This window comes from Phascolarctos cinereus, unplaced genomic scaffold (assembly GCF_003287225.1).
Source record: "Phascolarctos cinereus isolate Bilbo 61053 unplaced genomic scaffold, phaCin_HiC Scaffold_4;HRSCAF=312, whole genome shotgun sequence".
NCBI classification, from domain to species: Eukaryota; Metazoa; Chordata; class Mammalia; order Diprotodontia; family Phascolarctidae; genus Phascolarctos; species Phascolarctos cinereus.
The window spans coordinates 15,223,451-15,502,187 of NW_027555847.1; the positions used below are offsets into that span (position 1 = coordinate 15,223,451).

The following is a 278,737-nucleotide window of genomic DNA, read 5'->3' on the forward strand; positions in this document are numbered from 1 at the left end:
AGGCTGTTTTTGCCTTTCTTTGTATACTAGCTCTTAGAAAAAAGTGCCTGGTATATAGTAAAATGCTCAAAGAAGGATTTCTTACTGACTTCCCAAGACCTGACTTAGGCATCTTTTGGAATTATCTGATCACTAATTATCTTTTTGTCTTATTAGCTGTGCCCAAGAATTCGACATTTATGCCTCACAAATCTAAAGGCAGTTCTGCCATCGTACTTTACTCTGAGCCAAAAATGAATGTTGACAGTGGAGTTCAGTTCTGTTGGCATTTATCAAACTCCTGCTCATGCTGGCCCAGAGCTCAGTGCTAGAGAGCTGAAGACATAGATAAAAACACCCCCTGCCCTCAAGGAGGTTACATTCTCCTGGGGGACATAACAAACAATGGATATATGTACATACAATGTACATACTAGTGTACGTGTTTTACCAGTGAGCTTACAACATGTGTTCACTACCTCTGTTTGGTTTTACCATTCAAAATTTGGTTAAGAAAAATTATAGTATTTATGTAGTGGCAAAAAACACTTTACATATAGTAGGCATCTAACTTAAAACTGCACTAAGATGAGGCAGCTAGGTGATGAAGTGGATAGAGTACTGCCTTTGGAGTCAGGAGGACCCGAGTTCAAATGTGGCCTCAGACACCTGACGCTAGCTATGTGACCCTGGACAAGTCACTTAACTTCATTGCCTAGCAAAAAAACAAAAACAAAAACAACTGCACTAAGACTTTTGGGACACCCTATATTAGCTCATATAATTCTTACAACAACAATAATAGAGACCATTATTATCCCAATTTTACAAATGAAACTGAGGTGCAGAAAGGTTATTTGAGGTGCAGAGGGGTTCTTCACCAGGACCACACCTAGATTTGAGCTTTGATCATCCGGACTCCAGCTCTCAGCACTCGCTCTGCTGCTCCAACTAGCTACCATTGAGATTATAAAAATATGTTCAAAGCAAATAGAAAGTACTTATGGAATCTGGAAGAAAAAGAGGATTGGGAAAAGCCCCTTGAAGGAATTGACTTCAGCTGAGCCCTGTAGGAAGTTAGGAATTCCAAGAGGTAGAGGAGGAGGAGAAAGGCACAAGGTACAGCCTGTGCAGAGGACAGGGGTGGTTTGTCTGAATCATAGGGTGTACATGGGGAAGAAAATGAACTATCTGGAAAGATAGACTAGAGCCACATAGCGCAGGGTTTTAAGGGCTATGCAGAGGAACCTGTATTTTTGTCTTAGAGGCAACAGGGAAGCTTCTTGAGCAGGGAAGTGACATTGGTCAGACTTATACTTTAGAAACTTCAGTTTGGAATTTGTGGGATGGAAGGGTCAGAGAAGGGAGAATTAGAGCTATGGGAAATAATCTGGGACCAAGGGGAACTGTCCAGATGGATGCTTCACTTCTGCACCAGAGACAAAGACAAAAATTGTTATTGTAGTTACACAGCACCTCATTATTTCACCTGAAAAATGCTTATGTTCCCTGGGATAAGAACTTGGCCATTATGGTGGAGAGAAACAAGAAAGGAGATAGAGATTTGAGTTTTATCTGTTTTTCCTTTATATATATGTATATATAGAATATATATTGTGTATAATATATTATGTACATAGACATACATACATATACATATGTATACACACATATTTTGCCCGCAGTAGCAGGCACTAAATATTTTCTTCTTCCAGTGAGGGAAGAAAGCCACAGACCAGCCTTGTTTGTGAGTTCCAATTTTGTGCTTTAAGTATCTTCCTTGCTTCCTCCCTCCCTGCCAAGGTTTTCTTGATGTCCCTTGACATCACAATCTGACAAACTGTTGTCTCTCTCACATCCTCCTCCTTTTAATTTTATGTTTATCTTGACTTTCTGTCAAACAAGTTGATGGTCTAGCTACACTCCAATGGCTAAACATAGAAATGATTCAAACCGATGACCAGTTTCCAGCATGGTATGATTTATCTCCACTAGTATCCCTCTCAGACCCTTCATTGGGGTGTGTGTGTGTGTCTCTGTGTGTGTGTGTGTGTGTGTAGGATATGCTGGGTTCTCCAAGGTATTTCGAGAAGTGTCCGTTTGGGCAGGTCTGGCAGAGCCAGAAGGACTTTGAGTAAAGGGACTGACCGTGGATTGCACGTCTGTTGTCTGAGCATCTTTCTGGCTACGTTCAGAGAGCCTCATTAGCAGGTTAGTGGCAGGATGTTGAATTTCTCTACTAAGAGAGCATTTGTAATCTGAGCCAGTGGAGGGCAAATGCAGCCAGATGCAGTCATAGAACACTGAGGGGTGGAGGTAGGAATGAGTCAGTTTTAATTGGAGGGATTTTGGGATATTCACTGCTCCCTGTGTGTGTCCTTTGCTTTCCAACTGTCTCCTTGGACACAACGTTGACGGCATATAGATGGGCTTGATGATGCAGGAGTTAACAATTCTTTTCCCTCTTAATCCCCAAACTTTCCAGTCTAATTTTTTGGGTCATCCTCCTTGTGCCCCGCCCCCCCGGCATCGAAGTTGCTGAAGATCAAGCCTACTGACTAGGCTTGGAAGATCTTGACAACGTCTTCGTGGAAGTTCTCCGATTCATCCCCTCCAACAAACCAATCAATCAATTCACAAGCATTTATGAAGCCCATACTTGTGGCAGGCACTGGAGTAGGCTCTGGATGTTCCTATCATACAAAAATGAAGGAATTCTTGTTCTTAGGGAGCTTACATGGGCATGAAGGGGTTAGGAAATAACACGGGCATGAAAAGATATACACAAAATGAATTGGCGGGGTTGGCACTAGCACTGGGGGACCATAAAAGTCTCATGTAGAAGGTGACAACTGAATTGACCTATAACTTCGCTCCTAGAGAATTGCTTTGGGCACTGAAAGGTTAAATGATTTGCCCAAGGTCACACAGACAGTGTGTGTCAGAGTCAGGGCTTGAGCCACAGTCTAGGTCCTGACCTTAAAGATGCCCCTCTACCTCCTATGGAGCTCTGCCCCTCTCCATTATTAACTCATGCTGCTCTTTTTGCGTATTCTCATTAGTGATGCAAGGTGGAGTGGCCAAGTATCCCATAATATATGGTTTCTTATTCCCTTTGGGTACAGAATCAGATCACCTTCTTTATTTGCTTCTCCAAGGAATACTTGGGAACCATCCTTCCAATTACTTGTGTGTTAACAGCTTCTGATAACAGCCTCTATATCAAGAATGTCAATATTGATGTCTTTGTATGCAAATCTCACATTTGTAGTACCAGCAACTGAATGAATGTTTATAGACCATCCAAAGGCTGTGAGATTCCAACTACTGTCTGCCCTCATCTGCCACTCCTTCATTGTCACTGAAGCAGAAGGGAGCCACACAGGACTGAGGTTCCATTTCAAAATACTTCTTTGTTTCATGGGCTGTCATGACCAAGTAAGATATTCAGACCTAAAACCAGCCCAGGGTCAATGGGGCTTTTCATCAGGGCACCAACATGGTAACAAAAGATGATGTTTCCTCACCAGCCTGTGCCCAAGTTCATCAGTTCTCTGGAAATGCCATGTATAGTTGTCCCCAGGTCAGCACCCTCAGTGTCCTGGTAGAGGACACTGGTAGAGTAGCAGAGTCCCTTTCCTGGGACCTTGCTGCCCTATCCCTCGGGGATCTTGCACTTACTTATCACAGAACTGGGGTCAGATGGGACCTCATGGGGCATTTAATCCAACTCATACATGAAAAGAATCTCCACAATAGCATTTCAGACCAGTGGTCATCTGGAAGGATCTGGAAAGAGGGGGATGGGATGAGGCAAAAGGGTCACATCAGGCCATAACATCTGACTCCAGCTATTGAACCTAATGTACTTCTCTACTGAATTAAGAAAAATCATTTTCCTCCCTTGGCACCCCTCCTCCCACCAAAGGGACTCTGGCATTGGAAAGCAGAAGGCAAGGACATCCTGTCGCCTCACTGACCATAAGGTTTTACAGTCAACTCAATTACGCCCAGGCTGATGGTCCAGTCTGGCGATTCCCCTTGCTTTTCCCTCTTTGCCTTCATTCTGCTGGCCAGATTTGTGCTTAAGGTCACTTCAACCCAGGAGGAGGTTGGAGGTGGTAGGAAGAGAGTCCATAAATTCAGCTACTTTGGACAGCTCCAACTAGAGATCTGAGGAGGAAAACAACTAGCTAAAATGAGATTTGGGATGCACATCATCATCGTCATTTATTATCATCATTGTTATTGTTATTTTGCTGGAATGAATTTATTCCTGCTCCTTGGTGCATCAATAGTCATGTCTATTAAGACATGGGTGGACTCATCTCCAGTCCATTCTAGAGATGTGAGGATAGTTGATAGGCAATGAAACATTTTGCTGAAGTGTTTATAGGAGGGTCCCATGGAGCAGTGTGCTGGATTTGGAGTCTGACTCCAGCCGTGTGACCATTTAAGACTAAGCGGCTTCACAGAAAAATTAGACAAGCCAAACAATGCTGAAAGCAATGGGCTTTCTTATCTGGCACGTTTGAGGGAAACTTCCATGTCTTAGCTGGCAGGGGATGAGCCCCAGGACAGTCCAGTGAGCCCCTATCCCTCACATTGAAGACCAGACTGATGCATCCAATTTAGGGTATTCCAGTGTATTTCCTCACACCGGGGACTGACTCACACTTTCAAGGCAGTACTGGAAAGGGGCAGGAAAGGAATACAGTGATGTCACCAGGAACTGTCCAGCAGTGTGGTCTCCAGACCACAACAGGAAGAAGGAGTCTATAATGGTTGAGGTCTCTTGGGTCCGTGCTTCAGGGCAGCTGAGGCAATTACAGAGTCAGGGCAAATATCTAGACCAGCTGAGGCCCATCCCAGATAAGGTCCCTCATGGGTTTTGATCGAGAGGGAGGGAGGGAGGGACCCTGCTCAAGTAGATCTGGTCCATTTCCCACCCCTGCTATGGTCAAGGTCAGGGAGACATCATTTGCTCAGCTGGGAGATTCTAACCTGGAATGCTCCAAATATGGATGTTTCTAGATATGCGGGTGGGGTAGGAGGGTGTTCCATCAAAAGGGCACAGAAGGGAAGGGCATCCAGGTCAGAGGAGGGAACAGGCAGCTTGTTGAATAGAGAAAGACAAGGCCCAGAAAAACCAGAGAGTTTCGGGACCATTACAGTCACCAGGGGCACGTGACATCATCTCTCTGAGACTCAGTTGCCTTATCTGTGTTATGGGCACATTCATGCCTGTAACACCTCTCTTATAGGGTGGTACTGAGACTCAGATGAGACGATGAACATTGAGCCTTGTGCAGATTTTGCAGGGCTGTGGAAATATCACTTATCACCCATGCCATTAGGATCCCAGCTCTGCTCTTTCTTTGTGCCCCCAATGCTTAGCGCAGAAGACACTTCATAAATGCTGATTGACTGACTAACCTGTGTCTGTATGACCTTGATCAAGTCACCCTACCTAGGCCTCAAGTTTTCCATCAATCAAACGAGCAGGTTGGATTAGATCCCTCTCAGCCCCAAATTTACAGTCCTATGACATGAGTTCAATAAGGGTCAGAGGGCTCCCTCCATTCCTATTTTCCAGGCTGTTGTTTCTCTGGACAAGAGAGATTACTGTAGACCTTGCGTCTCTGGGCACCATGTCTAATTTGTCCGTTTTAAAGATGTACATTTCAGAAGTGGAGCTAATGCATTACGAGCTGTTTAGAATCTATAGGAAACACACTTGTCTCTGCTGTTTGCTGGGCTTTCCATGAGCCCAGCTCTCCTGATGGCTTTGTCAGCCTCTGCGGTGCTCCGGCCCCTAGCAAGGCCAGGTGGGGAGGCAGGAGGCCCCTCCTTTTAGCCACCTGTGAGAACACAGCAAGACCACAGAAGCAGCATCCGTAGAAAGCACCGAAGGCAGGAGAGAGAGAAGAGGGAATGTAAATGTTGGGCTTGATTTCAGTGTCCAAACAAGCTCATCTTTTTAAAGTCTATGCTTTAATAAAGTGCTTTTTTTTAAAAAAAGGTGCAACGATGGCCCTAATTTATGTAGGTTTACACCCATTGGACCAAAACATTAAGAAACAACAACAGCAACAACAACAAAAAACCCGAGTAAAAATAGAGCCATCTGAACAAATAAATGTGCCTCATTGGGTTAAACAGATTTCTACGTTGGGCACGTTCAAAAACGTTTGCCTCGTTCTGCGGCATGTTAAGTCCATCAGCTCTGTGGCAGGGGTGGTGGTCTCCCTCAGACTGTGGCCTCTTGGTTTATTACTGCATCGGTCAGAGGTCCAAAGTTCTCAAAGCTCTGTTTCAACATTGTTGTCATCGCATATATTGCTGTCCTAATTCTGCTTACTTTCTTCTTCATCAGATCATAATAATAACAATAAAATAATAGCTAACATTTATATAGTGCCCACTGTATGTGCTAGGCACTGTGCTAAGCACTTTACAAATTTTATCTTAATTGATCCTCACAACAACCGTGGGAGGCAGGAGTTTTTATTACCCCCTTTTTATAGATGAAGAAACTGAGGCAAATGAAGGTTGAGTGACTTGCCCAGGGTCACACAGCTAGAAAGTGTCTGAGGCCAAATTTGAACTCAAATTTTCCTGACTCCAGTATCTACTGTATCATCTAGATGATAGAAGTTTTCCCGGTTCCCTTTGACACTGTCTGTTTCACCATCTTTTATGGTGCAGTGTTCATTTACGTGCCATAACTTGTTTAGCCATTCCCAAAAAGATGAACACCCTTTAGTTTCCAGTTTGGAGCTACTATAAAAAAGATCAGCTAAAATATTTTTGTATGTATGAGTCATTTTCCTTTTTCTTTGCTCTTTCTTGGTGTAGAAGCATTACAATAGTTTCTTTGGGCTTCAGAATTGTAACTTTTGGGTCACAGTTGTACCAAAGTGTTTTTTAGAATGACTGGACCAAATTTACAGCTCTACCAACAATGCATCAGCATCTGTTTTCCCACGGCACCTCTAATATTTGCCATTTTCCTCTTTTGTCTTCTTTGCCAATCTGATGGGTGTGAAGTGGAACCTCAAGGTTGTTTTAACTTGCATTTCTCTGGATGTTAGTGATTTGGAGCATTTTTCATATAATTGCTTGTATTTTGAATTTCTTCCTTTGAAAACTTCCTGTTCATAATCCTTTGATTATTTATCTATAGGGGAATGGCCCTTGGTCTTATAAATTTTGATCAATTTCTTATGTATCTTGGATGTGAGACCTTTGTCAGGGACACTTGCTATAAACAGGTTTTTTTTCCATATACATGTTTTCCTTCTAATTTAAAGTAAATTAGTTTTGTTTATGCAAATTAAAACTAATTTTAAATTAAATTTAAATTTTGTATAACCAGAATTGTTGATTTTGTGTCCTGTGATCCTCTCTTTATCTTGTTTTATCATGAACTCTTATCTTATTCATAGATCTGAAAGGTAACTTCTTCCTTGCTTTTCTAATTTGTTTATGATGCCAACTTTTATCTCTAAGTCATGTATCTATTTGGCGTTTATCTTGATAAACTTGATAAACTGTGTGAGGTGTTTGGCTGTACCTAATTTCTTCCAGACAGCTTTCCAGTTTTCCTAGCAATTTTTGTCACATTGTGAGTCCTTTCCCCAGTAACTGTCCTTTTTGGAGTTTATCAAACATTGTATCATTGTTTTCACTCAATCTGTTCCCCTGATCAACCTTTCTATTTTTGTAATCAGCACCATTCTTTTAATGATTACTGCTTTATGATATAATTTTGAAATCTGGTAGTGTTAGACACCTTCCTTTTTCACTTTTTTCATTGCTTCCTTTGAGATCCTTGGCCTTTTTTGTTTTTACATATGAATGTCATCATTTTTTTCTAACTCTATGAAATAATTCTTTGGTAGCTTAATTGACATGGCACTGGGTAAATAATTTAGGTGGTATTATCATTTTTATTATGTTGACTCAATCTACTCACAAGCAGTTAATATTTCTCCAATATTTAGGTGTTATATAGCTGGATTCATATTTCTCCCAAATATTTTGCAGTTATTTTGAACGAATTTCTCTTTAAATCTCTTCCTGCTGGGTTTTGTTGTTAATGTGTCAGAATGCTGATGATTTATATGGATTTGTATTGTATTCTGCAACTTTGTTGAATTTATGAATTGTTTAAATAAATTTTTAGTTGGCTTGGAAATTTTCTAAATAAATCATCATATTAACTGCAAAAAGTTATAATGGTGGATAGAGCGCTGGGCCTCAAGTTAGGAAAATCTGAGTTCGAATTTGGCCTCTGATACTTACTAACTGTATGACCCTGGGCAAGTCAGTTAAGCTTTACCTGCTTCAGTTTCCTCATTTGTAAAGTGGGCACAATCATAGCACCTATTTCCCAGGGTGGTTGTGAGGATAAAATGAGATAATATTTGTGAAATGCTGCGTAAAACATGAAAGCTATACATAGATGATAGCTATAACATTTATATCCTTCCTCTTTCTGTCTTTCTCTTTTTCTTTCTTGTCATTGTTATAGAGCTGGAATTTCTAGCACTTTATTATATATACATAGTATATATATTAAATATATATTACATATATTAGATATATGTTATATATATAATAATAAAGATATCTTTGCTTTATTAGTGAGCTTTTTGAAATGGCCACTACCTTTTTTCCATTTCACAGTTTTCCATTCATAATTTTTGCTCTTGGTTGTAGATAGAAATTATGTGCTACATTAAGGAAAGATCCACTTCTTTCTATGCTTTCAGTGTTTTTAAAAGCAAAATGGGTGTTGGATTTTGTCGAAAACATTTTCAATGGTTTTTAGTATTTGTATTAACATTCAATTCAATAAATGTCTATTAAACACTTACTATGTGCTGGGCACTTTAGTAAGTGCCAGGGATATAAATAAGAAAAAGAAAGACAATCTGGGTTCTTAAGGAGCTTTCAAATCTAACTCGAGGAGACAGCACCCAAATCAAGCTGAAAAGGGTTGGAGAGCTTGTTCAATGGAGTTCAAACCAAGCAGAACTGCAGATGGAAAGTGGAGAGTGCTTTTGCCATCTTTCTGGCCTTCCTTATATGAAACCAACCCTGTACTCCTGGTTCAAATCCAGTCTGGTCATAACATGTAATCTTTTTATTGTATTGTTTTAGCCCAAAAGCTAATAGTTTATTTACATTTTTCCATCAGTGGTCATTATTGATATTGGTCTATAGTTTTTTTTATTTTCTTTGTCTCTATAGTTTCAAGACTACATTTATATCATAGAAAGAGATTGGAAGGATCCCCTTTCCCACCTATTTTTGCAAAAAAGTTACATACTATTAGAATTTATTGTTCTTTGAATGTTTGACAGAATTCACTTAAAGATTCATCTGGTCAAGGAGTTTTCTTCCTTTGGGATTTCATTTATGGCTTATCCAATTAAAAAGGATATTGGGTTATTTAAATAATTGATTTTTTCTTTTGTTAATCTAGGTATTATTATATCTATCTCTGTCCATAGCTATACATCTACACATCTTTAAAGAACCTATCCATTCCCTCTAAGTTATCAGTTTTCTTAGCATATTATTTCCTTCCTTTTTGAATTGTTGGGCATTTTCCTTTTTGATATGAACAATTTGACTTTCTTCTCTTTTTAAAAATCAGATTGGTTAGAATTATCTGTTTCCCCTCCCAAACCAGCTCCTAGTTTTATATATCAATTCAACGGTCTTTTTGCTTTCAATTTTATAACTTTTTTCTTTGATTTTCAAATATCCTACTTCTTTGTTTAGTTGTTGTTGTTCTAGTTTCCCTTGCTTGATTCATTGATTTGTTCTTTCTTTGGTTGATGAAAGCATTTTTAGAGGTGAACATTTCCCCCTAACGTCCTAAGAGTTGAGATGACTCCGATAAACATTTAAATTAATTTCTAAATCAACTTGACTGAGGTCATAGAACAAGAGGTCTTTTTGACACAACAATTTATGGTGTGATCTGGCCTAGAAAGCCAACGCAAAAACCTAGAGGGAGGAAAGATCACAGATTGCTTCTTGTAGGGCCCCAAGACCCAAACTGAAGATAAAAGAGAGCTTTTAAAAACCTTCTTTGGGACTTCAGAGGAAAGCTTTCCTCTGAAAGTTCGTAGGCTCCCCAGCTAGGCTTTGAAGTCTCTGGATTTCCTTCCTCCTAATACTTTAGTAAGAACCTGGGTCCCAGTTTGGATTATTCCACTTGTTTGAGATGGCTACTTCTTAAAGAGTGGGGCTCTTGCTTTACTTCCTGGCATGTGTTTTCCTAGGGTGGAGAAAGGAATTGATTCAATGACCTCTTGAATGGAACTTCCACTGAGGACTTGTCTAAGTCCATATATATATATAGTCTATATATTACTTGTTTCCCTCATTAGAATGGGAGTTCCTTAAGAGCACTTTATGTTCATCTTTGTTTGTATGCCTGGAACGTAGTGCGTGTAGTTGGTGATTAATAAAGCCTTGTTTGCTGACGGACTGACAGATCATCTTTACCTGAATTGAGTGTGTGAATGTTGGAGGTTGTTGTCTTCCTGTCTGTGTCTCTGAGGATTTATAAGCCATATTTGTCAGGCCCTTTACACCGGAGTTTTGTCCCTACATATGTATGAGAGGTTAGTCTGGAATTTGCAGACCCAGATTTGATAGAACAGCTTAGGAGATGATTCGGTCCTGCTTTTAGCTTATATGAATGTCTTACAATAATGTCCTTCCTCCTCTGGGGTGCTCCCCCAACTTGTGTTCCCATTCTCTGGTTGGTCCCCAGAGGGCTCATTAGTTGGAGATACAAAAGTGTACCCCTTGACATCGCTCTTCTGAACTACAGCTTGCAAGCCCCCCTTGGTGTGCTTCCAATTAATGATCAGCCACTGGACTCAGCTCTTAGCAAAAGCATTTACTCAAATGTTGTAAGATGTAGTCATCAAACTCCCTTTCTCCCTGCCCCATAAATATGAGGTACACTGTCTCACAAAGACACACTATGTCTGTGGGAAGAGCATAGGCAAGCAAAGTATAATGGTAGTGAGGAATATATGTAGGTCATACATGTGGTGAAGCTGACTCACAGCTTGGAAACTGCAGAGCCTCACAGGGCCTTCACATCTTTATAAAGATTACTCAAAAGTTCTCCACTGGGTATCTCTGCTAGATGTAGTGCATGGTTGGGCTTGCTCCTCTCAGACAGTATCTCTTCTGGGCAGATCAATCTGCTGGACTCCCTGGTCTCTCCCACTTCCAGCTTCAGGCTTAGCTACAAACCTCTGCTGGCCTTCTGTTGTGATCTTGCAAAAAAACCAACCATTAACTGAATTGTTGAAGAGTCCTGATGTGGGGTATAGGGTTCACCAAAAGAATTCAGCACTGAGCTCACCTTTATCTGTGGAGTGCCAGCTTGGAGGACCCCAAAAGCTGATGGGGGCACCAGGATCATTTTGCCCCATCTTCCCCACAGAGCCCTTTAACTCATGGGCACTATGAGGGAAGGTGGTCATCTAGAACCAGCTTGGCATCTGTGCAGCTGCTGATACTAAGTAATACCGTGAGATGCTACGAGAGCTTCAGAAGACAGTGTAGAGACAAAGAGAGCGGCTTCCTTTGTTTGACACTAAGTAGCTCCATCCTGGAAGCCATTCTCAGTTGTCAGTCTTTCAACTAGCATTTATTAAGTGCTTTCTGTGTGCCAGGCACTGTGCTAAGTGCTGGGGACACAAAAAGAGGCAAAAGACAGTCTTTGCCTTCAAGGAGCTCACAATCTAATGGGGGAAACAATCTGTAGTCAAATGTATACAAAGCAGGCTCTATTCAGCATAAAACAGAGGGAAGGCACTGGAATGAAGAAGGGTTTGGGAGGGCTTCCTGTAGAAGTTGAGATTTTAGTTGGGACTTGAAGGAGTCAGGAAAGCCAGAAGATGGAGCTGAAGAGGGAGAGCATCCTGGGCAATGGGGGGCAGTCAGTGAAAATGCCCAGAGTCAAGATATGTAGTGTCTTGTTCATGGAGTAGTGAGGAGGAGACCAGAATCACTGGATTGAAGAGAACGTGAAAGGGCACAAGCTGTAGGAAGACCAGGACGAAGAGCCTTGAACACCAAACAGGATTTTGTATTTGACCCTGGAGGCAATTGGGAGTTTATTGAGTAGGGGAGTGATCTGTGCTGTAAGAAAACCACTTTAATGGTTAAATGGAGAATGTACTGGTGTGAGGAGGGACTTGAGGCAGGCAGACCCATCAATGGTATGAGGCGATGGGGGCCTGTACCGGAGGGGGGCAGTGTAAGAGGAAAGGAGGGGGAGTATCTGAGAGATGCTGCAGGGGTAAAGTCAACAGGCCTTGGTGCCAGCTTGGATATGGGGTGAGAGAGATGGAGGGGTCCAGGATGACTCCTAGGGTGTGAACTTGAGGGCCTGGGAGGATGGTGGTGCCCTGTACAGTAATAGGGAAGGTAAGAGGAAAAGGGAATGAGTTCCATTTGGGACATGTTGAGTGAAAGATGTCTACTGGATATCCAAAAGCCAGGAGGCATGCACTCCTCAATTTTCTTTTTACTTTAAAACCTTTTCACCCTTGTCCCTGTGACTCAGCTACTAAAACAAAGTCTTATTTCTGTAAATACAGATTCACTCTCCTGTCAGTTCAATGCTAATAGAAGCTAGTCATTGCTCCTATAAGGTATAAAAACCTTTTTTAAATCCTGAGAATGGGGGCTTTTGTCTTAAACAGATCTTCCCATGAAAACATGTATCTGGATGTTCTAGACTGTTCTGTCCTAAGTGAGAAGTGGTCTGCCTACCATAATACATGAAAGGCTATATGGGACAGAAGAAAGAATGCTGGATTGGAGTCAGAGGGCATTGATTCAAATCCTGTCTATCCCACTTACCACCTATGACCTTGGGCAAGAGGACGTGGGTTCAAATCCTTTCTCCACCAATTACTGTATGTTTGATCTTGGACAAGTCACTCGAATCCCCTGGGTCTCAGTTTCCTCATCTGTAAAAGGAGGCACATGGGCTGGGTGGTCTGTGTTTATGATCCTAAGATCCAAAGGGAACAGACTGCCCCTATCCTCTCTGAAGTGGGGGTGTAGTACTACTTCACAAAAAAAAAACCACAAAAAAATTGGTGGAGAAATTAGGAGACAGACAGAGTTGAAGGTTCAGAACCTGGAGGAAGGCAGTGGAGACCAGACCCAAGGAGCTTCAGCTGAAGATGAAGGGGACTTTTCCTTCACTTGCCTGCTAATGTCACATAATATGTATAAGCAAAAGAGAGAGCCAATGGGATCTTGGCTTTCAAAGAGGAAGATGAACGAAGAAAGGAAAGCCCCACCATCTGTAAATACTTTTCACTGTAATGAACAATAGCACTATATATCATAATATTTACAGGCCTGCGGGAGAGGAATGAGGTCTCATTAATGGCCTAAGAATTCTCAGGAATCACCATAGATACTTCAGGTAAATCAGCCTTTTCATTAGGTCAAGGCCTTCTTCTCAACCATACTTCCTAGGTGGAGGAGTGTGTTTTGTGACGATGATGATGATGATGAAGATGAAGATGATGAAGATGATGAAGATGATGACAATGAAGATGGTGATGATGATAGTTGGCAGTTACAAAGTGCTTTAAAGTTTAAATAGCACTTGACTTCACTTGATCTTCCTGACAACCCCAAGAGATAGGAACAATTGAGCTTCTGCTACCCATCTGCCTCTGCTCAGAAACAAGCAGTTGCTCACTATTGCATTGAGGACAAAGTGAAAACTCTCTCACTTGGCATTCAAAGCCCCTCACAGTCTGATGCCAGCCGACGCGCTCTATGGGTTCCAAACAAACCAACTTCCGTACTGTGCCTCAGCCTTTGCACAGGCCATCCTCCCTGCTAGGGAAGTGTGTGGGACATTTAGCTCCCTTCCCATCTCAGCTCGGGGCCATTTCCTGGGGGCCTCTTATGATGCCCCTGTTTCTTGCTGGGAGGGATATCTACAGGGCTTCTTTGTTAGAAGCCAGGGAGTCCTCAAAAATCCTAAGAAGAGAAATAGAGGCATCTCCTAGAGCTGGGGTGTCCAACTTGAAAAGAAATGGGGCCACTAGAACATACATAAAGATCCCTGCAGTCTGCATATTGACTGAGAAAACCACACACTGTATTAACATTTTCTGTTCTCTTGTTATATTTTTATTTGGTGAAGTGTTTCCCGATTACGTTTTCATCTGGCTCCATGTACTTGGAAGTTTTGGACCTTCAGCTCACATGCTCAATGCCTCTGCCACAGAGCTTGCTCAGAGTTGCCCAGCTGACCACATGGGACAAATGCTGGCCACATTTGACTCATGGCTGAGGGGCTCATACTCGAGGAGACAAAGTTGCTCTACTGGTTGCTGGGATGGAGGAGTTGGAGCTTCACTAAGTGGAGGCCCAAAGGGTTTAACTCTTCCTCTGACTCTCTCTTCCTGTCTGGCTTTGAATCATGCAAGAGTATTTTTGAGCTGTGTTCTGAGAAATGGGTAGATGAAGGGATGGGTGACCCTATTCCTCTGTGCAGCTAGGAATGCATGGCAGCTGCTAATAATAAATAATAATAATAATAATAATAATAATAATAATAATAATAATAGCTAGCATTTATATAGGGTTTTACAAAGATTGTCTCCTCTGATCCTGACAACAACCCTGCAATTTCGGTGCCATAATTATCTCTATTTTACAGATGAGGAAACAGGCTAACGAATTAAATGACTTGCTCAGGATCACACAGCTAGTAGTGTTAGAGGCAGGATTTGAACCCGGGTCTTCCTGACCCCAGGCTCAGCTCTTTATCCTCAGTACCATCTAACACTAAAGCCTATATGTCTAGGCCAACCTTAGCCTGTATTTGGGCTACCTTTTTTAATGTGTATTTTTTTTTTCTGAGTAGTGATTGAGCAGCAATGTTGAGATATGGAGGTGACTTTGGAGCTGGAAGGGGCTGGAGGTCTTTGAGTGTGGTTGGGACCATCAATGTCCACCAGATTGGCTGGTTGTAGCCTTGGTAGGTGCAACTGTGCATGAAGTCTGGAGGACATTTGGATTTCCAATGGACTGACAGAGAACAGTTAAATGCAAATTTATAATCCCTTATCAGCAATCCCACAAACTTGTTTATGTTCCGATCCTCCAGCCATATTGCCCCAGAAATTAGAAGCTAATTTACTGAATCTAGTTCTGTTCATGTGTACTTAAGAATTTTTAAATTCGGGCAGCTAGGTGGCATAGTGGATATAGCACCGGCCCTGGATTCAGGAGGACCTGAGTTCAAATGTGGCCTCAGACACATAACACTTACTAGCTGTGTGACCCTGGGCAAGTCACTTAACCCCATTGCCTAGCCAAAAAAAAAAAGAATTTTAAAATTCTGTATGAAGGGATAAATTACCTGTCCCATACCTACTTCCTATTGCATACTAAGTACCTTTCTTACTCTCTCCACCATTTCACCCCCTCCCCCAAGACCTAGACAATTGTTCAAACAAATTTCCTTTCTCTGTTCCTGTTGACTCTTACATTTCCATTTTAAAGTCACTTCTCAGCTCCGGTCTTTTCATCAGGAATGCTTGAAAGTCCTCTAGTTCATTAAATGACCTCCCCCTCTCCCACTCCTCTGATTATATTTAGCCTTGCCAGGGTAAATTATTCTTGGTTGTAAGATTACATGCATCTTTAACTTTTTGGAGTAGCCTATTCCAAGCTCCTCATTCATTTATCAAAGAAGCTGCCAGGTTTTTAACGATCTTGCCTGTGGTTCTTTGGTCCTTAAACTCCTTTCTGGATGCTTAAAGTCTTTCTTCTTGGATGTGGAAGCTCTGGATTTTGGCTGTGATATTCCCAATTCCCAGGGTGATGGATCACCAGGTGATGATCACCTCCTGATAAGTGGGCTTTTCTGTCTTCCCTTTGCCCTCGGGTTCCAACAGCTCAGAGCAGTTTTTATTTAGGAGTTCAGAGAGACTTTCTCTCATCAGTTTTGGCTTCAGGGAGAAGAAAGCTGCAGCAGTGGTCTGTAGTAGCCTGCCCACCATCAGGTCAGGTGGCAGCAAACTTTAGGAATTATCTCATGGGATGGCCTCTGCCTTCTGTGGCTGTGATTGGCTGTAGGGAATATGAGACTTGAGATTGTAGCATCCCAGACCTGGAGCTGTAATGGACCTCAGAAGCCATTTGAGTTCAGCTCTTGTCTTATAGAGTGGGGTGACGAACAGCTGTGGCCAGAGTCTCTTCCTTTAGTATCCAGAGACCAGAGCTTGAAGAGGACTCTTGAGTGCTGAGACTGTCAGCTATTATGAAGCCCAATGGAATGGGGAGCTGAGTGGCAAGGGACACTGCCTTTCATTCTTGAACGGCCCTTGTCTTTCCCATTAAATGCCAAGGACCAGAGCTGGGGCCTAGGCCACCTCCCATCCCACCCCACTTAGCACCAGTCCTTGATGAGCAGACACAGGTGCTTTGGGACCTTTTTCCAGCCACTCCAGAAAGGTAAGGAAGGCTGTTGGAGGAGCGTGGGAGACAGTCAGCTGGATGACTCTGTTTGGGTGGTGCTGAACTATTTTTTCTTGTCTTTTTATTTTGCCAAATAAACTAAGTGCTACAGTGGCCTACATCTGACAAATGCAGAGTTGGGCTGAAGGGGTCACTTAACACAGAGAGAAAAGCCCAGAGGAAGGGTGGGCTGAAGTGGAGTCAAAGATTCAGCTATTTCTTTTTTTAAAAATTAATTTCTTTTGAATTAGCAATAATCACTTCCATAAGCTTTCAAGTTTTAAATTTTTCTCCCCCTCCCTCCTCACTTCCCTCCCCAAGATGGTGCACAACCTGATATAGGCTATACATATGCATTTCTATTAAACGTGTTTTCACCTTAGTGATGTTGTAAGAATTAGAACCAACAGGAGGAACCACCAGAAAAAGGGAACAAAACACAACAGAAGAAAAAAAAGAGCAAATAGTCTGCTTCGATCTGCATTCAAATTCCACAGTTCTTTCTTTGGATGTGGATGGCATTTTCCATCATGAGGCTTTTGGAGATGTCTTAGATTCTTGTATTGTTGAGAAGGGTTAAGTTTATCAATATTCGTCATTGCACAATGTGGCTGTTACTGTGTACAACGTTCTCCTGGTTCTGCTCTTTTCACTCAGCATCAGTCCACACAAGTCTTTCCAGGTTTTTCTGAAGTCAGCCTGTTCATCATTTCTTATAGCACAATAGTATTCCATTGCATTCATGTACCACAACTTGCTCAGCCATTCGCCAATTGACGGGCATCCTCTCAATTTCCAATTCTTTGCCACCGCAAAAAGAGCTGCTATGAATATTTTTGTACATGTGGGTCCTTTTCCCATTTGTATTATTGCTTTGGGATATAGCCCTAGAAGTTCTATTACTGGGTCAAAGGGTATGCACATTTTTATAGCCCTTTGGGCACCGTTCCAAATTGCTCTCCAAAATGGTTGGATCATTTCACAACTCCACCAACAATGCATTAGCGTTCCAATTTTCCCACATCTTCTCCAACATTGATCATTTTCCTTTTTTGTCATGTTGGCCAATCTGATAGGTGTGATGTGGTACCTCAGAGTTGTTTTGATTTGCATTTCTCTAATCAATAATGATTTAGAGCACTTTTTTCATGTGACTATAGATGGCTTTAATTTCTTCATCTGAGAACTGCCTGTTCATATCCTTTGACCATTTATCAATTGGGGAATGATTTGTATTCTTATAAATTTGACTTAACTCTCTCCATATTTTAGAAATGAGGCCCTTATCAGAGAGACTGGTTGTAAAAATTCTTTCCCAATTTTCTACTTTCCTTCTAATCCCAGTTGCATTGGCTTTGTGCAAAAACTTTTCAATTTAATGTAATCAAAGTTATCTATTTTGGATTCATCTATTTCTTAAAATAATCCTGAGCAGTATTTCAGTATTCCCTAGTCTAAATTCATAACCTAGCCATATGAGAAAACTGAAAGCAAACAGGATGAAGTGACTTGCCCAGAGTCACACAGCTAAGAAGTGTCTGAGGCCAGATTTGAACTCAAGAAGATGAGTCTTCCTGACTCCAGGCCTGACATTTTAGCTACTATGCCACTAGGTGTCCTGTTAATTAATTAATACAATGACAAACTGTCCCTAGGTTTGTGGGCTGTTACGACTTCTTCAGGACCCTAAGCATCTGGTATGGAGCCATGCAGCTCACCACTCTTTCTCTTCTGAAATTATCTTATGTTTGCTTATTGACTGACGCTCGGTATACCCATAGGCGCTCTCTCAGGGCAGGACCTGGTTTTCTTTTTTCTTTTGATTAGCACAGTGCCTGGCCTGGCCTGCATCAGATATGTAAGAAATCCTTGCTAAATTGAACTGGATCCTGGTTCTCTCTCTCTCTCTCTTCCCCCCCCCCACACATCCTCACCCCCCCTCCTCTGTCTCTCTTTCTCTGTCTCTCTCTTTCTCACTCTCTCTCTCTCATCCTTCTCTCACCCTCCCTGTCTCTTTCTCTCTCTCTTATCCCTCTCTCACCCCATCTCTCTTTCTCTCTCTCTCTTTCATCCCTATCTCACCCACCCTTCCCCCCTCACACACACATCCTCCCCCCTCCTCTGTCTCTCTCTCTTTGTCTCTCTCTTTCTCTCTCATCCTTTTCTCACCCTCCCTGTCTCTTTCTCTCTCTCTCTTCATCCCTATCTCACCCACCCTTCCCCCCTCTCTCACATCCCTATCTCACCCACCCTTCCCCCCCTCTCTCACACACACATCCTCATCCCTGTCTCTCTCTCTTTCAACCTTGTTGTTGTCTATCTCTCTAGAAGAGGACCAGTGACATCATGAGGGTGATGTCTTGACTTGCGTCTGAATTGGATTCGAGTGAGGCAGAGCTATCCTTCAAGATCTAGTGCCACTCTCAGATTCTCTTATTCATCCGGCTCACATCTCTGTTCTCACATTTCCTGTCTATACCACTGGTCGTTTTATGTGTGTGCGTGTTTGTCTCACTTTAAAGAGATTATCTTGGAGGCCCTTGTATCTCACATGGTTCCTCGTCCAGTCAGCCTGGGCTGCTGGCAGGCACTCAGTGAAGAGGTTTTCACACAATTTGATGGCCTAGAGGGGCTTTGAGATCATTTAGTCCTACTCTCTTATTTCACAAATGAGGAAACTGAAGTGTATGGAGACCTCATCACTTGTATATGAGGAGATCATGGCAAAGCCAGGACTAGAATCCAGGACTCCCATTCAGTACTGTTTTATACACAACAGTAGGCCCAGCACTCTGCCACGTGGGGAGACCAGTGGCAGCCAACTTTTCTGATCATATGGCCCTATCCATAAAAGTTCTGGAGCACGCACCCCTAGTGGATGTATAAATGCTTATTAATAAATTAGATGCACATTCTACTGTACTAATAACATCCATACTTAAGGACATTATAAAATGTACACAAAAATAGAAATTAAAAAAGAATGAGATAAAAATAAAATAATATTTGGTCCTAGAGTCCATAGGGAGTCACTGGAGCGGGTGTATTGAGTAAGGGAATGCTGTGGTCAGACCTGAATTTTGGGAAAATCACATCCAGCTGAGAATGGCTTTGAGTGGGAAGAGACTTAAGGTAGAGAACAATTAGGACTTTACTGAAATAATCCTGGAAGAGGTGACAAGGGCCTGAACTAGAGCAGTGGCCCTCTGAGTGTGAGAGAGGTGTTACAGGAGGAGAAATGACAAGATTTGGCCCCTGCTTGTATACATGGAGTGAGTGAGGCTATGGTAAGATCAGGCAAGGGGGGAGATGCATTGGAGGAAATGGGGGCCTGCCGAAGGAAGAAGATGCTCAAAAACTGACGGAAAAGATTTGGATCCTGTCTTGCCATTTCCCTGCATTTTCACCCCAGGACTCCTGGCTGGCTTGGAGCCAGGTCCCAAAGCAAAAGCTCCTAAGCTCTTCCTGCCTTGAATTGCCCTGCCTACAAACCAAAGGAAACTGTTTTAGAAACTCTCTACCAGCTCCCCAGCCCCAGGGGCAGCAATGCCCAGTACTTTCCCTGCTCCCCAGGGATCCTCTGAGAGCATCAGTGTAAAACTTTAATGCCTGAAAGTCAATTAGAGCGAAGAATTCTCCAGTAATCAAAACAAATAACTCTTTATTGGAAAGGTACAAATTGGTGGGAGGGAGTTAGGGTGTGCACAGTTCTGTGGAGCTAATGGTGTTGGCTGGGCTGCCAGTCAAAGGTGCTCTGTAGACAGAGTCACAGACACCCATTCCCTTCCTGCTCCCCGCAGGGCCATCCTTCCTCCCTTCCCCCTCACTGCCTCTCAGCTGGACTTTCGTGAAACCTTCTCGTTGGTCTCTCCCATCTCCATCTACCACAGCCGCCAAGTAATGCTTATAAGGCACAGGTCGGATCGTGTCATTCTCTGTTCAAGAAACATCAGGAGCTCCCCATCACCTCTAGGATAAAATATGATCTCCTCTGTTTGGCATTCAAAGCCCTACACCAGCTGGCCTCAGCCTGCCTCTCCAGGCTTATTGCCTAGTATTCTCCATCACATGCCATCTTCCAGTCCAAAGGGCTTATGTGTCATTCCCTGTATGGGACGTTCCATTCCCTGCTTTCATGTCACTGCACAAGCCACGGTTTCTGCTGCACTTAGAATGCACTTCCATCTCTTTGAGAGCTCGCTTCAAGGATCAGCTCAAATACCTCCTACAGGAGACTTTGGATTTCCCAAGCTGCTAGTGCCTTTCCCCCTAGAAATGCCTGTGTATTTACTTCATATATTTTGCGTTTATTTATCTGTGTAAATCTCTCTCCAATTGCAAGGAGATTAAGCTCCATGGAGACAGAGGCCATTTCATTTTGGGCTCTGCATCACTGGCTGTCATCACTGTGCCTGAAACACACAGGCATTTAAATGCTTATTGAATGAAGAAAGAAATGGGTGGGCAGGAAGCAGAGGGGTTCAAAGATACGTAAAGGGCCTAGTTCTTAACAAATGTTTAGTGAGTGCCAACTACATGAAATCAGTCAATCCCACGAGAATTTATCAGGAGCCTACTATGTACCAGGCTCTATGGTTGGCACCGAGAAGTGTGGGGTATGAAAGAACAGAAGACTTGGCCCGCGCCTTCTAGGAACGAGGATTGGTAGCTGAGATCAGACAAGCACACAAATAGCTGCGGGGCAGAGCAGGCCACGAATGCTGTAAGAGACATGGACAGATTCGGGGGAGGAAGAGGTTGCAGCCAGAGGCAGGGATCGGGAGAAGCTGCATGGCAGAGGTGGCCTTTGGGCTGGACCTGAGGGATGGTGGGACCACAGCAGGTGGAGGCAGGAACAGCTGACATCCCTAGGGGTTTGCACAGTGCGCCTGATCTTATCGGTTTCCAAGCCTGTTGATTCTGTTGCCTTGATGGGTCCATTCTTCTCATTCTCATTGGCACCATCCCATGGTGCCCTGTAGGTATCATATCCACCCTGTGAGGTATATCAGAGCTGATATTTCTGTAGCTATGTATGAGTGGCAAAGCAGTTTGAAATGTTATATCATTGGATGCTATGGGTGTTATTCTCACCTTACGGATGAGGAAACTGAGGCTTAGGAAGGTGAAATGATTTGCCCAAGGTCTCATAGTAACTGTCAGGGCGGGATTTGAACTCAGGTCTCTTCTGACTCCAAATTCAGTGCACTCTGCATTCTAGAATCGTTTTCTGTAGAGGGCAGTCCAGGTAGAGGACATAGCATGAGGATTGGGGTGGTGGTGGGGCATGTTCAGAGAAAGGTGAGGGGTCCAGTTTGTCTGGGGGGCATGTGTGTACAGCGAAGTAAGGAGAGATGAGCCTGGAAAAGGGTCGCAGACGCTTGCATCCACGACAGTGTTTATTTTCCGGTGGGTATGAGAGAGAAAAGTACACGCGGACCAGGGGGTGGGCAAGTTCAGAGCGCGCTCCGTTTATTGCTCTGAGAGTCAGGGGTTTTATGCCCTCCTCGTGGGAGCAGCACCCAGAGTGGAAGAGGCAGAAGTATCAACAGTGATTTTTGTCATGGAAACAGTACCGGGGCGGGGGGGGGGGCGTTCCCCGGAGTCGTCTCCTCACTTCCTGGATATCTTTCAAGGCCCTTCTCTTCTCAAGCGAAAGACAGCGCCCAGGAGGGATCAGAGAGCCTGCGGCTCTTAGATTTTAGAACAGGCTGGAAGTCAAACCGGGCCTGGCCGAAATCCTCCACCCCAGCCGTGCAAGCCGTCCCAGAAAGGCAGTGTGGAATCGGGGCCCAAAGGGCTGGAGCGTCAGGGTGAAGGATTCGGATCTTCTTCGCTCGAGGCCGTCAGACTAATCAGAGACTTCAGACGTGGAGCGGCACGATCAGGGCTGTGCTTTAAGGAGGTTTGTTGGGCAGTTGTGTGTGCGTGGTAGACGTGAGGTGGGAGGGATGTGTGTGTGCGTGTGTGTGTGTGTGTGTGTGTGTGTGTGTGTGTGTGTGTGTGCGTGTGTGTTTGGGGGGCGGAGAGACCAGACTAGAACGGATAGTAACATCTCAATTAGGGAGGAACCAATGGGAATGGGGAGAAGGGAATGGGGTCTAGAGCCATCATGGAATTAGAAAGAGGGAGGGGTCAAAGATCACTCCAGGTGGTCGGGCCAGGGTGACTGGGGGAACCGTGGAGACATCTGGAAGCTTGGCAGGGAAGGGGGGCTGGCTGTGGACACCCCCTGTCCGGCGGGGACCTCCTCGGGTTCCTCAGCTTCCGCTGTTACCTCCGCGTGGCCGCCTCTAGTTGTCTTGATCCGTCTGTGGAGCAGAGAGTGAAAGTTGTCTTTGAGGAGTGACAGACAGCAACAGCAGCAGCACCACCAACAGCAGCAACAGCAGCAGCAGCAGCACCACCAACAGCAGCAGCAGCAGCAACAGCAGCAGCAGCAAAGCAGCAGCAGCAGCAGCAGCAGCAGCAGCAGCAGCAGCAGCAGCAGCAGCAGCAGCAGCAGCAGCAGCAGCAGCAGCAGCAGCAGCGATAACCCCCTCGCCTCGAGGCAGACGCTCCTCAGCTCGCACACAGCCCGCAGCTCTCTGGGGAATCCAGGTCCCGGCGGAGCTGCCCGGGTTCCTTGCGCCTGGCCGTGCCCCCGACACCTCGGATCCCTAGTGTCCGCCGTGGAGCGCTTTCATCTCTGACGGCGCCTGGCGCGCAGGAGCCGCTGAGTGAATGCTGCCGCTTCACTTGCTGATTTGCTCCGAGTCTTTCCTTCTTCCCCGCTTTCCTGCTCCTTTGAAGGCCCCAGCATGGCCCTGGTCACTCAGGTCTGAAACCTCAAAGTTGTCGTGGATTCTTTGCTCTCCCTCTCCTTCTGCATCCAATCACTTGCAAAGTCCTATTAATTTAGTTTTAATTTTTTTGGGGGAGGCAACTGGAGTTAAGTGACTCGTCCAGGGCCGCGTAGTTAGCCTCTGAGACGGGATTGAAGCTCAGTTCCTCCTGACGACAGGGCCCGTGCTGTGCCCACCGGGCCGCCTCGCTGTCCCACAGTCCTGTTAATCTTCACCTCCCTGATGTCTCTCATGTCTCTTCCTTTCTGTCCGTCTGTGCGTCCGTCACCCAGTTCAGACTGTTATTGCCTTATCCGGCCTATTTAGTGGAACTGCATCGTGACTCCTCTTAATCCGTTCGTTTGGACACATTTGTCAAAAGCCACATTCTTACCGCTCAGGTATGACCGTCATTCCCCGGCTCACAGTTTTCCGGTGGCTCCACTGTGTCTAGGACAGCGTACACGCTCCCTAGCCCTGTTGGCTGGGAAACCCTCCGGGACAGGGTTCCGAACTGCCTTTCTGGACTCATTGTACACTTTGCTCCTTTACGCATGCTGTAGTCCTGCCAGACTGGACTGCTGACTGTTCTCAGATCTTATCCTCCACTTCTCTGCCTCATTGTCCCCATAATAGCCATCCACCGCCATACCTCATTTCCACATGTTGAATGCCTTCTCTTCCTTCCGAAGTCAGCTCAGGCGCCACCTTCTTCATGAAGCCCTCCTGGATCTCCCCAGCCTCAAACGTCCCTAGGGCATTTCATCTGATTTCTCCTTTGTTCATCTCACAGAAGCACAGAATTCGGTGTGGATGGACCCCCAGAGGCCCAGCCCGTTGTGATTCGAATCACACTTCGCTTTCCATTCGTCTTCCTCTCCCAGCAGATTGTATGGTTTTTGGGGAGCAGGGACTGTGCCCCTTTCCACTTGGTATTTCCGTTGTCTAAAACAGGGAGGGAAGCACATCTGATGAACTCACACGATGTTGGCCCATGGTCCCAGTGGAGACAGAATTTGGAACCGTGGGACTGTCACTCGGACAGTGGTCAGAACGGGAGGTTTAGAGTTGGGGCCGTCCATCTACTGGGGAATGATTGTAGAACGAGGCTCTGGAAGCTGACAAGGTGAATGAAAGAGGCAGCGTGATGGGAGAAGGGACAAAAGCCAGGGACAAACTTGGCTGGATGTCCGACTAATTAGAGGAGAGGAGAAAAAAAACACACAAACCAATGGGAAGAGACTGATGGTCATCGAAGCCAAGGAAGGTTTTCAGGAGAGCCCCTGAGTGCTGTGGTGCAGAGAGATCTGATTCCAAGGGGAAGGCGACATGCTGGCACCAGTGATTAAACCATTTAGCTAACAATCTTCCCTTCCTCACCAGGGCTGTTGTTCATTTGTGCTTCTTCTGAGAACTGCATAATATTACAAAAACAATTAGCATAATAAATCACAATAATATGGCAAGGATGAGTGGCTGCCTTCATGCCAAGGGGGGGCATCTGGGCATAAGCCATCCCTGGGCTTACGCTGCTCACCCACTTATACCATTGATCTTTGAGGGGACCAGAGCAGGCAATAGCCAGCCTCCCTAAGGGGAAACCCAACAGACTCTGTTCCAGAAATTTAAAAAAAGAGTTGTAGAGGGAAGACTGATGGGAAAGAATACTACTGAGGGTGGGATGTGGTTTCTTTCACCATACGGATGCAGCTGCAACCAGGAGGGGCACTTCAAGTATCTACAGCCCACTGAACCAGTTGTGAGTTAACTGCATGTATCCAGCCTCACTTTTCCTAGAAACTGGATGATCTCCTGTCATCCTGATCTATATCTGGCCACTGGCCCCAGGTGGCTCTGGAGGAGAAAGCGAGGCTGGTGACCTGGTACAGCCTCCCCTCACTTCAATCCATGCGAGGCATGACTGTCTTCCTGATGTCATGGTCCTCTTTGAGAACAAAGGACAAACAACAGCAGTCCTAGTGACTAGGAAGAGATCAGCTCCTGTCCTCTTGTAACTCAGGTCTTGGACCAGGTGCCTGAGTCTGGGGATTCGGATGAGAGCCCAGAGGGGGCTGGGGCTGGGTCCTGAGACTGAATGTGGCTAGGTGACATTCCAGCGTTGGGTCGTTTCAGTCTTATCCTACTCTCTGTGACCCCATTTAGGGTTTTCTTGGCAGAGATGCTGGAATGGTTTGCCATTTCCTTCTCCAGCTTATTTTACAGATGAGGAAACTGAGGCAAACAAGGTTAAATTACTTGTTTGGGTCACAGCAAGTATGTGTCTGAGGCCAGATTTGAGCTAAGGAAGATGAGTCTTCCTGATTCCAGACCCAGAACACTGTCCATTGTGCCACCTAGCTGGCCCTCTAATCTGACCAAAAGCTTTATAAACTAATGACTCTGGGAAAAGTGACACAGTGGAAGTACCCAATGTGAGTTGCTGGTGGGTGGGGCCTCTGAAAATATAAACACATTCTTCCTCAAGAGACTGAGACCTGTGAGCCACCCATGTAGGACCAGAGCTAAGGGGTGACCTGCAGCCCATGACCCCGAGATCCTGACAGAGGACAAACAGGTTGGCCAGTACCCTCTGTGTCCCCTGGTGTTGCATTGGAACATATCACCTTGGATTATCAGCCCATTTTATTCCAATGAGTCAGATGCTTTAAAAAAAAACCCTGAAAAAATAGATATACTAGGATCATGCATTCTCCATACATCTCAGTTGGTTTTTGTCACTTTAAAGTAGTAGCTAGCATAATATGTTGCTTTTGAGATTACGGAAAATGTTTTACAAGTACTATCTCATTTCATTCTCGCAACAACCCTGGGAAGTAGATTCTATTATTGTTTCCCTTTTGCCAATGAGGTAACAGAGGCAAACAGAAATTAAGTGACTTGCCTAGGGTCACACAGCTAGTAAGGCAGTAAATGTCTGAAGCTGGATTGGAACTCATGTCTTCCTGACTCCAGATTGGGTGCTCTAACCACTGTGTCACCCAGCTGTGTGATTTGCTGTAGAAAATAATCTCTGAATTCTGCCTTATTTTCATCAAAGGTACTTTAGATGTATCCATGGGCCACTGCCAGGAAGATTTATATGGTATTAAGAATGATAGGCATTTGGGCTGGTACTTGCTGATGACTTATCGCCAATTTGGGGAGTAAGAGCCTTGTCTGTGAACATTTTCATTTGCAGAATCTTACAGTGGGAAGGGATCTCAGAGGTCATCTTGCCAACCTGTACATGGCCACTAATCGAGAATCACCAATAGCCCCCCAAGGCAACCATCCAGCCTTTACCAGCAGACATGTAGTGAGGGAGAAACCATTGCCCTCTGAAGCAAACCTTCCCCCGTCTTCCAGGTAGAGATGAGCAAGTTTTTCTTTCACCTGCCTTTCACCTGCTTCTCTGTATTTGCCATCCATTGCTCCTGGATTGTTTGCCCTTTGGGGCTAAGAAGAAAAATCTAATATTTCTTTTGTATAATAGTCATTTAAAATATACATCAGCAGCTAGTTTATTAGTAAGTTCCACAAATATTCATTAAGTCCTTTCTACACAAGATATTGTGCTAGGCTCAGGAATTATAAAGACAGCTCCCATCCTTCAAGAACTCACCTGCTATTGGAGCTATGTAAAAGGAACATGGATAAATATAATGCAAACTTGAGGAGGCAGAGAGCTCCAGAGATTGTGGGGATCTGGGAAGACTTCACAGAGGAATTGTCCTAATCCTTGAGGGGAGACAAGGATTGTGGAAGGCAGTGGTATACTCTGGGTATGGTGAATAGCTTGAACAAATGTAGGGGGAGATGAACCACCAAATTCAGGGAATAGTTCTTTAATTTGAAATGTGCAGTGTGTGAAGTGAGCAATGGGAAATAAGGCAGAAAGGTTTGTAGGAGCCAGGTCATGGATGCTCCTGAGTGCCAAGTGAGGGAATTTGTATATTTTTTCCCCCAGAAGCTGAAGAGTTTTATGGAAGTTTGTTGAGTAGAGAAGCAACCTGTGTATCTAAATTGTCTTTTCTCTAGGTGAAATACGGCTACTTCATTCAAGCAGTTCTTACATAGGATAGTCTCAAATCGTATCACCATCCTAATCACCCTTTTTTGAATGTTATTTAGTTGATCAATGTCTTTCTTAAAATGCGTCTCGCTGGAGAGGAGCAAGATACTCTTGATCTGGTGATTCTCACCAACAAGGAGGAGCTGGTGGCTGGATTGAAATGATTAGAACCTTGTGAGGAAAGTGACTATGCCATCTTAGCCTTTGTAATCCAGTTGGTTATAGTTTGATCGACTTTCAGGAAAGTCAGATCAGATTTCAACGGGTTGAGAGAAAGTATAGATAGGGACCTGTGAACTCAAATTCTGTGCGAGAAGTCAGCCTAAGAGGAAAAGGAGGTTCTCAAACATGACATTCTGAAGAGCCAAAGAGAAGCAATTTTGATGAAGAAGAGGGGAAATTGTTCAAAGAACTTGATATAGATGCACAGGGGGACTCATACCCCACTTATACCAAGAAAAGGTTCAGAAGATGGAGGTAAGGACAGGTGATAGAGGGTGAATACAAAAGCCTAAATGTTCCTGTAAGAAGTGTCAGAGGTCTTTCTCTAGCCATTCTCTCCTCAACCCCTGCCCCACACTAGGGGACTTCAATATTTCTATGGATACTCCCTCAAGCGCCCTAATCTCAAAGTTGAAGTGTTGATCCTCCGTTTCAAATTGCTTGCTTCTTTAAAATTTACAGAATAAATTCTACACGATAATTTTAAAACTTTTCTGCTTCTCTGTGCTTCCTTCTAAACTTCCTTCTGTTCTCTTCTGTGCATTAAAACCCCCCAAATCCCCCCTTCCACATTGATATTGCTCTCCCCCAGACTGCCCCCACTAACCAAGAGAATGAAAAACAAAACTGCCTTGGAGTAAACGAGCACGGTAAAGCAAAGCCAAACCTATGCAGTGGCCATATTGAAACATGTGTAACGTCTCTGTGCCTTGTATCCATCACATCTCTGGCAAGAGGTGGCTAACCTGCTTTCTCCTTTTTACTCTGCCATCTTGGCTCCTGGAAGTGGAACTCCGCTAACCTGCTTTCTCACAGGTCTTTTGGAAACATGGTTGGTCATTGCATTGATCAGTTATTAAGTCTTTGAGAGTTATTTTTCTTTACTCTGTTGTTGTCCTTGGATAAATTGTTCTTCTGGTTCAAGTCACTTTTCTTTCTGTCAATTCATACCACCCAGGATGTTCTAAAATAATTTCTTTTAGCATTTGTTGTGGTATAATAATATTTCTTTACATTTGTATTCTACAACTTGTGCAGCAATTTCACAATCTTTTATTTTTTGTTCTTTTTTTTCTTCTCCCCCTCTCTTTAATCCCCACTTCAGGATGAGGAAGTTTGTTTTCCTTGTGACTATTCTTTTCCTAGTATTATCCTTCTTCTTACCCGTCCCTCTTTACCCCCCATCTTCCAATCCCCAAGTTGGACATATTCTGTATTTCTACAACAACTATTTGTGTGTTTGTGGGTCCAACTTTCTTTTGTTCATTTCATGTGAGTGAGGGTCATCTGATTCCCACTCCCCCATCCCCTTACCCCTCTCTCCATGTTTGTAGTCTTCTTGCATGTCCTAATACAAGAAATAGCAAGTTTCCTCCTTCCATATTCTTTCGATACTTATGTTTTCTGCCTTTTATACTTCCTTCTCTTTCTGCTATTCAAGTCCTCAGAAGATAACCAATTTACTCCCTCCCCTTCCCAGGTCCTCTTTGTTTTAATTTAACTCCCTCAATATCTTTTGAAGATATTAAGGTCTTCGAAGACATAAACGCCTATTCAAATGAAGGGCTTTGGTTTCTCACCTCCCTTTTAGAATGTTAGCACAACATCACTATACAGCTCCTTCCAATTGGCCAAATAAATGCACGTTTTTGGGTTTCTATGGACTTTTACTTCGTATTTCAAAGTTCTTCCTCAGCTCTTGCCTTCTGTAGGAAATGCTTGAAAGTTTTCTGTTCCAATAAAGGTTTATTTTCCTCCTGCAGCATTCAATTCAGCTTTGCAGGTTAAGTTAGTCTCAGTTGTAAGCCTTTTTTGGTTTTGGAATATTGTATTCAATATTTCTCATTTTTGTTAGCAATGGCAAGGCTTTGTTTTCTCTTGACTGGAAGTAACAAGTACTTTAGACTTTCTGGATTTTTGCAGCACTTTTTTTCCAATGTGTAGGAACTCTGGATTATGGTTAGGGCATTCTTGGGACTTTTCCTTTGGTGATTCCTTTGAGGAGGTGATAGGCAGATTTTTTCCCTTTTTGTTTTGTCCTGTAGTTTTAATAGTTCCAGTGGCTCCCTATTACCTCCAGGATCAAATATAAAATCCTGTTGGGCATTTAACAAGCCTTTCTCAACATGGCCCCTAACTATCCTTTTGTCCAATTTGTCACCTTCTTTCATTTTTATTTGGTTGTTTAATCCATTCACAGGTCAAATCACTTTCTTCCATTTGTACCTAATTTTTTTTCTCTAGGATTTTTTTTTTGGTCTTTCTCTGAAAACACATTACTTTGTTTCTTCAGTTTGGCTTAATGTACTTTCAGGCAATCCTATTTCCATCATCTCTCTTCTGTTTACCCTCAACCCATCTTCCACTGGTAGCCCTTTCCCTAGTTTTGAAGTTTTGATTGACTTACTAATTATCTTTTCTTTCTTTTAGTTTCCTTCTTTTCCTTCCTCAATTAAATAAATAAAATTGCCTTACCTCTCATTCCCCTTCAGTTTTTTTGTTTTTTTAATCTTTTTTCTCATCTTTTTTCCTTTTTTCTAATAAAAAGCATTTATTTCCCTCACTCCCTTGATTAATTTCCTTCCCTTTCTGTCTATATACACTTTTGTTCTTTGAGTCATGGTCCTTATACTATTTATTCTTTCTTTATTCTCTGTAAAAATTCTAAGGTATTTATTGAATTACTTCTTTAAACAGATTTTTACTCTATTGCTTTGTAGATTTTGTTGCCACCCCCTTTTCCTGTCATGCCTCACTCTTAGAAGTATTAATTCTTTTAAGAGAAAGGATAGAATATTATTCCATGGTAAGAATTTTCCTTTGTCCTTTTATTGTGTGGCTTATTACTACTTGCTGCCCTCCCCATGATCATTTTCTTTCTATTTGCCATGAAATCCCCTCTCTGAGTTCATGCTTTCCCTCCCTCTTGGATTTCACTTGCTCCCAGCAGCCCTGACTCCCCTTCTTCTGAGGCAAGATGCTGTCCATGGAGATATAGCCCTCTCTCGAATATAATGGTCTGTCTAAGTGACAAATTCCTACAGATTATACCCATTTTAAGGTCCCCAATCTCCCATTATAGAATATCTTTCTCCCCATCATGGAGGCCTTCTTCAGTGGGATCCTCTCCCACCACCAAGATTTTCCCTAAACAGGATTTTGTATATGATCTTACAGATAACAAAGAGCCACTGGGGTTGATTAAGTTTGGGCAGAGGGAGTTACTTGATCACACCTGAGCTTTTGGAAAATCACTGTGGCAGATGAGTGGAGGATGAACTGGAGTAGGGAAAGAGTTGAGGCAGAGACACCAGTTAGAAGGCTATTGAAATGGACCAAGGAAAAGGAGAACCAATATAAAAGTAGTGGCTGTGGGAGTGAAAAGAAAGGGAAGTACACTAGAGATGTGGTCAAGGTTAAAGATGTTGTTATTATTCAGTTGTGTCCGACTCTTTGTGACCCCATTTGAGGTTTTCTTAACAAAGATACTGGAGTGGTTTGCCATTTTCTTCTCCAGCTCATTTTACTGATGAAGAAACTTGGCAAACAGGGTTAAGTGACTTGCCTAGGGTCACACAGCTAGTAAGTGTTTGAGGCTAGATTTGAACTCAGGAAGATGAATCTTTCTGACTTCAGACCTGGTCCTCTGTCCACTGCACCACCTGCTGCCTGGTCAGGTAAAAATGATCAGATTATTATTATTATCTCACTTTATCCTCACAATAACTCTGGGAAGTAGGTGCTGTTATTTATGTTTTACAGATATAGAAACTGAGGCAGCTGTTAAATGATTTTCTCAAGGTCACACAAGCTTACAAATGCAAGGCTGGATTTGAACCCAGATCTTTTTGACTTGAGGTCCAGTACTCTAGCCATTGAACCGCCTCTCTGTCTCTACTTGGCAGCATTTACATACAGTGCTTTTTTTTTTAAGGTTTGCAAAGTGTAATTTTGAGATCACTTGATCTTAATGATAACCCTGTGAGAGAGGTGCTATTATTATCCCCATTTTATAGATTAGGGAACTGAGGCTGAGGCTAGAGGTCTTCAAGGAGGGACTAGATAACCATATGTTAATTATGTTGTAGTGGAGATTATTTTGGGTATGAGTTGGGCTAAATGGCCTTGAGGTCCCTTTCCACGTTTGAATTCCTCCTCTCATCCGTGCCACCATGCATTCAGGAAAACTGGGTCAAGATAATAGGTCATTCTCATGGAACTGTGATTGTCTGCTCCTCCCCCCACTGGCCTGAAGGTCAAGAGGGCTCCATTTCATCCCTTCTCCAGGGTTCTCTGGTACCTTTAGGGGATGAAAGTGCAGTTCCTCAGCCCCGGCTGATTGTGGTCCCCTAATTTTCAGTGTCTGAGCACTCCGACTCCATATGATCACTTCACAGTCAGATTTGTTTTTGTAAAGGAACATTTACTTCAAGGTAATCTGAACAGGTGCTGAACACCCTGCACTTGAAAGAGTCACAGATATAATAAGTACAGGCATTTTCTTTTGTAAACTTTGACACTCCTGTGGTTTTTCCCAAGGCCTATTTGAAATGTTTATTTTTCTAGTGTTCCCTGGATCAAAGCCAGGCAGCATTAAAGCCTGAAGATTCTGATTTTCCTGGTGATAAAAACAGAATATTTTTTCCTATTCCTTTATATTTGATGTAGAGAAGGGTAGTTTAAGATATCAAGTGACTGAGTAGAAATGCCTGTGAACCCCACCCAGTCCAATCAAGAATGTTACTGTCTGGCTGAAAGCCAGGGTTGTAGAAGAGCATTTGATCCAGCAAGTGGGAGGATTTCAGATTTGGCTAGGGGATGTTCTGGTGTGGAAGGGCCATTCTCTTCCAGGACCTGCAGGGAAAGCCAGGCCCACAGATATGGAACCCTTTCATTCTCCAGAGAAGACAAAATCCCACATTAGTCTGTGAATCATACGATGGATGAATTTCCATTGTGACCAGCAGAACTTTTATTTCCATTTGGATATGTTCTTAGCAGAAGGATACCAAGGGGCAAAAAGATATTCATGTTTATTCTTTAGGTCTAGTCATTCTAACAGTTCTAAATACACCTAATTGTCTGATTGATTACTCATCTTTTGCCTTCCCTTCTACAGCTTTTTCCTGTTCTGTGTGGTAATGTTGCTTGAGTTTTTCCACCATCCTCCTCCATGATGTTTTTCAGATGAACTCATACTTTAATCTGGTGCTGTTCTTGGCTGTCTATCATTTTTCCTCATCTTGCAAGGGAGAGCAAGTGTTTTCTGACCAAGCTGGTCAAAGACCATTTGTTCCCTTTGTTATGGTAAACTGCTTTAAATTGCTTTATTTGTGCGGATGCTTCCTAGGTGTGCCATGTTGGCCAACTCATTTAACCTCTCTGACCCTCAGTTTCCTGTCTGTATAATGGAGATAATCATAGCACCTACCCCACAGGCTTATTGTGATTCTCAAATGAGATAACATATGAACACCTTAGAGTACCATATAAATGTTAGCGATTATTATTGGTTACACTTCTCTAAGAAATGATGACAGTCAGTGACATTCACTTTTGTTTGGTTTCACTTATTGGAGTCAGTAGCTTACTTAAGTAGGTTTTTTTTTGTTGTTTCTAGGTTTTTTTTTTTTTTGCTATTATCCTGCAATCTTACCACACGCTGACTATTCATTCTGAAACAGTTTCCATGTTGGTAAAGGAAAATATGTTCATCAACAATTTATAATGTGGTGAGTATAAAACCAAAAAGAATGGAATGGGAGCCTTAATTTTCTCATGTGTAGAAATGAAGCCATGGCCCTGAATGACCTTTAAGGCTCTTCCAAGTGTTAATGGTCCCCTTAATAAAAGGATTTGTTCTGTAAAACACGGACTCAGTCAAAAGGCTGCACCCAAGGACCTAGAAGGCCACATGTGGTCTTGAGGCTGCAGGTCCCCCACCCCTGGTCTAAGATATTAGTAGAGGTATGGAGTGGCCAATAGTTCTGGAATATATCTCTTGAAATATAAGTCAAATTGTGTTTGTTATTGTTTAAAGTTAAGCTTGCAAAAATCACTTCAATATTTCCCTGGATCTATGATTGCAACAGTATGATAACTTCCTCCCTTAGTGCAGAGCTCAACGCCTTCCACAGTTTCTTACTCTGTGCAATTTTTGTCCATATTTTCCCACAATTACTCCATAGAGAATCATCCCCCCACTAATACGTCAGAAGCATCCTCCTGACTTTTTAATATTTCATGGATATTAGCAGCATCTTATGAATGTATTACCTGTCCAATTATTTATCCCCCTTTTTGCTGTGTAACTAGTCCTTTTTCTTTTCCGATAATTTTGGATGCCTTTTTAATGCCACTTCTTATGCACAGTCATTGTTGCTAATACGCTGTGGTGTCCTTATGTTTGCCATGAGTCTTTCCCTTGCCATTTGGGCAGCTCTGATCATCTTGATATTGTGGTGTTTCACGATTCACAGTTATAGACTGAGCTCAGAAATGAATTGGAGTTCAGACTGTCACAGCTGGGAAATGGTGCAATATTTTCAGTAATTCGAAGATGATTGCTGCTGCAAAGATTCATCTTTTTAAATGCTAGTGTTCTCACAATGGAAACATTTCTTTAACAAACTAATAATGCTTCATGGCTTTGATTTGTGGAAGACTAGAAAAATAAAAATTTTTAATTGTTATCCAAAGGGCCAGTGAAAGAGGATGGAGGTGCTTGTTAGTAAGGATAACGTGCATCCACATAGTTATACCAGGCTATTGCATACTTGGGCAGTGCTCCTAAACTAATTTCCCATCTCCTAATTTTATAATAGTCTGCAATTTAAACATAGATTCATGGACTACATCAGCTCTTCCTCGTCTCTCACGATGAGAATTCCACTTTTTCCCAATCTAAGATTCTATGACTTTCTGCTCTAATTATTGGCTGGACTTCCTTTGTTGATGCATCTTCTATACACTTCCTAATCTAGCTTTCGTTGCAAGAAGTGATGATAGGGAGAATCCATATTTGTCTCTCATTTCAAGGGTTACAGAGCTGTGTCTCTGTAATAATCTTGTGAGGTAGATAGCAGCAAAGAGGGCGGAGAAAGAAGATGAGTTGTCAGGGTCCCTAGTCTGAACTCCCAGCCCCGTTTGAACAAATACCTATGTCTCTCTGGGCGTCAAATTCCTTTAAAATGAAGCATTTGGGCTAGAAGATCACGAAGGTCCCTATTAGCTCTTTGAGTCTACAGTCTACATTTGTTCACTGCTCTTCTCAGCCCCTCCTTTCCCCTCTGCTTTGACCACACCCTTTCTATGCTAACCACGTAGGAGCTCATCTGATCAGTGTTGACACCAGCTCTATTTTCCTCAAGCCCACTTCCCATGACTCTGTCGTGTGGCCCCATTGGGATGGGAGTATTCACAGAGAATCTCCAGGGAGCATTGCCTCAGGATGCCACCCATGCCCTTCTCTGCCTCTGCACTTCCAACAGCCCTGTTCTTCCCATCAAACTGACCCACTTTGCTCTAACTCTGCCTGTCCTTTCTCCTCTTCAGAAATCTCCTGGACTCTATGGCTTTTTTGTTCTTTGCTTGTTCCTTCCTTTGCCCATTGCTGGCCTAGACCTGTGCTGTCTTCCAGGTCCTTTTTTACCCAACTAGAATACTGGATCTGGAGTCAGGAAGACCAAAGTCCAAATCTAGCCTTGGACACTTAATAACTGTGTGATCCTGGGCAAGTCACTTAACCTCTGTATGCCTCAGTTTCTTCATCTGTAAAATGAGGATTGTAGTAACATCTACTTACCAGGATTGTTGTGAGGATTGAATGAGATAATATTTATAAAACTCTTAACATAGTGCTTGGAACATAGTAGGTACTATATCTATATATCTATATATCTATATATCTATATATATATATCTTTGGGCAGCTAGATGGCACAGTGAATAGGGTATTGTGTCTGAAGTCAGGAAAACCCAGCTTCAAATCCGGCCTCACTCACTAGCTGTGTGAACCTGGGCAAGTCACTTAACCCTGTTTACCTCAGTTTACTCATCTGTAAAATGAGCTGGTGAAGAAAATGGCAGACCACTCCAGCATCTTTGCCAAGAAAACCCCAAATGGCTTTGGAAACCCAAAAGAGTTGGACATGACTGAAACAAACTGAGCAACATATACTCGTTAACTATTATTATTATTTCATTATTATTAACTAGGTGTTGGCCTGCACTCAACCAATCCTTTGTTGTTATGGCCTGAGCTTAGGAATGGTATAGATACATCTCAATTTACTTGTGACTCTCTGGTCCTTCTCCTATAGTTTTGGGTTAAGTTGTCTTGACAATACCCTACTCATACAAACTGCCTGAATCAAATTGTTTTTCAAACATTGTTTTCTATAAAAAATAGCATCCTTTAACTGGAGCAGAGGTTTAAATGTAGATTTATGTAAATACCTGATAGATCACTAGGAGGTAGGTGTTTCTGGCACATTTCTTGGTTCCTAATTTTGTTCCAGATGATTAAAAACTGACTGACTGGTTTATTTTCCTTTTCTGTAGTGAGAGCATTTAGTGTACAGGGTCAATGGCACATATTAGGCTGCTTTTCTCCATGCCCTGCTAATATAGGAGCAACAGTTTCCATATGACCCAATAATTCATCTCTAGAAGGAGGCTATGATGCATGCAGAGCATCCATCTTTGGCTCATACAAGATCATCCAGGAGCTGGACAATATGTTAGTTGTGTAGGACAGGAAGCCAGTGATGGGTCTAGAGGGAGAGTTACTTAGAGCTGTTCAAGCACAATCTGGCCCTTCCAACCTTCCCAGTCTCTGCTTACATTTTCCCTTCTACGCACTCGGTAGAGTGGATGATAATCCAGTTCCTGGAGCACATTTAAGGTCTTTCTCCTGGTGGCCATAGGGCTTTACAGGCCTCCAGATGTGGACTTGACCTCTCCTCGGTGATGTCTTCATAGGGGTGGTCTGGCTAGGACTTACCCTGCACATGCCTTGACATGTGAAAGCATTTTCTAGAGATGCTTTGGTATGGTCAATTGGTCAACTTGCAGTACTGTTTGGGAATCCTGGGTCCCAGCTAAGATAGACAGCAGTGCTGAAGAGAGCCATGTCAGACACGGAGCTTTACCAAATGGCGAGCAGCCCTGTACTCTTGTCCAATGTTTACAGTTGCGCTGGGGGAAATGCAGCTGTAATGCCCTCTGTTAAATCAGACTGGGACCTGTGGATGTGCTATGTTGAAAGGTGACACATCCAAGAATTAGATTCATATACTCAGAGCTGAGGCTACTTCCAGAAAGTCCTGGCCCAATGGAACAGATTGGACCCAGATTCTTCTCTCTATTTGATCCCGTTTATTGGGACAATGATGCTTGTTTGTCTCAGTGACAGATTCTGACTTTGTGGGTAAAGGGATGAGGCTGTGTGTCAGAAAAAAGGATGATTTTGTTTGCTTGGACCCTGCTGGCTCCTTACGTTGCCCTGGGCTATTCATACTTTTCTCTGTCTTTCAATGATTCAGAATCTTTCTCTTCTGATATACCCAGCTCTTTCCCAACATGACTTCAACAAGTAATGAGACCAAGTAATTTGAGTAACCATTTATTGTAGATTCAATTTTCCATTAACATCCGCCTAATATTTCCTTCGTCCATTTCAATTAAACCTTTTCCTGACTCGAGTCTGTTCTTATGCACATCTTTTAGACAATTCTCTTCTTTCTCTTCTGGGTGGGAAGCATGTAATCCTTTCTAGAAGTGGCTTAGCCATCTTCATTCTTGGGTTCATTTGGTCCTTTAACCTTATTCTTGAAAGTGAATAATAATTAAATCACCAATTTTTTTTAAATCACCAAATATTTGACTGATCACCTACTATACCTGCTAGGTATTGTAGGGGACACAAAAGAAATCATTGCCTTTGGGGAATTCATAGTTCAGTTGGGAACACAAGCCTTAAATATTTGGGAAAATACATGGCAATGTGTGATCGAATGTGAGATTGTGTGTGAGACTGAAGGTCAAGGAAGAATGCAAGGTGATGGTAATAACTGAGTTCAGCTCTGAAGGACAGACACCATTTGGATAAGAAAGGAGGGGATGAGATTACTGCATTGACCAGAATATTTCTCTAAGGATGGGCAACTGGAAGGAAGCTCATCTGATACAGTTTCCCCCTAAACTGTCTCCTCTTCCAAACTGCCCTTTTTCTGCTGAAGGCGCTTCCATTTTTTTTGGTGTCTTGAGTTTGTAATCACTCTACTGTTTCTTTCTTCCATGCAAAACTTTCTCGACTGCCACAGTCTCCACCCATCATGGTGGTATCTCCAAATGAAACTGGATCCCAGATTCTGGCCAGTTAGCCTCTGCCACCCCCAAACCACTCACATATCAGCAGCCTTCCCACTCTTTGGATCAAATGAGATAATATGTGTAAAGTGTTTCATGCAGTACCTGGCACATGGTAAGTGCTTAATAGATGTTTGTCCCCCCTGCCCCTTGTCTGCTCTGCATGTCATCTGGGGAGCTGTGTAGACAATGATCCTTCCAGTGCAGACAGTATTAGCTTCACTGATTTCTGCCTCCTAGCTCCATAACATGCCAATTCTATGACAAAGACTCAAGCGGAACAAAGGTCTTGGAGATGTGAATGAGTAGGGTGGCTGTGTAACCAGATCAGCATGGCTGAAGGAGGTGGTGCAGTCTGAGTGCTGGATACAATTAGATATGGCAGGTCGGGCCAGACTGAGAGGGCCTTTTGAGTGTCCTGCTTTTCTTTTTGTATCAGCTTGCTCTCCCCAGTTGTTGCCTCCATTGTACCCATTCTACAGAGTTCAGAGAATTTAAGTTACTTGTATTTGGCTTCATAACTAGTGAGGTCATGCAGCCACGCCTGGACACAGAGTTTGTATCTCTGGCCCAGAAGTCTTTTCAGTGCACCCAATCATTGCCGTTCCTAGGCTGGCACCTTGATGACCACAGATTTTGGATCTCCTTTTTGTTCACATTTGATTTGCCTGCTATTTTTTATGTTATACTGATTTTGACTTCCTCAATTTTGCTCAAGCTCAACTCTTACTTTTTTTTCTACTTCATTTATTCAAATTCTTCCCATCCTTCATCCTTCAAGGCCTCACTTATGTTTTACCTTGAAAGTCTCTTCCTGCCTCTACAAAGACCAAGAAAAGAAATGGACCGTTTGTGAAGTGGCCACAAGAAAACACCATCAAATAACTCATATCTCTATTATACTCAATGGTTTACAGAGTATTTTCCACACCAGAACTCTGTCAGGGAGTGAGGCTCTGTTTTCAGAGGAGGAAACTGGAAGACAGGTTAGAGCATACAGCTTGTGTCAGAGGCAGGAGTGAAGCTTCTGCCCTCTGGCTCCAAGAGCAATCTTCATGTCACTGGAAACTTGGTAACCTCTTTGTCCTCACTACCTGACTTCTTCGGATGGAATGTTGCTTCCAGAACTGATGCTTCCGAAACCAGTCAGAATAAGATTATTGGTTGGCTGTGTCATCTTCAGGTTCTAAGATTATCCTGATTTCATGGGTGTTGCACCTTTAAAACTCCCCCATTCTCTTTGGTGACCCACCCCTCCCCAAGGGAAAATTGGATAGATGAGACTCATGGTAAACAGAGAAAACACTGAAACCTATTTAAGAGCAGCCACAAGTTCATTGTGCTTCTTAAGTTAATTATATTCTCTTTGACTTCCAGCCAGGTCCTTCTCTGGGACTCCATAGAGACTTGGCCACCTTTCCCCTCCATAGACTGGACTGGCAGTTTGCCTGCCTTCTTCCTTTCCTTAATCCTTAAACAATGAAAAAACAGATCATTCCTGAGTGTTTTTTGCATGTCCAACTGGATGGTAGGTGCCATGGGCTATCCACGAGAAAATCCACGAACTTACCTTCTGATCTGGAAGAAAACAATTTCTATGTGAATCTACTGAAAACATTTGGTCAAGCAGGAAGAGTGTTGGAGTTGGATTTAGAGGACCCAGATTTGAATCTTGCTTCTGCCACTTCTTATCTCTGTGACTCCATTCAGACTCTCAAGGACTCATTTCTTCAGCTATAAAGTGAGGATCTTGGACCAGAGGATCTCTGTGATCCTTCTCAGATCTGTGGCCCCATGAGCAATGTCAAGATTAAAATGCCTATAGTAGAGGTTAGAAGGAGTGTTTCCTAGTGCTTAGAACACTAAAACAGGCATAGGGAGTGCTGGGACTAGGGTGGTAAAAGTGGAAATTAAAGACAGATAGATGGAGGAGGCAATATGGAGGAGTGGAGAGAAAGTTGGCTTTGGAGTCAGGAAGCTCTGAGTTCAAGTCCTATCACTGACATGTATGCACTTCTTTTATGGCTGGGCAGGTCATTTCATCTCTCACTGTCTCAGACATCTCTTACCAGTTATTGACTCACTTTGGTAGAGAGAGCTTCCTCACTGGGAGCTGCTTATACCAAAGAAATCACAAGTACAGACCAAAGCAAACCTGTGTAACTCATGTTCTATAGCAACTCTCTTGAACTCCCACTGGCAGGTTGGGGTCCCCGAGAGAGTGGGTGCTACAGCTTCACCTCAGGGCTTCTGGGGTACCTCTGAGGACCCGTGGGTTATTTTCTAGTGTTATAGTTAGTGTTATGAGCCCCAACAGGGCTTTGTCCCATGATTATCAGTTGATTAGACAGCCAGACCTATTTAGCTTCAGAAATAGTATTTACTGCAATGACATAGTTGAAATAGTTGGTACAAAATATCTCCCCCTAAAGTCTGTGACACATTTCCCCCCTGGTATATAAAGATTCCAGGGGAAAGTGGGCTCAAGATTAGACGTGGCAGAGGGGTGACCCCCAGCTTTGAGAAGTCCTTTTTCTGGAGTCCTCAAGATATTCCCCTCAGGTATGGTGTAACTTTTCTGCTAGGCTTCTGCTAGAACTGTGAACCTGTGTTTCCTCAGCATATCCAGTCTGTCTTCACTTCCCAGTGCAGACCCCAATGGCAGCCACTATTGTCTCAAGGTTGCTGCTGGAATACCAATGGAAGTGAGAGGTCCAAGATTCCTTCAAGCTTGCAAGGTCCTCCTTTGGCTGGGGTGGGGAAGAAGGAAGGCAGGTGGTACTGACCCCGTGTTCTCCCTCCATTCAGGTCCCTCTGCTTCTCAGGGCCCAAGCTGGAAGGCATCTTCCATATTGTTAGATCTCTTAGGCTCTGAAATAGCTCTTGGTTTTATACAAGATGTCCAAGGTGTGACCAAGTCCCTTGACCCATCTGAACAGATTTACTACAGGATGTAGACAGGTCTTCAGGCTTAGTTATACTAGTAAGCACAGAAATGTGCTCTTCTCTGATAAATATATCAGGACACAAAGCCTCACCATTTTCTTTACGGTTTTGATCAATCAATTGATTAAGCTACTCAATCTCTGCTTCATGGGGAAGCTAAATGGCTCAGTGGATAGACTGCCAAATCTGGAGTGAGGAAGTTGTTGTTCAATTGTCTCAGTCATGTCTGACCCTTTGTGACCCCATTTGGGGTTTTCTTGGCAAAGATACTGGAGTGGTTGGCCATTTCCTTCTCCAGCTCTTTTTACAGGTGAGGAAACTGAAGCAAACAGGAAGACCAGAGTTCAAATCCGGCCTCAAACATTTACTAACTGTATGACCTAAACTCTGTTTACTTCAGTATCCCTTCTGTAAGATAAAGATAATAATAGCTTTTACCTCCCATGGTTATTGTGAGAATCAAATGAGATAAGAAAGAACTTAGCACAGTGACTGGTAGATGGAAAGTGCCATGTAAGTGTTGTCTACGACAGATACGATAATCATGATAATAATGAGCATTTGTATAGTTTAAAGGTTTCAAACCACTCATCTGATCTTCACAAGAGCTCTTGTGTTCTTATCCCTGTTTTGTAGATATGAGAGACATTTATGAAAGGGAAAGTGACAGAGCAGATCACAGCAGGTGGCGTGTGTGTGTGTGTGTGTGTGTGTGTGTGTGTTTCTTTGTTGTTACTGACTGCAATATTAGGCTAGTGATTGGGGCAATTCTGCAGTGTATCTTCTTTAGATTTCAACAGAACATTTGACAAAGTCTTCTATAGTATCCTCACAGACAAGATAGCGATGTGACTTAGAGGATGGTACAGTAAAAAGGTATGAAATTGTCTCAGTGATCCCAGCCAAACCAAATTCATTAAATTTTGTTCAGTCATGTCTGACTCTTGGTGACCCTATTTTGGGTTTTCTTTTCAAATATACTGGAGTGGTTTGCCATTTCCTTCTCCAGCTCATTTTACAGATGAGGAAACTGAGGCAAACAGGGTTAAATGACTTGCCTGAGGTCACATAGCTAGTAAGTGTCTGAGGTCAGATTTGAACTCAGGAAGAAGAGTCTTCCTGACTTCAGCCCCAGCACTATCCACTGCACTACCTAGCTGCCCAAAGTCATTAGTATCTCCATATCATTGTGGAGGTCCCTAGTATGGTACCCTAACCATCTCTCCTTGGCTTTATGCTGTTCAACTTTAAAAAAAAATCAGTGACGAAGATGAAAGCATTGCTCAATCAACCGAGTATTTATTAAGTACCAGATAGAAAGACAAAAAGAAAACAGTCCCTGCCCCAAAAAGGCTCATTCCGATGGTATATTTATCACATTTGAAGATGCCATGAGGCCAGGAGACAGAGCCAGCATGTTGGATAACAATGCCTAAAGCTCTTGGCAGGCTGCAGGACTAGTCTAAATCGGCTAAGATGAAATGTTATCGTGATCAATACGAAGTCCTTCACTCGGGTTCAAAACAATGACCTTCACAAGGACCAGATGAGCGAGGCATGGAGCAGAGAGCAATTTGTCTTAGAAAGAGCTAGGGCTTTCAGTGAATGGAAGACTCAGTGTGAGTCAACAGTGGAGTGCTAATGTGATATTAGAATACATTAAGAAAGGCTGGGTGTCCTGAATGAGGAAAATGACAGTGCTGCTGACCTCTGCCATGATTAGGTAGTCTGTGGTGTGCTGAATTCAGTACTGGGTGCCACATTTTAGGAAGGACGCCAGTTCACTAGCTCTTAGGGGTTCAGTGATCATCTCTTTGCAAACTAGTCACACATACCCCCATCCAGTCCCAATCTCTCCCCAGCCCTACATCACTAGCTGCTTTCTGCACATCCTTGCTCGGATATCGTATTGGAATCTCCAGTATAATATGTCCAAGCTAGAACTCGTGATGCCTAATTTGGTGATTTCCCAAAGTTCCATATCTTGTTTGCTTGCTGCTCTCACATCTCTGAGGTCAAGCACTTGCTATTCTTTCCTCCAAGAAACTGGGTCCTGAATCTCAGCATCGACCAGGAAATCTTCTGTTAACACTCCATCTCTGCCTCTTTCCCTGCCTCCACTTTGGGAGAAAAGGGTTCCTGAGTGGGGAACAGAATGGGAGGGGGGGGGACACTGCCAGGATGTACAGGTTTCAAGAAGCTACTGTGTGTATGTATTAGCTTTGCCTTGGTTGTCTGGCCTATTTGCTCACTCAGATCCACAATAGCTATATATCAAGGAATCAGCAATGAGGATACTACGCCTTGCACACGGAGCTATCTTCAAAAGCTGAATAAAGCCCTTATTGAGACAGGGCTCCCTCCTCTCTACCACTGTACCCATGGGATATATTTTCACTCCCCCACCCTTGCACTGGTCCAGGAGAGTTAGAATATTCCCCTCCCCATTGCCACTTCCAGACTCTACCTTTACCACTATTGCTCAGCAACTTGTTTTTCTTTGAAGTACACAGTATCCACCTTTTCCACCCAATTCAGATTATGGTGGCTGTTGTATAGCAGCCACTAGATCATTCTTCCTCTTTTCTTTCTTTTTTAACATGTAATTTTAAATTTAAATGCCTTCTCATTTACATGTAAATTTTTTTAACTTAAATTTTTTTTGAGTTCCAAATTCTTTCCCACCATCCCTCCCTCCCCTTCCTCCTTCTTTAGAAGACAAGCAAATCAATAGATTTCTACATGTGCAGTCATGCAATCTTCCCTCCTTCTCAAAGAATTCAGTACTTGACTCATCGTCTTACTCTCCCCCCAATTTCTGCTCTTATGATAGGGGATTTCCATGTCCATGTTAATGCTCCTTCAAATTCCCCTAGCTTCTGAATTCCTCAGTCTCCTTAAGTCTCATGACTTACTCCTTTAATCTACTTTTCACCTTTATACTACTGGCTTTTACCATCATGCAGAAGTTTTTCACTTCCTTGATTAAAAACTCTACCATCCCCTTATCTTATTGTACTGTCCTTGATAATTCCATTTCTCCCTATGCCCATCGAGATGTTCAATCCCTCTCTTCCTCTGTACTTTCTTAGGCCATTACTCCTGCACTGAATACGCTTCCCTCTCTCTAGTCTTGACTTGGTGGTTAGTTAGCCAATTTGATTCCACACTGTCGTTTGCTCTAGAATACCTCACCCTTATTTCTTCTCAAATCTCTGTCCTGAGCTACTTTCACCATCTACCTCTTCCACTCCTACTTACAATACTGCTTAATTGAGCTAGAGAAAGTCTCACAACCAGGCTGACTTGGGTGAACATTATACATTCAGGTTGTCCAGTAGCTCTCATTGCAACAAGGTTGTCCTTTTTCATTCCTCCCTAATTGAGTCCCTGTCTCACCTCTCAAAAGTCTTTCCCAAACCTAGAGTTTCTCACAGAAAACCACACCTTTTACTTTAGTGAGAAATTTGAGTCCATTCGGAGTGAGTCCTTTTTCTCCCTTTCTGTTTATCTGAATCCCCCTTAACATCTCCCTTACTCTTCTTTCCCCCAGTTTCTGACAGTGAAGTGGTCCTCCTCCTTGCTTTCAAAACCAACCTCTCTATGTGTGCATTGGGTCCATCTCGCCTGCCATCTTCTCCAGCAGATTATCACCCCCTTTCCCACTCGTCTTTCTATGTAATCTTTCCATATCAACTGGTTTCTTCCATATTGCTTTCAAACATGCAATCCTTCAAAAACTAGCTCCTATATCCTACCATTCCCTCAAGCTATTGTCATATATGTTCTTTCTTTTATGGCCAAATTCCTAGAAAAAACTATCTATACTTGCTGTCTCCATCTCTCCTCAACCCTTTGCAGTTCAGCTTCTGACCTCATCACTCAACTCAATTGTGTCTTTCTCTCTTTAGTTCCTGGCAAATCACTCATAAATCCTTCTGATGTTGTGATCTCTATGTATTAGCACAGGAAATGAACTTTCTTTCTATGCCATTGCTTCCCAATTTGTATAATGGGTGATAGATATTAGCACTTGCCTCTCCTCAAACTCCCAGTAGGGAAAGAGGATTTGTGAGCGTGAGCTTCAGAGGAACCAGCCCTCATAACTGTAATACAAAGTGATTTCCTCATCCTGATTATTCCTTGTAGCTTTCTTCCATTATTGTTTCAGTTATTTGCCTTTACCTTGAAAACATAGGAAAAAAGATTCTCTGTGTAAGCATTGTGTCATATGACTTAAGCACCCATGAGAACATGGAGAGTTTGTAGTTTAAAAGCCTGTGGTCTTTTAAGGTAACGGCTTTCGAGAGCTCGGGTTAGAGGAGCAGGAACTTTCTTACATTTGCAAATCTCCATGTATTTTTACTCATGTAAAAAGATTTAGTAAATGTCAGTTAATCGCTCAGTAGCAAAGGGCTGTGGCTGGTTGACGTGAGTGCGATATAGAGTCCTGAAATGCCTCAGGAAGCTGGATTGCTTCAGACAGCTCTCATGGGCTGCCTGGTTCTGACCTCCTAGAGCTTTTCATGCCTTCTTCCTGTCTCCATGTCCCCATCGCCGACATCTGGACCTTGGGCTAGCAACCAACCAAGTATTTATTAAGTATTTATTATGTGCGAGGTATCCTGGTAGGCACAGGACTGCAAAGATAAGTGGAACAGGGCCTGCCTGCCCTCAAGTAGCTTGCCACCAACAAAATGCCTGCCTGTAAGCAAGAGGGATTGGATCTCTGTCTTCCTCTCTCCCTCCCAATTGATATAGTCACAGAACATCTCTTTGACTTCTTAAACTGCCTCTGTGTCTTTAAAGATCATCCAGGGTATATAGCCAATCATTTTTTGTCTAATAATTTTGCTCCCTTCCCACTCAGTGAAGGGACACAGGCTTTGAAGAGGGATAACAAGAAGTTAACAAACACTTTCTGTCAACATTCTAATACCTTATTATCATTGATTACATGTTGTGACTTCCTTGACTAGACTGGGTTGGTGGAGGTACTAAATCTCCCCCCTTTATATATAAAATAAAGGTGAAGTAATTCATGAGTCAGGAAGACCTGAGTTTAAATCTGGCCTCAGACCCTGGACAAGTCATTTAACCATGTTGTCTCAGTTTCTTCATCTATAAAATGGGTGGGAGAAGGAAATGGCAAACCACTTCAGTATCTTTGTCAAGAAAACCCCAAATGGGGTCTTGAATAATCAAACATGACTGAAATGGCTGAACAACTACAATGACTCATGAGGAGAATGAACTAGCAGCTTAGGGAATCAGGAAAAGCTTCAGGTAGAAGGTAACACTTGAACTGAACTTTGAAGGAAAGCAGGGATTGTTAGAGGCAGAAGGAGAGCGTCTTGGACATGGGGGAGGGCCAAGGCAAAGGTACAGAAATAGGAGATTTTATGTTGTGCTTGAAAAGCAGATGGAAACTCATTTGTTTGGACATAGAGTGTGTGAGGGGGAGTAGTATAAAATAGGACGGGAAAAGTAGATTGAAGCTAGGTTGTGAGATATTTTAAATGCCAAAACAGAGGAGGCAAAAGGGAGCCACTAAGGTTATTGAGTAGGGATGTGCCATGGTGATACTTATGCATTATGGAAGTCACGTTGGCAGCTCTATAGAGAATGAGCCTGGAGGACTAATTAGAAGTCTATGGAAATAATCTGTGGTAGACGATGAAGTTCATGTGACTATAGAGGTGAAGGTCAGTGCAAGAGGTTGTGGAGGTAAAATTGACAAGACGTGGCAACTGGCCACAACTATGTGAATGAGAGAGAATCTGAGTTGGTGATGACAACAAGGATGCCAAGCTGAGTGACTGGAAGGTGATGGCACCCTATGTAAATGACTCCTACTACTTTCCCCTCTCAGTATCTGTCTCTCTGTCTTTCCTCTTCTTTTATCACCAACTGCCTAGTAGATATGTCCTATAGGTATCTCAAATTCAACATGTTTAAAATACAACTCATTATCTTCTCCCATAACCCACCTCTTGAAATCCTCCTTGGCTCTTTACCTTCTGCCACCTCCCATATCCAATTAATCGCCCAGTCTTGTTGATTATAACCTCTCGCATCCCCTTTCTACTCACATGGCTACCACTCTACCCAGAGCAGGCCTCTGTCACCTCTTCCTGGACTATTTCAGTCATGTCCTCATTCGTCATCATGCTTATCTCCTCCTCTACCTACCGTCTCTCCCTTCTCTCAGTTTTTCTCCATGGGCTTGTCAAAGTGATGTTCCTAAGACATAAAAGTAACCATGTCACTCCCTGCTTAACAAGCTCCAGTTGTCTCTTATGGGCCCTCGATGAAAATACATCCCCCTCTGACAATCTGCTTCATGCTATCTTTACTGTCTTATTACCCAATTCTCCCTTTCATGAACTTTCTGTCACAGCCTCTGTGCCTTTCCAACAAAGCTTAACTCAAGTACCATCTCCTAGAAGAGGCCTCATCTCCAGCTGCCAGTGATCACTTGCCAGTATTTTGTATTGACTTATGTGTACACAATTCCCCCAGTGGAATGTAAACTCCTTGAAGGCAGGAGCCATTTTGTTTTGTTTCCATCTTTGTATCTCCTAATGTCTGATGCATGACAGGTAATTAATAACACTTGCCTTATTGCTTAATCATACCTTTTCTCTATCATAATGAAATTCTGTACTGATAACAAAGCCAGCCTTGGCAAAATGGGAATTAGGAAAACTTGGTTCTTCATGTCTTTCTGGCTTTCCTTTTAGCACCTATTTTATTCAACTCCTCTAACCCTATGGAGACCTGTTCATTTTCTTTCTTGTCCCCCAAACTCTTGTAAGGTGTCCATGGCTGAAGCTCAAGCTGTGAGTCTTTCCAGGGGATTGGTATTTCTTTCATTATTCATGGAAATTAGCTCTAAATTAAGGATTTTACGTGCGGTGCCACTGGGGTGTGTGTGTGTGTGACATTTTTGCATAAGGAAACCTTCCCAGGCGTGCAGGTCTTGGCTCATGTTTAGGGTTAGCCCCATATACTAGATAGTGCAGAAGAAAGGAGACCATAAGGCCCCCTGAATGATTCTTGACTTTGCCAAGTTCTCCACGGTAAGGAGTGAAGAGCAGAACCATGACCCCGTGCTGCACAAAGAGCTTTGTGCGCTCTCCTGGGGGATTCTGGGAGTGAGGGACAGGTCGCCAGAAAGATTCTTTTGTCTCTTACTCACTTGGATCAGAGTGAACACAAACAACCTGTTTCTTTATTAATGCCACTCTCTTTTTTTTGCAGAGCTAGATTAAGCGCTGATTAAAGGTGAATGATTCCACAGTATAAATGTAAGTGCCTTCTCACATTACAGACTTTACTCTGAGATTCTTTAAAATCACTTTGGCTCTTTTCCCATTTGCCTCACACAGCTCTCTCCACCCCACCCAAGAGAGGACTCCAGGCTCCCTCAGAAAGGCAGCTAGCTCAGCTCCGAGGAGCATCTCAGCTCAGCTCCTGGGAGGCGTCTTTGGGGCGCCCTTGGGCTGCTGAGGACACAGGGAAGGGCCCTGGAGAGTCTCTGCTCACAAGGTAGGAAGAAGCTCAATCCTGTTGTATAGTTTTCCTTTTTTTCTCTTTCTTTTCTAGAAGTCCAGGGCTGGGAAGATGCACTTCTCCTTGGGTGAATAATACAGTCAGGAAAAAGAGGAAAATTCACTTTTTACTACTTCCCTTCCTCAAATCCAGAAGCAGCTTTAGCTATGTCTCAGTCCCTGGTGATGGTGAAAAAGACATGGTCCAGCTTGTTAGAGTTAGCTGGCTGACTTTTAGGAGTGAGAGACAGCTTTCTGTCCCCACTGATCCAGGCTCTCCTGTCCCCACCTAAGGGGAATATTATGCACATTTTCCAAACCTTGGATTGATTCATTATGACTAAATGACTTGGTCAGAAAAAAAATTCTCTCTTTTTGCTGTTTGAGGATCTAATAAACAACAGTCACTGCTCTGGAGTTCCTGTTTTAAACATTTTGTGTTAAGATTTATGTCTCTGATGACTTTGTTACTGTTATGTCTGTACGTGAAAACGAATCGAGCGTGTCCAGTTTGTGTGTAAGAGCGTGTCAGATGGAAGAAACTGTGGCCTGTCATCTCTGGCCTGATTGTTTTCGTTGGAGAGGTCAGTGGTAGCCACTGAAATATGTTTGCCTGATTTGTGAATGGAGGAGTCTGCTATCCTTGGGAGTCCTTGTCCACCTGATTCAGGAGGAAGAGGAGCTGGACAGCAGCTACATCCCATTGTTCTGCTCATGCATTCTTGTCTTTCCCCACCCTGTTGGGAATGTGGAAGCGCTGAGCCCAGGGTGGAATTTTGGGATTTGGAAAATTAAGATTCCTATGGGTATGCCTGTGAATTTTTTTTTTAAATCTATTGTTTATTGTTGCTTTCTTTGGGTGGTTGAGGTCAGGATAAAAAATAGCTTCTAGCTATTTGACCACACTGGCAGAACTCCTAGGGGAGAGAACCCCTAAATATATGTCTGAGTAAAGTTGCCTGAGCTTCCCACTCACATGTCAAATTACCCGGCTAGGGCGAGGTGACATTTCTCACTGAGTTAGCAGTCTTTTTCATTCCCTCCTTTCCTGGGGACATGGGAAGTAGGTGTTTGGATTGAAAAGGCCTCTTCTACAGATGGAGGCAATGTTTTTCTATATATAATAGAGATAATGATGTATAACTAATTTTTAAAAACCGAAATGATCCCTCTTTGATCACTGACAGTATTTTTCTAAAAGTTCTAGTGAATTTGCTTTCAGACTGGACTATCAGGAGAAAATTGACTGAGGCTGGCTGTAGCTTTTGGGCTCGATACACACATATATACATATGAACACTTGGCAGGGAAAAGTTGAGTGCAAAGAGAATAACAGCATTCAGAATAAAAATTATGCTTTGTGCGACAGAGTAGAAAAACTGAATTCTGATGAAGGGAGAAAGTGCCTAGCCAAGTCTCCTGCCTCCAACTGTAGTTGGTGCTTTGTTAAATGTTCAACAACCAGCTCTCCGAAAAAAATGTGCTCACTATACGCTTTTAAGATTAATGTGCATCATGAACATTTTCTCCATTAATTTCTTAAGGCTAAACAATCAATAAAATGACAAATCAAGCCCTGTGTGTAGTGCATTGATTTCCCAAAGTGTAGGAGCTCACAAGGAAAATTTAATAATCATTTTAAGATTACAGCATACCCCAGAATTGTAATAGAATGTAATGGTTTACAAAAAGACGGATACGAATACACTCTCCTCCAATACATATTGTGATTGTTTTATGCATTATGAGTCCATACAATTAAAATTTTTCACCCAATCTAGATTACAGTAGGTGTAGTATGCCAACATACCAGGTCATTCTCTCTCCCTTCTCAAAGAGTTCAGTACCTGATTCACCATCTTCCTTGCCCCAACTTCCATTGGGGAGTTTAATATTCACATACCCTGAAACCTCTAATCTCCCAATTCTTTAGCCTCTTTAAATTCCACGACCTACTTCTTCACTCCACCTCAGCCATACATAGGGATGGTCACACACTGGGATCTTATTATTACCCATCAATGTTCCGCTTCCCAAATTAGAAACTCTGACATTCCTGATATCTGACCATGACTTCTTATCATTCCTCCTCTTTCTATGTCTCATTCCTCCTCTTTCTATGTCCCATTCCTCCTAGATCTGTCCTTTCTTCCATAAGATATCCATTGCCCCCACCCCTCAGTGATTTCTTAGACCACTCTTGCTCTGACCTCACTTCCTACCTTTCCAACCTCAACCCAATAGTTAGCTGGTCTGACTCTACTTGAATCTCTCATCCTCTTGTCCTGTTGCTACTTCCTGTTTCCTAACCTCAGCCTTAGATTGTTCCTACCATCTTCTTCCTCACAAGTCCCTGAATGTAGCTTGAGATGGTCTCACAATGGTGCTGACTGGATACATTATAAATTCATGTTATCCAAACTCTACAGCAAAGCAGTCCTTCTGTTCCTTCATGTCCGGTTTCTTCTCTCCTATCAGAAGCTATTTCAAACCTTATCTCCCCCCTCCCCCCCCCTGCCCCAAACCTTTTCCACCCTTTCTTACTCTCTTCAGCTTAGGACCTTGTCTTGTATTTTATGGAGAAAACGGAGGCCATTTGATGCAAGCTCCCTTTTTCTCTCTTTCTTTGCATCTCAAAACCCTTTGACAGTATGTCTTTCTTTTACTTTCTGACAAAGAGGTGGCCTTTCTCCTTGATAAGGCAAGACCTTCTACGTGTGTGTGTGATTCCACACCCTTTTCTCCTGTCTAGCAGACTACTCCATTGATCATCTTCTCTCTACCTGGCATCTTTAATCTCTCCCTATCAACAGGTCCCTTCCCTAACTGCATTCAAACATGCCCAAGTCTCTCTCATCCCCAAAACAAACAGGCCTTAAAGAAATCTAAAAACAAAAACATCTTGGCTAGATCTAAGCATCTCCTTAAACTATTGTCCTCCACTCCTCTGTTTGGCTTTTAAAGCCCTTTACAGCCTGGCCCCAGCCTCTCTCTCCAGCTTTATCGGACATCCCTGCCCCTCTTACACTCTGTGATCCAGCCAAATTGGCATCTCTGTATTCCTCAACACATGCCACTCCATATCCTGGACCACTAGCTTTGCATACTCCATCTCATATGCTTGGAATGCCCTCCCCCCTCCCTGCCACCTCATACAGTCTCTTTCATCCTTTCAGATTGAGCTTAGGGACCATCTTCTTGATGGAAACTTTTCCTGATTCACTCCAATTGTCCTTTCTCCCAAATTAGCTTGTATTTAACTTGTGTGTATTTGTATGTGCACATGTGTGTATTTGTATGTATACCCTACATCTTTTCCTATGTACCTCTCATGTTAGCCACCAACTGAGCACCCCTTGTGAACAGGGACTATTTTTTTTTCTTTTGTACTTATACCCTCAGTGCCTAGAACACAGCCTGGCACATTAATAAACACTTACTGGTTGATTGATTGGTAGACAATCTGCTGAAGTTTCTTAAAAATAACTAAAAACAACAAACTGGTATTTCTTAAAAAAAACCCAATCATTAACTGGTGTCCAGTCTTCTGTTGATGACCCTCTCCATACTTAGCTTGGTTGGTAAAGCTATTCGTGTTTCTTGTAGGACATGCCAAGTTTTGCATTCTGCTCTCTTAGGAACAATTTTGTGGTATAATAAACCACCAGAACATGAATTTTCCCACAGAACAGAAATCCCATTTTTTTTTGGTTTTGACAGATAGCCAATTTGTGTGATGTGAATTGCTTTTCTGTGGTATTATTGCCTCTTTCATGGCTGGAAGGCTGTAATTGTTATTAAGAAAGTTCTTGGGGCAGCTAGGTGGCACAGTGGATAGAGCACCAGCCCTGAAGACAGGAGGACTTGAGTTCAAATCCGGCCTCAGACCAAACACTTGACACTTACTAGCTGTGTGACCCTGGTCAAGTCACTTAACCTCAATTGCCTAAAAAAAAAAGTTCTTAGGGTGAGACACTATTTGCCATCTTGTCATTTTTATCCAGATGTCCTAGACTTACTTTTTAAAGTTACATGAACCAATTGCTTTGTTTTACTTGTTCTTAGATGTATTCTTTCTACCTTTTTTATTTTTGTTGGAAATACTATTTTCAGAGAAAGTATTTATTCTAAAATCTATGGTTTCTAGTTTTTAAACTATATTTACTGAGGAGTCGTTATGTCCATGAATTCATAAATCCAGTGACTTCCAAGCAAAAAGCAGCTGCCACATTCATATCTTCCTAACTGGAGAAATGATGTGTATGAGTGTGTGTGTGTGTGTGTGTGTGTACATATGTATATATATGCACACATACAACAGATGGGGCTTAGGGCCTGCCTACCTTGGAAGGTGGCTAAATCACAGAATCAAGGGTTCTTGGAGTTTGCAGCAATCCATAAATCATTTAATCTAACCTGGAGAGCAAGTGCATAGGTTTGCTGAAACTTGGATTGTGTGAAAGGGCTAGAGTTTGGTGGTGAAAGGTTTTAAATGCCAGGCTGGGGAGTTTGTATTTTATGCTGGAAGTAATAAAGAGCCACTTAAGATTTTATAGCAAGGAAATGATAATCTCAACAACAATAACAACCAGAAGCATTTATTAAGCACGTACCATGAGTCAGGTACTGTGTTAAATGCTAGGGATACAAAGAAAGGCAAAAGATAGACCTTGTTCTCAGGGAACCCACAGTCTAGTGCAAACAACCAGGTCCAAACAAGATGTATATAGGATAAATCAGAGGTAATCAACAGAGGGGAGGTGCTAGTGTTAAGGGGAATTGGGAAAGGCTTCTTGTAGAAGATAGAATTTCAGGTGGTACTTGAAGGAAGCCAAGAAAGCCAAAAGACAGATAAGGAAGGAGGACATTCCAGGCATGGAGGACATTGAGTGAAAATGTCTAGAGGTGGGAAATAGAGTATTGTGGGCAAGAAAAAGCAGGGAGGTCAGTGTCATTGGATTGCACAATACATGAAACAGAGTAAGGTATAAGATGACTAAAAAGGTAGGAAGGAGCTGGGTTATAAAGGGCTTTAAGGACCAAACAGAGGATTTTATATTTGATCTTGAAGGAGATAGGAAGTCACTGGACTTAACTGAACTTTCTCTCTCTCTCTCTGTCTCTGTCTCTCTCTCTCTGTATGTGTGTGTGTGTGTGTGTGTGTGTGTGTGTGTGTATGTGTGGTGTGTGTGTGTGTGTGTAAGACACAGTCAGACATGCACTTTAGGAAGATCACACTAACAGCCAGTGAAGGATTGGAGGACAGAGAGACTTTCGGCATGGAGACCAACCAGTAGCTGTTGCAATAATAGTCCAGGTGTGTACTAGCAAGGAGATTATAGCAATATATCATAAAGATCATACACTATGAACAGCTGGGATTTATAATGGGAATATAGGGCTGGTTCAAAATTAGGAAAGCTATCAGCAGAATTGACTGTATGAATAACAAAAACAACCAAAATAATATAATTATCCAAAAATGCAGAAAAAGCTTTTAACTATACAACACTCATTCCTATTAAAAATACTAGAAAGCACAGGACTAAATGATGCTTTCCTTAAAATGATAGGTAATATCTATCTAAAACCATCAGCAAGCATTATCTGTAATGGAGATAAGCTAGAAGCCTTCCCCATAAGATGGAGGTGAAGCAAGTATGCCCATTATCACCACTATTATTTAATATTGCATTAGAATTGCTAGGTATAGCAATACAAGAAGAAAACGAAATTGAAAGAATGAGAATAGACAATGAGGACACAAAACTATCTTTGCAGATGACATGATGATATACTTAGAGAATCCCAAAGAATCAACTAAAAAACCACTTGAAATAATGAACAACTTTAGCAAAGTTGCAGGATATAAAATAAACCCATATAAATCATCAGCATGTCTATATATTACCAACAAAGCCTAGCAGCAAGAGATAGAGAAAGAGAAATTCCACTTAAAATAACTGTAGACAATATAAAATACTTGGGAGTCTAGTTGCCAAGACAAACCCAGGAACTATATGAACACAACTACAAAGCACTTTTCACACAACTAAAGTTAGATTTAAACAGTTGGACAAATACTAATTGTTCATGGGTAGGCTGAGCCAATATAATAAAATAACAATTCTGCCTAAATTAATTTACTTACTCAGTGCCATGCCAATCTAACCATCAAAAATTATTGTATAGAGCTAGAAAAAATAATAACAAAATTCCCTGTAACAGGGCCACCAAATATGATGGCAGTTTAAAGTTCAGGGTGCTGTTGTGACTCCGTTAGAAGCAGGCCAGATTTTAAGAATCTGAGCCTCTTGGATTATTTTCATCAGCCTCTCCTTGTCTGTAAACAAGTCTGGGGACACTCGTTTATCTGACACTTTTGACATTTTGTTGGTTACTTTCATTTTGGTGTTACCCATGGAGGGTCTTTGGGTTCCACCCTTAAATCTCCGCAGTCTCATGGGCTTTTTTCCAGGGTAAACAAATATCAATAACATTCAATACATCCAGTCATGGGTACCTATTGTCAGGCTTTACTATTGCTCTGAGGTAGGGTGTACGTCTGTTACATTTTAGCTAGGTGGCTCAGTGGATAGAGTGCTGGACTTGGTGTTACGAAGACCTGAGTTCAAATCCAGCCTCAGACACTTACTAGCTGTGTGGTTCTGGGCCAGTCATTTAACCACTGTCTGCCTTAGTTTCTTATCAATAAAATGGGGATGAAAATAGCATCTCCCTCTGAGGATCAAATGAGATAATATTCTCAATCACTTTGCAAACCTTAAAGTACTATATAAATGTTTCTTCTTCCTCCTCTTCCTCTTTTTTCCGTAAAGTTTTTACCTGTGTAAAGTGAATAGCTAACAAAATTGTTTAAACCCCAAGTCATAGTGACCACAGGACAGTCCATGTTACAGGCCTGTATTTAGATATTTATCATTTTGGGATCTGGCCCACTCTGTCTCTAAAGGAGACTTTGATTTCCCCTTTTGTAGAATTGAGCCATTAGCGCCCTCAAGGATGGGCAGGCAGGATCCATGACTGTTTTGCTCTGTTGTTTTGGAGGACTGTTGGGCTAGAATTACGTCTACCTCACAACAAATATTTGCAGTCTAGGGGCATGTTGCTTTTTTAGGGGTCCAGAACAAAGGCCACTTTTCTTAGCACTCTTAGCTCACTCCAGCTAATACTAGTTACCCTAAAGACAATGCCCAATATAAAGCAAACACGGAAAGTTATACAGATTAGAGCAGATTATGGGACACTAAAGAGAACAGGAGAACGACCATGCTGGCAAATCTGTTTTTAGCAGTCTTCCGTGTTAAAGCTGCTGCGAATCAAAGTATGTATTGCATGGCTGGCTTCCCGCCCCCCACATGCCTGCTCAGGGGCTGCCATTAGCCATTCAGAAGTTGACGCCTTCTGCCTTCTCTTGGCCATCTCTCTGGCAATCAGTTTCTCTTTCCTCTGAGAGCTCCTCACACTTAGGTAACATTGTGGGCCCTGACATCTCTCAGACAATTAGAAGTCAAGTCCCCTTCTGGGCCCAAGTGCAGAGTCACAGGCCTCTGGGCCATGAGCCTGGTGGGTTGGGTGAGTTACACCAGTTTAACTCAGAATTATCAATGCTTCTCCTCCTTTTAGGAGGAGGAAGTGCTGATCTTTCCATTGCTGCCTTGTGTTGAGGGACCCTGTGCTTTCATAATATTATGTGTATTTTTGTTGGTATATTCCTCCTGGACTCAAAGATTCATGGAGACCTGCTTCAAAGTTGGCATTAAGTCATTAATGACTGCCCTTTGGACTCAACCAAATAATTCTGAATATGTTTAGACTATATAATTCTATCTTTTGCACAAGCTTAATAGAGTGTGAGAGATTTTTGAAGATGCTTTGCTAAAGGCTAGGTAAACTATATTTACAACACTACCTCGATCTTCTAGAAGACTGTCTTGATGAACAGCATTCCATAAGCATTTCTCGATGCCTCAGTTATATCACTCATTGTTCTAAGGGCTGGGGGCGTATGCACAGACCAACACATAGTAGTCCCCTTAAGGAGCTTCCATTCTAAACTTAGGGTTGTTCAGTATAATGTGTTCTTGATAATGCCATCCTGCCTCTTTGTGATCACCATCTCTTTTCTGGGTAGTCATTAACTTACTTTCCCTTCAAAAACCTTCCAGGAACTGAAATCAAGCTGATTGGTCTATAATGTGAAGACTCCATTCTTTTCCCTGCCCCCCTTTAAAAAAATCAGGCTATCTGCAGTTCTTCAATCTCAAGAAACATCTTCCATCTACCATGATATTTCAAGGATTAATGAGTGATAATCTGCCAGTTTCTTCAGTACTTGAGAATGTAGTCTCTTAGGGCTTTGTGACTTGAACTCATGAAGGACATCTAAAGGATTTTTAAAAAATAAAACTATCTTAATACTTACATATTGGGATTCAACTCAAAATAATTATTTTTTAATTTGTCATTTCTAGTCCAAAGGAAAAAAAAATTGAGCAACTCTGGCTTCTCTCTGTAGTGGTCCTTTTCCTTCTATGAATCAATTTGTGGTGACGGTTCTTTCCCTTTACATTGTTGCAGTTATTGCGTATATTCTTTTCCTTACTTCCTTCACCTTGCATCAGTTCACGTAAGTCCTTCTGTGTTTCTCTGTATTTACGATGTTTGTCATTGCTTATAGCACAGGACTATTCCATTACATTCATGTACCACAATTCATTTAGTTATTCCTCGACTCACGGACATATACTTTATTTCCTGTTCTTTCAGTTCTACAAACATTTTGGTGTGTGAGGACTTCTTATCAATGACTTCCATGAGGTTTATGCCTTAGTAATGGAATTGCTGGGTAAAAAGGTATCATTTTATTTGCATAATTCTAAATTGCTTTCCAAAATGGTTGTACTAATTCATAGCACAACCAACAACGTACTAGGGTACCTATCTTTCCACAACCCCTCCACCATTGACTATTGTCTTTTTTGTTTTTGGGCATCTTTACCAATTTTCAGGATGTGAGATGAAACCTCATCATTCTTTTGATTTACATTTCTTTCATTACTAATGATTTGGATCGTTCTTTTATATGCTTGTAAACAATTTGCAGTTCTTCTTTTGAGAACTGTTTGTTCTGGCTTCTGACTTCATTCTGCTGAAACTGCTCTTTCCAAAGTGATCAGTGATCTCTTAGTTGCTGAATCCAATGGTCTTTGCTCATTCCTTATTCTCCTTGACTTCCCAGAAGCCTTTAATACCACTGATCACCCTGTCCTGCGGGACAGTCTCTTCTCTCTAGGTTTTCTGGATATCCTTCTGTCTTGGTTCTCCTCCTACCTCTCTGACCACTCCTCAGCCTCCTTTGCTGGATCCTAATCCAGTTCATTCCCTTTAATTGTAGGTGTCCCTTGGGACTTTGTGCCAGGCCCTCTCCTCTTCTCCCTCTATGCTGTTTTCACTTTCTGATCTCTTCAGCTGCCGTGGATTTAATTGCCATCTTTGTACTGATAATTCTCAAGTCTACCTATCCTGCCCTAACCTCTATGATGACCTTCAATCTTGCATCTCCAATTACTTTTCAGATATCTCAAACTGGATGGCTACTAGACACCAATCAATCAACCGACCAACCAATAAACATTTATTAAGTGCCTTCTATGTGCCAGGCACTGTGCTAAGTGCTGGAAATACAAAAAAAAGGCAAAAACAATCCCTGCCCTCAAAGACCTTATAATCTAATGGGGAAGACAATATGCAAACAAACATAAACAAAACAAGCTACATACATGATACAGAGGAGACAATTAAGAGAGGGAAGTCATTGTAATTAAGAGGGGTTGGGAAGACTTCCTGTAGAAGATGGGATTTTAGTTGAGATTTAAAAAAAGACAGGAAGGTCAGTAGTCAAAGTGGAGGAAGGAGAGTGTTCCAGACATGAGACAGCTCTGAGAGTGATCACCATAGAGATGGCAAATCCATGGAAACTGATGAGATTGCCAAGTGAGCTCATATAGAGGGAGAAGGGATGAGGGGATAGGACAAAACCCTGAGGGATACTTAGCTTCGCTTAAGCATATTCCAAAGAGACCTCATTATCTTCCCCCTAAACCCTCCCCACCACCTTCCCTATCGCTGTATAGCACAACTGCCTTGTCTAGTCACTCAGACTCCTAACCCAGGAGCGGTCCTGGCGTCTTTATTTCTCTCACTCCCCATCTCCAATCTGCTACCAAGGCCTATTAGTTAATTTTTACAACACCTATAGGATACTCCTCCTTCTGTCTTCTGATACTGCCATCACTCTAGTACAGGCCCTCATGTCTGGATCATTGCATAGTCTGTAGATGAGTCTGCCCACCTCCAGTCTCTCCCCACTCCAATCCATCCTCCTCTCAGTCACAGAACAGATTTTTCCCAAAGTACAGGTTTGATCATATCATCCTCCTACTCAATAACATCCTCCTAACTCAGTGACTTCCTATCACCTCCAGGATCAAATAGAAAATCTTCTGTTTGGCATTCAAAGCCCCTTACAACCTGCCTTCTCCTACCTTGCCAGTCTTCTTACACCCTTCTCTCCCCCACCATGTAATTTGGGGCCCAGTGACACTGGCCATGTTGTTCCTTGTCCACAATTTGCCATTTCCTGACCGGATATTTTCATTCGCTGCTCCCTATGCCAGGAATTCTCTCCCTCCTCATCTCCTCTTCCTGGCTTCCCTGATACCCTTCAAGTCTCAGCTACAGTCTCATCTTCTGCAAGAAGCCTTCTCCAATCCTTTTTAATCACAGTGCCTTCTCTCAGAAATAATCTCTTTTTTTTCTTTTAAAATTATTTTTATTGATGTTGGTGTTACAGTTTGGACAACCGATAAACACATTGATGGAAATCTGCAGAGATAGATAGCTGATAGACATAATACTTGTTACATACATTTACATAAAGCCTTTTGAGGAAAAAAAGTAATCTTAGTATCAGAACCTACTTATTCCTTTTTAAAAAATATTTTATTTTTAATTTATGGAATAAAATAAGCATTTCAGTACAATAAAAAGATGATTGTACATGAAACTGCACATCTGCTGTGCACAACTTTCAAAACAAATCCAGGGAGGCGGAGCCAAGATGGCGGAGTGAAAGCAGTGACTTGCTTGAGCTCTCCCCCAAACCCCTCCAAATACTCATAAAAAATGGCTCTAAACAAATTCTGAAGCAGCAGAACCCACAAAAAGACAGAGTGAAACAAATTTCCAGCCCAAGACAACCTGGATGATTGATCAGAAAGGTGTATCGTGCCGGGCTGGGAGCGCAGCGCAGCACGGCGTGCGTGCACAGGCCACAGCGTGGGCGCGCAGGCTGCAGCAAACCTGGAGCAGGCCTCAGAGGACTGAATCTCGGGCAGCTGTGGAGGTTTCCAGACTCCTCAATCCACCAATGCCAAAGACAAATTAGAAGGTCAGTGGGAAAAGTCTGTTTCTGTCGGTGGTCAGAGAGGAAGCGGGGGGTTCTCCATTCTCAAGAGCATGGCCCTGGGGCGTGGGGGGGGCAGCTGCTTCCTGAGCTTCCGGCCCACAGACTGAGGGGGAATCCAGTGGCTGATCAGAGAGGGACTGCAGGGATCTCTTTGCCAGTGCTGAGGCAGGAATCTCTTGTTTTGCCCATGTTTGGATCTGGGCCACAGTTCTGGCAGCGGTGCTGGGGTGAGGAGGAGCGCTGGCTTAGTGGAGCTTGTAGTGGCTGTGGAGAGGAACCCCTACCTCACAGTTACAGGACAGAAAGGAATACTTGTGTGCAGGCCAGGAAAGGAGTAAACACCTCCCCTTATCATACCACCTTGGAAGAACTGAAAATTTACAGGTCCCTACAAGTATCTCTGAAAACAGCTGTACAAACCCCGAAGCTTGGGACAGTACATTCTCCACATTGGAAGCAGATCTACCTTAACAAAGAGTTTAAAACTCAAGTAATTGGCCGGGATCATGAGCAAGCAGCACAAAAAGAGTCAGACTACATTATCTTACTTTGGTGACAAAGAAGATCAAAATATACAACCAGAAGAAGACAACAAAGTCAAAGCCCTACATCCAAAGCCTCCAAGAAAAATATGAATTGGTCCCAGGATGGAAGAGCTCAAAAAGATTTTGAGAAGCAAGTTAGAGAAGTAGAGGAAAAACTGAGAGTGATGCTAAAGGAGACCCAAAAAAATACTGAAGAAAATAACACCTTAAAAAATAGCCTAACCCAAATGGCAAAAGAGGTCCAAAAAGCCAATGAGGAGAAAAATGCCCTAAAAAGCAAAATTGGCCATGGAAAAGGAAGTCCAAAAGCTTACTGAAGAAAATACTTCCTTAAAAATTAGAATAGAGCAATTAGAAGATAGTGACTTTATGAGAAATCACGACACAGTAGAACAAATCCAAAAGAATGAAAAATTAGAAAACAATGTGAAATATCTCATTGGAAAAACAACTGACCTGGAAAATAGATCCAGGAGAGAGAATTTAAAAATTATTGGACTATCTGAAAGCCATGATCAAAAAAGAGCCTAGACATCATCTTTCAAGAAATTATCAAGGAAAACTGCCCTGATATAGTAGAACCAGAGGGCAAAATAGAAATTGAAAGAATCCACAGATCTCCTCCTGAAAGAGATCCCCAAAGGAAAACTCCTAGGAATATTGTAGCCAAATTCCAGAGTTCCCAGGTCAAGGAGAAAATATTACAAGCTGCCAGAAGGAAACAGTTCAAGTACTGTGGAACACAATCAGGATAACACAAGATTTAGCAGCTTCTACATTAAAGGACCGCAGGGCATGGAATATAATATTCCGGAGGGCAAAGGAGATAGGATTACAACCAAGAATCACCTACCCAGCAAAACTGAGTATAATCCTTCAGGGGAAAAAATGGTCATTCGGTGAAATAGAGGACTTTCAAGCATTCTTGATGAAAAGACCAGAGCTGAATAGAAAATTTGACTTTCAAATACAGGACTCAAGTGGAACATGAAGAGGTAAACAGGAAAGAGAAATCATAAGAGACTTATTAAGATTGAACTGTTTACATTCCTGCATGGAAAGATGATATTTATAACTCATGAGACCTTTGTCAGTATCAGGGTAGTTGGAGGAAAAAAATTATATGTATATAAGATAGATAGATAGAGGGCACAGGGTGAGTTGAAGATTAAGGGGTCATATCTGGAGAATAAAATTAAGGGATGAGAGAGGATTATACTCAGAGAAGAAGAAAGGGAGAGGTAGAATGGGGTAAATTATCTCACAAAAAAACCAGAAAAGTCTCTTACAGTGGAAGGGGAAACAGGGGAAGGTGAGAGGGAATGAGGGAATCTTATTCTCATAGGATTTGGCTTAAGGAGGGAATAACATACACATACACATTCAATTGGGTATGGAAATCTGTCTTACCCTATAGGAAAACAGGGAGAAGGGGACAAGAGAGCAGGGGGATGATAGAGAGGAGGGCAGATTGGGAAAGGGGTTAATCAGAAGTAAATACTTCTGAGGAGAGACGGTGTCAAAAGAAAGAATAGAGTAAATGGGAGGGCAGGATAAGATTAAGGGAAATAGAGTTAGTTTTTCACAACATGTCTACTATGGACGTGTTTTGCATAACTGCACATGTACAGCTTATATTGAGTTGCTTGCCTTTTCAATGAGGGTGGGTGGGGAGGGAGGAAGAGAGAAAATTTGAAACCTAAAGTTTTAAAAACATATGTTTAAAAAAATGTTTTCACATGCTACTGGGAAATAAATATAGGAAATGGGGTACCGAAGTCTATCCTGCCCTACAGGAAAATAGAAGGGGAAGGGGATAAGAGAAGGGGAGAGAGATAGAAGAGAGGACAGAGTAGGGGAAGGGATATTCAGAATGCATGCCATCTTGGGGTGGGGGGGGGGGAGATGGGGTGAAAATTTGGAACTCAAAAACTTGTGGAAGGGAATGTTGAAAACTAAAAATAAATAAATTTATATTTAAAAAAAAATTGAACCACTTAACCAGCAGTAGCACTTCCAGGGCTGTATCCCAAAGAGATCATAAAAGTGGGAAAGCACCCACATGTACAAAAATATTGATAGCAGCTTTTTCTGTGGTGGCAAAGAATTGGAAATTGAAGGGATGCCCATCAATTGGGGAATGGCTGAACAAGGTTGGTATATGAATGTAATGGAATACTATTGTGCTATAAGAAATGATGAGCAGGTGGACTTCAGAAAAACCTAGAAAGACTTGTATGGTCTGATGCTGAGTGAAGTGAGTGGAACCAGGAGAACATTGTACACAGTAACAGCCACGTTGTGTGATGACTAATACTGATAGACTTAACCCTTCTCAGCGATACAAACATCTAAGACATCTCCAAAGGCCTCATGATGGAAAATGCTATCCACATCCAAAGAAGGAACTATGGAGTTTGAATGCAGATCAAAGCATACCATTTGTTATTTTTTTTCCTTCTGTTGTGTTTTGTTTCCTCTTTCTGGTGGTTCCTCCTATTGGTTTTAATTCTTACTTACAACATCGCTAATGTGAAAATATGTTTAATAGGAATGTATTTGTGTAGCCTATATAAAACTCAAAAGCTTATGGAAGTGTTTGTTGATAAATCAAAATAAATTAATTAAAAATTAAAAAAAACAAAAAAACAACAAAAAAAAACAAATCCAGGAACCATATGAAGAAAATTATGAAAAGACCTTTTCATGCAAATAAAATCAGATTTAAATAATTGGAAAAATATTAATTGGTCACAGGTAGGCCAATATAATAAAAATGATGACTTCACTCTAATTTATATATTTAATGCTGTCCCAATTAAATTAACAAAAATAATTTACTGAATACTGAATTTTAAATCTGAATTACTGAAAAAAATAACAAAATTCTTTTGGAAAAAATAAAAAGTCAAGAATATCAAAGAAACTAATGAAAAAAATGTAAAGGAAGGAGATTTAGCAGATCTTAAACCATATTATAAGGTAGTAATTATCAAAACTCTCTGATATTGGCCAAGAAATAGAAAGGTAGAGCAGTGGAATAGAGTAGACATACAATTTACAATAGCAAATAAACATAATCTTGTATTTGATAAATATAAAGACTTAAGATTCTGTGATAAGCATTCATTATTTGATAAAAAAAATTGTTGGGAAAACTGGAAAGCAATAAGGCAGAAACTGGGCATGGACCAATATCTCATACCATTTCTGAAGATAATGTCAAAATGGATACATGGGGGCAGGTAGGTGGTACAATGGATAGAGGACCAACCCTGGATTCAGGAGGACCTGAGTTCAAATCTGGTCTCAGACATATAACACTTACTAGTGTGACCTTGGGCAAGTCACTTAACCCCATTGCCTAACACCCCCCCCAAAAAAAAGCAAAATGAATACATACATAGGTAAAAAGAGAAATTTTACAAGAAAAGTAGGACATAGAACATATTACTTCTCAGGCTTATCGACAGGTGAACAATTTATGAATAAACAAGAGATAGAGAGCTGAATGAGGTATAAAATTGATAATTTCAATTACATTAAATTAAAATGTTTTTGTACAAATAAAGCAAATGTAGCCAAAATCAGAAGGAAAGCAAAAAATTGGGAAAAATATTTTATAGACAATTTCTCAGATAAAGGTTTCATATCTCAAGTATATAAAGAACTTTGTCAAATCTAAAAGAATATGAGTCATTTCCCAATTGATAAATGGTCAAAGGATGTGAACAGACAGTTTTCCAATGAAGAAATCAAAACAATTTGTAGTTATATGAAAAAATGCTCTAAATCATTATTGATTAGAGAAATGCAAATTAAAACAACCTTTAGATGTCATTTTACACTACCAGATTGGCTAAAATTCTCTCTAATTTATCCTGTCTATATCTCATCTGTGTATACTTATTTACCTCTTGTCACCCCCTTAGACTGTGAGCTCCTAGACGAGGATTGTTTTTGCTTTTTTTTTTTGAATTCCCAGCACTTTCACTGTGCGTGGCACATAGTTGGTGTTTAATAAATGCTTCTTGCCTTGCCTTGCTTTTCCTTAACCTATAGGTATCTATCTCTTTCTAGTTCTTCCCCCTTTTCCCCCAGAGTAATATATTTCATTGCTTGTGTTTTCATTAGCTGCAGTGACAGATTTAAACACCAGTTGTATTTTCTCTTGTCTGGCTTGTTTACAAAACAAACAATCTGCTCCTGTCTGTTATTATTGCTGTTGTTGTAAAGCTTCGATTTTTTTTTTTTTATTGAACGTTCATCTTTTTTTCCGCTGAGGTTTAAGCTCAAGTTTCAGGATAGGTCACCTTGGATTGTTGCTTGAATTTCTTTGCTCTTTGGACTCAACTTATTAATGAATAACTTAAACAATTATCAATACATTAATAATGAATCGATGATGGATAATTATTAATAAGATTAATTCCTTCCCCTTTCTGAAGTTTCTGATGGATGCAAAAATTTTCTGTTTTTCAAATTGATTTTACTTTATATTTGAAAGTCTTTCTCCCGGCTGATTGCAGAATTTATTGTTTCTTGTTGGAATTATTGAATTTCACTGTTATGTGCCAGAGTTTTCAGCATAGGCTTGTTTGGTTTTTTTCCTTTCTGGAGGTGAACTGTGGATTCTTCTATTGGCATTTGATTTTCTGTCTTCACATTTGGGCCTTTTTGTTGTATTCTTTCTTGCATGACCATACCCAGGTTTTTTTGACTTACTGTTTTCTTCTGGGAGTTCTGTGATCCTCAAGTTCTCTCTACGTATCCTGTCTTTGGGATCAATATGTTTTCCTCCTCTTTTCACCCTTCATTCAGTGCTCGTATCTTGTTTCTATCCCTACAGCATTTTTCACCTCTGGCCCCTTCTCTTTGTTCAGATAGCCACCCTTCATATTCTCATCACCTTCACCAGGACTATTGGCACGACCCCATAGCTGGTGTTGTTGCATCGTCTCTCCCATTCTAGCTCATTTCCCACACAGCGACAAAAGCTTTCTCAAATACAGGTTTGCTTGTGTTGATCTCCCCACCTGAGACACTCCAGTGGCCCCTTACCTTTGTCTAAGATCAAATATAAACTTCTCAGCTTATGTTTAAAGCTCTGTCTAGTAGCTAGCCTCAGTCTCTCTTTCCAGGCTTATTCCATATCGCTCCCCTTCATGTACACTATGGTTTAGCCAAGATGTCCTTTTGACTTTTTCTCCTACATGCCTGTCCAATTTCCCTGTCTGTGACTTTGCCCAAGATCGCCCTCCTCCTGGCCTGGAATTCACTAACTCCTCACCTCTGCATCTTAGAATCTCTGCTTTTCTTCAAGTCTCAGCTCAGGCATTACCTTCTCTCTATGAAGACATTTCTCATCATCCCCAGCTGCTAATGTCTTCCTCCCAAAATTATTGTATTCTATAACATTTTGTTTTATACTCTCATATGCTCATGTGGTTTCCTCCATTAGGATGTAGTTCCTTGTTGTCTTTGGGACCGTATTCCCAGAGACTGGAACTTGCTGATTGATAATCATTTTCAAAAATACTGCTCAGCAGTGTACTTATTCTCCACTAGCATTGCATTGTATTGTATGATCTTCAACCAGTCGATGCCTAAGAATTGTTTTAATTTGCAACTTCTAATTATTAAACAGTTTGAAATTTTTTTCAGGTGGTTATTGATAATATTTTGAGAATTGCTTATTCATCAATTGATCAGTATGGCATTTATTAGGTCTCTAATATGTGACTGGCAGCTAGGTGATGCAGTGGATAGAGTCCTGGACTTGGAGTCATCTTCATGAGTCCAATCTAGCCTCAGACACTTACAAGTTGTGTGACCCTGGACAAGTCACTTAACCATGTTTGCCTCGGTTTCCTCAACTGTAAAATGAGCTGAAGAAGGAAATGGCAAACCACAAACCCAAAATGGGGTCATGAAGAGTTGGCCATGACTGACAAAATGACTGAACAACGATAACAACATCAATAACAATATGTGATAGGCATGATAGCACCGTACTGTACTGGTGACAAAAAAGAATAAATGAAGCCAACCCTGACTTTAAGAAGTTTATAGTCAGTAGAGAGAGGCAACACACATACTATAAGCATATATGAAACATAAAATAAATACAAGTTTGTGTGTGTATTGAGGCAAAGCAGCTGGGGGATTAGAAAAGGCTTTATGTAAGAGGTGGAATTAGAGCTCAGCTTTGAAGGAGGCTAGGGATTTGAAGAGGCAGACTTTTGCACAGGCTGGCAGATGTGCCTGGAATGCATCGACCTCTCATGAGAAGCTCCTTTGACCCAGCTGTGGAGAGTGTGAAGGAGAGTAATGTAGAATAAGGCTAGAAAGGTAGGTTAGAGCCAGATTGTGAGGGGCAGAGGACTTTTTATTTCATCCTAATGAACTGCTACAACTTATTCAATAGGGAAGTGATGAGGTCAGACCTGAACTTTAGGCAAGTCACTTTGGCAGCTGGATGGAGAATGGATTGGAGAAGAGAAAGACTTGAAGCAAGGAGGTAGATTAGGAGGCTATTCAATGAATCAATAATAACCATTTATGAAGTGCTTGTCAATCACTGTGGGAGGCACTGGGCACGTGAAAAAAAGACTAAAACTATCCCTGCCCACATAGCTCTTACTCTTTAGACCTCCAGTGCACACAGAGGTATATTCAAAGTAAATATGAAATACTTTGTGATGAGGAGGTGCTAACAGCTGTGGTGGGAGGTGGGGAGGGTGGATTCAGGAAAAATGTCATTCAAGTAGATGGTGGCAATTTAGCTGAGTCTTGAAGGAGACTTGGGATTCTTAGAGCTGGAAATGAGAAGGACCAGGTGGTTTGGAGGGCTATGTGAGTGGAAGAAAATGGGGTGAGGTAGGACAGATGCTGTGGAGAGAGTATCAACCAGACTCGGCCACTGATTAGAGATGGGCAGAGAGGGAGAGTGAGGAGTAGAGAATGATTCTAGGTGTCTAAGCTTGGTTAATGGAAGTATTATGGTACCTTTGACAGACATAGGAGAGTTTTGAGTAGGAGTGGATTTGGGGGAAGAAAATGAGTGCTGTTTTAGATATATTGGTGCCTCGGTTACACCCAACTGAAAATGTCCATTAACCATTGAGTGAGCTCAAACTTTTGACTATTTTGAGCATTTATCAAATGATCATAATCAGTCTTACTTTCACAAGTTTGTATCAGTGCTTTATAGATTTTGGATGTAAGATTTTCATCAGAAATAATATGTACAAAATTCTTTTCCCAATTTGTTTCTTTTCTTTTGATTCTGGAGGCATTGCATGTTGAGGGCAGATGTTTCATTTCACCTTTGAATCCTCAGTACATCATTTCTCTTTATCACAAGGATACAGATAGAAGAAAAGATGGCCTGCCCTGTGATCTTCCCAGATGCTCGCAACTTCCACCTCTTCACTCCCGATTCCCTGGCTATGATTGAGAAACTGATTGCTGCAGAGAAACTGAAGAAGAGTGCCCAAGACTCATCAGTTTTTGAAGCCTCTCCTCGGCCTCAGCTTGACTTGAAAGTATCTAGGAAGCTGCCCAAGATTTATGGGGACATTCCTCCTGAGGTTGTGGGGAAGCCTCTGGAAGACCTCGACCCTTTCTATGTGAACCACAAGGTATGCCCAGGGAGGGCGCTAGGGGTAAAGGGGTTGGGGTATAGTTCCTAACTGTGTTTTTATGGCTGTGGAGTCAGTGGCCTTGGGGTTCTCACCCTCATCTTCCTAGTTCCAGACCGTGCCCCTCTTTTCAGGGTGTTTCTTAGAGTGGAAATCTGGGCTAGTAACAGAGGGATAAAGCAGGATAGAGAAGCAAAAATTTTACTAGTTTTGGTGAACAGAGAATTAAATTGCGAGTCATAAGACTGAGGTTCTTAGTTTGACTTCATGTCTTTCTTTTCTGAATTAAAAAATTAATTAAAGGTGAGAAAACACAGTAAGAAAAACAGCAGAACCTTTAACTGAATTAAAAGGAAAGAAAAAAGATTGTAAAGGCTCAAGGCCTGTCTCCTTACTATAAAATGGGGCTAATAATACCTGTCTTGTCTCTTTCACAGTTTTATTCAATCAGTTAAACAAAATATTTGTTAAGTTTTTACTATGTGCCAAACACTGACACAGAGAAAAATGGAAAACATTCTAATGGGGGAATCAACATGTACATATACATATAATTTATATATATTATATTATGTCATATATTATATATATATATATATATATATATATATATATATATAATTTAGTCTGCATTTGCAGGCTAAAATTAACTTTAGTGGAGATGGCCCTGGCAGCTGGGAGGGGAGGGTTGGGAGAAGTCTCCTGAAGGAAGTATCATTTGAACTGTGACTTGAAGGAAGCCAGGGATTTGGAGAGGCAGATGTAAGGAGGGAGAATATTTTATGTATAGGATATGGCCAATACAAAAGTCTGGAGACATCTAAAAGATGGAGTATAATATATGACAAAAAGAAAAGTGTATTGCAAATGATAAAAGCTATAGAAATATGAGCTATTTTCAGCCATTGAGATTTTTAAAACTCAGTTTTCTTTTTATTTTCAGTTCCAAATTCTCTCCCTCCACTCAATCCCCTCTCCTACTCATCGAGAAGGCAAGAAATGCAATAACCATTATACATATGAAGTCATACAATCATATTTCTGCATTAACCACAATTTTTAAAAAACCAAGGAAAAAAGAGCAAAATATATGCTTTAGTTTGTACTCTATCTATCTGGAGGTGGACAGCAGCATTTTTTACCATGAGTTCTTTGGAATTATAAGGGATCAGAATTGTGAGGGTCAGAATTACTAAGTCTCATAATGGATTAGCTTTCAAATATTGTTATTACTGTGTAAGTTGTTCTCCTGGTTCTGCTTATTTCACTTTGCATCAGTTCATATAAGTATTCCTAGATTTTGACCATTTATCACTTGGAGAATGGCTCTTAGTCTTACAAATTTAGCTCAGCTATTACATATTTGAGAAATTAGACCTTTACCAGAGAAACTGCAGATATTACCCCTTAGTTTCCTCTTTTTCTTCTAATTTTGACTATATTAGCTTTATTTGTGCAAAAATTTTAAATTTTATGTAATCAGAGGGAATGGTTTTAGAGGAAAGATAATGAGTTCCTTTTTGGACATATTGAGTTATTGAAGGAAATATTATTAGCAATAACCATAAAATAACATCCTCACCTTTTTTTTTTTTGGCTAGGCAATGGGGTTAAGTGACTTGCTAGTCACACAGCTGTTGTTATGTTGCTAGTCACACACACACTGCACCACCTAGCTGCCCCATCCTCACCTTTTTCAAAGTAGAAATAGATGGTTACCAGAAGTATTTAGGTTAGACTGAAAGGGACATGTTCTCTCAGCAGGAGTTAGTGTTTGGTGCGGGTTGTTAAATGAGATCTTAAAGCTACTTCCCTTAAAAATTTCAAGAACAGAATAGATAAGTAGACAGTTCTAGGGTAGTTCTCTTTAGAATTTGGAGCTGGAACACATGATCTCTCAAGATGCTTTCCTGCTTCTATGATTCAAAAAACTGATCAAAGAACTGATTATCCTTCATACAAAAGCTAATGCTTCCTTGGAATCACATCTTTAGGTTGGATAGTCAAGAAATGAAATTATGCCCAATCTTGGTTTCCGTTGTAATCATGTGTTCTTACTGCCTAGTTCTAAGCAGGTTTTTGATGCTTCCTTTAATTTTCTTTACTCCTGCATCATTAAATATATTCCCTGTTGTTTGTGCCTTTCAGACGTTCATGGTGTTGAACAAAAAGAGGATCATCCACCGCTTCAGTGCCAAGCCAGCCTTATTTATTCTCGGACCTTTTAATCCAATCAGGAGATTGGCTGTTGGCATCTCAGTCCATTCATATCCTTTCATTAACCTTCTTTCTCCCCTTGCTTCCATTACCAGTCAGACACCATCCTTGATTTACTGAATGGGTGGCCATGTGCCATCATCAGGAGCTCCATAGGAGTGGGTAATTGAGAATTCACATGCAGAGTATGAATTTTCAAAGTCAAGTAAGTGATGTGATTGCATGTAACGTTATGGAGACTAAGGTCAGTAACTTTCGTAATGGTAGCCTTGCACCAATATCCAGGCATGCTTTAAATGACATCTGAAAACACCTTTCAAAGATATCAGGCGTTAGCGTCGTTGGTGTTGATGAGGACTCTCCCACCTGACTTCTTGGTGTAAGGACAACAAAAAGGTCTGTTTGTTTTTTTCTTGAATTGATATTGGGGAAGATGGGAGTAATCAGAGACTGCGACCACTGTCGGGGGTGAGACAATGATAACACTTAACAGTGAGAAGGCAGATTTATTCAGGTTTTATACATTTGCACGGAAAAGCACATCATCATCACTGTCATCATAGCTAGCATTTATGTGGCACTCTATATGTGTTATCTCATTTTGATTCTCCCAACAACCGTAAGGTAGGTATTATTGTTATCCCTATTTTATGTAACAAATAAGGAATGAGTTGAACCCCCAGGGAAGAAAGGAGAGATTAAGAAAACACTTTGTAAACCCAGATGAATTCCAAGTCACCAGAGCCTGATGACCAAGATAGTGTTTGTGCACTGAAAGAGCTCACAATGGACTGACTGAGCTACCAACAGTGATCTTTGAAAGGCTGAGCCAAATGGCAGATGTAGCATAGGTTGTAAAAGGGGCAAATGTTTCTGATTTTCACAAAGTGCAATAAGAATGGTCCAATCTCACAGAGTTTTAAAGGCGATGGTTATAGAATATCTAGGAAAAAATAGGTGATTATCACAAAGATTCCATATAACTTCATCAAAAACAAGTCATGCCAGATTGATGTCATTTCCTTTTTTGGCAATATTAGCAAATTGCCTTATGTCAGGGAAATGCCATAGATATAATTACCTAGATTTTAGTGAAATGTTTGGCAAAGTCTCTTAACTTTTCTTGTGGAGGAGATGTGAACAAGATGATATTACATTCTGGCAAAGTCAAAATTGATTGAATGGCTAGATCCCAAAAGTATGCATTAATGATTTGATGTTGGCTTGCAAACAGGTCTCTACTGGAATATCCCAAGGATCTGTCTTTAGCACTGTGCTAGTTAACATTTAATCAGCAGCTTGGAGAAAGGTATTGATGGCGTGCTTATCAAATTTGCAGATGATGCAAAATTATGATGCATCACTAATGGGTCCAAAAAGATCATGACAATTCAGAATGTTGGGCTAAACCTGATAAAAGAACTATAAATATAAAATCTTACACTTGGGGTTAAAATTGAACTTCACAACTATAAGATTACTTTCATCTAAGTGCTTTCTGAGAGAGAGAGAGAGAGAGAGAGAAGAGAGAGAGAGAGAGAGAGAGAGAGAGAGATTGAGAGAGAGTATTTATTGCATTTATTAAGCTCTTACTACGTGCCAGACACTGGGCTAAGCATGGGGGGTTAACAGTATAAGCAAGCAAGACCATGTGTATCCTCAAGGAGCTTATATTCTCATGGGGAAGACAACAGAGAGCAGAAGGAATCTATGTGGTGGCAAGGCAGTTGGTGAGGAGGAGACAGCTTTGAAGAAGTCTGGAGGGGAGTTGTATGCCTGGGGCCACTCCCCAAAATAGTGGTCTAGAGCAGTGGTGCCAAACTCAAATACAAACAGATCCATGCAGCTGCAAATTGACTTAGAAAGCCACAAGTTAACATTTAATCTGTGTTGTATTTTATTTATTTTGTTAAACATTTCCCAATTATATTTTAATCTGGTTCTGGCTATACCTGGGAATTTTGAGTGGCCTCTGGTCTAATGTATTAGTTGCCTCTGGCTATTTTTGTTCTGTTTTTTCCCTCTTCCAACAGTCATTCCCCTTGGCTTAGAAAATAGAAACAAAATAATATTGAGAAGCTCTGCCTTTTCTGTCAGTTGTCCTTGTCCCATCCATCTGAGCAGTGGGTCCCATCCTTTCCTTGATTTTTTCTTCACCAGAAAGAATGACTTATTCTTTTTTTTGGCTTGCTTTTTGCTTTTCAGCTTTAGATCATTCTAGACATTAACACTTCTAACACTATTCTTACAGAGCCCCGCCATGCATACATGACATGTATTCTTCCTCGGTTACCTGTCCTTGTTTCTACTTCCTGTACCCATCTGTAAGAAACTGAAGTTGCTTGGTCAGTTCCCTATATGTCTGCGTTGGGGGTCTTTGGACATTGATTTTTCTTTATCAGAATTGCTTCTTTTTATGTATTCAAAATTTCATTCTAGGTTGACTTTCCCTGTAGAATTTTAGCCCATAGGATCCTCCTTATCTTTCCAAATGAGTTTTTGGGAGTCATTGGGTTTTTTTTTTGACTTAGGAAGATTATTATTTTTTAGAAATTAGATTCTTTTATTCCAAGGAGAGACAAAGTTTGATGAGGAGAAGGGGGATTAGGTTGGTGGGAAGGATGAGAGAAGAAAGTACAGGCAGATGGGGCTTTCATTGTTTCAGGGGAGGAAAGTCAGTTGTGAGATTGCTGGGCAAGAGAGAGAGGTGGGCATACTGCAATGGGAAAGAATTAGTGGAGTTGACTTTGCCATTAGGCAATGCCACAAACAAGTGATGTCCTGTGTGACATGATGAATGGGTAACAACATGATGAATGTTACAGGTTGACGTTTGTAGGATGCCAGCAAGATGGACATGGTACTCAGAACCAGGAACCAGCCAAAGAATTTTGTAGAAGAAGATTTTGTGGGAAGTCATTAATGAACCAATAGATTCGTAGAGTGTCCCTCTGTGTGTCCAGTCTTGTGATAAGCACTGTGGGGGGAGGCAAGAGAAGAGGACAGGATTCCTTCCTCTGCAGATTATAAAGCCTATAGACTAGCACACATGGGATCTTAAGAATGATATATGACCGGAGCTGAATTGTGTGGTCCGTGCCACATTTGCTGTAGAAGGCTGGGAAGAGATAAGGATGAGACGAGGTTGGAGTAGTTAGCTTCAAAGAATAGCTAGGACGTGAGCTTGAATATAAATATTGGAAAGTGTTATTGTTGGACCAAGTGGACAATGACAAGTAGCATGGTGCAGTGGATTTGGAGTTTGGTCAACCTGGATTCAATTTCTAGGTTTGGCATGTATTTTCTTATGTGATCCTAGGCAAATCACATTACATTTTAGTGTCTCAAGCAACTTTCTATGATTATAAATTACAGAATATTTGACAATCTGTCTTGATTAAGGGAATTTCTTCTCCAGGAGTTCAGGGATTGATAGAAAAATCCAATGGCAGTGAATCCTCAAGGACAGTCCTAGAGAAAAGCAAGAAGACAGCAAAGAAGATGAGGGTCTGGCACAATTTTTTCAAGTGATAAGAATTATTCACTAGCAATTGTTGCCTCAGTTGAATAGAAGCTTCTGGGCTAAAACTAGGGTAGGCCAATCAGAGCTTTGCCCTAGGGTATCAGATTTAGAGGGTAATGAATAAACTTTCAGTGTCCACTAGACAGTTTGATAAGGTACAAGGAATCACCACATTCCTATGGTGTTAGCCTAGCCCTAGGCCCTTTCCAGTATTGGCTTTCCATCACTCATTCTTCTTAGCTTACTGGTCAAGGCCAGGAAGTTGGAATACTTCTCCCCATTGCCACTTTCTGTCACTCAGTAATCTCTCCTGTTTTGAGGTTTGTGCAGTCCATATCTACCATCCAACCAAAATCCTGGTAGTCTGTTTACAGACCTCTAGGTCCCTCCTCTTCCTGTCTCAATGGAGTTAGTACTTGGCTCAGAATTTTTCTCCCCTCTCCAGCTCCTGCCCTCTGAAACCCTATAACTATCATTTTCTCAGCCTACTAATTTCCTCTAATGTATGACGTTCCCTCCACCTCAGCCACATTAAAAAATAGTCGACCATGACACAAATGCATGACCTCTACGTTCAAGAATTCTGAGATCCCCTTATCCAACCTTATCCATTAGCCTTTTCTCTCTCCCTCTTCCTTCCCTTATCAAACCCTACTCTTCATCTGTGCCATGACCCACAATCCCTTAGTCCCTCTCCCATGCTGTCTTCTCTGCACTAGCCAGTGCCTCCTCTTTTCCTCATTTGACCCCCTTGGTGGATCAGTTAAACTATACAGTGCTCCTCTACTGAATCCCTAGCCCCCTCACCATGTCACTAATTATGCTCTGCCGACTCTCAGCCTTGGATCACTCCCACCATCCACCACCTGTCCTCCTACACATGCCTGCTGAACAAAGGTGGAGGAAATCATGCAACCATTTTGACCAGGCCCACACAACCTCAGTTGGGCCCTCTTTGTTGCTAAGCAATCCTGCTGCACCTGCCTTATCAGCTCACTTCCCCACTCTCCACAGTGACTCTTCTAAACTTCTAAACTCTGAGCTGAGAACCTTGAGGCCATTCACCTTGACCTCCCCTTCTCCCCTCTTCTCACCTCCTATGCCTTCTGCCACTATGTCCTCCTTTACCCCTATCTTCCATGCAGAGGTAGTGCTGATCCTTACCCAGACAAGCCCCTCTGCCTACACAAATGATACCCTTCCATCCCCTTCTTCTCCAGTGGATTGCCCCCTCTATCACCCTTACTCTATTACTTATCTTTGATCTCTCCCTGTCTGCTAATTTCCTTCACATCTGCTTCCATTGGAAATTCACATGTCTCCCCCATCCTGAAAGAACCCTCACTTCATCCTTCCATCCTCAATAACTATCAACTTATATCTCTTCTGCCATTTGTGTCTCAAATTCCTTGAGAAGGCCATCTGCAAAAAGGGCCGCCATTTTTTCTCCTCTCACTCTTTTCTTAACCCCTTACAATCTGGCTTTTGATTTTCATTTCAGCCAAACTGCTCTCTCCAAAGTGACCAATGACCTCTTCATTGCCATATCCAGTGCCCTTTTGTCAAACCTCTTTCTCCTCGACCTCTCTGCAGCCACTGATACTGTTGACCACCCTCTCCTCCTTTATATTCTCTTCTATCTCCTTGTTTCTCTCTTGGTTCGCCTTCCTATCTGACTGCTTCTTCCCAGTTTCCTTTGCTGGATCCTCATACAGATTGTGATTTTTAACCATGGGTGTCTCACAGGGTTCTGATCTAGGCCCTCTTCTTTTCTCCCTCTATACTACTTCACTTGGTGATGTCATTGGCTCCCAGATTCAATTGATATCTCTATACTGATAATTCTCAAATCTACCTTTCCTGCCCTAACCTCTCTGCTGACCTCCAGTCTCACATCTCCATACGACAACTTCAATTGTACATCCAGTAGACATTTTAAACTTAACATGTTGAAAATGGAATTCATTATTCCTCCCCAGACCTTCCTCCTCCCTAATTTCCCCATTACTGTTGAAGGAATCACTATCTTCCCAGTCTCCCATACTCACAGCTTAGATGTTGTCTTCACTAGCTCTCATTCTCTTTCTCTATCTTGTCACCAAAGTTTTTTTTAAATTTGTCCCTTGCACCATCTCTTTAAAAAATTTTTTTTATGCACCATCTCTTGACTATGCCCTCTTTTCTCCTCTGACACTCCCCCCACTGTGGTGCAGACCCCCATAATCTCATGCCTAGGCTACCACAACAGCTGCTGATGGGTCTGCCTGCCTCAAGTCTTGCCCCACTCCAATACATCTTCCATTCAGAGATCAAGGTGATTTTCCTAAAGCACAAGATTGATGATGTCACCCTCCTCAATAAACTCCAGTGGTTTCCTATCACCTCCAAGATCAAATGCAAAATCCTTTGTTTGGCATTCAAATCCCTTTATACCTACCTACCCCCATAGTCTTCTTAAGCCTTATTTCCTGCCACTTAGTCTTCAATACAGTGACATGGAACTGGCTGTTACATGAGCAAGACCCTCTGACTCTGGGCTCTGGGAATTTTCTCTAGCTTTTCCCCAAGCCTGGAGTGCTCTACCTCCCCATCTCAGCCTCTTGGCTTCCCTGGCTTCTTTCAAATCATGACTAAAGTCCATCTTCCCCAAGCCTTCCCCAGCCCTTCTTAATTCTAACGCATTCTTTCTGTTAGTTATTTTCTTTTTAATACGGCATATAGCTCGTTTGTACATATTGGCTTGTGCCAGTATGTATCCCATTAGATTGGAGCCTCCTTAAGGGAAGGGTTTTTTGCCTCTTTTCATGTCCTCAGAACTTAGCATGGTGCCTGGTGCATAGTAGGCACCTAATAAATGCTTATTGACTGACTAATGGTATACGGACATTAACAAGGCTGCCAGACCTTGGAGCACACTCCTCTGCCTAGGGGTTGCAGTGGATAGAATGTTGGGCCTAGAGTCAGGAAGACCAACTTCAAATCCAGCCTCAGACACTTAACTTACTAGCTGCGTGACACCGGGCAAGACATTTAACCTCTGTTTGCTTTCTTTTTCCCAACTATAAAATGTGGATATGAATAGTAGCTTCTTCCCACGGTTATTGTGAGGATTAAATGAGATAATATTTATAAAGTGCATATCACCGTGTCTAGTACAAAGCAGGTGCTTAATAAATGTTTGTTTCCCTCCATCTCTCCTCTTTTCCTTCCTTCCTCCCTCCCTCTATTTTTTCCTTTCTTCCTCCCTTTTCCTCCCTTTTTCCTTCCTCCATTTCTTCCTTCTTTCCTCCCTCCCTTTTCCTCCCTTTTCTCCTTCCTTCCTTCCACCCTTCCTTTTTCCTTCCTTCCTCCCTCCCTCTATTTTTTCCTTTCTTCCTCCCTTTTCCTCCCTTTTTCCTTCCTCCATTTCTTCCTTCTTTCCTCCCTCCCTTTTTCCTCCCTTTTCTCCTTCCTTCCTTCCACCCGTCCTTCTTTCCTTCCTCCTCCCTCCCTCTATTTTTTCCTTCCTTCCTCCCTCCCTCTATTTTTTCCTTTCTTCCTCCCTTTTCCTCCCTTTTTCCTTCCTCCATTTCTTCCTTCTTTCCTCCCTCCCTTTTTCCTCCCTTTTCTCCTTCCTTCCTTCCTTTCTTCCTTGCACTTGTACCTCATATTTGTGTATGTGGATGAGCCTTGGTACCCAACTCTCTCTTTTTATGCTGATTGCAGGTGAGACCTGACCCCCAGATGAAGAGTGAGAGACTTTGGATCAAGGGGTGGAGAACCTGCAGCCTTGAGGCCACATGTGGCCTTCTAGGTCCTTGGGTGTAGCCTCTTGATTGAGTCCAAGTTTTACAGAACAAATCCTTTTATTAAGGAGGCTTGTTCTGTGAAGTTTGGATTTAGTCAAAGGGCCACACTTGAGGACCTAGCGGGCCATATGTGGCCTTGAGGCCACAAGTTCCCAACCCCTGGTCTGGACCCTCTTTCCAAGCACAAAAAGCATTGGGAACAGTGTTTACAGGAGCAATACCAAGCCAGGCAGGCTGCGTTGACACCCTCCTTGGCATAAGCTTACAATGAGCCTTACAGCTACAATGAGCCTCCAGGAAGACCTTGGATGGGTAGAGAGCAGCGAGAACTGAAGAGAGCTACATTGGCTATGTTCCTGTTTCTTTGTTCTTTACATGTTTTCTTGTGTCTTCCTTAACTGTACTGTTCATGTTATTCAGCATGTTCATCATATGCACTGTTATTGTCAACTGTGTCTTCATGGCTGCTGTGAAAGATGGCACTGTTAATAAATATGCTGAGTAAGTGTCTCCCCTGGATCCCTCTCCTCCAGGCGCTTACCCTTGCTTTCTTCTGTTTTTGTTTCCATAGTTTACTGAGAAAAGGCTAAGAGAGGAGAAACTGGATATTATTTTCCTCTAGGACACATTTGGATGTGATTTTTGGAAGATTTTTTATCTCCCAGGCCTCAGGGAGTGAATGTGACCACAGATGAATTTAAATCTCCTGAAACAACTTAGATGAAATGAAGTTTTCAGAAAATGTCTGAGTCTTTGCTGAATTGTTTCTTTAAAACAATTTGAGCTTTGAGGAAAACTATGGTTTTAAACATTTATTATGCACTTGCTATACATAGTTCATTGTAGACAATGAGTGAAAAGATAAAGTTTAGACAAAACACTGAGCAGTGTTCTGTCCTTTAGGGTTATACAGCCTCCCTTTGTATCCCCTCTCTCCTTCCCCTCTGACCCAGAGTTGTCTGAGGATGCACAGAATCAGGCATCCAGTCAACATCATCTATTCGGCTTTGGCTGTCCCTCATCTCTGAAATGCACTTTCTTTCCATCTTTACCTCTTAGAATCTCTTGTTTCCTTGATGTCTTAGTTCAAATGCACTTTCTACATGAAGCCTTTCTTGATCTACCCACCTGCTAATTAATTTCCTCCTCAAGCCATCTGATATCCATGCTGTGTTATTATGGATAGACTTGATTACGTACATTATGTCTCCCTCATTGAACAAAAGGGGTTTTCCCTTTTATCTTTGTAGCCCCAAACACCTAGCATGTTTCTGGGCACATAATAAGTGCTTCATAAATGCCTGTGGATGATTTGATTGATGTGAAAACTGAGAATCAGGGTTATGTGACTTATTCAAGGTCACATATGTGGTAAGTAGCAGAGTTAGGATTCAAACCATAGTCATTTAACACAGAATGTGGTTGTGAATACCATGTAATTCTTTGGAGAATTTTTGGTTCATATCCTTACACTACTTATCTGTAGGGGATGGCTATTAGTCATACCTATGATTAATATATAACTATATATAAAACTGTCTATGTAACTATATATGTATTCATGCATATATATACATATAAGCACATACATACATGTATGCATATGTATGCATATATGTGTATATATACATATACATAGACATATATTTATCAGTAAATATATTATTTGCAGATCTTAGATACTGAAGCTTTCTCAGAAAAATTGAATACAAAGATTTTCCGTCCATTCATTCACTTCCTTCTTATCCTAGATGCCTTAATGTTGCCTGTGCAGAAACTTTTCAGTTTCATGTGATCAAAGTTATTTATTTTTCCTAATTGCCTCTTTCTCTTGTTTGGTTAAGCATACATCTCTTATCCATAGCTAGGAGAGGTATATCATCTGTTTCTCTTCTAATATTATATAGTATGACTTTTAATATTAAGGTCACATCCATTTACAATGTGCTGTGGAATATGGTGTAAGGTGTTGATCTGTGCCTAATTTCTGCCAGATCACTTTCCAATTTTCCCAGAAATTTTTTAAAAATCAAGAGTTTTTTTCCTAAGTAATTTCTGTTTTCCACTTAATCAAACACTGGATTATTAAGTTCTACTTTTTCCTGATTCTCCTCTCTCTAGTCTGTTCCATTGATCTTTATTTTTTTTAACCAATTCTAGATGGTTTTGATGACCAATGCTTTATAATAAAGTCTGAGGTCTGTAAGTGCTATTCTACCTTTGCCCTTACTTCTTTTAATCATTTCCTTGATATTTGAGATCTTTTATTTTTCCAAATAAAGTTATTATTGTATCAATTTGATGGGTATAGCATTAAAAGTATAAGTTAATTTTGGTAGTATTGTAATTTTTATTATATTGCCAGGGCCTAGCCATGAACACTAAATATTCCTCCAGGTATTTAGATTGTTCTTTATTTCTTTAAAGAACATTTTGTAAATGAGTCTATACAAGTCTTATGTGCATTGGTAAGTTGATCCCCAGATTATTGTTTAGTTCTTTAGTTGTGTCTGACACTTTGTGACCCCGTGGACTACAGCACACCAATACTGTCTATGGGGTTTTCTTGGCAAAGATACTGGAGTGCTTTAACATTCCCAGTGGAATCTAATCCCCACGTACTTTATGCATTTCATAGTTATTTGGAAAAGGAGTCCACTTTCTATTACTGCATCTTGGGTTTTATTGTTATATAAATAAGTTGTTGGTTTTTGAGAATTTATTTTGTGGTCTATAACTTTGCTAATGCTATTAATTGTCTCAATTAGTATCTTTGCTAATTCCCTAGGGTTTTTCAAGGGTAGCCACCCTATTGTCAGCAAATAGGGAAAATTTTATCTCCTCTTTATTGTTATTCCTTTAATTTTTTTTCTCTTCTCTTTTCTTTTTGTCCTCTCAGGTAGTCAGGTGGATCCCTCTTTCTTCTTCTCTGTTTCAACTAGTACTATTCATTAGTTTTCAAAATTCCATTTTCCACTCCTTTCCAAAAAGGATTTGTCTCCCTCTCCTCATTATCCATTTTCTCTTTCTGTTTCTCTCTACTGTTGCAAGTATATCCAGAATAGTATCAAATTATAGTGGAGAAAGTGGGCACCCTTGCTTCATTCCCATATTTACTGGACAAGGTTCTAGTGTATCCCCATTGAATATAATGCTTGCTTTTGGTTTTAATATTTTATGACTATACTTTGTAAGTTTATTTTTTTTAGCATTAAGAATGCTGTACATGGTCAAAGATTTTTTTTTTATCTATTGAGATGATTTTGATTGTTTTGGCTTTCATGGTAGTTAATTATGTTTTTGTTTTCCTAATATTGAACCATCTTTGTGTCCCTGGCATAAATCCCACTTGGTCGTAATGAGCAATTTCTTGGATAAATCACTATAGTTTGTTTGATAAGATTTTGTTTAAAATTTTTGAGTCAATATTGAGTCAATATGTGAGCCTAAGGTTTTCTTTCTGTGTTTTATCTTTTTCTGGTTTAGATATTGGAACTTTTTTCTGGTTTAGGTATTTATCTCATAAAAGGATTCTAGTAGGGTCTTTTCTTTCTCAATTTTTGAGAGTAATTTGTTATGTATGGGCACTAACAGCTCTTTAAAAGCTTGATAGAATTCTCCCATAAATCCTTAAGGACCAGGGTTTGGTTTTGTCCTTTCCTCCCGCTGTGGTAGTTTTTTTTTTTCAAAGCTAGATCTGTTTCTTTTTCTGATACTGATTATTTAAGATCTCTATCTGTTCTTCTGGTGGGTTGGGCATTTTATATATTTGATGGCATTCCTTTATTTCTTTCTTGTTCTCAGTTTTGTTAGCATGTAACTGCATAACTGTTATGTTTTTAGATTCACTTAATGCATAGTAAAAAAAATTCTATCCCCTGTATTATTTTATGTATATATGTTTTTAAACTGTGTTTCTCATAAACAACAGATAGTAGCATTTTGTTTTCTTATGCAATCTGTCATTCTTATTAATTTTTACTGGACTTCTTAATCCATTCAGCTTTAAAGTTATGAGAGTTAAGTTTATATTTTCCTCATTCTCTCTCTAATATTGGAGTTTTCCAAGTTATGAGTTTTTTCTCTCTTCTGCTGGAAACACAGTCCTATGTTCCTTCAGTTACTTTACCTTAATCTTTTTTTTTTTTAAGGTGGCCCATTCCCACGTGTTCTCTTCCCTTCACATTGATCCCATCCTTTTGTTTGTTACCCCTTTCCCTTTGGAGTTTTGATTATTAGTCCCATTTTTCTCTCTTGATTTTATCTGGTTATATAATTCCTCCCTCTTTTTTTTCTCTCTCTCTCAGGTATTCAAGTAGATTCCTCTTTCCTCTTTTCCCCTTCAACTCATACTATTTATTAGTTTTATAAATTTAATTTTTCCCCTCACTCTCATTTTTCTCTCACTCTCTTCATTATCCATCTTCTCTTTCTTCTTCTCTAGACCCTCATTCTTTGATTCGTGGTCCCTATGTTTATTTAGTCTCTTTCTCTTCTCTGGATTCTTCATACAACTCAAACTTCCAAGGGATTCATTTTTGACTCTCCCCCTAGGCAATTTCTACCATTGCCTTGTAGAGCTTGCCCCATAGATTTCCCTTTTCTATTGTACCTTGCTCTCAGCACAATGCCAATTGTTGCAGATGTCAGGGAGGATGCTGCACCTTGGTAGACTCCTGTCCAATCATGTCTCTGATTATGCAGCCCATCACTGATCTCTACCCTCCCCCATTGCCTCCCCCTCCCACCACCATTTGCCTCAAAATCTCCCTCACGTCCTTCCATTCCCCAAAGTACTCCTAGAGGTTCCAACCCCCTCTCCATTTTGCACAGGTGGAGCTTTGCAAGCTCTAAATCACCCAGACCACATTCAGTGCTAAGTCCACATCTTCCTTCACAGACCATTTCTCTTCATAATAGGAGCATTGATCAGTGAGAACCCCCTACTGTTACCAAGGCAAGATCTCTTTCTTTTCCCCCTCTTTTCAATTCTGCTCTCCTCTTCACCTATTCCCCCTATAGGCTCATCTCTCACCAAGGCCACAAGGGTCACTTTCTTCTCATAGCTAGCCTTCAGATTTCTCCAGGCACACCAGTCATTCCTCTCTATCCTATTCGCCTTCCCTTTTTCATGTGTACTACCATGTTGTAATGTAGACCCTCCAAAAACATTGATTTGCCTCTAGGCAGGGTGTTGTCAGATTCTGTCCATAAGGTCCCAGGCCCACCTCTTTACTGTTACCTCCACCTGAGTTCCACTTTCTCCCTTGTCTCCTTGTACATGTTTAGAAAAAAACTCATGAGGCAGCTAGATGGTACAATGGGTATAGCACCAGCCCTGCAGTCAGGAGGACCTGAGTTCAAATCTGGCCTCAGACACTTGACACTTACTAGCTATGTGACGCTGGGCAAGTCACTTAATCCCAATTGCTAGCAAAAGAAAAAAAGAAAAAGATCTCTTTCTGGTCTGTCTGCTCTTACTCTGTTGCTATTGTTATTCTTGGTAGCTGCCTTTATTCATTCCTCCTACATTTCTCTTATTTGGGGTGCTTGAGGAGCAAATAATGTCTTAACATCTGGTTTTCTTTCTGAAAATGTTTCAAATGACTATTATTGAATGTCCATTGTTTTTCATTTATTGTTAAGCTTAACTTTGCAGGATAGGTCACCCTGGATTCTATCCTGAGCTCTGTTGATCTTTGAAACACATTATTCCATTCTCTCTTATGTTTTCTTGTAGGTGCAGAATAGTCTTGTGTTATTTGAATTTCTTTTCCCTTGAATTTGAAGGGTTTTCTTCATGATGGCTTGAAGAATTTGCTTTGGAATTCAATAATTATATTTAACTACAATGTGTCTTGGAGTTTGTAGCCTTGAGTTTTTTCCCCTGGAAGTGATCTACTAATTCTTTATGCTAGTGTAATATTTTCTATATTCAGAAATTCTGGGCAGCTCTCATTTTATAATTTTCTTCATTGTGGTGTTAAGACTTTTTGTCCTGTTGTAGGCTTTTATGATCCTTAGTCTGCATCTATGTATTCTGTCTTTTAGATCACTATGTTTGCTTGCATAATCAGCATATTTTCTTTTTTTTGCTTCTCTTCTAAATTGTCCTTCACTTATGAATAATTCCATTCCCAATCTATTGTTCTCTTTTTTGTTCTTTGCTGAAACTTGCCATCACAGAATTCTAATCTTTTCTATTCAGTCCAATCATTTTGCTGTGTAGGCCATGAATTCTGCTCTCATAATCCTCATTTCTCTTTTGAACTACCCAGGAGCAGCAGGTTGTGATTTCACGTTCTCACAGTCCACAGGATCTTTTGTCTCTTCACATGTTGAATCAAGTTCCTTTGTTTTATTGTATTTATTCACAGATTCCTGAACTTTATTTACTAGATCTGGAGGCCACATTTCTTCTGCTATTGATGAACCCCTTGCTGACTCAGCTGCTTGTGTTCAAGATCCTTGAATTTTTTTCCTCTTGTAATCTTTGGTAACTTTGGTCTTCTCCTCCTTATGTTACAAGAGCTGTCCCTCACATATAGTGGGGATGGGGCGGTGGCATTGTGCACCTTGAAGAAAGGTGGAGGATACATACTTTAATTCCTGCCAGGAGGGGAAGTAAGAGGTTGAGGCCAGAGGCTGCCACTCTGCTCTCCTCAGGAAGGAAAAGTTCCCTGAAGTCTCTAGTCCAGCAAGCTGAGGGAGATTGCCAGATCCTCTCATATTTCCTTCTTCCTTGAATATTTTCTTTTAGCAACCCAAAGCAGAATTGCCTGGGGCACTTCCATAGCCTGGAGCACTGCAGAGGCTGCTGGCTCTCTGTCCCGCTCTGAGCAGACTTCCGCAGCCTAGAACAGGATCTTCACTCTCCAGGGCACCAGAGAGAGAGGAGACCAACGTGTGGGCAGCTTTTGTTACATGCTAGTGTTTGTCACCTGGTGCAGCCTTGCTGCCGGTAGTGTGGGGTGTAGCAGAGGTGCTGAGTGAGCTCGGAATGTAGAAGGCAGTTCATGGCTTGTTGTGTTTTGTTTTTTTACCTCCTTTTGGATTCTGGGTATCCTAAATCCTGAAAACAACTGAAGTTTCTTTATCTTTGGCACATAGTTTCTGTTTTGTAGAGGTTTGAGAGATTAGAGGGATCAGAGAAAATGTCTAATCAAAACTTTGTTCATGTGACCCAAAAGTTGATTTCTATTTCTTAATGGGAAAAGGAGGACCCCTAACTTGATGTCCAAGACTTGACCCCTTTCCCACCAAATGCTCTGATTTCAGTTTTGCTATTGATTTGAATAAATGGATTTCTTTGCTATTTGTTATGTATGGTTATGGTGGAACTGATATTTGTGCTACTACTTTTCATTGAGAAATCTATCTGCCTCTGTCGCTCTCCAAGAGTGCCTGTCTCTCCCTCGCTAGAGGAGAGAGGAGAGGAGAAGGCCTTGAAGTGGCCATAGAACTAGACCTAGTTGACATAGACATTAGAAGCCACCTAGTCAAATCTCTCATTTTACAGATGAGGAAACAAAGGTACCAGGAGTTAAAGTGATTTGTCCAAGGTCACTGAGGTAGTAAGCATAATCAATCAAACACTTACTAAATGAGCACTGTGTGCCAGGCCCTGTGCTAACTGCTGGGGATACAAAAAGAGGGAAAAGACAGTCCCTGCCTTCAAGGAACTACCCTTCAACTCTCATTCCTTGCCTTTGTTCTTTCCACTGCGTGGCTCCCCTGGCATTTGACTGAAAGGAACCTGTCGATGAGCACTCAGCCAAGTGCACATGCGTCAGACAAGAACATAGACCAATAGCATACAAGCCAAATAGACGCTCACCTGAAATGCTTCCTGAAACATCGAAAGGCCCCAGCTGGCACTGGTGATCTCGTCTGGCTGCTAACCATGTTTCAGCAGGGTGGATGGTGAGGAACTGGGTTTTCTGCTCAGAATTTTCCAGAGAGCATGTGACCTGGGGATAGCTCATCATTGGTATTGAAATACTGCTACCTTTTCTCTGTTTGTGTGAATTGGTGTGTCTCTCTTGATGCTGCTCACTTGGGTTAAGCAGGAGAGCCCTGCCTTGTTTTTGTCTTTCTAGAATGAGGACACTAGGAAAACAAGTATTTGAGAGGCAGTCAGGCAGAAGTGGGCTGATTCCTTTTGGCCTCTGGGGATAGGACTAGGAGCAGTGAATGGAAATCACTAACATAATTTTAGGCTTTGTGTGAGAACAACTTTCCTAACACTAAGAGCTCTTGTTTGTGTTAGTTTTCTTCCCATAACGCAGTATAATAAAAAAAAAATGATAGTATATGAAACCACAAATCCATTATGTACAACTTGCTATTCCTTTTAAATATATATTAAAGTTATCAAGTAAATTTCATTTTTTCCCTTTATTCTTCCCTCCCCCCCAAGAGATGGCTACCATAAGACACAAATGTGTGTGTGTATGTATATATATATAGATGTATATGTATAACCATTCTATATATACTTCCATTCATCAGTTCTTTCTCTGGTTACAGATAGCATCTTCCTTCATATGTCCTTTGTAGTTAATTTGGATATTTATAAGTCATAATGACTTATTCACTCAAAGTTATTCTTAAAACAATATTTCTGTTATATACAACGTTCTGTTGGTTCTGCTCATTTTGCTCTTCGTTATTTCATGCAAGTTTATCCATGTTTTTCTAAAAATCATTGAGCTTATCATTTATTTTTAAAATAAAAAATTGTTTCATTATTTTTAGTTTTCAACATTCACCTTCCGTAAGATTTTGAGTTCCAAATTTTCTCCCCGTTCCTCCCCTCCCCCACCCCAAGATGGTGTGCAATCTGATATAGGCACTACATATCCATTCATATGAAACATATTTTCACATTAGTCAAGTTGTAAAGAAGAATTAGAACCAATGGGAGGAACCACAAGAAAGAAGAAACAAAGCAAAACAACAAAAGAAGGAGAGCAAATAGTGTGCTTCCATCTGTATTCAGACTCCAAAATTCTTTCTCTGGGTGTGGATAGCATGTTCAATCATGAGTCTTTTGGAGTTGTCTTAGATCCTTGCGTGGCTAAGAAGAGGTAAGTCTATCTAAGTTAGTCATTACACAATGTTGCTGTTCCTGTATACAATGTTCTGGTTTTGCTTACTTCACTCAGCATCAGTTCATGTAAGTCTTTCCAGGTTTTCCTGAAGTCTGCCTGCTCATCATTTCTTATAGCACCATAATATTCCATTACATTCATATACCACGACTTGTTTAGCCATTCCTCAATTGATGGGCGTCCCCTCAATTTCCAATTCTTTGCCACCACAAAAAGAGCTGCTATAAATATTTTTGTACATGTGGGTCCTTTTCCCTTTTCTATGATCTCTTTGGGATATAGCCCTAGAAGTGCTATTGCTGGGTCAAAGGGTATGCACAGTTTTATAGCTCTTTGGGCATAGTTCCAAATTGCTCTCCAGAATGGTTGGATCAGTTCACAACTTCACCAACAATGCGTTAGTGTTCCAATGTTTCTACATCTTGTCCAGCATTTATCATTTTCCTGTTTTGTCATGTTAGCCAATCTGACAGGTGTGATGGAATACTTCAGAGTTGTTTTGATTTTCATTTCTCTAATCAATAGTGATTTAGAGCATTTTTTCATGTGACTATAGATGGCTTTGATGTCTTCCTCAGAAAACTGCCTGTTAATATCCTTTGACTATTTATCAATTGGAAAGTGACTTGTATTCTTATGAATTTGACCCAATTCTTTATATATTTTAGAAATGAGGCCTTTATCAGAGATACTTGCTCTAAAGATCATTTCCCAGCTTTCTGCTTCCCTTTTAATCTTGGTGGTGCTGGCTTTGTTCGTGCAAAACCTTTTCAATCTAATGTAATCAAAATTATGCAATTTGCATTACATAATGTTCTCTATCTCTTGTTTGGTTATAAATTCTTCCATTCTTCGTAGATCTGACAGGTAAACTATTCCTAATTTGTTTATGGTATCACCCTTTATGCCTAAATCATGTGCCCATTTTGACTTTATCTTGATATACAGTGTAAGATGTTGGTCTATGCCTAGTTTCTGCCATACTCTTTTCCAGTTTTCCCAGCACTTTTTGGTAAATAGTGAGTTCTTATCCCAGAAGCCAGGGTCTTTGGGTTTCGCAAACAGTAGATTGTTATAGTCATTGACTGTTGTGTCTTGCATACCTAACTTATTCCATTGATCCACTTCTATTTCTTAGCCAGTACCAAGTAGTTTTGATGATCACTGCTTTATAATACAAGATCTGGTATGGTTAGACCACCTTCCCTTGCATTTCTTTTCATTAATTCCCTTGACATTCTGGACCTTTTGTTTTTCCAGATGAATTTTATTATTTTTTCTATCTCTATAAAATAATTTTTGGTAGTTTGATTGGTATAGCACTGAATAAGTAAATTAATTTAGGTAGAATTGTCATTTTTATTATATTAGCTTGGCCTACCCATGAGCAGCTGATATTTTCCCAAGTATTTTGGTCTGACTTTATTTGTGTGAAAGGTGTTTTATAATTGTGTTCATATAGTTCCTGGCTTTGTTTTGGCAGGTTGACTCCCAAATATTTTGTAATGTCTACAGTAACTTTAAATGGAATTTCTCTTTCTATCTCTTGATGTTGGGCTTCATTAATAATAGAAATGTTGATGATTTATGCGAGTTTATTTTGTATCCTGCAACTTTGCTAAATTTATTATTCCAAGTAGTTTTTTTACTTGATTCTCTAAGCATACTATCATATCATCTGCAAAGAGTGAGCACTTTGTTTCTTCTTTGTCTATTTTAATTCTTTTTCCTATTGCCAAAGCTACCATTTCTTATACAATGTTGAATAACAGTGGTGATAATGGACATCCTTGTTTCACTCCCAATCTTATTGGAAATGCTTCTAGCTTATCCCCATTACATATAATGCTTGCTGATGGTTTTAGATAGGTACTACCTATCATATTAAGGAAGGCTTCATTTATTCCTATGCTCTCTAGTGTTTTTAATAGGAGCGGGTGTTGTATTTTGTCAAATGCTTTTTCTGCATCTATTGAGGTAATCATATGATTTCAGTTAGTTTTGTTGTTGATATGGTCAATTATGCTGATGGTTTTCCTAATATTGAATTAGCCCTGCATTCCTCATATAAATCCTACCTGGTCATAGTGTATTATCCTCAATATAAGTTGCTGGAATCTTTTTGCTCATATCTTCTTTAAATTTTTGCATCTATATTCATTAGGGAAATTGGTCTGTTATTTTCTTTCTCTGTTTTGGGTCTTCCCAGTTTAGTTATCAGCACCATATTTGTATCATAAAAAGAATTTGGCAGGACTCTTTCTTAGCCTATTTTCCCAAATAGTTTATATTGTATTGGGATTAATTGTTCTTTAAATGTTTGATAGAATTCACTTGTAAATCCATCTGGCCCTGGAGTTTTTTTCCTTGGGAGTTCATTGATGGCTTGTTCAATTTCTTTTTCTGAAATGGGGTTATTTTAGTATTTTATTTCATCTTCTGTTAATCTGGGCAATTTTGTAAATATTCATCCATTTCACTAAGCTCATCAAATTTATTGGCATACAGTTGAAGCAAAATAGTTTCTAATTATTGTTTTAATTCATTTTTGATACTGGTAACTGTATTTTTGATACTGGTTTTCTTCTTTTTTTTTTAAATTAAATTAACCAAAGATTTATCTATTTTATTGTTTTTTTCCATAAAACCACCACTTAGTTTTATTTATTATTCAATAGTTTTCTTAATTTCAATTTTATTAATCTATCCTTTGGTTTTCAGAATTTCTAATTTGGTATTTAATTGGGAATTTTTAATTTGTTCTTTTTCTAGCTTTTTTAGTTGCATGCACAATTCATTGATCTCTTCTTTCTCTATTTTATTCATGTAAGCATGAATAATAAGAACTGCTTTCACTGAATCCTATAAGTTTTTGTATGTTGTCTCATTCTCTTGTATGAAGTTATTGATAGTTTCTATGATTTGTTGTTTGACCCACTCATTCTTTAGAATTAGATTATTTGTTTCCAATTAATGTTTAGTCTACCTTTCCATGGCCCTTTATTGCATGTAATTTTTATTGCATCATGATCTGAAAAGGATGCATTTAATATTTCTGCCTTTCTGCATGGAATTGTGAGGTTTTTATGCCCTAATACATGGTCAATTTTTGTGTAGGTGCCATGAACCACCAAGAAAAAGGTATATTCCTTTCTATCGCCATGCAATTTTCTCCAGAGGTCTACTGTATCTAACTTTTCTAAAATTCTATTCACCTCTTTCACTTCTTTCTTGTTTATTTTGTGGTTAGATTTATCTAGTACAGAGAGGGGGAGGTTGAGTTTCCCCACTAGTATAGTTTTGCTGTCTATTTCTTCCTGTAACTCCACTCTAAGAATCTGGATGCTATACCATTTGATGCATATATGTTTAGTAATGATATTACATCATTGTCTATGGTACCTTTTAGCAGTATATAGTTTCCTTCCTTATCTCTTTTAATTATATGTATTTTTTCTCTTGCTTTGTCTGAGATCAGGATTGCTACTCCTGCTTTTTTTTTTTACTTCAGCTGAAGCATAATATAATCTACTCCAGCCTTTTACCTTTACTCTGTGTGTATCCTTCTGCTTCAAATGTATTTCTTGTAAACAACATATTGTAGGATTATGTTTTTTAATCCACTCTGCTATCCACTTCCATTTTATAGGAGAGTTCATCTCACTCTGTGGGATGATTACTATCTGTATCTTTCTCTCCATCCTATTTCCCCCCCTCTATTTATTTTTTTTTCTCTCTTCTCCCTTTCCCTCCTCACTGGAGTTTTACTTTTGACCACCACCTCCCTCAATCTGCCCTCTTTCCATTCTATCAGCCCCCTCTCTTTTCTTTCCCTTTCCTTCTACTACTTCTTCCCTTTCTTTTATCCCCCCCTTCCCTCTTCTTTCCCCTTTTCCCTCCTACTCCCTATAGGGTAAGTTAGATTTCTATGCTTAAATATGTTATTTCCTCTTTGAGCCAAATCTGATAAGACTAAGGTTCAAACAATGCTTATCTCCCTCTCTTCTTTCCCTCTACTGTAATAAGTCTTTGCACCTCTTTATGTGATATAATTTACCCTTTTCTGCCTTCTACTTTCCTCTTCTTCACAACTTAAATAGATTTTTTATCGTCACATCAAACTCAACTTATACCACGCCCTCTGTCTACGTATACCCCTTCTAAATGTCATAATGAAGATACAATTATCAAGAGTTACAAGTATCATCTTCCCAAGTAGGGCTGTAAACAGCTTGCCCTTATTGAATAGCATGCTTTTTTCCTTTCCTGTTTACCTTTTTATGTTTCTCTTGAGTCTTGTATTTGAAGATCAAATTTTCTGTTGAGCTCTGGTCTTTTCATCAGGAAAGTTTGGAGGTCCCCTATTTCATTGAATGTCCATCTCCTCCCTGAAAGACTATGCTCAGTTTTGCTAGTTAGTTGATCATTAGTGGTAATACAAGCTCCTTTGCCTTATGAAATATCATATTCCAAGTACTCTGATCTTTTAATGTAGAAGCTGCAAGGTCCTGCATAATCTTAACTGTAGTTCAGTGATATTTAAATTGTTTCTTTCTGGCTGCTTGCAGTGTTTTCTCCTTGACCTGATAATTCTGGGATTTGGCTACAATATTCCTTGATGTTTTCAACTTGGGTTCTCTTTCAGGAGGTGATTGGTGGATTCTTTCAAGGATTATTTTACCTTCTTGTTCTAGGACCTCAGGGCAGTTTTCCTTGATGATTTCTTGAAAGATGCTGTCCAGGCTCTTTTTTTTTTTCTGATGATGGCTTTCAGATAGACCAATTATTCTTAAAATATCTCTCCTGGATGCATTTCCCAGGTCAGTTGTTTTTCCAATGAGATATTTTACATTTTCTTCTATTTTTTCATTTTTAAAAAATTTTGTTTGACTGATTCTTGATATCTCATAGAGTCATTAGCTTCCACTTCCCCAATTCTAATTTTTAACAAATTGTTTTCTTTGGTTAGCTTTTGTACCTCCTTTTCCATTGGGCCAATTCTACTTTTTAAGGAGTTGTTTTCTTCAGTGTACTTTTTTTTTTCCTATTTGGCCAATTGTGTTTTTTAAGGAATTGTTTTCTACAGTTAATTTTTGTCCTTCCTTTTCCAAGCTGTTGATTCTCTTTGCATACCTCTCATTTCTTTCCCCAATTTTTCTTCTACCTCTCTCATTTGACTTTAAAAAGCCTTCTTGAGCTTTTCCAAGAAGGCTTTTTGGTCTTGAGACCAGTTCATATTCCCCTTTGAGGTTTTGGATGTGGTTATATTGACAATGTTGTCCTCTTTTGAATTTGTGTTTTGGTTATCCCTTTTCTGAATAGAAGGAATCTATGGTCATTGTACTTTTCTGCTTTTTGTTCATGATGTTTGCCTTATTTCCTGGCTTTTAAGGTTAAGCTCTCCTGCTGGAACACAGGGGGCACAGTTTCAGGCTTCCTGTGCTGGGATTCAGGGGCCTCATCACTGGCTTTGTGTGCTGGGGCCTCAGGTGCTGGCAGCTGGAGTCTGTAGGCTCTGGTAGCTTACATGTTGCTAAGCTGGGGTCCTAGGGTGGTGGCTGATGTGTACTGAGGCCAGGTGGGGTTTTTCTGCATTTCCCAGAGCTACACTGAAGCTCTTGGGGGAGGGGAGGGTGTGGGCCATGGAGGATGCTTGTTTACCTGGGCTGTGCTGAAGCATGGGGAGGTTTGACTTCTGGAGAATGCCAGACTGCTGTATTTCATCACAATTATATACTACAACTTGTTCAGCCATTCCTCAATTGATGGGCATCCCTGCAAATTCTTTGCTACTACAAAGAGAGCTGCTGTAAATATTTTAGAACATATAGATCCTTTTCCTTTTCCCCTAATCATCTTGGAAATAGACCTAGTAGTGGTATTGCTGGGTCAAAGGGTATGAGCAGTTTAATAACTTTTTGGGCATAATTCCAAATTGCTCTCCAAAATGGTTGAATCAGTTCATAATTCCACCAACAATGAATTAGTGTCCCAATTTTTCCACATTCCCTCCAAAATTTGTTTCCTTCCCCTTCAATCTGATAGGTGAAAAATTATATTTCAAGGTTGTTGTAATTTGCATTTCTCTAATAAATGATTTAGAGTATTTTTTATATGACTAAGTTGTTTTGATTTCTTTACTTAAAAATTACCTGTTCATATCTTTTGACCATTTGTCAATTAGGGAATGACTCATATTCTTATAGATTTGACAAGGTTCTTTACATATTTGAGATATCAGACCTTTATCTGAGAAACTGTCTATAAATATTTTCCCCCCAATTTTTTGCTTTCCTTCTGATCTTGGTTACATTTGTTTTATTTGTACAAAACCTTTTTACTTTAATGGAATCAAAATTATCCATTTTACACCTCACTCTGCTCTCTATCTCTTGTTTATTCATAAATCTGATAATATATTCCATGTTATTCTAATTTTCTTGTGACATCTTTCTTTGTATCTAGTTCATGTATCCATTTTGACCTTATCTCATATGTTGTAAGATATTGGTCTATGCCCAATTTTTGTTATACTGCTTTCCAGTTTTCCTAACATTTATTTTTATCAAATAATGAATGCTTATCTCAAAATCTTAAGTCTTTACATTTGTCAAATACAAGGTTACTATATTTATTTGCTGCTGTAAATTCTACTCCATTCTACTGATCTGCTATTTCTTTCCCCCCCTCTTTTGTATTCTTTATTTTTAAAAATTTATTTGTTTTTAGTTTTCAACATTCATTTCCACAAGATTTTGAGTTCCAAATTTTCTCCCCATCTCATCCCTCCCCCCACCCCAAGATGGCATGCATTCTGTATACCACTTCCCCTAATCTGCCCTCCCTTCTATCTCTCCCCCCTTCTCTTATCCCCTTCCCCTTCTATTTTCCCATAGGGCAGGATAGATTTATATACTTCATTTCCTATATTTCTTATTTCCCAGTTGCATGTGAAAACAATTTTTTTAAACATGTGTTTTTAAAACTTTGGGTTCTAAATTTTCTCCCTTCCTCCTTCCCCACCCACCCTCACTGAAGAGGCAAGCAACTCGATGCAGGTTATACATGTGTAGTCATGTAAAACACTTCCATAGCAGTCATGTTGTGAAAAACTAAGTATTTTTCCCTTCATCCTATCCTGCCCCCCCATTTATTCTATTCTCTCATTTGATTCTGTCCCTCCTCAGAGGTGTTTGCTTCTGATTACCCATCCCTCAATCTGCCCTCCCCTCTATCATCCCCCTGCTGTCTTGTCCCCTTTCCCCCGTGTTTTCCTGTATGGTAATATAGATTTCCATACCCAATTGAGTGTGTATGTTATTCCCTCCTTAAGCCAAATCTGATGAGAATAAGATTCACTCATTCCCTCTCACCTTCCCCCATTTCCCTTCCACTATGAAAGCTTTTCCTTATCTGTTTTATGTGGGATAATTTACCTCATTCTACCTCTTCATTTCTCCTCCCAGTATAATCCTCTCTCACTCCTTAATTTTATTCTCCAGATATCACCCCTTCATCTTCAACTCACCCTGTGCCATCTATCTAGCTATCTACCTACCTATCTATCTATCTATCTATCTATCTATCTATCTACATACATACATATAATATTTTCCCTTCAACTACCCTAATACTGACAAAGGTCTCATGAGTTACAAATATCATATTTCCATTCAGGAATGTAAACAATTCAGCCTTAATAAGTCTCTTATGATTTCTGTTTCCTGTTTACCTGTTCATGTTTCTCTTGAGTCTTGTATTTGAAAGTCAAATTTTCTATTCAGCTCTGGTCTTTTCATCAAGAATGCTTGAAAGTCCTCTATTTCACTGAATGACTATTTCCCTCCCAAAGGATTACACTCAGTTGTGCTAGGTAGGTGATTTTTGGTTGTAATCCTATCTCCTTTGCCCTCTGGAATATTATATTCCATGCCCTCCGGTCCCTTAATGTAGAAGCTGCTAAATCTTGTGTTATCCTGATTTTGTTTCCACAATGCTTGAACTGTTTCTTTCTGGCTGCTTGCAATATTTTCTCCTTGACCTGAGAAATCTGGAATTTGGCTACAATATTCCTAGGAATTTTCTTTGGGGATCTCTTTCAGGAGGAGATTCGTGGATTCTTTAATTTCTGTTTTGCCCTCTGGTTCTAAAATGTCAGGGCAGTTTTCCTTGATAATTTCTTGAAAGATGATGTCTAGGCTTTTTTTTATTTTTAATCATGGCTTTCAGATAGTCCAACAATTTTTTAAATTGTCTCTCCTGGATCTATTTTCCAGGTCAATTGTTTTTCCAATGAGACATTTCATATTGTTTTCTATTTTTTCATTCTTTTGGATTTGTTTCACAGTGTTTTGATTCCTCATAAAATCACTAGCTTCTGATTGCTCCATTCTAATTTTTAAGGAAGTATTTTCTTCAGTAAACTTTTGGACTTCCTTTTCCATTTGGCCAATTTTGCTTTTTAGGGCATTGTTCTCCTCACTGGCTTTTTGAACCTCTTTTGCATTTGGGTTAGGCTATTTTTCAAGGTGTTATTTTCTTCAGCATTTTGTTGGGTCTCCTTTAGCAAGCTGTTGACTTGTTTTCATGATCTTCTCGCATCACTCTCATTTCTCTTCACAGTTTTTCCTCTACTTCTTTTACTTGTTTCTCAAACTCCTTTTTGAGCTCTTCCATGGCCTGGGACTGATTCACATTTTCTTGGAGGCTTTGGATGTAGGAGCTTTGACTTTGGTATCTTCTTCTGGCTGTATGTTTTGATTTCTTTGTTACCAAAGAAAGATTCTATGGTCTGACTTTTTTTTTTTGGACCTTTGTTTATTCATGATCCCAGCCATTACTTGGGTTTTAAATGCTTTGTTAAGGTAGGGGCCTGTTCCAGTGTGGAGAATGTACTGTCCCAAGCTTCAGGGGTTTTGTGCAGCTGTTTTCAGAGATACTTGTAGGGACCTGTAAATTTTCAGTTCTTCCAAGGTGCTATGATCAAAGGAGAGGTGTTTACTCCTTTCCTGGACTGTGCTCTGGTCTATGAGTGACCACAAGCACTCTTTTCTGCTTTGGAACTGTGAGGAGGATTTTCTCTTCACCACCACTACAAGCTCTACCATGCCAGCGCTCCTCCTCACCCCAGGACCACCACCCAGAACTGTGACCCAGATCCAAGCACGGGCAAAGCAAGAGAATCCTGCACCAGCCGAGGGGTCCCTAAAATCCCCCTCTAATCAGCCACTCATTCCCCCTCAGTCTGTGGGTCAGAAGCTCCAGAAGCAGCCACTGCCCCAGGGCCACTCTTGAGGACTGGGGCTGGGACTGAGCTTCTCTCTCTCTCACCGCAGACACAGACTCTTCCCACTGACCTTCTAAGTTGTCTTTGACACTTGTGGTTTGAGAAGTCTGGAAAGTGCCACAGCTGCCTGTGATTAAGTCCCCTGAGTCCTGCTCCAGGTTCAGTGAGGCCTGTTTTGCCTACACACCCAGCAGAACTGAGCTCCTCTCCCTGCCCAGTGCGATATATGTTTCTGATCAACCATCCTGGCTGTCTTGGGCTATAAATTTGTTTCACTCTCTTTTTGTGGGTTCTGCTGCTTTAGAATTTGTTTAGAGCCATTTTTTATAGGGATTTGGAGGGATTTAGGGGAGAGCTTAAGCAAGTCACTGCTTTTATTCCACCATCTTGGCTCCACCCCTGCCTTTCTATTTCTTAACCAGTTCCAGATAGTTCTGATAATTACAGCCTTCTAATATAATTTAAGGTCTAGTATTGCTAAATCTCTTTACTTTATATTTTCCCTCCATTAGTACCTTTGATATTCTTGGCTTTTTATTCTTCCAAATGAATTATTTTTTCTAATTTAGTAAAATAAGTATTTGATAATTTAATTGCAATGGCATTGAATATATAAATTAGTTTAGGTTAAATTGTCATTTTATTTTATTGCCCTTGCCTACCTATGAACAATAAATATTTCTCAAATTATTTAAATCTGGATTTATTTTTATTAAAACAGTTTTTTTAAAAAATAATTTTGTTTATATATTTCCTGGGTTTGTTTTGATAGGTATACTTCCAGGTATTTATATTTGTTATCTCTTCTTACAGGATTTTGTTTGTGATATATGGGAATGCTGATGATTTATATGAACTTACTTTATATCCTGATACTTTGCTAAAATTATTATTTCAATTAACTTTTTAACTGAGTCTTTGGGATTTTCTAAGTATATTATTATATCATATGCAAAAAGAGATAGTTTTATTGTCTCATTCCCTATTCTGATTCCTTCTATTTCTTTTTCTTCTCAATGCTATTGCTAGGATTTCCAATACAATGTTGAGCAATATTGGTGATAGTGGGCAATCTTGTTTCACACCTGAGCTTACTGGGAAGACTGCTAGCTTAACCCCATTACAAATAATGCTTGTTGATGGTTTTAGATAAATTCTTTTTATTGATTTAAGGAAAAATTCATTCCTACCTGTACTTTCACATGTTTTTAATAGAAATGAGTGTTATATTTTACCAAAAGCTTTTTTTGCATCTCTTGATATAATATGATTTAATTTTTTATTATTGATATAATCAATTATATTAATAGTTTTCCTTATGTTAAACCATCTCTACATTCCTTGTATAAATCCCACTTGGTCATAATGTATAATCTTTGTAATATGTTGTTGTAATCTTTTAGCTAATATTTTACATTCATATTCATTAATGAAATTGGTCTATAATTTTCTTTCTCTGTTTTTACTCTTCCTGGTTTAGGTATCAGCCTCATAAAAGGAGTTTGGTAGGATCCCTTCTTTGTCTGTTATTCCAAGTAACTTATTTAATATTTAAATGAGTTGATCTTTAAATATTTGATAAAATTCACTTGTAAATCCATCTGGTCCTGGTGCTTTTTCTTAGGAAGCTCATTTGTGGCCTGTTCAATTTCTTTTTCTAAAATGGGTCTATTTAGATATTTTATTTCCTCTTGTTGCTGATCTAAGCAAGTTGTATTTTTGTAAATATTCTTTCATTTCACTTAAATTGTTAAATTTGTTGGCATATAACTGAGCAAAATAGCTCCTTATAATTGCTTTAATTTCATCTTAATTAATGGTATATTCACCCTTTTCATTTTTAATATTAGTGATTTGGTTTTCTTCTAATTAAAAAATCAAATTAACCAATGGTTTATATATTTTTTTCATAAAACCAACTCCTAGTTTTATTCATTAATTAATGGGTTTTTTACACTCAATTTTATTAATCTCACCTTTAATTTTTAGTATTTCCAATTTAGTGTTTAACTATGATTTTGCTTCCCTTTTTTTCTAGTTTTTTAAATTGCATACCCTATTCATTGGTCAGCTCTTTTTTAATTTCATTGGTGTAAGCATTTGGAGATACAAATTTTCCTGTGATCATTGCTTTTGATGTATCACATAAGTTTTGATATGTTGTCTCTTTATTGTTATTTTCTTTAATGAAATTATCTATTTTTTCTATCATTTATTCTTTAACCCACTTATTCTTTAAGATCAGATTGTTTATTCTCCAATGAGTTTTTAATCTATGTTTCCTTGGCCCCTTATTAAATATAATTTTTATTGCATCATGATCTGAAATGGATACTTTAATATTTCTGCTTTTAACTCTAAAATTTTTATGTGCTAACATATGGTCAGTCTTTGTAAAGGAAACATGAACTGCTGAGAAAAAGGTGTATTCTTTTCTATTTCCATTCAGTTCTCTCCATATATCTATCATATCTAGCTTACCTAAAATTCTATTCACTTCCTTGAATTCTTTTTTTATTTGTTTTTTGGTTGGATTTATCTAGTTCTGAAAGAGGAAGATTAAAACCCTCCACTAGTAGAGTACTACTGTCTATCTCCATCTGTAATTCATTTAACTTTTCTTTTAAAAATTTAGATGCTATAGTATTTGATGCATATAAGTTTAACATTGATATTGCTTCATTGTCTCTGGTAGCTTTTATCAAAATGTTGTTATCCTGTTTATCTCTTTCAATTAAATTTATTTTAGCCATTACTTTTTCTGAGATAAAAATGGCTACCCTTGCCTTTTTTTTTGCATCAGCTGAGGCATAATAAATTCCACTCCAACCCTCCATTTCAACTCTGTGTTTATCTCTCATTCTTAAATGTGTTACTTGTAAACAACATAGTGTTGGATTCTGATTTTTAATCCTTTCTGCCATCCACTTCTGTTTTATGGGTGACTCCATCTCATTCACATTCAAAGTTATAATTATAACTTTTTGAATTTCCTTCTATCATAGTTTTATTCTCCATTGTCCTCAGCCTCTCTTTTTACCCTATAGCAGATGTTTGTATTGTTTCCTCTTCAACAAAGATCTGATGAGAGTAAGGTTCCAACATTACCAGCCTTCCATCTCCACCTGTTTCCTCTTTATTGGTTTTCCTCTCATGCCTCATTTTATGAGAGAATGGTTCACCTTTTCCTATCTAATTTTGTTTTTTTAGAACTAACCCCAACTTTTCTTTACCCTAGTAAAGAAGGTAGTTTTAAAAATACTGATAACACTTTCATATATAAGAAGTAAACAATTTGACCTTAATGAGTCTCATAATTAGTCTTCAGTGTTTTCCTTATATTTCTTCTGGATCTTTTAAAATGATTTTTTTGGTTGAGTTCTGGTCTCTTTGTCACAAATGGTTGGAAGTCTTTCAGTTTATCAAATGGCCATTTTTAAAATTTGGGATTATATATAATTTTATATATCATTGTCATATCATTATATTATATATAATTTTGGAATTGTACTCAATTTTGCTGGGTCAATTATTCTTGGTCACAACCTACCTCTTTTGCTCTTTGAAATATAATTTTAAATGCTTATGGTCTTTTAGTGTAGAAGCTTCTAGGTTTTGTGAAATCCTGATTGTATCTCCACAGTATTAAAAATTTTTTTACTTGTTGCTTGCAATGTTTTCTCTTTAACCTGGGAGTTTTGAAACTTGGCCATGACATTCCTGTACATTTTCCTCCTGGGATCTCTTTCAGGTGGTGAATGGTAGATTTTTTTTTCTATTTCTACTTTACCTTCTTGTTCTAGAACTTCAGGGCAATTTTCTTAAATGATTTCTTGTAATATTGTATCAAGATTCTTTTTTTGATCATAACTTTCTGGTAGTCCAATAATTCTTATATTGTCTCTCCTTGATCTGTTCTCCAGATTGGTTGTTTTTTAAATAACAGTGTTTCAGATTGTAGTTTTTTTTGTAGTTTTATTATTTCTTGGTGTTTTATAACATTATTTGATTCCTCTTGTCCAATTTTAGTTTTCAAGGAGTTATTTTCTTCTTAGGATTTTGGACCTCTTTTTTCCAATTGGGTTAACTTTCTTTCCATAGTTTTCTTGGATCACTTCAATTTTTTCCTCTACTTTTTCCTCAGTCTCTCTTATTTTATTTTTTAATTCCTTTTTAAGATCTTCTAAGACCTCTTTTTGGGACTGTGACCATTTGACATTACTCTTTGGGGAAGGAGTAACTTTTTTTATATCACTATTTTTCTCTGAATATGAACCCAAATCTTTCTTTATAGCATAGTAGCTATCTGTGGTCAAGTTCTTTCTCCTTTGCTTGTTAATTTTTATCTTTAGCAGCTTTTTATTATAATCAGGTTTTAACCCTCAGTTATGGATAATGATGCCCTAGGCCTCAGGCCCCCCCTACTGTTATTTTCTGAATTCTTTCTGGAGGCCCAACTTCACTGGGAGTTTTCAAAAATGAAATGGTTTGACTCTGGAAGTGATGAGTTCCACCTCTCAGGAGATCTTCAAGGAAAGACTAGATAAGTACTTGGGTATATAGAAGAGATTTCTCTTTTGGGTAAGGCTTAAACTATAGGGCTGCTAAAGACCTTTGGCATTCTGAAATTCTTCAGTTCTGTAAAGAAGGGTCTATTGGTTTGTATATGTGAGTGCACAAGAAAAATGTAGGAAGCTGGCCTGAGGTGGTCAGGGTTTTTTTTTTTTTGTAGGTAGCATTAATAAAAATTGATTTTCTTTTTGATGTAAAATATAGTCAATAACTTTGCCATGCAGTCAGTCATTTGAGGGCATTTGATATCTTCATGCGTTGGCCCATTCTCTAGGAATTTCAGACTATAAGTCTAGTCTAGTCTAGTCTATCAGACAGTATTTGCCATCTAGATTGCTTGTAAATAGAATATTATGATACATTTACATGTATTTAGTTATCAGGATTTGACAAAGGCAGAGTTAAGAGGTGAACTTATATTTTCATTTCATTGAAAATGCTCATTTCTGTCCTAAATTCTTAATTCTATAGGCATGTTTTTACTGCCATCTATATTTTTGAAGCATTGATTAAAATATTAGCAAGAGGACTTTTTCTGGATGAATTCACTTACCTTCGAGATCCATGGAACTGGTTGGATTTCATTGTCATCATGCTGGCGTAAGCATACTTCTCATGTTATAAGAGTAGGACAGTTCAGTTACACAGCACAGTCCAAACTGGAGGGAGTTAGGTTAGTCTCGTGAGCTTAGAATTGGATGTGGATCTGAGAAAATTGGTTGACTCTGCCCAGAGTGTTATGTAGCTCTGTTGTGCTCATGCTGGGGCCAGAGCCACAATCCAGAAGTGTATCCATTTGTATGTCCACACTGTCCAGAAGGTGCAATTTATGAAAATCCAGATGGTAATATAATTGGCTTCAGCCCAGCAAATATCTTTAGATTACTTTTTCTAAACAATAGAGTTTTAAAAAATGTTGATATAGATTTGAATGTTTCCCAAAAGCTTAATGTTGTTTGAATTGAATGGAGAATTCCCAATGTTATGAGTAACATGAGTGTTATAGGTTCAAGTTAGCCCTTGAACACTGAGCCCAAAGGAAAAAAAAAACAAGATTTAAATGAGATTGTAGATCAAAATCTCATGATGTGGGGTGGCAGATATCTTTCTGATCATTTCACCTAAGCCTTTTACTTTAGAGATAAGGAAAAGGGTGTTAGTGAGGGGTGATTTGTCCACACAAGTTATTAAAGTCATAAATAGCACAGTAGGTATTTGAACCTAGGTTTGCTGAGTCCAAATCCAGGACTTTCCTCCAGTTACCATGCACATCATAGAAACAGATCATAAGATTTAAAGGGACCCTAGAGATCAATGGACATGTGAATGATTTACTCCAGCAAGTTAATGGCAGACCAATGCTGATAGGGAATTACTTAGTGATTGTAATGAGCCCTCAGGAAATTCTGTCTCTAGTGTTTGGCTTTGGGAAACTATGGGATGTGGCCTCCAGGGACGCTTCTGCTAAAGCATATTATCCTTGTTCTTGCCTTGGCAGATTTCTATCGTATGGGATTTCTACACTAGACAGTGTGTCAGCTCTAAGAACATTTCGTGTCCTCAGAGCTTTAAAAGCCATCTCAGTCATTTCAGGTCAGTAACCTCAGCTTTCCTTGATTAGCTCTTAAATATATAGAATTGGCTGCTTTTCTCTTTAACGCTTATGTGTTATGTGGTAGATACAGTGCTCACTAGCAGTCTACCAAAGTATGCCTTATGGCTACTTTCTTACTTAGATCCGCTGAGATTAAACTGACGTTCTGTTAGGTATCTTGGCATTTGCTAAAGAGGTCACTGTTATTAGCATTTCTTTCAATAACCTCTTATTCAATCCACGGGGGGCTGTGGGTGTTCAAGAAGGACTAGCACCTCTGGTGTGAGAGCTTGCTCGGCCCTTTTCAGGGCTGCTGAGCCACCTTTGATGTCTACCAGGCACTCAACTCTCACCTGTGGCTCAAAGAAGCTGTAGCAAGCACAGTGACCACACCTTGGTAAACCTTCTTGGCAGATGGGCTAAACCAAGTTGAAGGTAACCAAGAGGCCTCAAACCCATCATGAGTTAGGATTATGTCTACCCCAAGCATGTGAAGACTCCTCTGGTAGAATGGGGCAGATGAGAGCAGTTTGTTCCACTGGCCATGAAAATGGATGAAGCAGGTGCTGCGGATAGCTTAGATCTTGGTCAGACATCAGAAATGCTAAGGTCATCTACCACATCCTGGACCATCAGCAATCCTGATTTTTGTCTTGCCGCTGGATTTTGATGACTCTGGAAGAGAGAATGAGGCTGATGACTTTGTGCAATTCCATTTCACTTAAATCCAATTCAAGCAAGAGTCGAGACATCACCCTGTGATGTCATGGGTCCTCTCTGAAAACAAAGAACAAAAAACAATATCCAATCCACAACAGAGTAAAGATAACCCACTTAATGGTGGCTGTTTCCATGTGAATAAAGTGAACATTTTCATGCCTGAGAAGGACCTTAGCAATTTTCTAGGATCAAATGAGTTATCATATCATATCATATTATATCCTATCATGTCATATTGATCACATATCTTCTTAAGCTTAATATAAATGCTAGCTTCTTCTTCTTCCTCTTCTCTCCTCCTCCTCCTCTTCATCTTCCTCTTCCTTTTCCTTTTCTTCTTCCTCTTCGTCCTCTTCCTCTTCTTCTTCTTCTTCTTCTTCTTCTTCTTCTTCTTCTTCTTCTTCTTCTTCGTCTTCTTCTTCTTCTTCTTCTTCTTCTCTTCTTCTTCTTCTTCTTCTTCTTCTTCTTCTTCTTCTCCTTCCCTCCTCCTCCTCTCCCTCTCAATTTAAAGTTGGGCAAACTATACCCTCAGTAACAAAATGGAGACTCAAACCCAAGTCTACTTACTTCTATTAGAGACCATGATGCAGCTAAGTTGCCCAGAGGATAAAGCACTAGACCTGTTAGGTCTAGTTAGGAAGTTAGGAAGATCTGTGTTCAATTCTCATCTCGCACACTTGCTAACTGTGTGACCCTGGATTAGTCACTTAACTTCTGTCTGCCTCAGTTTCTTCATCTATAAAATGGGGATAATAATAATAATAACTACCTCCCAGGGTTGTGAGAATATGAGATAATATTTGTTAATCATGTTGCATACCTTAAAGTACTATATAAATGCTAGTTATTATTGTATATAATAATTATGTATCATATGATACATGATATATAATATATTTCAATGTTATTACTATTCAATCAATCAATAAACATTTATTAAGCACCTACCATATGCATGCACTGTACTAAGTCCTGGGCATGCAAAAAGAGGCAAAAGATAGTCCCTAACCTCAAGGAGCTTACAATCTAATTGGGGGGGAGGACAACATGCAAACAATAGGGTACCTTTGCAGATTTACAAGAGAGGTGAGCAAGACCTGAGCTAGGAAGAGTGAGTTGTGTGAGTGGAGTAAAGAGGATAGATATGAGAAATGAATGAATGAAAAAGTGCTTAAGGACTTGCTATGTGTAAAGGTTAGGGATACAGATACTAAAGCAAGATGCTCTGCTCTGAAGGAGCTTATATACAAATAGAGGAGATACCATATATAGAGCCTAGGTGGCTTGGGAGGAATATTTTGGTCTGGGGAGTCACTGGGATGTGAAAAGAGCAATAAGGGAGTAGATAGACACTATTTCCAGTAGCAATAGTGGTATTCATTTGATCATAGTTACAAAGCTGGAAAAGTGGAGGGCAGGTAGGAGGAGGGAGGATATGTGCCTAGTGGCAGTCAAGAAGATGGCTGGGGTATAAAGTAAAGCATGGCTTGGGCTGGATGAGGCACTTACCATTCAGGGGAGCATGGGCCCCAGGGAGGGAGCTCCAGAACTAAAAGACATTATGGAGATAGAATTGACAAGGTTTGGAAACTATTTGGAAATGGGGGACTTGGAAGAGTAAATGAATAGTCAAGGATGGCTCTAAAGTTGATAACCTGGGTCCTTGATAGAAATAGGGAAGTGGGGGGCAGCTAGGTGGTACAGTGGATAGAACACCAGCCCTGGATTCAGGAGGACCTGAGTTCAAATCTGGCCCCAGACACATAACGCTTACTAGCTGTGTGTCCCTGGGCAAGTCACTTAACCCCACTGCCTAGCCAAAAAAAAGTTAATTGACTTGTCCAGGATCATCCAGGGTACATCAATGGCAATAGCTGCTGGGGATCTGCCTGCCTTGAGTCTCTCCCCACTCCAGTTCTTCTGCCATTCCACCACTAATGTGATTTTTCCTAAAACACAAGTCTGATCATGTCTTCTCCCCACTCAATAAATTCCAGTGGTTCCCTATCACCCCAGGATCAAATACAAATGCTTTGTTTGGCATTCAAATCACTCCATAACCTGTCCCCCTCTTACCTCTCCAGTCTGCTTACACCTTTCTCCCCAACACAAACTCTGATCCAGAGACGTTGGCCTCCTGGCTGTTCCAGGAACAAGACTCCATCTTTAGGCTCCAGGCAGTTTCTCTGGTTGTCCCCCATGCCTGGAATGTTGTCCCTCTTCAGCTCTGCCTACTGACATCTGTGACTTCCTTTAAGTCCCAACTAATATTCTATGTTTGCTGATTGCTTTTGCAGAAATCCTTTCCCAACTCTTCTTAATTCTAGTGCCTTCCCTCTGTTAATTATTTCCTATTTATCCTCTATATAGCTTGCTTTGAATATAGATGTTTATTGGTTGACTGATTATTTGTATCCCAAGGGGTAGGGACAACTTTAATTTGTTTTACACAACACTGTGGATGCTATTGATATTTTATCATCAAAGCATGCATAAGCTGAATAGAGCTGTGTAAAATGTCTCTGAAAGCACCCACAGCCACTTTTTATCAAAATGTTTTCTGTCATGTTGTGTAGCTCCATAGCATCCCACTTGGATCCCTCTTTATGGTATGGAGTTGATCCTGGTTACTCAAAGGTTGTATTCGGTAGGCTTTGTCATGCTGCAAAGGCTTTGAGCATGGTCCCATCAATAAGCTATATCTGGATCTGGACACTTAGCCTCATTCAGTCTGCAGTCTCATCACTGAGATGGTGATGGGTTTTGTTGGGAAGAATTCTTTGGCTGTGTCAACTGATGAAGGGGGAAGGGAATGAACACTTATTAAATGCCTACTGTGTTCCTGGCACTGTGCTAAGGGGTTTACAAATATTAATTCATTTGATCCTCATAACAAACCTGGGAGATAGGTGCTATTATGACCTTCATTTTACAGAAGGGGAAACTGAGACAAACAGAAGTTAAATGACTTGTCTAGGATCACACGGCTAGTAAGTATGTGAGTTGAGATTTGAACCCAGGTCTTCCCAATTCTAGGCCCAGTGCTCTATGCATGCACCACTGCCTATGATGCACCACTATCTGTTGCAGAGGCCGAGGGGATAAGGCAATGTTAGAGAGAAATTGATAAAACCTCTAGATTACATCAATGTCTAATCTGCTGCTCAATGACCTTACTGTAATGATGGGCATAGGTGAAGACATAGGAAAAATATGAGGGTAAATTTGGCTCAGGAGATGGAAATGGAAGCAGCCAGAGGCTTGGAATTTATACAGGTGCCTGATGCTTGTAAATTATGAAGGCTCACTTGAGATAAAAGACCTTGAATGCCCTAAACATGGGGAACAATGAAGATCATCACAGCCTATGAAACTGACTATCATTTAAGACAGAAGCTGACTTCTGTCGTAGCACCTCAGATCCAATCAATCTCCAAGTCTGGTTGACTGGGCCTCCATACCATTTTTATTATTATTTTTTTACATTTTCACCCCATTTTCTCTACTCGCAGAGTCACCCTCTGCCCCAAATCAGAGCCGTATCACCTCTTGCTCAGACAATAGCCTCCCTGTTGTTCTCACTTCTTGAAGTCTTTCCCTTATGCAATCCATAGCTGACAAAGTGATTTCTCCTAAACTACAAGTCTGACAACATCATTCCCTGATCAGTGAACTCCAGTGCTAACCTTTTTCTTTTAATTTCTTGGATCAAATACAAACCCTCCTGTTAGCCCTTCAAATGCTTTAAGAGTGGTAACATACCACTCCACCATTTCTTCTCCAGAATCAGCATCCCTAGGTCCTTCTCTTAAGCCTTTTTAGTCTCCCCACCATCCTGACTGTTCTCATCAATACATGCTCTAGCTTGCCAGCTTCCTTCCTAAAGTGTATATGAGAAAATATTTCAGATGTGTCCTGACTAGGGCAGAGTGCAGTGGGCAATTATCACTGCCTTGGAAGGTGAGGTGGCTTGGCTGTGGTCATATAATTCTTGTGTTGTTGCAGAGATTCAAAACTAGCTTTATTTCTACTACACCATGCTGCCTCAAAGAAGAAGAGGATATGAGAATCTGAAGCAATATGAAAAACACTAGAGCACTGAGATTGTCTCAGAGGCTGAGTATTGGTTAGCTAAGGAGTAGGAAGCCTAGCAGCTCCATCTACTAGGTGTATTAGGTGTGCCACTGTAGGTATGAATGTTGCCTATTGGCTCCTGGAAATAGGATACTTGATACCATGCTGCACGAGGACAAGAGGAGGAGTTGGAAATGTTTATCCTGTGGATGATGCCTGCTTACCTCTTTCTTCCAAATGGAAATCAGCTATATCTGCACTGTCTTTGGACACATTGCTACAGTTTCTCCTTCATCAGCTTTTAATGGTGCAATGAACACTGATGTCTCATTGGCTGTGCACATTTGTAGCCCTGTGTTCCTTGTTGTGAATCCTGTCTATGTCTCCATCTATATGCTGAGTAGGCTGCCCTATGTTACATGATGTCCCACGGAGATACCTCTTCTTGTGGAAATGTGTTTAAGATTTACAAAACCCTCTGTGTGCCAGGCATTATACCAAGAACTTGGGGGGTAGGGAAATCATGAAGTACCATCTCATGATTTGTCTCCTCTTTGTCCAGGTTTGAAGGTCATTGTTGGGGCCTTGCTGCGCTCAGTGAAGAAACTGGTGGATGTGATGATTCTGACCATCTTTTGCTTGAGCATTTTTGCCTTGGTGGGGCAGCAGTTCTTCATGGGAAGTCTGAGGTATAGATGTATCAGCAGGTCCTGTTTGAGTATTGTGAATGGTAAATATCTTCCTTTTAAATACTTTATTTCTTTCCCCTGTTGGTCAATAAAGAGTTATTAAGTGCCTACTCAGTTCCAGGCACTGTCCTATGTGCTGAAGTGACAAAAAAGTTAAAAGAAGATCCCTGCTCTATAGAAGCTTAGGAGAAACAATAAGCAAGCAGTTATGCTCGTACATGCAAGTATGCTGTAGACAGGATAAATTGGAGACGATTAAAAGAGGGAAAGCACTAGAATTAAGGATTGGAAAGAGCTTCCTGTAGAAGGTGGGATTTGAGCTGGAACTTTTAAGTATTTGCTGGTATGTATTGCACATTCTGGTTATATGTGTATATACCTAATACATACACACATACACATACACACATATTGCAGAAAGGAAAGGTTTTTTGGTTGGTCTAGAGTTCTCATGAAGCTAAAGTTTATAAGTGAGTTTCCAGAAAGAAGTGTCTTATGTCTACGTGTGCATATGTGTGTGTGCTTTTGTGTTCACAGACTTCCACAAAAATAGAATTCCAAGGCCATGCTCATGGAACATCATTTTTTCCCACTTATTTCGTGACTTTTCTCCCTTGTCACTTCTCTTTCATCTCTTTGATGAATCTTCCCTGGAGTTCCTTCAGGGCACCGTGGGTGGGTCACAACAGCTGGTCTGGACTGGCTTTTATCATCGGCTCTTCAACAAAGCCTTTCTCTGTATCACGCCTCTACTTTCCCACCACAGACACCACTGATGCCCAACATCAATCCCCTTAGAATACTTGACTATTAAATCGAAGACCAAGTTTTGCTTGTATCCTCTTATATGTATTTCTTTCTTTTCCAGAGCCTTTTGAAGCTGAAAACTGTACATTTCTCAAGGATGATGCTGATTTTCTAGGTACAGAAGCAGAGACTTATGTTTAGTTGATCTTTCTTGTTTCGTTTTGTTTTCAGTGAGGCAGTTGGGGTTAAGTGACTTGTCCAGGGTCACGCAGCTAGTAAGTATCAATTGTCTGGTCTGAAACCAGATTTGAAATCAGGTCCTCCTGACTCCAGGGCCAGTGCTCTATCCACTGTGCCATCTAGCTGCCCCTAGTTGATCTTTCTTGCAAGGTTTGTTGAGAATTTTCTAGCCAATTGAATGGACAAAAGACACTGAGAATTTATGTGCCCAACCATCCCCTCACCACTGGTGTCGTGAATCAGCCCACATAGCAGTCCTGCCCAGAGATTTAGAGGCCACTTTTGGTTGGGGAAGTTGGGTTTGGTTGGGGTCTGTGGAGTTTTATTCAAAGGATAATGAATAGAGTCGGAATTTTTTCTGTACATACCAATCTAGGATCAACAGACCCCAGCCACTTTTCAATAAACCAGTCATGAGTAGGCTAGATCAGGAGGCATGCAGGGGAGAGATGATTCCTTTGGCATTAGAGGCGGTACCTGGTGCTCACCTCAGTCATTCCAGTTGCTTCTGTCTACACGTCTGCTTCCTCCCCTCCTCTAAGGGAAGGGCTCCAGGCTAACTGTACATCCTTATCATCCGCAGGCCCCAGCCTAAGACTGTGTCTGCATATAGGGCCTGACCTAACACAGGTGGCTTTGGAAATGATGCCATCTTCTCTGTACCTCTCTGTACTCCCTCCCACGTCCTTCCACTTCATCCTCTTTCTTATGATAACTTTTATTCCTTACCCTGTGTTTGACACCTGGCAATCAGACCTAGTTGGGGCACACGTTCTCTTCAGACAATTTTCTTGATTTCTGTATTTTTCCATGCCCTTCCTTTTTACAGAAAACTGCACTGAAAATAAAAATGAAGGCTCAACTGAAAAAAGATTATGTGGCACCTGGATGGGTAACAGGTAAGTCATCATTCTGCAGCCAGTGGGAATTCTGTGTTTGGTTGTTTTGTCTTTTTCCAAGTGAACTCTTTTGTTCTCATCTAAATGGAGCTATCACCTGCTGTTTGGCTCCTAATGCTATGTATGTCAGAGAAGAGGGGTGACATTACAAGGTATTAGGCTATGTCTGTGAGCCCCTTGGGTTTCATTGTTCGTAATCAAACCTTTGCTCCAGAATTGTTAGCTCTCCCCTTCTCCCTGCCCTCTTTTTGCTCCCTCTCCCTTTTTCTCTCTCTTTCCTCTCCTCTCCCTCCCTCCCTCTTTCTTTCTCTTTCTGTTCCTTCCCCCCTCTCTGCCCCACCTCCCCTTCCATTGCCATGTGTTGTAATCTCTAAGCACGTTGCAGCTCACATTAGAATGTCAGCCATTTCTGAGTGGGGTCGGTTCTGTTGTAGTTCTTGTCTCATCACCCTCACATGTGGGTGGTGCTTGATAGGTATTTATGAAATGGAATTAATACCCTTTCTGGCAAGACATTCCACAACCTTAGCCTGTTAACCTGAGGTTATTTAGTTGTTTCAGGTGTGTCTGATTATCTGTGACCCCATTTGGGGTTTTCATGGCAAAGATACTGAAGTGATTTACCGTTTCCTTTTCTAGCTCCTTTTACAGATGAGGACATTGAGGCAAACAGAGTTAAGTGACTTGCCCAGGGTCACACAGATAGTGTCTGAGGCCAGATTTGAACTCTGGACGATGAGTCTTCTTAGTTCCAAGTTCAGTGCTCTATCCACTATGGCCCCACCTAGCTGCCCACTCTATTAATCTAAATGTGACTTATTTGCAGAGTTCAAAATTATTTTGAGGATCCAAGTCATAGCATTCTTTGTTAACACTGGTCTTCCATACTTAAGAGAAACACTCAAAACTTGATAACACTTTTAATTAATAGAGACATATTCAAGTGCTCTGGAGATACAAAAATACATTAGTTATGTCATGCCCATTTTTCTGACATCTTTGGGTGCATAACAGCAGGGGAGCTCTGATCAACTCAAATCTATGACCTTTGACATGGAATCTAATCTTCTCTTCAGCCATCCAGATATTCGGATATTTTAATTATCTGCTGTCTCAGTGACTTCATTAACTCCCTTGGGTTTCCTTATCTCCCTGTTGTTGGATTTCACACATATCTACCCATCTCTGGTCTCTCTCTTGAGCTCAAGGGTTCCATCACCAACTGCCTGCTGGACCTGTAGAACTAGAATCCTTGTTTTTCTGCAAAGTTCTGCTTAGGATACTTCCTACAGGAGGCATTTCTTGTCTTCTCCAGCTGCTGTGGTCTTCACCCCCAAGTTACCATTTATATATTTTGTATGTATATATGTATGTATGTATGTGTATGTATATACACACACACTTATAATATGTATATGAATCAATAAAGCATTGGAGGAGACAACACACAGGGAAGGTTTCAACTGAGGTCAGATGGAAAGGTCTCCAGATCCTTAGGATACAGTGGAAAAGCAGAGGTGAATGGCCCTTCTTTATTACCGTCTCCCCTGGTAAGTTGATATCAGTTTCTGCTGTCAAGCCATTTGACGCAGCCTAGAACTTTGGGGGTAGTGTTCCTGAGTCTTCAGTAACTGTGGCTGCAGATCCTGCAGAAACATGCTGCATTCTCATTGAGTTTGCCCCCCAGGATTGTGGCTGGAGGGCTGAGGGCATTTTATGTGTATGGACACACACATTTAGACACATTCACACACATATGCATATGGACATGTATGTATAAGTGTCTACTTATGAAGGCATATTATTTATCCTGATAGAATAAACACTTCTCAAGGACAGGGAATCTTTAGAATAAAGGACAAACTTATGACACTCACAGACATAAAAACGGGTGGCCGTTTCATTATCTTCCCTTCTCTTTCTTTTAATTTTTTTGTATTGACGGCTTTTAAAATTTCACTATAAATTCCCCCAGGCTGAGTAGAGTCCAAGCAAGACATGGAGGGGAAAGGTTAGGAGAGAACAGGTGTTCTCTCAGGTTGGGGTTGGGGGGGTCGTTGTCTTCAGGGCAATTTGGAGTTAAATAACAGGGATAGTGAGAGTAACAAGTAGGGGTAGCAGAAGATGGTAACTGAATAGCACACTCAGTCAGTCAACATTTATTAAGCACCTACTATGTGCCAGGCACTGTGCTGAGTTCTGGGGATACAGAAAGAGGCAAAAGACAACCCTTGATCTCCAGGAGCACATAATCTCATGGCTCTGCCACAGGGATTTTGTTTCTTTGCTCAGTGAAAGGGGTGAGAGTGTGGGCAAGGCATAAGGTGAGGGTGCTAGGCTTGGCTTGCCTGCTCCCTGCCTGGTAAGAGGGTGAGGGTGATGCATGACATGGTAGCATGCTCATCAAGGCAGTGGTCAGTGGGTCTCCCTGTTTGGGCCCCAGACCCTGCTTGTCACCTGTCTGGCCTCTAGGCTTGGTGCAAGGAGGGAGGAGGTGCCAAAGGCAGGACACTCACCTTCCCCCTTAAGGAATGTACATTCTATCAGATTCTTGGCATTTCTTTTCCCTGGCAAAATGTCCCTGCTCTTGGTGCCATCCATGAGTTGCCCTTTATCTAGGCAGTCAGGTGGCATAGGGCACAGCATCAGACTTGGAGTCAGGCAACAGGAGTGTGAATCCTCAGCTCCTCAATACCTGCATAAATTCTGAGCACGTCCTCTCACTTCCTGGGCCTCAGTTTCTTCAACTATAAATTAGATAACAACACCTACCTCTCAGGGTTGTCATGATGATTAAATGAAATAATATATGCAAAGTGCTTTGGCAAACTTAAAGCCACATAAATGCTAGTTGTTATTATCATGATCATCATTATCGTTATGCTCCCGTGGAGCATAAGCGGCTCACTGCTTTTTCCTCAGAAGGTTCAGACAGTTAGAAAGGCCCATTTGATAACTCAGACAATCTGCTGCCTCGGGGTTGTGATCTCTTCTCTCTCTTTGGAGTAATTTTCTCTCATTTGCTCCATGGACCTTCTCCCCAATCCTGGGGAGGAACTCCAGCTCTTAAACTAGAGAGAAAGGAGGTGGGCTGCACCGCTGCCCATCCCACCTTCTCTTCTAGCAGGGAGACGCACTTGCAAATTGATGTACCCTGGATCATGATTCATCTGTGTTAGAGACATAAACATGACGATCTCTTTAAGTCCCTAAAACAGTTCCCTCATCCTTTCCCTCTGCTGAAACAGAAACCTACAGTTGTGGCTCTCCCTAGTGACTCAGACTGCTAACTGTCTCAGCCAACTGCTCTTACGTTCACTGATTGCATTGCAAGAGGACTGTGTGGGACCATGGGAGGAACCCTAGGAAACTTGTGTTCTCTCTCCTTCATGCTGAACTCTTGGCAAGGTTGGCCTATGGCTTAAAATTTAAGGTCCTGCTTCCCCCCAAATACTGTGCCCTTCTGGCAAGGTGCTGTTGTCCTATGCAGCCTGTCATGGAAATCCCAACATTAGAGTTCTCTCCTGGTTTTGATGGCAGAGGTGGAGCATTGACTCAAGAAAACTGTAATGTAGATTCCAAGGAGAGAGAAGGATGTCCTTTAGCCATATTCCACTAGGGGTTCTTCTGCTGAAGGGCTGACAAAACCAAGGGGATTTTAGGGAAATTCATCTGCTTGTGGTGTGCAGGTTAGTCTGAATGTCAGAGACCCTGGAGGTGAGGAGATGAAGAACACAAGGAGAAGTCCAGGCACGAAGGATGAGGACTTACTGAAAGAGCAGGGCTTACCTAGGACCCTCAGGGAGTTGGGCACACTGGAACAATGGGGGCTAGAAGGACCCACCATCACTCTGGGATTTTCATGACCAGATTTATTCACTGCTCACGTAAGCCAGTATGATGATGAAAAAACCCAACTGTTGTCCAGGAACACTGTGCTGTGAGCTACATAATGTTTTCTCTCTTTTTTGTTTCCTCTCTAGATCATGTTGCCCTGAGTTTATATGCTGTAAAACTAAGATCAGTCCAGATTTTAATTTTACAAACTTTGACCATTTTGGTTGGGCCTTTCTCAGCATGTTCCGAGTGATGACTCAGGATTCCTGGGAACGTCTTTATCAGCAGGTATTCCAACTTGGGTTGGAAATCTTTGGGCTTAACCTAGCTTCTTCATGCCAAGTTTAAAGTGACATTTCTATGTACATGAATTGGCTTTAAATTTGTTATTTAGGATTGCCCCCTAGAGCTGAGCAGACAAGGGGTGGCTACTTAGGATGAGTGGCTTTCTTGGAGGGTGTCAAAGTTCCCCTTGGCCTCAAACATCTGTCTCTCTCTACTCCCCCCCCCCAAACCTCTCCTCCCTTCAAAAAACAAAAAAGCCACAGTACCTGGAGGTTAAGAAGTACCTAATTTATTCAATTTTTCAGGTTAAAGATTTGGAAATCTCCATTGTTGTTTTAAAATCCAAATTACCCTTAGGAAGGGCTAGTAAATTGTTAATAACCAATCTTAGATTTTATCTGAGGCATTTCACAACACTGGGAATCTCGTACTCCTGGATAATTTCTACTTTCTTATCTACAGACACCACATTTAGTCAATCAACCAACAAGTATTTATTAAATACCTACTATGTGCAGGACACTGAGATGGTTTGAAAGTGTGATATTCTGTAGTAAGGTTTGTTTTTTAAGGCTAGGAGGGCTTAAGCATGTTTGAGAGCAGTAAGGAGGGGAGCTCATGGATAAGGGAGCTTGGAGATTAAGAATCCCTCTTTTAGATTGAGAGTGGGAGGGCTCCAGTTGAAAGGATGGCTAGATCAGAGGGGAAGGGCTCAGCTAAAAGAGTACTTAGCAGAAAGGCTGAGGATGTTGCCTAGAAGGGAAAAGAAAGGAGGACAAACAGAAGTAGCATCAACTAGGTCAGGAGAAGAAAATTGAAGAAGACAATGGGAAGGAGTAGAAAAGACTAGATAATGAGGTGAAAGATAAGGAAAAGGAGAAAAAATGCAAGGAAGAGAAGAAATCCTAATAAAAGGAGGGCCAGTATACCAAACTGTATCAATTTATTTCCTTTTCATTGGTCACCTCACCTATGGCCTGTCATAAAATGGTCCATCCACATATTCTTTAAGAAAGAACCAGTCATTTTCCAAAGATTTCCAAGTCCTTTCAGAAGAATTTTGTTTTTGTCTCTTGACATCCTAATCAAGACCCTTGTAGTTGTAGGATTTCTGGCCATTTTTAGTTTTTACTCCAAGCTGAGCAGCTTGGACCAAGTTTTGATGATGTCACAGACTGCATCACTATACTTTAGCTCCCTCCTCCCTTGATTTCTATGGGCCCCTTCTCCCATTGTTGAGTTCTTCCCACAGCTCCACTTTAAGGAAGGACCTAGAGCTGCTGTCTCGAATTCTCTAGACTTTACCATGTCCCCCAGATAGGTACCCTGGCCTTTTGTGTATTCTATTAGAAGGTAAGTGCTTTGAAGATTGTCTTTCTGTTTGCTTGTATCGCTTAGCACAGTGCCTGGCACATAATAAGCACTTAATAAAAATGCTTATTAATTGACTAGGCTGGTTTTAAACTTCTCCTGTAGCAAGCAGCAAGAAGGTAGCTAGATCAGCTGCCATCATCTCACCTGAAGAGAGACTTAGCTCAACCTTTGGGAAGCAAAGGAGAGATTTCTTTTTTTAATCTTGCTCCCTGTAAATTCCCAGAAGATAGACTTGAGGTTTACTATAAGAAGCTGTTGAAAATGATTTTTCAAGGGGTGAATGGGAGGGAGAGAAAATGGATTTTTGTGAATTGCAAAAAAATTTTTTTAAAAGAAAATAATGTGTGGAGTAAAGTTGTATGAAATGATGATTCAGAGTTTCACATGTATTTCACTTTTTGTGTTCTGTTATGTATCTGCAGATATCACTTTCTTGGTGTTTAAATTCAAAATTAAATTTAAAAATGAAAGTCTATATTTTTTTTTGCTGGAAGAGAAAAAATTCTTGTATTCTGCCTTAATAATGCCTATTAAAATGTTACAACATGAAACAATATCATCATCTTTTTCACCCTAGTGCCCTGCATGTTTTAGGTGCTTAGTAAATATTTGTTTGATTGAATTAAATTCCTTCAGAGGTTGGATATCTACTTGTCCGTGAGGACCTGGGTTCAGATTCTGCCTCTGATGCTTCACTACTTTGGGGACCTTGGACAAGTCACTTGCCCTCTACAACCCCTAATTTTCTGTAAAACTGCCTCTAATGTCCCTTCTCTCAATAAATTTGACCAACTGACTTTAATGGCCTGCATCAAGTCCCTGCTTACCTCCAGCCTCCATTAGAGAGAAATGGGAAGGTTCTTTTGGAGTGCCATTGATAGAAAAGGACTTCTAAATGGGGAGGAGCTGCTTAGTGCCCACACACAGTTTGGTATACTAGCCCTCCTTTTATTAGGATTTCTTCTTCTCTTCTTTGCATTTTGTCTTCTTTTCCTTATCTTTTTTCTCCGTTTCCTTATCTTTCACTTCATTATCTAGTCTTTTCTACTCCTTCCCATTGTCTTCTTCAGTTTTCTTCTCCTGACCTAGTTGCTGCTACTTCTATTTGTCCTCCTCCTGTCTTTTAGGCAACATCCTCAGATCTTTCTGCTAAGTACTCTTTTAACTGAGCCCTTCCCCTCTGATCTAGCCGTCCTTTCAACTGGAGCCCTCCCACTCTCAGTGGCTAGTCTGAAGAATTCCCAAGCCTTCCTAATTAGACCTTTGCAATTCCTCCTCCTCCTCCTTCTCCTCCTCCTTCTTCTTTGTCTCCTCCTCCTTCACCTCCTTCTTTGCCTCCTCCTCCATCTGCCCTTTTGGAAGTCAGAATTACAATGATTCCTGTATGCCTGCATTAGATCATTCAATCTAACCTGTTCCAAAATGAACTTATTCTTTCCTATCTTAAATCTCCTTTTATTCCTTCTCACTTTACTGTTTCTGTCATGAGCACCATCACTCAGCCATTTGCCTGTGTTTCAAACTTTGGTGTTAACTTTAACTCTACTGCCCTTCATTTCCCTTACCGCATTCACTTAATAAGCCCCCTGACTCTCCCTTCAGAATGGCTTTTGTCCATCTACTTTTCTCTATTCCCATTACCCCAGTAATATCCCTGGTATATTCCCCTCCCATTACTACCTGCCTAGACTATTTAAGCAACTTTGTATGAGTTTTCAGGTCTCTATCACATTGCTATTAGATGAATTTTCCTTATTCACATATTTGGTCAACCTTTTTTTGTCCAGAATCTTTAAATGGCTCCCTCTTGCCAACTCTATAAAGTCTAAATTGCACTGCTTGGCAATCAGCCCCCCCCCCATGCCATTTCATACCATTCCCCTGCATGTACCATGTGCTTCTAGTCTCTCTGGCCAAACTGCTTGTTATAGCATGTGATATGAGCCCCCAAGTTTTCTTGCCTTTGCATATCCTTCTGCCTGTACTTAGAATACCCTTCTTCTTCCCCATCGGTTGTTGAAATAGATTATTCTTTCAGCCCCTAGTCAGCAACTGCCTCTACCATGAAGACTTCCCTCACTCATCCAGTCAGTAATGACCTCTCTCTGTTTTTTTTTAAATCTCTATAAGCACATAGTAGGCACTCTAAATGTTGGCCCTCCTCATCATCTTTGTTATTATTATCTCTCTGATGGATTTCGATGTCCTTTAGCTGGCACTAATTACTCTGTGCAAGTGAAAGCAACAGACAATAGATGATATGCTCACCAAACAAGAGCCAGTGTTAGCACCAAGCTCAGTGCTCTGTCCAGAGCAGGCACTTTGTGAGTCGCTGTATCGACTGGACCTCCCTTAAGGATCACTCCAAAGACTTTGCTTTCCTGTGCTCCATGCAGACCCTTCGAGCCGTCGGGCCATTTGCTGTGGTCTTTTTTGTGGTAGTCATCTTCCTGGGCTCTTTTTACCTGATTAACCTGACCTTGGCTGTCGTCACCATGTCATACGAGGAGCAGAATAAAAATGTGGCAGCTGAGACAGAAGCAAAAGAGAAAATGTTCAGAGAAGCTCTGCAGCTGCTAAAGCAGGAGCAGGAGGTGGGTACCCGTGGGGTATGGGTGAGCAAGGCACAGGCAGACCCCGGGAATACTGTCCACATCGGGGAGGTCTGCGTCGCAGGGAGACGCCAGGGGCCAGGGTAGGGCTCAGGGCCACAGTAAGAAAGGGCTTTACATGCTTCCTTTTACTATTGCCTACCTAGTTCTCACCCCCCTATAGACCATTTCTGTGGATGTTGTCAATCGATAAGTAAGGATTTAGTGCTGAAAGTAGGTCAGGCGCTGTGCTAGGCATTGGGGATTCAAGAACAAAAAAGAAAGAATGCCCCTCACCCATCCTGAAGGAGTTTACAGCCTTTTGAGGGGAACCACAGATCCACATACAAAGAAATACAAAATGTATTCAAAACCCGCAGTCATGGGGGTGGAGGGTGACGCTAACTGAGAGAGTCGAGAGGCTTCCTGTAGGAGGTAGTGGTAAAGCCAAGCTGTGAGGGAAGCTCTGGGATTCTAATGGTAGATGTGAGAAAGAAGTGGGCTGGAATTTCTTCTCTGAAAAATGAGGAGAACCAAAGCTCTGCTACTTGCCTCAGAGGAAAGTGAGGGGACTTAATAAATTATAGTTTTAAAACCCTGTGTGAAAATACTCCCGGCAAGTCATTGCAAAGTGGAACTCACCATTTTCTCATGCCACTATGGATGAAGGTGCCCGGGGAGCAGGGCAGGGCCCATGTGCAATTGGGGAGCCCACCAGGGATGTGACCTCTGGGCACATTTCTGCCTTCTCCAAGGAAGAAACAAAGTCCTGAGGAGTTTTGTCTTTCAGGACAAGGGTCATGTGACTTGGTTTTATCTTCTCTCCCTCGGGGAGAAGAATGAGACTTAGCTTCTCTGTGGTCAGTGGCCATCAAACCCGGATTTCGATCGGCAGCCTGGTGTCCAAGAGACTTGTGTGAGGGGGTTCGGTGGAGAGAACCAGTGGTGCCACTCTCTCTGCCCCTTCTTGGACTGCCGCTGTGTTGTTAGAGGGAGTATGTGCCCTTCTTGCCCATACAGGTGGTATTATATAAGGAGCTCCAGCAATCAATTCCTTTTTGAAAAACAAGTTTCATGTCATTAGGACTTCTCTCTGCAATGATTTTGTGGTCTTTTAGGGCCAGGAACATACCTTGTCCTTTGGTGTGTTCCCCAAAGCTCCTGGCACCGTTTCAGTTCTCTGTAATCATCAGGGCCGCTGTGCACAATTACTGTGCTGACTAAGGGGGCATGAGCCCTGCCTAGCTGGAGGCAGGGCCTGGGAGAGCTGCAGGACCTCTCCCTTTGATATTTGAAAGGTATCTTGTTTCATTTGTGCAAATAACTCCTCTGCTAAGGCAAATCCAAATGCATCCACATTCTAGTAGCTGTTTCTGTGAGTCTTGTGGCCTAAAGAGTTGCTCACATGTCGGTCAACCCTCTGGGAATGAGCCTCTCCTCACTGACCAAGGTGGACCTTGGCTGGCATAATCAGCCTTTATGGGCCCAGTCCTTGAAACCTTTTCCAGTTTTGGGGGGGCCTTTAAGAGCTTATTCTCACTCAGCATAGCCTCTGAATGTGCAGAGTCACCTTTACACACTGCAGTGAGGTACATTTTACATAAAAATGTATAGAAAATTAACTCATGCACTTAATGAACAAAAGACTAGGCATAGAAAATGGACAAGCATGGCTAGGTTGTGATCTGCATTATTGAAGAGAACATCTAATTCATTGAGATCGCAGATTCATTTCATTGTGAGAAAAGGAAATAAATCACACTACCAGGTGACATTAGGACAGGTGCTCACAGAGGGGAAAAATGGCACAGGTAGGCCCACGCTCCTCATAGAATTCAGAGGAAGGTGAGATCACTGGGAGTCAGCTGGTTAGTGGTACGGTGGAAGGAGTGGGTTGTGCCTGATCAATAGATGCTCCGTGTTTTCAGACTCTGGTTGCTATGGGAATCGATAGGAGCTCACTTAATTCCCTTGAAACATCATCCATTTCTTGTCAAAAGAGAAGCCTGTTCAGCAACAAGAGGAGATCCTTCCTTGTGGGAAATTCTGAGCAAGAGCAAGCCGCACTCTCAGATCCTGATGACGGTGTCCAAACAAAGGTAAGGCCACGTCCACGAAACTGGGGACACTGGACCAGCTGCAATCCAGCCCCAGTTAGAGGACTTCTCATGGAGGGGAAGGGGAGGATGGTGCTATGTGCCAGGCACTGTGCTAAGCACCGGGGATACAGAGAAAGCAAAAACATGGTCCCTGCCCTCAAGGAACTCCCATTCTAATGGGAGCAGACAGCGTACAAATTGTCATGTATGTGATAGTGATACATACAGTGTGAATGGAAGGTAACCACAGAGGCAAGGCGCTAGAAGGGCCGAGCTGGGTGCAGAGAACGGCGGACAGAGAATGGGCTTATGTAGAAGGTGAGATTTGAGCGGTGTCTTGACGGAGTCTAAAGATGCCAGGAGGCAGAAATGAGGAGGAAGAACAGTCGAGGGATGAAGGACAGCCAGTGTAAAGTCATGGAGCTCCTACACAGAAAGCCGCATGTGAGGACCAGCAAAAATATCAGTGTGTCTCAATCATGGAACATGTATAGGAAGTGAAATATAGGAAGACAGGAAAGGTAGGAAGAGACCAGGTTATGAAGGGTTTTAAAAGCCAAAGGATTTTAGATTTGATCCTGGAAGTACTAGGGAATCCTTGGAGTACATTGAGTTGATGGGGTAGGGAACAGCTGGGTGGTGCACTGGATAGGGCTGTGGGCCTTGGGTCAGGAAGATTTATTTTCCTATCTGACCTCAGATACTTACTAGCTGTGTGACCCTGGGCAAGTCACTTCACCCTCTTTGCCTCAGTTTCCTCATCTGTAAAATGAGCTGGAGAAGGAAATGGCAAACCACTGTAGTATCTTTGCCAAGAAAACTCCAAATTGGGTCATGAAGAGTCAGACATGACTGAAACGATTGAACAGCAACTGGGATGGGTGGGGGGGACATGGTCAGTGTTCAGTCGGTGCAGGTCAGACCTGCACTTTAGGAAAATCACTTTGGCAACTGAGTGAAGAATGAAGGAAGAATGGACTGGAGCTCCGTAGAGAAACTGAGGATCTGTATTTAAACACACATATACCATTTATGCATTTATATATACACACATAGATGTGCACATGTATAATACTCACATACATATGTGTATATCTACACAACAGACGTACCTATCCACCTCCACATACGTTTACATATACGTGAGTTTGGGGTATCTTTGGGACTTCCAGTTTGGTGTATCCAAATGGCATTCTCAAACTTAATATGTCTAAAACAGAACTTACTATCTTGTATGTGTATACATACATACATACACACATATATATGCACATATACACATATATGTACATATGTGTGTATCCGTATGCATATCTATATCTATATATGTATATACATATCAATTATTTGCATTTGGATCATAACTGAATTCCACAGGAGCTGAGAGAGGCCCTGTCTTCAGTTTGGGCTATACCTTCACTTTTTGTGGAAGGTGAATTTTTTTTTTTTTTGCTGTTGAATCATTGTTTCAGTTGGCTCTGAATTTCTCAAATCCTCAAGGTATCGCTTGAAAGGCATTCAAAAAGGCCCAGAAGTCTAATAGAAAATTCCCTTTCCTTAGTATCTGGTCAGGTGGGCCAGGTCATGACCTTTTGACCTTCAGTTTCTTCATCTGTAAAATGGGGATGATCATATCTTTAGTATCTACTTCACCAGGTTATAATTAGGATTGAATGAGGTAATGAATATGAAGTGCTCTGCAAGCATTAAAGGGCTACATAAATGTCATTATCATAACTTTCTCTTTCTATAATGAATCACAAAAGGAGCCATCCCTCATGGACAGATTATAGGTATGGCAAAAGTACAGTCTTTCAGATCTTCAAGGGGAATCAGTCATCCTGTGTAGCTGAGTGTTTTGGGACCATATATAAAATGTCTCAAGTATTTTAAGCTATTGAAGTTATATGTACGTGCACGTATATATACCTACCTACCTACATGCACACTTATGCACACATATACATATATTCACACATGCATATATATTGTTGTTCAGTCATTCAGCCACGTCCAAGTCTTTGCAGCTCCATGGACTGTACTGTCCATGGTTTTCTTGGCAAAGATACTAGAGTGGTTTGCCTTTCCTTCTCCAGTGGATTGAGGAAAACAGAAGTCAAGTGACTTGCCCAAAGCGCGTGAGTGTCTGAAGCTGGATTTGAACTCAGGTCTTCCTGACTCTAGGCCCAGATCTCTATCCACTGAGCTATCTAGCTGTTGTTCTATGTATACATGTGCATATACGCATACATATACATGCCTGTATAATACACACATTATATATGTGTATGTGTGTGTGTGGATAGATAAATAGGTTTAGACATCTGGGTGTCTTATATCTCTCTCCTCTTCCTCTTTCCCTACCTCCTCTTCCTCTCCTTTTAGTGAAATAGATATGTGAGACACCAAGCTGCCTAAACCCAATCCCTCATCTAATTCATTAAATATCTGAAGGCCAAACTGTCACAAATGGTTATTTGCCTTATGACATGATTGACCTGCAGGACAGACTGAGCACCTCAGTATGTCTCAGGAGGTCTCTGTAGATCAGGTGTGCAATTTTGACTGGGCGGGACCTATTCTCAGCGAGCTCATGGTTTTGTGTCATTGCGATACAGCAGCAGTTATTGAACCAAACCAAGCGTCTGTCCCAGAACTTGTCCGTGGATTACTGGGATGACCGCGGCAACACCTTCCAGAGGCAGCGAGCCCTGAGTGCAGTCAGCATCGTCACCATCACTATGCAGGGTGAGTGGGAGTGGTTTTTCTATGTCTTTCTGTCCCCTTTCATATCAAGCAACAGTGGAGATCCTCCATACTTTCGACTTGTCTTCTTTCTGTTTCTGCCAGGTACCCCCTTCTCCCCCCATCTCTTAGATTGTCTTGAAAGCCTGGAACCATGTTCCAAATGGACCCCAGCCTGACTTCCTGTTTAGTTCTGTTGTCAGTTATCTAACTGATATTTCCCCCCTCTTTTTAGAGTATGAAAAGTCACAGCAGAAATGCCTTCCTTGTCAGAAAAACTTTGTCTCCAAATACTGCATTTGGGAGTGTTGTCCCCTGTGGCTACACATTAAAAGGACTGTGGAGCTAATTATCATGGATCCCTTTGCTGACCTGGCTATCACCATTTGTATCATCGTCAACACTGTATTCATGGCAATGGAGCACTGTGGAAAGGGGAAAGACTTCGAGAAAATGCTCAATATAGGAAATTATGTGAGTGTGTGTGGACATGGTCTTTTTATGGCTTCTAGTCACCTGGCCCTTTGAGGTATACAGAGTACTTTGTTGACGATGACCCTGCAATACAGATAGTGTAGGGCTTGTGATCTTCATTTTATAGATGAGGAAACTAAGGATGAGAGTTGTGTACAAGGCGATGTGTCGGAAAAAGTGAAGCTGAGGCAAACTGAGGCATGTTTTCTTTCTAGGCGACTTAACTGTTTATTAACCATGATACGTATAGCTGTTAACAAAATGGGTCATTGGAAACCTCAGCAAAGGCAGGGACCCAGGGAGAAACTACATTTTGAGCTAAATTGAGAAATGGGGTTTGACAAAATGAGGAATAGGATCAATTACAGAGTAGAATTTTTTTTTCAGTGATACAGCACCATTTTAATTTTCCTCAACTAGGAAGTGGCAGAGGTGACATTAAAGTCCTCTGGTCATTCCACATTTCTACATTGCCTTAGAAGTACTGGGAGATATCATCTGAAACCTAGAATGGTGTTCCTTTTATGGGTAAACCATAAAAAAAGATAGCTACAGCTAGGTTTGCAGTTGCTGGGAATAGTTTTAGATGTCTGGGCCCCAGAAGAAATAGAGATAGTAAAGGAGATTTAATACTGGAAGGCTAAGGAGTCATAAAGTATGTCCCAAGATAAGCTACATCTATTTGTACTAAGCTATAGCTGATAAGGAGAACAGACTCAATTTTGTTTGCCTTATGTACTTCAATAGTCTCAGGTCCCATGATTCTTTCCACTGATAATAATAAAGATAAGAATGACAATTACAGTAACAATAGCAAGCATTTTATAGTGCTTTAAGGTTTGCCAAGCACTTTACATGTCTCATTTCATTTGATCTTCACAGTAACCCTGGAAGTGGGTGCTATTATTATTTTCATGAGGAAACTGAGCCAGAGATGTGTGGTCCAGGGTCACATAGCTAGTACACCTCAGGAGCAGGATTTGACTCTGGTTTTCCTGACTACAACATTCTCTCCATTGTACTACTTTGCAATCTTTCTATACCCTAGCAGTATTTGTGAATTAATCTGGAAAATAAAAATAAGAACATCATTTGGTAACTAACTCTCTGTTGATAAGGTTCTCTGAGCTTGGAGAGGCTTGTCTTTTTTTTTTTAATTTAAATTTTTTTATTTTTTCCATACGCTTTTGAGTTGAAAATTTTTCTCCCTTTTCCTCCCCCCCACCCTCCCCAAGATGGCGCACAATCTGACATAGGCTTTACATTTACATACCCATTAAACATATTTTCACATTAGTGAAGTTGTAAGTAAAAATTAAAACCAATATGAGGAACCATCAGAAAGATGAAACAAAACTCAACAGAAGGTAAAAATAAGTGATAGCGATTCGACTTCCATAGTTCTTTCTTTGGATGTGAACAGCATTATCCATCCCGAGGCCTCTGGAAATGTCTTAGATCCTCATAATGCTGAGAAAGGTTCAGTTTAACAATCTTAGTCATTGCATAACGTGGCTGTTATTGTGTACAAAGTCCTCTTGGTTCTGCTCACTTCACTCAGCATCAGACCATATAAGTCTTTCCAGGTTTTTCTGAAGTCAGCCTGTTCATCATTTCTTATAGCACAATAGTATTCCATTACATTCATATACCACAACTTGCTCAGCCATTCCCCAATTGATGGGCATCCTCTCAATTTCCAATTCTTTGCCACCACAAAAAGAGCTGCTATATATTTTTGTACATGTGGGTCCTTTTCCCATTTGTTTGATCTCTTTGGGATATAGCCCTAGAAGTGCTATTGCTGGATCAAAGGGTATGCACATTTTTGTAGCCCTTTGGGCATAGTTCCAAATTGTTCTCCAAAATGGTTGGATCATTTCACAACTCCACCAACAATGTATTAGCATTCCAATTTTCCCACATCCTCTCCAACATTTATCATTTTCCTGTTTTGTCATGTTGGCCAATCTGATAGGTGTGATGTGGTACCTCAGAGTTGTTTTGATTTGCATTTCTCTAATCAATAACGATTTAGAGCATTTTTTCATATGACTATAGATGGCTTTAATTTCTTCATCTGAGAACTGTCTGTTCATATCCTTTGACCATTTATCAATTGGGGAATGGCTTGTGTTCTTATAAATTTGTCTTAATTCTCTATATATTTTAGAAATGAGGCCTTTATCAGAAAGACTGGTTGTAAAAATTCTTTCCCAATTTTCTACCTTCCTTCTAATCTTAGTTGCATTGGCTTTGTTTGTGCAAAAACTTTTCAATTTAATGTAATCAAAATGATCCATTTTGCTTTTCATAATGTTCTCTATCTCCTGTTTGGTCATGAATTCTTCTGTTCTCCATAGATCTGATAGGTAAACTATTCCTTGTTCTCCCAGTTTACTTATGGTATCAGCCTTTATATCTAAGTCCTGAACCCATTTTGACTTTATTTTGGAATATGGTGTGAGTTTTGGGTCTATGCCTAGTTTCTGCCATACTCTTTTCCAGTTTTCCAAGCAGTTTTTTTTCAAAGAGTGGGTTCTTATCCCAGAAGCTGGGGTCTTTGGGTTTATCAGATAATAGATTACTATAGTCATTGACTACTGTGTCTTGCATATTTAACCTATTCCACTGATCCACCTCCCTATTTCTTATCCAGTACCAAGCAGTTTTGATGATTGCTGCTTTATAATACAATTTAAGATCTGGAATGGCTAGGCCACCTTTGGACAGGCTTGTCTTCAGAAAATTGATATATAGCCCATGACCGGGCCTGAGCTCAAAAGCCTTCCAGCTTAGCTCTGCTGGCATTCTCTTTGAAAACCTAGACTATCATAGTCGTTAATGAGTCCATACTATTTGGGGAGCAGAGTCTTGTTAACTGCTTTGGCTCCCCCTCCCTGCCAAGTTCTGTTTTTGTTTCTGTGCTGTTCAAATGTCTTATTAATGACTTGAATGATAGTATAGAATTTGTTTGTCAGATTTGCCGATGACATGAAGGGAGGGATTGGGAACTTCCTAGGTGACAGTCAGCATCTGAAAAGAGCACAATAGGGCAGAACGATGGGTCCCCTCTAGTAAAATGAGATGCAGTGAGCACAAATGTAAAATTGGACACCAGTTCAAGAAAGAAACTTCAGAACTGGAGGAAGGGGATGTAGTCCCTGGGGCGCAGCTCTTCTCCATATCATGCCAAATAACAAATAAAAAGTCCCCAAGTGCAGCAAAATCAGCAATGATGGATAGAAAAATGGAAAGAAACCCCCACAAATTAATTTGCAGGAAAAAAAGTAACTGAAGACCAGTACTAATTAGCCTGCTGTTTCCCCCTGGTATCACCCTACCTTTCCCATAGTCTGAGGCCATCTTGGTGAGGGAAATCTCTCAATTTCTTGTAGATATTCCAGTTTTAAGCATATTTTAAAAAAATTTCAAAGCTGTTACTCTTTTACAGAGTGTTGGCAGGAAGTGGAAAGAACCCAGTTCCAACCTTGGTGGTCTGAGATAACAGAGTATGGTCAGCAAAGGTTAAGGGAAGGACACAGCAGATAGGAATCTTCATGGAAAAGATTGGTAGTAAGAAGCAAGTTTATAGCAAGAATGTTATAGAAAATTAGAAGACTTGTTGATAAACAGACAAAATCACACAGCTAGTAAGTGTCTGAGGCCAGATTTGAATTCAGGTCTTCCTGACTCTGGGCCCAGCACTTTATCCACTGAGGCAAGAATGATATTGCATTTTGTACATCAGACCATCTACTTTAATGAAGACTATCCCTGTCTTTGGACTTTGAGGGTTTCACATCAACTTTAGCATTGGTTTTGTCAAGCTGTGCACTGATTCCAATTTCCTCAGGTCATTCTATGGTTGTCAAAATAGAGGCTACACTCATGCCTTTCCTTCTCCTCTCTTTCTGTAGGTTTTTACTGGAATTTTTGTTGCAGAAATGTTCTTCAAAATTATTGCCCTGGATCCATACTATTATTTTCTCCGTCCCTGGAACATTTTTGACGGCATCATTGTTGTTCTGAGTCTTGTGGAAATAATCATTTCAAGTTCTATTACATCAAATTTGTCAATATTACGTTCCTTAAGACTGGTAAGATGCCATTTGGTTTTGTTGCATTAATATCAATCTGTTATTTGAAAGTCGAAATCAGTGTGACCCGTGTATCGGAGAAGTCACGAGACCCTTCGCCTTAGACTGATGGACTGGGTTCAAACATGAGGGATTCTCTCCAAAGAATCATCTCTATGGCTTCCCTACCCAGAATTCTACCCAGGGAATATTAGAATCTGGCTCCCATCTCCTCAGATGGACCCCCCACACCCATTATAAAGCTTTACACTGTCAGAGTAAGAAACATAGAAGTTTTCTAATGACATGCAAGCAAAAGAGAAATGTGACAGTAATTGCTGGCACTTGCATAGTGTTTTGTATACCTAATTTCATTTGATTTTCACAACAGCAGATATTATGATCCTTATTTTACGGATAAGAAAGCTGTGGTTCAGGGATACTAAATTATTTGCTCATGGTCACACAACTATGTGCGGGAGGAAAGATTTGATCCCGGGCCCTCCCGAGCCCCAAGTTCAGCACCCCACCCACCATGCCATAACTCCAGTCCCTCACCACCGATGACCTATTGGACTCTTCAAGCCAGACTGTAGATACCCCTGACTCAATACATCCAAGATGGAACTCATTGCCTTTCCCCTACAACCATCCCTTCTTCTGAACTTCCTTATTGATGCCAAGGGAACTGCCATCTTCTCAGTCACATATGCTCAAAATGTCAGTGTTATTCAAGTTTTCCTCTCTTGCTCTCCCCATGATCTACTCCATGGCCATATCTTGTTTCTACCTTAATTGGGGTGGGCCCAACAGTCCATCAGGGGCCCAATTTCATCAGAAAACAGGGCCATGGCTCTTCCACTTATCCTTAGGGCTGATGACTTGCGTGATTATAAAGATACAGTCTGCTCTGGAACATCACCTGCCCATCTTTCCAGTGGCCCAGTGAAACAAGCACTGGCTCTGGAGTCAGAGAGTCTGGGTTCGAATCCTGCCACTTGATGCCATGGTGACATTGGCAAATCACTTAATTTGCCAAGATGAAGCTAGGTGACAGAGTGGGGAAAATGTTGCACTTGGAGTAAGGAAGAACTGAGTTCAATCTCACCTCAAACATTTACTAGGTTAAATATTTAACCTCTTTCTGCATCAGTTTCCTCATCTATAAAAATGAGGATAATAATAGCACTTATCTCACAGTGTTGTTGTAAGGATCAAATGAGATGATATTTGTTAAGTGCCTTGTAAATCTTAAGGCATTATATAAATGGTAGCTATTGTTATTAACCTCTCTGGTCCTCAGTTTCTTCATCTGTAAAATGATATGGTTGGACCATATGGCACCAAAATACCTTTTCATTCTAGATCTGTGACCCTATGTCCTTTATGCATGGATAGATTTGTTCCTCTAAATATTTTTTATGGATGGTAAAGTTGGCATTAAGGCTGCTAATATATTCTCATCTACCTTTTTTAAAAATAATAATCAATTCCAAGCTACTTCCTCATGATTTTGTATCTTCCCCTTTTTAGCTCCCTCCATGTCATCTCTAGCCCTGACCTCCTCTCTGGACCATGGACTCATTTTGGTCCAGCTGCCTTTTTCTTCTTGTTTCTCTTCAGTCCGTTTCTACTTCCTCAGGCAACATGTTCAGAACTCCACTGTTGCAGCCTCCCACTCAATTAAGTATTTAATATCTCAGCATTCAAAGTACTACATACTTCATAAAGGCATAAAGTCAATAGAATATGTTGGAAAAATAAACAAGGGAAAATATCAAGGGCCGCACGGGGGGAAAGAGCTGGGGTCATACTACCAGACAACTCAACCAAGTCTTTCTCACAAAGTGGTTATCATCCGAACCGTCCTGGCTAAAGACGGAGTAGATAGACAAGCAACACCAGAATCTCTCTGATTACCTTCACAGATAAAATTGGGAATAATAAGAGTGAGGAAAATTCCTTATTTTATCTCATGAATAGCTTTATGATTTGTAAAGTACATGCCAATTGCCTCTTGGATATCTTACACTGGACGTTCTACAGGCCTCTCAAATACACGACTCATTGTCTTTCCCTCCAAACCCTCCCCATTTCAGAATTCCTTATTTATTATCAAGGGCACCACTGTCCTCCCAGGCCCCCAGGCCTTCAAGCTCGGTGTCTTCCTTTATTCCTCCCTGGAAGTCACCCCATATATCCCATCTGTGGCCAAGTCTTATTATTTGGATCATCACAGCTGCCTTCATATACACTCCCTTCTCTCCACTTACAGAGCCATCACCCTCATTCTGGCCCTTACAATCCCTTCACTGGATGATCACTATAGCTTTCTAATTAACCTCCTAGCCTCCAGGCTCTCTCCACTATAATCCATCCTCCAGTCAGCTGTCAAGGAGACGTTTCTGAAGATTGGTATGACTGTGGCACGCTTCCCCTCTTTGATCTCAATGACTTTCACTAGCTCCCTATTACTAATAGGATCAAGCAAAAAGCCCTCTGTTTGGCTTTGAATGCCCTTGATATTGGCCCCTTCTTACTTTTCTAGTCTCCATCAATATTATAGATCCACTCACTCTACAATCCAGCAGCAACCATCCTACTTGCTTGTCCTTGCACGTAGAGTTTTATTTCCCATATCCATGCCTTTGCCCTGACTGTCCCCTCTGCCTGACATTCTCTGCCCCCTTACATCTGCCTCTTAGTTTCTCTGATTTCTTCCAACACTCAGCTCAGTGGTCTGCAGGAGGGGTGTCTTACTCCCTGGGGCTACTTCTGCTTTGCCCTCTGAGATTGCCTCATCTACTCTGTATATGTTTGATGTGTCCCCAGGTATTTACATATTGTTTCCTCCTATAGGATGTGAACTTCTCGATAGCAGGGATTGTGTTTTTGTCCATCATTGTATCCCTAACACTTAGTATGGTGCCTGGCACATAGTAAACACTTAAATGCTTATTGACTCACTAATTACATTTTCATACATGATCTCGTTTGACCCTAATACCAAACCTGTGAGGTAGGTGTCATTATTATCCTCATTTTAAACGTGAGGAATCAATCTGGAACTCCGAGAAGCTAAATAACTTACCCAGGGTCCCTCAGCTAGTTAGTGATAGAGTGAGGATTTAAATTCAGGTCTTCCTGATTCTGAGTCCAATGCTTTGCACCCAACACCATGCTGCCTTTCATTTATCTACAAATATGCCAGGCAAAATTGGCTAGCAGTTTGGACGGAAATGGATTTAGGTGCATTTTATGCCATGTATCTTAATGAATTTCAGCTACAATGATACAAGTCACAGAATTTATTGTTCCTTATTTGCATTTTTTTTTGTTTTCCTATTCCATTTTCAGCTTAGAGTTTTCAAGTTAGCCAAATCCTGGCCAACATTGAATACTCTTATTAAGATTATTGGCCACTCAGTTGGTGCCCTGGGTAACCTCACTCTGGTCCTGGCCATCATTGTCTTCATCTTCTCAGTCGTTGGCATGCAGCTTTTTGGGACTACGTTCAATGACACTGTTTCACGCTCTAACTCCACGGGATTGCAACGACGGCGTTGGCATATGGGAGACTTCTTCCACTCCTTCCTGGTGGTTTTCCGCATTCTCTGTGGTGAATGGATTGACAACATGTGGGAGTGTATGCGTGAGTCACCCCATATGCTGTGCATTCTGGTTTTCTTGCTGATCTTGGTGATAGGAAACTTGGTGGTAAGTTTGTTCAGTTTTTCTACTTACTATCAAGTGGGCAATGGCTGACTCATACTCATGGTTTTTTGGAATATTAGGTTAGTCAAATGAGTATATAGAAGTTGGAATTAATTTCAACTCCAAAATGTTGACTCTCTGGTCAAATCCAAGTGCTACAAATCTGATTAATTTTACTAATGAATTTGTTTTTCAATCGTGTTTCAACATCGGAAAAGTGATAACTGAAATGTATGGGACTTTATAGCTCACAAAACACAGTTGATCCTTGTGCCTGTACTGTGGGGTAAGTACTATGGATAAGGAAACTGAGACTATGGGAGGCTAAGGGAATTGACTGCATTCACACAGTTAATAGGTATAGGAGCTGGTATTCTGACCTTGGTATCAATGATACTATATCATATTGCTGCTTATCAAAATTGTTTCTCTAATAGTAAGAGAAAGTGGATAAAAGTTATAGCTACATTTTGCTTGGAAATTCTTTATGTAAAGAAATCATTACTTTCTTTTTTCAATAATAAAGCGTTCATTGTTTTCTCCCAACACAGTCAAAAATAGAACTTATTTGGATTAGAACTCATTTTTGTGTATTACTTTAAAGTTATAGAGTACTTTGCTTCTACAGTATTGAGGCTGATTGAGTAAATTCATCATCACCCTACCCCACTTCTTCCTTAATCAGCTTAGAAGCAATTGGTGGTGTAGTTTAGACTAAGTATGAAGAACCTTGAGCAATTAAGAATCATGTTTCCCAGGAAGAGTGCTTGGATTGACTGAGGAACTTTGATTATGTCCTGTAGGGCTTATATAAAATGAGGGAGAATTCATGAGGGATTCTAGCAAGTGGTGAAGAGAAAGAATTCTAGCTAACCCCAGTAGGAGCTGATTGGGGGTGGGGGTAAAGAGGCTCTAAATCCCAGGCCTTGATCTGACATCATCTCTGTCCCTCTCCCCAACTCTCACTCCCTTTTACTGGAGAAGGACCTCAAAAATTACAGAGACCTGGAGGACTTCCTGTCCTCCCACTGGTACTCTAGCAGGGTTACTGGAAAAGCTAATTATTTTTTATGCATCAGAGCCAAGGACAGTCTAAACATAGGCTCCCAGTTTTACAAAGAGCCCCAAAGAAAAAGACTACTCCATACTCAAAGGGAACATCTTTAAGACTCACAAAAAGACTTCCAAGAACTGGGACTTACCCATTTGCCCCAAGAGCCCTCTAAGCTTGAACCCACTGTCCTTAGGACTCAGTATACATTAGTGGGAGAATATGTATTAGACTTTCGGAATAATTTTTTTTTTTAACCAACTGCTTCACTTGTGCTGCCATAATAAAATGCCCCTTTGTAAAGGAGAATTAAATCTGACTAACTGAGAACTGATAAGCATGTCAGCGGTGGTATGGGAATGTGTGCACCAAAGCACCACAAAAGACATATTTTACAGATGAAGAAACTGAGGCAAACAGAGATGAAATGACTTGGTCTGAGGCACACAGCTATTGTGTATCTTTGGATACTTACTTTGTAAGAATTTGAACCCAACTTTTCCTAATTCTGAGCCTAGCCCTCTACCCACTGCACCATCAAGTTACCTAGAGATATTTTGGAAGTGTTTGAGGCAAAGTTTTTTTTCTCCAATTGACTACTTCCTGTCTCATCGTAGTCATATTAATTTTATATATAAGATTTTGAATTTCATGTTATTGAAATGACCTGCTTTATCTTTTGTGGCCATCTCTGTCCCTTGTTTGATCCAGAATCAACCAGCAAAATAAATAAATAAATAAATAAATACATAAAGACAGAACCGAAAAGAGCCAACTAGCTATAGCTGCATAAGGTACCTGATCCCCTTCTCTTGTTTTTGATTTATTATATGACCTTTAATATTTGGGTCAGGGATAGGTTGTGTCATACGGTGGTGTTGGTCAAAATCCAACTTCTGCCAGACTGTTTCATAGTTTTCCCAGCAATTCTTATTCAATAGGGAGGTCTTTCCTAAGATGTGGGTGTTAGTTTATGCGTTCAGTGTTTTTCCTGATTCACTTTTATTTCATCTGTCCCATTGACCTATCTACCTGCATTTTAACGAACAGCAAATAGTTTAGATGGGTACTGCTTTATATTGTAATTTGAGGTCTGAGGCAACATTCCACCCCCTTTCATTCCCACTTTTAAAATTATTTCCCTTGAGATTCTAGACCTTTTGTACTCCAAATGAATTGTATCATTATTTTGCCTAGTGATATAAAATATATGGGCAGGTAGGTAGCACAGTGCAAAGACTGTTGGGCCTGGAGTCAGAAAGACTCCTCTTCCTGAGTTCAAATTTAACCTCAGACGCACTAGCTGTGTGACCCTGGCAAATCATTTAACCCTATTTGCCTCAGTTTCCTCATCTGTAAAATGAGCTGGAGAAGGAAATGGCAAACCACTCCAGTATCTTTGCCAAGAAAACCCAAATGGGGTCACGAAGCACCAGACATGACTGAAAAAGGATAAAATATACCCTTGTTAGTTAGATTGGTATAGCATTGAGTCCATAGATTAGTTTGGTAGTATTATTTTTCTTTACTGGCATAGCCGAGCCATGATCATTTAATGTCCTTTTAGATATTCGAGTTCTTTGTTTAAAGAGTATTTTCCAAAGGTGTCTGTATTGATGACGAATACAGCTTGGTGGACTAATTTTGAGATTTTTAATGCATTGTGTGTGTTTATTTTGGATACGTTTTAAATTTGTATTGTTTCCTTTTTATTATTTCCACCTCCATTTTATGACAGCTGTGGAGAAATGTAGGGTTGTGTGGGCTTATTTTGTATACTGTTACTTTGCTGAAGCTATTGTCTCAGTTTCTTTGCTGATTCTGTAAGATTTTCTAGTAAACCATCATATAATCAGCAAATGGGGATAGTTTTGTCTCTTCTTTGTCTATCTATTTTCATACATTCATTTTTATTGCTTTTTTCAGTTTACAAACATTTTCTCTCCATTTCACTTCCCTTTTCCCTTACTAAAAAAAAGGAAGAACACCTTTGTGACAGATATTCATAGTCAAGCAAAATGATTCTCACCTTGGTCATGTCCAAAAAATGTAGGTCTTATGTTGTACCCTGAGTCCATCACCTCTCTATAAGGAGGTGAGGAGCATGATACATCTTTAATCCTCTGAGAGTGTGATCTATCATTGCATTGATCTGACTTGTCGATATTTCAAATTTGTTTTTTACTTTTAATGTTGTTGTTCTTCTGGTTCAGCCCACTTCATTCTGTGTCAGTTCATGGACACTGCACCCCTTTTCTTGGAACTGTCAATTTCATCATTTATGATGGCACAATAATATTAAATCACATGACTATGCCGTAATGTGTTCAGTCATTACCCAAATAATGAGCATCCTTTTAGAGTCCAGTTCTTCACCATCACAAAAAGACTTGCTGTGAATATTGTTGTACATAGGGACCCTTTTCCTCTTTGATCCCATTGGAGAATAGTTTGCCAGTCTTTATGCCTTTAACTTCTTTCTCAGCTTTTATTGATCTCACTAGCATTTCCTTAATTACAATTTCTATTCAATAATGCTGGTCTATAGTTCTCTTCTTTTTTTATTTTTCTGTGTTTTGAGTATTAAAATGATATTTTCCCCAAAGGAGTTCAGTAGAATGCTTTCTTTTTCATTTTTGAGAATACTTTGTATAATAGTATTGGTAATCTTCTTTAAAATTTGATAAAAATTTCCAGTAAATCTATCCAGATCAAGGTACAAGGGGTTACTATACCTCTGTTGAATAGATAGTGGAGTATAGCAAATGCAGTGGGTTTCCCACTGAGTTGAGAATTTGTCTGTAACTACAGAATAGTAGATCGACATCTTGGCCGGGAACGAAATTGACGACACCTCCTGCTTTTCTTTGGATGTGACACCAGAAACATTATTCGTGGAGCAGTGGAAAGAACACTAAGAGTTAGGAAGCCTGGCTGCAAGGTTTCCCTCTATCGTTTACTGTGTGACCTTTCTAGGCCTCTGTTTTCTCACCTCTTTGATATGAGGCTTAGAAGAATTGACCTAATTTCTCTGATTTTTATTGTGACCCTGCTTATTTTCCCCATAGGGTATAAATGGATATATATTACATAAATGGATATATATTATATAAATGGATATATATGCATATAAATGGATATATGAATGGTATAAATACGTTTAGAGAAAAGAAAAGAATGCTTAGGAAGGGATAGAGGGCCATCTGTTTGCTGCCTTCGTGACCCTTGGAGAAGATTGCCCTGGAAAGCCCTTCAGGGTCGTCCCTCAGCCACGTGGAGCCCCATCCAGGTGAACTTTCTCTCACTATTCCCCAGGTCCTCAATCTTTTCATCGCCCTGCTGCTCAACTCCTTCAGCAGAGAGGAAAGAGGAGGGAATGGGGCAGGAGAGGTGAGGAAGACCAAGCTGCAGCTTGCTTTTGATAGGTTCCACCGGGCATTTCATTTTGTGAAACGTGCCATCTGGCAGTTTTGTAGCAGTTCTTTCAAGAAGCAAAGGTTTAGAAAGCCAAAGGACGTGTCCAAAAAGCAAAAGGCTCAGAATAAAGACATTATTCCACTGGAGTCGGGAATAAACCGAGAGCAAGCAAACCATGAAAAATTTTGCCCTCAGGATGAGACCAGTCCCCCTGGGTTCACAGGCCTGGGCTGTATACAGGAGAATTTGAATGCTAGGCATCCTTCACTTGTTAAAGCCCCACTTGCTGAAGGAGAAGAAGATGAAGATAGTGAATCTCTAGATGAAGATGAGCCCCAGGATTTCATGGAAACAGAGTTTTGTAAACAGGTATGAAAGCTTAAATTTGGTATAATGACAATAAAAAGTTGTTGATCTAATCAATTTTTTATAATTTTATTTTTTAATTAATAAACATTTTTCTTTTCTTCCCATACCCCAATTAAAAAAAAGAAAAACAAAAGTCTGATAAATTTTTTTTTACAAATAATTAAAAATATAATTCTACACCTCGGATCCATCACCTCTCTGTCATGAGTTAGGTAGCATAGATCGTCACTAGTTTTCTGGAATCATGGCTGGTCATCCCAGTGATCAGATACCTCACATAAAAAAGTCAGCTATTAACCACGTGTCCAGCTCTGTGATTGTGGGGCTAGGTGTGGGTGGGATGAAAAGAGTATATTACATGATCCCTTCCCTTCAAAGAGCTCATGACTCAGCTGTCAGTACACAAGATACCTGTGAAGTCTGAAATTTTGGGAATGCTACCAAATATATAAGAGTAGGGGATCCTAGAATCTCAGAATTTGAAGGGGCTTCAGGTCATGTGACAAATGATAAGGCCTCTTTTTTTTTTTGCTGGATGGTGGTGACCATGGTCACTGCCCAATAGTCCCATAGAAAACACAACCAAACATTTGACCCTAGAAACTTCTTATTCATCTTAGTGATATTTGCATTCTTTGTGTATATTATTCTCTTAATTCTGATTATTTTGCTGTTAGTTAATATAAATCTTTCAAGATTTCTCATATTAATAATTTCTTACTAAACAATAACATTCCATCATATTCTTATATCATAGTCCTTTCAGCTTTTCCCCTATTGATGAACACCCACCTTATTTTCAGTTTTTTGCTTCCCAAAGATGGTTGCTATAAATATTCAGGCATCTAGTAGACCTTTGTTCTTGTGTTTGAATGCCAGATAGTGGAATCATTGGGTAAAGGGTGTATGACTAACAGCTTAGTCACTTTTCTTGCATAATTCCAAACTGATGTCCAAAGCGGTCCAGCTCCATAAAAAGTCTGTTGAGGTGCCCGCCTTCCCACAGCCTCCTTAACATTGAGTGCTTTTATTTTTGTCATCTTTGCCAATTTCCAGGGTATGAGATTCAATCTCAGAACGTTTTAAATTTAAGTTTCTTCTGTTATTAGTGATCTGGAGGGGAGTGTGTCTGTAGAGTTTTGAGACCAAAAAAAGGAAGTAGAGGGATACCAAGTTATTAAAAAATGAGAATTCATTATAAAGGGTTTAACAGAGGAGCTCAGGGATGAAGTATAAATACCCAGAAGTAGTCAAACAAAAATAAGATTGAAAATTTCAACCAGGATAGAGAACAGGAGGAATTCTGCTATGGCTTGCATTGAGTGCAATATCACATGCAAGGCTTGTTTTTCTGGCAGTTAAATGTCTGCTATCACTATGTTAGACAAATTCAGAACTGGTTGGATGTCTGCACCCAAAAAGTGGGTACTAGTGGTTCAATGTCAGCTTGGCAGGACATGTCCAAGAGATTACCCGTGCTTGGCTCTGGTCTATTTAATAGGTTTTTTTTTTTTTTAGAAATCAGTGATTTGAATTAAAGCATAGAAAAAATGCTTGTTAAATTGCATGTGACACAAAGTTGGGAGGGCTGGCTAACACACAAGATGACAAAGCCAAGATCCTGAAAGGTCTTAACAGGCTAGAACCTTGGGCTGAATCTAATAAGGTGAAATTCAGGAGGGATAAATGTAAATTTCTACACATAGGTCCAAAAAATCATCTTCACAAGTATAAGACAAAGAAGACATGAAAAAGATCTGTAAACTAAATAGGAATGAGCAGAGTGATGCAGCAACCAAAAAAGCCAACATGAGCCTGACCTCTATTTAGAGAAGCATGAAGAAGAGAATGATCTTACTGCATTCTGCGTGGTCTGACCTCACTTGGAGATTTGTATGCAATTCTGGGTGTAAAGACTTTGATAAACTATAGTGCCCAGAAGAAGGCATCCAGATGGGAAAAGGACCTTGAATCCATGAAATATGAGGAATGATTGGAGGAACTAGGGATGGACAGTCTAGAAAAGAGAAGGCTCCAGGGGCATATGTTGCTGGAGGGCTGCCATGTGTAATCAATTGATTAACAAGAATTCATTAAGCATTTAATATTCAATGGGCATTGTGCTAAGTCCCAAGGATACAAAAAAAAGGCAAAAAAGTCCTTGTTTTTAAGGAACTTATATTCTAATTAGGGGAGCCAACATATAAATAAATAGGTACATACAGGGTGCATCTAGAGTAGATAGATGGACAGTAACTTTAGAGGGGAATACTATAGCACAGAGGTTCTTAACTTGGCATCCATGAACCTGGGTCCAGGGTCCAGGATGCTGGGATTGTATGCTTATTAATATTTTTGTAACCATATGTCAATATAATTGGTTTCCCATCTTCATCAGATGCCAAAGGTGTCCATGACCCCCTCAAAGGTTAAGAAACCCTATTCTAGCAGCTGGGGCACCAGGAAAGGTCTGAAGAAGGTAGGGTTGGAGCTGGGGCTTAAAGGTAGCCAGGGATTTGGAGAGGCTAAGGGGAGGAGTGAGAGCATCTGGGAATTTCCTTCTCTTTGCACTCTGAGTTTTGCACTGGAAATGACAGAACAAAAAGGATGAATGAAAACACATTGAAGTGCCTACTGTGTGCCAGGCACTAGGTTAGGTGGTACGGATCCAAATTCAAACGTAAGACCAGCCCTGCCTTCAATGAGCCCTCAATGAGTGGGGACAGACAACACAGGAGTAGTGGCCAGGGAAGGGAATTTGGGCTGGAGGAGTCACAACAATGGTGAGTGCAGGGAGCTGATCGCCATGTCTTTCCAGAAGCAATGTTAGCATGGAGTTGATTGCTGACCCCAGAGCAGGAGGTGGAAGCTGGGTGTGGGGTTGGAAAGGAAAGGGTTACACAGCTGGTAGCAGGGCTGATGGCTAACTGTCCATGGTGGGTGAATGTGAAGCATGGTCAAGGGCCAGCTCCATATAGCGAATCATGTGAGTTTGCAATCATTCATCAATCAGGACAGCTCAGAGCTGGTATCAGAGTTTCAAGCTGAGGGAGGGGAGTGTGGTCTTTGCAGGTATGGTATGGAGGCTGCTGTTACAGAGGGGGAAATTAAGGCAGAGACAAAGAAAAATAGCAGGGAGTTGATACCCAAGATAAGTAAAGGACACATAGACAGCCTTGGGCAGAGGGACCTCCAAGGAACTAGAAAGAGGGAGGAGGTAACAGGGTGTGGGTTTGGTTTTCTGGCAAGCTCAGCATCAGGTCCTTGGTATAGCCTTGTTGCCCATGGTGCAATGGGCTTTGGGGGAAGAATACTGAGTGAACTCAGGATGGGCATCAATTTGGTTTTTTTTCACCAGTGTTTTCTTGGATTCTGGTTGTCGTGGACCATGGAGAAAACTGGAGTTGCTTTATCTTTGGCACATAAATTCTACTATGGAGTGGTTCAAGAGATCATGGGGATCAGAGAAAATGTCTAGTCTTCCATCTTGTTGGTTACATGACTCAGACATTCACTCCTTTAGTTATAATGCTTTTTTTCCAGTTACTGATTTAGATTACAGACAGAAAGATTTTTTGAAGTTATAGAATCCAATTTTGGACAGAACAAATACATCTAACAGGATTATAGGGCTCAAAGATTTATTTGTGGGAGGGGATTTAGACTAGTCTAAGCCTCTCCTTTTACAGATGAGCAAACTGACACTCAAGGAGGGAAAACTCACTCTCTCTCTCTCTCTCTCTCTCTCTCTCTCTCACACACACACACACACACACACACACACACACACACACACACCACAGGGTAACAAATCCTGGATTCACTCCTAAGTTCTTTGACTCTTAAAGTGAGTTCTTTTTCCTCTTCATCTCATCTTCTCTCTTCTGTTCCACATTGACTCTTAACTTGTTTCATGATAAATAAGATGTCCAAAGAAAAATGTGACTTGTCTGGAAATTTTTGTGGCAGGAAGAAAAGGAGTGTATGAGCCCGGGAGCTGTGAGTGGAGAGGTTGATGTATTTTCTGAAGATGGCACTGAATGGACAGCACAAAAATTGAAAGAGGTAATTCTGTCAGATGAGCATCCCAAAGGTTAAGTCTGTGGACAACCCCCATGTACTGACTTTGCTCAGATGGTCTCCTGAGAAGCCAGAATGGGAACACTTTGGGGGTAATGCAGGCCAGCTGGGACAACAGGAAGAGGAAGACCTTTTGAAGAATCTCAATTTCTATTTCTTTTATGACTGAAGCACCCAGCCTTTGGTGGCTGACCTTTCTCTGCCTTGGCCATCAGAGTAGCTTTCTTTCCATGTTCTCAAGAGGCAGTAGCAATACTCTCTAACATATAGCTCTGTTATTCAGAAGTAGCATGATACATTGAAAAGAGTATTGGGTTTGGATTCTGAGCACATGAGTTCAATTCTGCCATTTACTAGCTATGTGACCTTGGATGAGTCAGTCACTTTCTCAGGGTTTCAATTTCTTTATCTGTCAAATGAGGATATGGATTAAATCATCCCTAAGGTCCCTTCCAATCTGAATAGTCTATGAGTTTATGGGAAGAGGACCTCTCCCTCTAATGCCTGACCTAGAACATAAGGAGGTGAAGAGGACAGGTGAAAAAGAGGCATAGCATTGAAACTTGTATGGTTTATGGTGATCTGGGCCCTTTGTTGGAGATGAAGAGACTAGGTTCACATACTTTCTACAGTATGTGACAATAATAAGGGACATTTATATTGTATTGCAACATTTGCCAAAGTGCTTTCCATTTATTAGCTCCTTTGGGTCTTAAAAAACTCCTGATCCCATTAGTGTGCAGAGATTCAGTTACTGTCCTTATTCTGATGTTTCCCAGATCTCTTATCTGGCCCCAACCTCTCTCTTAACCTCAAGACTCACATCACCAGCTTCCTATTAGACATCTCAAGCTGGATGTTCTCTAGATACCTTAAACTCAACAAATGCCAATCTGAATTCTTTACCTTTCCCCACTCCCCAATTCCCCCTGTATTGTTTTAACATTTTTATTTTGTTTTTTATTTGTGGAATAAAACGTGCATTGCCATCTTCCCAGGCACCCAGGGTCACAACCCAGGTGCCATCCTTGATTCTACTCTCTCTCCTTCCTCATATCCCCTGCATGCTTTCTTCTCTCTTCTGATATTGCCACCACCCTGACATGGTCCCCCTTCAGCTAATGCCTGGACTATTGCAATACCTGATGGTTGGTTTGCCTGCCTCAAAAATCTCCCCACTGCTCAGTCTATCCTCCATTCAGCTTCTAAATTCATCTTCCTAAACTGAAGATATGATCATGTAACCCATCAATCTACTGTATTCAGTCAGTCTCCCATTCAATACATTCCTCTTACCTCTAGGATCAAATCCCAAATCCTCTAGCATTCAAATCCCTTCATAACCTGCCCCTCCCCTTTCCAATCTTTTTACACCTTACACCCCACCACGTATTCTCCAATCCAATGATACTGGCCTCTTTGTGTTCCTTGAGCAAGAACCTCCATCTCCAGACTCTGGGTATTTTTTTTCTGGTTGTCCCCCATGCCTGGAAGGCTGTCTCTTTTTCTCTCCATATCCTGGCTACCCTCTTCCTTTTTCCCAGCTAAAATCCTACCTTCCATAGGAAGCCTTTCCCAATGCTTCTTAACTCTAGTGCCTTCCCTCTTTGGCTTATTTTCACTTTGTCCTGTATATAGCTTGTTTCTGCAGTTATTTGGACAAAACTGGTGGCTCAGTGGATAAAGCACTGGGCCTGGGGTAAGAAAGACTAAAGTGGAGGGAGAGTTGGTGAGTGACTTTTTGTTCACAGATGACTGTGCATTCAATACAGCCTCAGAGGCTGAGATGCAACAGAGTACGGATCAATTCTCTGCTGCTTGTATTGGCCTGACAATTAGCACCAGGAAAATGGATGTTCTCCCCCAGCCAGCTCTGCACAATAGCAAATGGAGACATTTTGAACACTGTGGACAAGTTCATTTACCTTGGCAGTATACTTTCCAGGGATGTACACATTGGTGATGAGGTTGATGCATTCATTGCCAGAGCTAGCTCAGTGTTTGGGAGGCTCTGAAGGAAAGTGTGAGAAAAGAGGCTGCCTACCAAACTGAAGGTCTACAGAGCCATTGTGCTGGCTGATCTCATTGTTGTATGCCTGTGAAACCTGGACAGTAGACCGGCCCCTTGCCAGAAAATGGAATCACTTCCATTCGAATTGTCTTAGGAAGATTCTGAACATCATCTGGCAAGATAAAGTACCAGACACTGAGGTCCTTTCTGAAGCTGAACTGCCAAGCATTCACACTCTACTGCAGAGAGCCCACCTCCAATGGCAGTCTTGTGTCAATGCCAAATGTATGCTTGCCTAAAAGACAGTTTTACAGAGAACTTGCACAAGGCCAGTGCTCACGTGGTAGTCAGAAGAAATGACACAAGGATGATCTTGAGGTCTCTCTGAAGAACTTTAGAATCCATTTGTGACATGGGAGATCCTAACAAAGGACAGATTAGTGTGGCATGCCTGCATCAAAGAAGTACTGTGCTCTATGAGCAAAGTGGAAGTACAGCAGCTCAAATTTAGAGACATCTCCGCTCCAAATGTTCATATGGATTATTGGTGCCCCACCTGTGGTTGTATTGGTCTGATCAGCTATAGTCGGACACACTGTGCATTCACCCCAACATAGTGATGCCATTTTGGTCCTCTTCTAGCACAAAGGACAACAGCCCACCAACAGATATTATTTATTCCTGTTTACAGATGAGGAAGCTGGGCTCAGAAAGGCTAAAAGACTTGTTCATGGTCTCATAGCTAGTAAGAGTTCGAAGGAGAATTTGAACTCAGGTTATCCTGGCTTCAGTCAACCATTTTATTCATTTGATCACACTTTCTCATCAAGTCCTTTCAGGGTATATAGCTCATGGTGGTGGGGATGACAGGAGGGAGAATTATATTTTTAAAAGACTTGTATCTTTTATTCCCAGAGAGAAGCTAATGTATTCTTTCTGGGAGTTAGGGCTGTTCTTGGCCCTGGGCAAGAATTACAAGCTACTTGGTTCTTGCCTGGTACTTCTAGGCCCTCAGAAGGCCTTCTAGGAAGCTAAACATTTGTCTTGCCTCGTATCTGACCATTGGAGCCAGCTGGTTATCTAATCAGCTGCAGCTGGGAGGAGGCTGTTACTTAATGATTTTTTCCCTTCTTTTGTGCTTCTCCTTTGTAGAAGTTTGACACGATCAGCTATCTATCTAACTGCAGCACCATTGATCTGAAGGATCTCAATTTGTTGATTCCTGAAATGATTCCTGAAAAGGGGCCTGAGAGATGTTTGCCCAAAGGTAAAGGGTAGCTTTATGGAGTTTGGGTTACATGAAACTTCCTCCTGAAGTCTGTATGTGAGCCCCCTAAGTGAGGGAGTTCCTCAGTTTTGTTCTAGCTCCTCCTCTTCCTCCCCTCTTCCTCCCCTCCTCCTCCTTCTCCTCCTCCTCCTCCTTCTTCTCCTTCTCTCTCTTTCTTTCTTTCCCTTTCTCACTCTCTTCTTCTCTCTCTCTTTCTCTCTCTGTCTCCCTATCTCTCCAATCTCATCAACTCCCATGGGTTTAACTATCATCTCTATGCAGATGACTCCCAGACTTCTATATATACCTCCAATCTCCCCTTTGAGCTGTGGCCTTATGCCTATTGGACATTTCAAATTGGATATCCAAGGAACATCTTAAACTCAAATTCAAAACAAAACTTAGTATCTTTTCTCCAAACCCTCCCCTCTTTCAAGCTTCCCTATTTCTGTTGAAGGTCTCACCATCCTTCTAGTCTCCAAGGTTTTCAACTTTGATGTTATCCTTGGTTCATCTGCTCTCTAGCATGTCCAGTCAGTTGTCAAAGCATAGCATTTCTATCTCCACAACCCCTACAACATCTCCCATGTCTGACCTATTTTTTCCACTCACATGAGTATCATCTTAGTTCAGGCCTTCATCACCTTTCGCCTACCTTTTTTTAGACTTTTATTATTTTTTTTTTTGGTTAACAAAAATCTATTTTCTCTCCCTTCTACCTCCTGCTTCCTTCATTGGAAGAAAAAACAAAAACTTTTAAAACAAACATACATAATCTTACAAAACTAATTCCTACATTGCTTGAGTTCAAAAACTTCATGTCTCAGATGCTTAATATTGGATCTGTCGCCTCTCTGTCAGGAGTTGAGTAGAATGCTTCATTGGTCCACTGGAATCCTGGTTCATCATTACATTGATCAAAGTTCTTATGTCTTTCAAAAATGTTTGCCTTTATAGAGTTATTGTTTTCTTAATTCTGTTCATTTCTTTCTGCACCAGTTCACGTCTCCCTTGGTATCTCTGAAACTTACCCATTTCATAATGTAATCCATTTTTCTAAAATATTAATATTTCATAGTTTCTTTAGCCATCCCCCCAGTTGATGGGCATCCCCTTAATTATCAGTTATTTGCTACTACAAAAAGAGCTCCTATGAATATTTTTAACGTATGGGTCTTTTCACCTTTCCTTTTATTTCTTAGGAATATAGGCCTAGTAATGGTATTGCTGAATCAAAGTAGTTTTGGGATATAGTTCCAAATCATTTTCCAGATTGGCTGGACCAGTTTGCAGTTCCATTGACAATGTGTTAACATTTCTGTCACTCATTCAACATTTGTCATTTTCCTTTTTTGTCAACTTTGCCAATATAATGGGGGTGAGGTAGAAACTTAGAGTTGTTTTAATTTGCCTTTCTATAATTATTAGTGATTTAGAGCATTTCCCCCCATATGGTTATCAATAGCTTGTGTTTCTTCCACTGAAAATGGCCTTTTCTTATCCCTAGCTCATTTATTGATTGGTTATAGGCTCTTGTTTTTACAAATCTGAATAAATTTCTTATGTATCTTGGAAATTAGACCCTTAACAGAGAAACTGCTTCAAAGATTTTTCTCTCCAATTACCTGCTTTCCTTTTAATTTTATTGGTTTTATTTATGCAAAAGCTTTTTAAATTTTAATAATCAAAATTATCAATTGTATCATCTACATCTATTCCTTGTTTGGTCATGAATTCTTCTTCTGTCCATAGATCTAAAAGGCCACTTCATTTATGTTGTCACCCATTATGTCTCAGTCATGTCCTTTTTGAAATTATCTTAATATACTGTATATGTAGGCCTACATCTAATTTCTGCCAGACTGAATTCTAGTTTTTCCAGAAGTTTTTGTCAAATGAGTCCTTACCCTAGTTGCTAAAGTCTTTAAAAAAAATGATGTTTTATTTTTTCCCCAATTACATGTAAAAACAATTTTTAACATTTGCTTTTTAAAATTTTGAATTTCAAATTCTCTCCTTCCATCCCTTCCCTCTCCCTTCAGCAAGAAGGTGAACAATTTAATAGAGGTTATACATGTGCAGTCATGCAAAGTATATTTCCATATTAGTCATGTTGTGAAAAAAAACATAGATGAAAATACCTAAGAAAAATAAAGTTATTTAAAAGTATTTTTTTGATTTGCATTCAGACTCCACCAGTTCTTTCTCTGGAGATGGATAGCATTTTTCATCATAAGTCCTTCAGAATTGTCTTGGATCATTGTATTGCTAATACTACTGTTACTGTGTACACAATTTTTCCTGTTCTGCTAACTTCATTTTGCATCAGTTCATGTAAGTCTTTTCAGGTTTTTCTGAGAGCATCCTGCTCATCATTTCTTATAATAGCACAGAAGTATTCCACGACAATCATATGCTAAAACTTGGTCAGCCATTCCCCAAATGATGGGCCTCCCTTCAATTTCCGATTCTTTGCCACCACTAAAGGACCTACTATAAATATTATTCTATATATAGGTCATTTACCTTTTTCTTTAATCTCTTTAGAATACAGACCTAGTAGGATATGCATGGTTTTATAACCCTTTAGGCATAGTTCCAAATTGCTCTACAGAATGGTTGAATCAGTTCACAACTCCACCAACAGTGAATTAGTGTCTCAATTTCCCCATATCCCTTCCAACATTTGTCATTTTCATTTTCTATCATATTAGCCAATCTGATAGATGAGGTATTGTACCTAGGAGTTTTAATTTTCATTTCTCTAATCAATAGTGATTTAGAACAATTTTTATATGACTATAGATAGCTTTGATTACTTTGTCTGAAAACTGTCTTTTCACATCCTTTGACCATTTATCAATTGGGAAATAGCTCTTATTTTTATAAATTTGACTAAGTTCTGTATATATTTGAGAAATGATATCTTTATCAGATACTAGCTGTAATTTTTCCCACAATTATGATTACTAACTATATTTCCCTCCATCCTATTTTCCCCCTGTTTATTCTATTCTCTTTCTCTCCTTTCAACCTGTCCATCCTCAAAAGTGTTTTTCTTTTGACTACTGCCTCCCCCAATCTACCATCTCTTCTATCAGCTTCCCCCTTTCTCTTATCCCTTTCCCCTCCTACTTTCCTGTAGGATAAGATAGATTTCTGTACCCAACTGAGTGTATATGTTATTCCTTCTTTGAACCAATTCTGAGAAGAGTAAAGTTCAAGCCCTCCTGTCCACCCCCATTTTCCCTTCCACCATAAAAGCTCTTTCATGCCTCCTTTCATGTGAGATAATTTCATCCATTCTATTGTTCCCTTCCACCTTCTCCCAATGCATTCTTCTTTCTCACCCCTTAATTTAATTTTTTTTAGAAATCATCCCATCATATTCAACTCACATCCACGCCCTATGTCTTTATATGTTCCTTCTAACTGTTCTAAAAATGATAAAGTCTATTAGGAGTTACAAATATCATCTTCCCATGTAGGAATGTAAGCAGTTTAACCTTACTGAATTCTTTATGATTTCTCTTTCCTGTTTATCTTTATATGCTTCTCTTGTGTCTTATATTTGAAAGTCAAATGTTCTATTTAGCTCTGGTCTTTTCATCTGCAATGCTTGAAAGTCTTCTGTTTCATTGAATGTCCATTTTTCCTCCTGAAGGATTATGCTCAGTTTTGCTGGATAGGTGATTCTTGGTTGTAATCCTATATCCTTTGCTCTCCAAAATAACATATTCCAAGCCCTGCTGTCCTTTAATGTAGGATTTTAATGCTAAATCTTATGTTATCATGACTATGGATCCATGATATTTGAATTGTTTCTTTCTGGCTACCTCCAATATTTTCTCCTTGACCTGAAGTTCTGGAATTTGGCTATAATATTCCTGGGAGTTTTCATTTTGGGATCTCTTTCAGGAGGTGATTGGTGGATTTGCTCAATTTCTATTTTACCCACTGGTCCCAGACTATCATGGCAGTTTTCCTTGATAATTTCTTGAAAAATGATGTCTAAGAACTTTTAAAAAAAAATGTCTTCAGTAATCCAATAATTTTTAAATTATCTCTCCTTGATCTGTTTTCCAGATCAGTTGCTTTTCCAATGAGATATTTCATGCTGTCCTCTATTTTTTAATTCTTTTAATTTTGTTTTATTGTTTCTTGATGTCTCATAGAGTCATTAGCTTCCACTTCTCCAAATCTAATTTTCAAAGAATTATTTTCTTCCCTGAGCATTTGTACCTCATTTTTCATTTGACCAATTCTACTTTTAAAGGGGTTCTTTTCTTCAGTGAATTTTTCCATTTGGTCAATTCCACTTTTTAAGATGTTGTTCTCTTCATTGGATTTTTTGTACCTCTTTTACCATTTGGCCTATTCTGTTTTTAAGGTGTTATTTTCTTCAATATATCTTTGTGTCTCCTTTACCATGCTGTTGATTATTACATGATCACTGTCATTTTTTCCCCATTTTTTCCCTCTACTTCTCTTATTTGATTTTTAAAAATCCTTTTTGAGCTCTTCCAGGAATTCTTTTTTGGACCTGAGACCAATTCACATTTTTCTTTGAGGCTTTGGCTATATTTTGACTTTGTCGTTGTCTTCTGAGTTTGTGTTTTGATATTCTGTGTCACCATAGCAACTTTCAATGGTCAGGTTCTTTTTGTTGTTGTTGTTTGCCCATTTTCCCCCCCAGCTTATATCTTGACTTCTAACCTTATGTTAAAGTTGGGCTCTACTCCTGCAGTGGAGTGGGCACTGTTCTCAACTTCAGTTTTTTTTTTTGTCTGTGGTCTGAGAGTTCCAGAAGCAGCTACTGTCACCACTGAGTCAGTTGTCCCTAAGGCTTGCTGTTGTTTTCTGGGTAGTGGCCTGTACTGGCACAGCCTACACTAGAGTACACTCTACTCTCTCCCTGGTGTGATAGACTTTTCCTGCCAACCTTCTAAGCTGTCTTGGGCTGGAATATTGTCTCACTCTGTCCTTTTGTGGTTCTGCTGCTCCAGAATTTGTTTTGATGCATTATTTAAAGTTGTTTGGAGATGAATTTGGAAGAGCTCAGGTGAGTCCCTGCCTTTTCTTGACCATCTTGGCTTTGCCCCCTCCATTCTCTTAGTTTTTGATTCTAGAGTCTTTGAGTTTATCTAACACTAAACTACTATGTTCACTTACTCCTATCTGTTGTTTATCTAATAGGTTTCACTGATAAATCTCTCTGTTTCTTAACTAGTACTAAATCATTCTGATAATTACTGCTCTGTACTATAGTTTGAAATTTGGTGCTGTCAGGTCCTCTTTCTTCCCACTCTTTTCCCCTTGAGATATTTGAGATATTGAGATATTTCCCTTGAGAAGTTTCACCTTTGGTTCTTCCAGATGTATTTTGTTATTGTTATTTTCCAACACTATAAAGTAATCCTTTGGCAGTACAATTAATTAATTTAGACAGTTTTTTTAAAGGAAAGGTCCATTTGTTAATTAAAATCTTTAGGAATATTAATTTCCCTCTAACTATTGCTTTGATTGCATCCCCAGAATTTTAGTGTGTTGTCTCATTGTCATTATCTTTACTGAAATCATCTATTGTTTTTAGGATTTGCTTTTTTTTTTTTTACTCACCCATTCTTTAGCATTGTTATTTTGCCTTCAGTTAATTTTTAATCATTTCTCCAGTGTCCCTTGGTTGAATTTTTTTTTGCATTGTGACTAATGAAACATATGTTTAATATTTCTGTTTCTTTACACTTGTTTGCCAGGGTTTTATGCCATAATACATGGTCAGTTTCTGGAAAGGTGCCAAAGCACAGCTTCTTGAAGCCATAGGTGAGAGTTGGTGATAGGTGGGCACCAAAGGCGCATGAGCAACCCTGAATAGGGCTCAGCAAGCCCTCACATCAGAGCTGCTAGTCCTCCCTAAACACCCCATATTGCTTTCTATTCTTGTTCAATAATTGCCAGAGGTCTATTATATTCAGGCCCTTATCTACTTTCATTATTTTTTGGGGGAGGGCTTAGAATTGTGTAGATACAGAAAGGGGGAGGACATCGAGGTCTTCCATAATTATAGTTTTACTGTCAATTTCTCCTTGTAAACTATAGCTTTATTTTAAGCATTTAGATGTTACGATATTTGATGCACATATATTAAGTATTGGTATTGATTCATTGTTAATGGAATATTTCAGCATACATAATCTTTTCATCTCATTAATTATATTTTTATTGCCTTGTCTGAGATCATGATTACTGAGTGTGATATGATGTGTAAAGGGCAGAATTGGTACAAAAACTTTGGGAGAGAAGAGACATTCTTTTTTATTTCTTCTTTAAGAGAGACACACATGATTCCAGGCTCTCTTCAGGGAGAGACATGTGGAGAAAGAAAAAGATTTTGGAAGTAGTAAACATGTAGGGGAATTTGACTCTTCAACCAACGCTATTCCTTATATATCATGTTACCCTCAGGATTCTCTCCACCACTCTGAAGTCATGCATGTACACAAAAGATATTTTGATGTCCAGAAAGCCAGGAATGAGGCTAGGAAAGGAATGAAGGCAGGATGCCATGGGCTGTTTTATAAAAATGGAGACTCTAAGATGAGCTCATCATGAGAAGAAGGTGAAATATTCCACAGTGAGCGGGGATGCTAAGATGTCTCACAGTGAGGAGAGCCATACCCCTCTCCCCTACCCCCACAAAGTAGCACAGTAGAAAGAGCACTGGATTTGGAGTCAGCAATCTCATTTCAAATTTTGCTTTTGCCACATCATGCCTGTGTGACTGGGGGCCTCTTCCAGATGTAATTTAATAATTTGATTCTTCTTCTGTGTCCTCTATCCAGATCTGGGGAAGTTGGGAGGATTATCTGTATAGAGATAATCATTTAAACTGAGGGACGTTATGTGAAGTGATGTCAAACGTTCAGATGTATAGACATGTGGAGCTGATTGACTGAATGTTTTTATCTTTAGCCTAGATGATTGGCACAATTGGACACGACTTCTTCCCCTTAGGCTCACGAGGGCCATGGGCACCACTGCTTGGAACTGAGAGTCATACTTCCTTTTCTTTTCAGTCTGCAACAAATGCTTCCCCTGCTTTGCACTGAATGTAAGAAAGTCTCCTGGAATCCTTTGGCTGAAACTGAGGATCACCTGCTACAGAATCGTCAAGCATAACTGGTTTGAGAGTTTCATTATCTTCATGATTCTTCTGAGCAGTGGAGCTCTGGTAAATGGCTGTTTGAATTGACCTAGCAATTCAGCTCAATGATACAGTGGTTAGAGGACTGTGGCTTGAGACACCAACATGCCATTAGGGAATTTACATTCAAATATGAGAAGATAACATGTATAGAGGAGCTTGAGTTGGGAAGCAAGAAGCAAGTAGGGGTGGGCAGCTTGGTGCTGGGCCAGATAAAGGGTGGGCTCACCAAATTGGAGCTGAGCCACAGCTCCAGGGGCATGGACTATGGAAGTGTCAGCTATTTTTCTTAAATGTTAAAATATTCAAATTTATCTGTGATCTTATCAGTGTGGACATTCTTGTGATCAATGCAGGTCACAACAAATACATGACTGCCCAGGTTTTGATATTATAGTAATTTTTTTATGTGTCATAAAGTCTCTGATATGTTTTAAGTCTCATGAGGCAAAAGCAGTGACATCTCTTCACCACCTTAAAAATGCTCTGTGGGTAATCGTCGGAATGAGTGAAAAAAAATGACACTTTATAACATTAATTCTATAGAAGAATGCATTCCAAGTTCTCAAATTGAAGCCAGGAGTATAGATTCTCCTAACTTTCTCAATGTCTTAAGTGGAGGGATGAAGGAGAAATAAATGAGATTCTTATAGATACCAGCAATATGCTAACACTATACTTGCATGTAGAAATTAAGCTTTCTAGTTAGTTTTCTCCTAATATTCTAAATTGAAAAGCAAAGAGCAGTTGCTTCAATTGTAGAGTAGAAGAGAACTCATGTACTATGTCTACCATATTTTGGGCCTGCAAACCGAGATATAAGATCTAATCAAAGGTACTATCATCTGCAAAGTTCTATTCCCTTAAACTGGGAAGACTTTAACCACAATGATCATGCCTGTCCTGTTGCAGACTATGATAGGTCCCAATCTGGCTCTGAACAGCACAGTAATAAATACATTCAGATGTGAAGTTTTTTAGGTTGACTTGAACTTTAGGGTTGTATAAACACATTTTCTGATAATGAAGTGTGGTGGATGAGCTTCTTTTCAATAGAAGAATTGAATGTTGGCACTACAGACAATATTGTACACTATTTAGTGATCTGCATTTTACAGGTAATGATATTGATGCTTAGGAGGATCAGTGACTTTCTCAAAGTCATTTGGCTATGAAACAGTCAGGGCAGGATCTTCCTTGATCCTGGTCTTTGGGTGAAGACTCCATTGTACAACATTGCTTATGGTAGATGTAGAATAGGGAATGGGGGAGAGGACAAAGAGAGTCTTGTCCATATTCTGTATTGGAGTGATTTTTCATGCATGTACCAGGAGACTCATCCATGAACCATACTTGAACATTGTAAATCTTTTAAGTAAGCCTAGTCCTTATCACGTAGGACTTGTTCACTCCAACTCTGGGATCTATGTGACAATCCTACTCCATTCCTTCATTATGGCTGGAGTTAACCTTGATTTTTGAAGTTTGTATCAAGCTGGAGAAGCTTTAATAATGGTCCCAGGACATACTGAGGTGGCCGCTTGAGTGCCTACCCAGTTAGCTACAGAGATGCTGATCACTGATTGGCTGGCTATTAGAGGATGAATTCTTTGGTTATGGCAAGCCATGAACTGTGTATACTCAAATGGAGTCATGTGTATAAAATGCTCTCTAAAAGCTCAAGTGTGATTTAAATCTCATTATTATCATATTATATTGCAAGTTATTGATATTTAAAGTGGGTAATGGACAGAAGAAATAGCAGAAATGACACCAACATCAATTACGGCAATTTCATGGAAAAATATAACCGATCTAAATCAGTTGCCAAAACAAAGAGACCAAAAGAGCTTAAAAGTTGCCTAAGTCAGAAAACAGATTATTTGCCAATTTGAACTAATGACCAAACACTGGCTTTAAAATATTGACTTATCTGTAAGATATTAGAGAAAGGTGAAAGATAATTACAAACAATATCACCTCATAAGCAAAGAGAAGCCAGGAGAGTAAGCCAGGTTAAATAAAGCTTGTCAAGAAACACAGCTGAGCAAAGTAACTCTGAGGATGTTTAAGCATGAGCATAAAAAGAGGAAAACAAAGAGAAGAAAAATGAAAAAAGCAAAAGCTACAAGGATTTTTGTGACAAATTATTTTCACCGTCAAGGATGGTGGAATTACCAGCCTTGGACTCTAATATCACAGTCCTGTATGAGCTTGTAGAAACATCATGAAAAAGAACAAAGATGACATTGAACCCAGTGTACACAATGGAGATCCACTCAAGACAGTGTTTATGTAGGCAGTGAGGGATCAATTCACAAGGTATCCAAAAGAAAGGGAGATATCAAAGGCACTGAAAAAAATCTCACACCTTATTAATCCCGGAAAAAATATGACCAAGAGATCATCAAGCATTATTGACCTTATTCTTACTTTCCCATCCATGAAAAAACTTTCTCAGACTCATCTACTTGTGTATTAGGGGTATCCTCAATGAGGACGGTATTAGTGAGGTATAGGGAGGCCTTCACAAGTGATAGTCTACAGTGAATGACATCTTCACTTTTATGGAATTGACTGAAAGATATAAGATACCATTGTGCTGTTTGTTGATGATAAAGAGGTATTTGATGCTGTAGAGGTGCTCTTTTCCAATGGATCTCCCGTTTCCCCCACCCGCAATCTATCTCCTTCCAATATAAAAATTGTCCATTCTGTCTTGAAAGACAACAGAGATAACCTTATTCAATAGATATTTGATCATAAACATTAGGTAGATACAAAATAGTGATACAAAGGGATTGCCACTGTCCTGGGTCTTCTAGATGTCTTCTGAACAACATTGCACTGGTTATATCAAGCCCCAGAATGTTGTAGAGCCTTAGAGAGCATTGTAGAGCCATTGTAACCACTCAAAAGAGTTTGGCCTAACCCTCCAAGGAGATAAAGATTGGCTGTTGTTCAGATTATGAGGTGCAGACGGAAGGACAACTTGTCTATCAGTATGCATATCTGTGACAGCAACTTGGACTTAACGCTAAACAAAAAAAGACCCCTGGTGATCATAAGAAATAGATTCTGATGGCTCCAGGTGGTTGCACATGTTGCCAAGAAGTGAGATGTGTGTCTGTTACACACCAAGAAAACTACTACAAGCTCATCCTGAATTTTTGAAGAATGTAAGTATTGGCAAACCTTTGGAGCTTGTCTGCATTAATATTCCACATCTTGAAGAAAGTAACAAGAACATAAGCCATATTTTGTGGTGAAAGACCACTGTTCCAGGAATGTGCACAGAAATACTCAATCAGGAACCAAAAATCTCCTATTGTTGCTAAAGCACTATGGACTAGGACCCTTTCTCTCTGAATTGAATGGAATTAAAATTGGAAAATAAATTATTTAGAAGATTTAGAATATTTTTTAAAAAATCAACCACAAAAGCAATGTGATATATTCATAGAATATTTAACTTGGTTAGTTGTGTGATCATGGGTAGGTCACATGTACTCTCTGAGCCTCAGGCAAACGTCTAAAACTTCACTCCCTAAGTTATAGACAAATTGCATGTTCATTGTTGGAAAGATTTTACAGGTTCACATATCCTTGACATATTGACATAATTTATCCACAGTTACTGACTATGGGAGATTGTACAGGAAGACAAGAGGTCCCTATCTTCTGCTAGGGGCACCACAGTGCATAAAGTGCTGGGGCCAAAGTCATGAAGATCTGAGTTCAAATCCAACCTCAGACACTTCCTAGCTGTGTGACCCTGGGCAGATCATTTAATTTGTCTGAGCCTCAGTCCTTACATGAAAAATGGGAATAATAATAGAACTTACCCCACTCCAGGGTGGTTGTGAGGATAAAATGATTTTGCAAATTTTAAAGTGCTACATAAATGCTAGCTGCTGAAGAAAATTATGATCCACTTGAGTTTAAGAAAATTAACTCACATGAAACAGAATGATACAAAGTAGGTCTGAATGCCAAATAGTATGGCCATACAACTTGATCATTATAGGATTTTGGATAAATAGGAGATTATTGTTGACTGCAATTATAAAGAGAGATTTCATGGAGAAGATAAGATTTTAACTGTATCTTAAAAGATAAGTAGGACAGAAAAGGGGGGAGCCCATTCTAGGCAAGGTGAGTTGCATCTACAGGGACTGAGGCTGGTAAAGACTGGGGCAGGGAAACCATTCAGGATGCTCTTCAAATAGATAATGAGACTTTGCTATGGGGGTCACTAAAGAAGAGGTATATGTTTCCTGTTTCATTTCAATCTAATAAAGTAACCTATTTAGCTAGAAATAGGCAAGTTTTGAGAGTGTTGTGGGATAATGTGACTGTCTTTTGTGTGAAATATTGTCCACAAAATGTCAAGTGTTTTTATAAGCAAGTTAGCATAGGATGAGTCATAAATTGAAAGTTGAAAGGGACTTCGGCTGTCATGTAGTTCAACTAACTTGGTTTTTGGGCAGGGAAACTGAGGGCCAGAGAAGTTAACTGACTGGCCCAAACTCTCACAGCAATAAATCACTGAATCTTGATTTGAACCCAGGTCCTTGGGCTTCAAATCCCCTGCTTTTTTCATAATATCATTATCCATTGACTTCTGTATATGATTAGCAGGAATAAAGATCCATGGATATATTAAATATTACACTTTGTCATTTCAGATATTTGAAGATTGTCACCTCCCGTCAAAACCTACCATTAAGAAATTGCTGGAATTTACTGATAGGGTTTTTACCTACATTTTCATCCTAGAGATGTTTTTAAAATGGGTGGCATATGGATTTAGGAAGTATTTTACGAATGCATGGTGCTTTCTCGACTTCATCATTGTAAATGTGAGTTTAATAATTACATTCTCTCATTTGAGGTGAAAGACTTTGCTGGGGCATGGGTGTGGTAAGGAGCTTGAGTAAGGTAGGTAATGTGTAAGGAGGCTGTCTCAATGTAGGAATCAATTTTGAAAAAAAATCTAGACAACAGTTCTGCTGCTTTTGTTTCTATAGACTGCTTTGGAAAGAGTCAGCCTTGAAGTCAGAAAGACCTGATTTCAAGACTTGCCTCTGCATATACTGGCTGTGTGACCCTAGGCAAGGGTCACTGAACCAGATGACTACGACCACATGTTGTAGAAAAGGGGCCAACCTGTATCGGTAGGTTCAGGAATTCATCAATAAGAATTCCCTATACCAGTGAAATCAGGTCCAGTCTCATCCTATTCAGTGCCATCTTTTGTTTTACATTACCTTAATTTCCAATTATTTTCCCCTCCCCCACCTACAGAGCCATCCTTATAAAAACAAAAGGAACAAGCAATTCAGCAAAATTAATGAATGCTTCAATCGAGTCTGGTGTATTCTATACTTCTAGCCTCCTATCTCTGCAAAGAAGGGAGGGAAATGCATTTATTATCTCTTCTTTTCTGGCCAAGTTTGGTCATTATCATTATGAAATGATCAGGAATGAGTGTATGGGTCGTGATGTCATCTTGAAAGAATTCAGACTCAGACTGTCTCTAAGACAAAGTAGGACATTTATTGGGGTGATGCACCCAGTAGACCCTACTCCTTATGGAATCAGGGCACTTAGTTGGGTTATGTGTCTGGTCTATATACAGACAGAAAGGTGGGAGGAGGGGGCTACTACAGTTTAAGAAAATGGAGGGGGAATGGGAAAAGAGGAGGGGGAGTGCTGCTCTGGAATGTCATGTAGTCGGGGGTATTTTGTAAATGCAAAAGGGCAAAAGGAAAGAGGGAGAGGAAGAACTGCTTCGAAATGTTATATAGTCCAGGGTGTTTGATGAATGCATACAGATAAGTCCATGGTGGGGGGACATCAATGCATAGTCTTATTGAGATCAGATTGTGATCTATGAGCATCTTCTGGTGGTCACATCCTGCATTCTGTCTCATATGTCACATCCTGCATCCTGTTTGCTCCATCTGTCTTGAGCACTCCTATCTGCTTGTCATACAGCATTTAGTTTTTCTTTATTCTTTCCATTTACATCATCTCAGAAATTCTGTGCATTGTTTGCCTTGTTCTGCTTTCTTCACTTATCATTCATTCACATGTCTTTTCATGAGCTTCTGTTTTCTTTGGCTTCACTGTTTCTTAAAGATGCAGTAATGTCACACACATTTGTGGCCTACAGTTTGTTTAGTCCTTCTCTGATCAATAGGCATCTATACCAGGTCAATCATTCCCTCCAAAGCCTTAGTAAATGTTGGGTAGAGAAAGTGTGAGAGGGTCAGGCTTAATGAAGATCAGTCTATCTTCAGATACCGTTTGACTAAGTAGCTTTTTTATTGAGCATCTACGCTGGGCAGGAAGCTTGATTCAAATGCCAAGCTTGGAAACAGGGACCTGATCACAGAGAAATTTTGTATCTGTCCTATTATTAACACAGTACTATGAATACACTGAGTACTAAATCCACATTTGTCAAATACAGCACTATCTATGTATGCTATTTCCTTAAACAGCAAATATACTCTGCTAGTTGATCTTTCTTTTTCCTCCTAGGTCTCTATCATAAGCCTCATTGCTGATAATTCAACAACACCCTTGTCTTTTAATGTTAAATCCCTTCGGACACTGAGAGCCCTGAGGCCCTTGCGAGCACTGTCCCAGTTTGAAGGAATGAGGGTAAGCCATGGGGAACCCAGGGAAGGTTAGCCAGCAAGGAGGTGAGTGGACTACTGACTTGTGGTTTTTTTTTTTCAGCAGAGACAGAAAGTAACTCTGTCCCTTGTGTCTGTTTGATTCATGATGATGTCTCCATCCCTCAGTAAACATGATTGTGCCCCTTCTGTGCCTTTATGCTATGTGAGAGTCTGTTATGGTGCTGAAGGCTTTGAGTCTGGAGCCAGAAGACCTAGGTTGAATCCTAGGGTTACCATGGATTAAGTAACGTGATCAAGACCCTTGAATTCTGAGTCTCGATTTCCTCATTTGTAAAATGAAATCATCCACAAAAGTTATCATTTTAATCAATTAATCAACAATCAGTTCTTAAGTGACCATTTTGTACTGAGAATTGAACTAGATGATGGTGCTAAAAGTACAAAGAATGAAACAATCCCTTCTCCCAAGGAACTTACAGTCTAAAGGGGAGGACGATAAATACATATATGAATATAAAAAGAGTAAATGCAAATATACGTAATGTAGTTAATTACAAAGTAGTTTGGTAAAAGAGCATTAGCAGTTGGGGGTGGGGGTGTGGTGGTTAGGAAAAGCTTCATGCCGAAGATGATGCTTGAGCTGAACAGGGCCTTTGAGGCCAAGGTGAGGAAAGAGTGTGTTCCAGGCATGGGAGATGGCCAGCAGGAAGGCAAGGAGATGAACAGTGGGTGTAATGTGTAAAGAGAAGAGAGAAACCCAGTTTGGCCAGATCATAGAGTGTAGGGGATGGGGAGAATGATGTCTAATGAGGCTGAAAAGACAAGTTGGGGCCAGGCTGTGAAGGAAGAAGGTAACCAGAAGGATTTAAATATTATCCTAGAGGAAATAGGAAGCCACTACATTTGTTTGAGTAGGGGGAATTGCATGATCACATCTGCACATAAAGAAAATGACTTTGGCAAGAATGTGGAAGCTTGTATTGGAGTGGCGAGGGACTTGAGGCAGAGAGAAACCGATTAGGAGACTCTTGTAGTCACTGAGGCCAGAAGCGATAAAGGCCTGAATGAGGGTGGGAGCTGTGTGAATGGAAGCGGAATGGCTGGATTCTAAAGATGTTGGGAGTTAGAAATGACAAGATTGAGCCTGATAATGATTCCCCGTCTTGAAGAATTTCTCTTTTGGGGTCTTCTGACATGCAAAAACTCATATTAGATGACTTATTATTAGAAAGCTGAGTCTCAGACATGAAGTGAATTGCCCAAAGTCATATGACAGAGGTGGGATTCAAGCCTGGGATTCAAACCTGGTATTCTTTTATCCATCCATCCATCCATCCATCCATCCATCCATCCATCCATCCATTTATTTATTTATTTTAAACCTATTTATTTATTTGTTTGTTTATTTATTTCAGCCAAAGACAAGGTTTGTTAAAGATCTGCCATATTAGCCAGATTCCTAAGGAATCTGAACATTTGTGAGTTATTGGCTAGATAATAAAAGTCTGAGCCCTTGGCTAGACTCTTAAAGAATCTGAGCACCTTAATGGAGACAAGATGAATCTTATATACAGAAAGACTGTGGGAGAGATCTGGTGTGGGGGGGAGGTGTGGGCGGGGCGGGGAGAGAATCTTGATGGGAGTGACTTGGAGGTAGAATGGAGTTTAGATAGGATCAAGGGTGGAAAATGCCCATGGGCCATCAACACAAACTTGGTCTTCTAATCATAACTCCAACAGCATGTAGCGTGGGGATTGGGTGACATGGTATAGGATCATAGTTTAGAGGTGGAAGGCATCTCTAGAGGTCATTTAATCTGACCCCTTCCTTTACAGATGAAGAAACAGATTTAGAGTGCTTAAGTGACTGATCCAATTTCACACAGGTAGTAAATGGCAGTTGGGATTTGAATCCATGTCTTTGATGTCAAAGGGCAGCTAGATGGAGTAGCAGATAGAGTGCCAGGCCTAGAGTCAGGAAGACTCCTCTTCCTTTATTCAAATCTGGCCTCAGACACTTACTAGCTGTTTGACCTTGGACAAGTCACTTAACCTTGTTTACCTCATTTTTCTCAGTTTGCCTCAGTTTCATCTGTAAAAGGAAATGGAGAAGCAAACCACTCCAGTATCTTTGCCAAGAAAACCCCAAATTGTATCACAAAGAGTAGGAGGTGACTAAATGACTGAATAGCAACAACTTTGACTTCAGATCTATCCCTTTTTATCCTACACCACACCATCTCAGAAGAGTCTGAGACTGACAACATTGGGGAAGACATCAGGAAGGACCTTCTCTTCCCTAAGACCATTCCTATTGGGTATGAGGGGATGATCTTTACAAAGAGTAAATGTACATCCAAGAGAAATGAAGCATAGTTTGTGCAACAAGGAATGAGCCAGTGGGATTAAGGGAGCGCACACTTACACTAACAAGCTGCCTTTCTCTGGTCCTGTTTTCTGCAGGTTGTGGTCAATGCCCTTGTTGGGGCCATCCCTGCCATCTTAAATGTTCTGCTTGTCTGCCTCATCTTCTGGCTCATCTTCTGTATGCTAGGGGTGAACCTTTTTGCTGGGAAATTTGGAAAGTGCATCAACCAAAACAAAAAAGAAACTATAAACTACACCATCATTAGCAACCTCTCCTTGTGCAGAATTGATATCCACCCTGACGTGTGTTGGACTAACGCTAAAGTCAACTTTGATAACGTTGGGATTGGTTACTTGGCTCTTCTACAGGTGGTAAGTGGCATAACCTCTGCATAACCATTGCTTCCCATCCCCTCTGCCCCCCAGAGCACAGAGGGAAAAGGGCAAAATCATCACGTCAACATTCCATGTTCCAGCTACTTCTCTAAACTTTCCCCTGACTCTTCCTTCATTGTCTGTCCTATATACAAGTTATACTTGGTTCTCCTTGTAACCTTTGCTTATGATGCCTTTTCCCTCCCTTATAATATCCAAACCTTATCCATTTTTGAAGGGCCAGCTCAAGGACCTTCTTCTAAGACAACTGCCCCTCCTTTCTGTAGCTCCTTACTCTGACTATTTAAAACATTGACTTCATGTATTTTGTATGTAATTATGTATTCTCTTATTTGTGAGGATAATGCCATTAGTCATTTTCTTACAGGAGAGCTGAATTTGCCCAGCCAATGGATAGTTCTTATCAGAAAGCTACCATTTCTAACAATCTGATCAATTCAAACCGGCATCAGAGTTCCTTCCCATCACTGGTGGAGAAACACAGACTGAAGGTGGCTCTACTGGCCTGGGAATAAGAGATAGGCCACACATTCCCAGGCTAATCCCAAATGGAGAGGTCTTGAGGGGAAGATATAAATTAGATTGGAAAGGGTTGTGATCCTGAAGCATCATGGACAGAAAGGTTTCTGAAGGAAGAAGAATCACTAGCATTTGGTATAGAGCTTAAGGTTTGCAAAGCATATTGCAAATATCATCTCATCTGGCCTTCACAATGACCCTTTGGGTTAGGTGCTATGATGATCCCCATTTTATAGTTGAGCAAGATGAGGCAGGTGTAGGGGACATGGCTTGCCCAGGATCACACAGTTATTAAGTGTCTGAGGCTGGATTTGAACTCAGGTTTTTGTGACTCCAGCCTCAGTGCTCAGTGCCAGCTAGCTGCCTGGCCCCAGTGTACTGTTTGAGATTTCCACCTGGGAAGGAAGGTCATGTGGTTTCATGCTTTAATGAATTGTCTCAGCCCAAGTTAAACAAGTGGCCAGAATCAGGTCACCAGCATGAGAGATGCCCTTGGCTTTGGCTTTTGTGGGCTAGGCTTCTCTATCGGGGTATCAAGGTGTTTTCTTCCTGGGCATGCCCATGCCTTTGAGCTAGCTCAGCCCTAGTAGGTTTTACAACAAGTTATCATAGTTTATGGCAAGAACTATGGAGTTATTTCTTTCTGTCAAATGTTTGTGTGCTAGAGTAGTGTCCTCATTTTCATTCACAAAGTGCTTGTGTCTCACGTATGGCTTTCCCTTAACAAGTTCACGTCTCTTACAGCTAGGGACCATCTCTCATACTTCTGTATTCTTCACTGTTGTTAGTATGGAATCTACAAATGCTTTCTGCCTTACAGGACTCATTGCTGGGGGCAAAATGTTTAAAAAGAAGTAGCTGTGTGACCCCGGGCAAGTCACTTAATCTTGTTTGCTTCAGTTTCCTCATCTGTAAAATGAGCTGGAGAAGGAAATGGCAGACCACTCCAGTATCTCTGCCAAGAGAACCCCAAATGGGGTCATGAAGAGTTGGACATGACTGAAATGACTGAACAGTAACAAAGGTCTGATTAAGTGCTCCGTCCAGTAAGAGGGCCAGCTTTCTTACTGTGTGTACTCTGGTGGCCAGAGATACACAGACATGCACTATCATCAGTGAGTGATTGACCAGCATATCAGTTCATTAGACTGTGTGTTAGATTTGCCAAGTTACCTGCATATTCTTGTCTGCCAATCACAACACCCCCCACTCTCCTTATATTGAGCCATCTGAGAAGCAGCAGGATGCTGGAACCCGATCCGACTGGCCAAATTTTCATTAGGGGCATTTACAAATCAGGGCTTGATTTATTGTTTGGATGATTGTGTAGGCTTAAGAAAGTAACGCGTTATATGTAATTTTTTTCCTGGAAAGCTGATTGTTAAACATTTACCAGGACACCCCTGCTGAGAGAACCAATAAAATCAATTTGACAAATACTTATGATTTCTATTTACAGTGGTAGACAGTAGTCACAATGAAAAATGATTGGTAGATCTAGTATCTTATCAAAAGGAGTAATCAGATAGTCTTAAGGGATATCCTGGGGAGATATGTGCTCTACTCTGGGGATATACTTTCTAAACTGACCGGATATGCATTCTCCCCTTAATAGAGCTAAAAACACACCAGCAAATTCTTCATAGATACAGAAGAAGGAGCCTCTGAAATGATCTGATCCAACCGAGGCAAGAATTCCCTCTCTAGTATTCTTGGTAAGGGGTCATTCAGCCCCCACTTCTGAGACTCCAATAAAGGGAACTTATTTCCTCCAAAGAAATCCACTTGAAGGCAGTTTTAATTGTCAGGGGGTTACTTAGAGCCACAGGTTAGAACCAGAATGCCTCTCAGAGAGCACTTTGTTCAATCTGCCCATTTTATTTTTTTATTATTAATTTATTTTGATTTATCAACAATCACTTCCATAGGATTTTGAGTTTAAAATTTTTCTTCTTCTTCCTCCCCACCATCCTCCCCAAGATGGCACACAATCTGATATAGGCTATACATTTACATTCCTATTAAACTTATTTTCACATTAGTGAAGTTGTAAGTAAAAATTAAAACCAATAGGAGGAACCATCAGAAAGAGGAAACAAAACTCAACAGAAGAGAAAAAGAAAAAAAAAGCGATTCAACTTCCATAGTTCTTTCTTTGGATGTGGATAGCATTTTCCATCACTAGGCATCACTCTTTTTCAAATGTGTTTCCTGTAAGCAACATATTGTAGGATTATGATTTTTAATCCACTCTGCTATCTGCTTCTGTTTTATGGGAGAGCTCATCCCATTCACATTCACAGTTATGATTACTATCTGTGTTTTTTTCTCCATCCTTTTTCCCCCCCGTTGATGTTTTTCTTTCTCCTTTCTCCTTTCCCCCCCTCACTAGTATTTTGCTTTTGACCACCGCCTCCTTCAGTCTCTCCTCCCTTCTATTATCCCTTTCCCTTTTCTTCCCCTTTGCCCTTACTGCTTCTTCCCTCCCTTCTATGCCCCCTCCCTTTTCTTTCCCCTTTTCCCTTCTACTGCCTATAGGGCAAGTTAGATTTCTATACCTAACTGATTATGTTATTCCCTTCTTGGGCCAAATGTGATGAGTGTAAGGTTCAAACGATGTTCACCCCCCTCCCTTCTTTCCCTCTGCTGTAATAGGATTTTCTGTCTTTTCCCCTAATGTAATTTACCCTTGTCTGCCTCCTCCTTTCTCAGTACATTTTCTAAGATCAGACCAATCCACTTACTTGGATCCATTCAACACACTTGATTAGATTTTTTTTTTATCATTACATCAAAGTCAACTGATATCCACCCCCTTTATGTATACTCCTTTAACACGGTGTAATAACAATACAGTTCTCAAGAGTTGCAAGTGTCATCTTCCCTTGTAGGGATGTAAACAGTTCGCCCTTATTAACAACATTTTGTATCTTTCTGTCCCATTTTCCTTTTTATGTCTTTCTTGAATCTTGTACTTGAAGATTAAATTTTTTGTTGAGCTCTGGTCTTTTTATCAGGAAGGTTTGGAAGTCCCCTATTTCATTGAATATCCAACTCCTCCCTTGAAAAATCATGCTCATTTTTGCAGGGTAGTTGATCCTTGGTTGCAATCCAACCTCCTTTGCCTTAGGGAATATCATGTTCCACATCCTGTGCTCTTTTAATGTACAAGCTGCAAGGTCCTGTATAATCCTGACTGTGGTTCCATGATGTTTAAATTGTTTCTTTCTGGCTGCTTGAAGCACCTTCTCTTTCATCTGGTAATTTTGGAGTTTTGCTATTATGTGTTCCTTGGTGTTGTCAATTTGGGATCTCTTTCAGGTGGTGATCAGCGCATTCTTTCTATGGTTATTTCCCCTTCTGGTTCTAGGACTTCTGGGCAGTTTTTCTTTATGATTTCCTGAAAGATGCTGTCCAGGCTCTTTTTTTTTTTAGCATGATTTTCAGGTAGTCCAATGATTTTTAAATTGTCTCTCCTGGATTGATTTTCCAAGTCGGTTGTTTTACCAATGAGGTATTTTACGTTTTCATCTATTTTTTCATTTTTTTGTTTCTGTTTGACTGATTCTTGCTCTCTCATAGAGTCATTGGTTTCCATTTGTCCAATTTTAGTTTTTAACAGATTGTTTTCTTCTGTTAGTTTTTATATGTCCTTCTCTAATTGGCCAATTGTATTTTTTAAGGACTCTTCTACCTCTCTCATTAGACTTTTAAAATCCTTCTTGAGCTCTTCTAAGAAGGCTTTTTGGGCTTCAGACCAGTTCACATTCCCTTTTGATGTTGCAGATGTGGGTTTGTTGACAATATTGTCCTCTTCAGAATTTCTGTCTTGATCTTCACTCTTCTCGTAATATGAATCTATGGTACATTTCTTTTTTACTCATGGTTTCTTTATTCCCTGGCCTCTAAAGAGATTGAGCTCTCCTGCTGGGGAACAGAGGACACTGACCCAAGCTTCTTGCGTTGGGAGCCTAGGTCTTGGTCACTGGCTTTGTGTGCTGGGGCCACTTATGTTGGCGATTGGAGGCTGTAGGGTTCTGGCAGCTTACCTGGTGTTGGGTTGGAATCAGCAAGACTGGGACTTTAGGAAGACTCCAGGTTGCTTTCTTCAGCTCCTTTCAGATGAATGTTGCAGGGTGCTTATCTGCCTGGGGCCCTTTGTAGTGCTGCTTCCCTTATTTTTGCTGAGGCACTGGGAGACCTGTTTGCTGGGCTGCTGCACTGCTGTTCCCCGTCTTTCTTCTAGTTCAGCTGTTCCAGGGGTTTTTTTTTCCTGGGGTGATATTTTCTAGGTTTTCAGAGGTTGATAGGGAAGGGTGGGAGTGACTACCTTTTTACTCCACCATCTTGGCTCCCGGACCAATCTGCCAATTTTAAGATGAAGAAATCCTGGGTGAAAGCAGCTGAATGACTTGTCTAAGATCACCTATGTAGTGAAGTGGTGGGCCTGTGGCTCCAAATACCATAGAATTGGAATCATTATTTATTTCTTCCAAAGGACCCATGGATATTATCTGAGACAGGAAACTTTCCTGAATTGAGACTGAGCTTAGAGCTTGGATCTGGAAAAACTAGCCAAGATATAGAAGACTTACTTTGTGATACTTGCTTTTCCTCCTGACTGTGCCGTCCCCAGGGATAAATGAGGAGTGCCCATGGTGTGAAGAAGCTGTCTGGGTCTAGCTGGTTCCCCAGAATTTGCCTAATTGCCCTTTTGTATGATGCTCAGAGCTCTACATGACTGAATGAATAAATGAGCATCTGTGTGCCAGGCACTGGGGTTACAAATGGAAAAAATCAAAGAATCTCAAACTCTAATTGAAGGAGACAAAATACAAAGGAAAGTTCAGCTACAAATCAAATGGAAAGGTCTAGAATGCCAAAGGTTGATGAATTGAGGGGGAAGGCAAACCCAGGGGTCTTTAGGTTGCACCATTGAGGGATTCTTCATGTCACTGAAAAGAACAGAGGTGGTGACATTTGTCCCTTCCAAGTAATGTGATCAATCGAGCAGCCCAGATAAGTTCTGGGTGGCCCCCAGGGGGAGGGCAAAGAGAAGGTAAAAGGGAAGCCACACCTCATGGTGGTGGTGGGCCTTCCTGCAGCCCACCAGCCTGGACGGTTCTATGCATAGAAGATCATGGACATATGGAGATACTGTTAGTAGCCCCTTTCTTTAGGGTCCAATTCTACGCAGGTCCTTGTCAGTCAGGTCAATTGTTTCCCTCTTCTGGAGCCCTGTCCTTATATACCTACAGACACAGAATCCTGTTTTTTTTTTTTTACTTCTTCATTTACAAGTTGCCTATGTCTATAACTTTATAATTTAGAAATCACATTCCGTCAAATATCATTGAACCTGCTTGCCTTTTCCCTCTGTCACTTCAGAAAGAAGGTAGAGATAAACATGAGTGTTAAATATAAATTGAAATTACGTGAGCTTAGGACTGACATGAATACAAAGCAAGCTCAAGCACACCACCAAGCCCTGTCACAAGTGGCCACAAAGCGTGCTGGATAGCATTTGGCACTTGGAATCATGAAGACTTGGGGTTGAATCCTTCCCAACCATCTGCGTGGCCATAGGCAGAATGTTGTCTCATCTGACCAATGGGGACAATATTGAGAGTAGCTACTCCACAGATTGCTGTAAAGCTCAGATTAGATAATGTTTGTCAAGTGCTTTGCAAACCTCAAAGAATAATGCAAATGTCAGCTGTTATTACCATCAAAGATATTACTCAGAGAAGTTTAGCTAATGTAAGTCAGTTGTTATAATGGGGAGGCCCAAAACACCTGATATTGCCTTAGTCAACAAATACTTGACTTACTTGCCAACCAAGAGATATGCTAGCCATGCACATTAATGGTTACAAGTATAAACTTGTTAGCAAAATCTTACCCATCAGTTTGGTGAAAGATTATGAACAGCTTTGCTCAATGAAAACAGAGAAACAGTGGAAGATAAAGCCTTTAAAGAAAGGTTGGTGAGGGACCCAACTAGGCAAAATTATCAAGAGGACACTGAAGGTTGAAACTGAAAGTAGGATCACAAACAAAGGAATAATGGGAAAGAGCAAATATTTTTATAGCAAAATCTTTACACTGTCAAGGACAGTCAAGGACCAAATTTGGGCTAATACTACAACAATGAGATCATGGCCATAGCTAGATGGCCTAAAGAATTGGTAGAAATGGCACAAAAGCGAGAAAAGATGGGAAAACTATCTGGACTAAAGGAAGCACTGGGTTCAGTTAGTTAACAAGCATTCATTAAGGAGGCCAAGAAAGTCTTCTTTCAGAAAGTGAGATTTAAGCTGAATCTTAGAGCCAGAGAAGCCACAAGGAGGAGACTAAGGGAGAACATTCTGGGAATGGGAGATCACCAGTGAAAATGCCTGGAGTCAAGATGGAGTCAATGTCTTATGCAAGGAACAGCAAGGAGGCCAGTGGCCCTGGAGCATAGAGTATGCATAGGGAATGAAATGGAAGAAGACTGGAAAGGTTGTGAAAGACTTTAAAAGCCAAGCAGAGGATTTTACATTTGATCCTGGAGGTAACAAGGAGCCACTAGAGTTTGTCGGGTAGGAGGTGTGGGGCATAACATGGTCAAAACTGGGCTTTAAAAAGATCTCTCGTAGCTGAATGGAAGATGGACTGGAGTCAAGAGTGATTTGAGGTAGGTAGGCCCACAAGCAGGCTATTGCAAGAATCCAGGCTTGAGGTGAGGAGGGCCTGCAATGGGGTGGTGTTTCTGTGAGCAGAGGGAAGGAGATGTATATGAGAAATGTATGAGGGGAGAAAGGAAATCTCAGGAACAGATTGGATATGTGAAGTGAGTAGGAGGATGGAATCAAAGTAACCAAGGTTATGAACCTAGGTGACTGGGGAGACAGTGGTGTAGTCTACAGTAATGTGGAAGTTCAGAAGAGGGGAAGTATTGGGGGGGGGAAAGATAATACATTTTGTTTTGCAAATGTTGCATTTGAGATGCCTATAGGACATCTAGTTGAAGCTATCTAAGAGGCAATTAGTGATGTAAGACTGGAACTTTAGAGAAAGGTGAGAACTATATCTGCAGAAGTGAGATATCATCTGGATAAAAGTGATAACTGAATCTATGGGATTGACTGAGATCATCAAACAAAACAGCAGAGAGGACAGAAACTTGGTGGATGCCCATAGTTCGTGGGTATGATCTGGATGAAGATCCAGCAAAGGAGCCTGAGAAGGACTGGCAAAACAAGGAGAACCAAGTAAGAGAAACGTCCCAAGAACTCAGAAAAGAGAGAATATACTTAGGTGAACTGGGTGACTGATAATGCCAAAAGTGGAAAGGTCAAGGAGAATGGGGATTGAAAGAAGGTCATCCGCAAGGATAATTGGCAGGTCAGTGGTGAATTTGGAGAAAGAAGTTTCAGTTAAATGATGAGATTGGAACCCAGATTGAAGAGGGCTTAGAATGAAATGAGAAGAGTGAAGGCACCAAGTGCAGATGACTTACAAAAAGGTTGAGCCATGAATTGGCTACTAGCTAGTGGGGATTTTCAGATCAAATGAGGGTTTCTTAAGGATGGAGAAGACATAAGTGCAGCAGGGAAGCAGACATTAGATAGGAAGAGATTGAAGATGAAGAGAGTCGGGATGATTGAGGGAAAAGTATGATGGAAGAGATAGGTTGGTAGCAAGAGGCAAAGGGCCACCTTTTCATGGGAGATGGGTAAAAGAGATGGGAGCGGATTGAGAGGTGAGCAATGGAGTAGGCATAGTAGGTGAGTAGGTATGAGTAGGTGTGTATAGTGCAAATGAGGCATTGATGATACTGAGGTTGTAAACTTGAGGGAGTGGAAGGAGGGTGGTGCCCTCTCTATGTAAGGAAATTCAGAGGAGGAGTGGATTGGTAGTGAGAGCAAAGATAATTAATTTAGTTTTGGATAAATTGAGTTTAAAATGACTTTGGTATATACTGTTGGAAATGTCCAATACATAGTTGATGATGTGGGAGAGGAAGATCAAGAGAAAAATTAGGGCAAAAAATATAGAACTAAAATCAGCATATAGTTGATAATTAAACCCCTGGGAGCTGATGAAGGCATTACATGAGAGAGTATCAAGAGAGAAGAAAAGTAACTAGGACAGAACCTTGGGTTATAATGACAAGTTAGGGGGCACTATTCGAATGATGAGCCACTAAAGGGGCTTGTGAAGGGAGAAGGAGGAGCAAGAGAAAACCATGTTATGACACCCAAAGCAGAGAGAGCATCCAGGGACAGGTGGTCAACAGTGTCCCATGGTGCAGAAAGGTCAAGAAGGATGAGAATCAAGAGGAAGCCATTAGATTTGGCAGTTAAGACATCACTGGTGATTTTGGAGAGGACAACTCGTTTTGACTGATTTTGAGAGACTGCAAAAGGTTGAGAAAAGAACTGAGAAGTGAAAGAAATAGAAGCAATGAATGTGGAGACAGTTTTTTTTTATGTTTGGCTGAAAACTCATACTCATATACTCTTGAGAAGGTATGAGAAGGAGGTGATGAGAAAGGCTTGAAAGCAACCTTAGAAACCATCTTAGAACTTCTTTATTTATTTAGAACCTCTTGAACTCAGGAAGAACTAATTGATGAGAAACTGAGGCCAGGAGGTTAAATGACCAGCCCAAAGTCATGCAGCTATTAAATGTTTAAGGTAGAATTTGAACCTAGGTCTTTCTGACTTCAAATTCAAATTCTATCATCAACTCTTCTGTGCCCTCTCAATGAGGGAAAAGATGATTTGGAAGAGCTGCTGTGGGGAGTGGGGGAGGGAATGAATTAGGGAAGAGTGAAGAGTGCCTTGGTGCAATGAGAGCATAGTTGAGGTTTTATAACATAAATTTGATGGACTTGGACAGCAGAGGTCCTGGTGAATACAAATAGGTTGAAGATAATTGACACAAAGAAAGATGGAAAGAATGGTAAGGAGTTCTAGTCTAATAAAAGAATTTCGAAGTTCTTGATCATGGAAGTAGAACACTTCAAGGTGATATAAGGTCAAGTATGACCAACTATGACCTTCCCTCTACTTAGTCAAGATAGGAGTAAAAGAGTTGGTTGTAGGTTTTGAGGAATTCAGGTTAAGGTGCTGAGGGAAGATCCACATAGACATTCATGTCATGAAGATGTGAGTCAAGTATTGAACTCTTTGACAAAGAATGGAGAATGACTTGGACTTGGTACATAACAACTACTGTGATTTGGATGGCATGATTCATTTGGATAGAATGAAGCTCAAAGTGGGAGAAGTTGCTGAGTGATAGTGGGTGAAGAAAAGTCTGTGAAAGACAAGAATCAAGAAGTATTCAGATTCCCCTACTATAATCAGTGACTCAGGTATGTTCAGTACTGGCAAAGATGGCCAGGGTCCTGTGTGATCTGGGAAGTGGGGAAGGGAAGCTGGTTTCTGTGATACCCAGAAGATAGAAAAAAAACATTAAAAGAAAGGGTCCCTTCCTGGGACTATTTTAAATGTTAATTTAATTATTTTTAGTTATCAACATTCACTTCCATAAGATTTTGAGTTTTAAATTTTCTCCTCCTCCCTCCCCTCCTGTCCCCAAGATGGCATGCAATCTAATATAGACTCTAGTTATGCATTCATGTTAAACATATTTTCACATTAGTCGTGATGTAAAGAAGAATTAAACAGGAGGATCCATGAGAAAGGAAAAAAAAAACAAAACAACAAAAGAAAAGGAGACCAACTAATATGCTTCCATATGTATTCAGACTCCAAATTTCTTTCTCTGGATGTGGATAGCCTGTTCCATCATGAGTCTTTTGGAGTTGTCTTAGATCCTTGCATTACTGAGAAGAGCTAAGACTACCAAAGTTAGTCATCGCACAATGTGGCTGTTACTGTGTACAGTGTTCTCCTGGTTCTGCTCTTTTCACTCAGCATCAGTCCACACAAGTCTTTCCAGGTTTTTCTGAAGTCCACCTGCTCATCATTTCTTATAGCACAATAGTATTCCATTACATTCATATACCACAACTTGTTCAGCCATTCCCCAGTTGGTGGACATTCCCTCAATTTCCAATTCTTTGCCACCACAGAAAGAGCTGCTATAAATATTTTTGTACGTATGGGTCCTTTTCCTGTTTTTTATGATCTCTTTGGGATACAGACCAAGAAATAGTATTGTAGGGTCAAGGGGTATGCACAGTTTTATAGCCCTTGGGCATAGTTCCAAATTGCTCTCCAGAATGGGTCTCTACTTCACAATTCTGGGACCCATTTTTTGCTGGAGGCAGAAAAGAGGTATGTTAGTGGGTAGTGATGGACATGGCAAAAAAAAAAAGAGCATCGGTAAAACATTTATGTTAAATGCACAGTAGGAAAAATGAAGGAACGTTGTTTAATTATGGAATGGAAATTCCGGAGGGCATATAAGAAAGGTCAGGCAGGGTTGGAGTATATTATTAGAGGTGTTAGAGCAGGTGTATATGGGGACTAGAGAATGTATTGTGCTAGTTGGGAAATGGAGTATTCACTCTTAGGCACTGTAAGTAAAGTAAGGGAGTGTAAAATTAGGTGAGATTTTGCTCACCAAGATTCTCAGAAGTTTGGTCTTTGACCAAAGGGATTAGATCTCAAAGTATAAACAGCCTTGGGAGCCAGGCAAATGATTTTGGATTTGATATGCTAGCATGAGTGACATGACAAAAGAAGTGCTTTAAGAATATTAATTTAGAGGCAGCTAGATGGTGCACCAGATAGAGCACGGCCCTGGAGTCAGGAGGACCTGAGTTCAAATCTGGCCTCAGACACATGACATTCACTGGCTGTGTGACTCTGGGCAAGTCCCTTAACCCCAATTGCTTATTCCCCCCCCCCAAATGTCATAGGTTACCAAGAGTATCACAGTACCTAGAGTGCTGAGCCTGGAATCAAGAAGACCTGAGTTCAAATCAGACCTCAATATTTACTAGCTATGTGACTATAAGCAAGTCACTTAACCTTTGCCTGCTAATGCTAAGCATACAAAAAGAGGCAAAAGGAAGTCCCTGCTCTCAGGAACTTCCAATCTAATATGAGATGGTGTGAGGTTTGGACTAGGATTTGAAAGTGAGAATAGAGAGGAAATAAAGAGTATCTATCTATGGAATGAAAGAGAAACATGACTCAGTGACAGATTAGACATTGGGGATGAAAGTGAAAAAAGAATCCAAAGCCTTCTAGCCTGAGAGACTGGAAAAATAAAGGTATCACTGATGAAAATGAGATTTTAAGAAAAGAAAAATAGTTTGTAGCAAACGATGATGAATCTAGTTTTGCACATGTAATTATAAGATATTAGGAATGGAAGGGGCCTTAGGTTGTATCTAGTCCAACCCTTATTTTACACATGAGGAAATGGGACCAATAGAAGTGACTTGCCCAAAGTTGCAAAGTTGCATTGAAATTAAGTGAAAGAGCCAAGACATGAACCCAAATTTTATGACAAAAAGGCCAGTATGTTTTCTACTATACCACCCTGCCTGGACAAGATTAAGATAAGTTTAAAGTATCCAAGTAGAGATAGGTAGTGAGCTGCTGGAGAAATAACATTGTTGCAGAACTGATGATGTGGGAATGTATGGCCTCATTTTAGTAGTGTAAAGAGAGGGCCATGGACAGAGCCTTGGATACTGACAGAATTTATACTTTGGAAGAAACAATAGGAGCCAGCAAAGAAAACCAAAGTAGGAGAGGCAGGAAAATTTAGTATTGCCACAAACAAAAACAAATCACTGAGGGAAGAGAGAGGTTCAAGGTGGAGTTTGTCTGGAGAGCCAAACCCTAAAGATAGAGTGAGGACAATGTGGCAAGAAGGGAATTTGTTAATTACCTTTGAGAGAGTTGTTTCAGGAGGTGATAGTGGGGAACCAAATGATAAGAGGTTAAGAAAGGGGTGGATAGTTGGCTAAACCATTTGAGAATGTTAGCAATAAAAGAAAGGTGAAATGTAGATTGTCAAAGGTGGGTTTTTTTCATTGTTGTTGATGATTTTTTTTTAAAGTTAGAGAGATCTGAGCTAGGATAAGGGTGGAAGGATAAACTAGAAGAAAACAGTGGATGCTGGAGAAGGAGAGGTCTATTATACAGAAAGAGCCAGAGGAGGTGTAAAGGGTTAACTTCAAGGGGGAGAGAAACCTCTTCTACTGCCCATTTTCCTTAATTTTCTTCTATTACACATCATCTGAATTCAATAAACATTTATGGAAGAGATTTCTAGGTTATGTGACCAATAAAATGAAGGACTAAACATTTTCTCCCATTCTCTCAACCTCTTAACCCCTCCCCCCAAGTATAAAATTATGTACAATTGGTGAAGTAATTTCAGTTGTCTCCTAATTTTGGTAAATTTTTGTAAAGGTGCTATGTACTACCAAGAAAATGGTATATTCTTTCCTTTCCCATTCAGACACCTATCATATCAAGCTTATTTAAGATTCTGTTCATCTCCTTGAATTCTCCCTTATTTATTTATTTGTTTATTTATTCATTCATTCATTTATTTATTTGTTTGTTGTTTGTTTGTTTGTTTTTTTTGTTTGTTTGTTTATTTTTGGGTTAAATTTATCTGAGAAGGAAAAGTTGAAGTTTCCCACTATTTGGATTTTGCTACTTATTTCTACCTGTAATTCATTTACCTTTTCCTTTATAAATTTGGATGCTATAACATTTGGTGCGTGTATGTTTAGTAGTGATATTAATTATCTATGGTACCTTTTCTCTTTCAATTAAATCCATTTTAGTTTTAACTTTGTCTGAGATCAGGACTGCTATCCCTTCTTTTTTTTTTACATCAGCTGAAGCATAATAAATTATATTCCAGCCCTTTAGTTTTACTCATTTTTTGAATGTGTTTCTTGTAAACAACATATTGTCAGTTTCTGGGTTTTGATCTATTCTTCTATTTGTTGGGTGAGTTCATTCCATTTACGTTCAAAGTTATAATGACTAGTTTTGTATTTCCCTCCGTCCTATTTTCCCCCACTTTTTATCCTCTTCCTTTTTACCATGCCCCTCCTCAGAAGTCTAGTTTACTTTTGATTATTACCTCCCTATCAGCAGTCTTCTGAGTACCTCCCTTTATCCTATCACCATACTCTCCTATTACTCTATAAGTTAAGAAGACTTTTATACCCATCCAGATGTATGTCATTCCATCTTTAAGCCAGCTCTGATGAAAATAAGGTTCCCATGCTGTGCCATTCACCCCATATTGTCCTTCATTGCAAAAGTTTTTCCATTCATACCTCTTTTGCATGAGATAATTTGCTCCATTTTACCTCTTCCTACACAATTTTTTTTAGGACAATCCCATTATAATGAACTTAAGCTCAAGTCCTCTGTCTACATACACTCTAACTGCCCTAATAACAATAACATTCTTAAGAGTTACAAATATAGTTTTCCTATATGAGACAGTAAATAGATTAACCTTATTAAATCCCTTATGATTAGCCTTTCATGTTTACCTTCTGAGGTTTCTTCTGATTCTTGTATTTGAAAGTCTAACTTTCTGTTCAGTTCTGGTCTTTTTCTCGAGAATGTCTGAAAATCCTTTAATTCTTTAGATATCAATTTTTTTTTCCCTTGTAGGATTACACTCAGCTTTTCTGGGTTGGTTATTCTTGGTTGCAGATATGATTCCTTTGCTCTCTGGAATATATTCCATGACCTTTAATCTTTTAATGTAGAAGCTGCTAAATCTTGTGTATCCTAACTATATCTTTGTGTATCCTAACTATAGCTCTACCATATTTAAATTTCTTCTTTGTCGTTGCTTGTAATATTTTCTCTTTGACCTGGGAGCTTTGAAACTTGCGAGTTTTCATTTTGGTATCTCTTTCAGGTGTGATTGGTGGATTTTTTCCAATTTCCATTTTTCCCTCTAGTTCTAAAACTTCAGGACAATTTTCCTTAAAATTTTCTTTTTTGAAGTATGATGTCTACACTCTTTTTGATCACAACTTTCGGGTGGTCCAGCAATTCTTGTATTATCTCTCCTTGATCTGTTTTCAAGGTCAGTTGTTTTTCCAATGAGATAGTTGATTTTCTCCTCTATTTTAATCAACAAATTTCAAATGATCAAGGTAAAATAACAATAAAAACAGAAAAATAAAAAAAGAATTATGCATGGTTATATGCTACCAAAAGTGTGTTCATAAAAGAAAGAATACCTTAAAAATATAAAATACCCATACTGAAAGAAGACCAAATATGGATCTTAAATAACTAAATCTCAAAAAAAGAATTATATTTAGCTGTAAAGGAACTATTAAAGAAACTCCGGAACCTGATGGATTTACAGGAGAGTTCTAAAAATCTTTAAAGATGGCAAAGTTGGCAAAAGATATGAATAGTCGGTGTTGGAAGGATTGCATTGTTGATGAACCTGTGAATCAGTACAACCATTTTGGAAAGCAATTTGTCATTAAGCAAATCAATACTGTGCTTATGTTTCAAGGAGGAAATTGATAAAAAGAAAATCCACATCTATACCTAAATTATTTATAATACTTATATGATAACATGATATATGCTTTTTATGATAAAATGGAAACAAAGTAGATGCCTGTCAACTGGAAAACTGCTAAACAAATTGGAGTGGTCCATGAATGTAATGGACATTGCTGTCTTGTAACAAGTGATTGACATGATACAAAGAAACACGAAATCTATATGAATTTATGAAGGATGAAGAAAAGAATATATACAATAACTAGAAATAATATAAATAAAACAATAATAGAAAAAATAATAGCAAAATTATAAAAAAAATTTACAAAGAATAAGCATGGCCTCAAAGACACCCCCACTCCACTATTTTTTGAAATAGGAAGTCCACAGGTGTGGAACATTACACATATTTTCATAATTTTTTAGTGTTTAGGTTGATTTTGCTAAATTATTCACTTTTTTCCTTTTAAAATATTTGTTATATGGGATGGCTCTCTGTGAGGGATAAGTAGGGGTAAGATACTGGAAGAAATTCTGTTGATGTAAAAAATAACATTTGAATAAAATTTGTTTTAAAAAATACTTTTGAGCACCTGCTATATTTAAAATAAGAAGGATTCTTGAAGGTTGTGCCAGCAGAGTATAAGCTCAGTCAATTTATATCTAGTTAGAAAAACTATAGTCATCTAGAGACATCGAGTCTTTTTTCAAAAGATCAGTTTGGTTACATATGTAGAGTATTAACACCAGAAGGATGATCAATAATCTAATAATTTTTCTTTGGCCACTGTCACTCATGAATACTTACTTCATTGGCATCTGATGCAGAGGATGAAAATGTAACGAAGGTTTAGGAAGAAATCAATAAGAACTTACAAGCTGTATGAACACATACCTCGGTAGCTGGTGCCCCTGTAAGGTGGGAGCAGAAAAGGACAAAAATAAGTTGGAATATATAGTTTAAGGTTTAAGAAATGGAAGAGAAGTAAGTTGGCTACAGACTCATTGTCTGGCCATTATTGCTGGGTTCCATTGTTAGTGGTAATATGGCTGTCAGTGTTTCCTTTTCTACTGTCTAAGGATCTCTTACCTACTGAGTCTGAGTCTGCTGTGACAGAGAACCCAAGACAGATAAGATTAAGATGCTTTGAACAATGTTCAATGAATTCACACAATCCAGTCTCAAAGAATCCAGAACCAAAATGTTATATGGCTCAGAGTAGTACAACACTTCAGATAAGTTGGGCATCCTTTGGCACCAGATATGAATAATCCAGATACAAATAATCCAATGTCTTCCTCAACTAGGATGGTCAATATGGAAAGACCATCCTGCTTCCTGTAGAAGTTTTCACTAGATAGACCATACTTTTGCCTTCTCAGACTACATATCACTGGACATGTGGAAGTTCTAGGGCTGCCAGGCAGTAGGACTACTGCCATATTGTAAGGGTAACTCTTTGCCACTCTATGAATGCTTCTTCCTCATTACATATCAGGACCGTGATTACTAATGATGAGCACCTGTATCTCAAGTGTAGCCTCTTCCTGGATTACTGCTATTTTGTCCTTGAGGTTCAACTACCTATCTCCCTATGGAGGCTCATTCTTATTTTATGCAGTGTATCAAGGCAGTAAGTAAGTGATACCAAGCCCCAACCCACTTTGGAGAACTATTTTCTCCATACCATTGAGCTTCACACTAGACGGTCATGTATTTAAATATTTAAATGGTAGGGATTTTTTTGGTTGTGAATTGCTGTCCTGATGGAGGGTGGGTTTTGAGGCAGAGTCAGTTCCCCAGCCTATGTTCTGGACCCCACGTGGATACAATAGTCCATATATATCACATGGTCCAGCAGTACTTGGACTTGACACTAATCCTTTGTCTTCATTTAGTTCTCTCTAATAGACCTTTTCTGGGCCTTTTCTTTCCTTTTTTATTTGCTGGAATGAGTATCTTTATTATGAAGTTCTTTTCTGAGTATAAAGGCTTTTTCTTATCTTTTCCTAGGCAATCTGTAGAACTCAGAATTTTTCTCGTTCTCATCATCCTGCTTTTTTTTTTTAATTTGACTTTTCCTCACCATTCTCTATTTCCCTTCCAGTCTCTAGAATGTTGAATCCTGAAACTGGGAAGGCTTCTAGCTACTTGTTTGTTTTCTTCAAGGAATTCTTCCTTCTTTGTCAACTTGCTTCTGATCTCTGCAATTTCTTCCCCTATCTCATTCTTTGCCTCCTTCCAGGCCTTGAGTCCATGTCATATGAGGACCAGTTGGAGAAACAGGGAATGTTTAGTTGGGAGAAAGAAATCATGAGTGATCAAACAGCTATGTCTGTGTAGTTGAAGAGCTGCCATGTTGAGATGGAAATGGGCTTGTACTGTTTGATTCTGGACAGTAGGACCAGGAGAAATAAGTAATAACAGTGAAAGGCTTGACATTGGGAGACACTTCTTAACACTTCAGACCATCAAAAATAGCATTGACCTGCTTGGGGAAGTTATGGGTTCTCTTCTTTGGGTGTCTTCAAACAGAGGCTAGATGACCATTGTTCAGGAATATTACAGTAGGGTTTTCTTTCATGTGTGGGTTGAAATATATGGCCATTCAGGTCTTTTCCAACTCAAATTCATGACTTTTGTTCTTGAAGTTTTCCTTTAATTTGAATTATAAATACCTTAAGGCTCAACAGTTTTCTATACTCTGTTAATTTCTAATATTCCCTTGTGTATGAATGTATAATAATGTATATTGATGTTGTTTATATTTCATTCCTGGAAAAATACTGTATAACAATGTTTACTTTTGTTCTTTTGCTCCAGGCAACATTTAAAGGTTGGATGGACATTATGTATGCAGCTGTAGATTCAAGAGGGGTAAGTCGGAGACCCTGGGTAAATTTCTGGGTTATCTCTGAAAGTAACTGGGTAATCTCAACAGGGCATTTTGGATTATATTGGAGGGGGCATATTGCTATTATCAGAGAGGTCATTGTTTGGCAGCCTAAAAATACCCATAAGGGAGGAAATCTAAGTGAGCAGCCAGCACAGATGTTTCCTTAGCTATCTGATTTGGGTGCAGAATTCTGGGAAACTTGATCTCTAAGTAAGAGAGCTTCTAATATTTCTGCTGCTTGGAATCAGAAAGGTGGAGTATTTTCGCCTGAATCTCTTCCTCCCTGCTTAGCTCCAGAGTCATAGATGCTGAGGGCTCAGGAAATGAGTTCATGCCCCAGGGGGATAGAGAGATAGAAGTCAGAGTTGTAAACCAAAAAAAAAATAATAATAATAATAAAATAACACCATTGATTTACCCAGAGCTGGAAAGGGCCATGTCCAACCCTAATATTACAGAAGAGAAAATCCAGATCCAGAGAAGTGAAGAATTACCCCAGGTCACATAGCAAGCCAGAGATAGAGTTGAGACCGGAAACTACATCTCCTGCCTCCTTCCACTTTGCCTCATAAAATGTGCACATGCAGACACACATACTACTGTTTTTTCTCTCCTTAGGAGCTTCTCGAAGTCCATGTGTGTTTGACATAGTTTACATACACTAAGTTTTCAGACATTGTGGCTGTCTGAAAATGGACTCTCCAAATGATTCTAATGCCAGAATCACCACTGTCTCTGATAGTGAAAGACTGGGTTATGGATGGCTTGTGAGAAGACGGTTTTAGCAAAATGAACTCATACCACTTAAGTGTAGTCATGCTGATCTTTCAGTCCTTCCAGAAAAGATCTTTAACAATAATGTCTGAAGTTTGAGGCAAGGAAGATGAGGTCTGACCAAGCTGTGTATGGCCTCAGCTTCCTACCATGGTTAGGTCTAAATTGTTATTAATATTAATATCTCACTTTTTGTGAGATTTTTGTGTGGTTTTTGCTTGCTGGTGCTTGTAATAACAACTCAGTGAGAAAAGCAGCCCAGGGATGGTTATCCCTTTTTTATAGACAAAGAAATTCTGACTCAGGTAAAACAACTTATCCATGATCACATAGCTGATAATTGTGAGAGCTAGGAATTAAACTAAAGCCACCTAACACCAATTCCAGGGCTTACCACCCTGTCACATGCTGGTTCTTAAAGCTGGATGTGGGGGCAGAGCCAAGATGGCAGATTAGAGGTATCCACCCAGCTGAACTCTCCCAGCATTTCACTCCAAACAACTTTAAAGTAACACCTTAAATCAAATTTTGGAGTAGCACAGCCAACAAAAGGTCAGAGTGAGACATTTTACAGCCTAAGACAACTTAGAAATTCAGCAGTTGAAGTCTGTAACACTGGGGTGAGAGTCAGCCCATAATGTGACAGGAGCACCAGCTGTGGGCCTTGGAGGTGGCAGCATCTCTGGGAGCTGTCAGCCTGAGATCATAAGGGGGTTGGATGATTGATCAGAAACAGGTTACAGGGAACCCTTTGCTGGCACTGGGTGCAGCTGGCACTGATTAGCAATTCTATTGCCTATGAGAAGTTCTGGGTCATAGTTCCAGGATGGAGAAGAGCATTAGTAGTCAGTCACAAGGGAGCAGGTGCCCTGGTTCTAGTTCCAAGGTGGAGAGAAGCACCAGCACTTGTGGCTACAGGACAGCAAGGTAAAGACCAGCGTGCAGACCAGGACAGCAGTGACCACACCTTGCCCTGGATCAAACCACTTTGGAAGCAATGAAAACTTGTAAATACCCAGTACTACCTCTGAAAGCAGAAGCACAAAAAAGCCAAAGGCCTGGGACAGTGCCTCCCCACCTTCAGGTGAGCAGAGCCCAACTTCAACATAACATTCAAAGTCAAAAAATATGCTAGAAAAATGAGCCAACAAAAGAACGTGACCATGAAAAGCTGCTATGGTGGCAGGGAAGACCAAGACATAAACTTAGATGAAGTAAAAAATAATAAAATAACTACAAGCAAAGCCTCAAAGAAAAATGCTAATCAGTCCCAAGCTCAACAAGAATTCCTGGAAGAGTTAAAGAAAGGGATGAGAGGTAGAGGAAAATTTTGGAAAGAAATGAGAGATATACAAGAAAATTATGAAAACAATACTAACAGCTTAATAAAAGAGGTAAAAAAATATACTGAAGAAAATTACACCTAAAAAATAGAATTGGCCTAATGGTAAAAGAGGCACAAAAATTCACTGAAGAAAAGAAATCCTTAAAAATAAGAATGAAACAAATGGAAAAAGAGAACAAAAGCTCACTAAGAAAACAATTCCTTAAAAATTAGAATTGGGTAAGTGGAAGCTTGTCCATGAGATGTCCACAAGACATTAAGAAACAATAAAACAAAGCCAGAAGAATAAAAAAAGTAAAAGAAAATCTCATTGGAAAAACAACTGACCTGGAAAACAGATCAAGGTGAGATAGTTTAAGAATTGTTGGACTACTTGAAAGCCATGATTAACAAAGATCCTAGACATCACATTTCAAGAAATTACCAAGAAGGCTGCCCTGATATCCTAGATCCAGAGGGTAAAATAGAAATTGAAAGAATCTGCCAATCACTTCCTGAAAGAGATCCCAAAATGAAAACTCCCAAGAATATTATAGCCAATTTTCAGAGCTCTCAGGTCAAGGAGAAAATATTTCAAGCAGCCGAAAAGAAATGTCAAGCAGAAACAAGCCACAGTCAGGATCATACAAGATTTAGCAGTTTCCATGTTAAAAGAGTGGAGGGCTTAGAATAAGATATTCTCAAAGGAAAAGGAGCTAGGATTACAACCAAGAATAACCTACCCAGTAAAATGAAGTATAATCCTTTGGGGAAAATGGATATTTAATGAAATAGAAGACTTCCAAGTATTCCTCATGAAAAGACCAAAGCTGAGTAAAAAATTTGACATTCAAAGAGAAGACTCAAGAGAAGCATATGAAGGTAAACCTAAAAGAGTAATCATAAGAGATTCAGTAAGGTTAAACTGCTTACATTCCTATGTGGAAAGATGGTACATGTAACTCCTAAGAACTTTATCATTATCAGGGAAGTTAAAAGGAGTCTATATAGACAGAGGGCATGAATGTAAGTCTATTTCTAAATAAAAATGGAGAAAGAGGGATACATGGGAAGAAGGGGGAAGGGAGAGGTAGAATGGGGCAAATTTTCTCACATAAAAGAAACACTCAAGGAAGAACTTTTATAGTGGAGGGGAAAATGATTCAGTGGGCAATGATTGAACCTCACTGTCATTGGAATTGGTTCAAAAAGGGAATAATATACATATATACACACTCAGTTGGATATAGAAATCTATCTTACCCAATAGAAAAATAGGAGGGTAAGTGAATAAGAGATATGGGGGGGGTGATAAAAAGGAGGGTAGATTAAAGGAGGCAGTAATCAGAAGCAAAATAGACTTTTGAGGAGGAGGAGGAAGAGAGAGAGAGAGAGAAGAGAGAGAGAGAGAGAGAGAGAGAGAGAGAGAGAGAGAGAGAGGAGGGAAATATACAGTTAGTAATCATAACTGTGAATGTGAATAGGATGAACTCACCCATGAAACAGAATATAGCAGAATGGATTCAAAAACCCAAATCCAGCAATATGTTGTATACAAGAGACAGACTTGAAACAGAAAAACACACAAGAGAGTTCGAATAAAGGGCTGGAGGAGAACCTAATTTGTTTCATCTGAAATAAAAAATCAGGTGTAACAGTTATGATCTCAGACAAAGCAAAAGTCAAAATAGACCTAATTAAAAGAGATAAGCAGGGAAACTACATTTTTCTGAAAGTATCATAGATAATGAAGTAATATAAAATTTTTAAGGGCAAATTTCTCTGATAAAGTCTTCATTTCTCATATAGGGAACTGAGTCAAATTTATAAAAATAAAAGCCAGATCCTAATTGATAAATGATCAAATATATGAACAGGCAGTTTTTAGAAAAAGAAATCAAAACTATTTATAGTCATATGAAAAATGCTCTAAATCACTATTGATTAAAGAAATGCAAATTAAAACACCTCTGAAGTACCACTTCACACCTATCAGAAATGACAAATGATGGAGGAGGTGAGGGAAAATAGGTAGACTAATAAACTTGGTGGAGTTGTGAACTGGTCTAATCGATCTGCAGAACAATTTGTAACTTTGTCCAAAGAGTGATAAAACTGTGTACATCCTTTGACCCGGCAATACTGCTACTACGTCTATACCCCAAAGATATCAAAGAACAAGGAAAATGACCTATATATGCAAAAATGCTTATAGCAGCTTTTTGTACTGGCAAAGAACTGGAAATTGAGGGGATACTCATCAATTGGGGAATGGCTGAACAAGTTGTAGCTTATCATTGTTATGGGCTACTATTATGCAATAAGAAATGACAAGGGATAACTTCAGGAAAAAAACATAATAAGACTTAAATGAACTGATGCAAGAACCCATTGTGCACCCATTGTGCACAGTAACAGCAATGTTGATCAACTGTGAATGATTTGGCTACTCTGATCAATATAATGATCCAAGACAATTCCAAAGGAGTCATGATGAAAAATACTATCCATCTCCAGAGAGAGAACTGATGAACTCTGAGTACAAATTGAAGTATAATTTTCTTGCTTTTTTGTGATATGGCTAGTATGGAAGTGTTCTATGTGATTTCACAAGTATGCTGTAATTGATACCATATTGCTTGTCTTCTCAATGAACGGGAGGGAATGGGAGGGAAGGAAGGAAGGAAAGAATGCAGAACTCAAAATTTAAAAAGAAAAGAATATTAAAAATAAATAAATAATATAGTTTTAAAAATGAAAAATAAGATGTGCTATGATAGCAATGTAGACCAGTGCTCTCTGTTGGGGTTAAATAGCCCATAATAATCTAAATATACTACAGCAGTAATTTAGGATGTTTTCTGATATTACATGATGCGACTGAGTGGTTTTAACTGAGATATTATCATGGTCCTTGAATAAGATATAAGAATGAGAATATATCTTTCCCTCATGATTTTTCTCTTCTGTGTTTTCACCTCCACAGGAAAAGCAGCAGCCCAACTTCGAGGCAAATAAAGCTGCATATCTCTACTTCGTTGTTTTTATCATTTTTGGCTCCTTCTTCACATTGAATCTTTTCATTGGTGTTATCATTGATAACTTTAACCAACAGCAAAAAAAGATAAGTATCCTGAATGTCCTGGCTTGTTCTGCACCTTTTGCAGAGAGAAGATCCTTGTCCCCAGGGCCAGGAGAAAGCATTTGCAATCCTTAATCAGGAAGTGAAAATTGTGCTACTGTGTTACTGTCAGCATGTCATATCAAGAGCCAACTTTTGAGCCAGAAAGGCCTAGGATTCATGACCCTACCCTAGCACACACTGGCTGTGTGACTCAGAGTGAGTCACTTAATATCTCAATGCCCTGGGCAACTTTCAAGACTATAAGATACAAAGAAGGTGATGACCTGCTTTGGCAGAGGGAGTTTCCATATAGGGGAGGTCACCTGTAACAATCAAAGCAAAGTTCAAGTTCTTGCCCCTGGTAGTCTTGTCATTGTAACACATGGGATTTGATGTTATAAAAGCCGTATTTCCATGCTGTGGAGAAGAGAATTTCTGGACTTAAAAAATATTTACATTGATAATGTTGGAAAGCACCCCCTGTTGCATCCTCTTGTGTGTTATACCCTCGGTGACTGCCTGCCTTACCTTCTCCTAGTCCTGGGTCTGCTCATCTCCATGCCCAAAGATCACCAATGATGTCTGTGGTGCCATCCTAGGTGCTTTCTATGGATTACCATAGATGGAGGGCATTAAGGATTTCACCATCTGAATGAGAGCTAAGCCTACAGTGTACCACCTGTGTCCTAGAAAAGGGTCCAAATTGCCCCCTTCCACTAATAAGGAGGCAACATGCTGAAAGAGACTGAAATTTAGGCCTCTTTGGAATGTTGTCTGTCCCTTTATCTCTCCTCTCCTCTTCTCTCCTCCCCTCCCTCTCCTCTCCTGTCCTCTCCTTTTGCCCCAAAGGACTTTATTGCCGTGAATTCATAACTGAAGATAACCTCACCATGGGGTATATTCATGTTACTTGTTTGCATTTTCATAGTTTTTCAGGTTTCCTCAGTTATTTAGGAGCAAATGAGGCAATGAAATAGAACTGACCTTCCATCAAACAAGCCTCAGAGACATGACTTGGGGCTGTGTTATAAACACTCCCCATCTCCCCCTATTCACCCCGAATTGAGGTTCCTAATGCCAGGTTAAAAGAGCCTCTTGAATGAAATCATTTGGGGCATCAAGGCAAACAGCACAGTGCTTGGATTTGTCACCACCACTCATGTTTCTCTCTGAGAGTGTCTGAGAGCTCTCTTCCAGATAGACTACTTCCACATTCCCTCTGCTAGGACATCCTTGGAAAACAAAATCGTCCCTCTAATTTAGAACCACAACATCTTTCCCACCCATCTTCTCCATCCTTTTGCAATACCATTAGTGAAAGGGCCTTAAGAAAGTGCAGAATGCAGGAGTAAGAATGACTTTAAGACCTCACAGCCTCTTTTTTTTTTTTTGAGGCAATTGGGGTTGTGACTTGCCTAGGGTCACACATCTAGTAAGTGTCTGGGCTGGATTTGAACTCAGGTCCTCCTGAGCTCCAGGGCTGGTATTCTATTCACTGCACCACCTAGCTGCCCCATAGCTTCTTGACATAGCTGTCCCAAGACTATTTTTCAGACTGAGAACTCTCCTCTTGCTAAAGACGGTTATTGTAGGAGAGTCCAAGTTTCCCCTTACTTGCCTTTGGAAATGTTTATTCGTTTTAATTGTCAAGAAGCAAGTTATTTGTAAACCTGTACGAGGTCATCTAGTCCATCTCCCTGTTTTCATGGAGATTTTAAACCATTTAGATAGATTATAATCGTCTTTAGATTTTAATAAAGATGTGATAAAGAGTTTGAAAAAGATTGCTTTCTTCCCAAAAGATAGGTCTGACTACCAAAAATGTCATCTTCATATCTATTAAGCATTATAGATGTAATTTTTATTGTTCTATCCTTGGTTAAGATGAAAATAAGCTATCAATGAATGACCTTCCCTAACTTTGCAGGACGGTCTTCTAGTCTGTTCCATGTGGCTTTCTGTCAATAGAAAATTATAGAAATACAAAGCTTCATTTCTGAAACTTCAGATGGTATCCCACAATGGACACATAAAGGAATAACAGTGTCTCTCCAATGTACTTAGGTGGCCAAGATATCTTCATGACAGAGGAGCAGAAAAAATATTACAATGCAATGAAAAAGCTGGGATCAAAGAAGCCCCAAAAACCTATTCCAAGGCCTTTGGTGAGATCAACTGAGTTGTTATAAATATACTTACCATAGATAGGGGACAAAATTAAGTTTATGAAATGCTATGGTTTCTTTGTAAGATACCTCCTTCATTACTTCAATATCCATGAGCTTGTAGACATGGGCCCTCCCTCCTCTGATTAGATTATAACGATCCTGTTTGCAGCTTGGAGGGTGGTCTTTGAGAATTGTTGTGGCTGAAAAGCTCATCACCTAAAGCTGATATGAATTAACTTCTGCCAATCACACAATCTGGTTCTGGGCTTATACCTGGTAGAGTGTGGGTAGACTGGCATTCTGCTGACCTGGCCTGCAAGAAGTCAAAGCCACCTTCGTCACACTATGAAGTATCACAGGAGGACTTTAGCCAAGGGTGAATGAATGAATTCTTTAAAAAAATATTTCTTATTATTATGAACTTAACAAACATGAACTTTTTCTGAATACAAGGCAAAACAGAAAATCATGAAACCACGAATGTCTCTTACATACAACTTGCTTTTCTTTTTTAAGTGTACGCTAAATTTAAAACAGTGGTTCCAACACTGTCTTTGTGATTTATATTTCCTTATGAACTTCCTTCTGCTTTCTTCTCTGTATTTTTTTTAAATGTTCCATTAACACTCTTTACTTTCTCTTCTTTTTTATACTGTTATTACTAACCTCTTACACCGATAAAATTACCCCCTCCCCAAGTCTGTTACTATATATATATATATATATATATATATTTAATACATATATAGTATATATATATATTACTATGTATATCGTATATATGTTACTATATATATAGTATATATATGTTACTATATATATATTTACACACACACATATATATAACCTATATAAAACACACTCTCACACACACACGAGCAAAGCAAATCTCCATATTATCTGTGTCTGAGAATGTGTGTGTCATGACACACCTCCAGTTCATCACTCCCCTGTCAACAAGTGGAAAGCTCACTTAATCGTCAGTCTTCTGGAGCTGTGATTGATCATTGCATCATCATCATTCTTCAGTCTTTCACAGTTGTTTTCCTTTATAATGTCATGATTATTGTATAAATTGTTCTATTGGTTCTGCTTATTTCAGTCTGTGTCAAAGTGTTTAAGTCCAACCTGGTTTCTCTAAATCCATCTCCTTTCATTATTTCTTACAGATCAATAAAACTTTCTCACATTCATATACTATATACATTCATATACCATAGCTTCTATAGTCATTCCCCAATCGATGGACTTTGTTCCCAGCTCTTTGCTACGATGAAAAGTGCTGCTATAAACACTTTTGTGTATATGGGTTCTTTCCTTCTTTCTCTGATTTCTTTGGGGTTAAATGTTATCACTGGGTCAATGGAAATGAGCAATTGAGTGACTTTTGAGGTGAAGTACTAAACTGCTCTCTGTTATGTTCCTGTGCCACAATTTGTGTGTTTGGACCATTTTATAACCCAATCAACAGTGTATTAGTGTGCCTATCCTTGTGCAGCCTCCTCCAACAATGACCATTTTCCCTTTAGGTCACATTTGCTAATCTGGTATGTATGAAGTGGAATCTGGGTTGGTTTAACTCACATTTCTCTTATTGTGAGTGATTTGAATCATTTTTCATATTGTTGTGGATCCCTTGATTTTCCCTTATAGAGGGCCCTTCACCATTCATCTGTCAGATCTTGTTCCCATATATTTTAGCTATTTCCCTTTATATCTGGCCTTCTGTCATACCTGGAATGTAGTCCCTCCTCACCTTTGCCCCACAGAATCACTCTCTTCTTTCAAGAAAACAACTCAAGCATTTCCTTCTACTTGAAGCCTTTCCATATCACCCCAACTTCTGGTTTACTGCCTCCCAAATTATCTTATATTTACCTAGCTTGTATTTATATTTGTTCTCCTTATATATTTATGCATGCCAACCCCAGTGGAATGTAAGCTCCTTGTGAATAGGGATTGTTTCATTCTTTTTATTTGTATGCCTCATGCCTCCCTTAGTACCATCTATACTAGTACCTCCATGTCCTCTCCTCTCACTCAATTCTGAACCATTCTGCAGTCTGGCTTCTGATGTCATCATTCAAGCAAACCTTTCCAAAGTTATCTATCATCTCTTAATTACCAACTCTGAGTGTCTTTATCCAATCCACATCCTTCTTAACCCACTCTCTGGTCTTTGACACTGTTGATCACTCTCTTCTCCTATATACTCTCTCCTTTCTTTTGAAGACACCAATCTCTTCTGATACTCTTCATGTCTTGTTGGACTGCTCCTTCTCAGTTTTCTTTGCTGGATATTCCTTCAAGTTATGCTAATATTTTATTCAATATTTTTGCTTTGATATTCATTAGAGATATTGATCTATAGTTTTCTTTCTCTGATTTATCTTTCTGTAGTTATCTTATCTCAAGGGCTAATTGGTGGGGGTAGAGAAGGAGCAGCAATGTAAGATAATCTACTTCAAATTACAGGCAGAGATAAATTTATAAATGTTATGCTCTCATAAAGATCTCTTTTTGTCTATAATCTTTAAAATTAAGGTTTTGAACATTAAAGTTGAACTTAAATAGAGTCTAGGCAGCAATTTATTTTCCAAAGATGGTTTAGCAGGTAGTTATAGACACTGTCTTTTGCCTCTTTTTGTATCCCCAGTGCTTAGCACATAATAGATACTTAATAAATGTTTGTCACTTTATTGATTTGATACTCAGGAAATGGTGATGAATTAAACTTATGATCTTGTTTTATATCAGTTGCCCTAAATTATAACTGTATTTGCATTCACTTTTACTATTTAACATATTCATTTCTTTAATCACCCATTCATACATTTGTCGAATAAATTCCAGGTAGAGTATAAATTTTAATATTAATGTAACTCCAGGGAGCCTCTATCACATTTGAGATTCCAGAAAGTGACTTCAGATTAAAGTCATTTTAGGGGACAGTATCCATGAAATCTCCAACAATGTAGTTCTTTTATTAGATAAACCAGAAGGTGCATTCATATAAAGAAGAACTAGCCACTCAAAGAGTAGAATGAAATAAAAGGTAAGAAAGATCTCCCCTGTACACATAAGCATATGTTTTCCCCCTACATTGCCACACTGGCCCTGGGAGAGCAGACATAAATATTATGAATATGCATGGCCAGAGGACATGCACAGGAAGGTAACACACACAAAAATCCCTCCTATCTAGGCTGACTCATCTCCAGTGCTGTAGAGATGCTGGGGACCTCTGGCTAAGTCATTGCTTTGCTCACTGTTGGGTGTCTCTGCTTAGCTGCACTTTGTCTTCCACATGGGCTTTTTGACTGGATGGCTGCTACCTTTCCCTGCCATCCACAGTTCATAACCTGCTGTCTATCTTGAAAAAGCTACCTATACTTACTGTCTTAGCTCCCTACCTGTTCACTATCTCTTACTCTGCATTGAGATCTAACTTCTGACCTCATTACTCAAATGAAATTGCCCTTTCCAAAGTCACCAATGATATCTTAATTGCCAAATCTATTTGAATGATCTCATTCTTTATCCTTCTTGACTGCTTTTCAGAATTTGACACTGCTGACCACTCTATCCTCCTAAATACTCTTTCCTAGCTGGGTTTTTGTGACATTTCTCTCCCCTAGTTCTTCTCAAAAGTTCTGTCTTTTTGAACTTTTCTTCCATCAGTCAATTTTTGTAAAAGTATTGAGTGGTGCTGAGATATATGAATTTTCTTTAATATTCCATTCAGAAGACCAAAATTATTCCAGATCTAACTTCTACAAACTTTGTTCAGTTACATATTTTCCTTTTGAAAAAAAAAATCTTTCTTTTGAATTTATCCAGCTCTGAGAAAAGAACATAAAAGTCTTTTGTAATTATTGTGTTACTCTCTACATCTCTTCCCCCCCCCCAATTCAGTTAACCTTACCTTTAAGAATTTGGGTTTTATGCCATTGTGTGCTTACATCTTTAGTATTAATATTATTTCAGTGTCTATGATACATTTGAGCATGAGGTGGTTTCTTTGTTAACGCTCTTGAAATCGTCAGTATTTATTTTTGCTTTGCCTGTTATCAAGGTTGCAGCTCCTCCTTTTTTCAAATCATCTTTTGTAAAAATTGATTTTGTTTCATTCTCTTGTTTTCAATTTATAAATACTTTTATTTTTAGATTCTTTATGTGTCAAATCATTCAGTTTTTTTCTTACCCATTATGCTACTCTTTCACTAATTAGATTGTTTAATCTATTCACATTTAAAGTTTTGATTGTCAGACATGTAAATTCCTCAAATTTAATTAAGTTGATACTTTATCTTTCTTCTTATGGATTCGTTTATCTATTTTCCCTCTCTTTTGGCCTCTCTTTCCCTTCCCAGCTAAACAAATGGTTCAAAATTTTTATCCAGCTTCTTAGTTTGAGTAGTATCTGTAGTATCCTTGATCTGGTCAGACTAGTGTGTTATAGATCCAATAATTAGGGTTAGGTATTTGAGGACCAGTAAGGGTGAAGTAAGAGGTTAGCTACAGAAGTTGGGTTTAGAGGAAAGGATCCAATGGGCTAGGCATATGGTAGGATTAGAGTTAGTGGTCTGGTAAGTTAGAAGTCTGGTAGGATTAGAACTCGGGGCCTGGTTTCTGGCTACCAGGTTTTAGAGGGACATTGATAAACTAGAGACCATCCAGAGGAAAACAACCAGGATGGCAAGAGACCTTGAGTCTGTGTCAAATAAGGATTGGATAAAGGATTTGGGAAGTTTAGCCTGGAGGAAAGCAGGGCAGTGATAGAGGTGTGCACACAGTGTGGATCCTAGAAGTACTGGGCAGCAGAATAGACTGCGGTATAAGCCAAAGCAGCAGTCAAGCAGGTGAAGTGTAATCCCTGGCATCAGTTCAGTGGTTAGTGATGCTTTTAAATCCTTGTTGTTATGCGGTCATTCAAGCAGGCCCAACTCTTCTTGACCCTGTATGAGGTTTTCTTGGCAAAGATACTGGAGTGGTTTGCCATTTCCTTCTCCAGTGGACTAAGGCAAACAGAGGTTAACTGACTTGCCCAGGGCCACACAGCTAGTGAGTGTTTATGACTAGATTCTAAACCTTACCCTAGCCTTTTGCTTGCTGGAGCCAGAACCTGATGGGTTCTCATTATAGCCAATGTAGTATGAAGGAGTCATTGCCCACGTCCTTCTCTGGGAGACCTTGTAGCAACAATGGGGTGGCTATCCAAAGGTGGCTTGCTTTCTGATGACAGGGGAGGTAGAACTGTTTACCCCACCACTGTGGAAGAAGGCGGCTGGTCCTCAGCAGAAGCTTCTAACTGTGTCAGGAGAGAGAATGTTCCAGGCATGAGGGATGGTGAATGCTTGGAGATGTGTGAACAATAGCCACAAAGTCAGTTTGGCTAGGCGAGAGAGAATAAGAGAGGGGGTAATGTATGGTGAGGCTGAAAGGGACATCGGAGGCCAGGTTGTCAAAGGCTTTAAAAGCCAAACAGGAAAGTCTGTATTTATCTTAGGGGTTGTAGAAATCCATTGGTGCTGACTGAGTTGAGGAATGACCTGGTCAGACTTTTCTTCAGGAAAATCATTTGGGCAGTTGTGTGGAGGAGAGACTGGAATAGGGATAGACTCGGGAAGGAGAGACTAATTAAGAGGTAGCTGCAGTAGTCCAGGAAAAAGATGCTGAGGGCCTGGGCTACAGTGGAAAGAAGGGGAGGGGCGGCAGAGATGGTGTGGAGGTAGAAATGGAAATGTTTATAGATGACTGGATGTGTGCGGTGAGGGAAAATGAAGAGGCAAGGGCAATGCCAAGGTTACCAACTTGAGAGATGGGAGGGATTGGTGGTACCTTTGACACAAAAAGTGAAGCTTCTAGAAGGAGGAGTTTGGAAGGAAAGATGAGTCCTCTTGTGAGCATGTTGAACCTGAGATGTCTGTAGAACATCTAGTTTACTCATTTGGTACAATAAAAAGGACCCTGAGAGGAAGAAGAGCCATTTAAAGGGGTACAGTCTGTCTAGGTTTCTGGTAACACAAAACCAAACAAAAACAGTAATAGAGGAATAGAGGACTACCTGCCTTTACCCCAGTGAGAAGAAATTGGCTGTTTCACATTAATTGCTGGCAATAAGGCCCATTTAACACTAGTGAAGAGGATCCCACCAAATAGAGGTAACTCTACCATTTGACCTGTTGGATCCACTATGTAGTGTAAAATGAGATCTCAGAATGACATTTGGGCTATCATAGTTGAACCTCAGAAAATGACCAGATTTGATTTCTCAAGTTTCACGAATCACCATACACCAGTGACTAGAGATCCCCTAATATCCGGATTATAGATCCACCTAAATATTCCCAAAGTGTCCTTTGGGAAGACAAAACCGTTTCCCCCTTTGAATTCTATCCTTGTAGTTTGGAGGAAAGACTGCTAATGGGTGCTTCATTGATGTTACCTGCGTGATAAGATGCCTATAATTTACATTGATCTCTCCTTTGTCTTTTTTCCTCAGAACAAATGCCAAGCTTTTGTGTTTGATGTAGTCACAAGCCAGGCCTTTGACATTTTCATCATAACTCTCATTTGCCTTAATATGATCACCATGATGGCAGAAACAGACTCTCCTGAAGGACCCAACATACAGAAGGCACACCTTCTGGACACCCTCAACTTGGTCTTTGTTGTCATCTTCACAGTTGAATGTCTCTTGAAAATCTTTGCTCTGAGGCAATTCTACTTTGCTAATGGTTGGAACTTATTTGACTGTGTGGTCGTGGTGCTGTCCATTGTTAGTAAGTAAAGATGGCAGCCAGGGTTTATAACTAGAGGCTCTGAGAAATATGTTGAAGTGAACTACAGTTTCATAAGCTATAAATACCTGATACAATTTTAGCATCAATCTGCATGGCATTTTGAAAACTTGACTAGCTTTTTGAATATCACTCGATGCTGTAAAGTCAGGAGAGGTTATGGCCTAATTTCCATCTATTTGATTTTGTCTATGGTACCAAAATGAAGTGAAAAATTTCAATTCAGTGAGCATTTATTAAGTGCCTAGTGTATATAAAACACTATAATGGGTAGGTCCTGGGTGAGATCAAAGTTTAGCTAATATCCAATCTTTACCCCCATGAATCTTACAATTTAAGTCCAGTAGGGGGAGGTGACACATACAGAAATAACTATAATACAAAACAACTCAATTCAACAAGTAGTTATTAAGCCTGGGTTATGAGCACGGACTCTACTACATACACAGGATACGAAGACAAAACATAGAAGAGTCTTTATGCTCTAAGAGTTGTGATTCTACCAGAGATAGAACAAGCACAGGGATTAGTAAATATATGAAAATTTGAGGTGGGGGAGAGAGCATTTATAGAGGAGATAAGACATGCAGCAATAATAATAATATTTGCCCACAGTATAGCACTTTTAGAGTTACAAAATGCTTTTTTAGCTAGTCACAAGAGGTATCTCAAGTACCCCAGAAGCTAAGTATTGGCAAGGACCTTAGAGATATGCAATCTAAGCTAAATGTGGTTGAAAACCCCTCTACAACATGGACTGCCACATGACAAGCCTCAGGCAGTCAATATTCAAGGTTCTCTAGTGAGGAAGAGCCCATCACCTCCCCAGGCCATCCATTCCACTTCGGGACAAATCTAATTGCTGGGGACTTTTTTTTCTTACAGTAAATCTTAATTTTCTTCCTTTCAACACCCACCTATTGTTCCTTATTCTGAATTCTGGGGCCAAGTGGAATAAGGCTAATTCTTTTAAAATAGGTCAACCCTTTAAATCTGTGAAGATTTGACTCCTGTCAGGTCCCCCTCAGTCTTCTCCAACCCAAACATTCTCTGTTCGTTCAATTAGTGTTCATATAGATGATCTCCAAGCCTCTTACCACACTGGTTCCCCTTCTCTGTACACTCTTTATTTTGCATTCTTCATAAAATGTGACAGAGAATGGAACAGAGGATCCAAACATGGTCCACCTAGGACAGAGGACAGCAATATTGTTAACCTTATTTTATAAATGAGGCCACTGGAGCTCTGAGCGGTCAAATAACTGTCCTCCAAGTGACACAGTTGTTAAGTTTGAGGGCTCAGCATCCCCTTAAGTACTGTGCTTTTTAAGGATGATGATGGTGGTGGTGGTGGTGGTGGGCATAATGAGGATGAGGATGATGAGGATGATGAAGATGATGATGATGATGGTGATGATGAGGATGAGGATGATGAGGATGATGAAGATGATGATGATGATGGTGATGATGAGGATGAGGATGATGAAGATGATGATGATGATGGTGGTGATGAGGATGATGAAGATGATGATGGTGATGGTGAGGATGAGGATGAGGATGATGAAGATGATGATGGTGATGGTGAGGATGAGGATGAGGATGATGAGATCTAGCATGTAGAGAGCACTTTAAAGTTTTCAAAGCACTTTGTAGATGTTATCTCAAATGATCCTCACAACAACATTGGGAGAGAGGGACCATTATTATCTCCATGTTATAGACGAGGAAAGAGTCTCAGAGATTAAGTGAAGTGACTTGCGCAGGGTCACACAGATATAAAGGTGTTAGAGAAAGGGTTTGAACTCAGGTCTTCCTGACTGTAAGCCCAATCTTCCACACACTGTGTTGTCTATCTCTCTGCCTTCATTCTCTTGGACCCCCAAATTGACATAATATAGCTTAGAATGTGTTTGATAAAAAGGAGAGAGCCAAAGTCTTAGAGGTTAAGATGAAGAACACTTGACTTTCATCTAGGGATCATCAGGGAAGGCTTTATGGAGAAAGTGCTATTTTGTAAATGGAAATGAGGGGTAGTTCAGTCTAAATATACACAGAAGGCAGAAAGATGAAAGCTACTGAGATGGAAGGGGATCAGACAAAACGAGAGGTAGTGGGTGAATCATCCCCTTGGCCTTGAACATAGGACACTTTTAAGGTGAGCCTCAGGAAAAAGTAGAGAGGAGTCAGGTTGTGGAGGAGTGTGAATGCAGGTGAATCATAGATTTAGAGCTGGAAATTCCACCTTCCTCATTTTACATGTAAGGTAACTGAGGCCCAGAAAAATGAAGTGACTTGCTGAAGGTCAAACGATCTTCCAAGATCCAGGCTTTGAATGAAGCAGAGACTTCTCAAATCAGGTAACCCTAATCTTCCCAGTAAAGTAGAAGACAAGGTCATGTTAAAAGTAAGGGGATATGGAGTAGTATTGAGGGCTGAAGGAATTTTAGAATCAGTCCAGTGGCACCTCTAACATCTTGTCCAACCCGTGAGAGAAGGTTTGGAATAACCAAAGTCAATGAATGCATCAGAGAGATCCAAAGTACTACGTGAAACCAAGGTGGGAAAGTTCACTTACACTTCGGTGGGGCTGGGGCAGGGGAGAGGACATAGTATAAAAAAAATCCAGGTCCGCGTCAATAGACATGAGGCTCCCCACCATCTAGGAACTTTTGATGGGAGGCACTATAGTCACATGATAGAGACACAGTAACAACTGATCCTCAAATAAAAAGAAACAAAGACAAACATTCTGGACAAGCAGAGGGATAAACACATATTGTGGCGTGCTGGGATCCAAAGTGACAGTTCAGCTCTTCCTGCCCTCCCAAACTCAACAGAAACATTTAGTGCCCTTAGGATAGTTGCCCCTGACATGGCAAGAGCAGCATAAGCCAGCTCAGACCTCCGATGAGCTTCTTCCTAATCTTCTTCTGCTCACTAAAGTCAAATTCTTCCCCATTCTGAATGTCTTCAACTTGAGGGGCTTCATTGTTTTGCTCATTCTGTTTCTCAGGAGTCTAAGTTGGTAACTTCACATTTACATTGCTAATAGGCCTTTAATCACACAAATATTTCTTTTCTTGCATAATGAGAGAAATTCTCCCCTCCCACTACCTGTAAGAGCCTTGTACACTTCTGATGGGCCTTGTGTGTTCTGGCTCAGATTCTGGGGTTTGGTGCTATGGGATAAGGTAATGAACCCTGGATGATCCCTTGGACCCTCCCATCCCCCATGGGTGGAAAGTACCAGAGAGAGGAAGGAAAAGAGAAAAAAAAATGCCTTTTCTTTTAGACTGAAAGAGGACCAAGGGGCCACTTAAGGTTTGCTATGTCACCCCAAAGGGCCGAAACCTTCAGCACTGAACTGGGACATGAGAAATGGCCATGAGTCCTCAGAGCAGAGGAGCTTCCCCTCTTTGCCCCATCGTACTTGTGTTAGGGAATGGTGAATTTATTAAAAAAAAAAACGCAACATAAAATATCCTAAGCTATTATCATCATCATCATTTATCATTAATGTGAATAAGAACCCACATTAATACTGGCTTTAGTGTTTACGAACACTGTTCCCATAGCACCCCTGTGAAATAGGACAAATACTTTTGTCCCAATTCCACAAATAATGACATTGAGGCTGAAAGGATAAATGCCGTAATCACAAAGCTCATAGTGGTTTAGCCATTAGCTAGTTGTGGGATCATGGTTGTGTGCCTCAGTCACAAATCTAGTAGCAAATCTGGTGTTTGAACCCTGGTTTTTTACTATACCTACTTATTTTTGAAGAAGAAGGTGTCCTCCTTGACATCTCACTCCCTCACCTCCATATCTGATCAAATGCCAATTCCTGTCGATTTTGCCTCTGCAGCCCCTCTCAGATATGTTCCTTTTCCATTCTGATGCTATCACCCTACTGCTGCAGACCCTTATCTCCTCATGCCTGGACTACTGTAATAGGCTCCTGGTGGGTCTGCCTGGCTTGAGGATCTCCCCATTCCAATCCATCCTCTGCTGAGCCACCAAACTGATTTTCCTAAAGTGCAGATCCAACCATGTCACTCCATCCTACTCATTAAACTCCAATTACTCCCCTTTGCCTCCAGGATCAAATATTAAATGCTGTTTAGCATTCAAAATCCTACATGACCTAGTCCCCTCCTAACTTTCTAGGCTTCTTATACCTTACTCACCAACTCTTTGATTCAGTGACATTATTAGCCTCATGGAAATTCCATGAACAAAACACTCCATCTTTGGGCTCCAGACATTTTCTCAGGCTGTCCCCCATTCCTGGAACCCTCTCCTTCCCCATCTCTGCCTCCTGGCTTCCTTAGCTTCCCTCATATCCCCACTCAAATCCTTAGCTTCCTTCAGATCCCCACTCAAAACCCGACTATTGGAAGCCTTTCCCAATTTCTTTTAGTCCTAGGCCCTTCTCTCTATTGATTATTTCTAATTTATCCTGAATACAAAGTGTTTGCCCATAATTATTCATATGTTGTCTCCCCCATTAGACTGAACTGAGCTCCTCAAGGTCAAAGACTGTCTTTTGCCCTTCACTGTGTCTCCAGTGTTTAGCACAGTGCCTGGTGCATGTAGACATTGAGTAAATGTTTCTCAACTGACTGAAAAAGCCAGAATAAGAATCCAAATCTGAAGAAAATCTATGATTCCTCCTGTGTCACCAAAAGATACAAGGAACTTTTTTTTTCTAATGGAGTCCAGTCTTTATATTTGCTTGTGTGCTCTCATCCCTAAGGTTCACCGTAGAATCAAAGGATCCTTGAGAAGGCAATGAGATTACAGCCCTGCCCTTGAGAGGCCATTCAAAGCTGCACTAATAAGTAATCACCTGCTACCTAGCTCTCAAATTCTATCCAACATTTCGAGAAAGGGCCCATTTCTTAGGGACACACAAACCCAAACCAAAATTGTTAACATTTAAGGACATTTAGAAATCAACCTTTTTACTTCAAATGCTATCTTTTAAATTGTCGATAATTTCACTTCTTCAAAATGCCTTTTAGGGACTGGGCTCAACACTTCCCTGATAACATGAAAGTAAAGCACGATCTATAGCTAGAAAATGTTCTATGTTCACATGAATTCAGAATGTCTTCTGGAAAATTAATTATTTTATTTTTTTCTAAAGGCCTTATTGTTTCTGTTCTGGAATCGAGTAAGGCAATTCCATTCCCTCCTGTGCTCTTCAGAGTCATTCGCTTGGCTCGGATTGGCCGAATACTCAGACTTGTTCGAGCAGCTAAAGGAATACGGACTCTTCTTTTTGCATTGATGATGTCACTTCCTTCCCTATTCAACATTGGACTTTTGCTCTTTCTGGTCATGTTTATCTATGCCATTATTGGTATGACTAATTTTTCCCAGGTGAAATATGAGGCAGGGATTGATGACATGTTCAACTTTCGAACCTTTGGCAATAGCATGCTCTGTCTTTTCCAAATCACTACATCAGCAGGTTGGGATGCCCTCTTAAGTCCTATGTTGAGTTCAAAATATTCATGTTGTAACCCAGAGAATGCTTGTAATTCTGAAACTTGTAACCCAGAAAGTTCTTGTCCTAAAAATGACGCTAAACCAGATAGTGACTGTGTGAGCTCCGTCATGGCAATTACATTCTTTGTCAGTTACATCATTATCTCCTTCCTAATTGTTGTCAACATGTACATTGCTGTGATTTTAGAAAACTTCAACACTGCCACTGAAGAGAGTGAGGATCCCTTAAGTGAGGATGACTTTGACATATTCTATGAAACTTGGGAAAAATTTGATCCTGAAGCAACACAATTCATCAAATACTCAGCTCTCTCAGACTTTGCTGATGCCTTGCCAGAACCCTTACGTGTGGCCAAGCCAAACAGAAATCAGCTCCTACTGATGGATCTGCCCATGGTCAGTGGCAATCGACTTCACTGCATGGATATACTGTTTGCTTTTACCACAAGAGTGCTGGGGGACTCAGAAGGTATGGATTGCCTTAAAAGTCAGATGGAAGAGAAATTCATGGAGGCCAATCCTAACAAGAAGTTATATGAACCAATTGTGACCACCACAAAGCGCATGGAGGAAGAGCGATGTGCTGCTATCATCCAGAAGGCCTATCGACTTCACTTGATGAAGAGTAATGCCAAGAAAACATCTTCCTTAACCCCTCAGATGGTTTGCAATGGAGCCATTGGTAACTTAGAAGTACCTGATGGCAAAATACACTTTGACTGACATTGATTGAGATCAATCAGCAGACTCATGCAGAGGCTATATCCTTGCAACTTTGCTTTTTAGTGTGATGGAAGCATAGGGTGGAGTCAATGGCTTGATGAATATCCAACTGATGGCTGAATTTTCAGTTTTTTAAAAATTATCAGACATAAATAATTGTTTATTTAAATATGCAGGGAAGACTTTCAAATATGACGTATGCAATCTCTTATTACAATGATATGCATCAAAGTTTTCATTCCTTTAAAAATCAGGTACTGCATTGATGCATAAAAGGGAATTCATAAAGGGCTGGAAAAGGTCCATTAATATCTGGATTATATTTAAATGCCATTTATCTATCCACAGATGTGATATGGCACCCTGATATAGCACCTTGCTTATAAGAATAATCACATACAATGACCTTGCATGCTAACCAGGAAATGCTGGTGAATTAGCCACTACAGATGCTTTATGTTGTCATAAAAGAAATTTAGCTTGTTTAAAACATTAAAACATATTAATTACCGATATGTATATTATTTACAAAAGCATTTGTTGACCGTCATGAATGCTTGACAAATTAAATGGTCATTCTTGTTGTATTTGGACATCATTAATTTTTGACGCCATTCCTTGGGCTCACTTTCTTGTCTTCTCATTTCGTTAGAAATAATAAATGGTGGCTTAGGATCTAGTGTTTTACTTACCCCAAAGGCCCATTCCTCATCATAATGTGGAGGTGTCTTTTGATTCTTAAGGATATATTGATCAAGTTCAGTCTTTGGTAGATCCTACCAAGCTGGAAAAGCTTCAGGTCTGAGCTCTGGTGGACAGGTTGTCTGTTTGTGATCTGTAGATAGCCTAGCAAAATTCAGAAGGGTTTATCCATGGGGGCATATTTTCAGACACACCAATATATGAGGACCAGTAAAACATGGAGGGGATTGATATATGCACTATACCCAAGAAACCGTACTCTTAACAAATGAGGGTAAGCAGTCTAATTATGTGCCATGATCAGTGCCTAGTCCTATTCAGTAGTCAAGACCTTGGGCCATGTGGCTGTCAGTCAAGGACTCTCACCTGTCTAGGTTGTGGCCCTAGATCACTGGCTAGGTCTCCATCCTATTAGCCTTTCACTTTGTCCTTTTATTGTCTGTGTTTCTTTGAAGGTACTTACAAAGGCATGCCTGTATACAGGTTTTTATAGGGGAAATGGACTAAAGCTGGTTAATTCCCAGGCACCCAGCACTTAATTCCCCAAGCCACCATTTTTTATCCATCTTGACATTGACCTTCCTATGATAGACAGTCCCAAAGCCAGGAAGTTCTCTTTCCTCTGTTGTTCCTAGCAAGGTAGGGATGAGGGCTTTCATTAAAGACAAAAATTCTGGAAGTGGATCAGCATTTGTTGGTGTGATGCAGGATCTTGGGGTACTTTTTTCCTTTTGCAAATGACCTGTGATGGGGGAGCAGGTCTGCATCCAGGGTGGCTTCACTTTCAGATGGGCACAATTTTGCTTCCAGATCCTCAGCCTTAATAAATGAGGTGCCATTCACCTTATGCCTCAGGCCCAAGAGTCCTGGGCAAATCCAAGGGAGTTTCTGCTTTGCTCTTGCAGTCCCATCAATGTAGTCATACAGAGAGAAAAGCCATTGGCTCCTGCAATCAAGTTGCCATTTCCCAGTCTCACTACCCATATTCTAACTCATTCCTTTCAAGTCTGCCCCTTACTTTTGACTTCCTCCATCACTCATATCATTCACCATCCTCCCTTACACTTGTCCCCAAAGTTTTGTGTAGGAAAGGTAAAGGACTTATGTGTATAAAATAAGGGAAACAGAGTTACTGCTTTGAGAGGGAAAATCTCTGGTTTCTATAAGTAGTGTGAGGACATATCCCTGAAAGTGGGAGCTCTTCTCCAAGCTTCCTTGCCCACAAAATGAAGTGAATAGCTGTGGCCAACATATATCAAGAATGCAAGAGATGGCTCTATACTCAAGGAGCTCCTGAACCAGGGAGAAAAAGCAAATGGTACCCAAAACCATTCAAGATTTGCCTAAGGTCATGCAATAAACAAAATGCCCCATTTACAAAATGGCTAGAAAAATCACATCACCAGAAATAATTTTTTTAAGATCACTGAAGCCCCAGAATAAATTGTAACATTTTGACATTTTTAGTGAAAACCTATGACTAACCAATAGAAAACTGGGTCTACCAGGAAGCTTTCAGCCTGCTAGCTGGAAGTTGCCACTATTAGTCAACAAAAATGAAACATTGCCTCTAAAAGGCCTAATCTAGTGATATTTCCATTATTTGTATTTATTTAAAACATAGATACAATGAGGAAAGGAAGGGAGGGTGGAAGTGAGAGAGGGATGGAGAAAGGAAGGAACGAAGGAAGGAAGGAAGGAAGGAAGGAAGGAAGGAAGGAAGGAAGGAAGGAAGGAAGGAAGGAAAGAACGGAAGGAAGGAAGGAAAGAAGGAAATTTATTAATTTATTAAGCACCTACGATGCACCAGGAACTGTGCTAAACACTTTACAAATATCTTATTTGATCCTGACAAGAATTCCAGGAGGTAGGTGCTACTATTACCCCCATTCCACGGAGGAAGAAACTGAAGCAAATAGAAGTTAAGTGACTTACCCCAGGTTCATACATGTATGATATGAAGATGTTAACCACAAAACCCATACTCCTAAGCTTGCTTATAATGGGAAGTTGTCCTGGGGTTCTTGAAGGCTATTCCAGGGGAGCTCTAGCTTGGGTAGATTCTAACAAACTGGAAAGAATTCAGATATAAACCTTGCAATGAACTGTGATTATCTCATCTGAGTACCAGTCTAGGGAAATATGGAAAGTGTTCTTACCAGCTGATTGGCCACCAAGTGACCCATGGAACAAACACGAAAGAGAGATCTCAAGGTCCTCTGCAGCCCCTGCTGCTTTCATATTGACAGAACAGCAGAAAAGAAGTCAGAGGGTGATGACACAATTCTGAGAATATTGACAAACAGCAATTTAACTGTTGGTTAACAAAGGTCTTTGTCCATGGCCAACAAGTTGATCAATGACTAGAGCAATTGAACTCATTGATAGTCTTCTTATAAGTGAAATTAAAGTAGAATATAAGCTTCTTAAGATCAAATATTATTTTTTCCTCTTTGTATCCCCAGTGTCTAGCACGGTGTCTTATATATTCGTAAGGAGTCAAGCAATGTTTGTCAAATTAATCTATGACCAGAAATGGAAGTGTTTCAAACCAAGAGTATGGGAGACAAAGGACAGGAAGCCTGGGTTACTGAAGGAAAAGATAAGAGGTCTCCAGCACTTTGGGGTATTGTGGAGGACTTTTGGAAAGGCTCAGGCAAGAATAACACAGAATGAGTTGTAATGTTCATGAGTAGACAGACTACACACACCAATGAAGTCCTTAGAGAATTTATAGGATCCAGAAAACAGAAGGATGAGTACAGCAAAGCCAGCACACATTGTGGAGGCAGCATAATATACTAGAATCAAGAACCCTGGGCTCTAGTCGTAGAACATGACTACCTCACCCTGGGATCTTGGCCTTCCCTGGACCTCCATTACTTCATCTTTAAAATGAAGATGTGACTCCTTGTCCTTCTCTCCTGGGGCTAGTGTGAAGGTCGAATGGAATAGGAGTGCTTTCCCACAATTCTGACCTTTTATTAAACTATAGCATACCATATTATTCACTATATCCACAGAAGTAGAGAACAGAATGAGGGCCTTGGGCCATGAAGGGAAGACTTCTTTAATGGCACACCTGGCTATGCCAATGGAGAAGGGAAGGAAGGGCACCAAAAGTAAACATTATCGACAGGGTATCAGGGAAACCCTGATACCAGCATTCAAGCCACGCATACGGGAGAATTTTGTAGCTGTTGACCACGTCTAATTAGCTTTTCATGGAAGCAATTCCTTATCTTCTGCCTTCTCCTCCTGCTTCTTACTTCTGTAAATCCAAAGGTGGGAGGACACAAGCCCCAAAGTGGAAATCAGTCAATGAAGAAGGTGCAGGGAAATATCTCCCCAATGCCACAGTCAGCAGTCTCCAATGTCCTGATATCCTTGATGATGGTTAAGGTATAGTCAAAAGGTACGGTCAATACAGTGCTATATTCCTCCCTAGGATCATAAGTTTTTAGTCCCTTGTAAAATCAGTTGTGGTATACCTGAAATATGAAACCACATGAGCATCAAAATGAACATCAACATTGGACAACACAGGGATTATTAACCCAGGGTCCCAAGTAATCATCTCAAGATCTCATTCACAGCCGATACATGTTAGCAATGCATTCATTTGATAGAGTACAATCTCCAGTATTACTTGAGACTGCTTCAGTGACTGCAGATACACATTACACGCAAGACATATTTTAAATGAATATAATATAACGTTACATGTATAGCCACACAAGCAAATAAGTATACCAGTATAGGCAAAGGAGTATTAGCAGAATTACACATAGCTAAGAGACCACTGTATCTATAGTGCATACATGATGTGAACACCTAAGCAAATAAACACAAATAACAAAATAATAAAACATGAGCGTACTCAAAATGTACAAGAATTAAAATGTACATCAATGAACATGTGTAATTGAACGCAAGGCACACATTTCATGAGAAATATTAATCATGCTGCCTGGCTACATGGATGACTACTTCTCCAATTTCCCCTGTAAGTAGCATAAAGTTGATCTGGACAAGAATCAGAGAGATCTAGCTCTCTTGCGTCCTTCTGGTCTATCTTGCTTCCACCTTTCCTTTCTACTCACACGATGACCACCCCAGTTCCAGCTCTCTTTACATCTCTCTTGGATTATTACAATGGTCTCTACTTTGGCCTCCCTGAATCGGCAGCTTTAGCTACTCGGATGGGAAAGGCAGGTGGAGGTGGCACCTGGGAACCAGCCAGAAGCCGCTGGTTTATATATGGCTTTTATCAAGAATCTAAAGTGTATGTCTCACAGAAGTGGCCGGGGCACAGGCCAAGCATCCGTGGACAGTGTGTTAGAAAGAACATATCACTAGAGGCAGCTGGGGGTAGCAGCTATACTTATCATCAGATAGCCACTCTAGCATTAGAATATAGCACCCAGAACTGGGTACCATACATTAGATATGGCGTGGCTACAATGGAGGGTACAACATGACTATTATCTCCTTTTACAGAGGACTTCCGCACAGCCTGAGATCATGTTAGATGGTTAGTTGCTGCATCATTCTTTTCACTCATGTTGAGGTTGTACTGCTCTCTAATCCTCAAGAGTTTTTCAAATGAGCTACTTTTTACCCACATCTCCCATAGGTTGTATTTCTCCATCTGGTTGTGGGGTTTTTTTTAACCCAAAGGTAGGAATTGAGCCTACTTTTGAAAAGATTTACACAATTGTTTAAACATGGAACGATAACTTGAATTTACATTTAATGTGAAGGCACTTGCCTTAGAACAATCCTATTAGGCAGGTAGTATATTATTATCACCATTTTACAGATAAGGAAATCTAGGCTCAGAGTGACAAAGAGACTTACATATGATCACACGACTAGTAAATGTAATCTATCTCTAGCAGATTTCATCATGGTAGATTCAGCCCATTGTTAAAGTTTATCAAGATTTTTTGAGAGTATGGGTCTATTCTCAAACACATTACTTATCTCCTTCAGCTTTATATCATACACAATTTCAATAGTGATGGTGAACAAAACAGGTCTTGTGGTACCTTCCTTTACTATGATAGCAACCCATGAAATCATTACTTCTTGGGTCTGGTAGTTCAACCAATTCTGAATCATCTTGTCCATATCCATCCATGTTGTTTATAGAGAGAGCATAAATGATTTTGCCAAGTGCCTTGTTGAAATTCAGACACATCCTGCATATGATATTCCTTTCCAACTCTGTCAAAAAGGAAAGGATGTTGGTTTTCATAATGGTACTTCATGAACCAGTTATGTATTTTTCTAAATGCTCACAGATCGTCCCTTTGAAAAATCTGTTCCAAGTTTTTTCCTGACCAAATAATTAAGATCCAGCTCCTATCTTGTTCTTTCTTTTTGAAAATGGATACATTTGCTACATCTCCAGTCTAGGGAGAGACATGAGGTAGCGTGTGCCAGCCAAGTCAGACCACCACCACCACCATCGCCACCTTGATGACCACCATCTCTCCTCAGACCCCGATGGAGATGCTCCCAGGATCCTGAATCCAAGAGCCTTGGGGAGAGCAATGCTTCCAGCCCACTGCCCTCAGCCATCATCCTGGGAAGCTGCCCCTGTGGAGATGCAACCTGGACCTGCTGCTACATGAACTATGGCCACAGCTACTAGAGACCCAGAAAGGAAAGTTCTTGCCACCAAAACCCTTAGCACTGTCAAATGGTCCAACATAGAAAACCGAAAGGTTTATATCAGTGGAAATGACATGAAAAAAGAAGCCTGACCATCTGCTTTGCTGCTGCCCCCTAAGAACCATGGGACCTTTCTGTCTGACCTGCAACTGAGACCTTCTATACGTGTTGTCTCGCTCATTAGAATGTGTGTGGGGACTGTCTTTTCTATTTGTAGACTCAGTGTTTATCACAATTCTTTGCACAGAGTAAGCACTTAATAGATACTCCATTCATTCATTCATTTGGTCAGTCAGTCTGATGGCATCTTTTCTTTTCTTCATGTCTCTTCCAGGGTCACTAGCTTATTAGCAAGTACACCTTACAGTTCTTTCATGGGATCATAGATTTGGAGGCGGAAGAGATTTAGAGATCTTTGAATCAAACACTCTCATTTTACAGAAGAGTAAACTGAGGCCCAGTGAAAGGAAAGGACATTCCAACATCACTCAGGGAGTCAGTATCAGAGTTGGATTCCAACCCAGAGTCTTTGATTCCCAATCCAGTTCTTTCCACTGTATCATACAATAACAGGTCACCTGAGAATGCGAAGCATTCAGGCCAAGTGACCTTTGTTTATCATGGGCAGCTAGATGCCCCCTTACCATTTCATTATGTCTTAGATGGCTAGTCCCTGTTAACAATTTTTTGTTCCATTCTTTCTACTCTAAAAATCATTCCTTTTTGTTAGAAAAAATGCAAAAAAAAAAGTGAAACAAAATGGGAGACCTTGAGTAGTTCCACCATATCTCAATTTTGCATTTTTATCTTCTTTTCTGTGGTTCTTATTCTGGCCTTCAGTGAAAGGAAGAAAAAAGAAAGAAGGAAGTAAGGGAATGAGAGAGGAAAGAAGGGAAGGAAGGAGGGAGGAAAGAAGGAAGGAAGGAAAAGAGGGAAAGAAGGAGGAAGGAAGGTAAGAAGGAAGGGAAGGAAGGAGGGAGGAAGAAAGGGAAGAAAAGAAAGTTCTTATTCTTTTCTTAATGCATAAGCAAAGCACAGTTTTGGCCCTGTCACTTGGCCATGCAATTCTGCTTAAAAACTTCCTTAACTCCCTCCTGCCTTTAGAATAGAACAAACACTTGTCAAGCCCTCCCAGTCCTACTCTACGCTATCTTTTCCTGACATAATAAATTACTCTTCCCTGTGTACATGTTGAAGCCAAACTGGCTTACTTACCGCCTCTATGGTCCATGCTTAAAAACCTTCCCTAGAGATCCTCAAATCCCCTTCAGCAGCAGCAGATGATATAGTAGGTAGAGCAAAGGGCCTTCAGTCAGGAAGACCTGAGTTCTAATCTCACCTCAGACATTTACTAGCTCTGTAACCTTGGGGAAGTCATTCACCCTCAGTTTCCCTAACTGTAAAATGCAGATAATAATCACACCTACTTCATGGAAGTCTTTTGGGGGTTGAATGAGATAATGCCTATAAAGCAATTTGCCAACTCTAAAGTGATATACAAATGTTATTATTATTGTTACATTAAGGAGATTATTGCTGTTGAGTTGTTTCCATTGTGTCCAACTCCTCGTGATCAGTTTTGGGGTTTTCTTGGCAGAGATGCTGGAGCGGTTGGACATTTCCTTCTCCAGCTCATTTTACAGATGAGGAAACTGAGGCAAACAGGTTCAAATGAATTGCCCAGGGTCACACAGCTAATAAGTGTCTGAGGCCAGATTTGAACTCATGTAAATGAGTCTTCCTGATTCCAGGCCCAGCACTCTAGCCACTGTACCACCTAGTTGCCCACGTAAGGGAGGCAGTAACTGTAATAGGCTGATATAATAACTGTTATAGTGGGGAGGAAGCACAGGAATGGGGACTTAAGCAGCAGCACTAGGAAAAATGCCACTGCCCCTCAGGGGTGCGCTTAGCACCCTTGGAGGGGGTTGTGGCTGGCCATTTCTCTGGAGACCCAACTTTCCAGTGGGAGTGGGAGTTGGGATAAAGACCCCATAGGACTTGGAGTCAGGAAGACTTGAGTTCCAATCCTGCTTCAGATAGTGACGTAGCTGAGAAAGAGTGAGGAAGGAGTAAAGAGGTGGAGGTGGAGGATGGGTACCGGACCACCCGGAGGTCCTTTGAACAGGCCAAACTTCAGGAATCCCAAAATAATCAGGCAATATCGAGGGTTGGGCCTTTTTGACAACAGTGCCACCTGGTGGCAGAAAAGTAGCAAGTCAGGCACAGCTTCCGAATGAGACTGTGAGCAGGCAGATCCTCGCACTAGATGGCAGCCCCTGCCAAGGCTAAAGCCACAACTTTCCCAGGCGCTTTCTAAGATTCCTCCTTCAAATTCCCCTTCCTGTGGACCCTGGTTGGACTGCCCTTATTTTAAGTGGGGCGGGGGGGGGGAGGCAAAAGATCTGAGATCAATCAGTCAGTCAATAAGCATTTATGAAGCACCACTTTAAAAGCACATACTTATTAAGTGTGCCAGGCACTGTGCTAAGTGCTGAGGATACAAAAAAAAAGGCAGAAGACAAGCCCTGCCCTCAGGGAGCTTACAATCTAATGAGGAAGACAACGAATGTATACAAATGAGCTATATGTAGGCTACATAGAAAATAGTGAAGAGAGGGAAGGCACCAGAATTAAGAGGGCTCAAGAAAGACGTCCTGGAGAAAATGGGACTTTAAAGGAAGTCAGGGAGGTCAGTAGTCGGAGAAGTAGTCAAAGAAGGAGAGCATTCCACGGGGGACAGCCTAAGGGAACGTCTGGAGCTGAAAGGTGGAGCGTCTTGTTCATAGAAAAGCAAGGAGACTGGTGTCCCTGGATCAAAAAAATACACATTGGGGAATAAGGCCTAAGAAGACTGGACAGGTAGAAGGGAGCTAGGCTGACGAAGGACTTTGAATGCCAAATAGAGCATTTTGTATTTGATCCTGGAGGCAATAGGGAGCCACTGGAGTTTATTGAGAAGGGGAGTGACTTGGTCAGACCTCCACTTTAGTGGCTGGATAGAGGATGGATTGGAGTGGAGAGAAACTGGAGGAAGGAAGACCTATCAGCAGCTATTACAATAGTCCAGGCATGAGAACAGGAGGGCCTGCACCAGGATAAGAGCAGTGTCAGAGGAGAAAGAGAGGTGTGTTCAAGAGATGCAAAGAGGTGAAATTGACAGCCCGTGGCACCATATTGGATCTGAGAGGTGTGAGAGAGTAAGGATGACTCCTAGGTTATGAGCTTGGGGGACTAAGAGGAAGGTAGAGCCCTGTACAATAATCAATAAGGTAGGAGGAGGGGGAGGGTTTAAGGCAGGGGTGGCTGCGGCCTCCAGGCCACATGTGGTCCTCTAGGTCCTCAAGTGCAGCCCTTGGACTGAATCCAAACTTCACAGAACAAATCTCCTTCATAAAAGGATCTGTTCTATAAAATTGGTCTCAGTCAAAGGCCACACCCAAGGATCTAGAAGGCCACATGTGGCCTCGAGGCTGAAGGTTCCCCACCCCCGGTTTAGGGGGAACAATAATGAGTCCAGCTCTGGGCATGTTGAGTTTAAGATATCCACTGGCCAACCAGTTTGAGATAGATAGCCAGAGACAGAGCCTGGAGTTCAGCAGAGAGTTTAGGGCTGAAGCAGCCAATCTGAGAATCATCAGCATGTTGATGATAATTGACTCCACGGGAGCTGATAAAGTCACCAAGTAAGGTAATTTATAGAGAAGAGAACCCGGCAACAGAGCCCTATAGCACACTCTAAAACACACTCCTTATAAATCTTAAAATGTACATATGGGGGATACAGCCACGAAGGGCCCTCAACTGGTCACATTTACTTTATTCATAGGCTTTGTAGATGTCCTGAATATGTTCTACCTGAAAAACTCCTTCAGGATTTTAGCTCCCCGAACTCTCCAGATGACCCTGGGCTTGAGGTTGCCCAAAGCCATGCGCTGATTTCTTCCAGCTCCAAAAGTATTTTTATTTCATTTTATTTTCAATTTATGGAATAAAAGAAGCATTTCCATAACACAGTACAATAAAAAGCTCACTGTACATGAAACTACAAATCTACTATGCACAACTTACTTTCCCTTTCAAATATACAACAAAATTGTCATGTAAATTTATTTTATTTCTCTTTTTTTCCTTCTCTCCCTCCCCCTACTCTAGAAATGACTACCATTAGACACAAATAGGTATATATGTGTAAAATTATTCTATACATACTTCTATTTATCAGTTCTTTCTCTGGATGCAGATAGTATCTTTCTTCATATGTTCTTTATAGCTAATTTGGGTATTTATAGTAGGCAAAATAACTTACTCAAAGTTTCTGTTGAAATAATATCATTGTTACTGTATACAAGGTCCTCTTGTTTCTGCTCATTTCACTCTTCATTATTTTGTGCAAGTCTTGCAAGGTTTTCTAAAATCATTGAGCATATCATTTCTCACAGCATAGTAGTATTCCATCATAATCATATATCATATCTTGTTTAGCCATTCCCCAATTGATGGACATCCCTGAAATTTCTAGTTGTTTGCCACCACAAAGTGAGCAGCTATAAATATTTTAGAACATACAGTTTCTTTTTCTTTTTACCTAATCATCTTTGGAAATAGACTGAATAGTGGTATTGGTGGTCAAAGGATATAGGTAGTTTAATAACTCTTTGGGCATAATTTCAGATTGTTCTCCAAAATGGCTGGATCATTTTACAATTCCACCAACAATGTATCAGCGTCCAAGTTTTTCCACATCCTCTCCAACATTTGTCATTTTCCCCTTTTATCATTTTAGCCAATCTGGTAGGTGTAAAATGATATCTCAAGGTGTTATAATCTGCATTTCTCTAATCAATAATTATTTAGAGCATTTTTATATGACTATAAATTGTTTTGATTTCTTCATTGGAAAACTGCCTGGTTGTGTCCTTTGGCCATTTATCAATTGAGGAATGACTCACATTCTTACAGATTTGACAAAGTTCTTTATATATTTTAGATATGAGACTTCTATCTGATAAACTGTCTATAAAAATTTTCTCCCAATTTTCTGCTTTCTTCTAATGTTGGCTATATTTGTTTTATTTGCATACATTTTTTTCATTTACTCTAATAAAAATTATCCATTTTACACCTAATTTTGCTCTATCTCTTGTTTATTTACAAATTGTTCACCTGTCCATAAGTATGATAAATGATATATGCCATGTTCTTTTAATTTGTTATAAAATCTCTCTTTATATCTAGGTATCCATCTTGACCTTATCTTGGTAAATGGTGTGAGATATTGGTCCATGCCCAGTTTATGCCATACTGCTTTCTAGTTTTCCCAACAAATTTTTTTTTACCAAATAATGAATTCTTATCCCAAAATCTTAAGTCTTTACACTTGTCAAATACAAACTTATTACATTTATTTGCTGCTGTAAATTGTATGCCTACTCTGTTCCATTAATCTACTTTTCTATTTCTTAGCTAATACCAGATAGTTTTGATAATTGCTGCCTTATAATAATACACTTTAAGATCTGGTACTGCTAAACATCCTGTTGGGGTTTTTTTTACACTTTTTCATGATTTCCCTTGATATTCTTGACTGTTTGTTTTTCCAAATGAATTTTGTTATTATTTTTTTCCAATTTAGTAAAATAAACTTTTGGAGCCACATCCCTACCTTTCTTGATTTCATGCCCAGGGTTGGTGCCCTCAACCTCAGACTGGGTTAGACATAAATGAAACAGTGCTTCTCCTCAAATGAGCTTTTGCTCTCTTGGGGAAACAACATATACATTTAAAAAATAGGCAAAATAAATACAAGGTGAAAGGTTTGGGGGGAGGGGACAGGAAGGGCACAGGTACCTGGGGAGGAAAGGTCCCATGTTGTTTCTTAAGCAGAGTTTTGAAGGAAACCAGGGATGCTGAGAGGTGGATTGCATTCCAGGCATGAGGGACAGTCAATGTAAAGCAGGGTGGCAGGAGATGAAGGGTCATGTAGAAAGAACAAATAGTATGAAGGCCGGTTTGGGCTAAACCATAGAGTGACAGAAGGGAAGTCAAGTAATATGAGGAGGATAAGGCAGGTAGGGAAGGGCTTTAAAAGCTAAACATTGTCTTTGATCTTACAGGCAATGAAGAGCCATTGGGGTTTCTTGAGTAAGAGAGTGGTGTGGTAGGATTTGCACTTCAAGAAAGCCACTTTTGGCAACTGTTTGATGGATAGATAGAGAGTCTTAAGGCAGGGAGCCCAAGATAAAAGTTATTGTAACAGCCTAGGCAAGCAGTGATGAGGACCTGAATTAGGTGGTGGGCATGGGAAAAAAGAGAAGGGGATAGATGCAAGAAATATCATGGAAGTAGACACAATACTCGATTCCTTCCCTTCTTCAGTTGCCTTGAAAACGGATCCCTTGGCACCTTCACAGTTGTGTCAGCACCAGCACAGACCTCTGTTCTGTAACAGCTGATCTGATCCAACTACTTTCCCAACTTCTTTTTCTTTGGGTCCCTTTCCACATCTTCCTAAAATTGGTATGATGTGAGAGTTCCTACGTAGGACCACTGCTGTCCTTGATGGTGATAAGATTTTGGCATCCAAATCTTTGCAGGTCTTCTCTGCCTTTCGTCTACTGCCCATCCCCCTTTCCCCCCTTCATCTGCTATCTATTAATCTTGAGATGAGCCTGGAATGACTTTGCTTAGTTCAATCTCTACCTGAACTTTCTTTAAACTGATTTCTCTTTTCATTGATTCTTAATCTTTTTATGAGGCAATGCTCCTCACCATCTTGCACTCATTCTTCTCCATAAGGTTTTACAAGTGAATTCACATTCTCAAGTTCTGGGCTGTCATATCTCTCTGCTTGGCAAGGAAGTCAATGTCGCTGACCAAGGTGGTTTTTTAGCTCTTTCGGTGTCATTATGTCAATTAATTTGCCTGAGTTAAATTTCTATGTGAAATTATTAAACTTGTGATTGGTGCCTTTTGTTCCACCTATTTCCCATTTTTAGCATTGGCAATTTGTTTTTTAAAATCCAATTTGGAGTTGTTTTAATTGGATATTGTAGCTTTTTCTCAATTTTGTTCCTCTAGCTTTCTATTTATTTTTATCTTCACTGCAATAAGTCAGGGGCTTGGTCATGTGGCCATAGACAGCAGATTCAGGAATTACTCTCATATCAGAGACATCAGAAAGAGGCGACTTTCTGTCTGTTAAAAATACGATCAATTTCCTTTTTGTGATGTTATTGGTGAGTGCTAAGTTCAGCACTTTCCAATTCTTTACTCAGAGAAAGCATGAACGATGTGCAGGTGCGAGGTTTCTAGGTAGTCAATAAGCATGTGGCCTCTCTCTTTACTCACTTCTGAATAAGAACAATAATGTCACAAAAATGCAAAGTCATGGGACCATCGATTTAGAATTGGAATGGACCTCCAAGGTCATCTAGTGCAACACCTTCATTTTGCAACTGAGGAAACTCTGAAGCCCAGAGAGAAGAAATTATTTACCTATGGTCACGTAGGTGCCACAGGCAGGATTTGAACCCAGGTCATATATTCCAAATCACATTGTCCAACTCTGCCTCTTTTTTGAGTTGAGTTTAAAACTACAACAACACACCTGTAGTGTTAAGGGATTGAGGTGACATGGTTAAACAACAGTTTTTGTGAAAAAGGATCTGGGGTTCTTAGTGGGCTGGGAATAATGGTGACTGTCATAGAATCATAGAGCTGAAAGGGACCTATGAGATTGGCTAGTTCCCTCCACTCCCTCCCATATTTTAGTGGTGTTGAGTACAGGTGCCTGGAGAGTCACCTGTTCATGTTTACACAGAGAGTCCCTGGCAGAGCTAGGACCAGAGCACAGCTCTCCCCAAGTCTCCAAAGTCCAGGACTTTGCCCACTAGGCAACACTGCCTCAGTGGCTATTGGAGCCAACAAAAACCTGGGAAAGAATGAGGAAAGAAACAGGAGGTGGGGGCTAACAGTGGCTAAGGAGATGCTGACATCATGGTAAAGGAAGACAAAAGAAGGAAGGACTGCCATCTCCAGGTTCCTCTCCCTTCACAGTCTGACCCGCCGCAGGCTCTGCAGCTCCTGACTCCTATTCAGGGCACTCTCACTGTGCTTTTCATCTCTTCCTGATCCCTGGAGAAATTCAAGAGATCAGCTTTCAGGGCTGCCAGTCTGGTCCCTGGGTGTGGTAATACTCGGTAATTTCCCCTTCCCTAAGGAACATCTGAAATCATCCTGGTAAAAGTTTAATGCCTTGGAGCCCATTACACTTAAGCACTCTCCTCTCCTCTAAGCAGCAGCTGCTTTTTGTTGGGGCCATCATGACAGTGGTCTGCTTTCCCATTTCTTTGTGCCCATTGCAGAAGAGATTTCTAGGTCTTCTTCCTAGTCGTCGTTGTACCTTGGAAAGAGACCTGGATTAGGCATCAAGAAACCTGAGGGGAAAAAAAAGGAAACCTGGGGTGCTAAAGTCACTATTGGGCCAATGTGACCTTGGGCAAGTCATCTTTCTCTGAGCCCCAGGAGACTCATCTGCAAAATGAAGAGTTTGCATTGACATAACTTTAAGGGTCCTTTTGCTGTTGAGATTCTGAGATTTGGGTACAAGGTAGGAAACTTAATAAAACTTCAGCCTTCCAGTAGAATCACATATTTTCCAAACTGGCAGGGACATCAGAGACCATCTACTTCAACCCCAACCTGACCATGAATAATACCCTCCACAACTTGTTGGACATGTGAGCCTTTGGACGCTCAAGGGAGACCCCTGGTGATGGAGCACTCAGATTCCATCCCTCCCATGCTTTCATAGCCCATCCCATGAAACAGAAGATGGCACATAGGCACCTTTATTCACCCCCCTGGGTTGGAGGGAACTAAGAGTCTGAACATCAGAAGTCCCTCTGTAAGTGGAGATCCAGGTTGGACTTCAGGTGGGGAGTCTGAATAGCAGTTTTTCCAAGTGGAGCTAAGCCATTGGAATCACCAGAGGAAGTAGGGGGCATCTAGGGATAATCGGGAGCAATAAGGTGGAAGGAGGAGGGGAAGGATGAAAGCAAAGGCTTTCTGTACATTGAATATTGTACCCTAATTTTATGTAAATGGAATGCAAAATGATATGCAAAACACTATGTTTTATATCTTAGTCAAGGCTTTGGGCACATTTCCTATACGAAAAGCAAACTTCTCAACTTGGCATTCAGGGTCCTTTATCAACTACCACCTCCACATTTTGCAAAGGAGGCACTCTATTAAAATCATGATACCTTGCTTACTGCTCTCCTCACATAACTTGCAAATTCCTTCTTTTCCCTATGCCTTCCTCCTCCTGCTCTCATCACCTCCATGACTCAGTTTGCCAATGTTCTTCTCTGAAGAAGTTTTCTCTTTTTAATTCTGCCCTAGGCTGAGGAATGCTTCTCTCCAAATATGTTGTAAACACATATAGACAGTCAGTCAATATGGTCAATGCTTACTATAGACAGTCACCGTGCTAAGCATTGAAGATACAAAGATAGGCAAAAGAAAAAATCCCACCCCCAGTAAAAAAGCAAACCCTAAACAAATCAAAACACAAAATGACATGGTTTGTCCTCAAGGGGGGTGGGTCACAATCTAATTGGAGGAGGGGGGGAAACATGCAAACGATTATGCTCATACCAGATATATAGATTGACACACCCCATCTAGAAACAATGGCAGAGACTTTTTGATCCTGCTTCATGGTTCTAGAACTGGGAGAGAGAGAGAGAGAGAGAGAGAGAGAGAGAGAGAGAGAGCAAGAGAGAGAGAGAGAGAGAGAGAGAGAGAGAGAGAGAGAGAGAGTGAGCGAGAGCTGCAGAGGGGAATGAAGCATGACTAGGGCTTCTCTGATGGTCACCAGTGAGGAAGTCCCAGGGCAGAAGTTCCTCCAGAACATGGTCTCTGGTATGGAAGGGGAGCAATTGGGAAGAGGTTATGGAGGAGGAGGCAGAAGACGAGGGATTAATTAAAGCAACTAGGGATGTCTAATGTCGACGAAATTTGGGAGTGGGGAATGATAGCTGTCTGCAAGTATTTGAAGGGCTGGCATAGAAGAGCATTCTACATGAGTTCTTGGTCCCAGAGGGCAGAACTAGCATTATAGATACAGAGGCACCTCAGAGACCTTCTAATCCAATGTCCTCATTTTACAGATGACAGATGAAGCAACTGAGTTTGCAATGGTGATAGGGCTTGCTCAAGTGACAGTAACTAAGTGGCAGAGCCAGGATAAAATCTCCTCTGACACCAAAATTACAGTTGCAATGCATCATGGCTGTAATAGAGGAAGAAGGAAGGAGATGTCGTAGAGGCAGAATTCTGCTTAATTTAAGGGGGGAAAAACTTCCCACCCATTAGAGTTATGCCTTCGAATGTGATGGGCTTCTCCTTACTGAGATTTTCAAAAGGAGGTTGGGGATGTTGGCTTGCATAAAGGTTGCTCTGATATCAATTCAATGCAGCCAGCAATTATGCACCTCCTTATGCAAGTCACTCTGCACTGGGGATATAGAGATAAAATGAAACCAATCTCTTCCCTCAAATCTCTTCCCTTGTATTGGAAATATGTCCTAAGGTCCTTCCAGATTCTTGTTACTTGACTTTCATATCTGTATGACATGAGCCCTAATTTCTCTGAGCCTCAATTTCTTCACCTGTAAAATTGGGATACTAATACTCTCACAGACATGCTGTGAGGAAAGGTGCTTTGTCAACTTTAAAGTACTTTCTAAATGTGTTATAATTAATTGTTTGCCTATTTCTAGAATGATCCTGAGATTAGCAAATTTGGCCATACATAAAAGAAACCAGAACAGCATGATGCCCCTGAACTGCTCCCTGCTTTCCCTAAATCACAATTAATAAAATAAACAAAATCCTTATGGCGCCATACTGGGCAGAGTACAATGGCTGATAAGCACTATATTTTCTCACACATTGACCACATTCTTTGGGCCAATCTTGCCAGGTCCGAATCAAGCATCTGACCATTTGTAGGGACACCCTGAAGAGATGCTTCCCCTGGGACTTTCAATTTTGGATATCATAAATTCACTAGAAAAATGGCTATTTTTCTCTCTCTTGTTTTAAACTGCAATGGTACATCTCTCTCTCACTCTCTCTCTCTCTCTCTCTTTCTCTCTCTCTCACTCTCTCTCTCTCTCTCTCTCTCTCTCTCTCTCTCTCTCTCTCTCCATTTTTTGCTATTTCCTTAACATTCATACCCACTCTTTAATAAAAGGACTCTGGTGTATGTTCTCCCATTTTTTGAGATAATTTGTGAAGTACTAATTGTTCTTTAAAAGTTTGATAGAATTGTCCTGTGAATCCATCAGAACCAGGACTTTTTTCTTTGCTAGTTCAATTTCATTTTCTGACATTAAGTTATTTGAGATCTTTACCTGTTCTGATAGTTTCAGTATTTTACTACTTTTAAGATATTCCTCTATTTCTTTGGTGTTTTCAGTTTTGTTGGCATATAAATGTATATAATATGTTCTGATTAGTCTTTTTATTCAAGTTTTTTGTGATTTCACCTTGCTCGTTCGCTATTTTATTCATTTAATTTTCTGCTCTTTCCTTTTTGATTGGATTAGCTAAAGGTATTTTGATTTTGTCAGCTTTTCAGAGAACCAGCTTTTCATTTTTTTTTATTGTTTCTATAGTTTTTTTCTTTCTGATTTACCTATTTGTCCTCATTTTTTTTTTAGGCAATTGGGGTTAAGTGACTTGTCCAGGGTCACATAGCTAATATGTGTCAAGTGTTTGGTCTGAGGCTGGATTTGAACTCAGGTCCTCCTGACTTCAGGGCTGGTGCTCTATCCACTGCACCATCTAGCTACCCCCTCAAAATTTTAATATTTCATCTTTTGTACTTATTGTTAGCATTTTGCTGGCTTTTAAATTTTAAATTTTTAAACTTTATTTTTAGGCAATTTTGGGCTAAGTAACTTGCCCAGGGTCACACAGCTAGTAAGTGTCAAGTGTTTGGTCTGAGGCTGGATTTGAACTCAGGTCCTCCTGACTTCAGGGCTGGTGCTTTATCCACTGTGCCACCTAGATGTCCCCTTTTAAATTTTTTAAACACATGTTAAGTTCATCAGTCCTCTCTTCTTTTTAATTTTATTAATATGTGTTTGTAGGAATATGATTTTCTCCTACAGCTTTAGCTGTATTCCAGAAATTTTGGTAATGTTGGTCATGGTTTTCTCATTATCATTTTCTGCTGCATTATTATTGCTTTAGACAATTATTGTTTTCATGATCTGTTCTTTGACCTATTCATTTAGGATTTCACTGTTAAATGTCTATAAAACGTACTATTGTTAAATGTCTGTGTCTTTTATTTGTGGTCCCTGAAACAATTACTATTTTTATTGTATTATGGCCTGTAAGTGATGAGAGGAGAAAAAAATCAGCCCAGCTGACTGATACATTGACAAAGTCTGCAAACATGTGGAATGTGTAATATCTGTGGACCTCTCTCCTCTGTGAAGGCATGGGTCGAAGGTTTCTTCTCCTGTCTCTTCATCTGAGTTCTGCTTGATCCTGATCATTTTGTTACATTGACTTTTGATTTTTTGGTGTGTGGTTCTTTTTACTTATATTGTTGTAGTTACTGTGTATATTGTCTTCTTGGTCTGATTACTTCACTCTACATCAGTTCATATAGATCTCTCCATGCTTTTCTGTATTCATTCTCTGTATTCATTTCTTTACCGTGGTAATATTCCACTAAATTCATGTACTACAATTTGGTTAGCCATTTCCTAGTAAATGGCCATCTACTTTGTTTCCAAATCTTAGCTATAACAAAAAAGTGATGCCATAAATGTTTTGGAATTTATGGGGGCTTTCTTCTTATTGACATCTTCCTTAGGGTAGAAGTCTAGTATGTAGTTTCTGGTTCAAAAGGTATGGACATTTTAGTCACTTTATTTGCATAATTTAAAATTGTTTTCCAAAATGGTTGTACCATTTCATAGCTCCACTAATACTTTATTAGTGTGTTTATCCTTCTAGAACCCTTCTAACATTGACTTGCCATTTTTTTTGGCATTTTTTGCCAATTTTCAGAGTATGAGGTAAATAAAACTTTAGGGTTGTTTTGATTTGCATTTCTCTTATTAGTGATTTGGAGCATTTTTTCATACTTTGCAGTTCTTTTGAGAATTGTTCATATCCTTTAACTATTTGTTGATTGATTATTAGTCATTATATATTTACTAATTACTTATATATTTTGGATACCAAACTCTTATCAGAGAAATATCATACAAAGATTTTCCCTCCATTCAAATTAATGATTGGTGGTTTCTCTTAGTAACCAAAGACAAAGCCATGGAGAGGCTGAAAGTTTTAATACGCTTTTGAAAAAGGAGTAGCCCTTGACAAGTCAAAATCAACCCTAATTGGTAGCTGTTTTAATGAGGAGTGGGCTTGAAGTCTTTAGCTCATCCTGATGAGAATGGGGCTTGATCATGAGACTCTGCATCTCCAGCAATCTAGACAGAGGAATCCATTTCCACACAGGTTGGTTTTCTCCTTCATAAACTGAGTCACCCTAAACTCCAATGGAGGAGTGCAAGGATATGGGTTTATTTCCAAAGGGCAAGAATTCACCTAGATTAGATTAGTTTACATAATTATATATAATATTATATTGTATATAACATATAATTAGATTAGATTAGATTAGTTTATACTCTAAATAGTAGAAAGGTCTCCTAGCTGGGTGCGGTCCTGCCTAAATTTGAGGAGCATGCTCCCTGAGGATTAGAGCAGTTTATCAGCCACGTCTTTCAGAGACTGGCTGACCGACCTACAGGGGCTGTTCCCTGAATGAGGAAATAAAGAGAAAAAGCCTTAATCCTAATTTAATAATTGGTTGTTTATATAATCATGAAATAATAATTTCTCTCGTTCCCTTGATATTGTTTTTCCAAATGAATTTTGTTATTGTTTCATCAAGATCTGTAAAGTATTCCCTTGATAATTGATCAGTGTAGCATTAAAAGTGTAAAGTAATTTTGGTAGTATTGTCATGTTTACTATATTGGCATGGCCTCGCCAGGAACACTGAGTGTTCCTTCAGCTATTTAGATGGTTCGTTTCTTTAAAGAACACTTTGTAGTTTTATCTATATGTCTTTTGTATGCTTTGAAAGTCTACCTCCAAATATTTTATGCATTTTGTTTTTATTTGGAATGAGATTTCCACTTCCATTATTGCCTCTTGTATTTTGTTATTATTATATTAAAATGCTATTGATGTTTGAAGATTTATTTTACAGCCTGAAACTTTACTGAAGTTATTAATTATCTTAGTGACTATCTTCGATGATTCCTTAGGATTTTCCAGGTAAACTATCATATCATCAGCAAACAGGGATAGTTTATCTTTTTTTTTACCTATCTTTATTCTTTTAATTTTTTTTCTTTTGCCATATAGTTGCTAGCATTTCCAGAACCATATCAAATAATACAAGACAGCATCCTTTCTTTGTTCCTATATTTATTATAAAAACTTCTAATGTATCCCCATTGCATATTTTGCTTGCTTTTTACTTAGATGCTTTTCAGGATATTATAAAAGATCTCTTTATGCCTTTACTTTGTAGGACTTTAAGCTTAAAGGTTGTTGTACTTTGTCAAAGGCATTTTCTGCAGCTATTGAGATGATCATGTCATTTTGGATGTTCTGGTTTTCAATGTGATTGATTATATTGATTGTTTTCCTAATGTTGGACCATCTTTGCATTCCCGCAATAAGTCCCACTTAGTCACAATGAATGATTTCTTGGAAAAATCATTGTAATCTGGTCAATAGGATTTGGTTTAAAATTTTTGAGTCATGTTAATTAATATGGGCCTATAGTTTTCTTTTTGTGTTTTAACTTTCCCTGGTTTAGGTAATAAGAATTTATTTATCTCATAAAAGGATTTTGGCAAGATGCTTTGTTTCTCAGTTTTTGAGACTAATTTATGCAATATGGGTACTAACTATTTTTGAAAAGTTAATAGAATTCCCCTATGAATTCATTAGGACCAGAATTTTTCTTTGATAGTTCCTTTACAGCTAGATCTATTTCCTTTCCTGACATTGGGTTACTTGAAAATCTCTGTCATTCTGACAATTTACATATTTTACATTTTTAAGACATTCTTCTATTTCTTTGGTGCTCTCAGTATTTAATTAATCAATCAATAAACATTTATTAAGCACCTGCTCTGTGCCAGGCACTGTGCTAAGTGCCAAGGATACAAAAACAGGCAAAAAAAAATTCTTACTTTCAAAGAGCTTACAATGTAAAGAAGGAGATGTGCAAATAAATATAGAGAAAGCAGGCTATGTACAGGATTAATAGGAAATAATTAACAGAGTGAAGGCACTAGAATTAAGAGAGGGTAAGGGAAGACTGTCTGTAGAAGGCAGAATTTTGGTTGGGATTTAAAGGAAGACAGGGAGGTCAGTAGTCAGAGCAGAGGAGAGAGCTTTGTTAGTATGTAACTGAGCATAATGTGTTCTAATTATTCTTTTTGTTTCTTCTGGTTTTGATATAATTTCACCTCACTCATTCGCTATTTCATTGATTTGATTTTCTGTTTTATCTTTTTTAATCAGATTGACTAAAAGTTTGTCAATTTTTATTAGTTTTTTCAAAGAAACAGCTTTTGTTCTTATTTATAATTTCAATGCTTTTAAATTTCCAATTTATTTATTTCCCTTTGAATTTTAATATCTCCTATTTGGTGCTTATTTAGGTTTGTTTAGTTTTTGGCTTCATAATTTTTAAAATACATATTCACTTCATTAATCCACTCTTTTTCTATTTTGATGATTTATATTTTTAAGGATATGATTTTCCCCCTGAGGACTGTGTTAGCCACATCCTAGAAATTTTGGTATGTTGTTTCCCCATTATCATTTTTTCTTATTATGGTTGTTAATTATTTCTTTGACCCACTCAACATTTTGTATTTCATTGGTAAGTGTCCATTTGGGTCTGTATCTTTTTTTTTTTTTGGTGGTCCCTGAACCAATTTCTATTTTTATTGTGCTATAGTCCATTAAAATGTATTAACTATTTCTGCCTTTTTACATTTGTTTTTACAATCGCTCTGTATCCTAGGACATGGTCAGTTTTATAAAGGTAACACGTGGTGCTGAGAAATAAGTATATTATTTTGTTGTCCCATTTAGAAGATAGCACAAATTTTTTTAACTTTAGTTTACCCAGCAATTACTTCAGTTCTATAATTTCCCTTTTTTATTTTCTTTTGTACTAACCCAAAACAGAGTGGTATTGAAGTCTGCTGTCACTGCTGTGTTGTTGTCTATGTCTTCTTATAGCTCAGATAATTTTTCCTTTATGAATTTGGATGCTAAGGCATCTGGAGTGTAAAAATTTGTTGCTGATAACGGTTGTTGTCTATGGTTCCTTTCAGCATAATGTAATTTCCTTGTTTAACCCTTTTTAAAGTGTTTGTGTTTGCTTTGTCAGATAACATGTTTACAACTCCTGCTTTTTTGGGTTCATTCCACGCATGGTAATTTTTTTCGTGGCCCTCAGTTTCATTTTGTATATGTCTTTGTTTCTCAAAATGTGCTTCTTGTAAACAACAGATTGTAGTTTTCTTTTCTTATGCAATCTGTCACTCTTTTTTGTTTTATTGGATTGTTTGATCCATTCACATTTAAAGCTATGACTTAGATTTATATTTTCCTTCATCTATCTTCAATACCAGGTTATTTTTGAGTTATGATTTTTTCCTTCTGCTGTAAACATAGTATTGTGTTCCTCCAGTTACTTTACTTTTATCTTTTTTAAGGTGGCATTATTCCAACTAGTTTTCTAACCTTCACTCTTGATCCATTTCTCTCATTTGTTACCCCCTTTCCCTTTGAGGTTTTGCTTATTAGTTCTTTTTCTCTCTCTTGATTTTATCTAGTTATATGATTCTTCTCTCTTGTTTCTCTCCATCAAGTAGATTTCTTTTTCCTTTTCTCTCTTTCTACTAGTCATGCTCCTTAGTTTTTTAAATTTCGTGTGTGTGTGTGTGTGTGTGTGTGTGTGTGTGTGTATGTGTATGTGTGTGTGCCCCTTTCCAAGAGGGATTTCTCTCACTCTCTTCATCGTCTGTCTTCTTTTTTTGCCTTCTCTGATTCATGACCCCTATAATTATCTGGTCTTTCTCTTTTCACTGTATTCTTCATCTTGGAAACAATCAAACCTTCCAAGGTATCTCTTCTAGGCTCTCCTCTCTAGAGGATTTCTGTCGCTGCCTTGTAAAGCTTGCTTCATGCATTCCCCCTTTCCATTGTGCCTCACTCTTAGAACAATGACAATTATTGTAGGTGTCAGAGAGGACAGTACCCCATGTTAGAGCCCTTTCTCCACAATTTTTCTGATTTTGCACTCTATTGCTGTTCTAAATCCTTTCCTGGTTACCTTCCCTTCCCCCACTTGCCTCAAAATTGCCTCCCTGGGTCCATGCTCTCCCACTCCCCCAGGGATTGGAAGATTGTCCCCAGGATTCCCAACTCCCTCCCTCCCAATGTAGGATGAGTAGACATTTCAAACACCAAATCCCTAGGTCACACCTAGTGCTTGATCTTCAGCTCCTTTCCCAAACTAGTTCTCTTCACCAGAAAAAGCATTCATCAGTGGAACCCCCTCCCCCCACTGAAGTAAGCCCCCTTTCTTTTCCCCATCCTTTTTCCTCTTTCCCCTCTCCTACTCACCCACTTTCCTTAGGCTTTTTTCTTTCTGAGACTACAGAGGTCACCTCCCCCTCCTTGCTAGTCTTTGATTTGACCATGACACATCACACATTCCTCTATCTCCCTGGTCTCATCCTCCTTTTTATTTACTCTTCCATGTTTTAATGTAGTCCCACAAAACAGCATTGATTCATCTGTAGGCAAGATGTTGCCAGTTCCATTTCTAATGCTTATTGTCTCCCTCTTCACTGTTGCTTTGGACAGATTTTCATCTTCACCTCTATCTCCTTGTGTACATTTAGGAATAAGTTTCTTTCTGATATCTCTGCTGTCACTCTATTGCTGTTACTGTTCTTGCCTGCTGCATTTATTCTTTCCTCCTGAATTTCTGTTGTTTATGGCATAGCAAATAATCTCATTAGAGATATTTTTTTCATTCATGGGTAAGCTCAGATTTGTAGGGTAGGATCACCCTAGATTGTATCCTGATCTCTGTTGCCCTTCAGAACACATTATTTCATTCCCTCCTGGTGGATGCAGAATATTCGGTCATTATTCAAATTTCCTTTCCTTTGTATTCCCTTTGTATTTAAAGGTCTTTCTCCTGATCACTCAATAAACTTGGTTCTTAATTGAATTGTTATATTTAACCACTATGGGTCTTGAAGTTTGTGTCCTTGGGTTTTCTTCTGGAGGTGATATGTGAATTCTTTCAGCTGTCATTATTTCATTTTCTTTGTTCAGAACTTCTGGGCAGTTCTTTTATTTCTTTTGTTATGGCATTAAGGATTTTTGTCTTGTCATGTTCTTTTAAGAGACTTATTTATCTTTGGTTTTGCAGTATTTATCTATAGCTGCCTGAACTCATTTACTAGATCTGGAAACCATATTTTCTTCTATTGTTACTATTTTCCTTATTGATTTATTTTCTTATGTTCAAGGTTTTCAAACTTTTTTCTTCATGAAATATTTGGTAATTTTAGTCTTTTTTTTCCCCCTTATGCAATCTATCACTTATTACCCACTTTCTGACTCCTTCCCCTGTAATAATGGTTTCCTTGGCAGCTGAATCTCAAAGCTTCTTTGATTGGACACCACTGTTCACAGTTCACTACCTATGTCTCTGCCACAAGTGACTGCTGGGTAGTCAGAATGGGCCCTAGATGGCTGCTGTGATATTTCCCTCAGAATTAGTGGAATGCTCTATAGCTCCCCCTACTCCTACAGCATCCTATCCTGGTGTCCTGTCCTACTGCCTCTGTTCCTTAGATCTTTGGCTCAGCACCAGTGATTTGAAGCTTTGTAGCTTGTGTTTCAGGGGTGTTCACCCCAGTACTGCTCCACTTGTTTTATGGTGTGTTGACCCCCAGATCTGCTGGTATTACAGAATTGCCCATCCCAGCACTTGCAGTTCAAAGTTTTGCAACATTAGTGCATTAGTGCTATGAGATTGTGGTCCCAGCAGGCTTTTACTCCTGAGGGGCTACAGCTGCCTGGCTGGCTATCTTGGTCAGGGCAAATTTCTGCAGCCCGTAGCCAGGGTCTCCGTGGCACTAGAAAGAAGGAAAGCAAACCGGGGTGTGGGGGTGCACTTTGCTGTCAACCTTTGTCTTGTCCTTGTTCTGAGTCTGCTAGTGTAGCCTCACTGCTGGTTGCACAGGATATAGGGAAGGAGTGCTAAGTGATCAGGGTCAGTGAACCTCCGTTCATGGAGTATTTTGTTTTGTTCTTGATAATTTATTTATTTCTTTTTAGTTTTCAACATGCACTTCCATTAGATTTTGAGTTTTAAATTTTCTTTCCCTCCCATTCCTCTCCCCTTTCCAAGATGGTGTGCAATCTGATATAGGCTCTACTTCTACATTCATATCAAGCATATTTTCACATTAGTCATGATGTAAAGAAGAGTTAGAACTAATGGGAGGAACCACAGGAAAGAAGAAATAAACAAAACAACAAAAGAAAAGGAGAGCAAACAGTATACTTCCATCTGCATTCAGATTCCACAGTTCTTTCTTTGGATATGGATAGTATTTTCCATCATGAGTCTTTTGGAGTTGTTTTAGATCCTTGCATTGCTAAGAAGAGGTAAGTCTATCAAAGTTAGTCATCATACAATGTTGCTGTTACTATGCACGATGTTCTCCTGGTTTTGCTCACTTCACTCAGCATCAGTTCATTTAAGTCTTTCCAGGTTTTTCTGAAGTCAGCCTGTTCATCACTTCTTATAGCACAATGGTATTCCATTACATTCATATACCACAATTTGTTCAGTTGTTCCCCAATTGATGGGCATCCCCTCAATTTCCAATTCTTTGCCACCACAAAAAGAGCTGCTGTGAATATTTGTGTACATGTGGGTCCTTTTCCCATTTTTATGATCTCTTTGGGATATAGACCTAGAAGTGGTATTGCTGGGTCAAAGGGCATGCACAATTTTATTGCCCTTTGGGCATAGTTCCAAACTGCTCTCCAGAATGATTAGATCAATTCACAACTCCACCAACAATGCATTAGTGTTCTAATTTTCCCACACTCCCTCCAACATTTATCACCTTGTCCTGTTTCATCATGTTAGCCAATCTAATAGGTGTGATAAGTAATTTTGATTTGCATTTCTCTAATCAATAGTGATTTAGAACATTTTTTTCATATGACTATAGATAGCTTTAGTTTCTTCATCTGAAAACTGCCTGGTTCATATCCTTTGACCATTTATCAATTGGGGAATGACTTGTATTCTTATAAATTTGACTCAGTTCCCTATATATTTTAAAAGTGAGGCCTTTATCAGAGACAGTGGTTGTAAATATGATTTTTTAAATCTTCTTTTGAATTCTAGTGTTCTAGACCATGGAGACAGCTAAAATTGCTTTATCTTTTGTGCATAATTTCTATTGCAAAAAAGTTTGTGAGGTATCTTCCATCTTGTTGCTCATGTGACTCAGAAGTCAATGCCTCTTTATTACTAAACATCCATCTTTTTTCCATTTATAATTAAGCTCAGATTTTCAGGATAAGTCACTCTGGATGCATTCTGAGCTCCATTGCTCTTCAGAACAAAATATTCCATTCCTTCCTGCTTTTTCTGGTGGGTGCAGAATAGTTTTGTGGTTTTTAAAACACCCTTTCCTTTGTACTTGAAAGTCTTTCTCTTGAGCACTTGAATAATTGTTTCTGGATTAAGTTGTTAAATTTAATCACTATATGACTTGGAGTTTACAGCCTTGGATTTTTTTTTTCTGGAGGTGATTTGTGAATTCTTTCTATTGGTATTTCATTGTCTGCATTCAGAAGTTCTGGGTAGTTCTCTTGATTTTTCTTATATTATAATATTCACATTTTTTGTCTTGTCATGTTTTTTTGAGATATTTATGATCCATAGGTTGTCTCTACATACCACATCTTCAAGATCAGTACATTTTGCTTGCACAGTGAGCATATTTTATTTTAATCTTTTGGTTTTTGCTTCTCTTCTTCCAGATCATCCTTCACTTCAGTATATTTTGAATTCTCAATTTATTGTTTTCTCTTTTGTTTCTTTGTTGATACTTGCCATTGCAGATTCCAGCTTTTCTACTCTCCCCATTATTTCTGCTGTGCAAACATAAACTCTGCTCTCATGATTCTCATTTTTCTTTTAAACCACTCAAAAGAAGCATATTGGGGGACCACATTCAACTCAGATTCCACAGGGTCCTTTGTCTCATCAAGCATTGAATCATTTTCTTTTGTTTCGCGGTGTTTATTTATTTATTTGTTTGTTTTTATTTTTAATTACAACTGTATAACAGACCATTTTATTCTTGCATCTTTTCAATGGTTTCTTCTTTATATTTTCCCTTCTCCTTTCCAACTTGTTGGGATTTGGCTTTACGCTCAAGAATCTTTTTGCAATCTTTATCCAGTTTTAGTCTGGTGATAACTACCTTACTAGGGTGAATGCCCACATGGACAATTGTGCCATTAGCGTTTTCACGCTGCACACGCTCAATATAGATGACGTATTTCTTTCTGTAAACCTGAACTACCTTGCCAATTTGCTGACCTTTGTAGTGTCCACGAGCCACCTGCACCTCGTCATCCTTGTGGATGGGCATCGAGAGGATGTTGTACTTCTGCATCAGCTCCTTGGACAGCGGCGACGACATGAGCTTGCGCTGGACGTGCGAGGGTGCGTGGAAGTGTCACTTGAGGTTCTTGCTGCGGTCCAAGGTCACAAACGGATTGAACTTCATTTTAGAGAGCGGGGCCACCTGAAAAGAGTGCGGTGTTTATTTATTCACAGATACCTGAACTCATTTGTAAGGTCTGGATATCATATTTCCTTTCTATTGTTACTGTTTTTCTTATTGCTTTACATGGTTTTGTCCAAGGTTTTGGAGTTTTCTTCTTCCTGAAATATTTTTCAATTTCAATCTTTTCCTCTCTTTTATTTTTCACTATTGCTCACTTTCTGACTCCCTCCATCCATTCCAATGGTGGTTTCCCTGGGGGCTAGATTTCTAAATGTCTCAGTTTCTTCCCATTCTATGCAATTTATGGCTTACCAACATAGGTCTCTGTGACTTTTGGGGAAGACATAATTGGGCCCAACTGGATGCTGGGCTCTTTCCCTCAGGCTTAGTGGAATGCCCACACAGTTTCCACATACTCAGTGTTCAGTCCCAGTGCCCTTCCCCACTCCCTCTATTCCTAAACACTCTGACACTCAGAGAGCATCAATGCCGGTGCTGTGAGTTTGATATCTGTATTTTGTGTCCTTGTGGCTCTGGGAGGAGGGAAGGGTGAGGTGTGGGGATGAGCTCTATTTTAAGCCCAGACACATGTCCTGCCCCTGTTCCTCTGCTCTCCTGCAGAGATCTTTTGTAGCACAAAACACTTTCATTGCATCCCTGGCTATCTGTTGCAGCCTGAACCCAGATCATCATAACACTGGAAAGATGGAGGAAGGACTGGGATGTGGGGCTGGAATTTGTTGCAAGTCTATTTGTTGGGTCCTTTGGCCAGCAAGTGCAGCCTCACTTTCAGATCCACAGAGGGGAAGGATTGCTGAGTGAGCTCAAGATAGGTATCAAGTCATGTTTCTTTAACTTTATTTTGAATTCCAGGTATCCTAAACCGTGGATGCAGCTGAAACTGCCTTATCTTTGCTGCATATTTTCAGTTTTTGGAGAAGTTTGAGAGGCTGTGGGGATCAGAGAAAATGCCTAATCACCCATCTTGTTGTCGCATGGCCCAGAAGTCTAGACCTGTTCTTTTCTGAGATGATTTTTACAGACTTTTGCATGTGTTGATTCACTGAATGTCTGATGTTTTCTGTATTACTAAATACTGTGTAAGTTTCAATACTGAAGCTCATGTAAGAAGTGTGGAGTTTGCAGTTGCCTTGAACTTACTAGGCTAGCTCATTTATGTTCTCTTTTTTCTTATTTTACTTTTAAGTAGACCTAGAAAGATTGCCTTATCAGTGATAAGTTCAGGCAGCCTGAGACTCATTTGTATTGTAAGTCCATAGGACAAGGTTGGCAGGTTGGCCTGGAAACCCCAGAATATGCTTAACACCCTTTTCTCAGGAGCCTCACTCTTGTTCAAAGAGTATTGTATCTTGTTTTCTAATAAGCTCTCCAATGAAGTCTACTTTTCTTGTTATTGGGTGAGTTGGAATTCCAGATGGAGTGCCATGGTGGCTGCAGGGATCCACTGGGGGAAAGTTCAGGTTTCCTTTGGAATAAGGGACACACAGGAAATTTCCCAGGAATTTCAAGGGGACTGTCTAAGATGCAGACCTTTGGCAAAACTTTGGCCTACCTTGTACTGTACAAAACATCTTAAAAAGACATTTGATGGCTTTCCAGGAGGGGCAGAGCCAAGATGGCAGAGTGAAAGCAGTGACTTGCTTGAGCTCTCCCCCAAACCCCTCCAAATACTCATAAAAAATGGCTCTAAACAAATTCTGAAGCAGCAGAACCCACAAAAAGACAGAGTGAAACAAATTTCCAGCCCAAGACAACCTGGAAGATTGATCAGAAAGGTGTATCGTACCGGGCTGGGAGTGCAGCGCAGCGCAGCATGGGCGTGCAGGCCGCAGCAAACCTGGAGCAGGCCTCAGAGGACTGAATCGCGGGCAGCTGCGGAGGTTTCCACACTCCTCAATCCATGAATGCCACAGACAACTCAGAAGGTCAGTGGGAAAAGTCTGTTTCTGTCGGTGGTCAGAGAAGAAGGAGGAGTTTCAACTCCATTCCCCAAGAGTGTGGCCCTGGGCGGGGCAGCTGCTTCCTGAGCTTCCCACAGACTAGGGGGGAATCCAGTGGCTGATCAGAGAGGGACTGCAGGGATCTCTTTGCCAGTGCTGAGGCAGGAATCTCTTGCTTTGCCCGTGTGTGGATCTGGGTCACAGTTCTGGGCGGCAGTGCTGGGGTGAGGAGGAGTGCTGGCATGGTGGAGCTTGTAGTGGCTGTGGAGAGGAACCCCTTCTCACAGTTATGGGACAGAAAGGAACACTTGTGGTCACAAGCCAGGAAAGGAGTAAACACCTGCCCCTTATCATACCACCTTGGATGAACTGAAAATTTACAGGTCCCTACAAGTATCTCTGAAAACAGCTACACAAATCCCTGACAATACACTCTCCATATTGGAAGCAGACTCTTACCTTAACAAAGAGTTAAAACTCAAGTAATTGGCTGGGATCATGAGCAAGCAGCGCAAAAAGAGTCAGACTATATTATCTTACTTTGGTGAAAAAGAAGATCAAAATATACAACCAGAAGAAGACAACAAATCAAAGCTCCTACATCTAAAGCCTCCGAGAAAAATATGAATCAGTCCCAGGCCTTGGAAGAGCTCAAAAGGGATTTTGAGAAGCAAGTAAGGGAAGTAGAGGAAAAACTGGGAAGAGAAATGAGAGTGATGCAAGAAAATCATGAAAAACAAGTCAACAGCTTGCTAAAGGAGACCCAAAAAAATACTGAAGAAAATAACACCTTAAAAAAAGCCTAACCCAAATGGCAAAAGAGGTCCAAAAAGCCAATGAGGAGAAAAATGCCCTAAAAAGAAAAATTGGCCAAATGGAAAAGGAAGTCCAAAAGATTACTGAAGAAAATACTTCCTTAAAAATTAGAATAGAGCAATTGGAAGACAGTGACTTTATGAGAAATCAAGACACTGTAAAACAAATCCAAAAGAATGAAAAATTAGAAAACAATGTGAAATATCTCATTGGAAAAACAACTGACCTGGAAAATAGATCCAGAGAGAGATATTAAAAAATTATTGGACTATCTGAAAGCCATGATCAAAAAAAGAGCCTAGACATCATCTTTCAAGAAATTATCAAGGAAAACTGCCCTGATATAGTAGAACCAGAGGGCAAAATAGAAATTGAAAGAATCCACCGATCTCCTCCTGAAAGAGATCCCCAAAGGAAAACTCCTAGGAATATTGTAGCCAAATTCCAGAGTTCCCAGGTCAAGGAGAAAATATCACAAGCTGCCAGGAAACAATTCAAGTACTGTGGAAACACAATCAGGATAACACCAGATTTAGCAGCTTCTACATTAAAGGACCGCAGGGCATGGAATATAATATTCCAGAGGGCAAAGGAGATAGGATTACAACCAAGAATCACCTACCCAGCAAAACTGAGTATAATCCTTCAGGGGAAAAAATGGTCATTCAGTGAAATAGAGGACTTTCAAGCATTCCTGATGAAAAGACCAGAGCTAAACAGAAAATTTGACTTTCAAATACAGGACTCCAGTGGAACATGAAGAGGTAAACAGGAAAGAGAAATCATAAGAGACTTATTAAGATTGAACTGTTTACATTCCTGCATGGAAAGATGATATTTGTAACTCATGAGAACTTTGTCAGTATTAGGGTAGTTGAAGGGAAAAAATTGTATGTATGTATATATAGAATAGATAGAGGGCACAGGGTGAGTTGAAGATTAAGGGGTCATATCTGGAGAATAAAATTAAGGGATGAGAGAGGATGACACTCGGAGAAGAAAGGGAGAGGTAGAATGGGGTAAATTATCTCACAAAAAAAAACAGAAAAGAAAAGTCTCTCACAGTGGAGGGGAAACAGGGGAAGGTGAGAGGGAATGAGGGAATCTTATTCTCATAGGATTTGGCTTAAGGAGGAATAACATACACATTCAATTGGGTATGGAAATCTGTCTTACCCTACAGGAAAATAGGGGGAGAAGGGGACAAGAGAGCAGGGGGGTGATAGAGAGGAGGGCAGACTGGGAAAGAGGGTAATCAGAAGCAAATACTTCTGAGGAGGGACAGGGTCAAAAGAAAGAATAGAATAAAAGGCAGGGCAGTTTAGGATTAAGGGAAATAGAGTTAGTTTTTCACAACATGTCTAGTAAGGAAGTGTGCACATGTACAACCTATATTGAGTTGGCTGGCTTTTCAATGAGGGTGGGTGGGGAGGGAGGAAGGGAGAAAATTTAGAACTCAAAGTTTTAAAAACACATGTTTGAAAAAAAATGTTTTCACATGCAACTGGGAAATGAGAAATACAGGAAATGGGGTATAGAAGTCTATCCTGCTCTACAGGAAAATAGAAGGGAAAGGGGATAAGAGAAGGGAGGGGGGAGAGATAGAAGAGAAGGCAGACCAGGGGAAGGGGTATCCAGAATGCATGCCATCTTGGGGTGGGGGGAGGGGTGAGAAATTTGGAACTCAAAAACTTGTGGAAGTGAATATTGAAAACTAAAAATAAATAAATATTTTTTAAAAAGACATTTGATGAAGTCAAACAATGTTAAACAAGAGATAACACTTCTGGGTCCTCTATAAAAGTATCAAGTTAGCTAGAGTTGGGGGATTCCAGAAATTAGGGTGATTATGGAGCTCTAGCTAAACTCTCTAAGAAGGAATGACTTGGGAGGGGAGGTCCCAGTTTCACCTTTAGCCAGGTCTTCTTTCTCCCCCTCTTGTCTTTCACCAGGGCAGACCCTTCAAACTTTGAAGGGTGTGGAAGATGTTGGGCTTCTTATCTTCCCATCTGTGGCCTAAATTGTGTCCTCGCATCTGACGGCAGTAGCTTCTGCATCATCAGGAGCAAAGGACAGACTGAACTCATGGGAAATCTTTGAGTACCCCATGAACAGGAGAAAATGACTTCTGGCAACCAAGAGTTACCCCACAGCCACATGACAGAAGTCCATTTTTAGCCCACTCTCCTACAAGTATATGAAGAGTTCAGGGGAGAGTGAAGGGTGGCTTTCTAGTAAATCCAAGGTTCCTGTGGATTGCTTATGTATGTGATGTTTTGTACCAAATATTCTTACCACACCTTCTTAATAACGACTCCTTAAAAAAAAAAAGACCTATGGGGGGCAGCTAGGTGGCGCAGTGGATAGAGCACCAGCCCTGAAGTCAGGAGGACCTGAGTTCAAATCTGGTCTCAGACCAAACACTTGACATTTACCAGCTGTGTGACCCTGGACAAGTCACTTAACCCCCAACTGCCTTAAAAAAGAAAAAAAGAGAAGAAAGACCTATGCAATATTGGCTGACTAAATGATTCTGTTTGAAAGTAAGACATGCTGGTGGGGACTTGAGCTGATAGAATTAGAAGATTTACACCCAGGTTTCTCAGGTATCCCTAGAAAGGGGAAGGAGATAAAACTCTAGGGACCCAATTCATCAATGGGAGTTTAGAGCTTTAATTAGGCTACATAGGATTAATGATCTATGAGAGAATGCAATTGATGACATTCTTGATTGTAATATTATCAATCTCCATTTAAATTTTGTAATATTATTGAAAAGCAATGAGAGGTAGTGAATAGGAAATCAGCCTTGCAGATAGGAAAGCCTGGCTTCAAGTCACATCCCAGACATATACTGGCTATGTGATCCAAACCACTTAATCTTTCTGTGCCCTGGGCAAAACTCCTATACAGGCTGTAGGCAACTTTCCCTTCTATACGAGTGGAGAATTTCTACTTCGGGAGTGCTCTGTGCTGATGCAATCCCAGATCCGAAGCCCTTCAAATGCTGTTATTTCTACAGTTGTTTTCTTGGTCTGGATCTATGATCTTGGAGCCATCAGGAATGTTCAGGTAAAAGACTTCCTGCTCTACAATGTACAATCTTAGAGTATGGCCTGAAAGTGCTATGAAATTAAAGGCCATGCCCAGGGTCACTTGGCTTATCTGAGTCACAAGGACTCAAGCTAGAGAGATACTATTAGTAGCAATGGCTTATACCTGACCTGGGACTGGCCTAGTAGACACATAAACTCTCCCCCTCCTCCTGTTTTGGGACTGTGAAGATGAGCTTTCCGGGCTCACCCAAGACAGGTGCAGTGGGTGGAACCCAAGGCTTCTTCAAAGTGTGCAATCAACCAGTTAGAGGTAAAACTAGCACACGTGAAATTATTTCAGAACAATTACAAGGCAACAATTAAAAGTGCAATATAATAAGAGAGGAAACAGGTTCTTTGAGAACTGGGGGATGCAGAACAAAGGACTGAGCTGATCTGGGTGGAGGTAATTAGCAGAACTGGATGAGGTCTGGCTATCATCATAATAACCTTCCAGAGCAGAGCTGTAGAAGGCAATTTTTAGGGCACTTAAGAATTAGGGGACCCCTCATTCTCTTGGCAGAATAATGAGTCTCTATGTACATGAGAAATCATTAATCAAATGGAATGCCATGCAGAGTATAATCTAAGTTCTAAAATGATGGATCATTCAATGATAATAGGTTTTTGGAGCCCTGGGACCCTTTCTTTCTAGGAGACCTCATTATTCCCCTCAGTCTTCTCTTATCTAGACTGAATAGTGCTAATTATCACTCCCTCCCTCTTCCTTCCTCCTTCCATACTCCATTCCCTTTTCCTCTCTCCCTCTCTCCCTTGTATCCCTTCCATCCTTCTTTCTTTCCTTCCTTTCTCCCTCCTTTCCTCCTCCCCTCCCTTCTTCCTTTTTTTCCTTCCTCCATCCCTCCCTCCTTTTTCTTTCTGTTTTCTTCCTTCCTTCCTTTCCTTCATTTTTTACACTCTTTTTCCTTCCCCTTCTTTGCTAAGTCTCTTTCTGTATCTCTTATGACCCCTTCCCACCTTCTTCTTATACTTCTGTATTAGCACAGCCAGGCTCAGGACACCAGCAACCCTAGCAAGACTCTCTGCCCTAGACCAAAATGGAAGAAGTAAGGGGAGGAGGAAGAACATCCCTCGGCCTGAGAAAGTCCTCCCAGACGTCCAGCCAGGCAGACGTGACGCCACCTGGGAAATCAAAGGGGCACAACTGTGCCAGACCCTTCATGGGCCGTTTGGCCACCTGTCCTCCTAGAGCACCGCATCAGCACGCACGCTCAAACGTGTGAGGTGGAGGGAGCTGTAAACAAGATAACAAAAGAGGAGCCAGCTGTGAGCACGCGATTCCTTTGATTCTGATTTGACAGAATTTCTAGGAAGGTTTCCCAGGCAGTAATTTGCAACTTTTTTTTAAATTTTTGTAGTGAATGAAGTCCAATAGACCTCAGCAGAACAGTAACAGGGTCTGGAAGAGTTGTCACAAAGGCTTCCACATGTGTCATGAAAAGCCTGAGTGGCCCCAGAGAGGAGAAGAACCAAGCCTCTTCCTGCCCACCCCCCACTAGGGACCTCTGCTTTAAGAGGTATTGGGCCAATTACCCCATTATGAGGCCATAGGCACGAGTCCATTAAATGTCCAAGGGGGTCTTTGTGTGTGACAGCGGCTTCCATGAGTCACTTCCTGTTACTGTCTCAGGAAAATTCCTGTTATTTTTCATTGAAAGATTGGACATTTTTATTAGCGACTTTGGGGAGCTTAAGAGAATAGCAAGCAGCTTTTCTTTTGTATTTACAAAGCTGTTAATTGCCTTCTTTACAAAATTAAATTCCATTATGCGCTCAACTGGAACCTGAGCATTTCTTTATTTGGTCCAAGGGAATGACTCTTAAGGTTATTTTGCAGCAACCAGACTCCAGTGGCAAGAACACAAGCTCATTGCTTTTGATTTCCAGCTTCAGAGAGACCACATTTATTTGGAGAATAAATAGTTATCTTAGCCTAATGGTCCCACTTTACAGCTAACAATGGGATTCATCTCCTTTCCCCCTCTTCTGAGATATGGCCCACTACTTAAAAGCCTTCCATAGCTCCCTAGTATCTGGAGGAGAAAATACAAGACCCTCCCCCATCTAACTCCCACCTCTCCACCTTTGCAGTCCTCCCCTCTGTGCACTCCCTTTCCATCAGACTGACCTCTTGGCTATCCCATCTCCAGATTCCACCTTTACCTTTCTTACCCCTTTCTTTGTGAATCTTCCAAGTACTGCCCAGGGACTACCCCCTATAGCAGGCTTTTATGATTTCCCCAGCTGTTAGTATACTGTACTTCTCGAAATTATTTGCTCTTCCCCATTCCCAAAGTAGACTATAAACTCCCTGAGGTCAGGGACCATTCTATTTGTGTCTTTCTATTACCTATGCCTTGCATATAGTAGTCACTTAATAATAAACGTTGCCTGAGTTGAACTGAATTCTCACCCCTGCTTCCATTAAGATTGGGCGCTTTTCTTACCTGCCTAGATAAAGGTGATATGTCATAACATCAAATAGCTGGGGCAGAGGATAAACCACAGACCTGGAGTCAGGAAGCTCTGAGTTCAAATATGACCTCAGATACTTAGTTGCTGGGTGACCCTGAGCAAGTCACTTAAGCCTCTGCTTGCCTCAGTTTCCTTATTTGTAAAATAGGGATAATAACGCCTGAGCATTCTACCTCATAAAGTTGGTGTGATGAAAGCAAATTGCAAATCTGAAACCCATGTTTTGTCATTTATAATCTCTTGTCCTCCACCAAACTTCATGAAGAGAAGTGTCATCAAGTGATACTGGAGAGATTGTTGGGAGCCATGCCATAGAAGGCCTTAAATATTGAGTTAAGGAGTTTGCAGTGTGATTTGGAGCCTGCTGACCAAGAATGACTTCGACATTTTTAAATAAAATGTTTGCTGATCTCCTGCCTAAGCAATGGGAAATTAACTGAAGATTTCTGAGGAGAGGAGGGGTGCCAATCAAGCAATCAGAAAACATCTTCTACCAAATGTTATGGGCACTCACTCTGCCAGGCTCTGGGGTCACAAGGGCATAAACCAAATACTCCCCAAGCTCAAGGAGTTCGCAGGTTCAGACCTGCACCTGAGGAAGAATGTTGTGGCAGCCCAGTGTATGACTAACTGGAGGAGAGAGAGAGTGAAAGCAGGGAGATTTATCAAGAGGTCATTGTGACTGCCAGTCAAGGTGTGCTCAGGGTCTGAACTAGGGCTGGATGAATGGAGAGAAGGGGACAGAGAGCCGAGATGTCATGGGAATGGCAACATCACCACTGATTGGCTAGAGAGGACCAGGAAAGGAGAGGAGTCAAGGGTGACTCAAAGAATGATGGCGTCCTGGACAGAAAGAGCAGAGTTGGGAGGAGGGGAAGGTTCAGGGAGAAAAGACATTAGTGTTGTCTTGGGCTTTTGCGGCCAAAGAAGGGCCGTTTTCCTGTGACACCAGAGAGAAGCACTGGTGCAAGTAGCTTCAACATCCTCCTGCAAATCACCTCAGACATATGCTTCTGTTTGTGGAAATGGAGAATGTCTCAATTCTCATACTTTCCCATTTGTAGTTGCCATTACAAAGGAGCAGAAGTGCTTGAGGCCACTCCACACACAAAAGCACGCACATTGGAGAATACTGAGAACTCTGGTGGCCTCCTGGCTTCTTGCAAGTCCCAGCTAAAATCCTCCTTTCTAAGCTGGCCTCAGACACATGACAAACTATGCGTTCTAGAGAAGTTATTTCACTTTAGAGCTAGGGATTTGACTAAGTAATCCCTGAGGTTCCCTCTTCCTTGTTCTCCATTCTAAAACATTGTGCTTCTGGGAATTATCTGTTACTCTGATCAAAAAGGTTCAGCAACTTCCTGTTGGTTATAAGATAAAGTCTGAGCCTATCTACCCACCTTCCCCCAACCCCAACACCTGCCTCTCTCCCCCTTTCTTCTGTTACTCATCTGAGTCGATCCTGATCTCCGGCCAATTACGTCCTTTTTTCCTCAGTCTTTAATTTTCTTTGGTTCCAGGACACTCTTCTGGTTCCCCTCCTCCCTTCCAACTTTCTACTTCTCTGTCTCAGCCGCTAATTCTTCCTCCATCTGCCACCGTCTTACTCAGGCTCACATTGTGTTTCTACCCTCCCACGTTTTTTACTCTTCATTCTCCCTCTTGGTGAATTAATTCTGTCTCTGGAGTAATAAGCTACAATTATTAAGCACATATTAAGTGCCTACTGTGTGTAGACCCTGTGCTATCTGCTGAGGACACAAATTCAAAATTAGGCCAGGCCTTGCCCTCACAGAGGTTGCAAGGATGCTTTAGCTGTGTCCTGAGAACTGGCAAAGCCAACTCTTTGGACCCCATTATTTCCCTACCTGAAGGAAAGGTAGAAAAGAAATATGAAGCAGAAAGAGAAACCCCAGGTAGTACCAAAGTAGTGATATATAAAATGACAGAGTCTTAGGATCTCAGAGTGGGCTGTCCAGGCCACCCTGCACCTGAACAGAGCGCTCTTCCTAAGGTCACTTGGGTTGCATTGTCCTCTTGTGGCTATTCTATTCTATTTGCAGCAGACCAGAGGTGGGTCCCACCCTGTGACACATCTGGTCAGAAGCTCCCTATTCATCTCCCTCCCCATGGGCAACATGCCTCTTTCTACACTGTGATTATCCTTCATGGCTTTGCCCATGGCTTCCCAAAGATGTAATCACAGAGAACTCAACCATGCTCTCCTATTACTGAGGCATAGGAAGGATGGTGAAGACTATTAGCATGAATAATTAAAGCTAAGTTACACTTATCAAAATAAATGAATCATAGACTTTGAAATGGGAGCTGGAATAAGTTCCAGGAGCTCAGCTGTTGCCTCTCAACGTTTGCTACCAAAGGTTTGCTGCTACCACTTTGGTTAGGGAGACTGAGGTCCAGAGATGTCATTTCTCTGGCAAGGGAAGGGCGAGTTTGATCAGTCATTTCATGGGTTCCTCCCAAAATTCTAGAATACCATGATTCAATGATTATGAGATTCACATAATTCTCTTCCTTAAAAACTTTCACTGGGTCCCCATTGCCTAAAAAGATCAATTCCAGATTCTTCTATTTGGCATTCGAAGCCCTTCATATCTGCTACTCTGATCTCATCTACATTATTTACTCTCTTAAACTAATCCTCAGCTCCAACCAAATATGACCACTTTGGAACACCATTTTTCTTGTTTCTCTCCGTCTCCCTCCCTTCTTCCCTTCCCACCTCCTTCCATTCCCTTCCTTTCCCTTCCCTCCCTCTCTACTCCATCTTCTCTTGCTCCACATTTCTCCATCTCTCTGTCTTTCTCTGTCTCTCATAAACTCTTCACCGATGATCACCACATCCAGCCCTTATCTCTCTACTTAACACCAAGCAGCCATCAACTGCCAACTGAACTCTTGGCTATCCTGTAGGCAGCTTGACTCCAAGAAGTCCAACAGCCACCATCTGCCAATCTGAGAGCTTAGCCTCACCCCACCCTTTCTGCCTCTTTGTTCTGGGAACAGTAATCATGACAATCAGAGACCCTAAGACTGCACTCACCCTCCCTGCATCTTCCCAAACCAGACTTCCCTTTCCTCAATGCCAGGCCCTTACGAGTAAGATCCTTGAGGGCATGACCTATCATCTCTGGCCTTAATGCTAATTGCTTCTCTCTAAGATTCCCTCCCAATTCATCCTGTCTACTCTCCTTTGTACACGGGTTGTTAGCATGCTTTTCCCCTCATTTGACTGAGAGCTCCTTTGAGAGCATGGAGGTTATTTTTGTTTTGGGGGGGGTTTTTTGTGTTCTCATTTTTCATTGTATTCTCAACACTTAGCAGAGAGCCTAGCACACAGTAGGTGCTGAATAAATGCTTCTTAACTTGTCTTTGTAGGCCCTATACTTAGCAATGCCTGATGCATAGAAGGTGCTTAATAAGGGCCTTTCATCCATCCATTCATTCAAACAGACAAAACTTCCTGTCCCCTCCATCTCCCCAAACTTAACCTTCCTCCAAACATTCCTGTTTCTATGGAAGGTGCCACAGTTCTCCTAGACACCAGATCTATAACCCAAGTCATACTCACCTCTTGCCTCTCCTTCATCTCTCATACCAGTCAGCTGACAACTCTTGTCAATTCTACTTTCATAACATTTCTTGCCTTTATCCTCTTCTCCTCAATCACATAGCCACCAGCCAGGTTCAGAGCCTCATTGCTCTTGCTTGGGATACTGAAATGACTTCTTCATTGGCTTCCTGTCTGGACTTGCCTCCTACATCTTGAACTCATCCTTACTTCTGCCTTGTGGTATCCCTTAGGGCCACAAACTGGTCCATTCCTGACCCTCCCTGTTCTGGCGATCTCTTTCCCCAAAACCTTAGCTCCTGAGATCATCTTTCATCCTCTCTGCCTTGGAGGTGTAGGTGCCTGGCTATTCGCATGTTGTCCCCCCAACCAGATACAATTCTTGATGGCAGAGACCACATCGGCCTTTCTTTGTAGCACAGTGTTTGACAGATAGTGAATACTTAATAAATGCGTATTGACTGACTTTGTATTTACTTAATAATAATAACAGCTAACATTTACAGATTTACAAAGCACTCTACAGATACTATCTCATGTAATCCTCGAAGCAATCCTGGGAGGTAGATGTTATTATTATCCCTACTTTACAGATGAGGAGACTGAGGCCGGGAGAGGTTGAGTGATACTCAGGGTCACGTAATTAGTGACTGAAACAGGATTAGAAGTCACCTTCAAGTCCAGTGCTCTAATCACTGCACCACCTACCTGCTTACTTCTCTGTATACCTCTCTTATACAGTAGAATCCAAGCTGCTTGAAGATAGGGACTTTTTAGTTTTTGTGATTGTATCCCATGCCTGACACATAGTAATTAGGTAATAAATGCTTATTGAATCTAATTTCTCTTTCAGGTGAAGAAACAAAAGGAAATGCATCTTATGGACTATAAAATATGGGGTTTTTAAAAGCATAATATTGGAGGGGCAGTAAACACACACACACACACACACACACACACACACACACACATGACGTGAAAAGTTTGTGGTTGGTCCAAAAAGACCAAAATCCAGAGTCTGCAACCTCTCCCCATTATTTTCCCTAACCTTCCTCCTTCTCAGGCACTTTTAAAAGCACAGTGCTTGGCATCTCATGGAGTCTCATGCCACCCACCAGCCCAGCTTTTAGTACTGCATACATTAAAGACAATTGCATCAATATTAAATAACATTCCCAGACCTCTAATCGGGTTCTGATGGAGAAGGCTGACTTACTCACTATTTCAGTCAACAAAGCATTAAGAAAGTTGAGAGTTACTTAGTCTCATTGGGAGTCAGTAATTTCCCCTCATTCCATTAAAACAGACTGAGATTTTTTTTTTAAGTTGAAGGTTTGCATTTCCCAGTTGCAAAAGAAAAGTGACCTCTTCTCAGTGTTCCAACTCTCTGTTGGCTGTTTGGAATCAGCTTCTCCACTTAGCGAAGGAGGGAGGTAGAATAGTTGCTGGTTGTAGAGGGGAAGGGAAAAGGGGCGGAGGAGTGGGGAGAGGCCCCCCAGTGGAGTAGGAGCTGCAAGTCCTATCCTGCTGCACATCTTCTGGCTGCCCAGCCCAAAGCCAGCCTTTGCCAGAATCCAAGGAGGGGGGCCAGTAAGAGTTGAGCTTTCCACAAAGCACAATAGCAAATTCCCATGGATCAAGGCTTGGAGACAGACTTTCCCTGGAGGCCATTGCTGTTTCCTGCTCCCACAAAAAGTGTGAAAGTGAGGCTGATGACATTGCACAGCCCTCCCTCACTTAAAGCCAATTCACTTGCATGTCATGGCATCAGCTCCTTGATATTTACGGTCTTCTTCCAGAATGAAGGACAAACAAGAATGGCAACATTATCCCATGGACCCTAGGCAAAAGCTCGACTAAAACTGTGTCTATCCCCAGGGTGACTTCCACTCCGGGAACACACGCCCATTACTCTAAACCCTGAAACCAATTCTTGCTATCTCAAACTAGGGGGCAAGTTCGGTTCGTGTAGGTAGAATAGGAAAGGAGAGAAAGGCTGGGGAGAGGACAAGAGAATAAGGAAACATAAGAGAGAGCACTAAAGAGGAGAGGAGAAGAGAGGGGTGGAAGGGAGGAGAGAAAATAAGTAGAGAAGAGGAGGGCCATAGAGAAAAGAGAAGCCAAGGAGAGAGGAGAGGAGAAGGGAGAGGAGCAGAAGGGAGGAGAGAAAATAAGTAGAGGACATTGGCCATAGAGAAAAGAGAAGCCAAGGAGAGAAGAGAGGAGAAGAGAGAGGAGCAGAAGGGAGGAGAGAAAATAAGTAGAGGACATTGGCTATAGAGAAAAGAGAAGCCAAGGAGAGAGGAGAGGAGAAGAGAGAGGAGCAGAAGGGAGGAGAGAAAATAAGTAGAGAAGAGGGCCATAGAGAAAAGAGAAGCCAAGGAGAGAGGAGAGAAGAGAGAGGAGCAGAAGGGAGGAGAGAAAATAAGTAGAGAAGAGGGTCATAGAGAAAAGAGAAGCAGAGGAAAGAGGAGAGGAGAGAAGGGGAGGGAAGAGAGAAAAGTATAAAAGAGGGCAGTAGGGGAAAGAGAAGAGAAAAATTGGGGGGAGGGGTACAGTTATCTTCATTTAATTATGTATGTATGTATGTATGCACACACATACACACAAAGAGATATATGTGTGTGCATGTATATATGCATGTATGTCTATATTCGCTATTCATAATAATTTTTTTAAAATGTCATAATATATGTGTGTATGGGGGTGGGGAGTTTGTCCCCAACTAATTGACTTCCCCCTCACCTTAGCTCAGTTGCAGAAATCACAGAAGGGGCAGAGAAGAGTTAGGTATTAATGTCATAAAGTACAAAGACATAGCCCTGTTACTGCTTTGGGAAGTATACATTCACTTAGCTGAAAGGAGAGAACAGCAGATCATTAGCTGACAACCCTGAAGGTCTTTACAAACCAAAGCCAGAGCATACCCTCTATAGATCAAGGGTTCTTAACCTTTTTGTCTTGTGAAGCCCATGGAACCCTCTCGGAATGATGTGTTTAAATGCTAAAATAAAATAATAGGATTACTAAGGAAACAAATTATCTTGAATTATAGTAATAAAAATATTTTTAAGAAGTTCATGGACTGCCTGAAAGCTATCCACAGACCCCAAGACAACCTGTGCTCTGGGGAGATGCAGATATCTAGATAATGGCAGGAAATAGGTCTAAGGAGGGAGACCCCTGGAAGCAGAAAAGAGAGCAAAGGAAGAAAAGTATTGATGAGAGTAGTCTCCAGACTTGAGCTCTGGAGAGAAGCAAACCCAGGGAGCCCAGCTGGCAATCCACCCAGCCAAGTCTGCAATCAGTGGAGAGCAGTGTGAGGACATTATGAAGAGGGGAGGGATAATGGGGTCCTGCAGACCCACAGGTATTTGTTACCTTGGCCACATGTGGTCCTCACCACCAGTTTGTACCCTCTCTTCCCACTGATGCTATGTATATTTGAGTTTTTGTAGGGAATGTTTTGTAGCTCCTGTATGTACTATGCCACTGTAATAAACACTTTTGCCTTGAGCACATTGTTTCTCCAGAAGTTTATGAATTATAGTATTTATGAATTTGGACCCACATAGTACCCTTAACCTGGGGCACAGTTGCCTCCCCTGGAGTATCCAAACTGCAAACGAGTGAATGCCAAGAAGACAGAAGAGGAGAAAATAGAGAAGAATAGATAAATATAGTGGAGGAAAAAGAAGAGAAAATTTAGGAGAGAGGTGACAGTTGTCTTCAAATATCTAAAGAGCTATCCTGTGCAAAAATGAATTACGTTCAGAGCAGTGGTTAGAGGTAGCAGAATAGAACTTACCTCAATACTAAAAGAAAAAACTTGCTAATAATTAGAGCTACCCCAAAGTGGATTGGATTGCCTCTACATTAGAGGGAGCGGTTCCTCCATTACTGGAAGTCTTGGAGAAAAGACCAGATAATCACTTGGCATAAGGGGAGTCCTGTATGATAAATTCTTGTTCAGGCATAGGCTGGACTGCATGACCTCTGAGTTACTCTCCAGTTCCATGATTCTGTAAACCCTGTAAGTTTTGGGGCCTCAGTTTCCTCAACTGTAAAATGAAAGAATGGGATTAGATGACCTCTAAGGGTCCCTTCTAACTCTAATTTTCTAATCTAATCCAATGCAAACCAGCAAGCATTGTGAGCTATGATCCTATGACCCAGTATGAACTCTGGGGACCTTTTCAGTTCAAACAGTTTAGGAATCTTAACCCCTGGCTTTGCATACACAAAAGCACCTTAGAAGCCAAATGTGACTTGACTCCCATGGACTATAAGCCATCTCTTGTTATTTTTTTAGTCATTTCAGTCATGTTCAATTCTTTGTGATCCCATGTGAGGTTTTATTTGCAGAGATATTGGAGTGATTTGCCATGTCCTTCTCCAGCTCATTTTACAGATGAAGAACTGAGGCAAATGGGGTTAAATGGCTTGCCCAGGGTCACACAACTAGTAAGTGTCTGACGCTGGATTTGAACTCAGGAAGATGAGCCTTCCTGACTCCAGGCCTGATGCTCCATCCATTGCACCATCTCACTGCCCTGATTGATCGGAGATAGATAATAGTTATTTAGATGGGGGGTGGGGAGAGGAGAGGAGAGGAGAGGAGAGGAGAGGAGAGAGAGAGAGAGAGAGAGAGAGAGAGAGAGAGAGAGAGAGAGAGAGAGAGAGAGAGAGAGAAGGGTAGCTAGGTATAGATGAGACCTGGGATTTCACTAGGGTAGGTGACTCCAGATGGGGAAAGTCCCCATACCTATCGATGCAGATCAGCACCTTCTCTGTCATTTATAGTCTTAGAAAGTTGACTGAGCAGGGAAGGGAAGAGAACAAGAATTAATTAAACACCTGCTATGTGCCAGGCACTATGCTAAGCAAAGTTACCCTGGGATAAGTACCCAGGATTTTTTTTTTCAGGAGATACAGAGCCAATTAGTTTTATTTAATCCAAAAGCCTTTATTAATCACCTGTGTTACTGACTAGAGCTATTTGTTGTCAGGCAGGGCTTCTGCTTGGGGTAAGGGAAATATGCTTTGGTGTGCAGGTATAGATACGAATAAAGCATATATTAAACAAAGCTAAAATGAACAAAAAGCTAAAAGTCAAATCGACAAGCACTTAGGAAGTACTTACCATTCTCCAGACACTGTGCTTAGCACTATGAATACAAATACAAACAAAAAAGAAAAAGCGCAAGCCCCTCTCCCCAGATCACCAAAAATAACCAAATAGCTTGTTGGCCTTTACCTCTGAGTACACAGAGTCCCCTCACCCCAATCTGCCCTGCTCCTAACGTTCCCAGTGATCCACCCGATTCTGTTGGCAGCAGCTTCTGCTCCACAACCTTGTTGTTTGCTGTTCTTTCCTACGATGTCTTTTCACACACGTGTTTTGAGCCCCCAACGCATACTTTTCGAACTGAAGCATGGCCGAGACAGGTCTGGGCCCTTCATCAGGAAACCTGCTATCACATAAACTCTATCAAGACTCTGTGGGTTCCTGGGGAAAAAACAGGGCAGGGGAGCGGCTTTCATTGGGGGCCAGTGCCCCTTCTTATTCCTTCATTCCTCTGAGTTCTGCTGGTAAATCTCCAGATTTCTTTCTCCACCATGGTCTAGCACTCTTCTCACACTAGAAAATCACTTTGCCCCTTTTGGTCTGATCTTTTGATTGGTCAGTTGCTCCCAGAACCTTCATTGAAAGGAAAATGCCTGGGCTGGCCATGTTCAAGCCTTCATTCCTCTTTAGGTACTTTCCCCATCCCTCCCCCAGTCCCCTTTCAGCTTCCTTTTATGTGTTATCTTCCACCGTTAGAATGTAAGCTCCTTAAAGGCAGGTACTGACTGTTTTTTGCTTGTATTTGTATCCGCATTGCTTAGCACACTGCCTGGCTACAACAGGACCTTAATAAATAGTTGTTGATGTGTTTACTTCTGACTTACCCTTTAGGCAGGTAAAACACCATCCCAGGAGAATCCACTTTGTAGGACGAAAACCTTATGTGACTGCTGGTCCTAGTCTGCCTGGTTTGCTGTGGCCACAGGGAAAAGAAGACTCCTCTGAAACAGACTAACATCCCCTGGGGCCCATGCTCTCTCAGCAGCCAGAGTAGTTCAGTTGACAGGCAAGACCACTGTCCTAGGTGCTGATGGTTTCTTGCATTGAACCAAATCTCTTCCTAGCCACGATGTTCTTTCTAGACCCTCTTTCTTGGAGACCTGGCCCTCATCAGAGCAGCATCTACAAAACTGGTAAAATGATTTACTACCGTGAAGCTGAGTTGGCTTCCCCAACAGTCATTCTGCTTTATTGGCCCAAGTAGTTGTGTTCTAACAAGGCTAGATAGGGCATTGCCTGGTCTTCTGGGTGCCTTTGGCCCCTGGCTAACCTGGCTTCCCCCCCCCCCCCCCGTGATCGATGTATTCCAGGGCAGCCACAGCTCTCATCCTTGTTAGTGTGTCCTTGTACTTCTCATTCTCCTTGACCCATTTTCTGGCCTTGAGGATCAGTCTAAACCAGTGCCGTTTGCTGGCGATGTTGGCCCTTGAGGTTCACATGCCAGGGTGCTGGTCCTCAGAGATGATGTGGGGCTCCTGGAAGACTTTCCTCATCTACTTGTTTTATTTTACTGTGGTGGTAAAAAGCACTTACTTCCAGGAAATAATTAGCCTTCTGAAGAAATTGTCTCTTCAATGACTCTGGGGAAAATCTGGCTTTCGGCAGCAATGTAGAACTGACCTGGCCAATGAAATTCAGAGCTGTTGTGGGGTGGGGAGAGGTTGAAAAGTCTGGTGGATTTCTGCCAAGCAGTGCCTTCACTGTGCTTCCCAGAAACCTAGCTCATTGGAACACCTTGCTCAACCATTGCCATGACCAGCCTCTCTCCATTCTCACTTAACAATAGTAACAACAACTAGTATTTATAGAGCACTTCAAGGCTTACTACACACTATACATCATCCAATTTGATCGTTATGACTACTCTGTAAGTGCTATTATTTCCATTTTACAGATGACAAACTGAGGCTAAGAAAGTTTAAGTGACCTGTCTAGGAGCACACTGACATTAAGTGTGTGAGGCCAAATTTGAACTCAGTTCTGTCTTCCTGACTCCAAGCCTAGCACTCTATCCTCAATACTACCTAGCCACCTCAGTTTCCTTACTTGTGAAAGGGGAGTAACAACAGCAGTTACTACACAGGGTTTTGGTGAGCATTAAATGAGATAATATGCTCTCTAATTTTTGAAATGCTCTGTAAATATCAACTGTTATCACTTAATACTCTTCCTTAAACAATTCTTTCCCCATCTTCTCCTTGCTTCCAAACTTCACACGCTCCCCATTTCCTCTTTCTTCGAATCTAGATTCCTTTTTGTGATTTTCAAGCTGTCTTCGGCCACATTCTCCTCATCTACTCTGACCTCAAACTTATTTGTTTCCAGTGGGAAGACCTCTTCCCCTCTCCCCAGCATCCAGTTACATCTTCCAAAGCCCATCCCAGAATCCTCATCAGTAAAATTAAGAAATTGGATGTAATGATATCTATGGTCTGGTAACAGGGAAGAAAGATTTGACATTCCACTGGCTGCCTGGGGACCACAGAAAGTTTGGGTGAGATAAGACCTGAGCCACAGCCAAAGAGTTTTCTCAGGATGCTATTGTTTTATTCCTGGAAATTCTGTGTCTGAAAATAATGCAGCCATGACTGGCTTTGAGGTTTGCTGGGTGCTTTGCCTTCATTGTTTCATGTGGTCTTTCTCAGAAACTTTGAAGTATTTGCTAATACAATCATCTTCATTTTACAGAAGAGGAAAGTAAGGCTCAGAGAGAGAAAACCAGACTGTACCAGGGTCACACAGCTACATTGTGTCAGAAGTGGGATTTGAATTTGAAGGCCAGCACTCTATCCACTACCCAATACCACTTCTGAAAACATTTCTAGGGAAATGGCTTTTTCTAGGATGTTTAGAGAGTACCATCTTTCTCTGGCTCTGGTCCTTTTGCTAGAAGAGCTGTTACTTCAATGTTTGTGGAAAGAAGCCAAGTGGAACAGAGGATCTGGTCAGGTCAGGACAAGTGTCCCAACAGGGAGTTAGAATGCAGTTAGGGGCAGGGCTGCTGTTTTTCATTTCCCCACTGGGACCCTAATGGCTATTGTCACTGCTAATTGTCATTTTGCTAACAGAAACTTAATACTTCCTCCTAAATGGCCCCTTCCATATGATTCCAATAACTATTCTTGGAGCTTAAAGTGGCCACAGGTAGTGGGCTAGCAAGTAAAAACCTTTGGGAAGTTCATGTTGTAACATGGAGCATTTCCCCAGTAGTGTTTTGTCTTTAGAGGTGGAAGTACCACAGAGACCATCTCCTCCAACCCTTGACCACCTCCCTTGACCTTTTCCAGAGGAGAATACTAGGAACTGGAGACTCAGAGATTTGCCCAAGGCTACACAGGTGGTGAGTGGAAGAGCTAGGTTAGATTTGAACCCAGTTCTTCTGACTCCCAGGCTAGACCTCTTTGGACCAATATTGGACCAACCTTCCTCCTTAAGAGAAGGTTTCTTTTGGGATTTTAATTTTTTTTATTTACATTTTAATTTCTTTAAAATTTTGAGAAGCAAATCTTTCACTACCTACTCCTACCCTCAGAAAGGCTATGATAACATGGCCACCTACTCTCTGCAATATTCCTTGAGCCCTCCCTCCTAGAGCTCTTATTCTCTTTACCCTGGCCAAAATAAGAGGTTAACCTCTCACACCCTGGGAGGAGAAAGACCCTTAGGGTACTACTTAGCACTTAATCAGGTATTTAATTATGTAAATAATTGTGTAGTTGAAGCTTTTCTAATATTTGTCTTATCATTCTTTCTAAATTGTGTCCAGGCTGTCACTATCTGTCATTTAAATTTTCTGTGCCTCAGTTACCTTCTCAGTAAAATGAAGCAGTCAAACTCAATGACCTCTTAGGTTGCTACTGGCTTTAATCTATGATCCTATGAAAGATAAAAAGTACAAGAATTGTCATGCCCATTTAACAGATGGCAAAACTGAGACATATAGGTCTCAGAGTCTAGATTCCAGTTGTAGCTGTGTTCCAAACTAAGAAGCCTCCTAACAGGATATCCAGGGTGCATTCATGGAATAGAAGTCATTGGGCCAGAACTTGCAAATCACTTTAGAGACTGGTTCAAGAAGGGCACAAACCTAGTTCTTCTCAGGGGATACTCAAGGTCTGAAATGGATAATTTACAAGCACTATGCAACTGACCAAGAATGTATGGCCCTGTGGTCATCAAGTTACCCCTACAACCTTCAGAACCCCTTTCTCAACATTGGGGTTTCTTCTGCCCACTTCTCTGGTTGCTGGTCATTATCTACATCCTGCGGCAATTTGATTTTCTCTAATGCTCAACCACCAACATCAGGAAACTTGATCATGCAAGTATATATCCCTGGTGCCTTTCCAAACTGTGGCTTAATAAGGACTGATCTCTGGCCCCTGAACCTACTCTTATTACCAATAACACCAGCAGTTAGCGCAACTCCAAGGCACCCAACCTAATGCCATGTTTCCTGCCTTCTTCATGGTACATGGGGTGCCCATCTTCCAGTACCAACCACAGCACGACTAGTACAGAGCCTGACCATGTTGTACAAAGAAATCAGTGAGCGAGACCTAGACATAATTTGAAATGTGGACTTATTAGCACGCGGCTGCAAGGGGTACATACCCAAATTGAGCAGCCCCGATCAGGGGCAGAGCTTGAGTTTATAAAGGCAGAGGCCACAGAGGAAATGGTCAGGGGTTGCATAAGCAGAAGTTACAGAAGCCAAGCAAGCAATTGGTTAATCCTGCCTTTGAAACCATATAAGGATCATGGAATAAGATTGGGGTGGGTATCTTTCTTGGAGGCTTTCCTAAGGCAGGAACTCCTACTTCCGTGAAGAAGGGCATACAAGGTGAAGGTCAGAAAACAAAATGGAGTTCAGCACATGGAGTTCAGTACTTCATTCCCCACTTCTTTTGTGTACCATGTCAAACCCTTGACGTGGCAGGAGCTGCATCATTGTAGGATGCAAAGGAGGCAGATGCCAGGGGCTGATAGAGCTTTAACACTTGGCACCTTTCACATTAAATCTGAATTTAAATTCTTCTCAGCTTTCTTTTCCTCTCTAACTATCACCCCTTTAAGTAAATATAGGCATTGACAAATCAAAGGGGCAGCCCCTTCATAATACAGATACAGAGACCCAAAAGAAAACAATAATAATGCAATTGTCCCTTTAGGATTCAGAAAGTCTTTTCTTCTACAGCTGTCTGGCAATGAACATCATCAGTGAAGTCCTCTGGTCCTTGGCATTTGTTCCAGCCGTCTCCAGCGCAGCATCTCAGCACCTTCTTCTTATCTTCTTGTAGGAACCAGCTTTCTGTCCATTCTCTCACAAAAGTGATCTTAGCCAATTTTAAATCACTATTTCTAATCCTTATAACCCTGACCATTTTTACCAACTCAAAATGGAAATCATGGCCAATTGTCATGTTCAAGAAATTCACATCAGAACCCAGTGTCTCATGCTTTACATTAATCCACAGGCTCCAGTACATAATAGATATATTAAATCATCCATTTTAACACAGTACATATAAGATCTTAAACTTTCAGTCATGCCATGTTTCTCTGACAACGTTTACAAAATAAACCACAAGCCATTCTCCTTTTAACATTATTAGCTGTAACAAAACTTTAAACAAGTATGATATTATCCAAATAACAAAATAACATTCTCAAACTCCTGACTTAATTGTAAAGAACCCTAACTCATATGGGAACACACACAGGAACATTAGTCCCAGTAACATATAAGCCCTAAATAGCTTGCACGCATTTCCACTCTTGTTCATAAAACCTTGCTAAATTGGTGTAAAAGTTCTTAAATAGCACAAATTCCAGAGTATTATTAAGGAAACTGAATTCCTAGTTATCACAGAATCCCTTGTAAGTCTTTAGTTAAAGGCACATAGAGATGGTTCAGTTTTCCCAGTCACACAGGACTAGGTCCAAACAATACAACAAAGTTTTTTCATAATTTGAAAAATTGCATAATTACATTGTCAGGTACAGATTAAACTAATCAGAGAGCTCACAATAGACTAGTTTTGAGAAGAGAGATTTACATGTAATCAAGATAACAAAGAAAACCTTAGACATGAGCCATACAAATCAATACAACCAGTATTACCAATGTTAACTAACATTAAGCTCCTTGCTCATGTACAATAGGTTTAATTTATAGGCAGTTCAAAAAGGAAGCTCTGCTTCTCTGGCTTAGTGTAAAAACCCAAATCTGTGATCTTCTTACCTAAACATGCTTAAAGCTTGGATTTCCATGACAGATACATTTTGGAAGCCAATCATATACATCTGTATATAATTCTTAGAGGAATCAGTCTAATCCTGTTGCTTTTCTCAAAATTTGCTATCCTGTTTAATTAGACATCTATCACATTACGCCTTTGCAAGTTAAAATTGTAACTTGCATCATATTATGATGACTCAGAGATGTTCCAGAGGGACAAGGTCATATATCATATCAGAAGGAAAGAACTTCCATAGCTCTTTTTGATTCCAGGCATGAGTCATATCTGATAGCCAATCATGCAGTCACTGCATGTTAAAAGCAGGGTTTAGGATTAATCAGGTGAGAATTTTCCTTTTCAGAAAGGAAATAGCACAATTGGGAAATAGAGTCAGGAAGATCCTACCTAGGCTGTGTCCAAGGTCGTCCTCAAAACTCTTCCCAGGCACAGACATCCACCTTTATCAGTTCTCAGCCTGCAGCACATGCCATTCTACTATTGGTTTCATGACAACTCAGACAATTATCCTGGTAATCAAAACTCAAAACAATAGTAAATTTCTGTCCCATAAAATCACAAATCCTAGATAATAAGAATTTAATCTCACATTGGTAATAGTAAGAGACTGATCACAGAAAAATACTACTGCTCTCATAATTCCTTTAAACAATGGGAACATCTTAAGGTGAGTATAATCATTTAAGATCAATTGAACCCCAATGAGGGCCTAAAACTCGAACTAAAATTTTTTTCAAGTGAACTAAAAACTTCCCTTTCCAGGACCAGATGGAACTGGCCAGCATTCTTTCCGTTTGTCACACTAAGCCCAGGATATCTGGGACCAAACACTCTCCCGAACAACAGGACTTCTCTTATCTTGGTATCTTATGGACATAGACTATGCTATGTCATATTAATGGTAAAAGAAACACAGATATCTTGGTCTATAGTTTCAACTGACACTTTGACACCCTCCTGCTCTATTGAATTTACAAGCTATTCAATTAAGAAAATTCCCTTCCCATGCCACATGTCAAACAAACATGGAGGCTGCACCTTTTTTTTCCTCTCTCTCTCAGGGCAGATGACCTTGCCTTCCCCCCACAGATAGTTTCCAGGGATCCTGGCAAGTTTACAAAATGAGGGGAATTGCCACGTGCCCCTCCCTTTCACACAAGCAATCAATTAACAATCTTAGGTTTTGACATTAAAACAATAACCTCAAATAACTTAGTTAACAAACTCACAAATTTTATGAATTACAACAAAGCAATTTCAACTAAAAATTCCTTTTCAATAAAGACAAAACTTGGAAACTTTATGCTTTCTTAAATCACAATATTTAAAAGGAAATGTTACGAAACAGGATCGTATAAAATGCCCCAACAGCCAAATTCATTCCTTTTTTTTCTCTTTTCTCTGAAGACACAATTAATTTAACATTCTAGATTATAAAAGAAATTGTCCTTCCAGCAATATAACTAATACAATTGATCCAATAAAATTTTCTTCTTTCTAGACCCCTTCACCAGGTCCAATAGTCTCCTGGGGCCACTCCCACCCCTATAGAATGGCTTCTTTTTATCTATGCTACTTTTACTTGTCTGATAGCTCCAGGCTACATAGACTTTCCCTCAACCACTAGTCCCTGACTTAAGAACCTGAGCCTGGCTCATACCATCCCAACAAATCCAGTTGTTAGCCTTATAAAAAAGGAGCCTAACAACATTTAGCTTATATATAAAAAATTGCTTTTCCCTTCTCTCTCTTTGTCTCGACACTCAAATTTGGCCAGAATTAGAATGGAGAGAGAGAAGAGAGAGAGAGAGAGAGAGAGAGAGAGAGAGAGAGAGAGAGAGAGAGAGAGAGAGAGAGAGAGAAATTATTACATTATTTTTCAAAGATTTCAAAACCTTCTTGCTTTCAAAAACCCTCAATTCACACCATGCAAATAAATTACACCTTCCTTAAGCTTTCTACACATACTCTTCTCCCCTACAAGCTTAAACCTTCCTGACTTTCTAATGGACTTTGATTAAAGCCCCCTTTAAAACTGCACATATTACTTTCTAACTAGGACCTGACACTTCGAAAATACATGCTTCCTTAAATTGGCGCAACATACAACCCAAAGGGGTTTTGGATGTGCTAGCCGAACCCCCCATTTATCACAGAACACAGATGTAGACAAACAATAAAAGCCTGAACACAAACACATCCTCCCAATGGAAGTTGGAGTAACTACCCTGGAGAAAACTCTTCAATCCAGTTTGACACCTGCCTTTCAGTATGAAACAGAGGTGGCTTCAGGCAGATGATTGTGAAACAAAACCTCTTAAAAGCACAGTCTCTACACATATAAATGAATAGACCAAAACAACTAAGACAGAAACCAGGAACCAGATATGGGCCCGACAGAACTAAGACAGAAACCAGGAACCAGGAACCAGATACGGGCATGGTCCCGATGTCTCGGGGTGCCCAGGAGATTGAGGCGCTAAGAGATACTGCCGCATCTGACACTCATTCTCCACCAGGAAACAGAAGTCTGCAGACACTTACCTCCAGAGGGTTACCAGATCCAGAATCCACAAGGCCGAAATGAGGTACAGTCAGAGTTGGGAAAGGAGGCTTCTCCTAGTCCTAAATTCTGGGGCCCTGGAACATCATCAGGGGCCAGCTCCCCTAAAAGTCAGAACAGAACAATTCCCCCTTCCCGAGGCTGATGTCCTCCCCAGGTGGGTCTCTACAGTGACACAGTACGCTGCGATCTCACTGGGGCCTCCAAATGTTGTACAGAGAAATCAGCGAGTGAGACCCAGACATAATTTGAAATGTGGATTTATTAGCACGTGGCTGCAAGGGGTACATACCCAAATCGAGCAGCCCCGATCAGGGGCAGAGCTTGAGGCCACAGAGGAAATGGTCAGGGGTTGCGAAAGTGGGAAGTTACAGAAGCCAAACAAGTGATTGGTTAATCCTGCCTTTGGGACCATATAAGGATCATGGAATAAGATTGGGGTGGGTATCTTTCTTGGCAGGTTTCCAAAGGTGGGAACTCCTACTTCGTGAAGAAGGGCATACAAGGTGAAGGTCAGAAAACAAAATGGAGTTCAGCACATGGAGTTCAGTACTTCAACCAGACCCCTGAAGAACTTAGCCAGTAACTTGTAAACATCCCAATGGAAAAGCCAGTGGTAGATACTCTTGACTGAAATCTCAGTGCTCTCATGCCTTCAGTCCTCTTCCTAGAGAAGGAACTTTTCAAGACACCAGAGCTTCAACCAACAGAAAATCTGTAGAACAAACTGATTCCCCCTCACCCCATCAGTGATTGGAATCAAGGGCTGAAGGAGTGGGGAGCAATCTAGCCACCAGATGAAGGGGAAGTCCCTGATATGCAGGGAAAGAAAGGCCAACAGCAACTTCCTGGGCCAATTGCCATTTCAGCTAGTCAAAGCCACTTGGAAACTACCCTTTTCTCTGTAGCTGCAAACAGTGCAGAAAGAGATCATTGCTCCAGGACCAGGCACTTAACTTTGGGGACTTGTACAAGATTAGCCCAAACCCAGCTCATTTCAGTGGATACACTCAAGGCCTGAAATGGAAGATGAGTGGTCTTTTACTTTCACCTTTGGAAGTAGCCAAGAGCTTATCTACCTTGTTGTCATCAAGTCACCACTTCCAGAACCTCTCCTCAGAAGTTGTCACCACCCCTACCAACTTCTTCACTTGGCTCTCCTGTTGCTGGACACTGCCTGGATCTTAGGGCAACTCATCAAGAAACTGTAAAAGAAAACCAAAAGAATGAAGAAAATAGAAGGCAATGTGAAATATCTCATTGGAAAAACAACTGACCTGGAAAATAGATCCAGGAGACATAATTTAAATAACAACTTTAAAAATAGACTAACCCGGATGGCCAAAGAGGTCCAAAAAGCCAAAAAGCAGAATTGGCCAAATGGAAAAGGAAGTCCAAAAGCTCAGTGAAGAAAATGCTTTCTTAGAAATTAGAATAGAGCAAATGGAAGCTGGTGACTTTATGAGAAATAAAGAAATTGTAAAACAAAACTAAGAGAATGAAAAAACAGAAGACAATTAGAGTAATTCAACAACACCTTCCACTGCTTCACCAACACCATGAAACTCACTCAGGAAAGCATATCCTTGATACCTGTAGAAATGATCGACTTGTACTAGTAGTTAGAGCAGCACCAACTGCCCAACCCACTGCCATGTCTCCTGTCTGCTTTAAAGGTGCATGGGGTGCTGCCTTCCTAAGACTCAACAACTTCCTCCATGACCAACTCAGCAGCCAACCAGGCCCCTGACATAGTTATATATTCTGCAGAGGATTGTAAAAAAAAACCTGGCTCCAGATCTGCCTTTCCATCAAGTCTGGAGCCACCTGAAGCAGTGTCTCTTGCCTGGCCCCTCTCATTACTCAGTTCTCTTTGTAGAGGAGGAATTCTTCTGGGCACCACTGCCAATTTCATATAAACAAGGCTTTTTGGATGCACTTTGAATGGATCTGAAGAAGAGATTTGAGAAGACAACTCCACCTAACTTCATTGCAGAGATGGGAGGCCAGTGGAAGTGGGACATCGCATATATTTACAGATTTTTTTTTGGATGTGTTGATCAGTTTTGCTGATTTTTTTTCTTTTCCAATTTTTGCCCCTCCATAATAAATATCATTTATTATGTGGAATGACTCTCTGAGGGTGTGGAGGAGGAATACTAAGAGAAATTCTAGTGATGGGGGGGATAAAAAAAAGAAATAAAATATACTTTAAAGAAGGCTAAAAAGAAAAAAAAACTGAGACCTGTAAAAGTCAAGGAGCTTGCCTATGAGATTTGAATTCAGATTTCCCTACTCAAGGTCTAGAATGCCTTTTACTAGGATTTGGTTTGGTTTGGTTTTTTACCTTTGTTATGTGTCATGGGTCTTTTTGTCAGTCTGATGAAGCATATAGACCCCTTCTCAGAAGATTTATTTTTTAATTGAAAGAAATGCTAAATTTCAGTTGGAGCATAGTGAAAACACTTTTTTTTTACATCCCAGTTCACAGACCCCTTGCAATCTGTAGGATCCCTAGACCCCATGTTATGAACCCCTACCAGGGAAGGGAAACCTTCAGCCTTGAGGCCACACATCTCTAGGTACTCAAGTGTGGCTCTTTGACTGAATGCAAGCTTCACAGAACAAATCCTTTGTGTTCTGCGGATTCTGTCAAAGAGCCACACTTGAGGACCTAGAGGGCCACATGTGTCCTCGAAGCCACAGTTTCCCCACCCCTGCTACTATACCAGGAGAGCTTTAAATACTTATGTGGCCACTTTTTTAAAGCTCTCTCTGAAGAGTTCTGTCCTCCATGAGCTTAATCTATATCACTCATTTGCCAAGTGACTTCAGAGGGCACATAGTCCAACCTATACCTGAAAAAAAAAGTGATCTCTGCAAATTACCCAATAAATGATCTGCCAACCTTGCTTGAAGACCTTCAGTGAGTTGGCTCCACTACTTCTTGAGACAACCCTGCCACTTCTGGACAGCTCTGGTTGTCAGGACACAACCTCCCCAACACCAGGAATTTTCACTGGCTGTTCCCCATGTGAAGAATTCTCTCACTCATTATCTTTGCTCCTGCCTTCAAATCTCAGCTGAGATTCCATTTTGTGCAAGAAGCCTCACCTGGCCCCCCCATGATGCTAATGCTTTCACAGAGTTGTTGTTTTGTTGTTGGATCATTCAGTTGTGCCCAACCCTTTGTGACCCTGTGGACTATATTGTCCAAGGGGTTTTCTTGAAAAGATACTGGAGTGGTTTCCCATTTCCTTCTCCCATTAGACTGTGAGCTCCTTAAAAGCAGTGGCTGTTTTTACCTTTCATATATCTCCAGCACTTAGCACCGTGTCCAGCACATAGTAGGCGCTTGTAAATGCATGTTGATTTGATTTGCCTTAGAAAGCTTTTCTAGACACTGAGCTTTGATCAGCTTCCCTGGAGCTTGCACTCATTGCCTCTGGTTCTGCCGTCTGTGGCCAAGCAGAAGAAAACCTTCCAAATACTTGAAGATAGCTCTCTTGCCTAAGCTAGGCTACACTCCTCCAAAATGGATTCTCACAAGGCAGGAACTCAGGACTTTCACCATTTTGGCTGCTCTACTTGGGATACTCTCTTGTTTACCAATGCCTTTCCATAATGGTGGAGCCCAGCCCCAAGCACAGTAGCTGGGGATATGTTTGGCTCCAGACAAATCACTCTCACAGGCTGCCTGATTACGATTATTCTTTTATTTCCTGTGGGGACATCTAGGAAGCATTTGGTACCAGGAGGGATCCTTGGTAACTGGTTAATCTTAACTTCCTGTCTCAGCTGAAGGCTGCTTTACTTCCTCTGAGTGTCGCATTTCTAAGTGAGGAGAATAGCTCAGCTAACAAAGTGGGAACCAAGATTACAGATTTTGGTGTGGAAAAGTGGTCCAGGTCTTTAGTCATAGAGCTATGGCTCTAAGAGGACTATCTAAGTGCAGCCCCCTCCTTTTCCAGGTGGGAAAGCTGAGGTCCAGGAAAGTGATATGACTTGCCCAAGGTCACAGAGATGGGAAGTCAAATCCAGGGCCACTCACTCCAGATCTGACCTTCCCATTATACTACCAGGCATCTCCCTGAGCAAAATAACTCTTTAACCAAGTTCTAAACCAGTTTTGCCAACCCTCCATTTTTGGTCACATATTGCCTAAAATAAGGATCTAAAGATCACACAGCAATTCCCATAGTGCCTGCCATCACTAATATGATTTTAGATTTCAGATATATCGTTCATTTCAATTAAATATATGTATATATATATATATATATATATATATATATATATATATATACACACACACACACACACACACACACACACACACACACACACACACACACACATATAGTATTGATAGTAATTCGTAGGAGATTGAAATATCCATTAACATCCTTTCAGTATTTCCTTTGTCCATTTAGATGAAGATGTTTCTAAGCTCCCAGTCCTCAGGGGCTTTACTTACCCTTTCAGTAAATGCCCTGCTTCCTTGAGCTCATTTCTGTCTTTTCTCTCTGCAAACAGATTTTCAGGCATCCACAATTCTGAACATTTTTTCTTTCCCATCAAAAAAACTATTTTCAGACAATTTATTTTGTAGTCAATCAATTAGTTAACCAAAAAGCATTTATTAAGTGCCTACTATGTGCTAGACTGGCACTCAAAGACAAAAATGATACAGTTCCTGCCTTCAAGAAAATGACATTTTATTGGTAAAAAAAACAAAGGTTGAGGAGGGGAATAAATTTTTTTAGACTCCTACTGTGTGCTTGGCACAGTGCTTTATAGATATTATCTCATATGATAAAACAGCATGTGCACATACAAGTATGCAAAAATATGTAAAAAAATAATATAAAGTAATATCAGAGGGAAGAGACTGGTAGCTGGGTAAATCAGGAAAAGCTTCATGCAGAAAGTATCATCTTACCTGAATCTTCAAAGGATTCTAAGTAGAGAAGGGGAGGAGGGAGTACCTTCTAGACATTGGGGACAGCCTATACAATAGCACAAAAAAGTAGTACATTTCTCTCTTTAGAAGCTACTGAAACATGAGGATATGCTGCAGATTGCAGGAATGGCTAGACTCAGTGAGTTCAAAGTTAAACTACGTGGTGGAAAAGAGAGATCTATCATGAACAAGGGTTATTTAAAGGGATACAAATCAATTTGGTTAATACTGTGTAACATGCCCTCTCTGATTACTTCCCAACTTCCATACCTGTTGGGAGGCCAAGTCCTTAGACAGCAATTATTACTTGCTCCCAATGTTCTAGAAGTAGCTATGAGAGGGTATAATTTCTAATCTTTTCACCCACAAGCCCCCACTGGTGTGCTTCCCCTAGCAATCAGCCAGATTTAACTAACTTTTTAGCAAAGGTTATTTATAAGATGGGATAGCAAAAATAATAGCTACCCAAAAATCTATTCTCTCCAAAAGTCTGGGGCACAGTCTTCCACCTAAGGTTTATGGGGAGAGTACATAACCTTAAAGTATAAAGGTAGTGAGGCAAACATGTAGAAAATACGCATGACAAAGGGATAGTCAGCCAGTAAATAAGCATTTATTAAGTGTTTGCTATATGCTAAGCATTATGATAAGTTCTGTGAAAACAAAGAAAGGCAAAAACAACAACAATAGCAATAACCCAGTTCCTGTTTCCAACGAGTGAATATTCTTGTTTTATTCTTCTTGCAAATTTATTTTATTTTCAATTTATGGAACAAAACACGCATTTCCATAACACAGTACAATAAAAAAGATGGTTGCATATGAAACTGCAAATCTACCATGTACTACTTGTTATTCCCTCCAAATACATAACAAAGTTATCATGTAAATTTCTCTTATCTCCTTTTTGTTCTTCCCTCCCTCCCCTGCCCTAGACATGGCTACCATTAGACACAAATAGGTATGTATATGTAAAATTATTCTACACATACTTTTATTTATCAGCTCTTTCTCTGGATGCAGACAGCATCTTTCTCCATACACTCTTTATTTTTAATTTGTTTATTTATAATAGTCAAAATGACTTATTTGCTTAAAGTCATTTTAAAAACAATATTGCTCTTACTGTACATACTGGATGGCCAGCTCTCGTATACATTCCCTTCTTTACACTCCTATGGCCACAGCCCCTATCATCTCTCATTTGGATTACATCCATAGTTCTCTGGTTGGTCTGACCATATCATAAAGGACAGCCTAACACCAGTGACCTGCTAGTTCATGTTCAATGCTGGGGCAAAATGAGGCACTCACATGTCATCGAATGATTAAAAAAAAGTTTGCCCTAACATGATAAGGACAAGCAATAGGGATACAGTGGCCCTTAGCTTCCCTAGACATGCTTCTCCTTATCTCCCTAAGGAAGCATGTCTGTTCTGCATGACAGGGCCTGGTGACTTGTGTGGTCTTCAGACCTCCAAGTCAAAGGGAGCCCAAGTCTTCATATGTGGGATTGTATTATGCTTTTTGGTGACTGAATAGGTGCCTGACACACTGGTTGTTCAGTTGTCTTTTAGTCACTCCAACTCTTTGTGACCACATTTGGGTCATTTTTTTTTGCAAAGATAATGGAGTGTATTGTCATTTCATTCCCTGGCTCATTTTACAGATGAAGAAACTGAGGTAAACAGGGTTAAGTGGGTCACACAGCTAGTAAGTATCTGAGTTGGGATTTGAACTCATCAAGATGAGTCTTCCTGGCTTCAGGCCCACAGCTCTCTCCACTGTACCTGTAAATGCCTGTTACCTTCCCATTCCCCTTCCCTCAAGGAAGGTAAGGGTCAATCAGGTCCCAGGGACAGTTTTGTTGCCTTTTAGGGGAAACTAATTTCTGTTCGGAGGAAACACTATTCCTATGACATCATATCACTCCTCCCCCTCACTGTTCCCCCTCTCTCCATGCTCAAGAAGCTACAGTGGGTCCCTATTACTTTTAGCATCAAATATAAATTTCTCAGTTTGGAACTTGAAGCTCTTCATAACCTTCCCAGCCTTCTTACCTTTGACTTCCCTTCATGTATGCTACAATCCACTGATGCTGGATGACTTGTAGTTCCTCCAACACTTGATCTCTGGGCGACCCCTCATGCCTCAAGTGCTCTATCCCTATTTCTAGTTTTCCTGAATTCTTTCAAGACTCAATTCAAATCTCATCTTCTCCCAGAAGTTTTTCCTTGTTCCCCTCAAGCTGCTAATGCTTTCCCTTTTCCGACTGCCTTCTACCTCTCTCTGTCTCTCTAGTCCCTCTCCCCATCTGTTCTCACCCCCACCTCTCTCTCTCTCCATAGATACATATATATGTACACACTCACACATATACACACACAACTAAGATTATATGGAGACATTTATATCTATACATCTTATATGGACCTAGACATTTATATCTTGTTTTCCTCATCCAAAAATGTGCTCCCACCAATTGGGGAATGGCTGAACAAGTTGTGGTATGTGGTAGTGATGGAATACTACTGTGCTGTAAGAAATGATGAGCTCAATGATCTTAGAAAGGCATAGAAATAACTCACATGAAATGATGAAGAGTAAAGTGGGCAGAACCAAGAGACCATTGTATACAGTAATAGCAATATTGTTTTTAAAACAACTTTGAGCAAATAAGTCACTTTGATTATTATAAATGAACAAATTAAAAATAAAGGACATATGAAGGAAGATGCTATCTGCATCCAACTCTCATATATATCCCCATCTCTCCCCTCCTATAGCCACAGCCCCTATTACCTCCCACTTGGACTGTGTCCACAGTCTCTGGTTGGTCTGACCATACGGCCATGGAAATGACAAGATTTGGCAATGGGCTAGGCATGTAGAATGTATGAGAATGAGCATTCGAGGACAACACTAAGTCTAGGGGACTATGATAGGGACATTCAGAAAGGGGAAAGATTTGGGGAAAGAGGAGGTCAGTTTTGGACATGCTGACTTTGGATGCCTACTCCAGCAACCAGAAGTTGTGAGTTAGAGGACCTGGACTTGAGTCCCCACTTTGCTACTTGCTACTGTCTGTGAGATCTTGGGAAAGTCATTTCCCTTTTGTGTGGCTTCAGTTTCTTCAAATGTAAAATTGGAGTAATGTAAATTAAGTCAATGTAAAAATTGGACCTCTAAAGTCCCTGCCAGCTCTAAATCTCTGATCTTATGAATCCAGTCAAAGGGAAGGCAGTCAGAGGTAGAATTGACCAAGTTTTTTTGTTGTTGTTGTTCAATCATTTCAGTTGTCTGATTCTTTGTGACCCCATTTGGGGTTTTCTTTGCAGAGATATTGGTGTAATTTGCCATTTCCTTTTCCATCTCATTTTACAGATGAAGAAACTGAGGCAAACAGGGTTAAGTGACTTGCCCGGGGTTGCATAGCTAGTAAGTGTCTCAGGCAGGATTTGAACTCTCGAAGATGAATCTTCCTGATTCCCAACCCAATGCTCTATCCACTGTGCCACCTAGCTGCTGATGACAAAGGTGCTTGAAAATGGGGATATTGAAAAGGTGAAGAGAAGATTAAGGTAAGGAATGAAGACACAAGGGAGTTATTCTTGGTGGGGTTTGGAATGTGGTGTTTCTCATGATGTGCAGAAAGAGCACCATGCTTGAAATCAGGAAGACCTTTGTTCAAATCCTGCTTCAGATATATACCATTCCACCCAAAGCAGGTCACTGCATAAAGCAGAGATGATAATAGGATCTAATCCACCCAGTTGTTGTGAGGCTTCAAGGAGATAATGTGTGTATTACATATATTTGTGTATGTATTTTATATATGTGTGTATGCACATACATATACACATATATATGTATGTGTGTATATTATATGTGTGGGTATATATACTTATATGCATATCTTTGAAAACCTTAAAGTGATTGGTGAACACTGAAGAGTCTGGGGGCCTAATGCACATGCCATGTAGTTCATCTGCAGGCCATTATGGCTTGTGAGTGTGGGGGTACAACTGGCAATCTTTCATACCTGTACCAGTGGCAAGATCTGGGACCATCCATCTTCCTAGGCTTTTATGTCAGAAAATCTAGAGAAAAACATAAACATTCAGAACCATCAGGGGTGCTGACAGGTTCCCATGAGCACTCCTCCAGGACACAGTCTCCCTGATTCGAAGATTTTGTAGTAGCTAACCCCTGCAGACTCCCGCAATGGCCAGAATCTCCATATGAATGACCATCATGACTTGAGGGGTTTGTGTGGTTGGAGAGTGGAAACCAGGGTCAGTGTGAACCTTCCTGAGTAGTGACTGGTGGACAATTCAATGGAGCTGCACGGTTCTGGAGAATTTAGTGAGAAGGCTACTAGACTCACTACATGTACCACTTGTTCATTCCTCCAGCTTTGAGGAAGGTTGATGGGTATGAATGTCCCTAGGTTTAAAGGGAATCCTGGCTCCTGATCTGCAAAAGTTCACTGCATATCCGGTGATGGGAAGCAATAAATTTATATGTGGAATCCGGAACCTCTTGAATGACTTATAAATCTCCCTGGGTGTCTTCCAGCTTCTTCTAAGTGGTGATGGATTTCCTGGACAATAGTGTAAGCTATGGGAAGGGGGAGGGACAGGAAGAAACCAGGACGGAGCCCACAGTTGTTTTAAAAACATTTGTCCTGAGTAGAATTTTGAAGAGAATTGTTCATACAGAATTCAGCAAGAGCAAGTTAGGCGAACTAGCTATCCCAAGGATAAGTAATAAAGCAAGAAAGGTGTGTATCCATGTATGTTCCATTCTCTCCATCTGCCCATTGGTAAGAAGTAGAGAATAATAAGAGATAGCCAGTGACAGACACTGTGGAGAAAAGGAGAGACTGGAAATAAGGCATGAATTTTGCTTCATGCATAAAAATAAGAAGATGGGTAGACCTAGAAATGAAAAGAATTCCCAGAGGGAGAGCCATGTCCCTTTAGCAGTCAAAGGTTAGGGAACTGGAGGAAGGGGGTTCAGGACAAGTTAGGAAACACGGCAAAAAATCACAGAATTTAAAGCTGGGAAGGACCTCAAAAGGTCTTGTCTGACCTGTATCTGTGTAAGAATTCTCTCCACAGTAGCCCCCCAAAGAGCATATCCAACTTTGTCAAGAGGCCTCACTCTCTGTCCAGGAAGCCCAGTTCATTTTGGGCCAGCTGTAGTTGTTAGGAAGGCAGCTAGGTGGCGCAGTGGAGAGAGCCCTGGGTTGGGAATCAGGAAGACTCATCTTTGTGAGTTCAAATTTGGCCTCAGACATTTACTAGCTGTATGACTCTGGGCAAGTCGCTTCACCCTCATGAAATGTCAGACACAACTGAAAATGACTGAACAATTGTTAGGAAGCTTTTCACTAGATCAAGCCTCAGTTTACCTCGTTGTACTTTCATAGTATCCCAGACTTAGATTTGGAAGGGACCTGGGAAGTCACTAAGTTCAGAAATACAGTTATAGCATCTATTCAGTGCATCATCACTCTGCATCAGGCCGAGCTAAGCCTTGGGGATCAGTGAATGAGACAGTTTGTGTCCTCAAGGAGCTTCTGTTCTAAGGAGGGAAAGACAACATATAAACAAGAGATTGAAAGCAGAGGGAGGTGAAGATGAGGATACCCTTGATGGGTAAGGCAGTTGGTGAGGATGTGGAGGTGTCTGAAGTGAGTTCAGTCAAGATTGAAGTGGGCATGGCTGGAGAATTCAGTCCCTTCATTTTACAGATAAGGAAACTGAGGTTGAGAGAGGTTGGGTAGTTTGCCTGGGGTCACAGTAGGTACGTTAGTCAAGATTTGAATCCAGGTCTTCTTAACTCTAAGCCAAACATGAAATCTACTATGCCATGTTAGATTTCATTACTCCATTTTCCCCTCTGAGATCAAGCAAAATAAATCTAATCTTTCTTCCAAATGACAGACCTTCCTTAGAGACAACTATTGTGTCACCTCTAAATCTCCTCTTCTGCAGGCTAAACATCTTCCACTAGCATAGTGTACCGAATCTGGAAAAAGGCAAGTCCATAATGGAGTTCAAGTGTATAATGGAGCAGGGATAGAGGGAGGCTGTAGTTGTCTTTTGTCCAAGGTCAAATGCACTCTCAGCAGGGTCAATGCATATTTCTCAACCCAGGGAGGAGCTTAGCCCAGACACAGGCCAATAACCACATCCCATAATGACTCAATTTTCTAGACATAAGGTCACCTCAAATTCTAAGTGAGAAGATAAAGGGTCTTCTCAATCCCTGGTGTACCTAGCCATTGGCCAGTCCTGACTCTCCTCATCCCTCTTGAAAAGGCACAGACATGTGGTGGCTTATGTGCAGAAACCTGCTAGTAATGGATTTCCTGCTCTTGAGGGCTTGGGGTCCTCTCCGTGGCAGGCAAGTGAGTTCAGATGAAGGCATGCTGCTATTAATGTTAAAGGCATCCTGTCACGCAATGAACTCTGTTATTTCAGGCTATGACAAGATAGTTACACAGTTCTTAGATCTAGGACAGTAGGTACTTCCTTATAGCAGCCTCAAATTTGGGGTAAGAGGCCAAGCCATTGACTGAGAGTCCTGTCATAGAACACGAGTAGTCAGGGAGCTTACTGCCTGGCTCATCTCATGCCTCTGATGCTGCTGTTTGCTCTCCATCAGAGCTGTCATGTTCTGGTGATGTCATTTGATAAGTTACTGTCTCCACGGTCACTGCTGAGCTGCTCTCTGCTGCTTTGGAAACTCTACTTTTCTGCATCTTTGCTCCAGGGTGAGGGATCCTTCAGCTCTTGTCATTCGTAGCATCAGGCTCTTGTTGGCTCTTCTATGATTTCATGATCCCATTAGTGAACTAGAGAGGCCCTGAGATAGTGAAGTCTATGCTTTAAATTCCTTTTCTCCTACTGCCCCACAAGTCTCTCTATCTAAACTATTTTTAACAGAGTGAGAGAGATTTCTTTCAACTCCTTTCCGCAGTCATGATACCAGCCACAGGGGGTAGGCAGAAAAGACGGGAAATGACTGGTCATTGCTGTTTCTCCTAGCAATCAAATTGCTGAGCTCCTTACGTCTATAATTAAGGATGGAAGGAAACAAACATTTACGAAGTGCCTACCAGGAGGCAGACATTGTTCTAAGCACTTCATAAATAGCATCCCATTCGATCCTCACAACAACCCTAGGAGGTCAATACTATTATCATCCTCGTTTTACATCTGCTAAGGCAGGCCGAGGGTAAATGACTCGCTCAAGGTCATGCAGCTATTAAGTGTCTGAGGCTAGATTTGAACTCAAGTCTTCTTGACTCTGGGTCCAGCACTCTATCCACTATGTCAGCTAGCTGTCTCTATATCTATGTTTGTATCTATAATCAAAAGCAACACACGACAGTACGCACGATATGACAACAAACAACACGTCATAGAGGCTAACGCTGAGCATCATTCAATGGAAAAGAGTCATTGCCCATGCTGGGGGAGGTTAGGGAAGACTTCTTAGAGGAAACTGGGTTTGAATAAGGCTTTGAAGTGGGTAAGAATTCAATGCCTTCAGGGTACCATATTCTAGGCACAGGGAAGAACTCAAGAAAAGACGTCAGGGCAGAAAAGTACAGTCCATGGATGGAGGGCAGGAACTGGCCCAGATCAGTGAGAGCAAGGATCAAGTGGGAGGGAGTAACATGAAATACAGTAGGAAAAGTAGAGCAATGCCAGGGCATTGGGCCTTGAATGCTAAGCAAAGTAGCTCAACTTTTATTTGGCAGGGAGTAAGGAAGACTGTGAGGGGAGGAGCAACAGGATCTCATTTAGGCATAAGGAAGGTAAGTCAGGAAGGCATATAAAGGATGAGGTGGAGGAGGGAGAGAGTGAAGACAGGGAGACCTAGTAGGGGTCTTCTGCTATCATGCGGTTATTTTAACAGTCCATGAAGGCAACACTGGGGATCAGTACTGTGATGGTGGCAGTGGAAATAGAGAGGAAAGGACGATTGCAAAAGCTATCACAGAGGTGACATCATCAAAAACTTGGTAACTGATTGACTATGAGAGGTGATAGAGAAGGAAGAGCCAAAGAGAATCCCAAGTTTCATCCATGAGATATTAGGTGACTGGCAGTGCTATAAATAGAAAAAGTGAAATAGAAAGGTGGAACAGGTTATAGAAAGGACCTCAGAGACCATAGACCACTCCCCCCAAAAACTCTAAACTTCTCATTTTACAGGTGAGAAAACTGAGACCCAAGGAGGTTCTTAATTTACTCAGTCATGCAGATTGAAAGATAATAAGTTCAATATTGAGCATGCTGAGAATGAGGTCCCTCTAGATGGTTGGAGATTTGGGGCTGAACTTAAAAAAGAAAGGAAGACAGTGCCCAACCACCACCTCCCTTCAGAACAGTCGCTGTCCTCTTCCCTTCCCCCCACTCTCCTACCCTGGGTGCCCAGCCTGTTTTTCTGGGATCAAGCAGGACTGGACTAGTTACTTGGACTCTGCGAAGTCAAACACAGTGCCCTTGGCTGAGTAAGTGGAAGGGCTGAAGCTACCAACCTGGAACCTTGCAGGACCCGTTCAAAGCTGGCCAACGTAGAGATTTCCCTTAATCAAGGTGTCCAGGGAAAGGGCTGTCACCCTCTTGTGAATTAATTCTAAGCAACTCCATCAGCCCCTCAATAAAAGAGTCTTTTAGGGAATGTTTCACCTCTTAAGCTTACACCCACAGCTTTCAGAAATTCTTTGCTGGTCTCAATGGAGTAATGCAAATGGTACCCTTGACATTAGGAAGCTTCATTAGTCTCTAAAAATGTAGTTGTGATGTTGTAGGTTGTATTTTCACTCACTGTTCCTTGCTCACAGCCTGGTTCTCACTCAAATCTCCTTTATTTTGCCTTTGAAGGCTCAGGCAGCCTGTCGATGGCATTTATGATTAGGGGTTCCTCCCCTTCCCCCACAAAAAAAAAAGCTTTGAGGAATTTCATGACTTCACCATTTTCTTTTTTTCTTAGAAAACAAGTCAAAGCCTGGACACCCTGCCATTACATTTTCTTGCTGTCTCATTTCTGTTTCAGAACCAGCTGAAATACTTTCCAGAATACTTAGGGCAGCCAGCAGAGTCAACCTTGGCTGTGCCTTCCAGTTAAAAATCAAACAATAGAAATGCCTCCCTGTGCTCACTCTGAACTTATTCAAAGCTCGCTGGGCACATCTCAGAATCCCTTGAAGAGAGGCCTGGGCCCTCGGGGAGCTGAGATTAGAGCAGCTTTCATTCTCAGTCAACAATCAATTGATTGACTGATTATATCCATTCTCAAAGCAGACTGGACAGAAATTACGTAAAAATCATTTCCACAATCTATGAACTTAAAATATTTAGTGATATTTAGACCCAGAATTTTTTTTTAGGAGGAGGGTGTAGATTATTGTTTAATTGAAAAGTTGCATATTCAATGAAAGGTCAATGAATGTGTTCTTTCCTTATTTAAAAAAAAAAGTCTTTGCAAAGGAATATTACTTCAACCATATATCAAGAACGACCTCTCAGGGATGTACTCCCTCCTGCATCACCTTGGTCCTTGGAATAAGAGGGTTCTATCTTAATGCAGGTTCTAAATAGCACTGGTCCCACCAAATACACGTTCAAATGCATCAGTGCTTCTGGGTGAGCAGGTCATGCAATCCACTCCTGGCTCTGCTCATGGCTTGCTCTCCTCACCTTCGGTAACTCACAAGTTTCCTCCTTTACCTGAAGTGAAAGAGTAAATACAGAGGCAAAGGTTTATCTTCAGACTAAATGGTATTCAGAATGCCTTCTAGCTCCACGGTTTTATGATTCTCGCTGGTAAGAGGCAGATTTTGGCATGATGTAAGGGAAACTTCCTGACACTGAGAGCTATCCCCAAGTCAAACCTCAGGCAGTGGTTGACACCATTCTTAGATACTCTCAGATGCTCCAGTGAATCTGAGATTTCACTAGTGCAGTATTTGTTTTTCTAATGGTACAGATTGCAACCCATCCATGCCTACCCATCCTTTGAAACTATTGTTCTTATCCTTCCACAAGATCACTACAGGATGGGGGTGGGATGGGGCCAAATGTGCTAAGGTCTTCAGTCATGTTTTTTATTATTACAATATTCATCCATAAAAAAATACATTTTGCTTGACATCTTTATTCAAAGGCTGGATGACCCCTCATCAGGGATGATGGGGGGAAGATTCTTATTCAAGTACAACTGGACTGGATGGCCTTTGAAGTCACTTCTATGAGGTCCTGGGATTCTGCCCAAGTTCCCAGCTTTGGGGACTGAATCCCCAAAGCTCACTCTGAGTTTTTCCCCCAAACTCTCAGGGTCATCTTGCAGGTGGCCCACCCACATAAGTGGAAGTAACCAGGGAAATGTTGATTGGATTGCTGGGGATTTTGGGGGGTGGAATCAATGGTGTAATTTCACTTTAGCTGGCTCTTCTAAGTGGCTATCAAAAGTGATCAGCCCATGACCAAATGGCATATTCCAACTGGATACAGCTGGAGTCAGGAAGACCTGAATTCAAATACAGCCTCAGACATTAACTAGCTGTGTAAGCCTGGGAAAACCTTTAATCGCTGTATGCCTCAGTTTACTTAACTGGAAAATGGGGACGATAATGGCATCTCTCTCCCAGGATTGTTATGAAGACAAATGAGATGTCTGTAAAGTACTCAGCACAGTGCCTGGCATACAGCAGGTGATTTTACAGATGAGGAAACAGACAGAGGTTAAGTGACTTGCCCAGGATCACACAACCAGTAACTGTCTGAAGGAGGTTTTAAACTCACATCTTCCTTAGATGTCTGTTCAAAACAAATTCGCATGGTCCAAAGCTAATTACCAAAGGGCATAACAGTGCTAGAAAGGCAAATTTAAGAGTGTAAATATTTATCCCTAGCATTAACAAGAGAAATCTGGGAATTCTGACTGGGTTGGAGAACAGCTTGCTCAGTCTGAGGCAGAGAGGAGATGATTACAGTTCCAGCCACACCCAAATCAGGTAAAAGCTGGGGGACTGGCCTTGAGAGGGGTGAGATTTGGAAGTCTTGACAGCTGTGTGAGCAATCCTTTTATTCACCAGCCAGGAAGAAGACTCAAAGTTCACCAACGCTCAAAGCAAGAATCTATTGACCGACCCTTGGTCTCACTCTAAAATAGGAATGCCACTTTCTTCAAGGAGGAGAAACAGTCAGCAGCAGAGAAATAGCCATGGAAAAGCATGGGCTTCAGGGGATGCCCACTGTAGAGTTTCAGCAGAATGGCAGCAGCAAGGGAGCTCCAGGCCCATGCCAAGAAACACTGGCAGGTGGTGCCAGCAAGGACAGGAGGCAGAGCTGGTTGTGAGAACCCATCCTGGAAAGACCACCCTATTGGGGGGTCATCCTCAAAAGAACAGATCTTACTTTAGATCTTAAGGAAAATTAAGTCTGTAAATATTGATGCAACAACGATGTTCTATTCCTCCCTTAGTGCAATTCTCCCGTGTCTACGGTACTTCTTTGTCTATGGACCTCTGCCCTGCCCCTGAGCACTTACTGTAAGAGTATGCATTCAAAGGTCGTTAGCAATCACCTAGTTCAGTGGTTTCATTTTTTGTTCCTCAAACCCCTTTCAACCACAACAAAAAAATGTGTTGTGAACCCCCAGGGTGATTTAATATACTACCCACAATATTCTTTTAAATTTGTTCATTAAGTGTTTACAATAGCCACAATTGCCCCCACAGCTTCAGAATAAAAATTGACATTATACAATTATAATTATAATTATAAAATATGAATCCTATTCTGCCTATAATTATGAAGACTATAAATGTAAGTTTATAAGACTATTAAATAATTATGAACATACCAAAGGTTTGAGCAGCCAATCTCTCCCACTCTTTCCTGGTGGTTTGAAGTAAGAAAGGCAGCTCTGTGCTGCTGGATGGGGAAGGGGCAAGGCCAAGCTGGCTCCAGTCACCATGTGACTGTGAACTCATGACACCTCTTTTTTTCGTCTGCTTCTTTTGTGTTTAGTCTGTCCGAATCTTAGGTGACTGAGCATCTGGAGATGGATTCTACCAGGTTGTGTGACAAGTTTAGACAAGCATGCACAGATCCCCCAAACAGCTGGCAGTGGTGACAGAGATTACTAGAGGTAGGGCTGAAATGGCAGCAAAGTCTGGTGAAGAGGCAGCACAGTACCTAAGTAACCTGCTTGACCTGAGCCCACAGGGGACCCATCATCCAAGACGCCTCTAGCAGAAGGAACAAATCCAGCTGAGCAGGGGAATGACTCATCCATCTCTGTTACTAGTCCTTGAAGACAACTTTGGGTGGGCTCCAGGACCAAGAGTTGTAAGGTATCCCTGGGGCCATATGCTCTCTACATGTGTACCTTACTACCTTGGTGCATTAAGTCTGAGCCCACTTTTCTCCAGAAACTTGCTCCACCTAGTGAGGGGTGGGGTAGGGGGGGAATTACTTTGTAAATATTGTTCCAGCTACACCTTCTCAGTAAGTTCCCTTTTGTAAAAACTAATTGATGTCGACTAATTGAAGGGTATTGGGGAAGCACACTGGATGGGGGCAGAAGCCATAACCACTCATGCTTAACTCTAGAATCAGTTACCCAATGGGGACTCAATTTGCCAATGGGAATGGGAGTTGGGAGGGTGAGCACCGAGGGGATGCAGCTTTGACCCTGCCCAATCATATGATGCTTCAACCCAGCTACTGAGATGGCCAAGAAACAAACTGTCTTCCTTTGGTCCCCTGGCCACAGGGACAATGTTTTTGCTGTACTCTGAAGTTTGTAAATCTGAATTTTGTGTCTATTTTCAAACACACATCCAAGGTCTCTTCTAAGTCTCATATTTTCCATTTGGCATTTTGGAGCTTTTGAAACTATTGACTTGAATGACATTGTTGCCATAGTGATCTGGCCAATGAGGGTACAATTTGCAGAGCATTTATGGGGGACTCTGCCTGTGGGACCTTGGGGACCCCATTTCTAGAAATCAATGATGATGGAGGGGCCTAGCTTTGGTCTTCAGAGTGTGCATAGCTATTGTTTCTTGATTCTTAGTGCATGATGAAGAAAAGGCCTTTGGCTTGACAGCTGACCAGAACTAAGAGTGTATACAGAAGCAGCCAATGGAGAACCTTGCTCACTTTCCTTCCTGTTGCCCATGAGGTATAAGGACAGCTCTCTGAGCTCTGGAGGGCCAGATGGGGATGTGACTTCCCATGCATTGAGCCAGACCATGAGCATGTGGCCTCCTAGGCAAGCCAGTACCTGGATTGTGAAGGGGCTGGGATGGGGTTCTGTCTTGGGTGTGTCTTCTTTCCTTTAAAGGCTATAGCACTTTGTGAAATCTGCAGGAGATGCCAGCAGAGCCCCAAGGAGTGACCTGCAGGATCCACTGGACCTGAGAGCCAAGAGGCTGTGACCTGCAAGCAAAGGAGCTACTTGGTTTACAAGCAAGCCATGCCGAATTTGGAAGTGAAGATGATGGGGCCAAACGCTTTATACTAACTGCTGTAAGTTTGAGACCCTCCTCTTCAGAACCAAAGTGGAGAGTAGATAGTGTGCCTCTAGTTCAAAGCAATAAGTTTGTGCTTCTTCCTAGAGCCTACCAGTTAGTATCCCTTTGATTGATGTTAATCAATGTTAATTGGCTATCACTAGTGTTAGAGAGATATTGATACTGGCAAGTGGTATTGGGGGAATGCACCAGATGGGAGCTCGAGTCAATGGCATTAGAGGAAACCCTATAACTTGATAGGATTACTCCAGACCCCTGACATGGTAAGATAGCCAGGATCCCTTAGGGGACCAGGCCCGCTCATCCCCTGTGGGTTAGAAGACTAAGCCTTGAATGTCATTCCATAGGACTGGAGTTTAGGTCACTTTTCACTGTTTCAGTTTTCTACTGACTTCACCCTCTCCAAATGCAATAATTCAAAAAGGACAATTTGACAGTCATATGGCTTCCATGAGCATTTAGATGAAAGTCTCCTTCGTAAGCTCCCATGAGCACCCTGGGAGCAGGTATTGGAAACAAGAGAGAGCACCGGCTCTTCATTTCTTACCTTCTGATCAGTGAGTCCAGCATGAATAAAACAACCTGCTCCATTATCAGAGCTGCTCCTTGCTTTGGGGCCAGAATCATTCACCAGTGTTTAAAGAAAGCAATCTGGGCTTGGGCTAAGTGCTGGGGCTTGCGGACTTGCTTCCTCGGGTTACAGGATTTCCCCAGAGATCATTTACAATCACATCTCTTACTTGTTCCTACACACACACACACACACACACACACACATACTCTCTCTCTCTCTCTCTCTCTCTCTCTCTCTCTCTCTCTCTCTCTCTCACTCCCTCCTTCCCTGCTTCCCGGCCCCCAGATAATGCATTTTCTACAGTGGGAGGTGGCCAGGATGGAACCCAGGACTGGAGATAAAAATGGTGCCCGATAAAGCAAGCTTTTCTACCATTTTCTGAAAGGCCTCGTTGTTCCCTCTGGATGTCATGACATGTGCCTTGACCAGCAGGAGGAAGAAGAAAATGTAAGTGTCTACTCTAACCTTGCACTTGAAGGAAGCAATTTGCCTGGGGAATTAAGCTTGCATAGCCCACAGCAGGGGAATCTAACCTACAAGATGGGGAATGGATAGAGGGCAAATGTTAGAAGCTTCCCCCTCCCCTTCATCTCCTGAAAATTACACTTCTTCTCCTCTATTTGTTTGATTCGATTCATCATCTCCTGAAACAATAATGAATTAAGAGCTTTATGGGGAAAAGTGAAGGCTGACCAATGAAGTGCCTTTTGATTAGTGTCCTTACTGGCCAACATCTCAGTAGGATGCTTCTGGATCGTGTTTGTATAACAGGTCAGGACAACTCGGGTTCTGCCCCTTCTGGAGCCATAGTGTCCCCCTCGCTATCTCATGGAGTAGGCCTCCAAGCTAGCCCCCCAATCCAGTAATGCTATGAGCAACACACTTCTGTCTACTTGCCAGCCTGCCGCCGGTAAGACAAACCACATCAAAGGTGGCATCCTCTGGGGGAGAAGGGAAATTTTAATCATCAGGTCTGAATTGAACAGTTTTGTTGGGACTGTGGTGAATGTTGAGAGATAGCTCCAAGAATATTGATGAGAAGAGTGAGGACCGTCCCAGAGAAAGCATGAAGCCAATGCTGAGGGTCTGCAGGCAGGCAGTGGGGGTCATGCTTCTGCTCATTAGGGACCGTGAGCTCCTGGGACTCCTTTTATTCCATGGCATTTTGGAAAAGTAGAAGACTGATCTTAGGTGTGGGCATTGAAGGGTGCCTTATTGTCCAGGTAAACCAATGGGGTTTGTTTGGATTCTTTTCTAAGAGACAGTGAAAGGGCTTTGTGATATAGACAGTCGGCTGGCATCAGGAAGACCTGGGTTCAAGACATGCCTCTGACAGCTGCTGCCTTTGTGAACATAGGAGGGTCTTAACCTTTCCAGACCTCTAATACTAAAAAATACAAATGAATTGCTGATGTACACCGATGGAGGCAGTTTCCTCACTTTGGACCAAAAATAAAAAGAGAGATGGAGAGGGAAGGAGGGGAGTGGCTTTGAAAAAATGCCATTGAAGTTAGAGTCAAAAGACCTGGGTTCAAACATCAGGTCTACCACTTACTAGCTAGCCGTGTAACTATGAGCAAGGAATTAACCCGTCTGAGCATTTGTTTCAACATCTGTGAAACGCATAACCCACCAGACAGTGTTTCCATTAGTAAGAGGTATGTAAGCTGTTAAGGACCATATCATTGAGACATATGCTAATGTGTATTGTTGTTGTTATGAGTAGAATAAAAATGAATCAGGTAAAAAAAAAAAGTATATGAAAGGAAGCCTGTGACATCTTCCCCCCAGCAGGCTGGGGTTGGAGGCTCCAAAGTTAGGAGGCTGCTGGTCTCTACGATAATCCCTTCCCATGGTTCTAGTGTTTTTAATGTCAGTTCACTGCTTAAAGGGATCCTTTGGGCTAGAAGAGAAAGTTGAAGTGTACTGTGATAAGAATCGGGGATAAAAGTCCCCAAGGATGGGGGCTGGGCACTAATGGAGAAAAAGGTGAAGGCAGTCAGGAGAGAGAAGTGCTATCCTTAGGACTGAGTGAATGAATGCTTAATAGAAATGTCAGGAAAGTTTTGTAGATTCCCCAATCTGGGAACTGGAAATGACCCCTAGAGATGAGCTAGTACAGCCTAGACTGAACAAGAATGCTCTCTGATAATGTTTTCAGTGGCCCAGGGGCTGGAATTCTGGCCTTGGAGTCACTATGAACTGGGTTCAAAACCCACTTCAGACCCTTGCACTCTGTGTGATTCTAGGCAAATCCCTGAACTGCTCAGGGTCCCAGCAACTCTCTAAAATGATCAGATGTGCTTGTTAGCACCCTGCATTGGTAAAGGAAGTTCTCTTACCTGGAAGCTCCCTCCATCAGTGAAATCATAGGTCCAAAGCAAAATAATAAGAACAGTTAACATTTATTTGGCAACTTAAGATTTGCAAAGTACTTTATGTACAATATTTTTTATCCTCCTAATATCCCCAATAATCCAACCTTTCCTTGAATACCCTCAGAGATGGAGAACTCAGCACCTTACAAAGCTACGCGTTCCATTTTAGGACTGCTTTAATTATAGGGAAATCTTTTAGGAGATTAAACCTAAACTACCTCTCTTCCACCCTCTGCTCCAGGCTCTGCCCTCTGGGGTCAAGAAGAACTAGGCTTATCACGTCTCCACCTAATTGCCCTTTGAAAACTTTAAGACAACCTTAGGGCTTGCTTACAGAGAAATAGGATGGTTTTCTTAGCCTTTCTCCCCAAACTCACTGTCTCCTCCAGAGGCAGCCCACAGCTGGCTCTCTATACATTGAGACACTTAGCTGCTCTTATAAACCTTACAACACTATATAAGTGTTTATTATTATTATTATTATTATTATTATATTATTATTATTATTATTGGAAGGAAGAGTCAAGAGAACAACACAGGAAGTCTTCTTTCCTTGGTGTTCAGGCATAGGAATCATCCCTTACAGGAGCCGGACCACTGCTGGTGTGGAGTTGGGAGCAGTCTCTTAGGGACAGGAAGAGTTTGCATCCCAACATACTTTTCCATTCTTGATCTCTCCTCTGAAATGATTGTGCGAAGAATATCATTTTCAAAGTCAAGGCCAAAGTAGTTATAAAGTTTTGGCTTCATGACTGAGCAAAAATCAGCTAAAATTATAACCCTTGGCCCCATGATAGGTAAGTCATTGTAGGCAATGCCGTAAACCAGGCTGGCTCTCCAGGAGCTTATGGTCCAGCTGGAGAGCAAAGACTAGTAAACACTAGCAAAGAGCCAAGCCAAGGCAGGGTTTAAAGTGCTATTCTGCCTGGCCCCAGAGATCAAAACTACAGTGCTCAGAGGTTGACGTGGGCCTGATATAAAGACAAAACTTCCTAACGATGAGGGCAGGCCCAGAGTGGTGTGGGGTGAGTCAGGAAGACATGAACCTGGTCCCTGGAGGCCTGGGGATCTGCCTTGGACAAAATCCTTGCTCGGGGGTTAGTCAGACTAGTTGACCTCTGAGTTCCCTTCTTCCTTGAGATGCTGGGATTTCTCAGGTGGGGCAGCAAACAGTGAGGACTGAAAAGGGGACAAGAGGACCCAGGATGGGGGCCAGTGTGATCAGGGAGGGATTTCTGTTGGCCTTGAAGGCTACTTAGAAACAGAAGTGTCTTAGAATTGGAAGGGGCCTGAGAGGCCAATCTACCGTCACCTCTTTATTTTACTGATTGAAAGCTCAGAGAAGGCATTTGGGGATGGTGGCAGGGCAAAAGACAGTCCTACCATCCAGGAGCTCACAGTCTAATGGGCCGGGGGAGGGGGGAAGGGGGGAGGAACAACACACAAACAGCTCTATAAAAACAAGCTCTAGACAGGCTACATTGGTGGCACTGCCATCGAATGCCTTCTTGTAGAAGGTGGGATTTCAGCTGGGATGCAGAGGCAGCCAGGAGGTGGAGACAAGGACATTCCAGGCCTGGAGGAGGGCCAGGGAAAATGCAAGAGTTGAAAGATGAAGGGCTTTGTGCAAGAAATAGCAAGGAGGCCAGTGTCCTGTGTCATAGGGGATGGATTGTAAGGTATAAGAAGACTGGAGAGGTAGGAAACAGCCAGGTTACAAGGGCTTTAAAATCCAAACAAAGATTTTACGTTTGATTTTGGAGGTAATAGGGAGCCATCGGAGCTTACTAAGTGTGTGTTGGAGGATGGGGGGGGCATGTAGATCTGCACTTTGGAAGATAAATTTGACAACTAAGTGGAAGATGGCCTGGAATAGGGAGCCCCTGGAGTTTGTGAAGGGAGGGTGGGATAGATCAGATCCGAACTTTAGAAAAATTGCTTTATTATCCCCAATAATTCTGACCTCTGCATTCCATTCTCTTATGAATTCATGATCATATTTTGTGTCATATTCCAATTGTTTATAAATATGACTTATCTCACTGCAGGATTGCAATCTCCATGGAGGCAAGAATCACGTCTTTGTAGTACCTGCTAGTGCCTAGCATGTCATAAGAACATTAAAAGTATTTGTCAGATAAATCTTCTAAAAGCACTACTTATCTCTAGAACTGAAACAGTAGGCTTAGTAAAAGAAAGAAAAAGTTAACCTAGAACCTCAGTCAGAAGGAGGGCCAGAGACAATCCTGTCCCATCTGTAGCTCAGTAGAACTTGCTCTACCATACTTCAAACAAATGATCATTCATTTTTCACTTGAAGACTTCTAGTGATGGGGAGCTCACTACCTCCAAGATAGCACATCATACTTTTGTGGGGTTCTTAATTATTAGGAGGTTTTTCCCTATGTCAGATAGAAATCTGCCCCCCTCTCCCAATTGCTTCTCATTGATCATAGTTCTGTTCTCTGGTCTGAAGCCAAACATAAGTCTTTACAATTCCCCTTCAATTATTTGAAGATAGCTATCGTATCTGCCTTCTCACTGGTTCTCTGAACCAATCCGGTTGTGTTTTCATGTGAACTAACATCTAATATAATAATAGTTAGCATTTACACAGCATTTGGAGGTTTGCAAAATGTCCTCATTTGATCCTCACAGTAAGCAGATGCTATTATTATCATGTCTATTTTACAAATGAGGAAACTGAGGCAGACAGATATTAAGTGACTTGCCTAGAGTCACACAGCTAATATGTGTCTGGGGCTAAATTTGAACTCACCTTCTTGATTCCAGGTCTAATGCTCTATAACCATTATGCCACCTCATTGGCTCAGTTGGACATAAGATGTCTAGCCATCTTGCCCTTTTGTAGTTGATGTCTTGAACCTAAGTGAAAAACTATATGTATCCTTATTATATTTCAGATTATTCAATTCTGTAGTGTGTTCTGGCCTGTTGAGATCCCTGCAGGTCTTGTTTGTGTCAGCCAACACATTAATTCCTCATCACACTTTCCTGTAATCTGTAAATTAGATAAATACATCAGCTGTGCCTTCATCGGAGTCATTGATTGAAATGTTGACCAGCACAAGGCCAAGGGCAGAAGTACCAGAGTAATCCTCTGTGTTTACATCGGTCTATTAACCTCTATGTATTTAGATCAGTCTTTGAATGAGTTCTCAATCTGCTTAGCATTGAACCCAGATATCTCCAGATCCCCTCAGAATAATTTACATTTTAAAAATAATGAATTTTTTTAGAATAATGTACATTTTTACAAGCCCTTTGCAGTTTATAAAGTGCTATCAGCAAGTCAATTCCTCTCAAGCATCTTATGTGACTGGAATTCTGTGCTAGGCATTATGAGAAGCCCAAAGTTCTGCTTAAGTTTCTGCCCTTAATTCAAATCAATTCAATTAAATAAATATTATTAAGTACGCTATGTGTCAGGTCCTGTGCTAAGTGCTAGAGAGATACAAAAAGAGGCAAAAGGCAGTCCCTGCCCTCAAAGAGCTTGCAATCTAGTGGGAAACAAATTCCCTCTACCAAGCTGTCTCTCAATAAGGACAAAGACAGGAATTGTCAAAAATAACTTTGGTATTTTTCTACCTATGGAATAATCAGTCATTCTAGCCATATACAAAGCAAGCTATATGCAGGATGAAAAGGAAATACTTAGAAGATGGGAAACACTGGAATTAACAGGGTAGGTGAGGTTTCCTGTAGGAGCTGGGATTTTAGTTGGGTCTTGAAGGAAGACAAGGAGGTCAGTAGTTGGAGGAAGGAGGGATGCCAGAGAAAATGCCCAGAGCCAAGAGATGGAGGGTATTATTTATGGAAGAGACAGGAGGCTAGTATCACTGGATCAGAGTATGTGTCAGGGAGGAAGATGTGAGAAGACTGGAAAGGGAGGAAGAGGCAGGTTATAAAGGGCTTTGAATGCCAAGAGAGGATTTTGTATTTGTTCAACATTTTAGGAGACAAGACACAGGCATCATCTCATTTAAGCCCAATTGTACCCCAAGGAGGAAGATTTGGCAAGGGGTGGCATCCCCTGTTCTGTAAGAACCAGGTTCAGAGGGTGTAAGTAATTTCAAATGGTTACTAAGTTATGGAGCCTGGATGAGAACCCAGTTGCTCTAGATTCCAAGTCCAGCATACTTCTGACTTACCCCACCTACCTCAGTCTGACAGTGGTCATTCTCTTGGCTAAGAAGACATCCAAAATCAGTAGATATTTTTAGGGTACTCCACTTTCTTGATCACAAATGGGGCTATATATACTCCTCTATAATACACACACACACACACACACACACACGTATACACGTGTACATATGTTCCTATATAGCACACTTTCCCTTTGCAACCTTGGAAGCTAGAGGTAGTGAATGCATTATTGTCCCCATTTTGTGGATGGGGAAACTGAGGCACAGAAAGATTCTGTAATTAGCCCAAGGCTGCATAGCAATGAAGCATTAGAAGGAGTCAAGCTCATCTGTTTTATAGCCAGCAGGACAGAGAGCTGGGGCCCTTTACACATTTGTGGGAGTTACACATTTATAGAGAGCTTTAAGGGTCACCAGTCAACAGTTACCATAAAAAAGACCTGAGGGTTTGAGGGGACAGCAAGCTTAAGATGAACCACCCTGGTCATCTCAAAGTGAAGCAGGGGGCATCACTTTTGCCCCATGAAGGCCTGCAGGTGAAGGATGGATGGGTGATCCCTTCTCAGTTACACTATAAATGGAACTCTATTCAGTTATTAGTTGGACTAGATCAAGAACTCTTAACCTGGGGTCCCTGAGGAGGTTTCCAGGGGTCCAGGAACGAGATGGGAAAAGAAAATGACATCCTTCCCACTACTTCCTACCACTAACCTCTAACTAAAATTTAGCATTTTCTTCATTGATGTAAAATGATGATTCTAAAAGGGGTCCTTACAGAGGCTACCCCAGACTGCCCAAGGGGCCAATGGG

At 40.7% G+C, this 278,737-nt stretch overlaps 1 protein-coding gene and 1 pseudogene across 1 annotated transcript; one reads left to right on the top strand and one right to left on the bottom strand.

Annotated features, from left to right (window-relative positions):
* Nucleotides 1–47,940: 47,940 nt before the first annotated feature.
* Nucleotides 47,941–198,585, top strand: SCN11A (sodium voltage-gated channel alpha subunit 11). Its single transcript, XM_078152077.1, has 32 exons — nucleotides 47,941–48,272; nucleotides 48,354–48,513; nucleotides 67,918–68,194; nucleotides 70,343–70,461; nucleotides 78,134–78,191; nucleotides 83,469–83,479; nucleotides 84,001–84,009; nucleotides 92,703–92,723; nucleotides 101,165–101,293; nucleotides 102,192–102,286; nucleotides 107,644–107,811; nucleotides 108,639–108,692; nucleotides 109,587–109,656; nucleotides 113,640–113,781; nucleotides 117,549–117,746; nucleotides 119,672–119,842; nucleotides 122,461–122,590; nucleotides 122,823–123,061; nucleotides 126,982–127,161; nucleotides 130,498–130,857; nucleotides 135,221–135,691; nucleotides 139,661–139,756; nucleotides 142,935–143,049; nucleotides 150,126–150,280; nucleotides 154,942–155,115; nucleotides 156,803–156,925; nucleotides 159,367–159,642; nucleotides 177,496–177,549; nucleotides 182,653–182,794; nucleotides 184,855–184,955; nucleotides 191,464–191,743; nucleotides 196,911–198,585. The coding sequence occupies exons 1-32, from the start codon at nucleotides 48,254–48,256 to the stop codon at nucleotides 197,996–197,998; spliced, it is 5,685 nt and encodes a 1,894-aa protein (XP_078008203.1). The 5' UTR covers nucleotides 47,941–48,253; the 3' UTR covers nucleotides 197,999–198,585.
* A 27,342-nt stretch (nucleotides 198,586–225,927) lies between these two features.
* On the bottom strand, nucleotides 225,928–226,365 carry LOC110197054 (large ribosomal subunit protein uL24 pseudogene; annotated as a pseudogene).
* Between the last annotated feature and the right edge of the window lie 52,372 nt (nucleotides 226,366–278,737).

Bases quoted from the DNA above. Each gene is read 5' to 3' on its own strand.
- SCN11A (XM_078152077.1), top strand. The intron at 92,724-101,164 runs GTCAAAGGGTAT...TTAATTCTATAG, and splicing joins CCTAGTAGTGGTATTGCTGG to GCATGTTTTTACTGCCATCT. The intron at 127,162-130,497 runs GTAAGATGCCAT...TTCCATTTTCAG, and splicing joins TATTACGTTCCTTAAGACTG to CTTAGAGTTTTCAAGTTAGC.